We start from the raw sequence: 276903 nt of genomic DNA, 5'->3' as shown, positions 1-276903 counted from the left end.
ATCAGTGCTTGGATTGTGGGAAAGGCTTCACCCAGTCATCCAGCCTGGTTAAGCACCAGCGCATCCACACAGGGGAGAAGCCACATCAGTGCTCGGAGTGTGGGAAGAGCTTCACTCAGTCCTCCCACCTGTCCCGGCACAAGCTTGTCCACATAGAGAAGAAACCATGTCAGTGCTCAGAGTGTGGGAAGTGCTTCCCCCACTCTTCTACTGTGGCCCAGCACCAGTGCATCCACATCCAGGATCATCCATAATTGTGCCAGCAAAGTAGGGAGGGCTTTGGGATGTCTGCCCGCTCAGCACCTGCCAGTGTCTGTAGCCAGGCAAGCAGCCTCATGCTGGTGGACTGCAGCAAGAGTTCCCCCATGATTCCCCTCTGCTAGGGCCCTGCAGAGCCCAAAGGGCACAAATTCTCTCTCTGAAGACTTGATGAGGGGAAGGAGTTAAAAGGAAATATCTCGGCTAGATGCCAGCCCAGATGCCAGGGAAACCTGTGAGGAGATGATCTTTGCATCTGTCTTGGAGCCTGTGCCATCCCCATCTTTCTCTAAAAGCAGCCAGTGCTTCCAGGGTCAGGTGAAGTGCCTTCACGATAGGATGCCTTCCTGTAGACAACTGAGTCCAAGTGCCACCCGGGTCCAAATGCCACCCAGGAACAGGGACTGTTCGACTGCCTCCCAGCTTAGTCCTCCTGCTCCCAGGGTTGTGGTGTGTGAGGCTCTTGCATTGCAAGAAGGAAGCCGTTTATGGCTGGGGAAGCATTTCCTGCCTTCCACCTTGACCTTCCCTTTCCTCCCAAGCACATCACTCTGCTCCCAGGCCTGCACATGCCCTTTGGAGTCTGCAGGAAGCTGCTACTGTCACCCCGTGAGCCCAGTTTGGCAGTTTTGCTTCTCAGCCCCTTGTCACAACTCTGCAGCACCATTTGCCAGCTGCCCCCGCCCTCCTTCCTTTCTCTATAACAGAGTCCTTTCTAATCAAGCCCCACAAGTAACAGATTCATAGTTATTAGGGGCTGGAAGGGACCTTACTGATTTTTTTGGGTCCAGCCCCCCTGTGCTTGGGCAGGAAAGACTGCTGGGGTCAGATGACCCCAGCAAGATGGGCATCAAGACACTTTTCGAAGATCACCTTTAGGGAGAGCCTGTTTCAAACCCCAAAGAAGTTTTTTTCTATGTCCAGTCTGAAGTAATCTTCAATCAGCTTGTGCCCATTATTTCTAGTCCTCCCCTGGGGGGCCTTGGTGAAGAGATGCTCCCCCAGGCCCTGATGGACTCCCGTGATATATTTATAGGCTGCCACCAAGTCCCCTCTGAGTCGTCTTTTCTCCAGGCTGAACAGTCCCAAGTCTTTCAGCCTCTCTCACATGACCTGGTCTCTAGGCCTCTAATCCTGCACGTGGCCCTCCTTCGGACTCTCAAGCTTCTCCACATCCTTCCTGAAGTGCAGCGCCTGTAACTGGATGCAGTCCTCCAGCTGCGGTCTCACCAAGGCCAAGTAGAGCGGGAGGATGACATCTTTAGACTTGCTCGAGATGCCTCAGCAGATGCATGGGAGTGTTTGATTAGCTCTGCCAGCTACAGCATCACATTGGTGTCTCGTGTTCATGTTGTCTGTCATGACACCCAAGTCCCGCTCAGTTGTGGTGCTGGCAAGCGTAGCACTGCCATGCCTGTAAGTGTGTTGTGGATTATTTCTCCCCAGATGGAGCTGTAAAGAAAACCTTTTTCTCTTGGTGGCCTCCCTTCTTGGAGTCTGCCCAGCCCCACCTCTGGTTTCCAACTCTGGCTGCTGGATCCACCTGGTCTCCTAGGTGATGCCAGTGGGAGCGGGGGACTCGGTCTTCCTTTGTTCCAGCTTCCTGCCCAGATATTTGGGAGGCACTGGTCTCTCCGCCGGGGTGGGGGCATTGCTGATGTTGCTCCAGCTAACTAGCCTGCATCAGCCGTGCTCTGAGGATCCTGGTTTTTGGTTGGAGCTTAGTGATGAGGTCAGAAAAGTGATAAAAAGAGGTTGCTCTCTCTTGGGAGAGACAGACATTTTTTGGGGATGCTGAAACAAGCAGGACTCCAGACCTCCATCAGTCTGTGGATGGACATGTGAGTAACTTACCTGAAATTTCGCCAGTAATTTAGGATTAAGCGAAGTAGACATGTATCAAACGGGCCAACGAGCCCATTCTGTTTTGCTCAAGGTGTTGTTTTTCTAATACTCTTCTATCCTGTACTCCTTCCCCAGTCTCCCTCGCTCAGATTCATGAAAGCTATCTGTTCTAGCACACCTAGCTGCGAATGCTTGAGAGGAGGGACAGGCCTTTACACTCCTAGCACAGCTCGGTGGATTATTACCTGAAACCATTCTGGGTGGCTCCAGGCTATACCAGCTATACTACCAGTGGGAAAAGCACCCCCAAGGTCTGCAGGGTCTATCTACCCCAGGCGCCACAGAGTCCTAACGGAGGCCAGAGCTCACATGATGGCAGTGATTACCCCAGGCTTACAGCTATGGGGTCGGTTGGATGTAAGCACCCCAGGGGAGACACCTGAAGCATGGTTTTGGTTAGGCACGTGAGGTGGGTGGCTCAGTGTAGTAGCACCCCCTACTATCCCACCACAAGAGTACTTTGCATTTCTCTGTATTAAACAACAGCAGGTTGAGGTCTGCCCACTTCACAAGCCTGTCCAGGTTGACCTGTAGTTCCAATCTGTCCTGGGCCATGACCACACTCCCCATAGGTTGGTGTCGTCAGCGAACTTTGCCAGTTTGCTTTTAATACCCAACTTCAAATCATTGGTGAGCATGTTGAAAAGCACTGGTCCGAGTACTGAGCCCTGAGGGACACCACCGGTCACCTTCCAAAGTCCTTTTTGAAATCCAAGCATATGGCATCGACCTCATTTCCTGTATGCAGTGGAGAGTTACCTGATCATAGAAGGAAATGAGGTTGGTCTGGCACAACCTGCCTGTGACAAAGCCATGTTGGCTGCCATTCAGAATACTACTTTCTGTTAGCCTGTTAGTGATGGGCTCTTTGATAATTTTCTCCAGGATTTTACTGGGGATTGAGGTCAACCTGATTTGCCTGCAATTTCCTGGGTCCTCCTTTCTTCCTTTCTTAAAAATAGGCACCACGCTGGCCTTCTACCAGTCTTCTGGGACCTCTCCCAAGCACCATGAGTCTTCAAATAACTTAGCCATAGATCATGCAATGACATCGGCCAGTTCTTTTAGCACTCTTGGGTGTAGTTCATCTGGTCCTGCTTACTTGTAGGTATTTAGCCTTTGTAGGTGCTTCTGCACAAGATGTATGCCAAGTAGGGGAGGGTGATCACCCCCACCATGATCATCCTGTATCCTGTCAAGCAGGCTAACACCTTGGACTTGTGGCATACTGACATGAAGTATTCATTCAGGAGTTTGGTTTTGTCCTGAGTGTCGGTTATCAGCCGTCCCATTTCATTTATCAGGGGCCCTGTGCTTCCCTTGAGGGGTTTTTTTGCTGTTTGTTTGTTTTTTTCACTTCCTACATATCTAAAGAAGGACTTCTTGTTGTCCTTGATTCTGGTTGCCAATTTGTATTCAGTTTGTGATTTTGCTGTCCTGATCTGCTCCCTACAGATGTGGGCTGTTGCTGAATATTCCTCTTTGGTAGTTATTGCAGACTTACATCCTTTGTAGGCTTCTCATTTTAATTTCAGGACGTCCGTGACTTCCCTGTTGAGCTCTTCTGCTGCCTTTCTTACAACTTCCATTGAGCTTTTAGGATTACTTCCTTGAGGAAGAGCCACTCTTCTTGTACTCCCTTCCTCCTCAGACCATTGTCCCGCAGGGCCTCGCCAACCAGTCTCCTGAGCTTGTGAAAATCAGCTTTTCCAAAATCAAGGATTTCTACCCTACTGGTCGATTTCCTTGACTTATGGTACATGGAGAAAGTGATTATCTCATGGTCACTGTTGTCCAGTTTCCCCTTGATCCTCAGGTTACTCAGTAGATCATCTCATTTGGCCAGAACCAAGTCTAGGACTGCCTTGCCCCTCGTCAACCTGTACACTTCCTGAGTTAGATAGAAAGCGTGAGAAAGCTTTATAAGCAATCGGATCTGGCTGAGTGTTCATTTCACAGGATGTCTGGGTAGTTGAAGTTACACATGATGACCATGCTCTGAGAGCATGCAACCTCTGCCAGTTCTCTAGAGAATTCATGGTTGAGATGTTCCTCTTGGTTCAGAGGTCTGTAATAAATTCCTATGGTCCTACCCCTTCCCTGTGTTCTCCCCATATCTTGACCCAAAGGGTCTCAAGTCATCCTCCTTTGTTTCCAAACTTCACTTCTAGGGAGGTGCAATGTTCCTTCATGTAGAGAACAACTCCTCCACCCTTCTTCCCAACATCATCCTTCCTGTACAGGGTGTATCCCCCTTTGCCTGTGGTCCAGTCATAGGTGGAGTCCCACCAGGTCTTTGTAGTCCCTATGAGGTCATATTGATTGTTGGTTAGCAGGAGGGCTAGTTCCTCCTGCTTGTTTCCCATGCTTCTGGTGTTAGTGTACAAGCAAACAAAGCCTGCCAGTGGAGGCCCAAGGCTTCCTGATGAGCTGTGGGATAGTCTGTGCATTGGCCAGTGTCAGAGACTGTTTCCTATTGTACCCTGAGACGTTGGTTTTGAGGTTGCCATTTCTCATGCTTGTGCTAGTAGCTGCTGGTCTGTCCCCCAGTGATCCCAGTTTAAAGCCCTATCCAGGAGGTCTGCCATTGTGCCGAAGGAGAAGCAGCTTTTCTTGGCTAGGAGGTGGATGCCATCTCTTCCCAACAAGCCGCAGTCCCTGAGGTGCATGCTATGGTTGAAGTAACTGAAGCCCTCGCACTAACACCATCGCCGGAGTCTTCTCTTTACTTCTCTGCATCTATCCCTCCTGTATCTGTGGGCCACCACGGGGAGGACCGAGGAGAAAACTACCTGGGCCCCCGACCCCTTCAGCCAAGCCCCCAGAGCCCTGTGCTGTCTCATGACCCAGGATTGTTCCTGGCTGTGTCATTCGTGCCCATGTGGATGAGCAGCATGGGGAAGTGGTTGGAGGGCCAAAGAAGTTTTGGCATCTTTTCAGCCACATCCCGGATGCGAGCCCCTGGGAGGCAGCAGACCTCACAGGTTAGGGGATAGAGACCTCATTAGGGAGTGTACTGTATATAGACGGGACTGCATAATAACTCAAAAATAAAGCCTCACTCTTTTATATTTTGTGTGTGTGTAGGGAGGTCTGTGTGGGGGGTATAGGGTATGTTGTGGGGGTGTATATGTGGAGGGGTTGGGGGTTAGGGTGTGTGTGTGTAAGGTATGTAGAGTATGGGGGAGTGTGGGGACCTCCACACACTCCCCACATGGTGTGTAGCTCCAGCTGCCTGGAGCAGCAGATGGTGGGTGGGGAGCCCAGGGAGCTTGTGCCCCACGCAGGCACTGGCACCTGGAGGGCTACGGCTCTGGTCACCTCTGCAGCCAGGGGTCAAGAAGTGCACCTTGCCCGGCTGCCTCTATCACAGGGGCTCCACGCTGTGCACCACTGACCCGCACAGATGGAGGTAGGAGAGGCAGCTGCGTCCAGCGTGGGAGCTGCAGGCACGTGGACCGCTATAGCGGCGGCAGCATTCTGCGGTCCCAGCATTGCAGCTGGAAACCACACGCAATGGCATGGAGGGGGCCAGCCCGGCCAGGCACCTCGGCAGAGCGCAGCTCCCAGCTGCAGTGCCAGGACTGCAGAACGCAGCAGGAGCCAGCCCGGCCCCTGTGGTTCCCAATTGGCTCCTGCTGCCACCAGCCCTGAGACCCGGTGTCCCACGCTTTGGCTCACTGCCACTGTCTCCCACCCCCACCCCCCCTGCCACTGCTGCCTTTCCCTGCCACTTCCCTTTCTTCCCTGCCCACCACCACCGCTCAAATCCCCTCCCCCCCCCGCCCGCCACTCCACCGCCTGCCTGCCTTCCTCTTCGGCAGCACGTGGATCCCAGCTGAAGGTCAGGGATCAAGTGGCACAACAGGACCCAGCTGAGAAACCTGTGCCAGGCTGGCTTCTGCTGCACCAGCGACCCTCCCTTGCCCTCCACCCCTTCTTATCTGATGCAACACTCTCCTGGGAGGGATCCAGGAGAGCCTGCTCCTAACCAGACACTCAGACCCCACAGTCGAGCACTGTATTCAAATTGGACTAAGTGAAATGTCCTGGTACTGCAGGAAGACAGAAGAGGATGGCTGGAAAGAAATGGCAGACCTCATCTGGTGGAGAGGGGTCTGGCATAGACTTTTTCTGGAGTAGACCCTCTGAGGAGGGCAGTGGGTGGGGATATGGGTCTGAGGGTCCACAGTTGCGCAGTGCTGTAACCAGTTGGATATGAGGGTCCGCAGTTGTGCACTGTGTAACCAGTTTTTTAGTGTGCTTTGATCTGCCAAATGAATCACAAGGGCTACTTGAAAGTGTTGGAGATATGCATGTGTCTATCTATCTATCTATCTTTGCAAAAAAAAGAAAAATCACAAGATATATGTTAAGATTTCAAAGAGGAAATGAGTGTCAAGAAACATGCTCACCTGTGTCAGACTTTCTTAACTCTTTGCGTCAACCATGGTAAACACGTTTAAAAAAAAAATTGATTGTCAGTAAAAACCTTGCAATAAAAAAAATTTGGGGGTTGGCAACCCTGCTTGACAGCAACAATGGTTTTACACTCTGCTGTCCCCTCCAACGAGGGGTCCCCTACTTATCCCCACACCCGGATGTTCTGGACTTCACCCTGTACCATATTGTCCACCTCAGCCCAGCCCCCACCCTACCCCAATGTCTGTGCCCCACTGCCCGGGCACAGACACCTCAAAGCAGCTTACCTGCAACCCAACCATACTACAAGCATCCTGGGACACTGCAGCAGGAGCACTAGACTGAGAGAGCATTCCCTGCAGGGTGCTGTGCTCCCACTCAGACACCAGGTACCACTTCAGTTCTCTGTCGGTGGGAGCTCTAGTCAAGCTGCAGCTGTTTATTGTTTTTACTGAGAGCTACAGTGTTTTTCCTGACTTTACTGACTGTCATTCTTAGCCCTATTTTTTAATGGCAGTCAGTATACTTTGTGACAATTTGCAACCCTGAGCAGGACTCAGCACAGCCTTACCCTACACCTGAACAGCACTATATGCAGATAAAGGCCCAGGGCAATAGGAAGGTGAGAGAGGATTAGAGCTCTCCAAGGATAGATTCCAGCATCTGGACAATGAGCTGAAGGTGAGGGGGAGTGAGGGTGGGTGAGAATGTGGATACAACTTTATTGAACAGGGGATGTAGCTCAGTGGTAGAGCGCATGCTTCGCATGTATGAGGTCCTGGGTTCAGTCCCCAGCATCTCCATCTTTTCCTGTTCCTCCAAACCAGGGGCAGGCAAAATACAGCCTGGGAGCTGGATCTGGCCTGCAGAGTGGTTTTGTTCCACCCATGGTGAGTCCCTTGCACCTGCCTGGCCAGGGCGCATCCTGCCAGCCCTGGGCAAGCCGTGAGTTTGGGCGAGGCTCTGCAGCTGGACTTCCTTCCTAGGCAGCCTGGGTGGCAGTGGCTCCTGGCTGCTGCTGCCACTGGCACAAGCCCCGTGGTACTGGTAGGGAAACACCAGCTCCAGACTTGCCCTTCCAGGGTGAGCAGCAGCAGCAACAGCCCTGGGCAGAAGCTGTTGCTTAGGGTGAGGGGAAAGCAGCCCTCGCTGCTGCTGGGCAATACTCACTGCAGCCGCCCGGAGCCCGCACCATCCCAGCCTGCCCTGCAGCTGCTTTGCACTGTCACCTCTGCTGTGCTGGGCAACCCAGAGGCAGTGGTGACAGAGATGTGGGGCTCTGGGTGGCTGCAGTGAGAACTGCCCAGCAGCGATGAGTGGGAGGAACTGCTTTCCCCCCATGTGGAGCAACAGTTTCTGCTTGGAGCTGCCACTGCTGAGCCCAAACGGGCAAGTCTGGAGCAGTGTGCTGGGTCGAGGCTGAGCGTAAGGGTCCCTGCTGGAACTGCGGGGCTGGGGACAGTGGCAGCACCAGCCGGAAGGAGCTGCTGCTGCCCAGGCTGCCTAGAAATCCAGTCCCAACGCGGAGCCACTTCAGCCCCACTGCATACCCAGGGGGCGGCAGGATGTGTCAGAGTGGGCGTGGGGCGTGTCTGTGGCTGTACGCTGCTGGCAGTGGCGATGGCAGGGAGGTGCTGCAGAGCACGTGGGGTCAGGCTGTTGCCCAGCAGGGACGGGTGCTGACCGGTTCAAGGGGGCACAACATGCACAGAGCTACCATGCACACCCCACCACACCTACAAACCATCTCCCACAAGCCCCACTACTGCGCCCACCCTCCCCCAAAGACAATTACACACCCCATAAACACTGCAGCCGCCAACACTCACCCACAAACCCCACACTCACACCCACACACCTTTGGGGGAAACCCCACTCACTGCTATATGCACATACCCCACCACACGCACGCACCCATACACACACCGCCAGCCACCCTACCCTTTCACACACCCCACAAACCCCATTCACACCCACATACCCACCCACTCACTAAGCCCAGTGCTGTGAGCTTCCCCCTGATTTGAAGACTGAAAGAAATGTCTGGCTGCTGGGCAAAGCGACTTTGGATGCTTGCAAAGAAAGCCAACATTGCAGGGAGCCAGTGGGACACCCCACATCTGTGAGGGAGAAAGATTGTCTAGTGCTGACAGAAGTTTGTGGTGGGGGGGACTTGGTTTCAAAGAGATACTTGGCAAAAGGTTGGTGGTACCCTGGGTTGGCACCCCCAAAAGTCCCACCCATGCCCCAGTGGTGTGTGCTTGCCCCAACAGTGCCCTGAACCGACGAGCTGTCAGCAAAGAGTGGCCTTCAGAGGTAGGGGCCAGGGAGGCTGGGGCTAGGAAGCAAAGCTGGGGGGCTTCAGGGGGCACCTCGGTTATCCGCTCCTGTGAAAGGGGAGCAGGCAGGGGCAAAGCGTCTAAGGGCTTCATAGGATGCCTCAGTTTTCCCTACTTGTAAAATGGATGCAGCAGCCTTTGTGCTTCAGGGGGCACCTCAGTTTCCCCACCTGTGATAGGGGTACAGACAGGGGCAAAGGGTCTAAGGACTTCATGGGAAGCTTCAGTTTTTCTCACTTGTGAAATGGTCACAGGTGGGGACAATGGGGTTATGGGCTTCAGGCGATATCTTGGTTTTTCCTACCTGTGAAATGGATGCAAGCAGGGACAAAGGTTATGTGGGCTACATGGGGCTCCTTGTTTTCCCCACATGTGAAGTGCGTGCCGACAGGGGCAAAGGGGTTTGTGGGGTACCTCAGTTTTCCCCAGTTGTGAAATGCACACAGGCAGGGGCAAAGGTTGCATGGGCTTTCAGGAGCACCTCAGTTTCCCCACTCATTAAAGGGGTGCAGGGAGGAACAAAGTGTCTAAGGGCTTCATGCGGCACTTCGGTTTTCCCCACTTGTCAAATGGATGCAGGCAGGGGCAATGGGTTTATGGGTTTCATGGAGTGCCTTGGTTTCCCCACCTGTGAAAGGGGCACAGGCAGGGGCAAAGGGACTATGGGCTTCATGGGGCACCTCGGTTTCCCCGACATGTGAAATGGGTGCAGCCATGGACAAGGGGTCTCAGGACAAGGGACATCTGGCTTTGGGAAAGAGCAGGGTGGGGTCAGCACTGGGGTAGGCTGGATGGCCTGGGACCACCCAAAACCCTGCGTGCTGCGATGCTGTGGTGCATACCCCACATCTGGTGTAGGCTAGAGAGCCTCGACCTTCCCAGGCTGGCTGTGTAAGCAGGTGGCTTGGGACCCACTGGAGTCTGGGCCCTGCGGGCGAGTAGCTTCTTGACTGCTCGCCTGTTCCCCAGGGGCAGAGACACGCTACACCCTCAAGCCCCAGCATTGCCCCGTCTCCCGTGCCTCTTACCTACCGCCGAATGGCCTGAGACGTCTCTGGAGCCCGGCACTGTCACATCGGGGAGCTCTCCCATCAGTAGCTCCTGCCAGTTTCTCAGAGGTGCCAGACGCTGGGCCCCAAAAATCAGTCTGTTTCTGCCCCCGGATGGGTGACCTGCAGCCATCTCTGGGCTGGAGGAAATTTAATCTTGGGAAAATCGAGTGGACGCCCATCCCGATGGGATCTTCACGATGTGGTGGGAGAAACCTCCCTAAGGTTTGTTGTTTAGCTGTAATTTGATTGACAGACAACACGGGTAAAGAAAGACAGCTGTTTATTTGTTTGAGCAAAGACCATAATGCAAGCAAAAGGCAAAATGGCCCCCCCTCAAGGGTGAGGCGATCTTTTATACTTATTACAACAAGGCAAGACTACATGGTTAACAAAAAGCAATACTTGGGCGGTGCTTTACAAATCTTTGTAACAGCATATTTTTATTAAGCTGAACTAGCACTTTTTAAAAGCTAAAAGTTAAGTAACAGCAACATTATAATATGTTAGCAAACCCTTACACAGTAGTAGGTACTTCTCAAGGACTCAACCAGTGTACCCAGAACAATGGTTTCCCTGTCTTATCTTACTTCTAGCTGTAGCTGATTTTTCAGCACACAGACACAGATCCACTTTTTAACTCAGAAAATGCTTAATACAGTTAAAATGATTACTTGACACAAGCAAAGGCTTAGCTATCATTTTGCCTTGTGGTCAGCTACATTGCTAGGCCACAGGTCATGCCTTTTGTTCAGCTGTAAAGCTAATACTTCTTAATAATCCAAATGATTGTAAACCTAACAGTATGCTATCAGAAAACTATTTTATTTCAGGGTAATAACAAACCTGCACACTAGAATTCCTCCCTTTGTTCCAATTTTCCAGAGGAAATTTTGGAACACACTTTTAGGTATTCAACTTCTTGTGGGGTTAGGTTTTGATGATTGATGCTGGATATTTGTACAAACTGACCATATATTTTTATTTGCCTTTGTATAAACTGTTGTCTTATTGAGCATAAACACTGGAAACAACATAACAGGCAGACTATAGTTATAAATGTTTTAATTATACTTAGCATAAAAGGTCTAAGCCATCCTGTAAGGGAAGAGAACCAGTTAGTAAGCCAGCTAAGAGATGCATCTTTGGGGATTTTAGCTACATCTTCGGCTTTCTGGATATGGACAGCTGCATCACTGAGGTGGGTTTGTACTATTGTAAAAGAACTGTTAACCCAAACGCAACATTTTGGTCCGATAACCGCACAAGCTCCCCCTTGAGCAGCAAGGAGAAAATCAAGGGCTATACCGTTTTGAATTATTATTTGTCGGAGTTCTTCTTGGGTGTTAGCCAAGGCAGCAACGGCCTTCGAGAGGTCTTTGTGACCTTTATTGAATTTATGAGCCATGATTTTTATCACAGCTTGCAGGCATAGTGTAAATCTTCCAAGACAAGCAGTGCCTACTCCTGGGAGTATACCTGCTAAAGAACACCCGACTAATACTCCTTTGGTAAGCGGAGTTTTTTGATATTTGTCTACTATATCACAGCTTTCTTGCAAATCCCTCTTGTTTTGCCACCTGCCCCGTGGAAGGTGTGTGGCGAAGGATGTAGAGGGTTTTAGCATTGTCGGATAGCAAATATCTTTTCCTTTGGCAGGGATTTTATGGTAGGTGTGGGAGCCACAGACCCAGTATTGTCCTTTTAAAGCAGCGAGGTTTGAATACTTAGGAGTGTTGCACAAACGGCTAGTTTCGTGCCCCTGGAGGCTTGTCCAATCCACCCCAGGAGAGAGTCACACACAGGCTAGGTCCAATTTCAGATTTATTTGTTTGCAAACAGACCGACCCAGGAGTTGTGCCACTCAGATCAAGGGTCGACCACAAACTGGGTCTGAAACGTCTTTTTATAGCCAAGGTAAACAATAGATTTCAACGTATCGTGCAATTATTGGCAGACTTAGCATTACGTCTTGCATCGTATGTCTAGCAGTTACATGTTCTATGATGGTTTACATACATGTCTCATTTACATCTTAAATCCCCTCCCAGGGGCAGTTCTTAAGCCCCTCGCGGTCATCCTTCGGTCAGGGTCTGGTCTCTCCACCTCAGCATCTTCCCTGACCCTCTTCTCTTATCTCTCGTAAGGAGTTATTTATTGCATCTGTTCCTGGCTCTGTCTGTAGAAGTCTTTGTGCATACTCGTAAATCTATCATTAGCATATATGCCTTAGCAAAAGCAATTATGAAAATATGCAGAAGCAATTATAAAAGCAGGAAAATATAGATTATGCTATATTTTTACCACAGAGGTATTCGGCCCCCGTTTCCTAATCCTAGCACCCCGCGTTCACCCTTTGATTTAAAGGAAGGATTTGCAGTTCCATTGAAGAAGCATTGTCCCCGGGAGGTATCAGTGTACAAACAATACCACAAGGTATTATTTAAAGAGGAGATGGGGGGTGCAGATAGGATTAGTGCCCTTGGTTAAATTTTTGCTGCTGTAGAAATCATTGTAAGAGCTGCAATAGGTAGGAGTTGTTGTGTTATTATTACGCCAGTCTCCTCCACTTGAACTAGTAAAATAGTGGTGACATATGCTTGTGCCTAAATTAATGCAGTCTGATACTGAGCAGTTTACATAGACACACCAATCTCCAACAACAGGCTTTACTAAAAGGAACTCCTGCTGACTTTGGTTCCAAGCTTGGTTATTAGAGGGGTTTAAAAGTGACTCGATGGGGCCCAAGGGGATGGGAGTCATGGGAATGCCTCCTTGGGTGTGGAGAGGAAAATGACTGCACACCCAGCAATCACTTTGCTTTTCTGCTTTAGCGGCTCTCTCAACGTATTGGAGGTATATATTGTTATCAGAGATATGGGCAACAGCATGTTTAAGAGTAGTTTTAGCCTGAGGAGACTCTGCAAATTGTCTGAAAACTGGGTGGCTGGGCTTTACACAATATTTTGTTTTATAAGTAAATATCTGAACTTCTGCTGAACTACAGCAATGTGAGGGAGGATGCCAACGGGCAATGTTGACCTTCCCATCTATATCAGAGAGTTCGATTTGAATCGCTTATCCAGACAGGAAAACCTCGGGCACCAGGATTAGCACATCTGCAGCAACTGGCAGCTATAGCCGACCCCTGTGAGAGACTTATTTTTCCAGCAAAGAGAAAGATTAGAAATAACATAGTTATAAAAACCATATTATAACAAAAATCAGCACAAACAGTATGCACAACCCTGCATCCCCAATAACTGATCTTCTGGGACATGTTACAGTTTTAAAGTGCTCGGTTTCAGCTGATCCAAAAGTGTCTAGAGGATGCAGTACTTGGAGTTCGGTGCTCTCTGGGCTGGGCAGGACCCCAAAAGGGTGACAGTTTATTAGTGGACCTTGGTTAGTTTGAGTTTTATATTATCTAACGGGCTGCAGGTCCAGGAGGTGTTTGGTTTTATTTTTTCATCTGCTTCTGGCTCACCCTTGTCGTGGTCAGGTGGGCGTGCGGTGCTCCCGCAAAATCCGCAGTCGTCTTCTTCTGGCTTCCCCTTTTCCAGGTCAGGGAAGCTTGCGTTGGAGCCGATCCTGAGCTCTGGTGAAACTTCTGTCTTCTTTGTACGAGTAGAATGAATCCAGTTGTCCTTTTCTGCTACTTTTACGGCGGTGTGGGAGGTGAGGAGGACTTGATACGGTCCTTGCTACTTAGGTTTAAGGGGAGACCTTTTTCAAGTTTTTACATACACCCAGTCTCCAGGCTGGATGCGATGTGCTGGGACATCGGCAGGGAGGGGTTGGCTTAAAGCAGCATACCTATGGAGAGATTTTAACTGAGACTGTAGAGAGAAAATATAAGAGGTGAGTCCTTCATCACCTAAAAGAGAAGAAGTGTGAGCCGGTAGTAAGGGGAAGTGTTGGGGGACAGGGTGTCCAAACAGCAGCTCGTAAGGGCTGAGCTTTAGTTTTCTCCTGGGGGTGGTTCTGATGGACATAAGGGCCAGTGGGAGAATCTTAGTCTATTTTAACCCGTTCTCAGCACATAGCTTTCCAATTTTTTGTTTCAGGGTCTGATTCATTCTCTCTACTTGTCCTGAGCTTTCTGGGTGCCAAGGGGTATGGAATTTCCATTCTATTCCTAGGCAGCTGGCCAGTGTTTTGTTTATGTCAGCAGTAAAATGTGATCCTTGATTGCTTTCAATGATACGTGGAGGACCAAACCTGGGTATAATTTTATTAAGGAGTATGTTTACTACTTGTTGTGCTGTAGCTCTTCTGGTGGGGAAAGCTTCTACCCACCCCATGAGTTGGTCAACAATTATTAGGAGGCTTTTGTACCCATTGTCTTTAGGCATATCAGCAAAATCTATTTGTAGTTTTTGAAAGGGATTATGAGCCCAGGGGCGGGCTCCAGGGGGTCCTGATTTTTTTTTTTTTATATTAAACTTTTTGCATATACTGCAGTGTTCTAAAAGACTTTTTGCTTTCTGGTAGACTCCGGGTGCGTAGAACAGCCTGTTAGTGATAGTGGCAAGTTTTTTATCACCTAAATGCTCACTTTGATGGAGTTGTTGCAGATAGGGTCTAAGGGCTGTTTTAGGTAGCACTATCCTTTCATCTGGCAATCGCCACATTCCATCTTTTTCACAGGTGGCTCCTGCCGCTTTCCATCTCTGTTGTTCTAAAGGTGGTGCAGACTCGTACATTTTTGGCTCTAGCAATATTCCCAAATATGCCTTTGACTGAGGAATTTGAGCTTGGAAGGCTAGGGCGAATAGTGGCTGTAAGGCTGCTGTTTGAGCTGCAGCATCGGCCAGGGCATTGTTTTCCCTTTGCTCTCCCTTTTTGGTATGGGCTGGGCAATGCATTACAGCTATGGCTTTTGCCAACATTATAGCTTGTAGGAGATCATTGACTTGTTTAGCATTTGATATTTTAGTTCCAGAGGCCCTCTGTTTAAAATCCCCTCTGTTTTTATAATTGTTCAGTGGCATGACAGATTTTAAAGGCGTATTTAGAATCAGTCCAAATATTTACAGAGTGGCCCGATGCTAATTGACAAGCTCGTGTAAGGGCAGTAAGTTCAGCCGCCTGCGAGCTCAACTGCCCAGGCAGTGGTTCAGCTTCAAGTACTTCAAATGGAGTTACTACTGCATAACCCGTTTTTCTAACTCCATTGACTAATTTTGAAGAGCCATCTATAAAAAAAATCAAGTTAGGGTTGTTTAAGGGTAAATTATTAAGATCTATCCTGGGTTTGTCTAAAAATATTGTAACTTGAAGGCAATCGTGGGAGTCTGTTTTTTTTGTTGCTGGGTAGAGGTAATAGAGTAGCCGGATTTAGGGTATTGTATTTTTCTATGACCAGGTTTGTAGCCATTAAAAGTGTGGTTTTATATTTGTTTATTCTCTGATGAGAAAAATGTTGAGTATTTTTCTGGAGGAGGAGGAGGGCTACTGTGTGTGGAGCCTTTAGGATGAGGGGGTATCCGAGGACTAATTCCTGGGCTTTCTCGACTATTGTTGCAGCTGCTGCCACTGCGCGAAGGCAGCCTACTCCCCCCTTTGCCACTGGATCTAATTGTGCAGAGAAGTAAGCTACCGGGCGTTGGGTGGTGCCTAAGGGTTGAGTAAGTACCCCAGAGCGTATTCCTAGTTGCTCATGGACAAAGAGTGTGAAAGGTTTTTGATAATCTGGTAGCCCTAGGGCAGGGGCAGAAGTTAAAGAAGATTTTATATTATTGAAACTGTGGGCGGCTTCATGATCCCAAAAGACTGGCTCTTCTGTCTCTTTTGTGGTAAGCTGTACAAGTGGTTTTGTTAACTCTCCAAAGGCTGGGATCCAGGAGCGACAGAACCCCACCATTCCCAGCAGACCCCGAACTTGACGCTTTGTTATAGGCTTGGGAATATTTAGGATAGCTTGGATTTTGTTATCACTCAGGTGTCTTTGGCCAGGCTCCAAAATGTGGCCCAAGTATTTAACAGTGGATTTATAAAACTGAAGCTTGCTTGGTGACACCTTGTGGCCTTTGGCGGCTAGTGCAGTGAGTAAAACGATGGTGTCTTGAATACATGCTTCTGATGAGGCAGAGCATAAGAGTAAATCATCCACGTATATTAGGAGGGATGAGGAGTTAGGAAAAGTAACATTTTGCAAATCTTTGTGAAGAATTTGAGAAAAAATGCTGGGAGATTCTACATATCCTTGGGGTAACCTTGTCCAGGTCAGTTGAGAAGAACCCCAGGCGAAGGCAAAAAGATATTGGGATTCAGGGTGGATGGGGATGCTGAAGAAAGCAGAACAGAGGTCTACTACGGTATAAAAAGCAGTTCAGGGGGTATTGCAGTTAAAATAGTATTGGGGTTAGGAACGACCGGGTGTCGAGGAATGACATACTTATTAATTTGTCTGAGATCTTGAACCAGACGATATATGGGTTTTCCGTCTGGACCAGGCTTGGGTTTCTTTACTGGAAGTACAGGTGTGTTACATGGGGACTGACGGAATTAAAATTCCTTGTTTAGAAAAATCTTCCATTAAAGGCTTGAGTCCCTCAATAGCTTCTGCTTTTAAAGGATACTGGGGTACTTTAGGTGGCTCGAGATTGGTGGGAATTAGAATTTTGACAGGATCTGCAGATTTTAGGAGTCCCACCGAGCTGGAGGTGAGGCCCCAAAGCTCTGGGGGTACCCTTTCTTTTAGAACAAGGGGAAGAGACTGCAAGCTCGAGTTTTCCGTAACTGCAAGCACTGTAGCTATCGTTGGGACCAGGGAGGACGGAAATGTTAGAATAATTCTGTCAGGTGAGCACTGTATGGTGGCTTGTAGTTTGCAAAGAAGATCCCATCTAAGAAGGTTTACAGGGCCAGTTGCTAGAAGAAAAGAGTGTTCTGCTGAGAGGGGGCCAATTTTTACGTTCGTGGGTTGAGAAAATGAGCAACGGAAGGGTTTTCCCTCAATTCCCATAACTGTGACTTGTTTTCCACTTGGTGAAAGATGTCCTTTGGAAATACTGGAAAAAGTTGCCCCTGTGTCTAGCAGGCACTCGTAGACGTGTTCTCCTATTTTTAAGGGTATTAAGGGATCTTGAGCACTGCAGTTTAGGGTGACTTCTTTAGGTTGGACAGAGGATAGTTGCAGAAAGTGGCATGTAGAATCTCCCTCATCGCGTCAGTCGTTAAATTGGTTTTGAGCAAGATCTGGGGTAACAGCAGTGAACTGAGGGTTCTTGAATTTTTGATTTTTAGGGTTATCACTTGGGGATCTTTTTGGTCTTAACTTGCACTCTCTTTTCCAGTGTCCTTCCTGTTTACAGTAATGACACACGTTGGGCCCATACGGTTGGTGGGTACAGCGCCGTGGCCTAGGCACAAAGGGCCTCGGGCCACGGGGCAGATTGGTTCTATAGGGATTTGGGGGCTGTATTACTGCTGCCAACATGCGAATGTTGGCCTGATCTTTCTTTTGGTTTTTTTTCGTCTTTTTTTTTTTCCCTTCCATTAAAAGTTTTAGTAGCAATGCCTAAGATTTCTGCCATGGATTTACCCTCAACACCCTCAGTGTTATGTTGGAGCTTCTTTCTAATATCTTTGCTAGCCTGACTTATGAACACAAGTCTTAACACAGGCAAAGTGGCAGGTGTCTTGGGGTCCATGTTTTCATACTGACGTATAGCTTTACAGAGTCTTTCAAAGTAGTCTGAAGGGTGTTCTTTGGGACCCTGAACAGTAGCTGTCACTTTGGACCAGTTTGTAGTTTTATCTCCTGCTTTCTTTAATCCATTTAAAATGCTGTCTTTCAGCATTCGTATTGAATTTTGCCCCCTTTCCTGATTGTAATTCCAATTCGGATTTTGCCTGGGCACGCCATTAGGCATGGGGTGGTTTTCATGGGGCTGATCGGCTAAAAATTGGTCAGCATGGCGTAGTACTTGAGTCTTCTCGTCCGTAGTTAAGAGGCTTTCGAGAAGCTGCATGACATCTGACCAGGAGGGGTTATGAGTCATGAAAATGGTTTTGAAGCGCCTTAGAACTACTTCGGGATCATCTCTGAGCCTGGGGGTGTTTTCTTGCCAGTTTAAGAGGTCTGTGGTGGAGAACGGAGCGTGTGTCCAGTGACTGATAACTTCTCCACCCGCGCCAGGCACAGGGTATTCTCTTAGAGGTAACTGAAGTGCAGGCTTAGACAATTTTTGACGAGTGCGATTTGAAATCGGAGTGGAACTGGAATCTGGAGAGGGATCTCTGGATCTCTGGATCCCTCTCCAGATCCGGGACTCGGGGATTCTGAGACAGACAATCGAGGTGATGCCTCCCAAGGACTTCCCAGTCCCTCGGCCGGCCCGGGGGCAATGTTTTGGGGTTTAAACATTGGGGGTGGTATCAACGGTAGGTTAGGGGGCCTAGGCATGGGTCTGTAATCATCTTCTGAATATGAAGGTGGTGCAGCAGGTTTTGGATATAGAAGGGGAGTTAACAGATTTGGGAAAGATGCAGGGGTCTGGGAAGCTAAAGGTTTTGATTGCTTGCTAGCAACGTTGTCTCATAAATACCAATAATTCATTTGGCCTGGGCGGAGGTCCTCCAAGATCTTTCGTAAGGCAGCCAGGCGATTTAGGTCAAATGATCCATTTTCTGGCCATTGTCTTCCCAAATCTAACTGGGACGTATAAGACGTCCAATTAGTTAAACAGAGTTCTGCCATACGAGACTTGGACAGTTCTGCCCATCCCTCCAAATGTTTCCAATTTCTAATCATAAAATCAAGGGGTGAATCGGGAATAGCTTTTCCTTTCCCTAGGCCAGAACCCATGATTATATCCAAGCACAAGCAGTCTTATTTCCCTAAGTCCTACCTGCCTAGAAGCTGTTTCGTCCACGTACAACAACCGGTGTTCTCGGACCCCACTGGCTTTCTCCGTGAGGAGGGGCGTCTTGAGTCCGAGACCCTAGTCACTGGCCGTTATAACAGCATTTCTACCTTATATCTGTGTCTTTTGCCTTTCGGCCAGGCTGCTGGCTCTAACAGCGTTTAAATCAGCAGACAGATACCCTCAAAGACTGCTTCCAGAGACCTCTAGCGGTAAAACCAGAAACCAGATAGAAACCAAAAACATACCTGACCTGAGGTATTCGCCGGTACCGTTCCTTTACCCGACTTGAGGATCCCGCCTTATTGGTCCTGAGGGGACCGTCCACCTCCCGAGACTGACCCAAATAGGTGAACTCACCTGGTGCGCGCTGGGGTGTCGGGGCATGGAGGTCTCCAAAGGCGCCAAGCTAGACGGGTCCCATCTGGGGTGCCAAATTGTGGTGGGAGAAACCTCCCTAAGGTTCGTTGTCTAGCTGTAATCTGATTGACAGACAACGCGGGTAAAGAAAGACAGCTGTTTATTTGCTTGAGCAAAGACCATAAAGCCAGCAAAAGGCAAAATGGCCCCCCCTCAAGGGTGAGGCGATCTTTTATACTTATTACAAAAAGGCAAGGCTACATGGTTAACAAAAAAAGCAATACTTGGGCGGTGCTTTCAAATCTTTGTAACAGCATATTTCTATTAAGCTGAACTAGCACTTTTTAAAAGCTGAAAGTTAAGTAAGAGTGACATTATAATATGTTAGCAAAACCTTATACAGTAGTAGATACTTCTCAAGGACGCAACCAGTGTACCCAGAACAATGGCTTCCCTGTCTTATCTTACTTCTTGCTGTAGCTGATTTTTCAGCACACAGACACAGATCCACTTTTTAACTCAGAAAATGCTTAATACACTTAAAATGATTACATGACACAAGGAAAGGCTTAGGTATCATTTTGCCTTGTGGTCAGCTGCATTGCTAGGCCACAGGTCATGCCTTGTGTTCAGCTGTAAAGCTAATACTTCTTAATAATCCAAATTATTGTTAACCTAACAGTACGCTATCAGAAAACTATTCTATTTCAGGGTAATAACAAATGTGCGAGCCCGCGCCCTGATCCCTGCCCTGGCTGCGCGTCGGGCGCGGAGCAGTGCCAGCCTCCCCCGGGCAGGGGCATGCGTGCAGCCCGCACATGGGGGCACCGCCACCCTGTGTCACTTGCCCGCAGTGGGGCACCCCTGCCCGACCCCCTGCCCTGCTCCCAGCTGTGAAGTGTTGCCTGGGGCTGGCAGTACCTGCCCCCCCCCGCCTTATGGTTCAGGACCGACTCATGGATTTGGACTTCATATGGCTCTTTTGGATTGGAGCACGAAACATTTCTTTAAAAAAATCAACCCCCCTTCTCCCCCCAAGCATGGAAGGCTATATCCGCCTGGGCTCAAGGAGGACTTGGGCAGGAAGATCCTCCTATGTCATGAATAGACAGGAAACCCCCTGGGTCTGTGACCACCCTAGAGGTTGCTCTTATCATCTGTTGGGTGCATTGTGAGGTTTTCACATTGGTGTTCCCTGCCTCAGTTTCCCTTTCTTGTGCCCTCTGCTGTCACCATGGGAAAGAATGGGTTAAGGCTGATGTGACTTACCCGGGGAAGAAAAGGGAGGGGTAACTCAGCTCCTGGGGAAGGGGCCACCAAGATTACAGTGGGCTGGTTTGCATATGAAGACACAGCAGAGCAGCACTGAGGAGGAGCCCCAGCACCTGGAGAGCCCTGTCCTCTCCGGCACACCCAGGAGGGACTGTTGGAAAAGACACTCCCAGGGACACCAGGGGGAAAGCAGAAGGCAGAAGCAGAGGAGACCTCTACCTGCTCTTGTGTTGGGCAGGATCCTCCTGCTTTGCTGCATAGGACTCCTGGTGCCCAGAGTTCATCTGCAAGAGAGTTAAAGTCCCTCTCTGGGAGCTGAGCAAAAAGAGACCCTGGGCAGTGGGAATGCAGAGAGCCAGGAGGATGGGACTGGGAGGGCTGGGTCAGAGCCCCAAGGGCCAAGGCTCCCCGATGCCTGGGCTGGCTTCAAGGGAAGCTCAAACAGAGCATGTTAAGGTTTGGGATCCAAATAGAAAGCCCATCTGGGTAGGTCAGCACAGCCAGGTCTGGGAAGCACACAGGGTGTGCGCGGTGGGACTCCAGAGGGTTGGTGCAGCCCAGCCAGCGCCAGGGCAGCCTCAGGAGCAGGCTGTTTGCTGAGAGTTTGCTGCTTGACTGCTGGAGGAAAAGCCTGTGTGAGAGCAACCCACACTTGAAGTACGTCCCAGTCCCAATCTCTTGCCATCAGGGTCTGACTGGAAAAAGATGCATCCCCAGAACGGATGTTTTCTGGATGATCCCCCTCCGGTCTGCAGGACTCACAGAAGCCAAAGGCAGAAGTCAGGCCAGGGGATAGACAGGGAGCTGTGGTTGGGGCATTTCTGGATCCATCCTGGTCCCCGCATCCTGTGCAGGGCAAGAGGAGAAGCAAGAATGACCCTAAGGCTGCTCTGAGTAGGGGACTGTCGAGGCATCAGGGCTGGGCAGACCTCGGGGCTGGGGCAGGGTCTCAGTCCCTGCCTCCCATCACACGGTGCAATCTGTGCTTTCTCCTTTCCCACAGGTGGCCCCGGAGCCTGGATGCTGTCGGGAGGCACCGTAAGTGAGTGCAGGGAGAGCAAGAGCCCAGGCCCCCGGCTGGAGTGAGGCCTTTCCTGGGGAGATGGTGGATGCTGTGCTGGAGCCCGTGGCAGCCATTGGCCTTCCCTGCGCAGCCTGAAGTGAAGCTGAAGGAGCAGGACCCAGGAGATCTCCAGGCAGGAGCTGAGGGGGAGAGCAAATCCCTTTTGTGGTCCAGACTGGGACCAGGGTGAGGAGGGTTTCCCCAAGGTGGTCAGCACCTTGGCCAATAAAGCAGGAGGAGCCGGTCCAACGCCAGGAGATCCAGGGACAGGAGGTGATGCAGGCCATGTGGCCCCCGCCTGAGACCAAGATTCCCTTAGAGACCCCACAGCTGGGGTACGACCTCCCCACCCCAGAGACCTGGCACCAGCGTTTCCGGGGCTTCTGCTACATGGAAACCATGGGGCCGCAGGAGGTTTGCAGCCGCCTGTGGGAGTTCGCCCTGCGCTGGCTGGAGCCCCAGCGCTGCAGCAAGGAGCAGATGCTGGAGCTGGTGGTGCTGGAGCAGTTCCTGGCCATCCTGCCCCGGGAGATGCAGAGCTGGCAGTGGGGGCATGGTGTGGAGACCTGCGCCCAGGCCGTGACCCTGGCCGAGGGGTTTAAGCTGGGGCAGGAGGAGGAGGAGAAGCTGCAGGTGAGTGTTTGACCCTGATCATGGATGCTGCAGTCCCCATCCCCATGTGCTTGGGGGATGTTCCTTCCCAGCCCCGTCTCTCCCATATCCCGGCTTCCCAGTGATATATTTATCTCATCTCCAGGGCATAGTGAGTGTAAAAGCCGAGGAGGTGTCCTCAGACAATATGCATCCCGCTGCAGCATCACAGGAACCTGGTGATTCCTGGCCAGTGCAGCCAAAGGCCGAATGTGTGGACAGGCCTTTGGAGGACTCAGGAGAGAGGGAAACACCGGGGCCCCTGGACAAGCCACTTCAGGTCTCCAAAGAGGATCCTCAGCCTCACCAGGACTCAGGTGAGGTACCAGATGCAAGGCCTGGGTGTGGATTTGGGTGTCTGTCCTGTGTGCAGAGGGACAGGTTTGAATGTGTTTTTGGAAGTTCAGCACCCAGAACTGGACACGGTACTCCAGCTGAGGTGTCCCCAGCACCAATTAGAGAGGAAGTATCACTTCCTTAGCCCTGCTTGCGATGCATCAGCTAATGCACCCCAGTTTGCTATTAGCTCTTTTGACTACAGTATTGCACTGGTGGTTCATGTTCATCCTGTGACCAACCACATCCATGATTCCCGGGAACTTTGTTTTAAACTCTGCAGTAGTTGCCAGCCTGGGCACTAATCTGGAGTTTCTCTTCCCCATGCAGGAGGTGCCTGGCTGCTGAGCAGAGGTGAGGAGAAACCTCCTGTGGAAGAGCCTGCAGACCTGGAGCCAGCGCAGACTTCCCCAGGGAGTTTGGGCGAGATGGACTCCCTGAGACCTGAGAAGGAGCCACGGCATAAGAGTCAGGGAAAGCCCCGAAAGCAGAAGGAGAATGTAACGGTGAACAAGGTACCATCTGCAGTTGGGTGTGCCAGTAGAGAAGGGGCAGAGCATAGTAAGAGCCTTGGGTGCAGGGAAGAAGTTGTGGTGCTGAGAGACCTAAAGAGCCGCTGGAAAGGTGCACTGCATCCCAGCCCAGGAAGTGGGGAGAGCTTCATCTGGAAGCAGGCGCTCACTACCAAGAACAGAGGCAGAGCCTATCCCAGCCCCAAGGTCAGAAAAGCTTTTAACTTCCCATCACTTCTGGCTCTTCATAGATAAGCACAGGGAGATAAGCCCCATGTATGCACTAAGTGTAGGAAGAGCATTAGCTGCCTCTCTGCCCTGGTTGCTCACCTCCACATCTAGTCTGGGGAGTTCCCCCACTGCTTCACCAAATGGGGAAGAGCTTTTTGTGGCCCTCAGGCCTGGTCAAGCACCTACATGTGCAGAGGGGGAAGCATCAGTACTGCTGTGCCATGTGTGATAAGACCTTCACCTGTTTCTTCTCCTTGTCTCAGCAACGTCGTATCCACCCAGGGAGGAAGACACACCGCTGCAAGAAGTGCAGGAAGACCTTCAGCTGCGTGCAAGACCTGTCCCAGCACCAGTGTGTGCAGAGTGGGGAGCAGCCATACCTTTGCACCAGGTGTGGGAAGAGCTTCAAGCAGCCCTCCATGCTGGCCAGGCACTTGTTCATGCACACACGGGAGAAGCCACATCAATGCTCAGAGTGTGGGAAGAGCTTCACCCTGTCCTCCAGCCTGACCACACACCAGCTCATACACACAGGGGAGAAGCCACATCAGTGCTCAGAGTGTGGAAAGAGGTTCACCCAGTTCTTCAGCCGGGCCCGGCACCCGTTTATACACGCAAGGAAGGAGCCACATCAGTGATCAGAGGGTGAGAAGAGCTTTATGAAACTGTCCCACCCAGCTCATCCACACAGAAAAGAGGCCACATCTATGCTCCGGATGTGTGAGGAGATGATCTTTGCATCAGCCTCGGAGCCTGTGCCATCCGCATCCTTCTCTAAAAGCCAGTGCCTTCACAATAGGTGCCCTCCCCAAGACAACTGGCTCCAAGTGAAACCCAGGGACTCTCCTTGGCCAACCCCAGTTTTGCCCTCCCTCCTGGTCCCAGGATTCTGGTATGTGAGGCTCTTGATTTGCAGGAAGGAGGGCATTTATTGCCGGGGAATCATTCCCTGACCTCACCTTTCCTCCCCATCACATCACCCCTCTCCCAAGTCTGCACATGCCCTTCGGGGTCTGCAAGAAGCTGCTGCTGGCAGCCCATGAGCCCAGTTTGGCAAGTTTTGCTTCTCAGCCCCTCATCACAACCACCAGGTGCCAGCTTTCCCGGCCCTCCTTCCCTGCATCCCATTCTCCATAACAGATTCCTTGCTAATAAAGCCTCATAACTTAACATGATATCCCTGTGGTTGGTCTCTATGTCATCTCCAGAGCTGTGAAGTGGTTGAAGTCTGCATCCCAGAACACTTTCCAGGGCCGAACTTTGATTTCCCAGCCTGTTCCCTTTCCAGAGGATTTACCTCAATCCAGGGGTTGTTCCTAACCCTCAGGAGCAGGATCTAGTCACACCCATGCCCTGCTGTGCAGCAAGGACCCTGCCCTTTTGAATTAACCTCTGGCCAGGGGGAAGTAGAGTGTTTTCTGGGCTAACGGCAATAGGAGGTGTAAAGGAGGTGCAGCCTGGGACAGGTCCTGCCTCTTCTGTGGGTGGGGAAGGATGAAGCCATCCTCTGGGTGAAATGCAGCATGTTGTAATCTCCCACTGGGAAAACTGAGGCTTCCCCACTAGTGCCAAAGCCTTTTGGCTCCATGAGTGCCTGTAGGGGCTACTCCAAGTGGTTAATAATAACCCACCCTGGAGCACACTCATTCGTCTGATCCCCTCCAAGTGTATAAATCTGCCCTCGTTACCTTTATTACAGCTTTTACGTGACTTGAATGAGCCTCAGGATTGTGGCAGGAGGGCTGGCTTGCCTGCTTGGAGGTGGCCACGGAAAGAAGGGCGGGAATGGGACTTTGTTCGACACATTTTGAATGTTCACGTTACTTGTCCAATGTCGAAGCGATGGTGAAGGTCAGGGATAATGTGTGTAGGTGAGGGAGTGTGGCTTGGTAGTATATGGGTGTACATCTTATTAGACTGAAAAGCACCAGCCCCTGACAGGTGCCCCACCCCTTGCCCCACCCCCTGACTCCTATATTGCCTGCCAAATTGGGTCCCAAAATCCCGCCCCTGATCCCTGACCTTTGCTACCAGAAACCTCCCCCCTTCCTCCAGAAATACTCCATTTGGGGTGTTCCTGGCCCTGGAACAGGACGTCCCACCCCATCATATGCCCCTATGACATCAGAAGACCTGCCCTGGTCAGCATGTTTGCAGCCATCTTGGCCACCAACCAGAAGTCCTGCCCCATCACATGCCCTTATGACGTCAGAAGGCCCAACCCTTGGTCGTCATGTTGATGGACATCTTGGCCACACGTTATGTCCCAGAACACCCTGTTCCCATCACATTGTCTGTGACCTCATAATGCCTAACACTGGGTCGTCATGTGATGGCCATGTTGGCTGCCACGTTGTCCCAGGACACCCTGTTCCCACCACTTGCCCCGTGACATGAGAAGGGCTGTTCCTTGTCTGGGAAACGCTGTCCCCCAAGCAGCATGGCCCACCCCAGGACCCCGGGGTGTCCCACTGGCTCCCTGCAATGTTAGCTTTCTTTGCAAGCATCCAAAGTTGCTTTGCCCAGCAGCCAGCCATTTCTTTCAGTCTTCAAATCAGGGGGAAGCTCACAGCACTGGGACACTTGGTGGACTTTGCGGGATGCCCACCCAGGGGAGCACCAAGGTCCCAGCAGGAGAAAAGACTTTCATTTCCCCATCCCCCTGTCCCCCCACCCAACAGCTTTTCAGCCCCAGCCCCAGCCAGAAGCACTTGTCCGCACTTCTTCTCCAGTCTCTGCACTTCGAATTGGCCCTTTGTAAACCCACAAACCGGTGGTCCACCCATGTCACCCTCCCCACCCATGTCACCCTGCCCTGCCCTGCCATGCCCACACCTCTTGCAATCCTCTCTTGCAATGCACCATCCCACCAGCACCGAGGGGAGTCTGCAGCACACACTACTGTACTGTGCAATACCAACGCTTTTATTTACGCAGTTGTAACAACAAACAAACAACAGCAACAGTCATTAACATAATCAAGCCCAGAACAATGGTTCCTCATCCAATCACTCGAGATCCTCGTTTTCACTTCTGTCAAAACTTCTGTCCTCTGGGCTCAGGTTGCCTAAAGGACTGAGAACGTCGCCTCCTGGTCTTGATCGAGGTGCTGATCTTCCGAGTGGGAGCATTCACTTTCTTCGAGGCCGGAGATGATATCTTTGCTCTTCAACTGATGAATCCGGCTGGGCTGAGGTGTTGGGTTCAGGGGAGAGGTTACTAGCACTTGCACCTTGATGCTCCTCACTTGCCTGAGTGAGGTCCTGAGGGTCTTTGTCCTTGGCCTCATGGAAAGGTCCCAACCTGGGCTGGAATTCAGCTGCTTCGGGGTCCAATGGAGGTGATACATTCTTGCAGTGCGAGGCGTGAATCCACGTTTGGTGACCTTGGCAACGAACAGCAGAATTAGTGGTCAGAAGTACCTGGAAAGGTCCCTTCCATCTGGGCTGAAGTGCGTTTTTCCGTTGATAGACCTTTACGTAGACCCAATCTCCTGCTTTGAGGTTGTGACAGGGAACATCCGGTGGTTGAGGTAAGGCTTCTTGGACCTGGGCTGCAGCCTGATGTTGAACTGGTTGTTGCTGATGTGGGAGTCTCAGGAGAGCAGGGTTCGAACAAAGGTCAAGGATATCCTCTGCTGGCTCCAGTGGTGGGGGCGCCTCGGGCAATGATGGATACATCGGAGCAGTGGCCGGCGTGTAATTTGGGGGAGCAGCCAATTTCTCCCGAACAGCTTTTAACTGCTGTTTTAATTGTTCTTGAGAGTCTTTTAAACTTCTAGTTTGAGATTCTGTCCACCTTTTGGACATCTCATCATACCAATAAAAGTACGTGTCCCACTGGTATTGTGGTGTTTTGGATCCACGGGACTCTAAAGCCCCTCTTAAGTGCACTATTTTATCCTGATCAAATGTTCCTTCCTGTGGAAAATGCTGCACGGGATCATCCCTAGTATACCAGTTCCACTTATCCAGGTACTTGCGAGCCTCGGGAGAATAGTGTGTGTACATGAAGTACGCTGGAGTCCCCTTCGGGGGGACGGGAACTTGTTTAGACTGACCTGTTCCCATTTTCAGTCACACAGGGAGACGTAGGAGAGGCTTATTTAGGATGTCTGGGCCGCTCAGTGCCTTGCCCAGTGGGCAGTCTTTCACTGCCCAGACAAAAGGCTTCTGACCCGACACCGGCTCATAAAATGGAAATGGGGAGGGAAACACAAGAGGGATCCTTTCACTCCTGCTCTCGGCAGAAGCTACTGAGACAAGGGGTTTGGAAAAGACAAAAGCACTCAGACGCCCTGTCCACTGGGTCACGAGGTTCCAGCTGGGCCCCTTGCTTTCGACGCTACCTTTGTAGGCAGAATCGGGGCGGCTAGAGCCAGCCTTAGTCCCAGACCTGGTCAGTGGCTCATTTTTCTAAATACACACACGCGCATTCATTCAGTCAGCCAGACCTCCTCCCCCACACCGCCTGAGTTAATTAACTACAAGCCCGATGTGCTGTTGGATGAAGGTGCTTCAAACAGATTCTCCCTGAATAAAACATACGTTACCAGGCACAAAATGGGATCCTTTACCAGACAGAAAATTTTAGTCGGCAGGAAGGTTTAGACTGACCTGTTTTAACAAGGTTCAGATTCAGTTACCACGGCCAAGTTGGGAGCCCACAGGCAGTCTTCCTCCGAAACCCCAATAGAGATTTTGAATTAGGTCTTTTACCTCTCAAGTTTGGCGCCTTAGGGTTGGGGGGGGGGGGCAGTCTGCAGTCCTCCTTCCTCAGCCTGTGTTCTCGATCTGAGTCACGGCACCAGGAATTGTCGTGGAAACACACACAGCATACTTTTGGGTCAGGTCAGCAGAAGCTTTTATCCAAAAGAAACTACAGCTGTAGGGGGGACTCCAAAGTGACATAGACTTCCCAAGCACTTGGAAGGGCTTCCCCCACAAGAGCAAAATCAGGAGGCTTATATACTTTTTAACAGTTGCTTACAATTCACGTGATCATATAGTGAAATTAGCATGAAAAGCGGCTATAATATGACTTCATTATTTCTTTGCTGTAATCAGGATGGGAACTAATGGGGGAGGCGAGGTTAGTTCACAAACCTCCTTCTTGCACCTGGAAATCAGAGTTGTACATACTTTTTGCTATCTTCAAGGCCGCGGTGAGCGAAGAAGTTGCAGAGGAGTTACAAAGAACAAACACTTTCTCTTATCTGTTCTACTATAAAGAGCCAGCAATTCTCCACAAGCGGTTATGTCATCTTATAACTAAAATAATCAAAGTTTAAGGCATATTTTTTTTTTGATTCCACACTTTTCACCGTACATAATTGCATAATTGAGATTTCCACAACTCTCTAATATTAAATACCTACCTAATCAATCACTGTCTTACATGATAGTACAGGCAGTCCTTGCACTTACGACACAATTGGTTCCTGAAAACCGTGTCTTAAGTCAAAACGCTGAAACTCGGAACTGATTTTTCCATAGGAAAAAATGTTATAAATGGGGGATTGGTTCCTGAACCAAGGCCCCAAACCCTATTTTCACCAAAAATAACCCAGAATTTTGTACTCAGTCAATTATAGATGAGTAATATCATTACATTAATGTATTTATATTGTAAATAGCAATCATATTGATTTGGAAGGACTTCTTTGAGGTGACTTTGCTGGACTTGTTGAAGGGTTGTTGGCTGGAGTCTTCTCAGGAGTCTTGGCTGCAGGTTTGTCTGGAGGCTTGTCTGCTTTCTTAAAGAAAGTGTTCAAGGAAGTTTGGACAGATGTTCTCCAGGGAGATGGGCGACGCAGTGAACTTGTTGGCGTGGCTGGTGTCGGATCAAAGGTTGTAAAGTCAAAAGTGCTGTCAGAAAGTTAAGACGGTGTCAATTTTGTAAGTGCCAAATGTTGTAACTTGAAATGTTGTAAGTTGAGGACTGCTTGTATTGTGCTTCGGTCCGCGTGACAGCATCACACTTGGACAGGTGAGGAATAGCTGGGATGGGAAATCTTGTGTAAGTAGGTGCATCACAAACGGGTCTAGGGAGGTGATACTTCCCCTCTGTGCAGCACTGGTCAGGCCACAGCTGGAGGACTGCATCCAGTTTTGGGCTCCACACTTCAGGAGGGATGTGGATGGCCTGGAGAGGGTCCAGAGGAGGGCCACTTGTCTGGTTAAAGGCCTACAGAAAAAACCCTATGAGGACTGCGTGGGAGACCTGAACCTCCTCAGTCTCTGCAAGAGAAAGCTGAGAGATGATCTTGTGGCTGCCTAGAAACTCATTGGGGGGCGGGGACAGGCAGCAAGAAGTAAGGGATCCAGTGTTTACCTGGGCGCCTGTTGGGGTAACTAGAAATAATGGCCACAAACTGGCAGAGAGCAAATTCAGATTGGACATCAGGAAAAAATTCTTTACAGTGAGGGTTGCCAAAACATGAAATAAGGGAGGTGGTGCTGTCCCCTTCCTTGGAGGTGTTACAAGGAGATTGGACAGACATCTGGCTGGGGTCGTCTGACCCGAGCACTCATTCCTGCCCAGGGCAGGGAGTCAGACTCGATGGTCGAATAGGTCCCTTCCAACCATAACATCTGTGAAACGATGACGTTCAGACGTTAGCCCATTTCCAAATCTCAACTCAAAATGAGTGGGTTTTAAGACTTGAGAAGGACCCCACAACTGGGCAATGCACCAATGTCCAGCACTGCCTCTCGGTATTGGTCCCGAAACAGTGGCCGGCAATCGGAGGATCTGAACCGGTGCAGTGCTAGCAAAGAGGGGACAGGGGAAGTGTGGCACGGTTCTCCCCTCCCAGCCAAGAGCCAGAGAAACTGTCCAGTACACCCTGGGCTAGGGAAAGTGCCCTGGGTGGGCACAGCTCTGAACATTACCTGGTGTCCTGCGCTCCCTATACCAGTGCCCTCTGCCTCAGTGCCATGCCCCTGCGATGGGCATTCGCTAGGAGTATTGTAGCACCCACATATGGTGTGTGCCTCTCCCAGCCCACTTCAGAGGACTTCTTGACACAGCTAAGACTTGGGGAAAGCTCTGGCCCCTGTTGGACTGGGCCCAGTTTTACCTTCACACTTGTTATTTCACCCCTTTAAAGCCAGACAAACAAGGCGCATCTACACGCGTAATAAATGTGAAGCAATAAACTACGGAGCAAGTTGCTCTGGAGTTTATTGCTCCCAGGTGCACTGCTTGACTGTGCATGTGGGACCACTGCATGTTGAGCCAGGTTGGAGCAGCCCTAGCTGCCAGAGGCCCCCAAGCATCAGCCTGCGAGCCTGGGGATGCTCCGCCTGGCTCAGCACGCTGCACAGGGGCTGACTGGGGCACGAGGGTGATTCATCGTGAAATAAGCCAACAGCAGCCCCCACACTGAAGCACTTTCTTTCCCCGACCAGCCGTGGTAGTTTCTATACATGCACTGTCGCAGAGTAAAAACCTCTGCAGCAGGATACTACTAATATTTACAAGTACTACTCCGCTCCACAGTCAGTCAACTTACTCCAGCCTAATAGGGGTGTATGTGTAGATGGGAGACCTTTACTGCACAACTAACTAGTCAACTCCACAGTAAATGTCTCACGAAGATGCACCAGTAGAGAAGAACGCATCAGTGCAGGCAGAAAGCTGAAAGAGGCCCCAGCTGACGTCCTGCCCTTTGGGCAGGGGGCTGGACTCGATGATCTTCCGAGGTCCCTTCCAGCCCTAATGTCTATGAATCTATGAATCTATGAAACAGGGAATGTGATGAGCTGGGTCTCCTCCAGGTGCAGCAGTAGGGGGCTAGGCAGGGTCTTGTTGGGAGGCAGTCTGGTGATTTGGACAGGAGCAGTGGGCTGTCTATCTCCCTCGGTAATTGGAGTTGCCTGGCCATGGTGGCCAGGCTCAGCCCAAAGCCAGGTGCACTGAGAAAGGTCCTTGCATCTCAGTGGCTGCCTAAGGAAGGGAACGCTGCATGGTTCAGGGAACTGGTGACTGGAGCAGGGATGGAGCAGGGGCAGCTGCCTGGAAGCAGCGAAGCTTGGGACAGAGAGAGAGAGGAGACCTGGGACTGACTGGGGAGAGGGGACAAGACTTGTGGGAGTGCTGTGGGGAGATGGTGCCAAAGTCTGCAGGTAGGTACCGGACTGCCACAGACTGTGGGGTTCAAATGTTTCATGTTTCCCACAGCTGGTTGTGTCAGAGGGATACAGAGTTTGGAGCAGAGATGGGCAATTATTTTGGCTGGAGGGCCGCTGAATGAGGTTTGGTGAGCTGTTGAGAGCCGCCAGGGTGGCCCCACTCCTTGACAAACACCCTGCCCCCTGGTCACCATCTTGGGACCAGAAGTCCTGCCCCCAAACCCCTGACCTTTGCCCTGGGAAGTCCCTCCCGTTGCCCCCAGTACTCCTTTTGGGAAGGGGGTTTACCATCTTGGAATGGGGGAGGGAAATTATATACAAATCTCAAACAGCCACAATAACATATTTTAATTTTATTTTTTTTTAAGTCCTTATTTTTGTGCTGTGTATATAGACGGGTGATTGCATAATAGCCCCAAATCAAGTCTTTTGCATACTGGGGGTGTGGGGTGGGGGGAGTATGGGAATGTGTGGGTAGGTGAGTGTGGGGGTGGGTATGGGGTTTATAGGGGTTGTGGATGTGTGGATATGGGGTGTGGGGGTATGTGTGGATGTGGGTGGGTGGGTGGTCTTGGGCGGTTGTGGATGTGGGTGGGTATGTGGGTGGGTATGGGGTTTGTGGGGTGTGTGGAAGGGGAGGGTGGCTGGCGGTGTGTGTATGGGTGCGTGCGTGTGGTGGGGTATGTGCATATAGCAGTGAGTGGGGTTTCCCCCAGAGGTGTGTGGGTGTGAGTGTGGGGTTTGTGGGTGAGTGTGGGTGGCTGCAGTGTTTATGGGGTGTGTAATTGTCTTTGGGGGAGGGTGGGCACAGTAGTGGGGCTTGTGGGGGAAGGTTTGTAGGTGTGGTGGGGTGTGCATGGTAGCTCTGAGCATGCAAGAGCTCTAATCCTCTCTCACCTTCCTATTGCCCTGGGCCTTTATCTGCATTTAGTGCTGTTCAGGTGCAGGGTAAGGCTGTGCTGAGTCCTGCTCAGGGTTGCAAACTGTCACAAAGTATACTGACTGCCATTAAAAAATAGGGCTAAGAATGACAGTCAGTAAAGTCAGGAAAAACACTGTAGCTCTCAGTAAAAACAATAAACAGCTGCAGCTTGACTAGAGCTCCCACCGACAGAGAACTGAAGTGGTACCTGGTGTCTGAGTGGGAGCACAGCACCCTGCAGGGAATGCTCTCTCAGCCAAGTGTTCCTGCTACAGTGTCCCAGGCTGCTTGTAGTATGGTTGGGTTGCAGGTAAGCTGCTTTGGGGTGTCTGTGCCCGGGCAGTGGGGCACAGACATTGGGGTAGGGTGGGGGCTGGGCTGAGGTGGACAATATGGTACAGGGTGAAGTCCAGAACATCCGGGTGTGGGGATAAGTAGGGGACCCCTCGTTGGAGGGGATAGCAGAGTGTAAAACCATTGTTGCTGTCAAGCAGGGTTGGCAACCCAACAATTTTTTTTATTGTAAGGTTTTTACTGACAATCAAACTGGTTTTTTTTTAAACATGTTTACCATGGTTGATGCAAAGAATTAAGAAAGTCTGACACAGGTGAGCATGTTTCTTCACACTTCTTTCCTCTTTGAAATCTTGACATATATCTTGTGATTTTTCTTTTTTTTTGGAAAGATGGATAGATAGATGGATAGATACACACATGCATATCTCCAACACTTTCAAGTAGCCCTTGTGATTCATTTGGCAGATCAAAGCACACTAAAAAACTGGTTACACAGTGCACAACTGCGGACCCTCATACCCAACTGGTTACAGCACTGCGCAACTGTGGACCCTCAGACCCATATCTCCACCCACTGCCCTCCTCAGATGGTCTACTCCAGAAAAAGTCTATGCCAGACCCCTCTCCATCAGATGAGGTCTGCCATTTCTTTCCAGCCATCCTCTTCTGTCTTCCTGCAGTACCAGTACATTTCACTTAGTCCAATTTGAACACAGTGCTCGACTGTGGGGTCTGAGTGTCTGGTTAGGAGCAGGCTCTCCTGGATCCCTCCCTGGAGGGTGTTGCATGAGATAAGAAGGGGTGGAGGGCAAGGGAGGGTCGCTGGTGCAGCAGAAGCCAGCCTGGCACAGGTTTCTCAGCTGGCTCCTGTTGTGCCATTTGATCCCTGACCTTCAGCTGGGATCCACGTGCTGCCGAAGAGAAAGGAAGGCAGGTGGTGGAGTGGCGGGCGGGCAGGGCGGGGGATTTGAGCGGTGGTGGTGAGCAGGGAAGAAAGGGAAGTGGCGGGGGAAAGGCAGCAGTGGCAGGTGGGGTGGGACACACTGGCAGTGAGCCAAAGCGTGGGACCCTGGGTCTCAGGGCCGGTGGCAGCAGGAGCCAATTGGGAACCACAGGGGCCGGGCTGGCTCCTGCTGCGTTCTGCAGTCCTGGCATAGCAGCTGGGAGCTGCGCTCTGCTGCGGTTCCTGGCCGGGCTGGCCACCTCCATGCCACTGCGTGTGGTTTCCAGCTGCAATGCTGGGACCGCAGAATGCTGCCGCCGCTATAGCGGTCCACGTGCCTGCAGCTCCCACGCTGGACGCAGCTGCCTCTCCTACCTCCATCTGTGCGGGTCAGTGGTGCACAGCGTGGAGCCCCTGTGATAGAGGCAGCCGGGCAAGGTGCACTTCTTGACCCCCAGCTGCAGAGGTGACCAGAGCCGTTGCCCTCCAGGTGCCAGTGCCTGCGTGGGGTACAAGCTCCCTGGGCTCCCCACCCACCACCTGCTGCTCCAGGCAGCGGGAGCTACACACCATGTGGGGAGTGTGTGGAGATCCCCACACCCTGCCCCCACTTTCCCCTCACACTCTACATACCTTACACACATACGCCCTGACTCCCAACCCCTCCACATATACACCCCCACAACATACCCTATATCCCACACAGCCACACCCCCTCACAAACCTCCCCACACACACACACACACACACACACACTATAAAGGAGTGAGGCTTTATTTTTGAGTTATTATGCAGTCCCGTCTATATACAGTACACTCCCTAATGAGGTCTCTACCCCCTAACCTGTGAGGTCTGCTGCCTCCCAGGGGCTCGCATCTGGGGTGTGGCTGAAAGGATCCCAAAACGTGTTTGGCCCTCCAACCACTACCCCACGCTCCTCAAACACGTGGGCACGAATGACACAGCCAGGAACAATCCTGGGTCATGAGACAGCACAGGGCTCTGGGGGCTTGGCTGAAGGGGTCGGGGGCACAGGTAGTTTTCTCCTCGGTCCTCCCAGTGGTGGGCCACAGATACAGGAGGGATAGATGCAGAGAAGTAAAGAGAAGACTCCGGCGATGGTGTTAGGGCGAGGGCTTCGGTTACTTCAACCATGGCATGCACCTCAGGGACTGCGGCTTGTTGGGAAGAGATGGCATCCACCTCGTGCCGAAGGAGAAGCAGCTTTTCTTGGCTAGAATGGCAGACCTCCTGGATAGGGCTTTAAACTGGGATCACTGGGGGACAGACCAGCAGCTACTAGCACAAGCATGAGAAATGGCAACCTCAAAACCAACGTCTCAGGGTACTATAGGAAACAGTCTCTGACACTGGCCAATGCACAGATTATCCCACAGCTCATCAGGAAGCCTCGGGCCTCCACTGGCAGGCTTCGTTGCCTGTACATTAACACCACAAGCATGGGAAACAAGCAGGAGGAACTAGCCCTCCTGCTAACCAACAATCAATATGACCTCATAGGGACTACAAAGACCTGGTGGGACTCCACCTATGACTGGACCACACGCAAAGGGGGATACACCCTGTACAGGAAGGATGATGTTGGGAAGAAGGGTGGAGGAGTTGTTCTCTACATGAAGGAACATTGCACCTCCCTAGAAGTGAAGTTTGGAAACAAAGGAGGATGACTTGAGACCCTTTGGGTCAAGATATGGGGAGAACACAGGGAAGGGGTAGGACCATAGGAATTTATTACAGACCTCCGAACCAAGAGGAACATCTCGACCACCAATTCTCTAGAGAACTGGCAGAGGCCGCATGCTCTCAGAGCACGGTCATCATGTGTAACTTCAACTACCCAGATATCCCGTGAAATTAACACTCAGCCAGATCCGATTGCTTATAAAGCTTTCTCACGCTTTCTATCTAACTCAGGAAGTGTACAGGTTGACGAGGGGCAAGGCAGTCCTAGACTTGGTTCTGGCCAAATGAGATGATCTACTGAGTAACCTGAGGATCAAGGGGAAACTGGACGACAGTGACCATGAGATAATCACTTTCTCCATGTACCATAAGTCAAGAAAATCGACCAGTAGGGTAGAAATCCTTGATTTTAGAAAAGCTGATTTTCACAAGCTCAGGAGACTAGTTGGCGAGGCCCTGCGGGACAATGGTCTGAGGAGGAAGGGAGTACAAGAAGAGTGGCTCTTCCTCAAGGAAGTAATCCTAAAAGCTCAATGGAAGTTGTAAGAAAGGCAGCAGAAGAGCTCAACAGGGAAGTCACGGATGTCCTGAAATTAAAATGAGAAGCCTACAAAGGATGTAAAGTCTGCAATAACTACCAAAGAGGAGTATTCAGCAACAGCAGATCAGGACAACAAAATCACAAACTGAATACAAATTGGCAACCAGAATCAAGGACAACAAGAAGTCCTTCTTTAGATATGTAGGAAGTGAAAACAACAAACAAACAGCAAAAAAACCCCAAGGGAAGCACAGGGCCCCTGATAAATGAAATGGGACGGCTGATAACCGACACTCAGGACAAAACCAAACTCCTGAATGAATACTTCATGTCGGTATGCCACAAGTCCAAGGTGTTAGCCTGCTTGACAGGATACAGGACAATCATGGATGGGGGTGATCACCCTCCCTTAGTTGGCATAGATCTTGTGCAGAAGCACCCACAAAGGCTAAATACCTACAAGTAGGACCACATGAACTACACCCAAGAGTGCTAAAAGAACTGGCCGATGTCATTGCATGACCTATGGCTAAGTTATTTGAAGACTCATGGTGCTTGGGAGAGGTCCCAGAAGACTGGAAGAAGGCCAGCGTGGTGCCTATTTTTAAGAAAGGAAGAAAGGAGGACCCAGGAAATTGCAGGCAAATCAGGTTGACCTCAATCCCCAGTAAAATCCTGGAGAAAATTATCAAAGAGCCCATCACTAACAGGCTAACAGAAAGTAGTATTCTGAATGGCAGCCAACATGGCTTTGTCACAGGCAGGTTGTGTCAGACCAACCTCATTTCCTTCTATGATCAGGTAACTCTCCACTGCATACAGGAAATGAGGTTGATGCCATATGCTTGGATTTCAAAAAGGCCTTTGGAAGGTGACCGGTGGTGTCCCTCAGGGCTCAGTACTCGGACCAGTGCTTTTCAACATGCTCACCAATGATTTGAAGGCGGGTATTAAAAGCAAACTGGCAAAGTTCGCTGATGACACCAACCTATGGGGGAGTGTGGTCATGGCCCAGGACAGATTGGAACTACAGGTCAACCTGGACAGGCTTGTGAAGTGGGCAGACCTCAACCTGCTGTTGTTTAATACAGAGAAATGCAAAGTACTCTTGTGGTGGGATAGTAGGGGGTGCTACTACACTGAGCCACCCACCTCACGTGCCTAACCAAAACCATGCTTCAGGTGTCTCCCCTGGGGTGCTAACATCCAACCAACCCCATAGCTGCAAGCCTGGGGTAATCACTGCCATCCCCTGGGCTCTGGGCTCCGTTAGGACTCTGTGCCGCCTGGGGTAGACAGACCCTGCAGACCTTGGGGGTGCTTTTCCCACTGGTAGTATAGCTGGTATAGCCCGGAGCCACCCAGAATGGTTTCAGGTAATAATCCACTGAGCTGTGCTAGGAGTGTAAAGGCCTGTCCCTCCTCTCAAGCATTCGCAGCTAGGTGTGCTAGAACAGATAGCTTTCATGAATCTGAGCGAGGGAGACTGGGGAAGGAGTACAGGATAGAAGAGTATTAGAAAAACAACACCTTGAGCAAAACAGAATGGGCTCGTTGGCCCGTTTGATACATGTCTACTTCGCTTAATCCTAAATTACTGGCGAAATTTCAGGTAAGTTACTCACATGTCCATCCACAGACTGATGGAGGTCTGGAGTCCTTCTGCTTGTTTCAGCATCCCCAAAAATGTCAGCCTCTCCCAAGAGAGAGCGACCTCTTTTTATCACTTTTCTGACCTCATCACTAAGCTCCAACCAAAATCCAGGATCCTCAGAGCACGGCTGATGCAGGCTAGTTAGCTGGAGCAACATCAGCAATGCCCCCACCCCGGCGGAGACACCAGTGCCTCCCAAGTATCTGGGCAGGAAGCTGGAACAAAGGAAGACTGAGTCCCCAGCTCCCACTGGCAACACCTAGGAGATCAGGTGGATCCAGCAGCCAGAGTTGGAAACCAGAGGTGGGGCTGGGCAGACTCCAGGAAGGGAGGCCACCAAGAGAAAAAGGATTTCTTTACAGCTCCATCTGGGGAGAAATAATCCACAACACACTTACAGGCATGGCAGTGCTACGCTTGCCAGCACCACAACTGAACGGGACTTGGGTGTCATGACAGACAACATGAACATGAGACACCAATGTGATGCTGTAGCTGGCAGAGCTAATCAAACACTCCCATGCATCTGCTGAGGCATCTCGAGCAAGTCTAAAGACGTCATCCTCCTGCTCTACTTGGCCTTAGTGAGACCGCAGCTGGAGGACTGGATCTAGTGCTCTTTCCTGCCCAAGCACAGGGGAGCTGGACCCAAAAATCTGTCAGGTCCCTTCCAGCCCCTAATAACTATGAATCTGTTACTTGTGGAGCTTGATTAGAAAGGACTCTGTTATAGAGAAAGGAAGGAGGGCGGGGGCAGCTGGCAAATGATGCTGCAGTTGTGACAAGGGGCTGAGAAGCAAAACTGCCAAACTGGGCTCACGGGGTGACAGTAGCAGCTTCCTGCAGACTCCAAAGGGCACGTGCAGGCCTGGGAGCAGAGTGATGTGCTTGGGAGGAAAGGGAAGGTCAAGGTGGAAGGCAGGAAGTGCTTCCCCAGCCATATACGGCTTCCTTCTTGCAATGCAAGAGCCTCACACGCCACAACCCTGGGAGCAGGAGGACTAAGCTGGGAGGCAGACGAACAGTCCCTGTCCCTGGGTGGCATTTGTACCCGGGTGGCATTTGGACCCAGTTGTCTACAGGAAGGCATCCTATCGTGAAGGCACTTCACCTGACCCTGGAAGCACTGGCTGCTTTTAGAGAAAGATGGGGATGGCACAGGCTCCAAGGCAGATGCAAAGATCATCTCCTCACAGGTTTCCCCGGCATCTGGGCTGGCATCTAGCTGAGATGTTTCCTCTTAACCCCTTCCCCTCATCAAGTCTTCAGAGACAGAATTTGTGCCCTTTGGGCTCTGCAGGGCCCTACCAGAGGGGAATCATGGGGGAACTCTTGCTGCAGTCCACTAGAATGAGGCTACTTGCCTGGCTACAGACAGTGGTAGGTGCTGAGTGGGTAGACATCCCAAAGCCCTCCCTGCTTTGCTGGCACAATTATGGATGATCCTGGATGTGGATGCATTGGTGCTGGGCCACAGTAGAAGAGTGGGGGAAGCACTTCCCACACTGACCACTGATATGGTTTCTTCTCTATGTGGACAAGCTTGTGCCGGGCCAGGTGGGAGGAGCTTCACTCACTCCTCCCACGCTCTGAGCACTGATGTGGCTTCTCCCCTGTGTGGATGCGCTGGTGCTTAACCAAGCTGGATGACTGGGTGAAGCCTTTCCCACAATCCAAGCACTGATGTGGTTTTTTCCCTGTGTGGATGAGCTGGTGCCGGGCTAGGTCAGAAGATCGGTTGAAGCGCTTTCCGCAATCCGAGCACTGATGTGGCTTGTCTCCCATGTGGATGAGCTGGTGCCAGGCCAGGTGCAAAGATCGACTAAAGCTCTTGTCACACTCTGAGCACTAATGTGCCTTCTCCTTCGTGTGAATGAGCCGGTGTTTGGCCAGGTGGCAGGACTGGCTGAAGCTCTTCCCACACTCAGAGCAATGATGTGGCTTCTCCCCCATGTGGATGACCCGGTGCCGAGCCAGCCTGGAGGAGGACGTGAAGCTCTTCCCAAACTCCAAACAGTGATGTGCCTTCTTCCCTGTGTGGATAAGCTGGTGCTGGGCCACTTGGGAGGACTCGCTGAAGCTCTTCCCGCACTCTGAGCACTGATATGGCTTCTCCCCTGTGTGGATACACTGGTGCTTAGCCAGGCCAGAGGACTGAGTGTAGCTCTTCCCACACTGTGAGCATTTATGTGGTTTCTCCCCTGTGTGGATACGCTGGTGCTGAGCCAGGCCAGAGGAGTGAGCGTAGCTCTTCCCACACTCTGAGCATTTATGTGGTTTCTCCCCTGTGTGGATACGCTGGTGCTGGACCAGGTGGGAGAATCGAGTGAATCTCTTCCCACACTCCGAGCAGCAATGTGGTTTTTCCCCCGTGTGGATGAGCCGATGTCTGGTCAGGTAGGAGAAATAAATGAAGCTCTTCCCACAGTCTGAGCACTGATGTGCTTTCTCCCCTGTGTGAATAAGCTGGTGCTGGGCCAGGCTGGAGAACTGGGTGAAGCTCTTCCCACACTCTGAGCACTGATGTGGCTTTTCCCCCGTGTGGCTGAGCTGGTGCTGGGTCAGGTGGGAGGACAGGCTGAAGCCCTTCCCACACTCCGAGCACTGATGTGGCTTTTCCCCCGTGTGGCTGAGCTGGTGCCGGGCCAGGTGGGAGGACCGGCTGAAACTCTTCCCACACTTTGAGCACTGATATGGCTTCTCCCCTGTGTGGATGCGCCGGTGCCGGGCCAGGTGGGAGCGCTGAGTGAAGCTCTTCCCACACTCCAAGCACCGAACTGGCTTCTCCCCTGTGTGGATACGCTGGTGCTGAGCCAGGCCAAAGGACCTAGTGAAGCTCTTCCCACACTCTGAGCATTTATGTGGTTTCTCCCCTGTGTGGATACGCTGGTGCTGAGCCAGGCCAAAGGAACTAGCGTAGCTCTTCCCACACTCTGAGCATGTATGTGGCTTCTCCCCTGTGTGGATGTGCTGGTGCTGGGACAGGCGGCAGGACCAGCTGAAGCTCTTCCCACACTCTGAGCACTGATATGGCTTCTCCCCTGTGTGGATGCGCCAGTGCCGGGCCAGTTTGGAGAATTGGGTGAAGCTCTTCCCACACTCTGAGCAATGATACATCTCCCCTGTGTGGATACGCTGGTGTTGAGCCAAGCCAGAGGAGTGAGTGAAGCTCTTCCCACACTCCGAGCACTGATGTGGTTTCTCCCTTGTGTGCGTGCACCAGTGCCTGGACAGGCTGGACAGCTGCCTGAATCTCTTCCCACACTTGGTGCAGCAGTGCTGCACACACTGGTGCTGGGACAGGTCTTGCCAGCAAATGAAGTTCTTCCAGCACGCAGTGCAGCGGTGTGTCTTCTTGCCCAGGTGGATGTGCTGGGGCAAAGACAGGGAGAAAAAATGGGTGACGGCTGTGGCGGCATAGTAGGGCGTGCTACTACTCAGAGCCACCCTCCTCATTATGCCAACCCAAAAACCTAGCTTCAGCAGTCTCACATGGGATGCCTATAGCTGGATGTCCTGCTTCCTGGGGAACAACCGCAAGCCTGGAGTAACGTTGCCACCATCCCAGCACTGGTCTCTGATGGGGTCTGTGCAGCACAAGGCACACAGACCCTGCAAGCCTTGGGGTGCTTTGCCCACTGATAATATTTCTGGGTGTCTTTCAGCCTGAAGCATCCCAGGATAACCTCACGTAGGACTGACAGTGAGCAGCCTGGGTAGAGAGGCAGGTGAAGCTCTTTCCACACTTGGTGCATGCAGGGGGTTTTTCCCTGGTTTCTTATCTTGTGAAGAGCCAAGAATGATGAACAGTTAAAGGTTTTCCTGACCTTGGGGCAGGGGTAGGCTCTGCCCCTCTGCTTGGCAGGAAGCTCCTGCTTTCCTCTGAGCCACTTCCCAATGCCTTGGCTGGGATGCAGTGCATCTTTCCAGCAGGTCTTTAGGTCTTTCAGCTCCACAAAGTGTTCCCTGCACCCAGGGCTCTTTCTAGGCTCTGCCCCTTCTCCACTCTCATGCTCAACTGCAGATGGTACCTGGTTCACTGCCACATTCTCCTGCTGGTTTTGTGGCCTCCCCTGACTCGTGTGCCACTGCTCCTTTTCAGGTCTCCAGGAGCCAACCTCACCCAAACTCCCTAGGGAAGTCCATGCTGGCTCCAGGTCTGCAGGCCCTTCCACAGGAGGCTGCTCCTCAGCTCTGCTCAGCAGCCAGGCACCTCCTGCATGGGGAAGTAAAACTCCAGATTAGTCCCTGCCCTGCTGGCAAAGGGCAAACACTGCTATGTCTTCTGCTGGGATGGACCTCAGAGCAGGTCTGGACCTAGCGCTTGGGTTCCCTCAAGAAAACAAGGTCTTCCTGCCAAAACCCCAAGTGCTGGGGGCGAGGGAGGGGCAGGTCCCTGTGCCCAGCTAATGTTCCCTACTCGGTGGAGTTCAGAGCTGGACTCTCAGGGTTTCTGGCCCAGCTCTCAGGCCTCTTACCTCAGACCCTGCTAGCAGAAGTACGTACAGGACATGTGCGTCAGGACAGTGCCTGAATAGCGCCTTGCTCTAACAGCCTGAGGAGGAGGGGAGGACTTACAGCTGTTGCTCTCTTCTGAAAGGAGCAGGGCTATACTTCCTGCCTGCTTCCAGAGCAACGTCTGGTGCAGGGAATGAGCCCATGGACCTTTCCTCCACTGACAGGTCTCAGGTGGCCTCCATGTCACAGGAGTCTGCACCGGGTCTAAGGCAGAGACATGAACCCAAACCTAGACTCAGTGCTGAGTTTTGGGCTTCATGACACTCAGGGCTCCAGAGATTAAACTGAAAGGTGGCAATTTTGGTGCAAACCATGGGGGATTCACTTCCACCCACAACTTGAAAGCTTCTGAATCTCACCTGTGCCATGGAGCCATTTCATGCAGCCTGAGACCATGATGAAACACTTCCTGGGTCCTAGGTCAACCTGACCAGGGGAAGCCAGGGAAAGCATCAGCTTCTTTCTTGCCCCACACTAATGGCTACACAGAGCCTCTGCATACCATGCTGGTTTCCATGTGGGACTACAAATCCCATCATGCTCTGGGAGATCCTGTTACACAGGTATGGCTACCTGGATCTGAGGAATCAACTCTTACGTTGTTAGTGAAAATGGAAACTTAACATCGTAGCAGCCCAGGGAAACCAAATCTGAGTCGAAAAAATCAAGACAGCAAACCTGACTGTCCCCTAAAATCTGTCATTAGAGGGAGAAGAAAGTAACAGTTACTTGTCTCCACATTGCTGAATTTCAGGAAGTGGGAATAACACCTGCCTGGACACATTACACCATAATATACTGTGTTGGAGGTCAGCACCCTGGAATGGTAGCACAGGGCAGGTCTGCACTTTCCAGGATCCCCTGGGGCTCTGGGCATGGAGCATTACTGAGAGGGGAGTAGGGAGGAGGGCCACAACTCACCTGCTAGCAGGTCGTCAGATCTTGAGATTTCCCCACAGTCCTCATCATCACAGACCCAGAGCTCCACTTGTCCTTGCTGGATGCTGCAGATTAAGTCAGGTGCAGGACCTCGATATCCTGTTTGGGGCAGTGGTTAAAGAGGGTTTGTGACTGGATACTGCATGCAGAATAACCAGCTGGGATTTGGGGAATCGATCTGATGAACATAACGTTTCTATTAGGGCCTTGATGGACATGGGAAAATGGGCATTTAAGGTGAAAGACAAGCCACTACAGGGAGAAGCCTTCAACAGATGATGTTGCTTGTCACCCAGGGGGTGGAGGGATTGTCATAGGAAACAAAGCACCAATCACTCCTGGTTTAGAAAGGAAATTAAAACTGACAGGGTCACCAGGGACAGGCAAATGGATGTCGTGATCCGTGATGTACTAGGGAGCAGAAAGGTAAAGCTTTTACACTTTCAAGGTACCAAAAAGAAGAGACATTGAACACACTTATGTATGGATAGATGAGCGAATTGCCCGTCAACAATGATGGGGGTGGGGACGGAGCGCTTCCACCCACCAGCCCGCACTGCCGCCACCTCCCAGGAGCAGGGCCCCCGCTCCATCCCCTCTGTCCATAACGCTCTTGGAGCATTCTGACTGGTTGTTTCAGAGTGCTCCAAGACCCTCACGGACAGACGGACGGACAGACGGACTAAGCCCTTTATTATATTAGATTTAAAAAACGCTATCAGTTTATTTCCAGCAAAAGGAGTGAAAGTGAGGTCAGTGAAGGTTTAAAATGAGACTGGAGCCAGTGAAAGCATACAGGACAAGTGGCTGACAATGCGACTTCTTTGGGAAGAGGGACCAATTCAGAAAAGGACGCATCAGAAAAGCTAACTGACCTAGTAAAAGGTAAGTACCTCAACCCTGCGCACAACCCAGAACAAGCCCCTGTATTAGAGATACTCTGGAAATGAAAATGGTTTTTACTAGGTCTTGCACATAGCCCAGTTTTTTTAATCACAATGATGGGCATCTGGTCTGCAGAGGGTTTTCAGCATGAGTACAAGAAAACTTTTGAGAATGGCAGAGAGGGCTGGAGAGCACAGGTCTTAACAGAAACACAGCAAAGCCAGAGAGTCTGGTCTATGGAGATGAACATGTTAGGAAGGGATGTGGACAGACGATTCCAGTGACCCCCCGGTAGAAATACTTCAGTTACATCACACGTACATACGTCACTAGAGGAAGAATTGAGGAAATGCACCAGCCACTGCTGTAGCAACAGGGGCCAATAAGACTTTCTGTTAACTTCTGCTGGGTCATAACGAGAGCAGAAAGGGGATTTAGATCTCACAGAACTGAGCATGCTAGGATTGTTAAATGTGCTTGGAGAGGACATGATAGGCCAGGCAGGGAGGAAATCAGAATAATTCTCCAAGAAACAGCAACTGGAGAGGATATGCACACACTGAAACGGCAAAGGGAAATCACGCTGGCAAGAAACTGCTGCATATGGAAGAACCAGGAGTTATAAGAATGGGGCAGACGCAAGTGAAGGTGGCTGGATCAAATGAAGGTGGATATATCAGGTTGAAATGTGAAACCAGCCTGATCACTGACAGAGCAGTGGGGACGAAGTGGATAGAAAGGTTCATGAGGATGAGACTGTTGAAACACAGGGAGACAATTACAAAACTCCAGAGCTCACATATCTCCAAGGAGAAACAAGAACCAGAGCTTTACCCAGGGAAACGAGGGTGTTGAAATTCTTCAGCATCTGGTCCTGGTAAAGCACCTTGTCGTCATCTTCCAGCAGCTCCCACTCCCTCCGCGTGAAATACACGGCCACGTCCTCAAACACCTCCCGGACCTGCAGTCACAAGCATTACACCATCAGTGTCTCCCGTCCCACCTGCCTCCAGCCCCCACAGCCCTCTCTGCAATCACTCTGTGCTACAACTAATTGCAATCTTAGCCATGACAGGTACGGGTACACCATTCCCCAGTCTTCAGCTGAAACGTGATGTGGATGTCGCTGTGGACACACGAGTTCACGTGTTGGCTTCAGCCCAGCTCATCACGTTCTGTTTGCTTGGGCGTGCGGACAGGGGATCGCGGCTCTGCCCCGGCTCCCTGCAGGGGTGACAGCCTGGCCTGCAGCAAGGGCAGAGCTCAATCCCCTGCCTGTGCGCCGCTGCCTGGAGCACGCAGGCTACAGATCAAGACCCTGCCTTGGCTCCAGAGCAAGCTGCCCTGCTCTGCCCTGATGCCTGCCAGTACAACTGGGGCTTGTCTCCATGGCAACCCCACCCTTGAACTCTCACAGCACAGCTGGGGCCGGGGTCGCCATGGAGACCAGCCCCAGCCATGTGGGCAGGGGCTGCTGGGAAATGGAGTCCAGCTGCCGACTGGATCGGCTACTGTACCCACTCCTGCGCCAATGCCAGCTTTGTGCATTTGCAACCTCCACTACCGCAGGCTTGTCTCTCTTCAGGTCTTCTCCACTCCTCACATTCCTTACAGCACCCCTGGCTCCTCCTGGGCTCTGCCCCAGCTGTGCTCCCACCCACGACTGAACCAGGTGCCCTGCTCACCTCCCAGCTCTCCTCCTGCTTTGGAGGCCTGCCCTGCCCCCTCTGCACTTGGCCCGGCTCAGGTGTCAGGGAACTCCTCTCCTCTAGTCTCCCTGGGGAAGTCCTCTGCAGCTCCAGGTTTCCAGGCCCCGCCTCAGGAGGCTGCTGCTCTGCTCTGCTCAGGGTGCAAGCACCTGCGGGTGGGAAGAGAGTGCACAGGTTAGCCCTGGTGCTGCTGGCACCGGGAAAGCCCTGCTCGTCTCCTGGACTGGCCTGGGACTAAGGAAAATGTAGACTTCAGAGTGTGGAAGAAGGGGGAGAACAAAGACAAAATCCCATAGGTCTTCCTAACAGACCTCCATGGGATGACACTGGAGATGAGCCCCAACAGCTCTGTCCTAGCGTGGGGTGGTGAACACAGCACGTCAGAGCCTGCTGGGAAATTGCTCCCTGGGAAAGAAGCTCGAGGGATGCCTGAGGTTTTATCAGCGTGCACGTTTAAGGAGGGGGAGGGGAAATGCAAGGCCAGTTTTCTAGAGGGCACGTGAAATGTTTCCTGGAGAACAAGAACCGCTGATGTGTTGGAGCGCTGACCCCATCAAAATGTTGCAGCAGAGAGATTTCTCCACGGAGGGACACTGCCTCCGGCTGCGGGAAAGGGTCGAGCCAGCGCTCCTTCCCTGCTCCTGGGGAAGGGCCTCGTCTGGGGCACCAGCCTGAGCAGCTGTTGTCTGCTGACACCTCCCCGGTCTCCTCGGGTCCAGGGGACTCTGCAGCAGGACAGAGCCCTGGGTTAGCTGCACCGGGACCAGCCGGGGGCCACTGGGGAGTCTCATTTCCCCGACACCTGCACCGGCCCCGTATTGGGCTCAGAGGGCTCGCGGGGAGAGGAGAACGGGGCCAGTGAACACTGAGTGTAGGATCATGAATGACATCCCTCATTGTCACCATGGCAGCATGACAAGGCCCAAGCAAGATACAGCCTCTCTGTGCTGGGAGCTGCACACGAGAAAGATGGGTGCCCCCAGCCTGGGAGCTGCACACGCAGGGATCAGCTCTGTCCCAGCCCAGCCACCTGGGTATGAACCTTGCAGCCTGGTCATGGGCGGGGCAGACACGCAAGCATCTCCCCCATGTGCAGGACAGACACTCGGGCACCCAGACCCACGTGCAGGCCTCTGTCGTGCACCTCACCTGGCTCCCGGGGGGGCGGGGCATCCTCTCTGGGGACGTCAGGTGGGTTGTCCCGAGGCCCCAAGGTTTCCACGTCTCCCGACTCTTCCAGAGGCCTGTCTGCATGACAGGCGCGTGGCTGCTCCGGCCAGGACTCACCAGGCTCCTGCGGTGCCCCTGTGGGCTGCATCGTGTCTGACGACACGTCCTCGACCTTCACACTCGGCGTGACCTGGGGACGGGATAAATATGTCACCAGGGAGCTGGGATCTGGGAGGGACGGGGCTGGGAGGGAACATTTGCGGAGCACATGACCGCTGTCTGGCAATAACAGGCGTTTCCGAGTGCAAGAACTCGGGTTTTGAACAAGGGCCTCTGGTCCGGGACATCTTCTGAACAGACAGACTAGCTTGTTTCAGGGAAAAGTGTCTTTGCTCACCACAGCAGGCGGCCAGGAACTGCTCCAGCACCACCAGCGCCAGGTCTGCTCCTTGCCGCGGCTCCAGCCAGCCCCGGCACAGCTCCCGCGGCCGGCCGCACACCTCCCGCGGGCCCCCCTCCCCCGCCCCCGCCCCGCCCACTCCGCGTCCCGCCCCGCCCCGCCCCGCCCCGCCCGCGGCACACACACACCCGCCGCGGGGGCTGCTGGGAGCGGAGCGCAGACCCCCCCCCCCCGTTAACCCTTTGCTGCCTGGGCCCCACCCCGAGCCGCGCTCGCCGGCCCGCCCCCCCTCCGGTGCCCCGCGACCCCGCTGTGCCGCCCGGGCCGGGGTGGCGGCCGGGGCAGGAGCGGGGCCCGGGCACCTCCTTCTCTCGTGCCCCAGGACCGGGCCCCCCGCGCCCTGCCCCGTGCGGGGGGCGGCACCCGAGCGCCCCGGCCCGAGCTGGGGGACGGGGTGCGGGTCGGGGCGAGGGGGCCGCGGTGCTGCTGGCCCTGGGGGTGTCGGGTCCGGCCCTGGGGGTGTCGGGTCCGGCCCTGGGGGTGTCGGGTCCGGCCCTGGGGGTGTCGGGCTCCCCAGTGTCGGCCCCGGCGGGGCTCAGGTCAGGGGGTGTCGGGTCCGTGATGCTGCCCGCTCCGGTTGGGTCTCGGGGTCCCCCCACGTGCAGTTCTGGGGGTCTCGGGGTCCCCCAAGCTGCCACCTGTCTTTGGGTTTCGGGGTCCCTCGGCTCCTGGCTCTGGGGAGGGCCCCCCAAGGCCCTGCACCCCCTACTTCCCCTCGGCCTCCTTCTCCCGGGCTCTTCTTCCGCTCAGCTCTGCGTCAACCTCCAGCCCAAGGACCTGGACCCCCTCGCAGGGGACCGAGCCCCCCGGGGACTCCAGGCCCCCGAGCTCGCCCGTGGCCAGGCAGGTGCTTTTGCTCACATTGAGCTTGGCCCCTGCTGCCGCTTCGTAGACCTGTGTGTGCCACAGGGATCTTCCTCCTGAACACTTATTCTGGCACAGGACGTTCAAGTCATCCATGTAGGCCGGGACCCTGGTCTCTTCCTTGCCTCCTCCAGGGATCTGGACGCCGCGCAAGAGGAACCAGTCCAACGCCAGGAGATCCGGGGGCAGGAGGTGATGCAGGCCATGCAGCTCCCGCCTCAGACCGAGTTTCCCACAAAGACCCCACAGCTGGCATCGGGGCACGACCTCCCCACCCCAGAGACCCAGCTGGCATCAAGGCTTCAGGGGCCTTTGCAGCCTGGAAGCTGAGGGGCTGCGGGAGGTTTTCAGCCTCCTGCAAGAGCTCGGCCAGCGCTGGCTGGAGCCGCAGCGCCGCAGCAGGGAGCAGATGCTGGAGCTGGTGGTGCTGGAGCAGTTCCTGGCCCTCCTGCCCCGGGAGATGCGGAGCTGGGAGTCAGGGCACGGTGTGGAGACCTGCACCGAGGCCGTGGCCCTGGCTGAGGAGGAAGATTGAAAAACCCCAGGTGAGAGCGTTCCCACCTCCATGACCTCGGGCAGCGTTCCCTCCCCGCCCCCTCGCTCCCAGATCCTGATGCCGCGGTGACACACTTATCTTATTCCTAGATCACAATGTGTGTGCATGTCAAGGAGGGGCACTTCCGCCGGCAGTTCCGGTTTTGGGGTTGGTGCTTCCAGGGGTGCACAGCCAATCTTGGGGGGTGGAAGTGCACCCCCTATATGTTGCCAGGGGGCACAGAACAGGGAGAAGGGGGAATCAACCCCCTATTCGTGACAAGCAGGACAATTCAAGGCAAAGCAAACCTAAAGCTTCTTATGCTGTCAGGGTGCCCAAGACATCTAAGGCACTAGGCTCAGATAAGGTCTTTCCCCTTGTTTAGGGAGTTCTGGTGTCTGTCTGGAAGCGTGGGTCCAGATCCATCCCCTGGCACTTGCTTTTGGCTGGCCACTCACACTTCTGCATGCCAGCCTCCTCCAGCAAGCTTAGCAACACCAGCAGCTTGGCTGCTCGTGCTCTGGTGGCTTGCCCCTTGAGAGCTGTGGCCACACTTCCTCCGGTGCAGCACTGGAAGTGGGTTGGGGCGTCCAGGGCACCCTCCTCTCCCGCTGCAAGCCTCCCCACACTTGTGCTGAAGGTCTCGGTGGTGGGGAGTGCTGCCAGGACAAATGCCGGAGCCCCGGGCAGTTCCACCACCAGCAAAACCATCCCAGAGTCCAAGGTGCAGAAGCACTTGGAGCGAGAGGGCAAGAAAGTGGGGGAGACAGAACGCAGACGCCCAACTTCGGGGCTCTCTCTCGCAAGACAGCAGCAACTACCTGCCGGAGGTGGCAAGGGAAGCTGAGCCTGGCTGCAAGTGCGGGGGCTCGGCGCCTTACTGCTCTATGGGAGACCTGGGGAATGTGGGTTCGGGCCTGCACCCAGGATGCTGCCAAAAGACTTTGGAAGTATCTGAAGCCCCCGGTGAGGAGTGGAAGAGGTTTGCCGGGTGTAGGGCCACTTATGAGTCTGGACTGACTCATGGATTTGGACTTGATTTGGCTGGGAACAGGAAACAATTCTTTAAAAAGAAGCTTGAGCCACTTGGTCAGGAGAGGGCAGGAGCAATCCCCACCCAGGCAGGCTCTCCAGCACCTGACAATGGGCCATTTGATGAATGGGCCATTTGCTGGGTGTGGAGACTCCGTGCTCCCCATAGGAAGTATGGAGGAAAATAAAAAGGGGAAGTAAAATATTGCTCAAGTACAGTTAGCAGATAAAGGAAGTGATAAGATTGCTTAAAATATAATTCATGAAAAAGCTGATGCTTTTGCTAATTTTGCAATTTTCAACTGTTAGTTGCAAGACTGTGTGGAAAGTACCTAAATCTTTGGGTGGAACCGATATCGTGATTGGTTATGTAAAGATGATCTCATGCAACTGAAATGTATAAGAACTTATACATTACGTACAAGGATAGCCAGTATTTATTTGCATTTACTTATCAGGGATTCCAATATACTTGAACAAGACCGCCTCAGGGATGTACAGAATCCCCAACCCTGTTTTCCCAAATCCTAAAAAAGGATTTGGACCCTATCACGTTCAAAGGGGGGTCCACTCTTGTTCAGTATGTTGATGATCTACTGCTAGCCTCGCCCTCTTTTGAGGCCTGTAAGCAAGATACTTTGACACTCCTCACAGCATTAGCTCAATAAGGCCACAAGGCCTCAAAATCTAAATTACAGCTCTGTAAACCTAAGGTACATTACCTGGGGCACGATGTCTCGGCAGGAGAACGACACCTTTCCCCTAGTAGAGTTGAAGCTATCCTCAACATTCCCAAACCAATAACAAAAAAACATGAGGGGATTCTTAGGTGCAACAAGTTATTGTAGACAGTGGATTCTGGGGTATGCTGCTCTTACCAAACCTTGCAAGCATTCACTCATAATACTACCCCGGAACCCCTCCAACAGGCCGGACTCCAAAGGCCGAACAGGCATTTACAGCCCTAAAGCAAGCCCTCACCCTTGCTCCCGCTCTCGAACTTCCTAATTATAAGAAACCTTTTACCTTGTTTTGTCATGAACGGGAAGGAATTGCTTTAGGAGTACTCACTCAGCTACATGGCGGGAAACATCGCCCAACTGCATATTACAGCTCTGCCTTCGATCCAGTAGCTGCGGGACTCCTTCCGTGCCTCCGTTCAGTTGCAGCTGCTGCCTTGTTGGTTAAAAAGACAAAATCTCTAGTCTTGGGACACTCTTTAACCGTCGCAGTTCCACACGCTGTAATGGCCCTTCTCCTCAAAGGCAAGACCCAGCACATTTCTAATTCTCGTCTTACTGAATATGAAAAAATTCTACTGTCAGCTACAAATGTAACCTTAAATCCTTGCTCAGTTCTGAATCCTGCATCACTTCTGCCTATTGCCTCTGATGGTGAGCCTCATGATTGTCTGTCTGTCACAACTCAATTGTTAACCCCTCGAACTGACCTCAAGAATATTCCTATCCCAAACTCTGACCTTGTTTTGTTTGTTGATGGTTCCTGTCTTAGAAATAATGTAGGCGAATTAGTTACAGGTTATGCAGTATGCACTCAGTATGCTGTTTTAGGGACGTATTCTTTACCCCAAGCTCGTTCTGCTCAAGTTGCTGAACTCATCGCTTTGACACGTGCTTGTATTCTTGCAAAAAATCAAACCGCAACCATTTATACTGACTCTAAATATGCTTTTGGTGTTGTTTATGATTTTGGACAAATTTAGAAACAAAGAGGGTTCCTTACTTCATCAGGGACCCAAATCAGTCATAGTTGTTATGTAAAGGCACTCTTAAAAACTGTTCAACTGCCCTCTGCTATTGCTATTGTTAAATACAAAGCTTGCGAAAAACCCTTTAATGGTGTCACACGAGGAAATGATCTGGCAGACGGTTCTGCCAGAAACGTGGCCCTTTCTGGCCCACAGGCTCCTAACTCTGTTTTTGTTTGTTTTTCAGCAGACCAGTCTCCATTGGCTAGCCTTTCAAGTCTAGCCCTTCTTCAAAATCAGGCCCCAAAAAAGAAATAAATAACTGGCTGCGTGCAAGATGTTCACTGCACCCCGACTCTGTCTGGCGCTCCCCGGACGGCCGCCTAGTGGCGCCTAAAGAGCTTTTGCCACATCTTGCCCGTTTGACCCACTCTGTGGCCCATATGAGCAAGGGGGGAATAATTGCTACAGTAAAGAAAAATTGGTTTGCCCCAAATTTTCCTTCCATGGCACAACAGTACTGTAGCTCCTGTCCCATCTGTCTAGCTCACAACATTGGGCAACGGGTGAAAACGACACCCGCAGCCCATCCCCCTCCATGGGGACCGTTTGTAAATCTGCAAATTGATTTTGTACAGCTACCTAAGTGCTGTTCTTATGAGTATATTCTTGTTATTATTGATATGTTCTCTGGATGGGTAGAAGCCTACCCATGCATACGTGCTGATCCTATCACTGTAGCAAAAAAAATTGCTAAAAGAATTCATCCCTAGATTTGGGTTGCCCCTCACACTAGATAGTGACCGCGGCACCCATTTCGCAGAACAAATAATAAAAAACATTTGTCAAGCACTCAATATACAGCAACACCTACACTGCAGTTATCATCCACAATCAAGTGGTGCTGTAGAACGCAAAAACTCTGATTTAAAGGTACACATTTCAAAAATTTGTGCCGAAATGTAGGCTCCGGGTCCATTCTGGGTCCAGTGACCAAATCCCTTCCTGCCCCGTGCCTCTCTCTGGACCATTTGTGCAGGATGTGCTGGCTCCAGTGGGGGCCGCCAGGCACCTCGTCTACCCTTGCTTCTCGGGCTAGCACCCCTTCACTTTGCCTGCCATACTGTGTTCTTATTCGATCCCTGGAAAGAAAGCCTGCCTCAGGGATCCCTGACCCCGCGCTGCTGTTCAGGTATCAGCGCTTGGCATTTTATTACAGGGCTCCAAGTGCCCCTTTCACCACTCCCGTCCCTTCCAGACATTATCATTCAATATGCCCTGCTCCTGGGCCTGAGCCCACTCTGGACACACCTCGGCTCTGCTCCTGGGCCTGTTGAAACCACCAGTGCCCCCGTCTCAGCCCTACCACAGCTCTGAGGCTGCCTCGTGACCGCTGGGAGTGCAGAGGAGCTCCGTCCACGTCAGCATCCAGGGGAGACTCCCTGCCTCAGCTCTGCCCAGCCCCAAGGGGTGTGCGGGGAGATACGGGGGCCATGGGGCGCAGCAGGAGCTATGGGACCATCAACACCCACGGGTGCATGTAGTCTTTGTGAAGAGACCAGCTGAGGGCCTCATGGAGATGGGGCTCCCCGCTCTGGTTGGTGCCTCTGAGGCAGGGCTCATCTCTGGGGCTAGGAGAAAGCTCCATGGCTCTGGGGCTGCACCCAAACCTTAGCCCCGGACTAAATTCACCATCCGCACCTGCGAGATCCTGTGCCAGGTTCGGGACAATGCCAGCCCAAATAGTCTTCAACTGCAACTCACACCCTTGTTGCCCAGGAACGCTTGCCCTATAGGCAACCCTGCAACACAACCCAGTCCACACTCACCATCATCCACCCACCCAGGACCTCAAGTATTAACTCGGTCCCGAGTCTTTCCCAGCCCCTGAGACGGAGCCTCGGGCTCACTGCTGCTCCGCCCGGACCGTCCTCCTGCTTCACCGGGGTCTGCAGCCCCATTCCCAGCTCGCAGCTCAGCGTTTCTGGCTTCCAGGTCTCAGGACCTTGCCCCTGTTCTCCCCCGTCTCTCTCCATTGCTCGGGTCCCTCTCTCAGGTCTCCCTCTGGGGAGCCTCATTGCTCCCAATTGCATCCAACCCTTCCTCTCCTTCTGGCTCCTTCCCCGCAGGGCCCAACTCTGCTCCCTGGCTTCTTCCCCCAGGCAGGCTCTCCCTCGGATCCATTTGGGAAGTCTCCCTCTGGCTTCCCCTCCCTGGGAGCCATTTGGCTTCCTGCAACCACTGCTCATCTCCCGCAGCTGGCTCCGTGCTCCTGAGCAGCCTGTGATCAGGGCTCCTGGTGGCCGCCAGGCTGGAGCCTCTGCAACTTGGACAGCGCTCCCTGGCCCCTTGAATGACAGACCGCTCCACGTTTTGAACACCCCCAGGTGCAGATCCATCAATTCAGTTCCTCGGGCTCTTGTGTGTCTGCTCCAGGATGGCTGTGCCCTGGGCTGCCCCCAGATCCGTATCAATTCAGGCACTATGCAGACCTCCATGGGGCCAGGGAAGAAGAAGGTGGGATTGTCCCACAGCCCATCCCCAGGCACCGATTCTGCTGCAGGAGGGAGAAGTGTGCGCTGGAGCCCTGCTGAGCCTGGATCTGCCTGCAGACAGATGACACCATGAATGCCGCGTGCCCTGGAGGCTGGGGGGGAAGGTTAGTCCCTGGCGGCGGTGGCGCTGTCAGGGTGGGAGCATGGTGGCAGTAAGCAGGGAGCTCTCACAGGCGGCTGCAGCGCTGTCGGTGTCAAGGATGTGGGGGATGGCGAGTGCCAACCAGTGACCACCCACAGATGCTGCCAGTGGCGATCGTGGACTGCTCGCAGGTGGGGGGTGGCGAGCAGTGACCAACTGCAGGCACCACCAGCAGTGTTGGCAGCACCTTTTCATAGGAGGTGCACCGCCACGCTCAGGGGGCACATGTGCACCCACGTGCACCCCCTACGTGTCGCCAGTGGATGACACTGCTCAGTTCTGATGCTAACTGGTCCATTTGGTGGGGCTGCCCAATCCCTGGGGCTGGGACAGTGTCCTGGGTTTTAGTACACAGCCACTGGCACGGCTGTTCGAGCACTCGTGGCACTTGGGGCAGGTCCCGGGGGACAAGAAAAGGGCCAATGTGGTCCCTATTTTCAAGAAGGGAAGGAAGGAGGATCCGAATAATTATAGGCCAGTCAGACTCACCTCCATCCTTGGAAAAGTCTTTGAAAAGATTGTTGCACAAACGGCTAGTTTCGTGCCCCTGGAGGCTTGCCCAATCCACCCCAGGAGAGAGTCACACACACAGGCTAGGTTCAATTTCAGATTTATTGTTTGCAAACAGTTCGACCCGGGAGCTGAGTGCTCAAATCAGAGTCGACCACAAATTGTGTTTGCAACTTCTTTTTACAGCCAAGGTAAACAATAGATTTCAACGTATCGTGCAATTATTGGCAGACTTAGCATTACGTCTTGCATCGTATGTCTAGCAGTTACATGTTCTATGACGATTTACATACATGTTTCATTTACATCTTAAATCCCCTCCCAGGGGCAGTTCTTAAGTTCCTTTGGTCATCCTTCGGTCAGGGTAAAATTTCTTTGCATCAATATTTTTCCCTGTCCCTCTTCGCTTATCTCTTGTAAGGAGTTATTTATTGCATCCGTTCCTGGCTCCGTCTGCAGAATTTTAGTTTTACCCGTAAATCAATTGTTAGTCTACTTGTCTTAGTGATAAGTGTGGAAGCGAGAGTAAAAACATGCGGAGTGCATAAGCAATTAGAAAAGCAGGGTGTATAGATTATGCTGTATTTTTACCACAAGATGATGAAGGATCATATTTGTGGGAGTCCAGCGGGAAAAATAATGCAGCAGGGAAACCAGCATGGATTTGTAGCAGGTAGATGATGCCTGAGCAATCTGGTTTTGTTTTATGACAGGGTCACAAAACACTTAGACGCAGGAGTAGACTTGGATGTCATTTTCTTGGACTTTAGCAAGGCCTTCGATACGGTATCTCATCCCATTGTCATAATAAATTAAGAGGCTGTGACATAAACGTTTACGTGGTCCAGTGGGTGGCAAATTGGCTTGGGGTCACACTCAGAGAGTGGTGGTAGATGGGTCGATATCGACCTGGAAGGATGTGGGTAGTGGTAGGATTATTTTTATCGTGGTAGTTTTGCGACCTGTATTCTCACACAGGCAAAACCACCATTGTCCCTGGTCTGCCGCAGTTTGTCCACCAGGTGCCCCTTGGGTTCATTCAGAAATCCTTGCAATTTCTGTTGCAATGTGGCCACTGCACACCAGATGGAAAGGATCAAAATTGTTGTGTTCATAAATCAGGTTAATTAAAAATGCTTTTTGTTGGACTGAAACCTTTTCCAGTGAGTACATTTCCTGTTAGCACACAACACTGGGGCACTGGAGGGACTTCGGCGGGGGCCCACCCAGGGGACCACCAAGGTCCCTGCAGGAGACAAGACACTCTGCTCTTTGCTGGCAGCTCACCACTTCAGGGCAGGGCACTGTTGGGGCAAGCACGCATCACTGGGACACTGGTGTGGGGGCCCCCTGTCATTTAGGCTTGTGTCATTGTGGGGGAAAACTTCGTCCCTGGGTTTGTTGGGTGGAGGCTCAAACGAACAGGCCAATTTTAACTTTAAGACTTAGTTTATTAAAGAAAGCATTCCTGGTCAGCGTCCTACACAAATTCAGAGTTTTGCCATGAGGTCTGACTCTGAACATAGGCAGTGAGGGGGTAATATAGAAAATGTGACATCATAAGCATAGCAACAGTATAAACCGATCAACATAAGCCATAATGCAGACAAGTTTGCACATGTCTTCAACTTGTTACTGGTGAAAAAAACTAGTTTCAACCAGTCTGTAACAGCAAGGTCATGACCGGGCTACATGACTCGCTCACAAACAAAATGGTGGACTGGAACCATTTTGTTTTTCCCCTTCATTTCCCCCCTTTGATCCTTCCGAAGGAGGATCACTCTATTTCTATTTGGCACAGGTCTGTCCATAGTGTAGTGCGCAGCTTTGTTATTACCCTAAAATAAAATAGTTTTCTGATAGCGTACTGTTAGGTTTACAATAATTTGGATTATTAAGAAGTATTAGCTTTACAGCTGAATACAAGGCATGACCTGTGGCCTAGCAATGCAGCTGACCACAAGGCAAAATGATAGCTAAGCCTTTCCTTGTGTCATGTAATCATTTTAACTGTATTAAGCATTTTCTGAGTTAAAAAGTGGATCTGTGTCTGTGTGCTGAAAAATCAGCTACAGCAAGAAGTAAGATAAGACAGGGAAGCCATTGTTCTGGGTGCACTGGTTGTGTCCTTGAGAAGTATCTACTACTGTGCAAGGTTTGGTAACATATTATAATGTTACTGTTACTTAACCTTTAGCTTTTAAAAAAGTGCTAGTTCAGCTTAATAATAATATGCTGTTAGAAAGATTTGTAAAGCACCGCCCAAATATTGCTTTTGTTAACCCTGTAAGTCTTGCCTTATTGTAATAAGTATAAAAGATCGCCTCACCCTTTATGGGGGCCATTTTGCTTTTGCTGGCTTTATGGTCTTTGCTCGAACAGATAAACAGCTGTCTTTCTTTACCCGCATTGTCTGTCAGTCAGATTACAGCTAGACAACGAACCTTAGGGAGGTTTCTCCCACCACAATTTGGCACCCCAGATGGGACCCGTCTAGCTTGGCGCCTTTGGAGACCTCCATCCCCCGACACCCCAGTGTGCACCAGGTGAGTTCACCTATTGGGTTAGTCTCGGGAGGTGGACGGTCCCCTCAGGACCAATAAGGCGGGATCCTCAAGTCGGGTAAAGGAACGGTACCAGCGAGTACCTCAGGTCAGGTATGTTTTTGGTTTCTATCTGGTTTCTGGTTTCTGGTTTTACCTCTAGAGGTCTCTGGAAGCAGTCTTTGAGGGTATCTGTCTGCTGATTTAAACGCTGTTAGAGCCAGCAGCCTGGCCGAAAGGCGAAAGACACGGATATAAGGTAGAAATGCTGTTATAACAGCCAATGACTAGGGTCTCGGACTCAAGACGCCCCTCCTCACGGAGAAACCCAGTGGGGTCCGAGAACACCGGTTGTTGTAAGTGGACGAAACAGCTTCTAGGCAGGTAGGACTTAGGGAAATAAGACTGCTTGTGTTTGGATATAATCGTGGGTTCTGGCCTAGGGAAAGGGAAAGCTATTCCCGATTCACCCCTTGATTTTATGATTAGAAATTGGAAACATTTGGAGGGACGGGCAGAACTGTCCAAGTCTCGTATGGCAGAACTCTGTTTAACTAATTGGACGTCTTATACGTCCCAGTTAGATTTGGGAAGACAATGGCCAGAAAATGGACCGTTTGACCTAAATCACCTGGCTGCCTTACGAAAGATCTTGGAGGACCTCCGCCCTGGCCAAATGAGTTATTGGTATTTATGGGACAACATTGCTAGCAAACAATCAAAACCTTTAGCTACCCTGACCCCTGCATCTTTCCCGAATTTTTTAGCTCCCCTTCAATGTCCAAAACCTGCCGCACCACCGTCATATTCAGAAGATGATTACAGACCCATGCCCAGGCCCCCTAACCTACCGTTGATACCACCTCCAATGTTTGAACCCCAAAACATTGCCCCCGGGCCGGCCGAGGGACTGGGAAGTCTTCGGGAGGCATCACCTCGATTGTCTCTCTTGGAATCCCCGAGTCCCGGATCTGGAGAGGGATCCAGAGATCCAGAGATCCCTCTCCAGATTCCAGTTCCACTCCGATTTCAAATCGCACTCGTCAAAAATTGTCTAAGCCTGCACTTCAGTTACCTCTAAGAGAATACCCTGTGCCTGGCGAGGGTAAAAAAGTTATCAGTCACTGGACACACGCTCCGTTCTCCACCACCGACCTCTTAAACTGGCAAGAAAACACCCCCAGGCTCAGAGATGATCCCGAAGTAATTCTAAGGCGCTTCAAAACCATTTTCATGACTCATAACCCCTCCTGGTCAGATGTCATGCAGCTTCTCGAAAGCCTCTTAACTACGGATGAGAAGACTCAAGTACTACGCCATGCTGACCAATTTCTAGCCGATCAGCCCCATGAAAACCACCCCATGCCTAATGACGTGCCTAGGCAAAATCCAAATTGGAATTACAATCAGGAAAGGGGAAAAAAATCAATACGAATGCTGAAAGACAGCATTGTAGAAGGATTAAAGAAAGCAGGAGATAAAACTACAAACTGGTCCAAAGTGACAGCTACTGTTCAAGGTCCCGAAGAACACCCTTCAGACTACTTTGAAAGACTCTATAAAGCTATACGTCAGTATGAAAACATGGACCCCGAGACACCTGCCACTTTGCCTGTGTTAAGACTTGTGTTCATAAGTCAGGCTAGCAAAGATATTAGAAAGAAGCTCCAACATAACACTGAGGGTGTTAAGGATAAATCCATGGCAGAAATCTTAGCCATTGCTACTAAAACTTTTTATGGAAGGGAAAAAAAAAAGAAGAAAAAAAAACAAAAGGAAGACCAGTCCAACATTCGCATGTTGGCAGCGGTAATACAGCCCCCAAATCCCTATAGAACCAATCTGCCCCGTGGCCCGAGGCCCTTTGTGCCTAGGCCACGGCGCTGTACCCACCAACCGTATGGGCCCAATGTGTGTCATTACTGTAAACAGGAAGGACACTGGAAAAGAGAGTGCAAGTTAAGACCAAAAAGATCCCCAAGTGATAACCCTGAAAATCAAAAATTCAAGAACCGTCAGTTCATAGATTTCATAGACATTAGGGCTGGAAGGGACCTCGGAAGATCATCGAGTCCAGCCCCCCACCCAAAGGGCAGGAAGTCAGCTGGGGTCATAGGATCCCAGCAAGATAAGCATCCAGTTTCATCTTGAAGGTGTTCAATGAAGGCGCTTGAACCACCTCCGGTGGCAGGCTGTTCCAGACCTTGGGGGCTCGGACAGTAAAGAAATTCTTCCTTATGTCCAGCCTGAAACGATCTTGTAGTAGTTTGTGACCATTCGACCTCGTCATCCCTTGGGGCGCTCTGGTGAACAAACGTTCCCCCAGATACTGGTGGTCACCCCTGATAAACTTGTAGGTGGCCATCAGATCACCCCTGAGCCTGCGCTTTTCCAGGCTAAAGAGCTCCAGGGCTCTCAGCCTGTCATCGTAGGGTCTGCTTCCCTGACCTCTGATCATGCGCGTGGCTCTTCTCTGGACTCTCTCAAGCTTCTCCACATCCTTTTTGAATTGTGGAGCCCAAAACTGGACGCAGTACTCCAGCTGCGGCCTCACTAAGGCCCAGTACAGGGGGAGAATGATGTCCCGGGATTTGCTTGAGAAGCATCTATGGATGCAAGCCAGCGTTTTGGTCGCTTTACTAGCCGCAGCATCGCATTGCAGGCTCATGTTGATCTTGTGGTCAATGATGACCCCCAAGTCTCTTTCTTCCTTAGCGCTAGCCAACATAGCACTGCCGAGCCTATAAGGATGCTGCGGGTTTTTTTTCCCAAGGTGGAGAACCTTGCATTTATCAGCGTTGAACACCATCAGATTCTCGTCCGCCCACTTGCTGAGCCTGTCCAGGTCAGCCTGGATCATCCACCTGTCTTCTGGTGTGGATGCTTTGCCCCAAAGTTTGGTGTCATCTGCGAACTTGGCCAGTCCACTTCTGACTCCCGTGTCCACATCATTAATGAAGATGTTGAACAGTATGGGTCCAAGGACAGAGCCTTGGGGGACCCCACTGGTCACAGGACACCACGATGAGTGACTTCCATCAATTACTACCCTCTGGGTCCGACCCTGGAGCCAATTTTCCAGCCAGTGGATCGTGGAGGACCCAAGGCGACAATTGGCCAGTTTCTCCAAGAGATGATCATGGGACACCAGATCGAAGGCTTTTTTGAAGTCAAGATGTATGACATCAATCTCATCTCCCTTATCCAGGTGATAGGTCACCTGGTCGTAGAAGGAAATGAGATTGGTCAAGCAAGACCTACCCGCAACAAACCCGTGCTGGCTATCCCTTAAGATGTTGGCGTCGGCCAGTCCATTAAGGATGGCCTCCTTAATAAACTTTTCTAAGATCTTCCCCGGGATAGAAGTCAGGCTGATGGGCCTATAGTTAGCCAGATCCACTTTCCACCCTGGTCACCAATATCAGCTTGCAGGGACGCGTAGCTTTCCTTAACATAGAGAGCTACACCCCCGCCCCTTTTCTCTACACGATCCCTCCTGTACAGGGTATAGCCGTCTATCCCCGTGGTCCAGTCATGGGTGGAGTCCCACCAGGTCTCCGTTATCCCTATGACATCGTAATTGTTTGCACTGAGCAGGAGGATGAGCTCCTCCTGCTTATTCCCCAAGCTCCTGGCATTAGTGTACAGGCAGGCAAGTGCCCCCTGGGGGGCTCCTTCCTTGCCCACAGATTTTACCAGGGCTGGGGCTGGGGTGGGCTCCCTGAAGCGCCGTGATCCGCTGGCTTCAAGGATTGCTCAGCGGGCCACCAGTGGCGGTAGTCCTCCCGTCCCCCAGCGGGCTTAGTTTAAAGCCCGGTGGAGCAGGTCAGCCATTCTGGCTGAGAAGAGCCTCCTCCCTAGGGGAGAGAGGTGGAGACCATCTCTTCCCAGCAGCTCGCTGCCTCTCTCGCCAAAGAGCAGGCTGTGGTCATGAAAGCCAAAGCCTTCCTGACGACACCAGCGCCGCAGTCTTTGGTTGACCACATGGATCCTCCTGTCCCTTCTCAGCCCATAGCCTGAGACTGGGAGGATCGACGAGAACACCACCTGTGCCCCCAGACCCTTAAGCCCCGCTCCCAGATCCCTGTAGCGCCTCATGACCTGGCTGGGAGTGCTCCGAGCCGTGTCATTGGTGCCCACATGAATAAGGAGCATGGGATAGTGGTCTGTGGGTTTGAGGAGCTTGGGGATCCTCTCCGCAATGTCCCGGATGCGGGCCCCTAGGAAGCAGCAGACTTGCCGGGCTAAGGGGTCGGGGCGGCAGATTGGCCCCTACGTCCCCCTCAGGAGGGAGTCTCCCACAACAAACACCTTACGTTCTGTCTTGGGGAGAGCAGGGGCGGGAGCTGCAGTTAGGCCCATGTTGCCTGTGGGAGCCGGCAACTCAGCAGGCTCTGCTGGGGCGGCAAGAGGTGCGTCCCTGTTGCTCAGCTGTGGTGGGGGAGGGGCCTTGGTGCGGCGGGCCTTAGGGCCCTTGACCACCGTGGTCCATGCCCCTGGCTGGACACAGCAGGAGGTCCCAGAGTCCTCCTTTGGCGTGGAAGGAGACTGTGATCTACCCTCTGCCTCCCGGGGGAGAAGGGCCTGACAGTAGGAGTCTATCTCCTGCTCGCAGTCCCTGATGGCACGCAGTCTCTGGACTGTGGCCTGGAGCTCCTCCAGCTGGTGCACCAGAGACCCCCAAAATGGAGCAGACCCCGCAAGGGGAGGCCACCATGCTCCCAGGCCCCAGAGCCTGGAAAAGGGACAGGCAGCCCCCGCAGCCGAGAGCCAGGGGCTCCGTCCGCGTGGAGCCCGGGACCAGGGGCTCCGTCTGGGTGGCCGTGTCTGAGGTGCCGGAGGGGGGGCCGCGGAGCCCGAGGGGACCCTCGGGGTGCGGCGCGTGCCCATCCGTGTCATGCCTCTGGTAGGCTGGCTACGGCTGGGACTGTCTACCCTGGGGGGTGCGCAGGCAGGGTCCGGCGCCCTCCCGCACGAACTCTGTGCTAACTCACGCGCCGGCAGAGAAGCGCGCCTGTTTGTGCAGCCTGTTTGCGCAGCTCCGGTCGCGCGGCTCCCTGGGGGGCTGGGCCAAGTAGGGGCCTGGACGGGGCTTGACCCGGCCCGGCTCGGCTCCACTCAGCCGCCGCCTCCCACACACACACTAAGGGGTTAGGCCCCTCTCTCCACGGGCCCCGCTTACCCCGGCTGTGCTGGGGGTCAGCGGGGGCTCCACGGCTGCTGGAGGGTCTCTGGGGGCCTTTGGGGAAGTGGGGGCCCAGCGAGCTTTCACCCGCGCGTCTCTCGCCGCTCCCGTGTCTAACCGGGCTTTTTCCCGGTCGGCGGGCCCTTTTAAACTGTGCGCATGTGCAGTGGGCCTGCCGTTGAGGGAGCTGCTCTTAGGGCAATAAGGGAGCCCTGCCCGGGATTTGGGGGACCCTGCCTTACTGGAGGGGGGGCTGGTGAGTACCCCCCCTCCTCTCTCTCTCTCCCTGGGGGGCTGGGCCAAGTAGGGGCTTGGGCGGGGCTTGACAGTTCACTGCTGTTACCCCAGATCTTGCTCAAAACCAATTTAACGACTGACGCGATGAGGGAGATTCTACATGCCACTTTTTACAACTATTCTCTGTCCAACCTAAAGAAGTCACCCTAAACTGCAGTGCTCAAGATCCCCTAATACCCTTAAAGATAGGAGGACACGTCTACGAGTGCCTGCTAGACACAGGGGCAACTTTTTCCAGTATTTCCAAAGGACATCTTTCACCAAGTGGAAAACAAGTCACAGTTATGGGAATTGAGGGAAAACCCTTCCGTTGCTCATTTTCTCAACCCACGAACGTAAAAATTGGCCCCCTCTCAGCAGAACACTCTTTTCTTCTAGCAACTGGCCCTGTTAACCTTCTTGGACGGGATCTTCTTTGCAAACTACAAGCCACCATACAGTGCTCACCTGACAGAATTATTCTAATGTTTCCGTCCTCCCTGGTCCCAACGATAGCCACAGTGCTTGCAGTTACGGAAAACTCGAGCTTGCAGTCTCTTCCCCTTGTTCTAAAAGAAAGGGTACCCCCAGAGCTTTGGGGCCTCACCTCCAGCTCGGTGGGACTCCTAAAATCTGCAGATCCTGTCAAAATTCTAATTCCCACCAATCTCGAGCCACCTAAAGTACCCCAGTATCCTTTAAAAGCAGAAGCTATTGAGGGACTCAAGCCTTTAATGGAAGATTTTTCTAAACAAGGAATTTTAATTCCGTCAGTCCCCATGTAACACACCTGTACTTCCAGTAAAGAAACCCAAGCCTGGTCCAGACGGAAAACCCATATATCGTCTGGTTCAAGATCTCAAACAAATTAATAAGTATGTCATTCCTCGACACCCGGTCGTTCCTAACCCCAATACTATTTTAACTGCAATACCCCCTGACACTGCTTTTTATACCGTAGTAGACCTCTGTTCTGCTTTCTTCAGCATCCCCATCCACCCTGAATCCCAATATCTTTTTGCCTTCGCCTGGGGTTCTTCTCAACTGACCTGGACAAGGTTACCCCAAGGATATGTAGAATCTCCCAGCATTTTTTCTCAAATTCTTCACAAAGATTTGCAAAATGTTACTTTTCCTAACTCCTCATCCCTCCTAATATACGTGGATGATTTACTCTTATGCTCTGCCTCATCAAAAGCATGTATTCAGGACACCATCGTTTTACTCACTGCACTAGCCGCCAAAGGCCACAAGGTGTCACCAAGCAAGCTTCAGTTTTGTAAATCCACTGTTAAATACTTGGGCCACATTTTGGAGCCTGGCCAAAGACGCCTGAGTGATGACAGAATCCAAGCTATCCTAAATATTCCCAAGCCTATAACAAAGCGTCAAGTTCGGGGTCTGCTGGGAATGGTGGGGCTCTGTCACTCCTGGATCCCAGCCTTCAGAGAGTTAACCAAACCACTTGTACAGCTCACCACAAAAGAGGCAGAAGAGCCAGTCTTTTGGGATCATGAAGCCGCTCACAGTTTCAATAATATAAAATCTGCTTTAACTTCTGCCCCTGCCCTAGGGCTACCAGATTATCAAAAACCTTTCACGCTCTTTGTCCATGAGCGACTAGGAGTAGCCTCTGGGGTACTTACTCAACCCTTAGGCACCACCCAACGCCCGGTAGCTTACTTCTCTGCACAATTAGATCCAGTGGCAAAGAGGGGAGTAGGCTGCCTTCGCGCAGTGGCAGCAGCTGCAACAATAGTCGAGAAAGCCCAGGAATTTGTCCTAGGATACCCCCTTATCCTAAAGGCTCCACATGCAGTAGCCCTCCTCCTCCTCCAGAAAAATACTCAACATTTTTCTCATCAGAGAATGAACAAGTATAAAACCACACTTTTAATGGCTACAAACCTGGTCATAGAGAGATGCAATACCCTGAATCCGGCTACTCTATTACCTCTACCCAGCGACGGGGAACCAGACTCCCACGATTGCCTTCAAGTTGCAGCATTTTCAGACAAACCCAGGGCAGATCTTAGTGACTTACACTTAGACAACCCTGACTTGATTTTTTTTATAGATGGCTCTTCAAAATTAGTCAATGGAGTTAAAAAAAACGGGTTATGCAGTAGTAACTCCATTTAAAGTACTTGAAGCTGAACCACTGCCTGGGCAGTTGAGCTCGAAGGCGGCTGAACTTACTGCCCTTACACGAGCTTGTCAATTAGCATCGGGCCACTCTGTAAATATTTGGACTGATTCTAAATACGCCTTTAAAATCTGTCATGCCACTGAACAATTATAAAAACAGAGGGGATTTTAAACAGAGGGCCTCTGGAACTAAAATATCAAATGCTAAACAAGTCAATGATCTCCTACAAGCTATAATGTTGGCAAAAGCCATAGCTGTAATGCATTGCCCAGCCCATACCAAAAAGGGAGAGCAAAGGGAAAACAATGCCCTGGCCGATGCTGCAGCTCAAACAGCAGCCCTACAGCCACTATTCGCCCTAGCCTTCCAAGCTCAAATTCCTCAGTCAAAGGCATATTTGGGAATATTGCTAGAGCCAAAAATGTACGAGTCTGCACCACCTTTAAAACAACAGAGATGGAAAGCGGCAGGAGCCACCTGTGAAAAAGATGGAATATGGCGATTGCCAGATGAAAGGATAGTGCTACCTAAAACAGCCCTTAGACCCTATCTGCAACAACTCCATCAAAGTGAGCATTTAGGTGATAAAAAACTTGCCACTATCACTAACAGGCTGTTCTACGCACCCGGAGTCTACCAGAAAGCAAAAAGTCTTTTAGAACACTGCAGTATATGCAAAAAGTTTAATATAAAAAAAAAAAAATCAGGACCCCCTGGAGCCCGCCCCTGGGCTCATAATCCCTTTCAAAAACTACAAATAGATTTTGCTGATATGCCTAAAGACAATGGGTACAAAAGCCTCCTAATAATTGTTGACCAACTCATGGGGTGGGTAGAAGCTTTCCCCACCAGAAGAGCTACAGCACAACAAGTAGTAAACATACTCCTTAATAAAATTATACCCAGGTTTGGTCCTCCACGTATCATTGAAAGCAATCAAGGATCACATTTTACTGCTGACATAAACAAAACACTGGCCAGCTGCCTAGGAATAGAATGGAAATTCCATACCCCTTGGCACCCAGAAAGCTCAGGACAAGTAGAGAGAATGAATCAGACCCTGAAACAAAAAATTGGAAAGCTATGTGCTGAGAACGGGTTAAAATAGACTAAGATTCTCCCACTGGCCCTTATGTCCATCAGAACCACCCCCAGGAGAAAACTAAAGCTCAGCCCTTACGAGCTGCTGTTTGGACACCCTGTCCCCCAACACTTCCCCTTACTACCGGCTCACACTTCTTCTCTTTTAGGTGATGAAGGACTCACCTCTTATATTTTCTCTCTACAGTCTCAGTTAAAATCTCTCCATAGGTATGCTGCTTTAAGCCAACCCCTCCCTGCCGATGTCCCAGCACATCGCATCCAGCCTGGAGACTGGGTGTATGTAAAAACTTGAAAAAGGTCTCCCCTTAAACCTAAGTAGCAAGGACCGTATCAAGTCCTCCTCACCTCCCACACCGCCGTAAAAGTAGCAGAAAAGGACAACTGGATTCATTCTACTCGTACAAAGAAGACAGAAGTTTCACCAGAGCTCAGGATCGGCTCCAACGCAAGCTTCCCTGACCTGGAAAAGGGGAAGCCAGAAGAAGACGACTGCGGATTTTGCGGGAGCACCGCACGCCCACCTGACCACGACAAGGGTGAGCCAGAAGCAGATGAAAAAATAAAACCAAACACCTCCTGGACCTGCAGCCCGTTAGATAATATAAAACTCAAACTAACCAAGGTCCACTAATAAACTGTCACCCTTTTGGGGTCCTGCCCAGCCCAGAGAGCACCGAACTCCAAGTACTGCATCATCTAGACACTTTTGGATCAGCTGAAACCGAGCACTTTAAAACTGTAACATGTCCCAGAAGATCAGTTATTGGGGATGCAGGGTTGTGCATACTGTTTGTGCTGATTTTTGTTATAATATGGTTTTTATAACTATGTTATTTCTAATCTTTCTCTTTGCTGGAAAAATAAGTCTCTCACAGGGGTCAGCTATAGCTGCCAGTTGCTGCAGATGTGCTAATCCTGGTGCCCGAGGTTTTCCTGTCTGGATAAGCGATTCAAATCGAACTCTCTGATATAGATGGGAAGGTCAACATTGCCCGTTGGCATCCTCCCTCACATTGCTGTAGTTCAGCAGAAGTTCAGATATTTACTTATAAAACAAAATATTGTGTAAAGCCCAGCCACCCAGTTTTCAGACAATTTGCAGAGTCTCCTCAGGCTAAAACTACTCTTAAACATGCTGTTGCCCATATCTCTGATAACAATATATACCTCCAATACGTTGAGAGAGCCGCTAAAGCAGAAAAGCAAAGTGATTGATCTGGGTGTGCAGTCATTTTCCTCTCCACACCCAAGGAGGCATTCCCATGACTCCCATCCCCTTGGGCCCCATCGAGTCACTTTTAAACCCCTCTAATAACCAAGCTTGGAACCAAAGTCAGCAGGAGTTCCTTTTAGTAAAGCCTGTTGTTGGAGATTTGTGTGTCTATGTAAACTGCTCAGTATCAGACTGCATTAATTTAGGCACAAGCATATGTCACCACTATTTTACTAGTTCAAGTGGAAGAGACTGGCGTAATAATAACACAACAACTCCTACCTATTGCAGCTCTTACAATGATTTCTACAGCAGCAAAAATTTAACCAAGGGCACTAATCCTATCTGCACCCCCATCTCCTCTTTAAATAATACCTTGTGGTATTGTTTGTACACTGATACCTCCCGGGGACAATGCTTCTTCAATGGAACTGCAAATCCTTCCTTTAAATCAAAGGGTGAACGCGGGGTGCGAGGATTAGGAAACGGGGGCCGAATACCTCTGTGGTAAAAATATAGCATAATCTATATTTTCCTGCTTTTATAATTGCTTCTGCATATTTTCATAATTGCTTTTGCTAAGGCATATATGCTAATGATAGATTTACGAGTATGCACAAAGACTTCTACAGACAGAGCCAGGAACAGATGCAATAAATAACTCCTTACGAGAGATAAGAGAAGAGGGGCAGGGAAGATGCTGAGGTGGAGAGACCAGACCCTGACCGAAGGATGACCGCGAGGGGCTTAAGAACTGCCCCTGGGAGGGGATTTAAGATGTAAATGAGACATGTATGTAAACCATCATAGAACATGTAACTGCTAGACATACGATGCAAGACGTAATGCTAAGTCTGCCAATAATTGCACGATACGTTGAAATCTATTGTTTACCTTGGCTATAAAAAGACGTTTCAGACCCAGTTTGTGGTCGACCCTTGATCTGAGTGGCACAACTCCTGGGTCGGTCTGTTTGCAAACAAATAAATCTGAAATTGGACCTAGCCTGTGTGTGACTCTCTCCTGGGGTGGATTGGACAAGCCTCCAGGGGCACGAAACTAGCCGTTTGTGCAACACTCCTAAGTATTCAAACCTCGCTGCTTTAAAAGGACAATACTGGGTCTGTGGCTCCCACACCTACCATAAAATCCCTGCCAAAGGAAAAGATATTTGCTATCCGACAATGCTAAAACCCTCTACATCCTTCGCCACACACCTTCCACGGGGCAGGTGGCAAAACAAGAGGGATTTGCAAGAAAGCTGTGATATAGTAGACAAATATCAAAAAACTCCGCTTACCAAAGGAGTATTAGTCGGGTGTTCTTTAGCAGGTATACTCCCAGGAGTAGGCACTGCTTGTCTTGGAAGATTTACACTACGCCTGCAAGCTGTGATAAAAATCATGGCTCATAAATTCAATAAAGGTCACAAAGACCTCTCGAAGGCCGTTGCTGCCTTGGCTAACACCCAAGAAGAACTCCGACAAATAATAATTCAAAACGGTATAGCCCTTGATTTTCTCCTTGCTGCTCAAGGGGGAGCTTGTGCGGTTATCGGACCAAAATGTTGCGTTTGGGTTAACAGTTCTTTTACAATAGTACAAACCCACCTCAGTGATGCAGCTGTCCATATCCAGAAAGCCGAAGATGTAGCTAAAATCCCCAAAGATGCATCTCTTAGCTGGCTTACTAACTGGTTCTCTTCCCTTACAGGATGGCTTAGACCTTTTATGCTAAGTATAATTAAAACATTTATAACTATAGTCTGCCTGTTATGTTGTTTCCAGTGTTTATGCTCTCTAAGACAACAGTTTATACAAAGGCAAATAAAAATATATGGTCAGTTTGTACAAATATCCAGCATCAATCATCAAAACCTAACCCCACAAGAAGTTGAATACCTAAAAGTGTGTTCCAAAATTTCCTCTGGAAAATTGGAACAAAGGGAGGAATTCTAGTGTGCAGGTTTGTTATTACCCTGAAATAAAATAGTTTTCTGATAGCATACTGTTAGGTTTACAATAATTTGGATTATTAAGAAGTATTAGCTTTACAGCTGAACAAAAGGCATGACCTGTGGCCTAGCAATGCAGCTGACCACAAGGCAAAATGATAGCTAAGCCTTTGCTTGTGTCAAGTAATCATTCTAACTGTATTAAGCATTTTCTGAGTTAAAAAGTGGATCTGTGTCTGTGTGCTGAAAAATCAGCTACAGCAAGAAGTAAGATAAGACAGGGAAACCATTGTTCTGGGTGCACTGGTTGCGTCCTTGAGAAGTACCTACTACTGTGTAAGGGTTTGCTAACATATTATAATGTTGCTGTTACTTAACTTTTAGCTTTTAAAAAGTGCTAGTTCAGCTTAATAAAAATATGCTGTTACAAAGATTTGTAAAGCACCGCCCAAGTATTGCTTTTTTTGTTAACCATATAGTCTTGCCTTGTTGTAAGAAGTATAAAAGATCGCCTCACCCTTGAGGGGGGGCCATTTTGCCTTTTGCTTGCATTATGGTCTTTGCTCAAACAAATAAACAGCTGTCTTTCTTTACCCGTGTTGTCTGTCAATCAAATTACAGCTAAACAACAAACCTTAGGGAGGTTTCTCCCACCACATCGTGAAGATCCCATCGGGATGGGCGTCCACTCGATTTTCCCAAAATAAAATTTCCTCCAGCCCAGAGATGGCTGCAGGTCACCCATCCGGGGGGCAGAAACAGACTCATTTTTGGGGCCCAGTGTCTGGCACCTCTGAGACACTGGCAGGAGCTACTGATGGGAGAGCTCCCCGATGTGACAGTGCCGGGCTCCAGAGACGTCTCAGGCCATTCGGCGGTAGGTAAGAGGCACGGGAGACGGGGCGATGCTGGGGCTTGAGGGTGTAGCGTGTCTCTGCCCCTGGGGAACAGGCGAGCAGTCAAGAAGCTACTCGCCCGCAGGGCCCAGACTCCAGTGGGTCCCAAGCCACCTGCTTACACAGCCAGCCTGGGAAGGTCGAGGCTCTCTAGCCTACACCAGATGTGGGGTATGCACCACAGCATCGCAGCACGCAGGGTTACGGGTGCTCCCGGGCCATCCAGCCTACCCCAGTGCTGACCCCACCCTGCTCTTTCCCAAAGCCAGATGCCCCTTGCCCTGAGACCCTTTGTCCATGGCTGCACCCATTTCACATGTCGGGGAAACCGAGGTACCCCATGAACCCCATAAACCCATTGCCCCTGCCTGCGCCCCTTTCACAGGTGGGGAAACCAAGGCACTCCATGAAACCCATAAACCCATTGCCCCTGCCTGCATCCATTTGACAAGTGGGGAAAACCGAAGTGCCGCATGATGCCCTTAGACACTTTGTCCCTGCCTCACCCCTTTCATGGGTGGGGAAACTGAGGTGCTCCCGAAAGCCCATGCAACCTTTGCCCCTGCCTGTGTGCATTTCACAACTGGGGAAAACTGAGGTACCCCACAAACCCCTTTACCCCTGCCTGCACCCACTTCACATGTGGGGAAAACAAGGAGCCCCATGTAGCCCACATAACCTTTGCCCCTGCTTGCATCCATTTCACAGGTAGGAAAAACCAAGATATCGCCTGAAGCCCATAACCCCATTGTCCCCACCTGTGACCATTTCACAAGTGAGAAAAACTGAAGCTTCCCATGAAGCCCTTAGACCCTTTGCCCCTGCCTGTGCCCCTTTCACAGGTGCGGATAACCGAGGTGCCCCCTGAAGCCCCTCAGCTTTGCTTCCTAGCCCCAGCCTCCCTGGCCCCTACCTCTGAAGGCCACTCTTTGCTGACAGCTCGTCGGTTCAGGGCACTGTTGGGGCAAGCACACACCACTGGGGCATGCGTGGGACTTTTGGGGGTGCCAACCCAGGGTACCACCAACCTTTTGCCAAGTATCTCTTTGAAACCAAGTCCCCCCCACCACAAACTTCTGTCAGCACTAGACAATCTTTCTCCCTCACAGATGTGGGGTGTCCCACTGGCTCCCTGCAATGTTGGCTTTCTTTGCAAGCATCCAAAGTCGCTTTGCCCAGCAGCTAGCCGTTTCTTTCAGTCTGCAAATCAGGGGGAAGCTCACAGCACTGGGCTTAGTGAGTGGGTGGGTATGTGGGTGTGAATGGGGTTTGTGGGGTGTGTGAAAGGGTAGGGTGGCTGGCGGTGTGTGTATGGGTGCATGCGTGTGGTGGGGTATGTGCATATAGCAGTGAGTGGGGTTTCCCCCAAAGGTGTGTGGGTGTGAGTGTGGGGTTTGTGGGTGAGTGTTGGTGGCTGCAGTGTTTATGGGGTGTATAATTGTCTTTGGGGGAGGGTGGGCGCAGTAGTGGGGCTTGTGGGAGATGGTTTGTAGGTGTGGTGGGGTGTGCATGGTAGCTCTGTGCATGTGCCCCCTTGAACCGGTCAGCACCCGTCCCCGCTGGGCAACAGCCTGACCCCACGTGCTCTGCAGCACCTCCCTGCCATCGCCACTGCCAGCAGCGTACAGCCACAGACACGCCCCACGCCCACTCTGACACATCCTGCCGCCCCCTGGGTATGCAGTGGGGCTGAAGTGGCTCCGCGTTGGGACTGGATTTCTAGGCAGCCTGGGCAGCAGCAGCTCCTTCCGGCTGGTGCTGCCACTGTCCCCAGCCCCGCAGTTCCAGCAGGGAGCCTTACGCTCAGCCTCGACCCAGCACACTGCTCCAGACTTGCCCGTTTGGGCTCAGCAGTGGCAGCTCCAAGCAGAAACTGTTGCTCCACATGGGGGGAAAGCAGTTCCTCCCACTCATCGCTGCTGGGCAGTTCTCACTGCAGCCACCCAGAGCCCCACATCTCTGTCACCACTGCCTCTGGGTTGCCCAGCACAGCAGCGGTGACAGTGCAAAGCAGCTGCAGGGCAGGCTGGGATGGTGCGGGCTCCGGGCGGCTGCAGTGAGTATTGCCCAGCAGCAGCGAGGGCTGCTTTCCCCTCACCCTAAGCAACAGCTTCTGCCCAGTGCTGTTGCTGCTGCTGCTCACCCTGGAAGGGCAAGTCTGGAGCTGCTGTTTCCCTACCAGTACCACGGGGCTTGTGCCAGTGGCAGCAGCAGCCAGGAGCCACTGCCACCCAGGCTGCCTAGGAAGGCAGTCCAGCTGCAGAGCCTCGCCCAAACTCACGGCTTGCCCAGGGCTGGCAGGATGCGCCCTGGCCAGGCAGGTGCAAGGGACTCACCATGGGTGGAACAAAGCCACTCTGCAGGCCAGATCCAGCTCCCAGGCTGTATTTTGCCTGCCCCTGGTTTGGAGGAACAGGAAAAGATGGAGATGCTGGGGACTGAACCCAGGACCTCATACATGCGAAGCATGCGCTCTACCACTGAGCTACATCCCCTGTTCAATAAGGTTGTATCCACATTCTCACCCACCCTCACTCCCCCTCACCTTCAGCTCATTGTCCAGATGCTGGAATCTATCCTTGGAGAGCTCTAATCCTCTCTCACCTTCCTATTGCCCTGGGCCTTTATCTGCATTTAGTGCTGTTCAGGTGTAGGGTAAGGCTGTGCTGAGTCCTGCTCAGGGTTGCAAACTGTCACAAAGTATACTGACTGCCATTAAAAAATAGGGCTAAGAATGACGGTCAGTAAAGTCAGGAAAAACACTGTAGCTCTCAGTAAAAACAATAAACAGCTGCAGCTTGACTAGAGCTCCCACGGACAGAGAACTGAAGTGGTACCTGGTGTCTGAGTGGGAGCACAGCACCCTGCAGGGAATGCTCTCTCAGTCTAGTGCTCCTGCTGGAGTGTCCCAGGATGCTTGTAGTATGGTTGGGTTGCAGGTAAGCTGCTTTGAGGTGTCTGTGCCCGGGCAGTGGGGCACAGACATTGGGGTAGGGTGGGGGCTGGGCTGAGGTGGACAATATGGTACAGGGTGAAGTCCAGAACATCCGGGTGTGGGGATAAGTAGGGGACCCCTCGTTGGAGGGGACAGCAGAGTGTAAAACCATTGTTGCTGTCAAGCAGGGTTGCCAACCCCAAAATTTTTTTTATTGCAAGGTTTTTACTGACAATCAATTTTTTTTTTAAACGTGTTTACCATGGTTGATGCAAAGAGTTAAGAAAGTCTGACACAGGTGAGCATGTTTCTTGACACTCATTTCCTCTTTGAAATCTTAGCATATATCTTGTGATTTTTCTTTTTTTTGCAAAGATAGATAGATAGATACACACATGCATATCTCCAACACTTTCAAGTAGCCCTTGTGATTTATTTGGCAGATCAAAGCACACTAAAAAACTGGTTACACAGTGCACAACTGCGGACCCTCATATCCAACTGGTTACAGCACTGCGCAACTGTGGACCCTCAGACCCATATCCCCACCCACTGCCCTCCTCAGAGGGTCTACGCCAGAAAAAGTCTATGCCAGACCCCTCTCCACCAGATGAGGTCTGCCATTTCTTTCCAGCCATCCTCTTCTGTCTTCCTGCAGTACCAGTACATTTTACTTAGTCCAATTTGAACACAGTGCTCGACTGTGGGGTCTGAGTGTCTGGTTAGGAGCAGGCTCTCCTGGGTCCCTCCCCTGAGCGTTGCATCAGATAAGAAGGGGTGGAGGGCAAGGGAGGGTCGCTGGTGCAGCAGAAGCCAGCCTGGCACAGGTTTCTCAGCTGGGTCCTGTTGTGCCATTCGATCCCTGCCCTTCAGCCGGGATCCACGTGCTGCCGAAGAGGAAGGCAGGCAGGCGGTGGAGTGGCGGGCGGGGGGGGGAAGGGATTTGAGCGGTGGTGGTGGGCAGGGAAGAAAGGGAAGTGGCAGGGAAAGGCAGCAGTGGCAGGGGGGGCGGGGGTGGGAGACAGTGGCAGGGAGCCAAAGCGTGGGACACCGGGTCTCAGGGCTGGTGGCAGCAGGAGCCAATTGGGAACCACAGGGGCCGGGCTGGCTCCTGCTGCGTTCTGCAGTCCTGGCACTGCAGCCGGGAGCTGCGCTCTGCCGAGGTGCCTGGCCGGGCTGGCCCCCTCCATGCCATTGCGTGTGGTTTCCAGCTGCAATGCTGGGACCGCAGAATGCTGCCCCCGCTATAGCGGTCCACGTGCCTGCAGCTCCCACGCTGGACGCAGCTGCCTCTCCTACCTCCATCTGTGCGGGTCAGTGGTGCACAGCGTGGAGCCCCTGTGATAGAGGCAGCCGGGCAAGATGCACTTCTTGACCCCTGGCTGCAGAGGTGACCAGAGCCGTAGCCCTCCAGGTGCAGGTGCCTGCGTGGGGCACAAGCTCCCTGGGCTCCCCACCAACCACCTGCTGCTCCAGGCAGCGGGAGCTACACACCATGTGGGGAGTGTGTGGAGATCCCCACACTCCCCCACACTCTACATACCTTACACACACACACACACACACCCTGACTCCCAACCCCTCCACATATACACCCCCACAACATACCCTATACCCCCCACACAGACCTCCCTACACACACACACACACACACACACACACACACACAAAATATAAAAGAGTGAGGCTTTATTTTTGAGTTATTATGCAGTCCCGTCTATATACAGTACACTCCCTAATGAGGTCTCTATCCCCTAACCTGTGAGGTCTGCTGCCTCCCAGGGGCTCGCATCCAGGATGTGGCTGAAAGGATGCCAAAACTTCTTTGGCCCTCCAACCACTTCCCCATGCTGCTCATCCACATGGGCACGAATGACACAGCCAGGAACAATCCTGGGTCATGAGACAGCACAGGGCTCTGGGGGCTTGGCTGAAGGGGTCGGGGGCACAGGTAGTTTTCTCCTCGGTCCTCCCAGTGGTGGGCCACAGATACAGGAGGGATAGATGCAGAGAAGTAAAGAGAAGACTCTGGCGATGGTGTTAGGGCGAGGGCTTCGGTTACTTCAACCATGGCATGCACCTCAGGGACTGCGGCTTGTTGGGAAGAGATGGCATCCACCTCGTGCCGAAGGAGAAGCAGCTTTTCTTGGCTAGAATGGCCAAGGCAGTCCTAGACTTGGTTCTGGCCAAATGAGATGATCTACTGAGTAACCTGAGGATCAAGGGGAAACTGGACGACAGTAACCATGAGATAATCACTTTCTCCATGTACCATAATTCAAGGAAATCGACCAGTAGGGTAGAAATCCTTGATTTTAGAAAAGCTGATTTTCACAAGCTCAGGAGACTGGATGGCGAGGCCCTGCGGGACCATGGTCTGATGAGGAAGGGAGTACAAGAAGAGTGGCTCTTCCTCAAGGAAGTAATCCTAAAAGCTCAATGGAAGTTGTAAGAAAGGCAGCAGAAGAGCTCAAGAGGGAAGTCACGGATGTCCTGAAGTTAAAATGAGAAGCCTGCAAAGGATGTAAGTCTGCAAAAACTACCAAAGAGGAATATTCAGCAACAGCCCACATCTGTAGGGAGCAGATCAGGACAGCAAAATCACAAACTGAATACAAATTGGCAACCAGAATCAAGGACAAGAAGTCCTTCTTTAGATATGTAGGAAGTGAAAAAAACAAACAAACAGCAAAAAAACCCCCAAGGGAAGCACAGGGCCCCTGATAAATGAAATGGGACGGCTGATAACCGACACTCAGGACAAAACCAAACTCCTGAATGAATACTTCATGTCGGTATGCCACAAGTCCAAGGTGTTAGCCTGCTTGACAGGATACAGGATGATCATGGTGGGGGTGATCACCCTCCCCTACTTGCCATACATCTTGTGCAGAAGCACCTACAAAGGCTAAATACCTACAAGTAAGCAGGACCAGATGAACTACACCCAGGAGTGCTAAAAGAACTGGCCGATGTCATTGCATGATCTATGGCTAAGTTATTTGAAGACTCATGGTGCTTGGGAGAGGTCCCAGAAGACTGGAAGAAGGCCAGCATGGTGCCTATTTTTAAGAAAGGAAGAAAGGAGGACCCAGGAAATTGCAGGCAAATCAGGTTGACCTCAATCCCCAGTAAAATCCTGGAGAAAATTATCAAAGAGCCCATCACTAACAGGCTAACAGAAAGTAGTATTCTGAATGGCAGCCAACATGGCTTTGTCACAGGCAGGTTGCGTCAGACCAACCTCATTTCCTTCTATGATCAGGTAACTCTCCACTGCATATAGGAAATGAGGTTGATGCCATATGCTTGGATTTCAAAAAGGCCTTTGGAAGGTGACCGGTGGTGTCCCTCAGGGCTCAGTACTCGGACCAGTGCTTTTCAACATGCTCACCAATGATTTGAAGTTGGGTATTAAAAGCAAACTGGCAAAGTTCGCTGATGACACCAATCTATGGGGGAGTGTGGTCATGGCCCAGGACAGATTGGAACTACAGGTCAACCTGGACAGGCTTGTGAAGTGGGCAGACCTCAACCTGCTGTTGTTTAATACAGAGAAATGCAAAGTACTCTTGTGGTGGGATAGTAGGGGGTGCTACTACACTGAGCCACCCACCTCACGTGCCTAACCAAAACCATGCTTCAGGTGTCTCCCCTGGGGTGCTTACATCCAACCAACCCCATAGCTGCAAGCCTGGGGTAATCACTGCCATCCCCTGGGCTCTGGGCTCTGTTAGGACTCTGTGGCACCTGGGGTAGACAGACCCTACAGACCTTGGGGGTGCTTTTCCCCCTGGTAGTATAGCTGGTATAGCCTGGAGCCACCCAGAATGGTTTCAGGAAAACAGAATGGGCTTGTTGGCCCGTTCAATACATGTCTAGTTCGCTTAATCCTAAATTACTGGCTAAATTTCAGGTAAGTTACTCACATGTCCATCCACAGACTGATGGAGGTCTGGAGTCCTTCTGCTTGTTTCAGCATCCCCAAAAAATGTCTGCCTCTCCCAAGAGAGAGCGACCTCTTTTTATCACTTTTCTGACCTCATCACTAAGCTCCAACCAAAAACCAGGATCCTCAGAGCACGGCTGATGCAGGCTAGTTAGCTGGAGCAACATCAGCAATGCCCCCACCCCGGCGGAGAGACCAGTGCCTCCCAAGTATCTGGGCAGGAAGCTGGAACAAAGGAAGACCGAGTCCCCCGCTCCCACTGGCATCACCTAGGAGATCAGGTGGATCCAGCAGCCAGAGTTGGAAACCAGAGGTGGGGCTGGGCAGACTCCAAGAAGGGAGGCCACCAAGAGAAAAAGGATTTCTTTACAGCTCCATCTGGGGAGAAATAATCCACAACACACTTACAGGCATGGCAGTGCTACGCTTGCCAGCACCACAACTGAACGGGACTTGGGTGTCATGACAGACAACATGAACACGAGACACCAATGTGATGCTGTAGCTGGCAGAGCTAATCAAACACTCCCATGCATCTGCTGAGGCATCTCGAGCAAGTCTAAAGACGTCATCCTCCTGCTCTGCTTGGCCTTGGTGAGACAGCAGCTGGAGGACTGCATCCAGTTACAGGCGCTGCACTTCAGGAAGGATGTGGAGAAGCTTGAGAGAGTCCGAAGGAGGGCCACGTGCAGGATTAGAGGCCTAGAGACCAGGTCACGTGAGAGAGGCTGAAAGACTTGGGACTGTTCAGCCTGGAGAAAAGACGACTCAGAGGGGACTTGGTGGCAGCCTATAAATATATCACGGGAGTCCATCAGGGCCTGGGGGAGCATCTCTTCACCAAGGCCCCCCAGGGGAGGACTAGAACTAATGGGCACAAGCTGATTGAAGATTACTTCAGACTGGACATAGAAAAAAACTTCTTTGGGGTTTGAAACAGGCTCTCCCTAAAGGTGATCTTCGAAAAGTGTCTTGATGCCCATCTTGCTGGGGTCATCTGACCCCAACAGTCTTTCCTGCCCAAGCACAGGGGGGCTGGACCCAAAAAAATCAGTAAGGTCCCTTCCAGCCCCTAATAACTATGAATATGTTACTTGTGGGGCTTGATTAGAAAGGACTCTGTTATAGAGAAAGGAAGGAGGGCGGGGGCAGCTGGCAAATGGTGCTGCAGAGTTGTGACAAGGGGCTGAGAAGCAAAACTGGCAAACTGGGCTCACGGGGTGACAGTAGCAGCTTCCTGCAGACTCCAAAGGGCACGTGCAGGCCTGGGAGCAGAGTGATGTGCTTGGGAGGAAAGGGAAGGTCAAGGTGGAAGGCAGGAAATGCTTCCCCAGCCATAAACGGCTTCCTTCTTGCAATGCAAGAGCCTCACACACCACAACCCTGGGAGCAGGAGGACAAAGCTGGGAGGCAGTCGAATAGTCCCTGTCCCTGGGTGGCATTTGGACCTGGGTGGCATTTGGACCCAATTGTGTACAGGAAGCCATCCTATCGTGAAGGCACTTCACCTGACCCCGGAAGCACTGGCTGCTTTTAGAGAAAGATGGGGATGGCACAGGCTCCAAGGCAGATGCAAAGATCATCTCCTCACAGGTTTCCCCGGCATCTGGGCTGGCATCTAGCCGAGATGTTTCCTTTTAACTCCTTCCCCTCATCAAGTCTTCAGAGACAGAATTTGTGCCTTTTGGGCTCTGCAGGGCCCTAGCAGAGGGGAATCATGGGGGAACCCTTGCTGCAGTCCACCAGCATGAGGCTGCTTGCCTGGCTACAGACACTGGCAGGTGCTGAGCGGGCAGACATCCCAAAGCCCTCCCTACTTTGCTGGCACAATTATGGATGATCCTGGATGTGGATGCACTGGTGCTGGGCCACAGTAGAAGAGTGGGGGAAGCACTTCCCACACTCTGACCACTGATATGGTTTCTTCTCTATGTGGACAAGCTTGTGCCGGGCCAGGTGGGAGGACTGAGTGAAGCTCCTCCCACGCTCTGAGCACTGATGTGGCCTCTCCCCTGTGTGGATGCGCTGGAGCTTAACCAGGCTGGATGACTGGGTGAAGCCTTTCCCACACTCCAAGCACTGATGTGGTTTTTTCCCCTGTGTGGATGAGCTGGTGCCGGGCTAGGTCGCAAAATAGGTTGAAGCGCTTTCCGCAATCCGAGCACTGATGTGGCTTGTCTCCCATGTGGATGAACTGGTGCCGGGCCAGGTGCAAAGATCGACTAAAGCTCTTGTCACACTCTGAGCACTAATGTGCCTTCTCCTTCATGTGAATGAGCCGGTGTTTGGCCAGGTTGCAGGACTGGCTGAAGCTCTTCCCACACTCGGAGCAATGATGTGGCTTCTCCCCCGTGTGGATGACCCGGTGCCGAGCCAGCCTGGAGGAGGATGTGAAGCTCTTCCCACACTCCAAACAGTGATGTGCCTTCTTCCCTGTGTGGATAAGCTGGTGCTGGGCCACTTGGGAGGACTCGCTGAAGCTCTTCCCGCACTCTGAGCACTGATATGGCTTCTCCCCTGTGTGGATACACTGGTGCTTAGCCAGGCCAGAGGACTGAGTGTAGCTCTTCCCACACTGTGAGCATTTATGTGGTTTCTCCCCTGTGTGGATACGCTGGTGCTGAGCCAGGCCAGAGGAGTGAGCATAGCTCTTCCCACACTCTGAGCATTTATGTGGTTTCTCCCCTGTGTGGATACGCTGGTGCTGGACCAGGTGGGAGAATCGGGTGAATCTTTTCCCACACTCCGAGCAGCAATGTGGTTTTTCCCCCGTGTGGATGAGCCGGTGCCTGGTCAGGTAGGAGAAATAAATGAAGCTCTTCCCACAGTCTGAGCACTGATGTGCTTTCTCCCCTGTGTGAATAAGCTGGTGCTGGGCCAGGCTGGAGATCTGGGTGAAGCTCTTCCCACACTCTGAGCACTGATGTGGCTTTTCCCCCGTGTGGATGAGCTGGTGCTGGGTCAGGTGGGAGGACAGGCTGAAGCCCTTCCCACACTCCGAGCACTGATGTGGCTTTTCCCCCGTGTGGCTGAGCTGGTGCCGGGCCAGGTGGGAGGACCGGCTGAAGCTCTTCCCACACTCTGAGCACTGATATGGCTTCTCCCCTGTGTGGATGCGCCAGTGCCGGGCCAGGTTGGAGTACTGAGTGAAGCTCTTCCCACACTCCAAGCACCGAATTGGCTTTTCCCCTGTGTGGGTACGCTGGTGCTGGGCCAGGTGGGAGAATTGGGTGAAGCTCTTCCCACACTCTGTGCATTGATGTGGCTTCTCCCCTGTGTGGATATGCTGGTGCTGAGCCAGGCCAAAGGACGTAGCGTAGCTCTTCCCACACTCTGAGCATTTATGTGGCTTCTCCCCTGTGTGGATATGCTGGTGCTGAGCCAGGCCAAAGGACCCAGCATAGCTCTTCCCACACTCTGAGCATTTATGTGGTTTCTCCCCTGTATGGATACGCTGGTGCCGGGCCAGGTGGGAGGATTGGGTGAAGATCTTCCCACACTCTGAGCACTGATGTGGCTTTTCCCCCGTGTGGATGAGCTGATGCTTGGTCAGGCTGGAGGATTGGATGAAGCTCTTCCCACACTGTGAGCAATGATGCGTCTTCTCCCCTGTGTGGAAACGCTGGTGTTGAGCCAAGCCAGAGGAGTGAGTGAAGCTCTTCCCACACTCCAAGCACTGATGTGGTTTCTCCCTTGTGTGCATGCACCAGTGCCTGGCCAGGCTGGACAGCTGCCTGAATCTCTTCCCACACTTGGTGCAGCAGTGCTGCACACACTGGTGCTGGGACAGGTCTTGCCAGCAAATGAAGTTCTTACAGCATGCAGTGCAGCGGTGTGTCTTCGTGCCCAGGTGGATGTGCTGGGGCAAACACAGGGAGAAAAAATGGGTGACGGCTGTGGCGGCACAGTAGGGCGTGCTACTACTCAGAGCCACACTCCTCATTGTGCCAACCCAAAAACCGAGCTTCAGCAGTCTCACATGGGATGCCTACAGCTGGATGTCCTGCTTCCTGGGGAACACCCGCAAGCCTGGGGTAACGTTGCCACCATCCCAGCACTGGTCTCTGATGGGGTCTGTGCAGCACAAGGCACACAGACCCTGCAAGCCTTGGGGGTGCTTTGCCCACTGGTAATATTTCTGGGTGTCTTCCAGCCCGAAGCATCCCAGGATAACCTCACGTAGGACTGACAGTGAGCACCCAGAGTAGAGGGGTAGGTGAAGCTCTTTCCACACTTGGTGCATGCAGGGGGTTTTTCCCTGGTTTCTTATCTTGTGAAGAGCCAAGAATGATGAACAGTTAAAGGTTTTCCTGACCTTGGGGCAGGGGTAGGCTCTGCCCCTCTGCTTGGCAGGGAGCTCCTGCTTTCCTCTGAGCCACTTCCCAATGCCTTGGCTGGGATGCAGTGCATCTTTCCAGCAGGTCTTTAGGTCTTTCAGCTCCACAAAGTGTTCCCTGCACCCAGGGCTCTTTCTAGGCTCTGCCCCTTCTCCACTCTCATGCTCAACTGCAGATGGTACCTGGTTCACTGCCACATTCTCCTGCTGGTTTTGTGGCCTCCCCTGACTCGTGTGCCACTGCTCCTTTTCAGGTCTCCAGGAGCCAACCTCACCCAAACTCCCTAGGGAAGTCCATGCTGGCTCCAGGTCTGCAGGCCCTTCCACAGGAGGCTGCTCCTCAGCTCTGCTCAGCAGCCAGGCACCTCCTGCACGGGGAAGTAAAACTCCAGATTAGACAGTGCCCTGCTGGCAAAGGGCAAACACTGCTATGTCTTCTGCTGGGATGGACCTCAGAGCAGGCCTGGACCTAGCGCTTGGGTTCCCTCAAGAAAACAAGGTCTTCCTGCCAAAACCCCAAGTGCTGGGGGCAAGGGAGGGGCAGGTCCCTGTGCCCAGCTAATGTTCCCTACTCGGTGGAGTTCAGAGCTGGACTCTCAGGGTTTCTGGCCCAGCTCTCAGGGCTCTTACGTCAGACCCTGCTAGCAGAAGTACGTACAGGACATGTGCGTCAGGACAGTGCCTGAATAGCGCCTTGCTCTAACAGCCTGAGGAGGAGGGGAGGACTTACAGCTGTTGCTCTCTTCTGAAAGGAGCAGGGCTATACTTCCTGCCTGCTTCCAGAGCAAGGTCTGGTGCAGGGAATGAGCCCATGGACCTTTCTTCCACTGACAGGTCTCAGGTGGCCTCCATGTCACAGGAGTCTGCACCGGGTCTAAGGCCTTGACATGAACCCAAACCTGGACTCAGTGCTGAGTTTTGGGCTTCATGACACTCAGGGCTCCAGAGATTAAACTGAAAGGTGGCAATTTTGGTGCAAACCATGGGGGATTCACTTCCACCCACAACTTGAAAGCTTCTGAATCTCACCCGTGCCATGGAGCCATTTCATGCAGCCTGAGACCATGATGAAACACTTCCTGGGTACTAGGTCAAGCTGACCAGGGGAAGCCAGGGAAAGCATCAGCTTCTTTCTTGCCCCACACTAATGGCTATACAGAGCCTCTGCATACCATGCTGGTTTCCATGTGGGACTACAAATACCATCATGCTCTGGGAGATCCTGTTACACAGGTATGGCTACCTGGATCTGAGGAATCAACTCTTACGTTGTTAGTAAAAATAGAAACTTAACATTGTAGCAGCCCAGGGAAACCAAATCTGAGACGAAAAAATCAAGACAGCAAACCTGACTGTCCCCTAAAATCTGTCATTACAGGGAGAAGAAAGTAACAGTTACTTGTCTCCACATTGCTGAATTTCAGGAAGTGGGAATAACACTTGCCTGGACACATTACACCATAATATACTGTGTTTGAGGTCAGCACCCTGGAATGGTAGCACAGGGCAGGTCTGCACTTTCCAGGATCCCCTGGGGCTCTGGGCATGGAGCATTACTGAGAGGGGAGTAGGGAGGAGGGCCACAACTCACCTGCTAGCAGATCGTCAGATCTTGAGATTTCCCCACAGTCCTCATCATCGCAGACCCAGAGCTCCACTTGTCCTTGCTGGATGCTGCAGATTAAGTCAGGTGCAGGACCTCGATATCCTGTTTGGGGCAGTAGTTAAAGAGGGTTTGTGACTGGATACTGCATGCAGAATAACCAGCTGGGATTTGGGGAATCGATCTGATGAACATAACGTTTCTATTAGGGCCTTGATGGACATGGGAAAATGGGCATTTAAGGTGAAAGACAAGGCACTACAGGCAGAAGCCTTCAACAGATGATGTTGCTTGTCACCCAGGTGGTGGAGGGATTGTCATAGGAAACAAAGCACCAATCACTCCTGGTTTAGAAAGGGCATTAAAACTGACAGGGTCACCAGGGACAGGCAAACGGATGTCGTGATCCGTGATGTACTAGGGAGCAGAAAGAAATGTTTCCTGGAGAACAAGAACCGCTGATGTGTTGGAGCGCTGACCCCATCAAAATGTTGCAGCAGATAAAGCTTTTACACTTTCAAGGTACCAAAAAGAAGAGACATTGAACACACTTATGTATGGATAGATGAGCGAATTGGCCGTCAACAATGATGGGGGTGGGGACGGAGCGCTTCCACCCACCAGCCCGCACTGCCGCCACCTCCCAGGAGCAGGGCCCCCGCTCCATCCCCTCTGTCCATAACGCTGTTGGAGCATTCTGACTGGTTGTTTCAGAGTGCTCCAAGACCCTCACGGACAGACGGACGGACAGACGGTCTAAGCCCTTTATTATATTAGATTTAAAAAATGCTATCAGTGTCATTCCAGCAAAAGGTGTGAAAATGAGCTTAGTGAAGGTTTAAAATGAGACTGGAGCCAGTGCAAGCATACAGGACAAGTGGCTGACAATGCGACTTCTTTGGGAAGAGGGACCCATTCAGAAAAGGACGCATCAGAAAAGCTAACTGACCTAGTAAAAGGTAAGTACCTCAACCCTGCGCACAACCCAGAACAAGCCCCTGTATTAGAGATACTCTGGAAATGAAAATGGTTTTTACTAGGTCTTGCAGATAGCCCAGTTTTTTTAATCACAATGATGGGCATCTGGTCTGCAGAGGGTTTTCAGCGTGAGTACAAGAAAACTTTTGAGAATGGCAGAGAGGGCTGGAGAGCACAGGTCTTAACAGAAACACAGCAAAGCCAGACAGTCTGGTCTATGGAGATGAAGATGTTAGGAAGGGATGTGGACAGACGATTCCAGTGACCCCCCAGAAGAAATACTTCAGTTACATCATGCGTACATATGTCACTAGAGGAAGAATTGAGGAAATGCACCAGCCACTGCTGTAGCAACAGGGGCCAATAAGACTTTCTGTTAACTTCTGCTGGGTCATAACGAGAGCAGAAAGGGGATTTAGATCTCACAGAACTGAGCATGCTAGGATTGTTAAATGTGCTTGGAGAGGACACGCTAGGCCAGGCAGGGAGGAAATCAGAATAATTCTCCAAGAAACAGCAACTGGAGAGGATATGCACACACTGAAACGGCAAAGGGAAATCACGCTGGCAAGAAACTGCTGCATATGGAAGAACCAGGAGTTATAAGAATGGGGCAGACGCAAGTGAAGGCGGCTGGATCAAATGAAGGTGGATATATCAGGTTGAAATGTGAAACCAGCCTGATCACTGACAGAGCAGTGGGGACGAAGTGGATAGAAACCTCCAGCCAAAGGTTCATGAGGATGAGACTGCTGAAACACAGGGAGACAATTACAAAACTCCAGAGCTCACATAGCTCCAAGGAGAAACAAGAACCAGAGCTTTACCCAGGGAAACGAGGGTGTTGAAATTCTTCAGCATCTGGTCCTGGTAAAGCACCTTGTCGTCATCTTCCAGCAGCTCCCACTCCCTCCGCGTGAAATACACGGCCACGTCCTCAAACACCTCCCGGACCTGCAGTCACAAGCATTACACCATCAGTGTCTCCCGTCCCACCTGCCTCCAGCCCCCACAACCCTCTCTGCAATCACTCTGTGCTACAACTAATTGCAATCTTAGCCATGACAGGTACGGGTACACCATTCCCCAGTCTTCAGCTGAAACGTGATGTGGATGCCGCTGTGGACACACGAGTTCACGTGTTGGCTTCAGCCCAGCTCATCACGTTCTGTTTGCTTGGGCGTGCGGACAGGGGATCGCGGCTCTGCCCCGGCTCCTTGCAGGGGTGACAGCCTGGCCTGCAGCAAGGGCAGAGCTCAATCCCCTGCCTGTGCGCCGCTGCCTGGAGCACGCAGGCTACAGATCAAGACCCTGCCTTGGCTCCAGAGCAAGCTGCCCTGCTCTGCCCTGATGCCTGCCAGTACAACTGGGGCTTGTCTCCATGGCAACCCCAACCTTCCAGCCCCAGCCATGTGGGCAGGGGCTGCTGGGAAATGGAGTCCAGCTGCTGACTGGATCGGCTACTGTACCCACTCCTGCACCAATGCCAGCTTTGTGCATTTGCAACCTCCACTACCGCAGGCTTGTCTCTCTTCAGGTCTTCTCCACTGCTCACATTCCTTACAGCACCCCTGGCTCCTCCTGGGCTCTGCCCCAGCTGTGCTCCCACCCACGACTGAACCAGGTGCCCTGCTCACCTCCCAGCTCTCCTCCTGCTTTGGAGGCCTGCCCTGCCCCCTCTGCACTTGGCCCGGCTCAGGTGTCAGGGAGCTCCTCTCCTCTAGCCTCCCTGGCGAAGTCCTCTGCAGCTCCAGGTTTCCAGGACCCTCCTCAGGAGGCTGCTGCTCTGCTCTGCTCAGGGTGCAAGCACCTGCGGGTGGGAAGAGAGAGCACAGGTTAGCCCTGGTGCTGCTGGCACCGGGAAAGCCCTGCTCGTCTCCTGGACTGGCCTGGGACTAAGGAAAATGTAGACTTCAGAGTGTGGAAGAAGGGGGAGAAAAAAGACACAAAATCCCATAGGTCTTTCTAACAGACCTCCATGGGATGACACTGGAGATGAGCCCCAACAGCTCTGTCCCAGCGTGGGGTGGTGAACACACCACGTCAGAGCCTGCTGGGAAATTGCTCCCTGGGAAAGAAGCTCGAGGGATGCCTGAGGTTTTATCAGCGTGCACGTTTAAGGAGGGGGAGGGGAAATGCAAGGCCAGTTTTCTAGAGGGCACGTGAAATGTTTCCTGGAGAACAAGAACCGCTGATGTGTTGGAGCGCTGACCCCATCAAAATGTTGCAGCAGAGAGATTTCTCCACGGAGGGACGCTGCCTCCGGCTGCGGGAAAGGGTCGAGCCAGCGCTCCTTCCCTGCTCCTGGGGAAGGGCCTCGTCTGGGGCACCAGCTTGAGCAGCTGTTGTCTGCTGACACGTCCCCGGTCTCCTCGGGTCCAGGGGACTCTGCAGCAGGACAGAGCCCTGGGTTAGCTGCACCGGGACCAGCCGGGGGCCACTGGGGAGTCTCATTTCCCCGACACCTGCACCGGCCCCGTATTGGGCTCAGAGGGCTCGCGGGGACAGGAGAACGGACCAGTGAACACTGACTGTAGGAACATGAATGACATCCCTCATTGTCACCATGGCAGCATAACAAGGCCCAGGCAAGATACAGCCTCTGTGTGCTGGGAGCTGCACATGAGAAAGATGGGTGCCCCCAGCCTGGGAGCTGCCCACACAGGGATCAGCTCTGTCCCTGCCCAGCCACCTGGGTATGAACCTTGCAGCCGGGTCACGGGCGGGGCAGACACGCAAGCATCTCCCCCATGTGCAGGACAGACACTCGGGCACCAGACCCACGTGCAGGCCTCCGTCCTGGACCTCACCTGGCTCCCGGGGGGGCGGGGCATCCTCTCTGGGGACGTCAGGTGGGTTGTCCCGAGGCCCCAAGGTTTCCACGTCTCCCGACTCTTCCAGAGGCCTGTCTGCATGACAGGCGCGTGGCTGCTCCGGCCAGGACTCACCAGGCTCCTGCGGTGCCCCTGTGGGCTGCATCGTGTCTGACGACACGTCCTCGACCTTCACACTCTGCGTGACCTGGGGACGGGATAAATACATCACCGGGGAGCTGGGATCTGGGAGAGATGGGGCTGGGAGGGAACATTTGCGGAGCACATGACCGCTGTCTGGCAATAACAGGCGTTTCCGAGCGCACGACCTCGGGTTTTGAACAAGGGCCTCTGGTCCGGGACATCTTCTGAACAGACAGACTAGCTTGTTTCAGGGAAAAGTGTCTTTGCTCACCACAGCAGGCGGCCAGGAACTGCTCCAGCACCACCAGCGCCAGGTCTGCTCCTTGCCGCGGCTCCAGCCAGCCCCGGCACAGCTCCCGCCGCCTCCACCTCCTCCGGCCTGGGGGCTGCTGGGAGCGGAGCGCAGCCCCGCCCCCTGTTAACCCTTTGCTGGCAGAGAACCCGTTCGCGCCCGCCTCCCTCCCTCGGGGCCCCGCGACCCCGCTGTGCCGCCCGGGCCGGGGGTGGCGGCCGGGCAGGAGCGGGGCCCGGGCGCCTCCTTCTCTCGTGCCCCCCGGCCTGGAGACCCGTGCGGGGGACGGCACCCTAGCGCCCCGGGCGGCCCGGCCCGAGCGGGGGGACGGGGCTGCGGGTCGGGGGAGGGGGCCGCCGTGCTGCTGGTTCTGGGGGTCTCGGGTCCCCTGCGCCCGGCTCTGCCGGGACCTCGGGATCTCCGATGCGGCCAGCTCTGCTCTGCGGGGCTCGGGGTCCCTACAGCCGGGTCCGAGGGGTCTTCGGGCCCCCTGCGCTCAGGTCAGGGGGTGTCGGGTCCGGCCCTGGGGGTGTCGGGTCCGGCCCTGGGGGTGTCGGGCTCCCCAGTGTCGGCCCCGGCGGGGCTCAGGTCAGGGGGTGTCGGGTCCGTGATGCTGCCCGCTCCGGTTGGGTCTCGGGGTCCCCCCACGTGCAGTTCTGGGGGTCTCGGGGTCCCCCAAGCTGCCACCTGTCTTTGGGTTTCGGGGTCCCTCGGCTCCTGGCTCTGGGGAGGGCCCCCCAAGGCCCTGCACCCCCTACTTCCCCTCGGCCTCCTTCTCCCGGGCTCTTCTTCCGCTCAGCTCTGCGTCAACCTCCAGCCCAAGGACCTTGACCCCCTCGCAGGGGACCGAGCCCCCCGGGGACTCCAGGCCCCCGAGCTCGCCCGTGGCCAGGCAGGTGCTTTTGCTCACATTGAGCTTGGCCCCTGCTGCCGCTTCGTAGACCTGTGTGTGCCACAGGGATCTTCCTCCTGAACACTTATTCTGGCACAGGACGTTCAAGTCATCCATGTAGGCCGGGACCCTGGTCTCTTCCTTGCCTCCTCCAGGGATCTGGACGCCACGCAAGAGGAACCAGTCCAACGCCAGGAGATCCGGGGGCAGGAGGTGATGCAGGCCATGCAGCTCCCGCCTGAGACCCAGTTTCCCACAAAGACCCCACAGCTGGCATCGGGGCACGACCTCCCCACCCCAGAGACCCAGCTGGCATCAAGGCTTCAGGGGCCTTTGCTGCCTGGAAGCCGAGGGGCCGCGGGAGGTTTTCAGCCTCCTGCAAGAGCTCGGCCAGCGCTGGCTGGAGCCGCAGCGCCGCAGCAAGGAGCAGATGCTGGAGCTGGTGGTGCTGGAGCAGTTCCTGGCCATCCTGCCCCGGGAGATGCGGAGCTGGGAGTCAGGGCACGGTGTGGAGACCTACACCGAGGCCGTGGCCCTGGCCGAGGAGGAAGATTGAAAAACCCCAGGTGAGAGTGTTCCCACCTCCATGACCTCGGGCAGCGTTCCCTCCCCGCCCCCTCGCTCCCAGATCCTGATGCCACGGTGACACACTTATCTTATTCCTAGATCACAATGTGTGTGCATGTCAAGGAGGGGCACTTCCGCCGGCAGTTCCGGTTTTGGGGTTGGTGCTTCCAGGGGTGCACAGCCAATCTTGGGGGGTGGAAGTGCACCCCCTATATGTTGCCAGTGGGCACAGAACAGGGAGAAGGGGGAATCAACCCCCTATTCGTGACAAGCAGGACAATTCAAGGCAAAGCAAACCTAAAGCTTCTTATGCTGTCAGGGTGCCCAAGACATCTAAGGCACTAGGCTCAGATAAGGTCTTTCCCCTTGTTTAGGGAGTTCTGGTGTCTGTCTGGAAGCGTGGGTCCAGATCCATCCCCTGGCACTTGCTTTTGGCTGGCCACTCACACTTCTGCATGCCAGCCTCCTCCAGCAAGCTTAGCAACACCAGCAGCTTGGCTGCTCGTGCTCTGGTGGCTTGCCCCTTGAGAGCTGTGGCCACACTTCCCTCGGTGCAGCACTGGAAGTGGGTTGGGGCGTCCAGGGCACCCTCCTCTCCCACTGGAAGCCTCCCCACACTTGTGCTGAAGGTCTCGGTGACGGGGAGTGGTGCCAGGACAAATGCCGGAGCCCCGGGCAGTTCCACCACCAGCAAAACCATGCCGGAGTCCAAGGTGCAGAAGTTCAAGTGGAGGAGACTGGTGTAATAATAACACAACAACTACCTATTACAGCTCTTACAATGATTTGTACAGCAACAAAAATTTAACCAAGGGCACTAATCCTATCTGCACCCCCATCTTCTCTTTAAATACTACCTTGTGGTATTGTTTAAGCTCACGCAGGTTTCTAACCTGTGTACAGGACCTCCACCTGACACAGGAGGTGCATGGTCCCACTAGGGGGAATGCCATACTGGATCTGGTATCGGCAACAGTGGATGACATGATAGGGGTCCTCCAGTTCGGTAGCCATTTGGGAGACAGTGATCACCTAATAATAGAACTCAATATAAGACGTCAAGTGGGTAAGGTAACTAGTAGGGTGAAAGTGCTAGACTTTAGGAAAGCTGATCTCATTGCACTCAGGCGATTAGTCAAGGACGCACTGCAGAGTAGGAGTTTTGAAGAGATGGGAGCCCAAGAAGGGTGGCTGTGCCTTAAGGAAACAATCCTTCGGGCACAAAGCAAGACGATCCCCGAGCGAGGCAAAAGAGGGAAAGGGGCCAGGAGGCTTCCATGGCTGACCAGAGAAATCCAGGGCAGCCTAAGGGCCAAAAGGGGAGCACATAAAAAATGGAAACACGGTGAGATCACTAAAGATGAATATACCTCCTCTGCTTGTGCTTGTAGGGAGACAACTAGTAGTAAAAATACTCCTTAATGAAATTATACCCAGGTTTGGATATGGATATGCAAGCATGTGCTTGTGCTTGTAGGGAGGCAGTTAGGCGGGCCAAAGCTACCATGGAGCTGAGGATGGCAACCCAAGTAAAAGACAACAAGAAATTGTTTTTTAGATACATTGGGAGTAAGAGGAAGGCCCAGGGAGGAATAGGACCCCTGCTAAATGGGCAGAAACAATTGGAGACAGACAGGGGGGACAAGGCTGAACTCCTCAACGAGTTCTTTGCCTCAGTGTTCCTAAGCGAGGGGCACAACAAGTCTCTCACTGGGGCTGTAGAGAGGCAGCAGCAAGGCGCCAGACTTCCATGCGTAGACCCTGAGATGGTGCAGAGGCACTTGGAAGAACTGGATGCCTTTAAGTCGGCAGGCCCGGATGGGCTCCATCCGAGGGTGCTGAAGGCACTGGCCGACATCATTGCAGAGCCACTGGCGGGAATATTCGAACGCTCGTGGTGCACGGGCCAAGTCCCGGAGGACTGGAAAAGGGCTAACGTGGTCCCCATTTTCAAAAAGGGGAGGAAGGAGGACCCGGGCAACTACAGGTCAATCAGTCTTACCTCCATCCTTGGCAAAGTCTTTGAAAAAATTATCAAGGCTCACATTTGTGAGAGCCCGGCAGGGCAAATTATGCTGAGGGGAAACCAGCACGGGTTTGTGGTGGGCAGATCGTGCCTGACCAATCTAGTCTCTTTCTATGACCAGGTTACGAAACGCCTGGAAAAAGGAGGAGGAGTGGATGTCGTATACTTAGACATCAGGAAGGCCTTCGATACGGTGTCCCACCCCATACTGGTGAACAAGTTAAGAGGCTGTGACTTAGATGACTACACAGTCCGGTGGGTGGCGAATTGGCTGGAGGGTCGCACCCAGAGAGTCGTGGTAGATGGGTCGGTTTCGACCTGGAAGGGTGTGGGCAGTGGGGTCCCGCAGGGCTCGGTCGTAGTGGACTCCAAGATGAACATGAGCCGGCAGTGTGACGAAGCCATCAAAAAAGCCGATGGCACTTTATCGTGCATCAGCAGATGTATGATGAATAGGTCCAAGGAGGTGATACTTCCCCTCTATCGGGCGCTGGTCAGACCGCAGTTGGAGTACTGCGTGCAATTCTGGGCGCCGCACTTCAAGAAGGATGTGGATAACCTGGAGAGGGTCCAGAGAAGGGCAACTCTTATGGTCAAGGGCCTGAAGACCAAGCCCTACGAGGAGAGACTAGAGAAACTGGACCTTTTCAGCCTCCGCAAGAGAAGGTTGAGAGGCGACCTTGTGGCTGCCTTTAAGCTCATCACGGGGGCACAGAAGGGAATTGGTGAGTATTTATTCACCAAGGCGCCCCCGGGGGTTACAAGAAACAATGGCCACAAGCTAGCAGAGAGCAGATTTAGATTGGACATTAGGAAGAACTTCACAGTTCGAGTGGCCAAGGTCTGGAACGGGCTCCCAAGGGAGCTGGTGCTCTCCCCTCCCCTGGGGGTCTTCAAGAGGAGGTTAGATGAGTATCTAGCTGGGGTCATCTAGACCCAGCACTCTTTCCTGCTTATGCAGGGGGTCGGACTCGATGATCTATTGAGGTCCCTTCCGACCCTAACATCTATGAATCTATGAATCTATGTTTGTACACTGATACCTCCCGGGGACAGTGCTTCTTCAATGGAACTGCAAATCCTTCCTTTAAATCAAAGGGTGAGCACGGGGTGCTAGGATTAGGAAACGGGGGCCAAATACCTCCTAAGTATTCAAACCTCGCTGCTTTAAAAGGACAATACTGGGTCTGTGGCTCCCACACCTACCATAAAATCCCTGCCAAAGGAAAAGGTATCTGCTATCTGGCAATGCTAAAAATCTCTACGTCCTTCGCCACGCACCTTCCACGGGGCAGGTGGCAAAACAAGAGAGATTTCCAAGAAAGCCGTGATATAGTAGACAAATATCAAAAAACTCCGCTTACCAAAGGAGTATTAGTCGGCTGTTCTTTAGCAGGTATACTCCCAGGAGTAGGCACTGCTTGTCTTGGAAGATTTACACTACGCCTGCAAGCTGTGATAGAAATCATGGCTCATAAATTCAATAAAGGTCACAAAGACCTCTCGAAGGCCGTTGCTGCCTTGGCTAACACCCAAGAAGAACTCTGACAAATGATAATTCAAAACCATATAGCCCTTGATTTTCTCCTTGCTGCTCAAGGGGGAGCTTGTGCGGTTATCGGACCAGAATGTTGCGTTTGGGTTAACATCTCTTTTACAATAGTACAAACCCACCTCAGTGATGCAATGTCCATATCCAAAAAGCCAAAGATATAGTTAAAATCCCCAAAGATGCATCTCTTAGCTGGCTTACTAACTGGTTCTCTTCTGTTACAGGATGGCTTAGACCTTTTATGCTAAGTATAATTAAAGCAGTTATAACTATAGTCTGCCTGTTATGTTGTTTCCAGTGTTTATGCTCTCTAAGACAACAGTTTATACAAAGGCAAATAAAAATATATGGTCACTTTGTATAAATATCCAGCATCAATCATCAAAACCTAACCCCACAAGAAGTTGAATACCTAAAAGTGTGTTCCAAAATTTCCTCTGGAAAATTGGAACAAAGGGAGGAATTCTAGTGCGCAGGTTTGTTATTACCCTGAAATAAAATAGTTTTCTGGTAGCATACTGTTAGGTTTACAATCATTTGGATTATTAAGAAGTATTAGCTTTACAGCTGAACAAAAGGCATGACCTGTGGCCTAGCAATGCAGCTGACCACAAGGCAAAATGATAGCTAAGCCTTTGCTTGTGTCAAGTAATCATTTTAACTGTATTAAGCATTTTCTGAGTTAAAAAGCGGATCTGTGTCTGTGTGCTGAAAAATCAGCTACAGCTAGAAGTAAGATAAGACAGGGAAGCCATTGTTCTGGGTGCACTGGTTGCGTCCTTTAAAGTATCTACTACTGTGTAAGGAGGGGTTTAGGTTGTAGCCATGTTGGTCTAAGGATATAGGCAGACAAGGTTCCTTGGGTGAATTTGATATCTTTTATTAGACCAACCCAAATGGTTGGAGAATAGTTATTAAGCAAGCTTTCGGGTTCAAAAACCCTTCGTCAGGCTAAGGACGCTGCAGCAGTTGCTGCGTGCTCTTCCTGGATGGAATGAAAAGTAAACAAGCCCTATTATTGTGTAAGGTTTTGCTAACATATTATAATGTTACTGTTACTTAACTTTTAGATTTTAAAAAGTGCTAGTTCAGCTTAAAAAAAATATGCTGTTACAAAGATTTATAAAGCACCGCCCAAGTATTGCTTTTTTTGTTAACCATATAGTCTTGCCTTATTGTAATAAGTATAAAAGATCACCTCACCCTTGAGGGGGGGCCATTTTGCCTTTTGCTTGCATTATGGTCTTTGCTCAAACAAATAAACAGCTGTCTTTCTTTACCCGCGTTGTCTGTCAATCAAATTACAGCTAAACAACAAACCTTAGGGAGGTTTCTCCCACCACATCATGAAGATCCCATCGGGATGGGCGTCCACTCGATTTTTCCCAAGATAAAATTTCCTCCAGCCCAGAGATGGCTGCAGGTCACCCATCCGGGGGGCAGAAACAGACTGATTTTTGGGGCCCAGCGTCTGGCACCTCTGAGAAACTGGCAGGAGCTACTGATGGGAGAGCTCCCCGATGTGACAGTGCCGGGCTCCAGAGACGTCTCAGGCCATTCGGCGGTAGGTAAGAGGCACCGGAGACGGGGCGATGCTGGGGCTCGAGGGTGTAGCGTGTCTCTGCCCCTGGGGAACAGGCGAGCAGTCAAGAAGCTACTCGCCTGCAGGGCCCAGACTCCAGTGGGTCCCAAGCTACCTGCTTACACAGCCAGCCTGGGAAGGTCGAGGCTCTCTAGCCTACACCAGATATGAGGTATGCACCACAGCGTCACAGCACGCAGGGTTACGGGTGCTCCCGGGCCATCCGGCCTACCCCAGTGCTGACCCCACCCTGCTCTTTCCCAAAGCCAGATGCCCCTTGCCCTGAGACCCCTTGTCCATGGCTGCACCCATTTCACATGTCGGGGAAACCGAGGTGCCCCATGAAGCCCATAGACCCTTTGCCCCTGCCTGTGCCCCTTTCACAGGTGGGGAAACCAAGGCACTCCATGAAACCCATAAACCCATTGCCCCTGCCTGCATCCATTTGACAAGTGGGGAAAAGCGAAGTGCCGCATGAAGCCCTTAGACACTTTGTTCCTCCCTGCACCCCTTTAATGGGTGGGGAAACTGAGGTGCTCCTGAAAGCCCATGCAACCTTTGCCTCTGCCTGTGTGCATTTCACAACTGGGGAAAACTGAGGTACCCCACAAACCCCTTTACCCCTGCCTGCACCCACTTCACATGTGGGGAAAACAAGGAGCCCCATGTAGCCCACATAACCTTTGCCCCTGCTTGCATCCATTTCACAGGTAGGAAAAACCAAGATATCGCCTGAAGCCCATAACCCCATTGTCCCCACCTGTGACCATTTCACAAGTGAGAAAAACTGAAGCTTCCCATGAAGTCCTTAGACCCTTTGCCCCTGCCTGTACCCCTATCACAGGTGGGGAAACTGAGGTGCCCCCTGAAGCCCAAAGGCTGCTGCATCCATTTTACAAGTAGGGAAAACTGAGGCATCCTATAAAGTCCTTAGACCCTTTGCTCCAGCCTGCGCCCCTTTCACAGGAGCGGAAAACCGAGGTGCTCCCTGAAGCCCCTTCAAGCCCCCCAGCTTTGCTTCCTAGCCCCAGCCTCCCTGGCCCCTACCTCTGAAGGCCACTCTTTGCTGACAGCTCATCGGTTCAGGGCACTGTTGGGGCAAGCACACACCACTGGGGCATGGGTGGGACTTTCGGGGGTGCCCACCCAGGGTACCACCAACCTTTTGCCAAGTATCTCTTTGAAACCAAGTCCCCCCCACCACAAACTTCTGTCAGCACTAGATAATCTTTCTCCCTCACCGATGTGGGGTGTCCCACTGGCTCCCTGCAATGTTAGCTTTCTTTGCAAGCATCCAAAGTCGCTTTGCCCAGCAGCCAGCCATTTCTTTCAGTCTTCAAAACAGGGGGGAGCTCACAGCACTGGGACACTTGGTGGACTTTGCGGGATGCCCACCCAGGGGAGCACCAAGGTCCCAGCAGGAGAAAAGACTTTCATTTCCCCGTCCCCCCCACCCAACAGCTTCTCAGCCCCAGCCCCAGCCAGAAGCACTTGTCCGCACTTCTTGTCCAGTCTCTGCACTTCGAATTGGCCCTTTGTAAACCCACAAACCGGTGGTCCACCCATGTCACCCTCCCCACCCATGTCACCCTGCCCTGCCCTGCCATGCCCACACCTCTTGCAATCCTCTCTTGCAATGCACCATCCCACCAGCACCGAAGGGTGTCTGCAGCACACACTACTGTACTGTGCAATACCAACGCTTTTATTTATGCAGTTGTAACAACAAACAAACAACAACAACAGTCATTAACATAATCAAGCCCAGAACAATGGTCCCTCATCCAATCACTCGAGATCCTCGTTTTCACTTCTGTCAAAACTTCTGTCCTCTGGGCTCAGGTTGCCTAAAGGACTGAGAACGTCGCCTCCTGGTTTTGATCGAGGTGCTGATCTTCCGAGTGGGAGCATTCACTTTCTTCGAGGCCGGAGATGATATCTTTGTTCTTCAACTGATGAATCCGGCTGGGCTGAGGTGTTGGGTTCAGGGGAGAGGTTACTATCACTTGCTCCCTGATGCTCCTCACTTGCCTGAGTGAAGTCCTGAGGGTCTTTGTGCTTGGCCTCAGGGAAAGGTCCCAACCTGGGTTGGACTTGAGCTGTTTTGGGGTCCAATGGAGGTGATACCTTCTTGCAGTGCGAGGCGTGAGTCTACGTTTGGTGACCTTGGCAATGAACAGGAGAATTAGTGGTCAGAAGTACCTGGAAAGGTCCCTTCCATCTGGGCTGAAGCGCGTTTTTCCATTGATAGACCTTTACGTAGACCCAATCTCCTGCTTTGAGGTTGTGAGAGGGAACATCCGGTGGTTGAGGTAAGGCTTCTTGGACCTGGGCTGCAGCCTGATGTTGAACCGGTTGTTGCTGATGTGGGAGTCCCAGGAGAGCAGGGTTCGAACAAAGGTCAAGGATATCCTCTGCTGGCTCCGGTGGTGGGGGCGCCCCGGGCAATGATGGATACATCGGAGCGGTGGCCGGCGTGTAATTTGGGGGAGCAGCCAATTTCTCCCGAACAGCTTTTAACTGCTGTTTTAATTTTTCTTGAGAGTCTTTTAGACTTCTAGTTTGAGATTCTGTCCACCTTTTGGACATCTCATCATACCAATAAAAGTACGTGTCCCACTGGTATTGTGGTGTTTTGGATCCACGGGACTCTAAAGCCCCTCTGAAGTGCACTATTTTATCCTGATCAAATGTTCCTTCCTGTGGAAAATGCTGCACGGGATCATCCCTAGTATCCCAGTTCCACTTATCCAGGTACTTGCGAGCCTTGGGAGAATAGTGTGTGTACATGAAGTACGCCGGAGTCCCCTTAGGGGGGACGGGAACTTGTTTAGACTGACTTGTTCCCATTTTCAGTCACACAGGGAGACGTAGGAGAGACTTATTTAGGATGTCCGGGCCGCTCAGTGCCTTGCCCCGCGGGCAGTTTTTCACCGGCCAGACAAAAGGCTTCTGACCCGACACCGGCTCATAAAATGGAAATGGGGAGGGAAACACAAGAGGGATCCTTTCATTCCTGCTCTCGGCAGAAGCTACTGGGACAAGGGGTTTGGAAAAGACAAAAGCACTCAGACGCCCTGTCCACTGGGTCACGAGGTTCCAGCTGGGCCCCTTGCTTTCGACGCTACTTTTGTAGGCAGAATCGGGGCGGCTAGACCCAGCCGTAGTCCCAGACCTGGTCAGTGGCTCATTTTTCTAAATACTCACACACACATTCATTTAAGAGCCAGATAGAAAAAGACCAAAGCACTGGGAAGCCCTGTCCACTGGGTCACGAGGTTCCAGTTGGGCCCCCTTGCTTTCCAAACTGCCCTGTCAGGCAGAATTGGGGCAGCTGAACCCAACCGTAGTCTCAGACCTGGTCAGTGGCTCATATTTCTAAATACACACACACGCATTCATTCAGTCAGCCAGACCTCCTCCCCCACACCGCCTGAGTTAATTAACTACAAGCCCGATGTGCTGTTGGATGAAGGTGCTTCAAACAGTTTCTCCCTGAATAAAACGTACGTTACCAGACACAAAATGGGATCCTTTACCAGACAGAAAAGTTTAGCCGGCAGCAAGGTTCAGACTGACCTGGGTCTTGTCATTACCCCTGGTGACACGTCGGCATGACGATCTTGTCTTTTCTTCTCTCTTAGGTGTCTGGTGAGACTTGAGACCCCAAGCATTCTGCTTCTGCCTTTTATGTTCAACTTCACAGTTCAACAGGTAATGGAAGTTAAATGGCTCATCCTGGCCAGCCAAGTAAGGCAACGATGCTGCAGAAGCAAGATGGGTGTGAACTGCTTCCCTGGGCATGCTGGCCTTGGAGAAAGCCACCAGATCCCTCCTGGCTGGGAGGAGAGCATCGAACAAGTTGGCAGTGTCCCAGTAGAAGCTCCCGGGGGCGCCTCCATCTGCAAGCTCACTTTTCACCCGTTGCAGCCAAGCCCTTGGCCAATGGGCGAGGCTCCACTGTTCACCGTGACACTGGATGCTTGAATGTCGCCGGGCCACCTGAGTGGCAGTGCCGAGGTGAGTCGGGCGGGGGCCTGTGACAAGGTTACATGAGAGTGAGGGGGCAATCTCAACATAAGGACTACCAAGCCCCTCTGTCGGAGTGCGTGGGCCCAAGGCAAGGACACAAGAGAAGATGCTGCAGAAAACTACAAGGAGTGAGAAGCCACTTACATGCTCAGACAGGCAGAGGCAGCAAGGCTGTCATCCCGTGGACCCATCCCGGCAGATCGGGCAGGGAAGGACGAAGGGAGGGGACGACAAGGGTGGACAGGGAGGGGAGGAGTGCAGGGCTTCACCTCCTCAGGGTGAAGTAGCACGGGAGCAGCCAGACGAGCTGGAAGCTGCGGGAGAAGGGCAGAGTCAGGGCATGCTCAGTGTGGGGTCCCTCCGCTCACCCCCGGGAACAACCACGGGGTAAAGGAGCGTCTCCCCAGCAGGGAGCAGGACGTGGCTCTCACACATGGCTCAGTGGGGCTTTCTGTCCCAGCGGGCCTGGCCTGAGCCAGAAGCTCGGATTCCCGGGATGAACTCCTGGCAACAGGGTCCTCAGGCCTAGAGGTGGGCAATGAGGGGCCAACCCAGGAGATAGCTGGTCCATGCAGGGCACTAGGGCCCTGGCAGAGAGGTGGCACGGGTCATGCTGGAGGCGGGGGGCACCCGATCATCATGTGGGCTGGTGGAGGGGCAGCCCCTCAGGCCTGGGTCTGGTTGGGGTGCAGGGGGGAAACTCACCTTGCTCCCCCCGACCTTCTCCTCCTCCCCCCTGCCACAGTGTCAGCCCTGCAGGTGGGAGGCAGAGACACTGGTCACCTCCCATTCACCCCAAGCCCCCAGGCTCCGGCCACTGCCTCCACCCCATGCCCAGGCCTCCCCTCTCTCCATCACTGCCTTTGTACGAGGGACCGGCCCTGGGTGTCCTGCCAGACCCACCTCCCTTCCTCCCGCTGTGCTGCCTCCGCCTAGCTCTGGTTCCTGGCTGCCGTCTGGACATACACAACAGGGACGGCTCCCAGCACAGAGAGCCCAGGCCTGCAGCGCCCCGTCCCAGCGCTGCCTCACCTAGACACTCAGGGCGCTGGAGGGACTTGCGGGCAAGGCACTTACTGAAGACACACTAGTCATACCCCTTCACTCACCTCTTCCCTTCCTGGGCTCCTGGCCCCCGCCCCGTCCTTCTCCCAACCTGCGAGACCCTTCCCAGGACCAGGAACGGGCTCCTGGCTCCAGCCCTCCTTCAGCTCCCCTCACTGATCCCACGCTCACAACCTAACGCTAGCAAAAGCATCATGTTTGCCGGCTGTAGCACCACTTATGGCTCTGGACTGACTCATGGAGCTGGCTGATTTGGCTTGGAGCATGAAACATTTCCTTAGAAAAAACCCCCCAAAACTAGGAACATCATCATACCTTTCTCACTGTCTTGTCGTCTTTGGACCCTGCAAGGCTTTGGTCCACAGGGGCAGGGGGTCACAGCCCACGTCTACCAGACAGAGGGCCCTAGTGTGTGTGGAGGCTTCCTGATTTTGGGGGCCCTCTGCCTGGGTGCTGGCTTCCACAGTGGGGGAAACACTGGTCTGCGTCCGGGCCTCAACCCCGTGGGAGGGGCGTTTCCGCCTGATTGCACAAGAAGCAACTGGTCAGAGATGGATCATGGACTGAATTCAAGTCCAGCAGGCCATTTGATGAAGGACTCCCTGACCTGCAAACACCCCTGCTCCCAGCCCGCCAGCCTGCCCTGCAGCGGGAACGCTGCACGTGACACCCCCAGCACCCCCACACACTAGCAGTATAAAAAGCATCAAACCTCTCCCTGTGCCCCAATCCTTTTGGACAGCGGCGAGCCTCTGTTTGTGTGCTGGCATCGGCCAGGCAGAGGGCCCTGGTCTGGGGACCGGCGTGCTCATGACGGGGGCCCTCTGCCTGGGTGCTGGCCTCCACGGTAACGGGTGGGCACTCCTCCGTGACCCCCTCCACAGGAGGATGTTTCAAATGAAAAAACAGTGGCAGCGAGGACAAAATGCAAACCCCTGGCTCAGTGCTGGCAACCTGGAGGAGGGGGGAGGGGACAGGCAGCCACGAAGCAGGGGAGGTCCGTGCAGCACAGACCCAGACCTGTCACCCCACCAGTCCCACAGTGTGACACCCACAAGGCTCACGTAGTGCCCAGCACTGCACACACATGCCCTCCACCCATAGAGCCGGGGCAGCACCCAGCCCCTCGAGTGCAGGGCCTGGCACAGTGGGGCACAGCCTTGCCCTGGGCACACACAGGCGCACACACACTCCCTGTCTCCCTGGGCAGGGGCATGCAGAGCAACTCACCTCTGTGGGGCTGTCCTCCAGAGCCTGGCCCTGCTCCCTCTGTGCCTGGAGGGCCAGCACCAGGGCGCGAGTCTCCTGTTGCAGCTCCTCCACTTGAGTCTGCACCACAATCACCCCAGCCCATCAGACCATGCCCACGGCTGCACCGAGCATAGCGGGCACCCAACAACAGCACCTCCCGAGGCACCCGTCAGCCCCACCTGTCCCCACACGCAAGGTGCCAGGACTCTGTTTCCCGCTTTCATGTCCTCTGGGATATACCCACCTGGCCAAGCTCGGCCTCAGCCTGCTCCCTCCCCTACCCCACACTGCTGCTGGCCTTGCCCCACCCCCCAACTCACCAGGAGCTGCTCTTCCCTTTGCCGAGCACTGTGGGGACAAAGCACATTTATGGCCTCAGGGAGACTGACGGCGCCATCCCACAAAACAGCCCTTCCCCTAGGAGATACTCGTGCAGAAGCAGGGACAGGCCCTGGGCTTCAGCCCCGAGCCCTGTGCCGCACCCCAGGAACAGCCCGGTGCCCCCCAGCCCCACACCTACCGGGACAGGAGGACTGCTGCATCCTGCTCCTGTTGAGCCAGGCGGGCCCTGAGTGCCTTCAGCTCCAGCTGCAGGAAACGGGACCGTGTGGGTTAGAGAGGCCTCACGCCACTGCCCGTCTGTCTGTGCACGGAGCCACCTCTTGCCCCATCTGTCCCTCTGGCCCTGCCTTTGCCCTCCATCCCGCAGCCCAGCCCCAGGCTTGTGCCTCTGGTCCACACCTCCATGCAGCCATCACCCAGCGCACTTGGTCTCCTCACAGCCCCCAGCCCCGCTGGGACCCATTCACCTGCTGCTGGCGGTACCGGCCGTGGGGTTTGTCCTCCTGGAGAAAGAAAGAGCGTCTGGGGCGATGGGCTCCCTTGGGCAGCAAGGTCCCATCTCCCCGTGATGCAGGGTTGGCAGCCCCCCGAGCCCTGGGGCCGGGCAGGGCTCCCAGAGCTGGGCCCGGGGATCCCAGGGGTTGGTTGTTACCCCCTGTCCCAGGTGAGTCCCCACCTCCCAGCTCCAGGTCCCCCCAGACACTCGGATTTGGGAAGGACTGTCCCTGCGATTGGGGGATGAGTCCACGAGCCTACCTTAGTCTTGGAGGGCCCCTGGAGTTGGTGGGAGACAGAGACTGTCCCCCAGGGTCCCATGTGCTGCATGGGGCTGGGAGGGGCACGGGGCACCTGGGGAGAGACCCCCACCCTCAGAGCTGCCCGTCCCACTCCCTGGGCAGGGGAAAGACTCATGGCAGCGGGGAGGTGTGGACACGTCTGGCCCCTCACCTCGCTTGCCACCCGCACGGCTCCCGGCCCTGCGGGGAGACAAGGGGCCGCCCGTCAGCTGGGCCCACGCTGCTGCAGCGTGCAGGGCGACCAGCCCCTCCGGGGCACAATGCGTGGGGGCACCTGCCAGGAGTCCTGCGTGCCACATGGGCAGGGCCTTCCTCCACAGGGGTCGGGTGGGAGTCCGTCCGGGGAGCAGGAACTTGTCCCCTCCCCATGCAACCACGCAAGTCCCTCCACCGCTCACGCCAGTCCCAAACTCACAGGGTGCAGGGTCCCTCCTCTCCTGCACTTGTCCAACGGAGGGGACAGATGGGGACCTCTTAATGGGGGGCAGTTTTCTTTTGGCCTACCCGTCTGTGCCCAGGCTGGCATCTGGTGCTGAGAGGACATGAGGGCTGAGCGTCAGGCTGGGTGGCACTGAGCACCACTTTTAGGATGGGGATCCCAGAGCCCGTATGAGCGCCACCTTGCAAGGGAGCAGAGGGCAGCAGGGCCATTGCCAGGAGGAAGGCTCCCAGGGCTGGGGCATGGGCAGAGGCTGCAGGGCCAGGACCTGGCCCAGCGTGAGGAGCCCATGGGGACCAGTCCTGTTCCCCTTCCCCAGGGAACTTGCTGGTGAAGAGCAGGGGGTGACAGCTGGGGGGGAGGGGGTGGCACAGGGCGGGGCCTGTCCAGATTGCACCTTGGACAGCGTGGGCTTAGCCTGCTAGCCAAACCCTGCCGGGAGGGGAAGCCACACAGCCCTGTGGACTCTCGTGCTGCCCAGCCCTTCTTGCTCCCATGGCGGGGCACGTGCCCAGATCTCACCCAGGTTGCTGGAGCGCAGGCGCGCAGGGGGCAGCTTCTCCCGCCGCAGCATCTGCAAAGAAGCACAGCCCTGAGCTGAAGGAGGGAAAGAGGAGCCGGACTGCCGAGAGCAGGGACGAGGCACTGGGCCGAGTGCTGGGCCCTTGCCCAACCTCAGCCCCCGCTCACAGCTTGTCACATCTCCCAAAAGTCCCCGGGACGGACCCGTGCCGTGTCCCCAGGGCCTCTAACTAACGAACTAATGAAATAACTAACTAACTATTGAACTGTCTAACGAACTAACAAACAACCTATCAACTACCAAACTACCTACCTAACGAACTAAGAAACTAACTAGCTAACAAACTAACAATCTAACTGGCTAACGAACTGAGAAACTACCTCAAGAACTAACAAACTACCCAACAAACTGCTAAAGTAAGGAACTAACTAACCAACAGAGATAAGGCACGAGGACGAGGAAGGGCAAGTGGCGCGGGCGAAGGGCGGGAGAGCACTGGGAGGAGCCGGTACCTGAGAGTGAGGCTGGCCATTGTGATGTCACTGGGCACAACAGCTCTTTTGCCATGGCAACCAGGGGTCTCCGTCCCACCCCGGCAAGGTGCTGAGTGCGGGGGCTGTGGGTGCCATTGGCCTGGCCTGGCCTGGGGGTGCTCCCGCCCCAGATGACCTGAGCCCCTGAAGTCTTTGGGCGCACTGTCTGTCCTTGTCCGTGTGGCCCAAGCAGTGACCGCCCTGGCTGGAGGGTCACAGCAGTGACCGCCCTGGTGCAGGGGGTCCCGGTTAAACAGGAGCCCCCTCTGATCACTGCCCGGTGGGGTGGGGCTGGGAACACAGAGCCCAGCTCGGCCTCAGCCCCGTCTGCAAATCCAGGGTTACAATGGCCTCCGAACCCTCCACCCCTGCTTCTGTCGGACAGAAATAGCTCCCATTCCTCTTGCCCCTGCTCAGATACAGCTCAGCTCCCCAGCACAGTGCGGTCACTAGGAGTGGACTTTCCTGATGGTCCTCTTGCCCCCCACTCACCCCCGCCACCAGCAAGGGGACGGGGCGAACTCGTGCAGCTCAGGGGGACACTCCCTGGGCTCTGTTACTCCACATGGGGAAGGGGGAGCAGGGCCGGGCATGCTTATAGTTGTGGCACAGCCAAATTGCCAACAGGACACTTGTGGGCTCCTCACATGAGCCCCAGTGCCAGGGATGGGCCCAACGATAGTGCTTGCTCTATGGCTTGGGTCCCAGGGATGAGGCACTCACTCAGACCTCCATGCCTTTGGGGTCTGTCCACGAGTCACCATTCGGCTGAGACCCAGGGGGTGGCAAACAGCTTGATCTTTATTAGGAACAGGATTCAGCAACTCACAAGCTCACAGCTTGCAGGGAGAACTACACCTACCCACCAGCACAAACCGCACCTGCAGGGCATCACGGGGAGAGACTGGGTCATCCCACTGCTGGCCCCTTCAAGGGACCTCCCATATACCACATCCCCGTCCTTTACTCGGGCAGCTCCCTCTTAGCTACTTGGATGTTCATCAGGCGCTACTTTAACTGGTGTGGAAGAAATCAAACTTCGCGTTGTGGTTGTATTAGACTTGGCAGAGCCATCTAGGTTTATTTAAAACTATACCAGTGATCACAGGGAGAGTTCTCAAAGGAACTCTGACCTCTACAAATTTACAAGCGTATTTATACTTTAGACAGCGAGAAAAGATGCAGGGTTCAGACAAAGCAACCTGGGCAGAAACAGAAAGATGTTGATCATTGGTTTGTCACACGTAAGCAGTGTGGAATCAGAAAAAATAAATGCCTTAAACTTTGATTATTTTAGTTATAAGATGACATAACCGCTTTGTGTAGAATTGCTGGCTCTGTACAGTAGAACAGATAAGGGCAAGTGTTTGTTCTTTGTAACTCTTCTGCAAATGCTTCACTCACCGCGGCCTTGAAGGTAGAAAAAAAAAGTATGTACAAAGTAGATTTCCAGGTGCAAGAAGGAGGTTTGTGAACTAACCCCACCTCCCCCATAATTCCCATCCTGATAACAGCAAAAAAAAATGAAGTAATATTATAGCCGCTTTTCATGCTAATTTCACTATATGATCACGTGAGTTGTAAGCGACTGTTAAAAAGTATATAAGCCTCCTGATTTTGCTCTTGGGGGGGGACCCCTTCCAAGTGCTTGGGAAATCCATGTCACTTTGGAGTCCCCCCTACAGCTGTAGTTTCTTTTGAATAAAAGCTTCTGCTGACCTGACCCAAAAGTACTCTGTGTGTGTTTCCACGACAGCAGTTAACTTATTAAGAAAAAAACACTATGTTTTGGGAACGGTTATCAGCTTCTGGTTCGGCGGAAAGGAGGAGGTTAACATCTGCACACAGACAAAGCAAGGCATGAAGGTTTCTCCTTATCTCAGAACATTTTAAAACACATAGCATCAGCATCAGCACCGTTTTCTTCTCTTTCTCTCTCTTCGTAACAAGTAAGAGGCCTGCTTAAACTTATTTCCACTTTCCCCCCTTTTGGGCCTTTTTGGCCCAACGTATTAGATATTTATAGCCATGAGCCTTTTAAATTCTAATTTTTCTTTCTTTTTACCTTTTCACTATTTTAACATACATATCACAAAAGTCGTCCAATTAAGGGAGAAAACAATCATGGGCACCCCTGTCATTGTACTAGGAGGCAAGTGGGGACATACCCAACATTTAGAAACATTTCAATCCTTTGCATATTGATAAGACAGTTGAAGAAAAGCATTTTGGTGAGCATGCCAGTGTGGGAGTGATCTTTTTGACCCGTTTTGAAGTCCAGTCTGATTTACAAAGTCTCTTCTAGTTGCTGAGTCTTTAAGTTCATATAAGAGGATCCAAAAGGAAAGACTGAGAAGTACCCAAGTCACAACTAACCAACCCCACCTCGGGAACCAGGAACTAGGCAGAGGCCTTTTTCCTTTCCCGAAGGGCATAGTGGTGTCATTGGGGTACATTTTCTTCATTCTGTAGTGGTACGTCCCCTTCGCTCTGTAGTGGCAAATCCTCTTCGCCAGTCGGCACTTGGCTCACTACTGGTCTAGATCTCTCCTGTTGGCAGGCGCTAGGCTCACTACCGGGCTGTGGAGGCTGATTACAAGGTTGATATGGAGGAGACTCTAAGTCTAGCAGGGCTGATGTTTTCTTAGTGTGTGAAGCATGGATCCACGGTTGGCGTCCTTGACACTTGATTGCAGCGTTGGCTGTCAGGAGTCCCTGGAATGGGCCTTTCCAGCGGGGTTCCACCGATGACTTCCGCTGATGGACTTTTACATGGACCCAGTCAGCAGGCAGGATGGACTGGCATGGCTCATCTGGTTCCTTGGGGAGAGTTGCTTGTACCTGTGAATGAAAAGCCTTAACACACTTCATTAGTGCCGCACAGTAGTCTAGAATAATATCATCAAGTAGATGTATATTGCAAAAGTGGGAGGCAACAGGTGGTGAGGCAGGGAGCCTCATGGGTCTTCCCATCAGGATTTCATGTGGGCTAAGTTCAGTGTTTCGATTGACAGTAGATCTCATACTCATAAGGGCTATGGGAAGTGCATCTGGCCATTTCAAGTGAGTCTCAGCACAAATTTTGGCCAGTTTATTTTTTTAAATGCCATTTTGGCGTTCCACTTGGCCCGAGGCCTGTGGATGGTACGGGCAATGAAAGTTCTGCTGGAGTTGCAGGACTTTGCAGACTTCTTTCATTATCTGCCTGTCATATTGAATGAAATAGTTTGAATGTTTGCGATAGTTGCCCATTAGCCAGTTTCAGGAAGAAGACAAGATTTATCTCCTTATCTAGGTCATTGTTTTGGTCTACATGCAGAAGCTCCTGACTTTGCTCAAAGTCTTAACTGTTGAATTTTATCTTTAAGAGGCTTTTAACAAAGAGAACCTAACAATGACCCTTAAGCAAATATCCCGAGTTCCGAGAGATCAAACCCTAGAGCCTTTTGACAAGATTGGTAAGAAAAGGTCACTTGCAGTGGTATGGAAGTTCCCCAAAGTAATTAAAATGATCAACAAAAGAAACTGATTCCCAAGCAAAACAATCTGTAAAGTAAGATCTGAGCCCAAATTTGGGAGTTATGACAGGTTTGGGTAGGAGTGGCCCAGGATGGCAGCTCACTCAATAAAAACTTTAACTTACTCTCCCAAATTGGAGGTGACTATACTTGCAGAACAACGAAGGAAGAATCGCAAGTGTAGACCGGGTCAGACTGATCACCTGAACCACCCTCTCCGTGAACACGAATCTCTTAGTTCACGCTGAAGCTGCAGAGCGCCCGAAAGGGACTGAAAGAAGGGGACTTAGTCCTATCAGTATTGAGGCCAGCCCATTGAACCGTATTGCTGAGGTGAGCCCATTGAACCGTACTACTGAGGCCAACCCATTAAATTGTACTACTGAGGAATGAAAGCATATTTAGGTGTTTGGCTTCTCGGAATTCTAGGATTGTAAGTATATTATGAAAATAATAGTATTGATTCAAATGTAATTTTTAGTTGTAATTGTAGTTGCTTTTGTAATACTAATTCTTATAACATTGTTTGGGAAGGAAGTGTATTTGGAGGATTATTTCTTAAAGCTAAGCAGTGTTATATGTGTAGCAAAGAATTTTAAAATAAAATTGTGTTGTATGAATTAAGTGTGTAATCATTGTGAAATCGTGCAATCAGCTAACTACTCCCCCAGCCAGTGCATCAAAACGAATCAGTAAATTGTGAGGGATTTTCTCTATTCCATAACCCACTAGAGACATATAGAGGCGTAGTAGAAATATCATGACCCAAATAGTGGACACGAGGGAGACAAAGTTGTAGCTTTTCTTTAGATGCCTTATGGCCTTTTAAGGCAAGAAGGTGAGAAGAGTTAAAGACTCAGCTTTAGGGGTTTAGGTTGTAGCCGCGTTGGTCTAAGGATATAGGCAGACAAGGTTCCTTGGGTGAATTTGATATCTTTTATTAGACCAACCCAAATGGTTGGAGAATAGTTATTAAGCAAGCTTTCGGGTTCAAAACCCCTTCGTCAGGCTAAGGAGGTTTCAGCAGTTGGTGCGTGCTCTTCCTGGATGGGATGAAAAGTGAAGAAGCCAGGGGCTGGGCTGGGCTAGGGAGTCGGTTGTCAGGTAGATTATAATGTATCAAAAATCCAATGTCTATCCAATGTCCTGATCTCTAGTATCCAGCAGGTTGATGAAATGGAGCTCATAGGCTCGTCTCTGGGAAGTGTTGTGTAAATTCCCCTTGAGGATCAGGACTGAGAGCTCTCTCAGTGTGCAAGGATTGCACTTTTTGGTTGGATGCGTGCACTGCCGAATGCAACCAATGTAACATGAGCTGGAGTCTTCCGCACTTTCCCTTGCAAAGGCTTTGCTACATCTGCTGGGATAACGTTTGCTTCTGCTCCAGGATCTCACTTCAAAGCAACTGGCAAGCCAGCCATCATGACTGTGCTATACCAGGCATTCTGGCTATGAAAGGTCTGTGAAAGCCGCCTCGCAGCCACTGGGACCATATATAGGGTACTGGCTCCTTTTGCAGATTTTGGACCCTCTGCCTTTGATTTGCACATTTTTGCAAAGTGGTTCACTCCCGAGCATTTGTAACAAGTTTCTCCAAAAGCTGGGCAGCACCGAGACTTGTGTGTGCTTCCACACCTTCTGCAGGCTCTGCCTTTGTAGCTTCATTGCTCAGCTGTGGAGCAAGCTTCGCTGATGGCTTGCTTTGCTTTTGCAAAGTGCTCTGGCAGCTTGGCTTTTCTCCCCTGGATGCACACTTGCTTCTGCAGACATAACTCGGGCCTGAGCACTTGTGAGAGCCTTTGCTCTGCAGATATCCACAGGCTGTGCTAGGGTGAGGGAGAGATTTTCCTGAAGCCTTTCTTTCAGGTTGCAGGCAGTTATGCTGAAGACAATTTTGTCCTGCAGCACAACATCCTCAGCAAGTGCAAATTCACAATGCTGTGCTCTGCTTCTGAGCTCCCTTACAAAATCAGCTATGCCTGCAGCTTCACATTGTAGCTAAGCTGCCAGAACTGCTACCTTTCAAAGACAGGGTTTTTCCTGGGTTTGCAGTACTTTTTGAATTCTGCAAGCACCTCATAGATTCATAGATTCATAGATGTTAGGGTCGGAAGGGACCTCAATAGATCATTGAGTCCGACCCCCTGCATAGGCAGGAAAGAGTGCTGGGTCTAGATGACCCCAGCTAGATACTCGTCTAACCTCCTCTTGAAGACCCCCAGGGGAGGGGAGAGCACCACCTCCCTTGGGAGCCCGTTCCAGACCTTGGCCACTCGAACTGTGAAGAAGTTCTTCCTAATGTTCAATTTAAATCTGCTCTCTGCTAGCTTGTGGCCATTATTTCTTGTAACCCCCGGGGGCGCCTTGGTGAATAAAACCTCACCAATTCCCTTCTGTGCCCCCGTGATGAACTTATAGGCGGCCACAAGGTCGCCTCTCAACCTTCTCTTGCGGAGGCTAAAAAAGTCCAGTTTCTCTAGTCTCTCCTCGTCGGGCTTGGTCTGCAGGCCCTTAACCATACGAGTGGCCCTTCTCTGGACCCTCTCCAGGGTATCCACATCCCTCTTGAAGTGCGGCGCCCAGAATTGCACGCAGTACTCCAACTGCGGTCTGACCAGCGCCTGATAGAGGGGAAGTATCACCTCCTTGGATCTATTCGTCATGCATCTGCTGATGCACGATAAAGTGCCATTGGCTTTTCTGACGGCTTCGTCACACTGCCGACTCATGTTCATCTTGGAGTCCACTAGGACTCCAAGATCCCTTTCCTCTTCCGTGCCACCCAGCAGGTCATTCCCTAGGCTGTAGGTGTGCTGGACATTTTTCCTCCATAGGTGCAGCACTTTGCATTTCTCCTTGTTGAACTGCATCCTGTTGTTTTCTGCCTCAAATGAAACCCTCAGGAAGGGTTTTGACACCCCTTGCATGTTGGCGTCAACTTCTAGGGCTTTATCCCCAGTGCAGTGAAGCATGACTGCAATTTTATAATCCTCTGCCTCTTCCGCAGCCTTTGTGACTGCAAGGTGTAATCGAAGCCTCTGTTCCCATCTCCTCCAATCTCCCCAAGATTTCCAGTGAAGGAGGATGCTGGTGGAAGTTTGAAATGCTCCATTTTTTTCTTTGAATGAACGCTGCAACCCCCTTAATCAGGATGCCCGTGACTCGACCGAGAGACGGGTCACTTGTGACACCGTACAGTGTTTGCTGTATGCCACCGGATCCCAGGGACGGGGGACTCGCTCAGACCTCCGCGGCTTTGGGGCCCCATCCTCCAGTCACCATTCAGCAGAGACCGGTGGAGTGGTAGACAGCTTTCTCTTGATTAGGAACAGGATTCATCAACTCATATGCTCACATCGTGGAAGGAGAACTACAACTCCCCACCACCACAAACCACACCTGCAGGGCATCACGGGGAAAGACTGGGTGGTCCATCTATTGGCCCCTTGAAGGTACATATCATATACCACAAACCATGCTCGCATCCAAAGGGGTGTGATGGTGAAGCCTAAAGAGCTTGCCCAGGCTTCCCCAGCAGAGACGGGGAGGCCTGGCCAGGGACAGAGGAGTGCACATGCCCTCTCATCTGTCCCAGCCTCCCCTGGCACACTACCTCTATGCAAATCCCAGTTTGATCCTGCTCAAGGACCTGCCCGGGGGTGCTGGGGACCACGGCCCCAGGAGCTGAGCTTCCATGCTGGGCTCTGGGCTCCCTGCCTGCAGCACCATGACCGCCCTGGTCAGGGCCCTGCTCGTCCTGGCCCTGCTCCCCCACGAGTGCTTGGGGCAGGGCTGGGGCGGGCAGCAAGGGTAGAGTCAGGGCCCTGGTGCCCAGTGCCAGGTGCCCCAGAGCCAGGTTGGGGCAGGTGAGGGGGGCTCCTGGAGGCTGTGGGGAGAGACCCGCATCCCATGGACATCCCCCTGCTCCCCACAAGCAGTCCAACCCCAGCCCTGACCCTCCAGCCTCCGCTCAGGCCACACCAGCCCTCTGGGCCACCTCTAGCCCCAGCTCCTTCTCCCACGGCCCAGCCCCTGCAGCTTCCCTGCCACCAGCACCCTCTGCCACTGAGGCTCTTTCCTGGGCCTGTCTCCAGGAGCGGGAGGTGCTGGACTGTGAGGGGACCTTGTGAAGGTCAAGTGAGGCAAATTCAGAGCCACAAACACCTGATATCTGCTGGCATCTTCTGGCCCCGCCAAGGCTGGGGCTGGCAGGGGTGTCCAGGGTTTTGGGCCCCCACCAGCCCTGCGGACCAGCACTGTGCAGTCCTGGGGGAAGCTGCTCTTGCTTCTCACCACCCTGCCAGGTAAGTCCACGTCTCAATGCCCTGAAATATCCCAAAGTGTTGAGATCCCAGAGACCTCGGCACAGGGTGAGACTGAGCAGGGGATCCTCAGGGTCCCTCAACATCTTCCCATGTGCCCAGGCAAGGACTGGCACGATGCTTATTCTTACCCTTTCTTTGTTATCGAAACCTGATCTCGGATCTGGAGGGGGAGTTCAGATGCCCGGCATCGGGTTAGGGTTTGAGGCCGGGGGTGGAGATGGTCTCTGCACCTCTCTGCAAAGCCTCTGGATTCACCTTTTGCAGCAACTCCAGAAACCAGCTCCATCAGGTGCCTGGGGAGCGGCTGGACATGAGTAGCGTGAGAGCGGTGGACAGAGGGTCTTCCCAGCTGCCATCAGGAGGTCATCACAACTCAACACTTGCCCTGCTCCCCAGATGGGGGTAATTTTGGGAGTGCCAGGCACGTCCACATGAGACGTTTACTGCGCACTTGCCTAATGAACCGCACAGCCTGTCCATGCGTCTTTGAAAGAGCACCAAACTAATCACCTCTGCAGCAGGGTAGGACTTGTAAATACACAGCTGCAGAGTTTTTTTGTGCACAGCAGGACACAAATAGACCCGTCCAGCTGGCTGTGGCACGAGGGTGCTTCTGTGCTGGGGCTGTCTGCCAGCGAGCCCCGCGCCGAAGCAGCCTCATGCCCCAGCCAACCCCTCTGAGCACATTGAGCCCAGTCGACCCCCTGGCTCCCCTGCCACCTAGCGCTGCTGTGACTTGGCTCAGTGTGCTGTGATCTGGGTGCACTTGCAGACGCCCACCCAGGAGCTTTGCCCCCTAAAGGCCCGGGTAGACGCTCCCACTGAATCTCCTATGCTGTAGACAAGACCTCCTGTCCCGGGTCTAGGGGAGTCCTTGGAAGCAGCACATTCATTTACTAAAGCCTTGATATTGCTCTGCCTTACACCAAGGCTAGGGAAAGGACCTGTATGGCTCCATGATACAGGGAACACAGTAAGAGAGGAAATGAGACTCGGGCTGCCTGCCTTCTCCAGGACAAATCCATTGTAATATTTTAAGGTTGGTGGCCTGTAGAGATTTGGACAGTTATCAAGCACCTTGGCTCCCTGGCCCCAGGCCTAATTTAGGATGGAGATGTGGTCCATGTCTTTACAGAGCAGAAAGATCCCAACAAAAATGGCAAGAAGCCTTTTGCATGAGACGAGCCATTGCAGCGCTGGCTAGCTGTGGCAACAAGCCATGAAAGGGAACCCGCTTTAGCACTCTTTGAGGCACATTTTGTTTCTTAAGGACATTTTTCACGTTCCAAGCCAAATCAGCCCAATGAAGTCCAAATCAGTGAGTCAGTTCAGACCCATAAGTGGCCCTACAACCAGCAGGCCCAAGCACAGAGACTCGGGGTTCAGATGCCCCCAAGTTTCCCCTGTCCTCAGCCATATGGCTGCAGAAGCAAGCGAGGGAGGAGCCTCCCATGTCCATAAAGTGGGATTATGCTGCAACACCTCGGCGGGTACTAAACCACCCCAGAAGAACAGTTATCCCCAGGGACGCTTAAGGAAAACTGCCTGCATGGACCCAGATCCATGGTGTTTCCCCTGCCAGGAGCAGCCTCTCTGCAGCCTGCTGGAGCACCCCGTGTGCTCCCCCTTCCCGGGATCTCTGCCGGTATCACGCCGGGGAGCTGCACCTCAGAGGGCAAAGCTCCCACACGGACAGTACCTGCGTAGAAAGAGGAATGGATCTGCCATCTGAAACCTGAGCCTGTTCCAGCCTCAGGAAGGGCTCAGCTTCCTCTGGCAAGTAGAGGGGAAAAACCCTCGGGGAAAATGGAAACCAATGACTAGGTAAACGGGCAGAAGGAAGTGCTAAACCAAACCCAAGCAGGTTCTTTGCAGTGAAGGCCTCAGGTGAGTCCACAGCAAATTTCAGAAGAATTTGCAGCACTAATAAATTCTCCTGTCTTTTTATTACATGGTACACACCTACTCAATGGTGGCTTTAACTAACACACACATAGCGGGAGATGCATTCTTCCCCTACGTGTGCAAAACTGTCCATGTGGCAGGGGCCGCGGAGTGACTGATCTGTACTGAAGGTCAGGAAAGTGGGTGTAGTGCACAGGTTTGTTATTACCCTGAAATAGAATAGTTTTCTGATAGCATACTGTTAGGTTTACAATAATTTGGATTATTAAGAAGTATTAGCTTTACAGCTGAACACAAGGCATGACCTGTGGCCTAGCAATGCAGCTGACCACAAGGCAAAATGATAGCTAAGCCTTTGCTTGTGTCAAGTAATCATTTTAACTGTATTAAGCATTTTCTGAGTTAAAAAGTGGATCTGTGTCTGTGTGCTGAAAAATCAGCTACAGCAAGAAGTAAGATAAGACAGGGAAGCCATTGTTCTGGGTACACTGGTTGCGTCCTTGAAAAGTATCTACTACTGTATAAGGTTTTGCTAACATATTATAATGTTACTGTTACTTAACTTTCAGCTTTTAAAAAGTGCTAGTTCAGCTTAATAGAAATATGCTGTTACAAAGATTTGTAAAGCACCGCCCAAGTATGGCTTTTTTGTTAACCATGTAGTCTTGCCTTGTTATAATAAGTATAAAAGATCGCCTCACCCTTGAGGGGGGGCCATTTTGCGTTTTCCTGGCTTTATGGTCTTTGCTCGAGCAAATAAACAGCTGTCTTTCTTTACCCGCGTTGTCTGTCGATCAGATTACAGCTAGACAACGAACCTTAGGGAGGTTTCTCCCACCACAATTTGGCACCCCAGATGGGACCCGTCTAGCTTGGTGCCTTTGGAGACCTCCATCCCCCGACACCCCAGCGCGCACCAGGTGAGTTCACCTATTGGGTCAGTCTCGGGAGGTGGACGGTCCCCTCAGGACCAATAAGGCGGGATCCTCAAGTCGGGTAAAGGAACGGTACCGGTGAGTACCTCAGGTCAGGTATGTTTTTGGTTTCTATCTGGTTTCTGGTTTTACGGCTAGAGGTCTCTGGAAGCAGTCTTTGAGGGTATCTGTCTGCTGATTTAAACGCTGTTAGAGCCAGCAGCCTGGCCGAAAGGTGAAAGACACGGATATAAGGTAGAAATGCTGTTATAACGGCCAGTGACTAGGGTCTCGGACTCAAGACGCCCCTCCTCACGGAGAAAGCCAGTGGGGTCCGAGAACACCGGTTGTTGTACGTGGACGAAACAGCTTCAAGGCAGGTAGGACTTAGGGAAATAAGACTGCTTGTGCTTGGATATAATCATGGGTTCTGGCCTAGGGAAAGCTATTCCCGATTCACCCCTTGATTTTATGATTAGAAATTGGAAACATTTGGAGGGACGGGCAGAACTGTCCAAGTCTCGTATGGCAGAACTCTGTTTAATTAATTAGACGTCTCATACGTCTCAGTTAGATTTGGGAAGACAATGGCCAGAAAATGGATCATTTGACCCAAATTGCCTGGCTGCCTTACGAAAGATCTTGGAGGACCTCTGCCTCGACCTAATGAATTATTGATATTTATGAGACAATGTTGCTAGTAAGCCTTTAGTCACCCCGACCCCTGTACTTTTCTCGAATTTGTTAACTCCCCTTCAATGCCCAAAACCTTCATATTCAGATGATGATTATAAACTCATGCCCAGACCCCCTATCCCACCTGATCCGTTCATTCCCGTGCTGGCAGGGAACTTGGGAAATCGTGGGGAGGCATCACCCTGACTGCCTCCCGGCGACCACCCAAGTCCTGAGTCTGTAGATGGATCAAGGCATCCCTCTCCAGACTCAACTTCCCCGAACACTGATCCGACTCCCATAGCTAATCGTACCCGACAACGAGTACCTGCCCCTAGCCTTCTGGCTTCCCTAAGAGAATACCCTGTGCCTGGCGAGGGTGGAGAAGTTATCAGTCACTGAACACACGCTCCATTCTCCACCACCGACCTCTTAAACTGGCAAGAAAACACCCCCAGGCTCAGAGATGATCCCGAAGTAGTTCTAAGGCGCTTCAAAACCATTTTCATGACTCATAACCCCTCCTGGTCAGATGTCATGCAGCTTCTCGAAAGCCTCTTAACCTCAGATGAGAACACCCTTCAGACTACTTTAAAAGACTCTGTAAAGCTATACGCCAGTATGGAAACATGGACCCCGAGACACCTGCCACTTTGCCTGTGTTAAGACTTGTGTTTATAAGTCAGGCTAGCGAAGATATTAGAAAGAAGCTCCAACATAACACTGAGGATGTTGAGGGTAAATCCATGGCAGAAATCTTAGCCATTGCTACTAAAACTTTTAATGGAAGGGAAGAAAAAAAGAAGAAAGAAAAACAAAAGGAAGATCAGTCCAACATTCGCATGTTGGCAGCGGTAATACAGCCCCCAAATCCCTATAAAACCAATCTGCCCGTGGCCCAAGGCCCTTTGTGCCTAGGCCACCGGGCCGTACCAACCAACCGTATGGGCCCAACGTGTGTCATTACTGTAAACAGCAAGGACACTGGAAAAGAGAGTGCAAGTTAAGACCAAAAAGATCCCCAAGAGATAACCCTGAAAATCAAAAATTCAAGAACCCTCAGTTCGCTACTGTTACCCCAGATCTTGCTCAAAACCAATGTGACGACTGACGTGATGAGGGAGATTCTACATGCCACTTTCTGCAACTATCCTCTGTCCAACCTAAAGAAGTCACCCTAAACTGCAGTGCTTAAAGATAGGAGAACACGTCTACGAGTGCCTGCTAGACACAGGGGCAACTTTTTCCAGTATTTCCAAAGGACATCTTTCACCAAGTGGAAAACAAGTCACAGTTATGGGAATTGAGGGAAAACCCTTCCATTGCTCATTTTCTCAACCCACAAACGTTAAAATTGGCCCCCTCTCAGCAGAACACTCTTTTCTTCTAGCAGGTTTCTCCCACCACATGGGCACTTCTATTTGGAGCTGACGTCACTGTGTGCTCTGTCCATTTGGAAGGCAAGCATTTCCCAATCATTCTCACTGAACCAGTCCTGAAGTTTTCTTGTGAGGAGCCTTGACATTTTTGGCACGCCTCACGGTTGCAGAACCAGAGAATTGTTCAAATCGGAGTGGGCCGCGACGGGAGCGCTTCTGCTGCGCCCATGCTGGCCTCTATCGGGCACTGGTCAGACCGCAGTTGGAGTACTGCGTGCAATTCTGGGTGCCGCACTTCAAGAGGGATGCGGATAACCTGGAGAGGGTCCAGAGAAGGGCCACTCGTATGGTTAAGGGCTTGCAGACCAAGCCCTACGAGGAGAGACTAGAAAACCTGGACCTTTTCAACCTCCGCAAGAGAAGGTTGAGAGGCGACCTTGTGGCTGCCTATAAGTTCATCACGGGGGCACAGAAGGGAATTGGTGAGGTTTTATTCACCAAGGCGCCCCCGGGAGTTACAAGAAATAATGGCCACAAACTAGCAGAGAGCAGATTTAAATTGGACATTAGGAAGAACTTCACAGTTCGAGTGGCCAGGGTCTGGAACGGGCTCCCAAGGGGGGTGGTGCTCTCCCCTACCCTGGGGGTCTTCAAGAGGAGGTTAGATAAGCATCTAGCTGGGGTCATCTAGACCCAGCACTCTTTCCTGCCTATGCAGGGGGTCGGACTCGATGATCTATTGAGGTCCCTTCCAACCTTAACATCTATGAATCTCTGAATCTCTGAATTTACAAAGCAGCTAGTTGTCCACCCTGTTCAATGTAGTCTAGCTCTGCCTTAGTTAAGGAGACCCAGGAGCTTTATATGTGGGGCCCGTGATAACAAATGTATTAATGTGGTCAATTGTCTTGCATTGCCGGGTCCATTTGCCTTGATATCAAAGCTTTCGTGTTTCAACTCCTTTCCCATGCTTTTCAGTTCTTTTCCCACACTCTGAAATGGCCTTCTTGGACATAAGCCTTGGCCTGGGGGGGGGTCATCAAGTTCCTCAAACATTGGTAGTGAATTGAAGATAGGCAGTATTCTGTAGACTCTTTCTTTAGCCCTTCGATGTCAAGGCTGAGGAGGAGGGGTATGAGATAGAAGAGACAGCCAAGGAACATGAGTGTGTCTGCAAGTACCTGTCATCATTCTCAGCGCTTCGTTCAGTTGCTTTGTGATGATTAGATCACATTGTGCATGCTTGTTCAGGAAAAGAAATCCATGCAGCTCTGCGCACAAGTGCTGTCCTTCAATCCAGTTGGGCGCTGTTTGTGCTGTGCGCTAGGGTGCCAACCTCAGTTCTGGATTCGGACGGATCCCAGGCAGGTGACAGGACACGGGCTCTTTAATGTGCCTTTCCTAGTGCCCTCCACACACAGGAGAGGACAGTTCATCTGAAATAGGCGTGCTCGGGCATAATTGCAGCTGCCTAATCACACTCCTGTCTCAGTTCCAAGTACAACATAACCATCGAACGGTCATTGTCTCGGTATGCAAAGGTCCGTGATGAGAGGCAGGACAGTGACTAGGGGCTTCGGCTAATTGCTAGAGTCTGCCTCCATCACCACTCACCCATCACTGTGGGACTTGCTATTGAAGCAAGAGGCTTGTGCACGTCTTCTCTTAACGTGGGGATGAAATGGCACAACAGCAACCAGACAGTACTTCTCAGGAGGGAAACCTGAATCCCATGCCAAGGAAAACCGAGAGCACTGAGGATATCTTCTGCTGACGCCTACATCTGCCTCTGCCACCATCGTGAAATAGTCTCGCTTCATCGGCATGCTCCACCATCAGTCACCTTTATCTTTATTTTTGGATCACTCTTAGCCTGGCAAGCTCGCTCTCCACTTTGCGAACACGGGCGACCCTGACAGAAGTACAGAACTGCAGACAGCATCGCTCTTGATGTCAACAATAGCAGACAAGCCTCTCTCCATCACATCACAGTTGCGATCTTTGTGAGGATGCCTTGGCAGGACAGACCTCTGCCTATAATCAAGAAAAAGAAAGCAGAACAAAAAGCCCGCATGAGTGAAATCCCCTGCGATTTCCACACCAGGACAATGAAGCCCTTTCTGCAAGGCACTGCGGTGGGCTCATTCTGTGCAGCTTTCTTCATGTAGCCATTGTTAGTAGCCAGCGTATTGCAGACTACATGTACACAGACACTTTGCCCATCACTCTAAGCTTTGGGAAAGGCTCTTGTGGGGTTGGTGCTTGCAGGAGGAGAGGCCAGAACTGGAGCAGGATGCTCAGCAAAAGAGAAAAAGTGAAAAACACAAGCTCCTCTCCCACGCCAGCCACAGCCTTCCCACTGTAAGCATTGGTCACAGCTTAAACAGTGCCCCAGTGTCCCTCCCCAGCCCACTTCAGGGATGAATGCATGCCCGTGTGCAGGGTGGCACTGGCACTGGCAGGGCTAACTGCCCTGCCCAAAGTCTGGGGCCTTGTGTTGCAGCACCCCACTAAGACTGGGACTTCCTCACACTCCCCATGCAGCAAAGTGCATATTAGGAGAGAGCAAAACTGACAAAGGATCAGCCTAGACCCACTGTGCTCCTACAAGTCCTTATTTTTGTGCTGTGTATATAGACAGGTGATTGCATAATAGCCCCAAATCAAGTCTTTTGCATATTGGGGGTGTGGGGTGGGGGGAGTATGGGAATGTGTGGGTAGGTGAGTGTGGGGGTGGGTATGGGGTTTATAGGGGTTGTGGATGTGTGGATATGGGGTGTGGGGGTATGCGTGGATGTGGGTGGATGGGCTTGGGGGGGTTGTGGATGTGGGTGGGTATGGGGTTTGTGGGGTGTGTGGAAGGGGAGGGTGGCTGGCGGTGTGTGTATGGGTGCGTGCGTGTGGTGGGGTATGTGCATATAGCAGTGAGTGGGGTTTCCCCCAGAGGTGTGTGGGTGTGAGTGTGGGGTTTGTGGGTGAGTGTGGGTGGCTGCAGTGTGTATGGGGTGTGTAATTGTCTTTGGGGGAGGGTGGGCACAGTAGTGGGGCTTGTGGGGGATGGTTTGTAGGTGTGGTGGGGTGTGCATGGTAGCTCTGTGCATGCAAGAGCTCTAATCCTCTCTCACCTTCCTATTGCCCTGGGCTTTTATCTGCAGTTAGTGCTGTTCAGGTGCAGGGTAAGGCTGTGCTGAGTCCTGCTCAGCGTTGCAAACTGTCACAAAGTATACTGACTGCCATTAAAAAATAGGGCTAAGAATGACAGTCAGTAAAGTCAGGAAAAACACTGTAGCTCTCAGTAAAAACAATAAACAGCTGCAGCTTGACTAGAGCTCCCACCGACAGAGAACTGAAATGGTACCTGGTGTCTGAGTGGGAGCACAGCACCCTGCAGGGAATGCTCTCTCAGCCAAGTGTTCCTGCTGCAGTGTCCCAGGATGCTTGTAGTATGGTTGGGTTGCAGGTAAGCTGCTTTGGGGTGTCTGTGCCCGGGCAGTGGGGCACAGACATTGGGGTAGGGTGGGGGCTGGGCTGAGGTGGACAGTATGGTACAGAGTGAAGTTCAGAACATCCGGGTGTGGGGATAAGTAGGACACCCTTCATTGGAGGGGACAGCAGTGTGTAAAACCATTGTTGCTGTCAAGCAGGGTTGGCAACCCAACAATTTTTTTAATTGTAAGGTTTTTACTGACAATCAAACTTTTTTTTTTTTAAACATGTTTATCATGGTTGATGCAAAGAATTAAGAAAGTCTGACACAGGTGAGCATGTTTCTTCACACTTCTTTCCTCTTTGAAATCTTGACATATATCTTGTGATTTTTCTTTTTTTTGCAAAGATAGATAGAGAGATACACACATGCATATCTCCAACACTTTCAAGTAGCCCTTGTGATTCACTTGGCAAATCAAAGCACACTAAAAAACTGGTTACACAGTGCACAACTGCGGACCCTCATACCCAACTGGTTACAGCACTGCACAACTGTGGACCCTCAGACCCATATCCCCACCCACTGCCCTCCTCAGAGGGTCTACTCCAGAAAAAGTCTATGCCAGACCCCTCTCCATCAGATGAGGTCTGCCATTTCTTTCCAGCCATCCTCTTCTGTCTTCCTACAGTACCAGTACATTTCACTTAGTCCAATTTGCTCGACTGTGGGGTCTGAGTGTCTGGTTAGGAGCAGGCTCTCCTGGATCCCTCCCTGGAGCGTGTTGCATCAGAAAAGAAGGGGTGGAGGGCAAGGGAGGGTCGCTGGTGCAGCAGAAGCCAGCCTAGCACAGGTTTCTCAGCTGGGTCCTGTTGTGCCATTCGATCCCTGCCCTTCAGCCGGGATCCACGTGCTGCCGAAGAGGAAGGAAGGCAGGCGGTGGAGTGGTGGGCAGGTGGGGTGAGGGAGTTGAGCGGTGGTGGTGAGCAGGGAAGGAAGGGAAGTGGCAGGGAAAGGCAGCAGTGGCAGGCGGGGTGGGGGTGGGAGACAGTGGCAGTGAGCCAAAGCGTGGGACGCCGGGTCTCAGGGCCGGTAGCAGCAGGAGCCAATTGGGAACCACAGGGGCCGGGCTGGCTCCTGCTGCGTTCTGCAGTCCTGGCATTGCAGCTGGGAGCTGCACTCTGCCGAGGTGCCTGGCCGGGCTGGCCCCCTCCATGCCATTGCGTGTGGTTTCCAGCTGCAATGCTGGGACCGCAGAATGCTGCCCCCGCTATAGCGGTCCACGTGCCTGCAGCTCCCACGCTGGACGCAGCTGCCTCTCCTACCTCCATCTGTGTGGGTCAGTGGACCCCACCAGGAGTAGATGGAGCCCTGCCCCTTGCTCCCTTCTAGAGTCTAGTGCGGGGCTTCCCTGCTGCGAGTGCAGGAGCTGCAGGTGCACAGCGTGGAGCCCCTGTGATAGAGGCAGCAGGGCAAGGTGCACTTCTTGACCCCTGGCTGCAGAGGTGACCAGAGCCGTGGCCCTCCAGGTGCCAGTGCCTGCGTGGGGCACAAGCTCCCTGAGCTCCCCACCCACCGCCTGCTGCTCCAGGCAGCGGGAGCTACACACCATGTGGGGAGTGTGTGGAGGTCCTCACACCCCACTCCCACTTTCCCTCACACTCTACATACCTTACACACACACACAACCCCTGACCCCCAACCCCTCCACATATACACCCCCACAACATACCCTATGCCCCCCACACAGCCACACCCCCTCACAAACCTCCCTACACACACACACACACACGCACAATATAAAGGAGTGAGGCTTTATTTTTGAGTTATTATGCAGTCCCGTCTATATACAGTACGCTCCCTAATGAGGTCTCTACCCCCTAACCTGTGAGGTGTGCTGCCTCCCAGGGGCTCGCATCCAGGATGTGGCTGAAAGGATCCCAGAACTTGCTTGGCCCTCCGACCACTACCCCATGCTTCTCATCCACATGGGCACAAATGACACAGCCAGGAACAATCCTGGGTCATGAGACAGCACAGGGCTCTGGGGGCTTGGCTGAAGGGGTCGGGGGCACAGGTAGTTTTCTCCTCGGTCCTCCCAGTGGTGGGCCACAGATACAGGAGGGATAGATGCAGAGAAGTAAAGAGAAGACTCCGGCGATGGTGTTAGTGCGAGGGCTTCTACTACTTCAACCATGGCATGCACCTCAGGGACTGCGGCTTGTTGGGAAGAGATGGCATCCACCTCGTGCCGAAGGAGAAGCAGCTTTTCTTGGCTAGAATGGCAGACCTCCTGGATAGGGCTTTAAACTGAGATCACTGGGGGACAGACCAGCAGCTACTAGCACAAGCATGAGAAATGGCAACCTCAAAACCAACGTCTCAGGGTACAATAGGAAACAGTCTCTGACACTGGCAAATGCACAGATTATCCCACAGCTCATCTGGAAGCCTCGGGCCTCCACTGGCAGGCTTCGTTACCTGTACACTAACACCAGAAGCATGGGAAACAAGCAGGAGGAACTAGCCCTCCTGCTAACCAACAATCAATATGACCTCATAGGGACTACAAAGACCTGGTGGGACTCCACCTATGACTGGACCACAGGCAAAGGGGGATACACCCTGTACAGGAAGGATGATGTTGGGAAGAAGGGTGGAGGAGTTGTTCTCTACATGAAGGAACATTGCACCTCCCTAGAAGTGAAGTTTGGAAACAAAGGAGGATGACTTGAGACCCTTTGGTCAAGATATGGGGAGAACACAGGGAAGGGGTAGGACCATAGGAATTTATTACAGACCTCCGAACCAAGAGGAACATCTCGACCACCAATTCTGCAGAGAACTGGCAGAGGCCGCATGCTCTCAGCACACGGTCATCATGTGTAACTTCAACTACCCAGACATCCCGTGAAATGAACACTCAGCCAGATCCGATTGCTTATAAAGCTCTCTCACACTTTCTATCTAACTCAGGAAGTCTAGAGGTTGACGAGGGGCAAGGCAGTCCTAGACTTGGTTCTGGCCAAATGAGATGATCTACTGAGTAACCTGAGGATCAAGGGGAAACTGGGCGACAGTGACCATGAGATAATCACTTTCTCCATGTACCATAAGTCAAGGAAATCGACCAGTAGGGTAGAAATCCTTGATTTTAGAAAAGCTGATTTTCACAAGCTCAGGAGACTGGTTGGCGAGGCCCTGCGGGACCATGGTCTGATCAGGAAGGGAGTACAAGAAGAGTGGCTCTTCCTTAAGGAAGTAATCCTAAAAGCTCAATGGAAGTTGTAAGAAAGGCAGCAGAAGAGCTCAACACGGAAGTCACGGACGTCCTGAAATTAAAATGAGAAGCCTACAAAGGATGTAAGTCTGCAATAAATACCAAAGAGGAGTATTCAGCAACAGCCCACATCTGTAGGGAGCAGATCAGGACAGCAAAATCACAAACTGAATACAAATTGGCAACCAGAATCAAGGACAACAAGAAGTCCTTCTTTAGATATGTAGGAAGTGAAAAAAACAAACAAACAGCAAAAAAAACCCCCAAGGGAAGCACAGGGCCCCTGATAAATGAAATGGGACGGCTGATAACCGACACTTAGGACAAAACCAAACTCCTGAATGAATACTTCATGTCAGTATGCCACAAGTCCAAGGTGTTAGCCTGCTTGACAGGATACAGGATGATCATGGTGGGGGTGATCACCCTCCCCTACTTGGCATACATCTTGTGCAGAAGCACCTACAAAGGCTAAATACCTACAAGTAAGTAGGAACAGATGAACTACACCCAAGAGTGCTAAAAGAACTGGCAGATGTCATTGCATGACCTATGGCTAAGTTATCTGAAGACTCATGGTGCTTGGGAGAGGTCCCAGGAGACTGGAAGAAGGCGAGCATGGTGCCTATTTTTAAGAAAGGAAGAAAGGAGGACCCAGGAAATTGCAGGCAAATCAGGTTGACCTCAATCCCCAGTAAAATCCTGGAGAAAATTATCAAAGAGCCCATCACTAACAGGCTAACAGAAAGTAGTATTCTGAATGGCAGCCAACATGGCTTTGTCACAGGCAGGTTGTGCCAGACCAACCTCATTTTCTTCTATGATCAGGTAACTCTCCACTGCATACAGGAAATGAGGTCGATGCCATATGCTTGGATTTCAAAAAGGACTTTGGAAGGTGACCAGTGGTGTCCCTCAGGGCTCAGTACTCGGACCAGTGCTTTTCAACATGCTCACCAATGATTTCAAGTTGGGTATTAAAAGCAAACTGGCAAAGTTCGCTGATGACACCAAGCTATGGGGGAGTGTGGTCATGGCCCAGGACAGATTGGAACTACAGGTCAACCTGGACAGGCTTGTGAAGTGGGCAGACCTCAACCTGCTGTTGTTTAATACAGAGAAATGCAAAGTACTCTTGTGGTGGGATAGTAGGGGGTGCTACTACACTGAGCCACCCACCTCACGTGCCTAACCAAAACCATGCTTCAGGTGTCTCCCCTGGGGTGCTTACATCCAACCAACCCCATAGCTGCAAGCCTGGGGTAATCACTGCCATCCCCTGGGCTCTGGGCTCCGTTAGGACTCTGTGCCGCCTGGGGTAGACAGACCCTGCAGACCTTGGGGGTGCTTTTCCCCCTGGTAGTATAGCTGGTATAGCCTGGAGCCATCCAGAATGGTTTCAGGTAATAATCCACCGAGCTGTGCTAGGAGTGTAAAGGCCTGTCCCTCCTCTCAAGCATTCGCAGCTAGGTGTGCTAGAACAGATAGCTTTCATGAATCTGAGCGAGGGAGAATGGGGAAGGAGTACAGGATAGAAGAGTATTAGAAAAACAACACCTTGAGCAAAACAGAATGGGCTCGTTGGCCCGTTTGATACATGTCTACTTCGCTTAATCCTAAATTACTGGCGAAATTTCAGGTAAGTTACTCACATGTCCATCCACAGACTGATGGAGGTCTGGAGTCCTTCTGCTTGTTTCAGCATCCCCAAAAAATGTCTGTCTCTCCCAAGAGAGAGCGACCTCTTTTTATCACTTTTCTGACCTCATCACTAACCTCCAACCAAAAACCAGGATCCTCAGAGCACGGCTGATGCAGGCTAGTTAGCTGGAGCAACATCAGCAATGCCCCCACCCCGGCGGAGACACCAGTGCCTCCCGAGTATCTGGGCAGGAAGCTGGAACAAAGGAAGACCGAGTCCCCCGCTCCCACTGGCATAACCTAGGAGATCAGGTGGATCCAGCAGCCAGAGTTGGAAACCAGAGGTGGGGCTGGGCAGACTCCAAGAAGGGAGGCCACCAAAAGAAAAAGGATTTCTTTACAGCTCCATCTGGGGAGAAATAATCCACAACACACTTACAGGCATGGCAGTGCTACACTTGCCAGCACCACAACTGAACGGGACTTGGGTGTCATGACAGACAACATGAACATGAGACAGCAATGTGATGCTGTAGCTGGCAGAGCTAATCAAACACTCCCATGCATCTGCTGAGGCATCTCGAGCAAGTCTAAAGACGTCATCCTCCTGCTCTACTTGGCCTTGGTGAGACCGCAGCTGGAGGACTGCATCCAGTTATAGGCGCTGCACTTCAGGAAGGATGTGGAGAAGCTTGAGAGAGTCCGAAGGAGGGCCACGTGCAGGATTAGAGGCCTAGAGACCAGGTCATGTGAGAGAGGCTGAAAGACTTGGGACTGTTCAGCCTGGAGAAAAGACGACTCAGAGGGGACTTGGTGGCAGCCTATAAATATATCACGGGAGTCCATCAGGGCCTGGGGGAGCATCTCTTCACCAAGGCCCCCCAGGCGAGGACTAGAAATAATGGGCACAAGCTGATTGAAGATTACTTCAGACTGGACATAGAAAAAAACTTCTTTGGGGTTTGAAACAGGCTCTCCCTAAAGGTGATCTTCGAAAAGTGTCTTGATGCCCATCTTGCTGGGGTCATTTGACCCCAGCGGTCTTTCCTTCCCAAGCACAGGGGGGCTGGACCCAAAAATCTGTAAGGTCCCTTCCAGCCCCTAACAACTATGAATCTGTTACTTGTGGGGCTTGATTAGAAAGGACTCTGTTATAGAGAAAGGAAGGAGGGCGGGGGCAGCTGGCAAATGGTGCTGCAGTTGTGACAAGGGGCTGAGAAGCAAAACTGCCAAACTGGGCTCACGGGGTGACAGTAGCAGCTTCCTGCAGACTCCAAAGGGCACGTGCAGGCCTGGGAGCAGAGTGATGTGGTTGGGAGGAAAGGGAAGGTCAAGGTGGAAGGCAGGAAATGCTTCCCCAGCCATAAACGGCTTCCTTCTTGCAACGCAAGAGCCTCACACACCACAACCCTGGGAGCAGGAGGACTAAGCTGGGAGGCAGTAGAAGAGTCCCTGTCCCTGGGTGGCATTTGGACCCGGGTGGCACTTGGACCCAGTTGTCTACAGGAAGGCATCCTATCGTGAAGGCACTTCACCTGACCCTGGGAGCACTGGCTGCTTTTAGAGAAAGATGGGGATGGCACAGGCTCCAAGGCAGATGCAAAGATCATCTCCTCACAGGTTTCCCCGGCATCTGGGCTGGCATCTAGCTGAGATGTTTCCTCTTAACCCCTTCCCCTCATCAAGTCTTCAGAGAGAGAATTTGTGCCCTTTGGGCTCTGCAGGGCCCTAGCAGAGGGGAATCATGGGGGAACTCTTGCTGCAGTCCACCAGCATGAGGCTGCTTGCCTGGCTACAGACACTGGTAGGTCCTGAGCGGGTAGACATCCCAAAGCCCTCCCTACTTTGCTGGCACAATTATGGATGATCCTGGATGTGGATGCACTGGTGCTGGGCCACAGTAGAAGAGTGGGGGAAGCACTTCCCACACTCTGAGCACTGACATGGTTTCTTCTCTATGCGGACAAGCTTGTGCCGGGCCAGGTGGGAGGACTGAGTGAAGCTCCTCCCACAGTCCGAGCACTGATGTGGCTTCTCCCGTGTGGATGCGCTGGTGCTTAACCAGGCTGGATGACTGGGTGAAGCCCTTCCCACAATCCAAGCACTGATGTGGTTTTTTCCCTGTGTGGATGAGCTGGTGCCGGGCTAGGTCAGAAGATCGGTTGAAGCGCTTTCCGCAACCCGAGCACCGATGTGGCTTGTCTCCCATGTGGATGAGCTGGTGCCGGGCCAGGTGCAAAGATCGACTAAAGCTCTTGTCACACTCTGAGCACTAATGTGCCTTCTCCTTCGTGTGAATGAGCCGGTGTTTGGCCAGGTTGCAGGACTGGCTGAAGCTCTTCCCACACTCGGAGCAACGATGTGGCTTCTCCCCCGTGTGGATGAGCCGGTGCCGAGCCAGGATGGAGGAGGACGTGAAGCTCTTCCCGCACTCTGAGCACTTATGTGGTTTTTCCCCTGTGTGGATGAGCCGGTGTATGGTCAGGTAGGAGAAATAAACGAAGCTCTTCCCACACTCTGAGCACTGATGTGGCTTTTCCCCCGTGTGGCTGAGCTGGTGCTGGGTCAGGTGGGAGGATCGGGTGAAGCCCTTCCCACACTCCGAGCACTGATGTGGCTTTTCCCCCGTGTGGCTGAGCTGGTGCTGGGTCAGGTGGGAGGATCGGGTGAAGCCCTTCCCACACTCCGAGCACTGATGTGGCTTTTCCCCCGTGTGGCTGAGCTGGTGTCGGGCCAGGTGGGTGGACCGGCTGAAGCTCTTCCCACACTCCGAGCACTGATATGGCTTCTCCCCTGTGTGGATGCGCCAGTGCCGGGCCAGGTGGGAGTACTGAGTGAAGCTCTTCCCGCACTCCAAGCACTTAATTGGCTTCTCCCCTGTGTGGATACGCTGGTGCTGAGCCAGGCCAAAGGAGCGAGTGAAGCTCTTCCCACACTCTGAGCACTTATGTGGCTTCTCCCCTGTGTGGATATGCTGGTGCTGAGCCAGGCCAAAGGACGTAGCGTAGCTCTTCCCACACTCTGAGCATTTATGTGGCTTCTCCCCTGTGTGGATAAGCTGGTGCTGGGCCAGGTGGGAGAACTGGGTGAAGCTCTTCCCACACTCTGAGCACTGATATGGCTTCTCCCCTGTGTGGATACGCTGGTGCTGGGCCAGGTTGGAGAATTGGGTGAAGCTCTTCCCACACTCTGAGCACTGATGTGGCTTTTCCCCCGTGTGGATGAGCTGATGCTTGGTCAGGCTGGAGGACTGAGTGAAACTCTTCCCACACTCTGAGCAATGAGACATCTTCTCCCCTGTGTGGATACGTTGGTGTTGAGCCAAGCCAGAGGAGTGAGCGAAGCTCTTCCCACACTCTGAGCACTGATGTGGTTTCTCCCTTGTGTGCGTGCACCAGTGCCTGGCCAGGCTGGACAGCTGCCTGAATCTCTTCCCACACTTGGTGCAGCAGTGCTGCACACACTGGTGCTGGGACAGGTCTTGCCAGCAAATGAAGTTCTTACAGCATGCAGTGCAGTGGTGTGTCTTCTTGCCCAGGTGGATGTGCTGGGGCAAAGACAGGGAGAAAAAATGGGTGACGGCTGTGGCGACACAGTAGGGCGTGCTACTACTCAGAGCCACCCTCCTCATTGTGCCAACCCAAAAACCTAGCTTCAGCAGTCTCACATGGGATGCCTACAGCTGGATGTCCTGCTTCCTGGGGAACACCCGCAAGCCTGGGGTAACGTTGCCACCATCCCAGCACTGGTCTCTGATGGGGTCTGTGCAGACCAAGGCACACAGACCCTGCAAGCCTTGGGGGTGCTCTGCCCACTGGTAATATTTCTGGGTGTCTTTCAGCCCGAAGCATCCCAGGATAACCTCACGTAGGACTGAAAGTGAGCAGCCTGGGTAGAGAGGCAGGTGAAGCTCTTTCCACACTTGGTGCATGCAGGGGGGTTTTCCCTGGTTTCTTATCTTGTGAAGAGCCAAGAATGATGAACAGTTAAAGGTTTTCCTGACCTTGGGGCAGGGGTAGGCTCTGCCCCTCTGCTTGGCAGGGAGCTCCTGCTTTCCTCTGAGCCACTTCCCAATGCCTTGGCTGGGATGCAGTGCATCTTTCCAGCAGGTCTTTAGGTCTTTCAGCTCCACAAAGTGTTCCCTGCACCCAGGGCTCGTTCTAGGCTCTGCCCCTTCTCCACTCTCATGCTCAACTGCAGATGGTACCTGGTTCACTGCCACATTCTCCTGCTGGTTTTGTGGCCTCCCCTGACTCGTGTGCCACTGCTCCTTTTCAGGTCTCCAGGAGCCAACCTCACCCAAACTCCCTAGGGAAGTCCATGCTGGCTCCAGGTCTGCAGGCCCTTCCACGGGAGGCTGCTCCTCAGCTCTGCTCAGCAGCCAGGCACCTCCTGCACGGGGAAGTAAAACTCCAGATTAGTCCCTGCTCTGCTGGCAAAGGGCAAACACTGCTATGTCTTCTGCTGGGATGGACCTCAGAGCAGGCCTGGACCTAGCGCTTGGGTTCCCTCAAGAAAACAAGGTCTTCCTGCCAAAACCCCAAGTGCTGGGGGCAAGGGAGGGGCAGGTCCCTGTGCCCAGCTAATGTTCCCTACTTAGTGGAGTTCAGAGCTGGACTCTCAGGGTTTCTGGCCCAGCTCTCAGGCCTCTTACCTCAGTCCCTGCTAGCAGAAGTACGTACAGGACATGTGCGTCAGGACAGTGCCCGAATAGCGCCTTGCTCTAACAGCCTGAGGAGGAGGGGAGGACTTACAGCTGTTGCTCTCTTCTGAAAGGAGCAGGGCTATACTTCCTGCCTGCTTCCAGAGCAAGGTCTGGTGCAGGGAATGAGCCCATGGACCTTTCTTCCACTGACAGGTCTCAGGTGGCCTCCATGTCACAGGAGTCTGCACCGGGTCTAAGGCAGAGACATGAACCCAAACCTAGACTCAGTGCTGAGTTTTGGGCTTCATGACACTCAGGGCTCCAGAGATTAAACTGAAAGGTGGCAATTTTGGTGCAAACCATGGGGGATTCACTTCCACCCACAACTTGAAAGCTTCTGAATCTCACCCGTGCCATGGAGCCATTTCATGCAGCCTGAGACCATGATGAAACACTTCCTGGGTACTAGGTCAAGCTGACCAGGGGAAGCCAGGGAAAGCATCAGCTTCTTTCTTGCCCTACACTAATGGCTATACAGAGCCTCTGCATACCATGCTGGTTTCCATGTGGGACTACAAATCCCATCATGCTCTGGGAGATCCTGTTACACAGGTATGGCTACCTGGATCTAGGGAATCAACTCTTACGTTGTTGAGTGAAAATGGAAACTTAACATCGTAGCAGCCCAGGGAAACCAGATCTGAGTCGAAAAAATCAAGACAGCAAACCTGACTGTCCCCTAAAATCTGTCATTAGAGGGAGAAGAAAGTAACAGTTACTTGTCTCCACATTGCTGAATTTCAGGAAGTGGGAATAACACCTGCCTGGACACATTACACCATAATATACTGTGTTTGAGGTCAGCACCCTGGAATGGTAGCACAGGGCAGGTCTGCACTTTCCAGGATCCCCTGGGGCTCTGGGCAAGGAGCATTACTGAGAGGGGAGTAGGGAGGAGGGCCACAACTCACCTGCTAGCAGGTCGTCAGATCTTGAGATTTCCCCACAGTCCTCATCATCACAGACCCAGAGCTCCACTTGTCCTTGCTGGATGCTGCAGATTAAGTCAGGTGCAGGACCTCGATATCCTGTTTGGGGCAGTGGTTAAAGAGGGTTTGTGACTGGATACTGCATGCAGAATAACCAGCTGGGATTTGGGGAATCGATCTGATGAACATAACGTTTCTATTAGGGCCTTGATGGACATGGGAAAATGGGCATTTAAGGTGAAAGACAAGGCACTACAGGGAGAAGCCTTCAACAGATGATGTTGCTTGTCACCCAGGTGGTGGAGGGTTTGTCATAGGAAACAAAGCACCAATCACTCCTGGTTTAGAAAGGAAATTAAAACTGACAGGGTCACCAGGGACAGGCAAATGGATGTCGTGATCCGTGATGTACTAGGGAGCAGAAAGATAAAGCTTTTACACTTTCAAGGTACCAAAAAGAAGAGACATTGAACACACTTATGTATGGATAGACGAGCGAATTGGCCGTCAAGAATGATGGGGGTGGGGACGGAGCGCTTCCACCCACCAGCCCGCACTGCCGCCACCTCCCAGGAGCAGGGCCCCCGCTCCATCCCCTCTGTCCATAACGCTCTTGGAGCATTCTGACTGGTTGTTTCAGAGTGCTCCAAGACCCTCACAGACAGACGGACGGACAGACGGACTAAGCCCTTTATTATATCAGATTTAAAAAATGCTATCATTGTAATTCCAGCAAAAGGAGTGAAAATGAGCTGAGTGAAGGTTTAAAATGAGACTGGAGCCAGTGCAAGCATACAGGACAAGTGGCTGACAATGCGACTTCTTTGGGAAGAGGGACCCATTCAGAAAAGGACGCATCAGAAAAGCTAACTGACCTAGTAAAAGGTAAGTACCTCAACCCTGTGCACAACCCAGAACAAGCCCCTGTATTAGAGATACTCTGGAAATGAAAATGGTTTTTACTAGGTCTTGCAGATAGGCCAGTTTTTTTAATCACAATGATGGGCATCTGGTCTGCAGAGGGTTTTCAGCATGAGTACAAGAAAACTTTTGAGAATGGCAGAGAGGGCTGGAGAGCACAGGTGTTAACAGAAACACAGCAAAGCCAGACAGTCTGGTCTATGGAGATGAACATGTTAGGAAGGGATGTGGACAGACGATTCCAGTGACCCCCCGGTAGAAATACTTCAGTTACATCACACGTACGTATGTCACTAGAGGAAGAATTGAGGAAATGCACCAGCCACTGCTGTAGCAACAGAGGCCAATAAGACTTTCTGTTAACTTCTGCTGGGTCATAACGAGAGCAGAAAGGGGATTCAGATCTCACAGAACTGAGCATGCTAGGATTGTTAAATGTGCTTGGAGAGGACAGGCTAGGCCAGGCAGGGAGGAAATCAGAATTATTCTCCAAGAAACAGCAACTGGAGAGGATATGCACACACTGAAATGGCAAAGGGAAATCATGCTGGCAAGAAACTGCTGCATATGGAAGAACCAGGAGTTATAAGAATGGGGAAGACGCAATTGAAGGCGGCTGGATCAAATGAAGGTGGATATATCAGGTTGAAATGTGAAACCAGCCTGATCACTGACAGAGCAGTGGGGACGAAGTGGATAGAAAACTCCAGCCAAAGGTTCATGAAGATGAGACTGTTGAAACACAGGGAGACAATTACAAAACTCCAGAGCTCACATAGCTCCAAGGAGAAACAAGAACCAGCGCTTTACCCAGGGAAACGAGGGTGTTGAAATTCTTCAGCATCTGGTCCTGGTAAAGCACCTTGTCGTCATCTTCCAGCAGCTCCCACTCCCTCCGCGTGAAATACACGGCCACGTCCTCAAACACCTCCCGGACCTGCAGTCACAAGCATTACACCATCAGTGTCTCCCGTCCCACCTGCCTCCAGCCCCCACAGCCCTCTCTGCAATCACTCTGTGCTACAACTAATTGCAATCTTAGCCATGACAGGTACGGGTACACCATTCCCCAGTCTTCAGCTGAAACGTGATGTGGATGCCGCTGTGGACACACAAGTTCACGTGTTGGCTTCAGCCCAGCTCATCACGTTCTGTTTGCTTGGGCGTGCGGACAGGGGACCGCGGATCTGCCCCGGCTCCTTGCAGGGGTGACAGCCTGGCCTGCAGCAAGGGCAGAGCTCAATCCCCTGCCTGTGCGCCGCTGCCTGGAGCACGCAGGCTACAGATCAAGACCCTGCCTTGGCTCCAGAGCAAGCTGCCCTGCTCTGCCCTGATGCCTGCCAGTACAACTGGGGCTTGTCTCCATGGCAACCCCACCCTTGAACTCTCACAGCACAGCTGGGGCCGGGGTCGCCATGGAGACCAGCCCCAGCCATGTGGGCAGGGGCTGCTGGGAAATGGAGTCCAGCTGCCGACTGGATCGGCTACTGTACCCACTCCTGCGCCAATGCCAGCTTTGTGCATTTGCAACCTCCACTACCGCAGGCTTGTCTCTCTTCAGGTCTTCTCCACTCCTCACATTCCTTACAGCACCCCTGGCTCCTCCTGGGCTCTGCCCCAGCTGTGCTCCCACCCACGACTGAACCAGGTGCCCTGCTCACCTCCCAGCTCTCCTCCTGCTTTGGAGGCCTGCCCTGCCCCCTCTGCACTTGGCCCGGCTCAGGTGTCAGGGACCTCCTCTCCTCCAGTCTCCCTGGGGAAGTCCTCTGCAGCTCCAGGTTTCCAGGCCCCTCCTCAGGAGGCTGCTGCTCTGCTCTGCTCAGGGTGCAAGCACCTGCGGGTGGGAAGAGAGTGCACAGGTTAGCCCTGGTGCTGCTGGCAACGGGAAAGCCGTGCTCGTCTCCTGGACTGGCCTGGGACTAAGGAAAATGTAGACTTCAGAGTGTGGAAGAAGGGGGAGAACAAAGACAAAATCCCATAGGTCTTCCTAACAGACCTCCATGGGATGACACTGGAGATGAGCCCCAACAGCTCTGTCCCAGCGTGGGGTGGTGAACACACCACGTAAATTGCTCCCTGGGAAAGAAGCTCGAGGGATGCCTGAGGTTTTATCAGCGTGCACGTTTAAGGAGGGGGAGGGGGAATGCAAGGCCAGTTTTCTAGAGGGCACGTGAAATGTTTCCTGGAGAACAAGAACCGCTGATGTGTTGGAGCGCTGACCCCATCAAAATGTTGCAGCAGAGAGATTTCTCCACGGAGGGACGCTGCCTCCGGCTGCGGGAAAGGGTCGAGCCAGCGCTCCTTCCCTGCTCCTGGGGAAGGGCCTCGTCTGGGGCACCAGCCTGAGCAGCTGTTGTCTGCTGACACCTCCCCGGTCTCCTCGGGTCCAGGGGACTCTGCAGCAGGACAGAGCCCTGGGTTAGCTGCACTGGGGCCAGTCGGGGGCCACTGGGGAGTCTCATTTCCCCAACACCTGCACCAGCCCTGTATTGGGCTCAGAGGGCTCGCGGGGACAGGAGAACGGACCAGTGAACACTGAGTGTAGGAACATGAATGACATCCCTCATTGTCACCATGGCAGCATGACAAGGCCCAAGCAAGATACAGCCTCTCTGTGCTGGGAGCTGCACACGAGAAAGATGGGTGCCCCCAGCCTGGGAGCTGCCCACACAGGGATCAGCTCTGTCCCAGCCCAGCCACCTCGGTATGAACCTTGCAGCCTGGTCATGGGCGGGGCAGACACGCAAGCATCTCCCCCATGTGCAGGACAGACCCTCGGGCACCCAGACCCACGTGCAGGCCTCCGTCCTGGACCTCACCTGGCTCCCGGGGGGGCAGGGCATCCTCTCTGGGGACGTCAGGTGGGTTGTCCCGAGGCCCCAAGGTTTCCACGTCTCCCGACTCTTCCAGAGGCCTGTCTGCATGACAGGCGCGTGGCTGCTCCGGCCAGGACTCACCAGGCTCCTGCGGTGCCCCTGTGGGCTGCATCGTGTCTGACGACACGTCCTCGACCTTCACACTCTGCGTGACCTGGGGACGGGATAAATACATCACCGGGGAGCTGGGATCTGGGAGGGAACATCCCCCAAACACACGGAGACGGGCACAGCAGCATCAGGGCGAAACGTTTTCACAGGGAGCGTCTCTTCCTGCTGCCCCAGGTGAAACCCTCGGCCCCGGTCATGCCGCAGCCTCACTCCCAGCTCCGCATCTCCCGTGGCAGTGTCGTGGGAGAAAACTCCCCGGAGTCCACTGTCTAGCTGCGTAGGACCCAGGCAACACGGATAAAGGCTTTTACTGCAGTGTATTTGCTCGAGCAAGTGACCATAGCCCATTCGGAATTACAATGCTGCCTTAGCTTGTTGCTGGGGATTGTGTTATTTCCGGCTGTCTAGTCACGTTTCCCAAAACTCTGTAGTTGCAGTTTTGGTCTAGCAGATTTTAAAACTTTTTGCGGAAGCTAAGCAGCCGTTAAAGCGTTGGGGAGCAAAACAACAGAGTTACAGACATTTGCGGAGCACATGACCGCTGTCTGGCAATAACAGGCATTTACCGAGGGCACGACCTCGGGTTTTGAACAAGGGCCTCTGGTCCGGGACATCTTCTGAACAGACAGACTAGCTTGTTTCAGGGAAAAGGGTCTTTGCTCACCACAGCAGGCGGCCAGGAACTGCTCCAGCACCACCAGCGCCAGGTCTGCTCCTTGCCGCGGCTCCAGCCAGCCCCGGCACAGCTCCCGCGGACGGCCGCACACCTGCCCCGCCCCCGCCCACTCCACGCCCCGCCCACTCCGCCTCCTCCGGCCTGGGGGCTGCTGGGAGCGGAGCGCAGCCCCGCCCCCCGTTAACCCTTTGCTGGCAGAGACCCCGTCCGCGCCCGCGTCCCTCCCCCGGGGCCCCGCGACCCCGCTGTGCCGCCCGGGCCGGGGGTGGCGGCCGGGCAGGAGCGGGGCCCGGGCGCCTCCTTCTCTCGTGCCCCCCGGCCTGGAGACCCCCAGGACCAGGACCAGGACCGGGCCCGTGCGGGGGGACGGGGCTGCGGGTCGGGGGAGGGGGCCGCCGTGCTGCTGGGTGGAAGTACACAGGCAGTTTTTATTGTGCAAGCGGATAGTTCACGTAACAAGCACACAGGTTACTTACCTTTGGGTACCTTTTATACATATATTCGCAAGTGTACCGCTCAGTGATTGGTTACAAACCACTGACATAAGACGTTCCCTACTGAGCATGTCTCTATACCTATGTTTTAGCCGTGTGTCTCATTTACATACATGTGTGTTTCATTAACATACTTTGCTCTGCCCAGGAGTGTCATTTTTAGCATTATAATGAGACCTTTTTCTGAACTTCTTGCTATCTTGCAGGTGTCAGGGAGACATTATCCTGCTGGTGTCAGGGAGGCGTTCCAGGACTCCCCCGCATCCCACGCTGTGCTCTCAAATCTTAATCTCCCCCAGTACAATCTTATCTTGTAGAACCTCGCATCGGGGTCCCTACAGCCGGGGCCGAGGGGTCTTCGGGCCCCCTGCGCTCAGGTCAGGGGGTCTTGGGTCCTTGATGCTGCCCGCTCCGGTTGGGTCTCGGGGTCCCCCCACGTGCAGTTCTGGGGGTCTCAGGGTCCCCCAAGCTGCCACCTGTTTTGGGGTTTCGGGGTCCCTTGGCTCCTGGCTCTGGGGAGGGCCCCCCAAGGCCCTGCACCCCCCCTCCCCCCCAGACCTGTCAGCATCTGGGATCCTGGAGGACCGCCCCCCCCCCCCTCCGGCCAGCAGAGCCGGCAGAAGCACACGCGTGGGTCTCCGGGCTCTGCGGGCAAGACACTTTGGAGGAGACCCGTGCGGTGCCCAGAAGCACTGGTAGCAACACCTCCACGAGCACCACGCGCCCCCGCCCCATGGAGAGGTGGTGCATGTGCCACAGGTTCAACCTCTGCTTCCCCTCGGCCTCCTTCTCCCGGGCTCTTCTTCCGCTCAGCTCTGCGTCAACCTCCAGCCCAAGGACCTTGACCCCCTCGCAGGGGACCGAGCCCCCCGGGGACTCCAGGCCCCCGAGCTCGCCCGTGGCCAGGCAGGTGCTTTTGCTCACATTGAGCTTGGCCCCTGCTGCCGCTTCGTAGACGTGTGTGTGCCACAGGGATCTTCCTACTGAACACTTATTCTGGCACAGGACGTTCAAGTCATCCATGTAGGCCGGGACCCTGGTCTCTTCCTTGCCTCCTCCAGGGATCTGGACGCCGCGCAAGAGGAACCAGTCCAACGCCAGGAGATCCGGGGGCAGGAGGTGATGCAGGCCATGCAGCTCCCGCCTGAGACCGAGTTTCCCACAAAGACCCCACAGCTGGCATCGGGGCACGACCTCCCCACCCCAGAGACCCAGCTGGCATCAAGGCTTCAGGGGCCTTTGCTGCCTGGAAGCCGAGGGGCCGCGGGAGGTTTTCAGCCTCCTGCAAGAGCTCGGCCAGCGCTGGCTGGAGCCGCAGCGCCGCAGCAAGGAGCAGATGCTGGAGCTGGTGGTGCTGGAGCAGTTCCTGGCCATCCTGCCCCGGGAGATGCGGAGCTGGGAGTCAGGGCACGGTGTGGAGACCTGCACCGAGGCCGTGGCCCTGGCTGAGGAGGAAGATTGAAAAACCCCAGGTGAGAGTGTTCCCACCTCCATGACCTCGGGCAGCGTTCCCTCCCCGCCCCCTCGCTCCCAGATCCTGATGCCGCGGTGACACACTTATCTTATTCCTAGATCACAATGTGTGTGCATGTCAAGGAGGGGCACTTCCGCCGGCAGTTCCGGTTTTGGGGTTGGTGCTTCCAGGGGTGCACAGCCAATCTTGGGGGGTGGAAGTGCACCCCCTATATGTTGCCAGTGGGCACAGAACAGGGAGAAGGGGGAATCAACCCCCTATTCGTGACAAGCAGGACAATTCAAGGCAAAGCAAACCTAAAGCTTCTTATGCTGTCAGGGTGCCCAAGACATCTAAGGCACTAGGCTCAGATAAGGTCTTTCCCCTTGTTTAGGGAGTTCTGGTGTCTGTCTGGAAGCGTGGGTCCAAATCCATCCCCTGGCACTTGCTTTTGGCTGGCCACTCACACTTCTGCATGCCAGCCTCCTCCAGCAAGCTTAGCAACACCAGCAGCTTGGCTGCTCGTGCTCTGGTGGCTTGCCCCTTGAGAGCTGTGGCCACACTTCCCTCGGTGCAGCACTGGAAGTGGGTTGGGGCTTCCAGGGCACCCTCCTCTCCCACTGGAAGCCTCCCCACACTTGTGCTGAAGGTCTCGGTGGCGGGGAGTGCTGCCAGGACAAATGCCGGAGCCCCAGGCAGTTCCACCACCAGCAAAACCATCCCAGAGTCCAAGGTGCAGAAGCACTTGGAGCGAGAGGGCAAGAAAGTGGGGGAGACAGAACGCAGACACCCAACTTCGGGGCTCTCTCTCGCAAGACAGCAGCAACTACCTGCCGGAGGTGGCAAGGAAAGCTGAGCCCGGCTGCAAGTGCGGGGGCTCGGCGCCTTGCTGCTCCATGGGAGACCTGGGGAATGTGGGTTCGGGCCTGCACCCAGGATGCTGCCAAAAGACTTTGGAAGTATCTGAAGCCCCCGGTGAGGAGTGGAAGAGGTTTACCGGGTGTAGGGCCACTTATGAGTCTGGACTGACTCATGGATTTGGACTTGATTTGGCTGGGAACAGGAAACATTTCTTCAGAAAGAAATCAAAGAAGCTTGAGCCACTTGATCAGGAGAGGGCAGTTGCAATCCCCACCCAGGCAGGCTCTCCAGCACCTGACAATGGGCCATTTGATGAATGGGCCATTTGCGGGTGTGGAGACTCCCTGCTCCCCATAGGGAGGCATGAGGCAGAGTGAGTCTGGGTGTGGGCTATTGGCAGGACAGGCCAGCAAAGCTTCACAGCCCCCTCGGAGCCCACAAGAAGGATAAAACCCTTCCCTGTGCAATGGTAGATTGTGTGGCTGGGATTTGACTCTCCAAACCCCTTTTCCCCTTGTGTTCATCTGGGGGTTTTCTAAGGAGCCCATCGCACACCTGCCTACCCTATGCCACCGGCAGGGATCCAGGTTTTCCGTTTCCTACGGAAAAACGGAGAAAACCACCCATTTTAGCAGGGAAATCCGCGGGGTCTCCGCTCCTGCGAAGCGCTCTTGCCGGCGGGCGCCGACTGCACACAGGGCCGAGACCCCAGCCCTGCCCGGGGGGGAGGGGGGAGGCGGGGCCTGAGCCTCCGAGGCGGCCACGGCCGGGCTGGGGCTGCGGCTCCCACTCGCCCTTCGCCCGCGGAGCGTGGAGGTGAGCGGGGCTTGGGGCAGGGCTGGGGCTGGGGCTGCGGGAGCGGGGGTGCCGCCGCCGCCGGGCGGCACATCGCAGCTGGGAGCAGGGCACGGGCTTTGCGGGCAAGGGACACGGGGCGGGGTGGCGGTGCCCCCATGTGCGGGCCACACGCATGCCGCCTGCCCGGGGGGCTGGCATGCGGCCCGAGAGCGGAGCGGTGCCAGCCTCCCCCGGGCAGGGGCATGCGTGCGGCCCGCACATGGGGGCACCACCACCCCGTGTCACTTGCCCGCAGAGGGGCACCCCTGCCCGAGCCCCTGGCCCTGCTCCCAGCTGCGATGTGCCACCTGGGGCTGGCATCACTGCCCTCCCCCCCCCCCCCCCTTATGGTTCTGGACCGACTCATGGATTTGGACTTCATTGGGCTCTTTTGGATTGGAGCACAAAACATTTCTTTAAAAAATCACCCCCCACCAAGCATGGAAGGCTATATCCGCCTGGACTAAAGGAGGGCTTTAGTAGACATGAATAGACAGGAAACCCCCTGGGCCTGTCCCACACTAGAGGTTGCTCTTATCATCTGTTGGGTGCATTGTGGGGTTTTCACGTTGGTGTTCCCTGCCTCAGTTTCCCTTTCTTGTGCCCTCTGCTGTCACCATGGGAAAGAATGGGTTAAGGCTGATGTGACTTACCCGGGGAAGGAAAGGGAGGGGTAACTCAGCTCCTGGGGAAGGGGCCACCAAGATTACAGTGGGCTGGTTTGCATATGAAGACACAGCAGAGCAGCACTGAGGAGGAGCCCCAGCACCTGGAGAGCCCTGCCCTCTCCGGCACACCCAGGAGGGACTGTTGGAAAAGACACTCCCAGGGACACCAGGGGGAAAGCAGAAGGCAGAAGCAGAGGAGACCTCTACCTGCTCTTGTGTTGGGCAGGATCCTCCTGCTTTGCTGCATAGGACTCCCGGTGCCCAGACTTCATCTGCAAGAGAGGTAAAGTCCCTTTCTGGGAGAGAAGTGAAAGAGAGACCCTGGGCAGTGGGAATGCAGAGAGCCAGGAGGATGGGACTGGGAGGGCTGGGTCAGAGCCCAAAGGGCCAAGGCTCCCCGATGCCTGGGCTGGCTTCAAGGGAAGCTCAAACAGAGCATGTTAAGGTTTGGGATCCAAATAGAAAGCCCATCTGGGTAGGTCAGCACAGCCAGGCCTGGGAAGCACACAGGGTGTGCGCGGTGGGACTCCAGAGGGTTGGTGCAGCCCAGCCAGCGCCAGGGCAGCCTCAGGAGCAGGCTGTTTGCTGAGAGTTTGCTGCCTGACTGCTGGAGGAAAAGCCTGTGTGAGAGCAACCCACACTTGAAGTACGTCCCAGTCCCAATCTCTTGCTGTCAGGGTCTGACTGGAAAAAGATGCATCCCCAGAACGGATGTTTTCTGGATGATCCCCCTCCGGTCTGCAGGACTGACAGAAGCCAAAGGCAGAAGTCAGGCCAGGGGATAGACAGGGAGCTGTGGTTGGGGCATTTCTGGATCCATCCTGGTCCCCGCATCCTGTGCAGGGCAAGAGGAGAAGCAAGAACAACCCTAAGGCTGCTCTGAGTAGGGGACTGTCGAGGCATCAGGGCTGGGCAGACCTCGGGGCTGGGGCAGGGTCTCAGTCCCTGCCTCCCATCACACGGTGCAGTCTGTGCTTTCTGCTTTCCCACAGGCGGCCCTGGAGCCTGGATGCTGTCGGGAGGCACCGTGAGTGAGTGCAGGGAGAGCAAGAGCCCAGGCCCCCGGCTGGAGTGAGGCCTTTCCTGGGGAGACGGTGGATGCTGTGCTGGAGCCCGTGGCAGCCGTGGGCCTTCCCTGCGCAGCCTGAAGTGAAGCTGAAGGAGCAGGACCCAGGAGATCTCCAGGCAGGAGCTGAGGGGGAGAGCAAATCCCTTTTGTGGTCCAGACTGGGACCAGGGTGAGGAGGGTTTCCCCAAGGAGGTCGGCCCCACGGCCAATAAAGCTGCAGTTGCAGGAGGAGCCGGTCCAACACCAGGAGATCCAGGGGCAGGAGGTGATGCAGGCCATGCGGCCCCCGCCTGAGACCAAGATTCCCTTAGAGACCCCACAGCTGGGGTACGACCTCCCCACCCCAGAGACCTGGCGCCAGCGTTTCCGGGGCTTCTGCTACATGGAAACCATGGGGCCGCAGGAGGTGTGCAGCCGCCTGTGGGAGTTTGCCCTGCGCTGGCTGGAGCCCCAGCGCCGCAGCAAGGAGCAGATGCTGGAGCTGGTGGTGCTGGAGCAGTTCCTGGCCATCCTGCCCCGGGAGATGCAGAGCTGGCAGTGGGGGCATGGTGTGGAAACCTGCGCTGAGGCCGTGACCCTGGCCGAGGGGTTTAAGCTGGGGCAGGAGGAGGAGGAGAAGCTGCAGGTGAGTGTTTCACCCTGATCATGGATGCTGCAGTCCCCATCCCCATGTGCTTGGGGGATGTTCCTTCCCAGCCCCGTCTCTCCCATATCCCGGCTTCCCAGTGATATAGTTGTCTCGTCTCCAGGTCATAGTGAGTGTAAAAGCCGAGGAGGTGTCCTCAGACAATATGCATCCCGCTGCGGCATCACAGGAACCTGGTGATTCCTGGCCAGTGCAGCCAAAGGCCGAATGTGTGGACAGGCCTTTGGAGGACTCAGGAGAGAGGGAAACACCGGGGCCCCTGGACAAGCCACTTCAGGTCTCCAAAGAGGATCCTCAGTCTCACCAGGACTCAGGTGAGGTACCAGATGCAAGGCCTGGGTGTGGATTTGGGTGTCTGTCCTGTGTGCAGAGGGAGAGGTTTGAATGTCTTTTTGGAAGTTCAGCACCCAGAACTGGACACGGTACTCCAGCTGAGGTGTCCCCAGCACCAATTAGAGAGGAAGTATCACTTCCTTAGCCCTGCTTGCGATGCATCAGCTAATGCACCCCAGTTTGCTATTAGCTCTGTTGACTACAGTATCGCACTGGTGGTTCATGTTCATCCTGTGACCAACCACATCCATGATTCCCGGGAACTTTGTTTTAAACTCTGCAGTAGTTGCCAGCCTGGGCACTGATCTGGAGTTTCTCTTCCCCATGCAGGAGGTGCCTGGCTGCTGAGCAGAGGTGAGGAGAAACCTCCTGTGGAAGAGCCTGCAGACCTGGAGCCAGCGCAGACTTCCCCAGGGAGTTTGGGCGAGATGGACTCCCTGAGACCTGAGAAGGAGCCACGGCATAAGAGTCAGGGAAAGCCCCGAAAGCAGAAGGAGAATGTAGTGGTGAACAAGGTACCATCTGCAGTTGGGTGTGCCAGTGGAGAAGGGGCAGAGCCTAGAAAGAGCCTTGGGTGCAGGGAAGAAGTTGTGGTGCTGAGAGACCTAAAGAGCCGCTGGAAAGGTGCACTGCATCCCAGCCCAGGAAGTGGGGAGAGCTTCATCTGGAAGCAGGCGCTCACTACCAAGAACAGAGGCAGAGCCTATCCCAGCCCCAAGGTCAGAAAAGCTTTTAACTTCCCATCACTTCTGGCTCTTCATAGATAAGCACAGGGAGATAAGCCCCATGTATGCACTAAGTGTAGGAAGAGCATTAGCTGCCTCTCTGCCCTGGTTGCTCACTTCCACATCTAGTCTGGGGAGTTCCCCCACTGCTTCACCAAATGGGGAAGAGCTTTTTGTGGCCCTCAGGCCTGGTCAAGCACCTACATGTGCAGAGGGGGAAGCATCAGTACTGCTGTGCCATGTGTGATAAGACCTTCACCTGTTTCTTCTCCTTGTCTCAGCAACGTCGTATCCACCCAGGGAGGAAGACACACCGCTGCAAGAAGTGCAGGAAGAACTTCAGCTGCATGCAAGACCTGTCCCAGCACCAGTGTGTGCAGAGTGGGGAGCAGCCATACCTTTGCACCAGGTGTGGGAAGAGCTTCAAGCAGCCCTCCATGCTGGCCAGGCACTTGTTCATGCACACACGGGAGAAGCCACATCAATGCTCAGAGTGTGGGAAGCGCTTCAACCTGTCCTCCATCCTGGCCAAACACCAGCTTATCCACAAGAGGGAGAAGCCACATCGGTGCTCAGAGTGCGGGGACACTTTCACTCACCCCTCCAGCCTGACTCAGCACAAGCGTATTCACACAGGGGAGAAGCCACATCGGTGCCTGGAGTGTGGGAAGAGCTTCGCCCGTTCCTCTAGCTTAGCCCGGCACGGGCTCACCCACACAGGGGAGAAGCCACATCAGTGCTTGGAGTGTGGGAAGAGCTTCACCCTGTCCTTCAGCCTGACCACACACCAGCTCATACACACAGGGGAGAAGCCACATCAGTGCTCAGAGTGTGGAAAGAGGTTCACCCAGTTCTTCAGCCTGGCCCGGCACCAGTTTATACACGCAAGGAAGGAGCCACATCAGTGATCAGAGGGTGAGAAGAGCTTTATGAAATTCTCCCACTCAGCTCATCCACACAGAAGAGAGGCCACATCTATGCTCCGGATGTGTGAGGAGATGATCTTTGCATCAGCCTCGGAGCCTGTGCCATCCGCATCCTTCTCTAAAAGCCAGTGCCTTCACAATAGGTGCCCTCCCCAAGACAACTGGCTCCAAGTGAAACCCAGGGACTCTCCTTGGCCAACCCCAGTTTTGCCCTCCCTCCTGGTCCCAGGATTCTGGTATGTGAGGCTCTTGATTTGCAGGAAGGAGGGCATTTATTGCTGGGGAATCATTCCCTGACCTCACCTTTCCTCCCCATCACATCACCCCTCTCCCAAGTCTGCACATGCCCTTCGGGGTCTGCAAGAAGCTGCTGCTGCCAGCCCATGAGCCCAGTTTGGCAAGTTTTGCTTCTCAGCCCCTCATCATAACCACCAGGTGCCAGCTTTCCCGGCCCTCCTTCTCTGCATCCCATTCTCCATAACAGATTCCTTGCTAATAAAGCCTCATAACTTAACATGATATCCCTGTGGTTGGTCTCTATGTCCTCTCCAGAGCTGTGAAATGGTTGAAGTCTGCGTCCCAGAACACTTTCCAGGACCGATCTCTGTGATTTCCCAGCCTGTTCCCTTTCCAGAGGATTTACCTCAATCCAGGGGTTGTTCCTAACCCTCAGGAGCAGGATCTAGTCACACCCATGCCCTGCTGTGCAGCAAGGACCCTGCCCTTTTGAATTAACCTCTGGCCAGGGGGAAGTAGAGTGTTTTCTGGGCTATTGGCAATAGGAGGTGTAAAGGAGGTGCAGCCTGGGACATGTCCTGCCTCTTCTGTGGGTGGGGAAGGATGAAGCCATCCTCTGGGTGAAATGCAGCATGGTGTAATCTCCCACTGGGAAAACTGAGGCTTCCTCACTAGTGCCAAAGCCTTTTGGCTCCATGAGTGCCTGTAGGGGCTACTCCAAGTGGTTAATAATAACCCAGCCTGGAGCACACACATTCGTCTGATCCCCTCCAAGTGTATAAATCTGCCCCCGTTACCTTCATTACAGCTTTTACGTGACTTGAATGAGCCTCAGGATTGTGGCAGGAGGGCTGGCTTGCCTGCTTGGAGGTGGCCACGGAAAGAAGGGCAGGAATGGGACTTTGTTCGACACATTTTGAATGTTCACGTTACTTGTCCAATGTTGAAGCGATGGTGAAGGTCAGGGATAATGTGTGTAGGTGAGGGAGTGTGGCTTGGTAGTATATGGGTGTACATCTTATCAGACTGAAAAGCCCCAGCCCCTGACAGGTGCCCCGCCCCTTGCCTCACCCCCTGACTCCTATATTGCCTGCCATATTGGGACCCAAAATCCCGCCTCTGACCTTTGCCATCAGAAACCTCCCCCCTTCCTCCAGAAATACTCCATTTGGGGTGTTCCTGGCCCTGGAACAGGACGTCCCACCCCATCATATGCCCCTATGACATCAGAAGACCTGCCCTGGTCAGCATGTTGTCAGGAGGTGATGTGACTCCACCAGATTGTAATTAGTTACATTAAGTGACATGACTACCAGTGAGTGGTATTCGGTGATGCAGTGGCGGAGGAATGAGACCTTAACCTGCACTATCGTGCGGACAGTGCGTGATCGCTAGTAGCCTAACCAATCAGAAGTTGCCCCTAGAGCGTGACTGGCCGGACCAGCATGCTGCGTCCTCCATAATGTTCCATCGAGGGGGGACCCTGATTGGCTAGGAAGTCTATAAAGGGGACTGCGCGCCTCAGCGTAGGGTCCCCAGACGCTCCCGAACTCAGGAAGACAGCCTGATCACCTGTCTTGTCTGGACAGACCTCTAGGCCTCTAGCTAAGATTTCTAGCATAGGCTACCACAGCTTAGAGCTAGACCACGCGCTATCCGGAACGCCCTGTGTGTTGCCCAACTAGGCATCATACTTGTACTGATAGTATTTTCGGCTGCAGTCGACCTTCACGATTACACCTTGCTTGTTACTCGCCGCTGTCCATCAGTTGTTCGTTTGTTTCTACCTGTACCACGTCGTCTGTGTCTACCTGCCACTATAAATAGTATTCAACTCGTTAATCATCTTGTTGGTTTGTAAGTAAATTTATGAATTTTCTTCACCTGTTAGTTGTCGCACTTTTTTCTTCTCTCACACTTGGCATCCCCGAGCGTGTCTGGGTTGGGCTCACTACTCAGTGCCCCACTCAACACGCAACTGAGGCCATTTTCCAAACACCAGCCTTGAATTATGGCCCACATATGTTTGCAGCCATCTTGGCCACCAACCAGAAGTGCTGCCCATCACATGCCCTTATGACATCAGAAGGCCCAACCCCTGGTTGTCATGTTGATGGACATCTTGGTCACAGGTTATGTCCCAGGACACCCTGTTCCCATCACATTGTCTGTGACCTCATAATGCCTAACACTGGGTCGTCATGTGATGGCCATGTTGGCTGCCACGTTGTCCCAGATCACCCTGTTCCCACCACTTGCCCCGTGACATGAGAAGGGCTGCTCCTTGTCTGGGAAACGCTGTCCCCCAAGCAGCACGGCCCACCCCGGGGCCCCAGACGTTCAGCCCCCCTAGATGCCCAGATACCGGGGTGGGGTGCAGTTCTTCAGACCCAAACCTCTCTCCTCCATCCTGCTGGTTCAGACCAAGCTTTGTCCCTGGGAAAACTTCCTGTCCAGGCCGGTCTGGGTTCCCGCTCCCTTGGTGCAGACCTTGCTGCTGCAGCAGAGGAAGCGCTGGCGGGTCAGACTGTTCTCGTTCAGCGCAGCATCATGTCGGTCTCAGCCCTGCAGTCGAGACAGGCCTGTGGGGGTCAGTTGTTCGGGACTCACCCTTAGCCACCATCAGCGATGGAACAGACCCTGGAGGCAAACGTAGGCCTTGGTTTTGAGCGGATGAGGGAAGAGTACCAGCCGTCTCCTGGAGCCAGAAGATGAGCAGCAGCAGGAACAGGAGGGAGCAGCCTGCGCGCGGCTCTGCTCTGTGCGACCCCGGCATCTCCCGCTTCCTTTCTTGCCTGGGAGCCGGGAGGAATTAGTTTCACCATATTTCTCAGCTATAATTCTCACTGAAATTACCAGCATCCCCATTTTTTATATTTTTTTGAGGAAATGTGCCTGTGGTATGTGTTGCAGTTAGAAACAGAATTTTTAACCGAGTGTTCTGGGAATTAACACAACACCTGGTCGGTGGATAGCAGAAAGGCTTGTTTTAATCACTACTAACAAGCTACAACACTAAGGTACAGTACAAGACTCTTTCCCAATATAAAACAAGCTATTAGCCCTTAGTGTTATCTTTGCAGCACGGAGATCTTTACCCGATGCAGGCAGGAGGCCGTTCTTGTACAGCCTCAAAGCCTGGGTCCTTCACGTGGAGGCTGGGTGGCAGGATGGCTTCTGGTCTGGACTGCGCACGCCTTGCTGACAAACCTGCTGAGTTTCTATACTGGGGTTTTTTAAGCATATTTTCTTGGTGGGTTGAAGATCAGGGTTTGGACAAAGGTGACAGGGTGGAGGTCATTGTCCTTTGGTTGTGTTGTAAATGTTAGCCTTTTGCATCCATCTCTGGCTGCTGTAAGGAAAACCGACATGCACAAAAACCCCTCAATGCTCTGAAGGCTTCTCATTTGCTTAATTATAGTGTGGCTTGATTGCTGGAGCCCGACACCCTAAACCAGGGTATACTCCTTGATTAACTGCAGTAGAGCTCGATTACTTGAAATGAGCACCTTAGCCCGTGAATTGTAAGGCACTGTATAGGCTGCTGTGATAACAGGGCAGAACTCAAAATATTTTCTAGCTGGCACAGACACCTCGATTGGCGAGGGATCTGATAACAAGGGAGAGGCAATCACTTGGAAAAGGGAGCTTACTCATAATCAATTTAGAGTAGTTGGGCTCAGGGTGTACTTGATACCAAAGCCAAAGATGAGATTAACTGTATTGTTATGTTTCAGGTGGCCCCAGTCATCAGTTTACCTTCTTGGGCAAAAGGGCACTGATATTATAATTTAGTCATTTGAATTTTGCACGGAGGTGCAGACAAGCTCTGTGTCCAGCAGTGTGAGAGAAAAGCCAGTGTCTAATTCTCTTTTAATCACACAGTTCCGAATCAGGTTTCTCGTTGTAGACATCCCTCTCCCCCTAGTCCCTACGTTTTCAAGTTTCAATTTTAAGAGAAAAGACAAGTGTGGCATGTCAACAAGGGAAGTGCCCATTTGACAGCCAGGGCTCCTCCAAAATGTGCATAGCCCGGCTCTGGTCTTGGGGTGTTCCTGACACTCGATTCTGCTGATGCTTCCCTGCCTGTTTTGGGTTCGAATAAAAACACCCGAAAATACCTTCCTAGCTGATACCATGGCTTGCACAAGTGTACCAGGCTAGAATTGATCACACATGAACATCCTCTGTAAAAAGAGACCAACGCACACAGTAGTGAACCTGTTTCAAGGGAATATCGGTGCATGCACACGGTGACCCACTACGTTCAGCCCTGTTTGGGTGAGACCGGGATGTGGGCTTTCAATGTGGGATGTGGGGTCCCTGATGGGGTCTGCTCCATGCCTCCGGGCGAGGGCAGGAGCTCTGATCTCTCAGGAAGGGGCTGCCCCTGCCCCTACCCCTGCCCCTGCCCCTGCAGGATGGGGGAGAGAGGTTTGGGTCTGAAGAACTGCACCCACCCCAGTATCTGCCCAGATTCGCACCACGGGTCTCTACCCAGTCCTGCCGGGATTCACACGTGCTCCCTGCAGGAACTCGGTGAGCCTTCCCCATGAGGCGCAGCCCACAGCCCAGGAGATGTCTTGGCCCTGCTGATGGCAGCCCCGAGCAGACAGAGGCAGTCCCTGCAGCCCTGCCCTGAGCGCTCTGAGCTGGCTTTTGAGGACATCAGCCCCTGAGTGCAGGAGCTGTGTGCGTGTTGAACGTGCAGGCGATAATCTGCGGTTGTTGCAGAGCTGCTCATGGCAATCCAGGCCGCGTGTCCCTGGGTGTTCACAACGTTGTCTGCACTGGCCAGGCTGGCAGATCTTTCCCAGACTTGTGGCCTGGAGTCCTTTATTTCTGCGTGCCCTTGGACAGTCTTCCAGAGCCTGTGCCTTATTGGGGGTGCGCGGTAAGCGTGAGAGCAGAGCACTTGGGGCATCCCGGCAGCCTCTTCTGCAGGGGAGGGCAGCTACAGCACAAGCACCGTGAAAGGTGGGACTCCCATCGTCAGCAAAAAAATCCTCTGCTACGAGCTGACGAGGCCTGAGCGATTCTGGTGAAACAGAGGCATTTGGGAATAAAAAGAGGCAGTTGTGACATAACCCAGCTCGTTCTTGGTGGGCAGATGAGAGACAGCTGAGAGGGGTTTGGGGAGAGGGACTCCTCTGAGGGTACGAGGGCTCCCCAGAAAGTGCCACAGAAAGGAGGCAAATACAGGAGCGTGGGGCATCTCTGAGGAGACAGCAGGGGCAGTGCCAAGGCTGCTACGAGCCAGGGGAGCCCTTGGACTAGGATGCCAACTATAGCCCAAGGGCTGAGCTGGGAGTTGTGACCCCGGAGGGCACATCCCTTTGGGCCAGGCAACGAGTCCCGGCCTGCTGCCCTCTCTGGGGTAAGGTTTCAGCAGCACTTGCTGAGCTTGTTCTGTTTCCATCGATGCCCTTTACATCACTGGACCGTGTGCTACGTCCTGTCCTGCAGGGGCAAGCTGCCCAGCCCCTGGCACCCCCTGAGGCTGCATGTCAGTGCCCCTCGCTGTGCTAACATGAGGGGCAGGGAATGGGACACTCTTTTCTTTAATTAGATTATATTTCTATATATATACAGAGAGAGTTATATGTATACATCCTCTACCATAAGCTTTCCATCGCACATCTTAAAACTGCATTAAAAAACCTGAGCTTCCTGTTACAATAAACTCACCCCATCCCCTGCGCCCCCCCACCTCCAATGGCAATGGGACGCTCGTCCTTTCCTGTCTTGTAGGCTCCGGGTCCATTCTGGGTCCAGTGACCAAATCCCTTCCTGCCCCGTGCCTCTCTCTGGACCATTTGTGCAGGATGTGCTGGCTCCAGTGGGGGCCGCCGGGCACCTCGTCTACCCTTGCTTCTCGGGCTAGCACCCCTTCACTTTGCCTGCCATACTGTGTTCTTATTCGATCCCTGGAAAGAAAGGCTGCCTCAGGGATCCCTGACCCCGCGCTGCTGTTCAGGTATCAGCGCTTGGCATTTTATTACAGGGCTCCAACTGCCTCTTTCACCACTCCCGTCCCTTCCAGACATTATCATTCAATATGCCCTGCTCCTGGGCCTGAGCCCGCTCTGGACACACCTCAGCTCTGCTCCTGGGCCTGTTGAAACCACCAGTGCCCCCGTCTCAGCCCTACCACAGCTCTGAGGCTGCCTCGTGACCGCTGGGAGTGCAGAGGAGCTCCGTCCACGTCAGCATCTCCCGCAGCTGGCTCCGTGCTCCTGAGCAGCCTGTGGTCAGGGCTCCTGGTGGCCGCCAGGCTGGAGCCTCTGCAACCTGGACAGCGCTCCCCGGCCCTTTGAATGACAGACTGCTCCATGTTTTGAACACCCCCAGGTGCAGATCCATCAATTCAGTTCCTTGGGCTCTTGTGTGTCTGCTCCGGGATGGCTGTGCCCTGGGCTGCCCCCAGATCCGTATCAATTCAGGCACTATGCAGACCTCCATGGGGCCAGGGAAGAAGAAGGTGGGATTGTCCCACAGCCCATCCCCAGGCACTGACTCTGCTGCAGGAGGGAGAAGTGTGCGCTGGAGCCCTGCTGAGCCTGGATCTGCCTGCAGACAGATGACACCATGAATGCCGCATGCCCTGGAGGCTGGGGGGGCATGGTGAGCCCCTGGCGGCGGTGGCGCTGTCAGGGTGGGAGCATGGTGGCAGTAAGCGGGGAGCTCTCACAGGCGGCTGCAGCGCTGTCGGTGTCAAGGATGTGGGGGATGGCGAGTGCCAACCAGTGACCACCCGCAGATGCTGCCAGTGGCGATCGTGGACTGCTCGCAGGTTGAGGGGTGGCGAGCAGTGACCGTCTGCAGGCACCACCGGCAGTGTCGGCAGCACCTTTTCATAGGAGGTGCACCGCCACGCTCAGGGGGTACATGTGCACCCACGTGCACCCCCTACATGTCGCCAGTGGATGACACTGCTCAGTTCTGATGCTAACTGGTCCATTTGGTGGGGCTGCCCAATCTCTGGGGCTGGGACAGTGTCCTGGGTTTTAGTATAGAACCACTGGCACGGCTGTTCGAGCACTCGTGGCACTTGGGGCAGGTCCCGGGAGACTGGAAAAGGGCCAATGTGGTCCCTATTTTCAAGAAAGGAAGGAAGGAGGATCCGATTATAGGCCAGTCAGCCTCACCTCCATCCTTGGAAAAGTCTTTGAAAAGATGATGAAGGATCATATTTGTGGGAGTCCAGCAGGAAAAATAATGCAGCAGGGAAACCAGCATGGATTTGTAGCAGGTAGATGATGCCTGAGCAATCTGGTTTTGTTTTATGACAGGGTCACAAAACACTTAGACGCAGGAGTAGACTTGGATGTCATTTTCTTGGACTTTAGCAAGGCCTTCGATACTGTATCTCATCCCATTCTCATAATAAATTAAGAGGCTGTGACATAAATGTTTACGGGGTCCAGTGGGTGGCAATTGCCTTGGGGGTCACACTCAGAGAGTGGTGGTAGATGGGTCGATATCGACCTGGAAGCGTGTGGGTAGTGGTGTCCCGCAGGGCTCAGTCCCTGGACCTGTATTCTTCAATATCTTCATCAGTGACTTGGATGTGGGGGTGGCGTGTACTCTGTCCAAGTCTGCAGACAATACTAAATTGTGGGGTGAAGTACACACTCTGGAGGGTCGGGAACGATTGCAGGCAGACCTGGACATGTTAGAAAAGTGGGCGGTACACAATAGGATGCTGTACAGCAAGGACTGGTGCAGAGTGCTGCATCTAGGGTGCAAAAATATCCCGCACATCTACTGGCTGGGAGTGACCCTACCTCTCAGCAGCACGGAAGTGGAAAGGGATCTTGGAGTCATAGTGGACTCCAAGATGAACATGAGTCGTCAGTGTGACAAAATCACCAGCAAAGCTAACTGCACTTTATCATGAATCAGGAGATGGATGACAACTAGATCCAAGGAGGTGATACTTCCCCTCCATGCAGCATTGCTCAGACCACAGTTGGAGTACTGCGTCCAGGGGGTCGGGGGGCCAGACTCAATGATCTGTTGAGGTCCCTTCCCACCCTAGCATCTATGGATCTATAAATGTTTTATTTTTTGCGTGGCCAAATGCTCCGGCGGGATTATTTTTATCGCTGTAGTTTTGCAACCTGTATTCTCACACAGGCAAAACCGCCATTGTCCCTGGTCTGCCGCAGTTTGTCCACCAGGTGCCCCTTGGGTTCATTCGGAAATCCTTGCAATTTCTGTTGCAATGTGGCCACTGCACACCAGATGGAAAGGATCAAAATTGTTGTGTTCATAAATCAGGTTAATTAAAAATGCTTTTTGTTGGACTGAAACCTTTTCCAGTGAGTACATTTCCTGTTAGCACACAACACTGGGGCACTGGAGGGACTTCGGCAGGGGCTCACCCAGGGGACCACCAAGGTCCCTGAAGGAGACAAGACACTCTGCTCGTTGCCAGCAGCTCACCACTTCAGGGCAGGGCACTGTTGGGGCAAGCACGCATCACTGGGACACTGGTGTGGGGGCCCCCTGTCATTTAGGGTTGTGTCATGAAGATCCCATTGGGATGGGCGTCCACTCAATTTTCCCAAGATAAAATTTCCTCTAGCCCAGAGATGGCTGCAGGTCACCCATCCGGGGGGCAGAAACAGACTCTGATTTTGGGGCCCAGCGTCTGGCACCTCTGACAAACTGGCAGGAGCTACTGATGGGAGAGCTCCCCGATGTGACAGTGCCGGGCTCCAGAGACGTCTCAGGCCATTCGGCGGTAGGTAAGAGGCACGGGAGACGGGGAGATGCTGGGGCTCGAGGGTGTAGCGTGTCTCTGCCCCTGGGGAACAGGCGAGCAGTCAAGAAGCTACTCGCCCGCAGGGCCCAGACTCCAGTGGGTCCCAAGCCACCTGCTTACACAGCCAGCCTGGGAAGGTCGAGGCTCTTTAGCCTACACCAGATGTGGGGTATGCACCACAGCGTCGCAGCACGCAGGGTTACGGGTGGTCCCAGGCCATCCGGCCTACCCCAGTGCTGACCCCACCTTGCTCTTTCCCAAAGCCAGGTGCCCCTTGCCCTGAGACCCTTTGTCCATGGCTGCACCCATTTCACATGTCGGGGAAACCGAGGTGCCCCATGAAGCCCATAGACCCTTTGACCCTGCCTGTGCCCCTTTCACAGGTGGGGAAACCAAGGCACTCCATGAAACCCATAAACCCATTGCCCCTGCCTGCATCCATTTAACAAGTGGGGAAAAGCGATGTGCCGCATGAAGCCCTTAGACACTTTGTCCCTGCCTGCACCCCTTTCATGGGTGGGGAAACTGAGGTGCTCCCAAAAGCCCATGCAACCTTTGCCCCTGCCTGTGTGCATTTCACAACTGGGGAAAACTGAGGTACCCCACAAACCCCTTTGCCCCTGCCGGCACCCACTTCACATGTGGGGAAAACAAGGAGCCCCATGTAGCCCACATAACCTTTGCCCCTGCTTGCATCCATTTCACAGGTAGGAAAAACCAAGATATCGCCTGAAGCCCATAACCCCATTGTCCCCACCTGTGACCATTTCACAAGTGAGAAAAACTGAAGCTTCCCATGAAGTCCTTAGACCCTTTGCCTCTGCCTGTACCCCTATCACAGGTGGGGAAACTGAGGTGCCCCCTGAAGCACAAAGGCTGCTGCATCCATTTTACAAGTAGGGAAAACTGAGGCATCCTATGAAGCCCTTAGACCCTTTGCCCTTGCCTGTGCCCCTTTCACAGGTGCGGAAAACCGAGGTGCTCCCTGAAGCCCCTTCAAGCCCCCCAGCTTTGCTTCCTAGCCCCAGCCTCCCTGGCCCCTACCTCTGAAGGCCACTCTTTGCTGACAGCTCATCGGTTCAGGACACTGTTGGGGCAAGCACACACCACTGGGGCATGGGTGGGACTTTTGGGGGTGCCCACCCAGAGCACCACCAACCTTTTGCCAAGTATCTCTTTGAAACCAAGTTCCCCCCCACCACAAACTTCTGTCAGCACTAGACAATCTTTCTCCCTCACAGATGTGGGGTGTCCCACTGGCTCCCTGCAATGTTAGCTTTTTTTCAAGCATCCAAAGTCGCTTTGCTCAGCAGCCAGACATTTCTTTCAGTCTTCAAATCAGGGGGAAGCTCACAGCACTGGGACACTTGGTGGACTTTGCGGGATGCCCACCCAGGGGAGCACCAAGGTCCCAGCAGGAGAAAAGACTTTCATTTCCCCGTCCCCCCCCGTCTGCCCCACCCAACAGCTTCTCAGCCCCAGCCCCAGCCAGAAGCACTTGTCCGCACTTCTTGTCCGGTCTCTGCACTTCGAATTGGCCCTTCGTAAACCCACAAACCGGTGGTCCACCCATGTCACCCTCCCCACCCATGTCATCCTGCCCTGCCCTGCCATGCCCACACCTCTTGCAATTCTCTCTTGCAATGCACCATCCCACCAGCACCGAAGGGTGTCTGCAGCACACACTAGTGTACTGTGCAATACCAACGCTTTTATTTACGCAGTTGTAACAACAAACAAACAACAACAACAGCCATTAACATAATCAAGCCCAGAACAATGGTCCCTCATCCAATCACTTGAGATCCTCGTTTTCACTTCTGTCAAAAATACAAACTGGAAATCATTACGACGCCTCCTAAGTACTACTGTGCCGCTGCTTTCTGTGAAAGAAAGGATGAATGAAAGAAATTTTTCTTTTTTCTGTCGTGGAAACACACGCAGAGAACTTTTGGGTCAGGTCAGCAAAAGCTTTTATTCAAAAGAAACTACAGCTGTAGGGGGGACTCCAAAGTGACATGGATTTCCCAAGCACTTGGAAGGGGTCCCCCCCCCAAGAGCAAAATCAGGAGGCTTATATACTTTTTAACAGTCACTTACAACTCACGTCATCATATAGTGAAACTAACATGAAAAGCGGCTATAATATGACTTCATTATTTCTTTGCTGTAATCAGGATGGGAACTTATGGGGGAGGCAAAGTTAGTTCACAAACCTCCTTCTTGCACCTGGAAATCAGAGTTGTACATACTTTTTGCTATCTTCAAGGCCGCGGTGAGGGAAGCAGTTGCAGAGGAGTTACAAAGAACAAACACTTTCTCTCATCTGTTCTACTGTACAGAGCCAGCAATTCTCCACAAAGCGGTTATGTCATCTTATAACTAAAATAATCAAAGTTTAAGGCATATATTTTTTCTGATTCCACAGCCCCCCCCTTTGAGACTATTTAGTCTCACTTTAGCCTTAAACTTCCATTCTCATGAGCCCCTCTATTTCATCATGCAGCCTTTCATGTTTTCTTTCCATCTGCTCACACTTTTGTAACACCGTTATTCTAGACTCTGCCTAAGGAAGGGAACGCTGCATGGTTCAAGGAACTGGTGACTGGAGCAGGGATGGAGCAGGGACAGCTGCCTGGAAGCAGCGAAGCTTGGGACAGAGAGAGAGAGGAGACCTGGGACTGACTGGGGAGAGGGGACGAGACTTGTGGGAGCGCTGTGGGGAGATGGTGCCAAAGTCTGCAGGTAGGTACCGGACTGCCACAGACTGTGGGGTTCAAATGTTTCATGTTTCCCACAGCTGGTTGTGTCAGAGGGATACAGAGTTTGGAACAGAGATGGGCAATTATTTTGGCTGGAGGGCCGCTGAATGAGGTTTGGTGAGCTGTTGAGAGCCACCAGGGTGGCCCCACTCCTTGACAAACACCCTGTCCCCTGGTCACCATCTTGGGACCAGAAGTCCTGCCCCCTAACCCCTGACCTTTGCCCTGGGAAGTCCCTCCCGTTGCCCCCAGTACTCCTTTTGGGAAGGGGGTTTACCATCTTGGAATGGGGGAGGGAAATTATATACAAATCTCAAACAGCCACAATAACATATTTTAATTTTACTTTTTTTTTAAGTCCTTATTTTTGTGCTGTGTATATAGACAGGTGATTGCATAATAGCCCCAAATCAAGTCTTTTGCATACTGGGGGTGTGGGGTGGGGGGAGAATGGGAATGTGTGGGTAGGTGAGTGTGGGGGTGGGTATGGGGTTTATAGGGGTTGTGGATGTGTGAATATGGAGTGTGGAGGTATGTGTGGATGTGGGTGGATGGGCTTGGGGGGGTTGTGGATGTGGGTGGGTATGGGGTTTGTGGGGTGTGTGGAAGGGGAGGGTGGCTGGCAGTGTGTGTATGGGTGCGTGCGTGTGGTGGGGTATGTGCATATAGCAGTGAGTGGGGTTTCCCCCAGAGGTGTGTGGGTGTGAGTGTGGGGTTTGTGGGTGAGTGTGGGTGGCTGCAGTGTGTATGGGGTGTGTAATTGTCTTTGGGGGAGGGTGGGCACAGTAGTGGGGCTTCTGGGGGATGGTTTGTAGGTGTGGTGGGGTGTGCATGGTAGCTCTGTGCATGCAAGAGCTCTAATCCTCTCTCACCTTCCTATTGCCCTGGGCTTTTATCTGCAGTTAGTGCTGTTCAGGTGCAGGGTAAGGCTGTGCTGAGTCCTGCTCAGCGTTGCAAACTGTCACAAAGTATACTGACTGCCATTAAAAAATAGGGCTAAGAATGACAGTCAGTAAAGTCAGGAAAAACACTTTAGCTCTCAGTAAAAACAATAAACAGCTGCAGCTTGACTAGAGCTCCCACCGACAGAGAACTGAAGTGGTACCTGGTGTCTGAGTGGGAGCACAGCACCCTGCAGGGAATGCTCTCTCAGCCAAGTGTTCCTGCTGTAGTGTCCCAGGATGCTTGTAGTATGGTTGGGTTGCAGGTAAGCTGCTTTGGGGTGTCTGTGCCCGGGCAGTGGGGCACAGACATTGGGGGAGGGTGGGGGCTGGGCTGAGGTGGACAGTATGGTACAGGGTGAAGTCCAGAACATCAGGGTGTAGGGATAAGTAGGGGACCCCTCGTTGGAGGGGACAGCAGTGTGTAAAACCATTGTTGCTGTCAAGCAGGGTTGCCAACCCAACAATTTTTTTAATTGTAAGGTTTTTACTGACAATCAAACTTTTTTTTTTTAAACATGTTTATCATGGTTGATGCAAAGAATTAAGAAAGTCTGACACAGGTGAGCATGTTTCTTGACACTTCTTTCCTCTTTGAAATCTTAACATATATCTTGTGATTTTTCTTTTTTTTCCAAAGATAGATAGAGATACACACATGCATATCTCCAACACTTTCAAGTAGCCCTTGTGATTCATTTGGCAGATCAAAGCACACTAAAAAACTGGTTACACAGTGCACAACTGCGGACCCTCATACCCAACTGGTTACAGCACTGCGCAACTGTGGACCCTCAGACCCATATCCCCACCCACTGCCCTCCTCAGAGGGTCTACTCCAGAAAAAGTCTATGCCAGACCCCTCTCCATCAGATGAGGTCTGCCATTTCTTTCCAGCCATCCTCTTCTGTCTTCCTGCAGTACCAGGACATTTCACTTAGTCCAATTTGAACACAGTGCTCGACTGTGGGGTCTGAGTGTCTGGTTAGGAGCAGGCTCTCCTGGATCCCTCCCTGGAGAGTGTTGCATCAGATAAGAAGGGGGGTTGGGCAAGGGAGGGTCGCTGGTGCAGCAGAAGCCAGCCTGGCACAGGTTTCTCAGCTGGGTCCTGTTGTGCCATTCGATCCCTGCCCTTCAGCCGGGATCCACGTGCTGCTGAAGAGGAAGGAAGGCAGGCGGTGGAGTGGCGGGCGGGCAGGGCGGGGGATTTGAGCGGTGGTGGTGGGCAGGGAAGAAAGGGAAGTGGCAGGGAAAGGCAGCAGTGGCAGGCGGGGTGGGGGTGGGAGACAGTGGCAGAGAGCCAAAGCATGGGACGCCGGGTCTCAGGGCCGGTGGCAGCAGGAGCCAATTGGGAACCACAGGGGCCGGGCTGGCTCCTGCTGCGTTCTGCAGTCCTGGCATTGCAGCTGGGAGCTGCGCTCTGACAAGGTGCCTGGCCAGGCTGGCCCCCTCCATGCCATTGCGTGTGGTTTCCAGCTGCAATGCTGGGACCGCAGAATGCTGCCCCCGCTATAGCGGTCCATGTGCCTGCAGCTCCCACGCTGGACGCAGCTGCCTCTCCTACCTCCATCTGTGCGGGTCAGTGGACCCCACCAGGAGTAGATGGAGCCCTGCCCCTTGCTCCCTTCTAGAGTCTAGTGTGGGGCTTCCCTGCTGCGAGTGCAGGAGCTGCAGGTGCACAGCGTGGAGCCCCTGTGATAGAGGCAGCCGGGCAAGGTGCACTTCTTGACCCCTGGCTGCAGAGGTGACCAGAGCCGTAGCCCTCCAGGTGCCAGTGCCTGTGTGGGGCACAAGGTCCCTGGGCTCCCCACCCACCACCTGCTGCTCCAGGCAGCGGGAGCTACACACCATGTGGGGAGTGTGTGGAGGTCCCCACACCCCGCCCTCACTTTCCCTCATACTCTACATACCTTACACACACACACCCTGACCCCCAACCCCTCCACATATACACCCCCACAACATACCCTATGCCCCCCACACAGCCACACCCTCTCACAAACCTCCCTACACACACACACACACACACAATATAAAAGAGTGAGGCTTTATTTTTGAGTTATTATGCAGTCCTGTCTATATACAGTACGCTCCCTAATGAGGTCTCTACGCCCTAACCTGTGAGGTCTGCTGCCTCCCAGGGGCTCGCATCCGGGATGTGGCTGAAAGGATCCCAGAACTTGCTTGGCCCTTCGACCACTACCCCATGCTCCTCATCCACGTGGGCACGAATGACACAGCCAGGAACAACCCTGGGTCATGAGACAGCACAGGGCTCTGGGGGCTTGGCTGAAGGGGTCAGGGGCACAGGTAGTTTTCTCCTCGGTCCTCCCAGTGGTGGGCCACAGATACAGGAGGGATAGATGCAGAGACGTAAAGAGAAGACTCTGGCGATGGTGTTAGTGCGAGGGCTTCGGCTACTTCAACCATGGCATGCACCTCAGGGACTGCGGCCTGTTGGGAAGAGATGGCATCCACCTCGTGCCGAAGGAGAAGCAGCTTTTCTTGGCTAGAATGGCAGACCTCCTGGATAGGGCTTTAAACTGAGATCACTGGGGGACAGACCAGCAGCTACTAGCACAAGCATGAGAAATGGCAACCTCAAAACCAACGTCTCAGGGTACAATAGGAAACAGTCTCTGACACTGGCCAATGCACAGATTATCCCACAGCTCATCAGGAAGCCTCGGGCCTCCACTGGCAGGCTTCGTTGCCTGTACACTAACACCAGAAGCATGGGAAACAAGCAGGAGGAACTAGCCCTCCTGCTAACCAACAATCAATATGACCTCATAGGGACTACAAAGACCTGGTGGGACTCCACCTATGACTGGACCACAGGCAAAGGGGGATACACCCTGTACAGGAAGGATGATGTTGGGAAGAAGGGTGGAGGAGTTGTTCTCTACATGAAGGAACATTGCACCTCCCTAGAAGTGAAGTTTGGAAACAAAGGAGGATGACTTGAGACCCTTTGGGTCAAGATATGGGGAGAACACAGGGAAGGAGTAGGACCATAGGAATTTATTACAGACCTCCGAACCAAGAGGAACATCTCAACGACGAATTCTCTAGAGAACTGGTAGAGGTTGCATGCTCTCAGAGCACAGTCATCATGTGTAACTTCAACTACCCAGACATCCTGTGAAATGAACACTCAGCCAGATCCGATTGCTTACAAAGCTTTCTCACGCTTTCTATCTAACTCAGGAAGTGTACAGGTTGACGAGGGGCAAGGCAGTCCTAGACTTGGTTCTGGCCAAATGAGATGATCTACTGAGTAACCTGAGGATAAAGGGGAAACTGGATGACAGTGACCATGAGATAATCACTTTCTCCATGTGCCATAAGTCAAGGAAATCGACCAGTAGGGTAGAAATCCTTGATTTTAGAAAAGCTGATTTTCACAAGCTCAGGAGACTGGTTGGCGAGGCCCTGCGGGACTATGGTCTGATGAGGAAGGGAGTACAAGAAGAGTGGCTCTTCCTCAAGGAATTAATCCTAAAAGCTCGATGGAAGTTGTAAGAAAGGCAGCAGAAGAGCTCAACAGGGAAGTCACGGACGTCCTGAAATTAAAATGAGAAGCCTACAGAGGATGTAAGTCTGCAATAACTACCAAAGAAGAGTATTCAGCAACAGCCCACATCTGTAGGGAGCAGATCAGGACAGCAAAATCACAAACTGAATACAAATTGGCAACCAGAATCAAGGACAACAAGAAGTCCTTCTTTAGATATGTAGGAAGTGAAAAAAACAAACAAACAGCAAAAAAAACCCCAAGGGAAGCACAGGGCCCCTGATAAATGAAATGGGACGGCTGATAACTGACACTCAGGACAAAACCAAACTCCTGAATGAATACTTCATGTCGGTATGCCACAAGTCCAAGGTGTTAGCCTGCTTGACAGGATACAGGATGATCATGGTGGGGGTGATCACCCTCCCCTACTTGGCATACATCTTGTGCAGAAGCACCTACAAAGGCTAAATACCTACAAGTAGGACCAGATGAACTACACCCAAGAGTGCTAAAAGAACTGGCAGATGTCATTGCATGACCTATGGCTAAGTTATTTGAAGACTCATGGTGCTTGGGAGAGGTCCCAGGAGACTGGAAGAAGGCCAGCGTGGTGCCTATTTTTAAGAAAGGAAGAAAGGAGGACCCAGGAAATTGCAAGCAAATCAGGTTGACCTCAATCCCCAGTAAAATCCTGGAGAAAATTATCAAAGAGCCCATCACTAACAGGCTAACAGAAAGTAGTATTCCGAATGGCAGCCAACATGGCTTTGTCACAGGCAGGTTGTGCCAGACCAACCTCATTTCCTTCTATGATCAGGTAACTCTCCACTGCATACAGGAAATGAGGTCGATGCCATATGCTTGGATTTCAAAAAGGCCTTTGGAAGGTGACCGGTGGTGTCCCTCAGGGCTCAGTACTCGGACCAGTGCTTTTCAACATGCTCACCAATGATTTGAAGTTGGGTATTAAAAGCAAAATGGCAAAGTTCGCTGATGACACCAACCTATGGGGGTGTGTGGTCATGGCCCAGGACAGATTGGAACTACAGGTCAACCTGGACAGGCTTGTGAAGTGGGCAGACCTCAACCTGCTGTTGTTTAATACAGAGAAATGCAAAGTACTCTTGTGGTGGGATAGTAGGGGGTGCTACTACACTGAGCCACCCACCTCACGTGCCTAACCAAAACCATGCTTCAGGTGTCTCCCCTGGGGTGCTTACATCCAACCAACCCCATAGCTGTAAGCCTGGGGTAATCACTGCCATCACGTGAGCTCTGGCCTCCGTGAGGACTCTGTGGCGCCTGGGGTAGACTGACCCTGCAGACCTTGGGGGTGCTTTTCCCCCTGGTAGTATAGCTGGTATAGCCCGGAGCCACCCAGAATGGTTTCAGGTAATAATCCACCGAGCTGTGCTAGGAGTGTAAAGGCCTGTCCCTCCTCTCAAGCATTCGCAGCTAGGTGTGCTAGAACAGATAGCTTTCATGAATCTGAGCGAGGGAGAATGGGGAAGGAGTATTAGATAGAAGAGTATTAGAAAAACAACACCTTGAGGAAAACAGAATGGGCTTGTTGGCCCGTTCAATACATGTCTAGTTCGCTTAATCCTAAATTACTGGCTAAATTTCAGGTAAGTTACTCACATGTCCATCCACAGACTGATGGAGGTCTGGAGTCCTTCTGCTTGTTTCAGCATCCCCAAAAAATGTCTGCCTCTCCCAAGAGACAGCGACCTCTTTTTATCACTTTTCTGACCTCATCACTAAGCTCCAACCAAAAACCAGGATCCTCAGAGCACGGCTGATGCAGGCTAGTTAGCTGGAGCAACATCAGCAATGCCCCCACCCCGGAGAGACCAGTGCCTCCCAAGTATCTGGGCAGGAAGCTGGAACAAAGGAAGACCGAGTCCCCCGCTCCCACTGGCATCACCTAGGAGACCAGGTGGATCCAGCAGCCAGAGTTGGAAACCAGAGGTGGGGCTGGGCAGACTCCAAGAAGGGAGGCCACCAAGAGAAAAAGGATTTCTTTACAGCTCCATCTGGGGAGAAATAATCCACAACACACTTACAGGCATGGCAGTGCTACACTTGCCAGCACCACAACTGAACGGGACTTGGGTGTCATGACAGACAACATGAACATGAGACACCAATGTGATGCTGTAGCTGGCAGAGCTAATCAAACACTCCCATGCATCTGCTGAGGCATCTCGAGCAAGTCTGAAGACGTCATCCTCCTGCTCTACTTGGCCTAGGTGAGACTGCAGCTGGAGGACTGCATCCAGTTACAGGCGCTGCACTTGAGGAAGGATGTGGAGAAGCTTGAGAGAGTCCGAAGGAGGGCCACGTGCAGGATTAGAGGCCTAGAGACCAGGTCACGTGAGAGAGGCTGAAAGACTTGGGACTGTTCAGCCTGGAGAAAAGACGACTCAGAGGGGACTTGGTGGCACCGGGCACAAACTCACACTGTCCTTTGGAGACAACAACAGTAGAAGAGTGGGGGAAGCACTTCCCACACTCTGAGCACTGATATGGTTTCTTCTCTATGTGGACAAGCTTGTGCCGGACCAGGTGGGAAGACTGAGTGAAGCTCCTCCCACGCTCTGAGCACTGATGTGGCTTCTCCCCTGTGTGGATGCGCTGGTGCTTAACCAGGCTGGATGACTGGGTGAAGCCTTTCCCACAATCCAAGCACTGATGTGGTTTTTTCCCTGTGTGGATGAGCTGGTGCCGGGTTAGGTCGGAAAATCAGTTGAAGCGCTATCCGCAATCCGAGCACTGATGTGGCTTGTCTCCCACGTGGATGAGGTGGTGCCGGGCCAGGTGCAAAGATCGACTAAAGCTCTTCCCACACTCTGAGCACTAATGTGCCTTCTCCTTCGTGTGAATGAGCAGGTGTTTGGCCAGGTTGCAGGACTGGCTGAAGCTCTTCCCACACTCGAAGCTACTATGTGGCTTCTCCCCCGTGTGGATGAGCCGGTGCCGAGCCAGGATGGAGGAGGACGTGAAGCTCTTCTCACACTCCAAACAGTGATGTGCCTTCTCCCCTGTGTGGATAAGCTGGTGCTGGGCCAGTTGGGAGGACTGGCTGAAGCTCTTCCCGCACTCTGAGCACTGATATGGCTTCTCCCCTGTGTGGATACGCTGGTGCTGCACCAGGTGGGAGAATCGGGTGAATCTCTTCCCACACTCCAAGCACCAATGTGGTTTTTCCCCCGTGTGGATGAGCCGGTGTCTGGTCAGGTAGGAGAAATAAATGAAGCTCTTCCGACAGTCTGAGCACTGATGTGCTTTCTCCAATGTGTGAATAAGCTGGTGCTGGGCCAGGCTGGAGAACTGGGTGAAGCTCTTCCCACACTCTGAGCACTGATGTGGCTTTTCCCCCGTGTGGATGAGCTGATGCTTGGTCAGGCTGGAGGATTGGATGAAGCTCTTCCCACACTCTGAGCAATGATGCGTCTTCTCCCCTGTGTGGATATGTTGGTGTTGAGCCAAGCCAGAGGAGTGAGCAAAGCTCTTCCCACACTCTGAGCACTGATGTGGTTTCTCCCTTGTGTGTGTGCACCAGTGCCTGGACAGGCTGGACAGCTGCCTGAATCTCTTCCCACACTTGGTGCAGCAGTGCTGCACACACTGGTGCTGGGACAGGTCTTGCCAGCAAATGAAGTTCTTCCAGCACGCAGTGCAGCGGTGCGTCTTCTTGCCCAGGTGGATGTGCTGGTGCAAAAACAGGGAGAAAAAATGGGTGACGGCTGTGGCGACACAGTAGGGCGTGCTACTACTCAGAGCCACCCTCCTCATTGTGCCAACCCAAAAACCTAGCTTCAGCAGTCTCACATGGGATGCCTACAGCTGGATGTCCTGCTTCCTGGGGAACACCCGCAAGCCTGGGGTAACGTTGCCACCATCCCAGCACTGGTCTCTGATGGGGTCTGTGCAGACCAAGGCGCACAGACCCTGCAAGCCTTGGGAGTGCTTTGCCCACTGGTAATTTTTCTGGGTGTCTTTCAGCCCGAAGCATCCCAGGATAACCTCACGTAGGACTGACAGTGAGCAGCCTGAGTAGAGAGGCAGGTGAAGCTCTTTCCACACTTGGTGCATGCAGGGGGTTTTTCCCTGGTTTCTTATCTTGTGAAGAGCCAAGAATGATGAACAGTTAAAGGTTTTCCTGACCTTGGGGCAGGGGTAGGCTCTGCCCCTCTGCTTGGCAGGGAGCTCCTGCTTTCCTCTGAGCCACTTCCCAATGCCTTGGCTGGGATGCAGTGCATCTTTCCAGCAGGTCTTTAGGTCTTTCAGCTCCACAAAGTGTTCTCTGCGCCCAGGGCTCTTTCTAGGCTCTGCCCCTTCTCCACTCTCATGCTCCAGTGCAGATGGTACCTGGTTCACTGCCACATTCTCCTGCTGGTTTTGTGGCCTCCCCTGACTCGTGTGCCACTGCTCCTTTTCAGGTCTCCAGGAGCCAACCTCACCCAAACTCCCTAGGGAAGTCCATGCTGGCTCCAGGTCTGCAGGCCCTTCCACAGGAGGCTGCTCCTCAGCTCTGCTCAGCAGCCAGGCACCTCCTGCACGGGGAAGTAAAACTCCAGATTAGTCCCTGCCCTGCTGGCAAAGGGCAAATACTGCTATGTCTTCTGCTGGGATGGACCTCAGAGCAGGCCTGGACCTAGCGCTTGGGTTCCCTCAAGAAAACAAGGTCTTGCTGCCAAAACCCCAAGTGCTGGGGGCGAGGGAGGGGCAGGTCCCTGTGCCCAGCTAATGTTCCCTACTCGGTGGAGTTCAGAGCTGGACTCTCAGGGTTTCTGGCCCAGCTCTCAGGCCTCTTACCTCAGACCCTGCTAGCAGAAGTACGTACAGGACATGTGCGTCAGGACAGTGCCTGAATAGCGCCTTGCTCTAACAGCCTGAGGAGGAGGGGAGGACTTACAGCTGTTGCTCTCTTCTGAAAGGAGCAGGGCTATACTTCCTGCCTGCTTCCAGAGCCAGGTCTGGTGCAGGGAATGAGCCCATGGACCTCTCCTCCACTGACGGGTCTCAGGTGGCCTCCATGTCACAGGAGTCTGCACCGGGTCTAAGGCAGAGACATGAACCCAAACCTGGATGCAGTGCTGAGTTTTGGGCTTCATGACACTCAGGGCTCCAGAGATTAAACTGAAAGGTGGCAATTTTAGTGCAAACCATGGGGGATTCACTTCCACTCACAACTTGAAAGCTTCTGAATCTCACCTGTGCCATGGAGCCATTTCATGCAGCCTGAGACCATGATGAAACACTTCCTGGGTACTAGGTCAACCTGACCAGGGGAAGCCAGGGAAAGCATCAACTTCTTTCTTGCCCCGCACTAATGGCTACACAGAGGCTCTGCATACCATGCTGGTTTCCATGTGGGACTACAAATCCCATCATGGTCTGGGAGATCCTGTTACAGAGGTATGGCTACCTGGATCTGGGGAATCAACTCTTACATTGCTGAGTGAAAATGGAAACTTAACATCGTAGCAGCCCAGGGAAACCAAATCTGAGTCGAAAAAATCAAGACAGCAAACCTGACTGTCCCCTAAAATCTGTCATTAGAGGGAGAAGAAAGTAACAGTTACTTGTCTCCACATTGCTGAATTTCAGGAAGTGGGAATAACACCTGCCTGGACACATTACACCATAATATACTGTGTTTGAGGTCAGCACCCTGGAATGGTAGCACAGGGCAGGTCTGCACTTTCCAGGATCCCCTGGGGCTCTGGGCAAGGAGCATTACTGAGAGGGGAGTAGGGAGGAGGGCCACAACTCACCTGCTAGCAGGTCGTCTGACCTTGAGATTTCCCCACAGTCCTCATCATCGCAGACCCAGAGCTCCACTTGTCCTTGCTGGATGCTGCAGATTAAGTCAGGTGCAAGACCTCGATATCCTGTTTGGGGCAGTGGTTAAAGAGGGTTTGTGACTGGATACTGGATGCAGAATAACCAGCTGGGATTTGGGGAATCGATCTGATGAACATAACGTTTCTATTAGGGCCTTGATGGACATGGGAAAATGGGCATTTAAGGTGAAAGACAAGGCACTACAGGCAGAAGCCTTCAACAGATGATGTTGCTTGTCACCCAGGTGGTGGAGGGATTGTCATAGGAAACAAAGCACCAATCACTCCTGGTTTAGAAAGGGCATTAAAACTGACAGGGTCACCAGGGACAGGCAAGTGGATTTCGTGATCTGTGATGTACTAGGGAGCAGAAAGATAAAGCTTTTACACTTTCAAGGTACCAAAAAGAAGAGACATTGAACACACTTATGTATGGACACACGAGCGAATTGGCCGTCAACAATGATGGGGGTGGGGACGGAGCGCTTCCACCCACCAGCCCGCACTGCCGCCACCTCCCAGGAGCAGGGCCCCCGCTCCATCCCCTCTGTCCATAACGCTCTTGGAGCATTCTGACTGGTTGTTTCAGAGTGCTCCAAGACCCTCACGGACAGACGGACGGACAGACGGACTAAGCCCTTTATTATATTAGATTTAAAAAATGCTACCAGTGTAATTCCAACAAAAGGAGTGAAAATGAGCTGAGTGAAGGTTTAAAATGAGACTGGAGCCAGTGAAAGCATACAGGACAAGTGGCTGACAATGCGACTTCTTTGGGAAGAGGGACCAATTCAGAAAAGGACGCATCAGAAAAGCTAACTGACCTAGTAAAAGGTAAGTACCTCAACCCTGCGCACAACCCAGAACAAGCCCCTGTATTAGAGATACTCTGGAAATGAAAATGGTTTTTACTAGGTCTTGCAGATAGCCCACTTTTTTTAATCACAATGATGGGCATCTGATCTGCAGAGGGTTTTCAGCATGAGTACAAGAAAACTTTTGAGAATGGCAGAGAGGGCTTGAGAGCACAAGTCTTAACAGAAACACAGCAAAGCCAGAGAGATGAAGATGTTAGGAAGGGATGTGGACAGACGATTCCAGTGACCCCCCGGTAGAAATACTTCAGTTACATCACACGTACGTATGTCACTAGAGGAAGAATTGAGGAAATGCACCAGCCACTGCTGTAGCAACAGGGGCCAATAAGACTTTCTGTTAACTTCTGCTGGGTCATAGCGAGAGCAGAAAGGGGATTTAGATCTCACAGAACTGAGCATGCTAGGATTGTTAAATGTGCTTGGAGAGGACATGCTAGGCCAGGCAGGGAGGAAATCAGAATAATTCTCCAAGAAACAGCAACTGGAGAGGATATGCACACACTGAAACGGCAAAGGGAAATCACGCTGGCAAGAAACTGCTGCATATGGAAGAACCAGGAGTTATAAGAATGGGGAAGACGCAAGTCAAGGCGGCTGGATCAAATGAAGGTGGATATATCAGGCTGAAATGTGAAACCAGCCTGATCACTGACAGAGCAGTGGGGACGAAGTGGATAGAAACCTCCAGCCAAAGGTTCATGAGGATGAGACTGTTGAAACACAGGGAGACAATTACAAAACTCCAGAGCTCACATAGCTCCAAGGAGAAACAAGAACCAGAGCTTTACCCAGGGAAATGAGGGTGTTGAAATTCTTCAGCATCTGGTCCTGGTAAAGTACCTTGTCGTCATCATCCAGCAGCTCCCACTCCCTCCGCGTGAAATACACGGCCACGTCCTCAAACACCTCCCGGACCTGCAGTCACAAGCATTACACCATCAGTGTCTCCCGTCCCACCTGCCTCCAGCCCCCACAGCCCTCTCTGCAATCACTCTGTGCTACAACTAATTGCAATCTTAGCCATGACAGGTACGGGTACACCATTCCCCAGTCTTCAGCTGAAACGTGATGTGGATGCCGCTGTGGACACACGAGTTCACGTGTTGGCTTCAGCCCAGCTCATCACGTTCTGTTTGCTTGGGCGTGCGGACAGGGGATCGCGGCTCTGCCCCGGCTCCTTGCAGGGGTGACAGCCTGGCCTGCAGCAAGGGCAGAGCTCAATCCCCTGCCTGTGCGCCGCTGCCTGGAGCACGCAGGCTACAGATCAAGACCCTGCCTTGGCTCCAGAGCAAGCTGCCCTGCTCTGCCCTGATGCCTGCCAGTACAACTGGGGCTTGTCTCCATGGCAACCCCACCCTTGAACTCTCACAGCACAGCTGGGGCCGGGGTCGCCATGGAGACCAGCCCCAGCCATGTGGGCAGGGGCTGCTGGGAAATGGAGTCCAGCTGCCGACTGGATCGGCTACTGTACCCACTCCTGCGCCAATGCCAGCTTTGTGCATTTGCAACCTCCACTACCACAGGCTTGTCTCTCTTCAGGTCTTCTCCACTCCTCACATTCCTTACAGCACCCCTGGCTCCTCCTGGGCTCTGCCCCAGCTGTGCTCCCACCCACGACTGAACCAGGTGCCCTGCTCACCTCCCAGCTCTCCTCCTGCTTTGGAGGCCTGCCCTGCCCCCTCTGCACTTGGCCCGGCTCAGGTGTCAGGGACCTCCTCTCCTCCGGTCTCCCTGGGGAAGTCCTCTGCAGCTCCAGGTTTCCAGGCCCCGCCTCAGGAGGCTGCTGCTCTGCTCTGCTCAGGGTGCCAGCACCTGCGGGTGGGAAGAGAGTGCACAGGTTAGCCCTGGTGCTGCTGGCACCGGGAAAGCCCTGCTCATCTCCTGGACTGGTCCGGGACTAAGGAAAATGTAGACTTCAGAGTGTGGAAGAAGGGGGAGAACAAAGACACAAAATCCCAGGTCTTCCTAAGAGACCTCCATGGGATGACACTGGAGATGAGCCCCAACAGCTCTGTCCCAGCGTGGGGTGGTGAACACACCACGTCAGAGCCTGCTGGGAAATTGCTCCCTGGGAAAGAAGCTCGAGGGATGCCTGAGGTTTTATCAGCGTGCACGTTTAAGGAGGGGGAGGGGAAATGCAAGGCCAATTTTCTAGAGGGCATGTGAAATGTTTCCTGGAGAACAAGAACCGCTGATGTGTTGGAGCGCTGACCCCATCAAAAAGTTGCAGCAGAGAGATTTCTCCACGGAGGGACGCTGCCTCCGGCTGCGGGAAAGGGTCGAGCCAGCGCTCCTTCCCTGCTCCTGGGGAAGGGCCTCGTCTGGGGCACCAGCCTGAGCAGCTGTTGTCTGCTGACACCTCCCCGGTCTCCTCGGGTCCAGGGGACTCTGCAGCAGGACAGAGCCCTGGGTTAGCTGCACTGGGACCAGCCGGGGGCCACTGGGGAGTCTCATTTCCCCAACACCTGCACAAGCATCTCCCGCATGTGCAGGACAGACACTTGGGAACCCAGACCCACGTGCAGGCCTCTGTCCTGGACCTCCCCTGACTCCCGGTGGGGCAGGGGATCCTCTCTGGGGACGTCAGGTGGGTTGTCCCGAGGCCCCAAGACTTCCACATCTCCCGACTCTTCCAGAGGCCTGTCTGCATGACAGGCGCGTGGCTGCTCCGGCCAGGACTCACCAGGCTCCTGCGGTGCCCCTGTGGGCTGCATCGTGTCCGACGACACGTCCTCGACCTTCACACTTGGTGTGACCTGGGGACGGGATAAATACGTCACCGGGGAGCTGGGATCTGGGAGGGACGGGGCTGGGAGGGTTTTCACAGGGAGCGTGTCTTCCTGCTGCCCCAGGTGAAACCCCTCAGCCCCGGTCATGCCGCAGCCTCACTCCCAGCTCCGCATCTCCCGTGGCAGTGTCGTGGGAGAAAACTCCCCGGAGTCCACTGTCTAGCTGCATAGGAACCAGGCAACACGGATAAAGGCTTTTACTGCAGTGTATTTGCTTGAGTAAATGCCCATAGCCAACAAAGAGGCAAAAAATGGCCCCGAACAAAGACTACAGGACCTTCTTATACTTTTTCAGAAGATAAGGCAGCAGTGATACAGAGCACTGCCCTACGAGGGGGAAAAGGTGGGGAAAACTTGACAGGCGTGTGCTTTTACTTAGTCTGGTCCTTTTCCATAAGCAACAGAATTACAATGCTGCCTTAAGAAAATCCCAGCCCCAGCCCTGCCCCAAGCCCCGCTCACCTCCACGCTCCGCGGGCGAAGGGCGAGTGGGAGCCGGAGCCCCAGCCCGGCCGTGGCCGCCTCGGAGGCTCAGGCCCCCTCTCCCCCCTCCCCCCCGGGCAGGGCTGGGGTCTCGGCCCTGTGTGCAGTCGGCGTCCGCCGGCAAGAGCGCTTCGCAAGAGCGGAGACCCCGCGGATGTCCCTGCGAAAAAGGGAAATCCGCGTTTTCTCCCAGAAAACAGGGAATCCGTGGTTTTCTCCGATTTTTGTAGGAAAGGGAAAACCTGGATCCCTGCCAGTGTCATAGGGTAGGCAGGTGTGCGATGGGCTTAGAAAACCCCCAGATGAACACAAGGGGAAAAGGGATTTGGAGAGTCAAATCCCAGCCACACAATCTATCATTCCACAGGGAAGGTTTTTATCCTTCTTGTGGGCTCCGAGGGGCCTGTGAAGCTTTGCTGGCCTGTCCTGCCAATAGCCCACACCCAGACTCACTCTGCCTCATGCCTTCCTATGGGGAGCAGGGAGTCTCCACACCCGCAAATGGCCCATTGTCAGGTGCTGGAGAGCCTGCCTGGGTGGGGACCAGAGCCAGGGGTGGGGATTGCTCCTGCCCTCTCCTGACCAAGCGGCTCAAGCTTCTTTGATTTCTTTCTCAAGAAATGTTTCCTGTTCCCAGCCAAATTGAGTCCAAATCCATGAGTCAGTCCAGACTCATAAGTGGCCCTACACCCAGCAAACCTCTTCCACTCCTCACCGGGGGCTTCAGATACTTCCAAAGTCTTTTGGCAGCGTCCTGGGTGCAGGCCCGAACTCACATTCCCCAGGTCTCCCATGGAGCAGCAAGGTGCCGAGCCCCCGCACTTGCAGCCGGGCTCAGCTTCCTTTACCATCTCCAGCAAGTAGTTGCTGCTGTCTTGCGAGAGAGAGCCCCGAAGCTGGGCGTCTGCGTTCTGTCTCCCCCACTTCCTTGCCCTCTCGCTCCGAGTGCTTCTGCACCTTGGACTCCGGCATGGTTTTGCTGGTGGTGGAACTGCCCGGGGCTCCGGCATTTGTCCTGGCACCACTCCCCGTCACCGAGACCTTCAGCACAAGTGTGGGGAGGCTTGCAGCGGGAGAGGAGGGTGCCCTGGACACCCCGACCCACTTCCAGTGCTGCACCGGAGGAAATGTGGCCACAGCTCTCAAGGGGCAAGCCACCAGAGCACGAGCAGCCAAGCTGCTGGTGTTGCTAAGCTTGCTGGAGGAGGCTGGCATGCAGAAGTGTGAGTGGCCAGCCAAAAGCAAGTGCCAGGGGATGGATTTGGACCCACGCTTCCAGACAGACACCAGAACTCCCTAAACAAGGGGAAAGACCTTATCTGAGCCTAGTGCCTTAGATGTCTTGGGCACCCTGACAGCATAAGAAGCTTTAGGTTTGCTTTGCCTTGAATTGTCCTGCTTGTCATGAATAGGGGGTTGATTCCCCCTTCTCCCTGTTCTGTGCCCACTGGCAACATATAGGGGGTGCACTTGAACCCCCCAAGATTGGCTGTGCACCCCTGGAAGCACCAACCCCAAAACCGGAACTGCCGGCGGAAGTGCCCCTCCTTGACATGCACACACATTGTGATCTAGGAATAAGATAAGTGTGTCACCGCGGCATCAGGATCTGGGAGCGAGGGGGCGGGGAGGGAACGCTGCCCGAGGTCATGGAGGTGGGAACACTCTCACCTGGGGTTTTACAATCTTCCTCCTCAGCCAGGGCCTCGGCCTCGGTGCAGGTCTTCACACCGTGCCCTGACTCCCAGCTCCGCATCTCCCGGGGCAGGAGGGCCAGGAACTGCTCCAGCACCACCAGCTCCAGCATCTGCTCCTTGCTGCGGCGCTGCGGCTCCAGCCAGCGCTGGCCGAGCTCTTGCAGGAGGCTGAAAACCTCCCGCGGCCCCTCAGCTTCCAGGTAGCAAAGGCCCCTGAAGCCTTGATGCCAGCTGGGTCTCTGGGGTGGGGAGGTCGTGCCCCGATGCCAGCTGTGGGGTCTTTGTGGGAAACTCGGTCTGAGGCGGGAGCTGCATGGCCTGCATCACCTCCTGCCCCCGGATCTCCTGGCGTTGGACTGGTTCCTCTTGCGCGGCGTCCAGATCCCTGGAGGAGGCAAGGAAGAGACCAGGGTCCCGGCCTACATGGATGACTTGAACGTCCTGTGCCAGAATAAGTGTTCAGGAGGAAGATCCCTGTGGCACACACAGGTCTACGAAGCGGCAGCAGGGGCCAAGCTCAATGTGAGCAAAAGCACCTGCCTGGCCACGGGCGAGCTCGGGGGCCTGGAGTCCCCGGGGGGCTCGGTCCCCTGCGAGGGGGTCAAGGTCCTTGGGCTGGAGGTTGACGCAGAGCTGAGCGGAAGAAGAGCCCGGGAGAAGGAGGCCGAGGGGAAGTAGGGGGTGCAGGGCCTTGGGGGGCCCTCCCCAGAGCCAGGAGCCGAGGGACCCCGAAACCCAAAGACAAGTGGCAGCTTGGGGGACCCCGAGACCCCCAGAACTGCACGTGGGGGGACCCCGAGACCCAACCGGAGCGGGCAGCATCACGGACCCGACACCCCCTGACCTGAGCCCCGCCGGGGCCGACACTGGGGAGCCCGACACCCCCAGGGCCGGACCCGACACCCCCAGGGCCGGACCCGACACCCCCAGGGCCAGCAGCACCGCGGCCCCCTCGCCCCGACCCGCACCCCGTCCCCCAGCTCGGGCCGGGGCGCTCGGGTGCCGCCCCCCGCACGGGGCAGGGCGCGGGGGGCCCGGTCCTGGGGGTCTCCAGGCCGGGGGGCACGAGAGAAGGAGGTGCCCGGGCCCCGCTCCTGCCCCGGCCGCCACCCCCGGCCCGGGCGGCACAGCGGGGTCGCGGGGCACCGGGGGAGGGAGCCGGGCGCGGACGGGGTCTCGGCCAGCAAAGGGTTAACAGGGGGCGGGTTTGCGCTCCGCTCCCAGCAGCCCCCGCGGCGGGGCCGGGCCTGCGCAGGCCGGAGGAGGCGGCGGTCGGCGGGTGCGTGCCGCGGGTGGGGCGGGCGCGGCGTGGAGTCGGCGGGACGAGGCGGCTGCGGGGGGCCCGAGGTGGCGGCGCTGGAGCCTGGGGCAGCCGCCTGCCTTCCGAGGGGCCCCGGGGCGGGAGGTGCATGGGGCCGCGCCGCCTGAGCCCCAGGACCCCTCGGAGACCCCCCCGCCGGCACCGGGGCACGACCTCCCCGCCCCGCACGCCTGGCGCCAGCGCTTCCGGGGCCTCCGCTACCGGGAAGGCGCGGGGCCGCGGGAGGTGTGCGGCCGGCTGCGGGAGCTGGCCCAGCGCTGGCTGGAGCCCCAGCGCCGCAGCAAGGAGCAGATGCTGGAGCTGGTGGTGCTGGAGCAGTTCCTGGCCATCCTGCCCCGGGAGACGCGGAGCTGGGAGTGGGGGCGCGGTGCGGCGTGACGGGGCCGAGGGGTTTTGCATGGGGCAGGAGGAGAAGGAGACACTTCATGTGAAAGCTTTTCACCCTGATCACAGATGCTGCTGTTCCCCTCTCTGTGTGTTTGGGGGATGTTCCCTCCCAGATCCCAGCTCCCCGGTGATGTGAAGGTTGAGGACACAATGCAGCCCACTGGGGCACTGCAGGAGCCTGGTGAGTCTTGGCTGGAGCAGCCACACTCCAGGACGGAGGCCTGCACGTGGGTCTGGGTGCCCGAGGGTCTGTCCTGCACATGGGGGAGATGCTTGCGTGTCTGCCCCGCCCGTGACCAGGCTGCAAGGTTCATACCCAGGTGGCTGGGCTGGGACAGAGCTGATCCCTGTGTGGGCAGCTCCCAGGCTGGGGGCACCCATCTTTCTCGTGTGCAGCTCCCAGCACAGAGAGGCTGTATCTTGCTTGGGCCTTGTCATGCTGCCATGGTGACAATGAGGGATGTCATTCATGTTCCTACAGTCAGTGTTTACTGGCCCCATTCTCCTGTCCCCGCGAGCCCTCTGAGCCCAATACGGGGCCGGTGCAGGTGTCGGGGAAATGAGACTCCCCAGTGGCCCCCGGCTGGTCCCGGTGCAGCTAACCCAGGGCTCTGTCCTGCTGCAGAGTCCCCTGGACCCGAGGAGACCGGGGAGGTGTCAGCAGACAACAGCTGCTCAGGCTGGTGCCCCAGACGAGGCCCTTCCCCAGGAGCAGGGAAGGAGCGCTGGCTCGACCCTTTCCCGCAGCCGGAGGCAGCGTCCCTCCGTGGAGAAATCTCTCTGCTGCAACATTTTGATGGGGTCAGCGCTCCAACACATCAGCGGTTCTTGTTCTCCAGGAAACATTTCACGTGCCCTCTAGAAAACTGGCTTTGCATTTCCCCTCCCCCTCCTTAAACGTGCACGCTGATAAACCCTCAGGCATCCCTCGAGCTTCTTTCCCAGGGAGCAATTTCCCAGCAGGCTCTGACGTGGTGTGTTCACCACCCCACGCTGGGACAGAGCTGTTGGGGCTCATCTCCAGTGTCATCCCATGGAGGTCTGTTAGGAAGACCTATGGGATGTTGTGTCTTTCTTCTCCCCCTTCTTCCACACTCTGAAGTCTACATTTTCCTTAGTCCCAGGCCAGTCCAGGAGACGAGCAGGGCTTTCCCGGTGCCAGCAGCACCAGGGCTAACCTGTGCACTCTCTTCCCACCCGCAGGTGCTGGCACCCTGAGCAGAGCAGAGCAGCAGCCTCCCGAGGAGGGGCCTGGAAACCTGGAGCTGCAGAGGACTTCCCCAGGGAGACTGGAGGAGAGGAGCTCCCTGACACCTGAGCCGGGCCAAGTGCAGAGGGGGCAGGGCAGGCCTCCAAAGCAGGAGGAGAGCTGGGAGGTGAGCAGGGCACCTGGTTCAGTCGTGGGTGGGAGCACAGCTGGGGCAGAGCCCAGGACGAGCCAGGGGTGCTGTAAGGAATGTGAGGAGTGGAGAAGACCTGAAGAGAGACAAGCCTGCGGTAGTGGAGGTTGCAAATGCACAAAGCTGGCATTGGCGCAGGAGTGGGTACAGTAGCCGATCCAGTCGGCAGCTGGACTCCATTTCCCAGCAGCCCCTGCCCACATGGCTGGGGCTGGTCTCCATGGCGACCCCGGCCCCAGCTGTGCTGTGAGAGTTCAAGGGTGGGGTTGCCATGGAGACAAGCCCCAGTTGTACTGGCAGGCATCAGGGCAGAGCAGGGCAGCTTGCTCTGGAGCCAAGGCAGGGTCTTGATCTGTAGCCTGCGTGCTCCAGGCAGCGGCGCACAGGCAGGGGATTGAGCTCTGCCCTTGCTGCAGGCCAGGCTGTCACCCCTGCAAGGAGCCGGGGCAGAGCCGCGATCCCCTGTCTGCACGCCCAATCAAACAGAACGTGATGAGCTGGGCTGAAGCCAACACGTGAACTTGTGTGTCCACAGCGGCATCCACATCACGTTTCAGCTGAAGACTGGGGAATGGTGTACCCGTACCTGTCATGGCTAAGATTGCAATTAGTTGTAGCACAGAGTGATTGCAGAGAGGGCTGTGGGGGCTGGAGGCAGGTGGGACGGGAGACACTGATGGTGTAATGCTTGTGACTGCAGGTCCGGGAGGTGTTTGAGGACGTGGCCGTGTATTTCACGCGGAGGGAGTGGGAGCTGCTGGAAGATGACGACAAGGTGCTCTACCAGGACCAGATGCTGAAGAATTTCAACACCCTCGTTTCCCTGGGTAAAGCTCTGGTTCTTGTTTCTCCTTGGAGCTATGTGAGCTCTGGAGTTTTGTAATTGTCTCCCTGTGTTTCAACAGTCTTATCCTCATGAACCTTTGGCTGGAGGTTTCTATCCACTTCGTCCCCACTGCTCTGTCAGTGATCAGGCTGGTTTCACATTTCAGCCTGATATATCCACCTTCATTTGATCCAGCCGCCTTGACTTGCGTCTTCCCCATTCTTATAACTCCTGGTTCTTCCATATGCAGCAGTTTCTTGCCAGCGTGATTTCCCTTTGCCGTTTCAGTGTGTGCATATCCTCTCCAGTTGCTGTTTCTTGGAGAATTATTCTGATTTCCTCCCTGCCTGGCCTAGCCTGTCCTCTCCAAGCACATTTAACAATCCTAGCATGCTCAGTTCTGTGAGATCTAAATCCCCTTTCTGCTCTCGTTATGACCCAGCAGAAGTTAACAGAAAGTCTTATTGGCCCCTGTTGCTACAGCAGTGGCTGGTGCATTTCCTCAATTCTTCCTCTAGTGACATATGTACGTGTGATGTAACTGAAGTATTTCTACCGGGGGGTCACTGGAATCGTCTGTCCACATCCCTTCCTAACATCTTCATCTCCATAGACCAGACTGTCTGGCTTTGCTGTGTTTCTGTTAAGACCTGTGCTCTCCAGCCCTCTCTGCCATTCTCAAAAGTTTTCTTGTACTCATGCTGAAAACCCTCTGCAGATCAGATGCCCATCATTGTGATTAAAAAAACTGGGCTATCTGCAAGACCTAGTAAAAATCATTTTCATTTCCAGAGTATCTCTAATACAGGGGCTTGTTCTGGGTTGTGCGCAGGGTTGAGGTACTTACCTTTTACTAGGTCAGTTAGCTTTTCTGATGCGTCCTTTTCTGAATGGGTCCCTCTTCCCAAAGAAGTCGCATTGTCAGCCACTTGTCCTGTATGCTTTCACTGGCTCCAGTCTCATTTTAAACCTTCACTCAGCTCATTTTCACTCCTTTTGCTGGAATTACAATGATAGCATTTTTTAAATCTAATATAATAAAGGGCTTAGTCCGTCTGTCCGTCCGTCTGTCCGTGAGGGTCTTGGAGCACTCTGAAACAACCAGTCAGAATGCTCCAAGAGCGTTATGGACAGAGGGGATGGAGCGGGGGCCCTGCTCCTGGGAGGTGGCGGCAGTGCGGGCTGGTGGGTGGAAGCGCTCCGTCCCCACCCCCATCATTGTTGACGGCCAATTCGCTCGTCTATCCATACATAAGTGTGTTCAATGTCTCTTCTTTTTGGTACCTTGAAAGTGTAAAAGCTTTATCTTTCTGCTCCCTAGTACATCACGGATCACGAAATCCACTTGCCTGTCCCTGGTGACCCTGTCAGTTTTAATGCCCTTTCTAAACCAGGAGTGATTGGTGCTTTGTTTCCTATGACAATCCCTCCACCACCTGGGTGACAAGCAACGTCATCTGTTGAAGGCTTCTGCCTGTAGTGCCTTGTCTTTCACCTTAAATGCCCATTTTCCCATGTCCATCAAGGCCCTAATAGAAACGTTATGTTCATCAGATGGATTCCCCAAATCCCAGCTGGTTATTCTGCATGCAGTATCCAGTCACAAACCCTCTTTAACCACTGCCCCAAACAGGATATCGAGGTCCTGCACCTGACTTAATCTGCAGCATCCAGCAAGGACAAGTGGAGCTCTGGGTCTGTGATGATGAGGACTGTGGGGAAGTCTCAAGATCAGACGACCTGCTAGCAGGTGAGTTGTGGCCCTCCTCCCTACTCCCCTCTCAGTAATGCTCCATGCCCAGAGCCCCAGGGGATCCTGGAAAGTGCAGACCTGCCCTGTGCTACCATTCCAGGGTGCTGACCTCAAACACAGTATATTATGGTGTAATGTGTCCAGGCAGGTGTTATTCCCACTTCCTGAAATTCAGCAATGTGGAGACAAGTAACTGTTACTTTCTTCTCCCTGTAATGACAGATTTTAGGGGACAGTCAGGTTTGCTGGCTTGATTATTTCGACTCAGATTTGGTTTCCCTGGGCTGCTACGATGTTAAGTTTCCATTTTCACTCAACAACGTAAGAGTTGATTCCCCAGATCCAGGTAGTCATACCTCTGTAACAGGATCTCCCACGGCATGATGGGATTTGTAGTCCCACATGGAAACCAGCATGGTATGCAGAGGCTCTGTGTAGCCATTAGTGTGGGGCAAGAAAGAAGCTGATGCTTTCCCTGGCTTCCCCTGGTCAGGTTGACCTAGTACCCAGGAAGTGTTTCATCATGGTCTCAGGCTGCATGAAATGGCTCCATGACACGGGTGAGATTCAGAAGCTTTCAAGTTGTGGGTGGAAGTGAATCCCCCATGGTTTGCACCAAAATTGCCACCTTTCAGTTTAATCTCTGGAGCCCTGAGTGTCATGAAGCCCAAAACTCAGCACTGCGTCCAGGTTTGGGTTCATGTCTCTGCCTTAGACCCGGTGCAGACTCCTGTGACATGGAGGCCACCTGAGACCCGTCAGTGGAGGAGAGGTCCATGGGCTCATTCCCTGCACCAGACCTTGCTCTGGAAGCAGGCAGGAAGTATAGCCCTGCTCCTTTCAGAAGAGAGCAACAGCTTTAAGTCCTCCCCTCCTCCTCAGGCTGTTAGAGCAAGGAGCTATTCAGGCACTGTCCTGACGCACATGTCCTGTACGTACTTCTGCTAGCAGGGTCTGAGGTAAGAGGCCTGAGAGCTGGGCCAGAAACCCTGAGAGTCCAGCTCTGAACTCCACCGAGTAGGGAACATTAGCTGGGCACAGGGACCTGCCCCTCCCTTGCCCCCAGCACTTGGGGTTTTGGCAGGAAGACCTTGTTTTCTTGAGGGAACCCAAGCGCTAGGTCCAGGCCTGCTCTGAGGTCCATCCCAGCAGAAGATATAGCAGTGTTTGCCCTTTGCCAGCAGGGCAGGGACTAATCTGGAGTTTTACTTCCCCATGCAGGAGGTGCCTGGCTGCTGAGCAGAGCTGAGGAGCAGCCTCCTGTGGAAGGGCCTGCAAACCTGGAGCCAGCATGGACTTCCCTAGGGAGTTTGGGTGAGGTTGGCTCCTGGAGACCTGAAAAGGAGCAGTGGCACACGAGTCAGGGGAGGCCACAAAACCAGCAGGAGAATGTGGCAGTGAACCAGGTACCATCTGCAGTTGAGCATGAGAGTGGAGAAGGGGCAGAGCCTAGAAAGAGCCCTGGGTGCAGGGAACACTTTGTGGAGCTGAAAGACCTAAAGACCTGCTGGAAAGATGCACTGCATCCCAGCCAAGGCATTGGGAAGTGGCTCAGAGGAAAGCAGGATCTCCCTGCCAAGCAGAGGGGCAGAGCCTACCCCTGCCCCAAGGTCAGGAAAACCTTTAACTGTTCATCATTCTTGGCTCTTCACAAGATAAGAAACCAGGGAAAAACCCCCTGCATGCACCAAGTGTGGAAAGAGCTTCACCTGCCCCTCTACCCTGGCTGCTCACTGTCAGTCCTACGTGTGGTTATCCTGGGATGCTTCAGGCTGAAAGACACCCAGAAAAATTACCAGTGGGCAAAGCACCCCCAAGGCTTGCAGGGTCTGTTTGCCTTGAGCTGCACAGACCCCATCAGAGACCAGTGCTGGGATGGTGGCAACGTTACCCCAGGCTTGCGGGTGTTCCCCAGGAAGCAGGACATCCAGCTGTAGGCATCCCATGTGAGACTGCTGAAGCTAGGTTTTTGGGTTGGCACAATGAGGAGGGTGGCTCTGAGTAGTAGTGTGCCCTACTATGCCGCCACAGCCGTCACCCATTTTTTCTCCCTGTCTTTGCACCAGCACATCCACCTGGGCAAGAAGACACACCGCTGCACTGCGTGCTGGAAGAACTTCATTTGCTGGCAAGACCTGTCCCAGCACCAGTGTGTGCAGCACTGCTGCACCAAGTGTGGGAAGAGATTCAGGCAGCTGTCCAGCCTGTCCAGGCACTGGTGCACGCACACAAGGGAGAAACCACATCAGTGCTCGGAGTGTGGGAAGAGCTTCGCTCACTCCTCTGGCTTGGCTCAACACCAACGTATCCACACAGGGGAGAAGATATATCATTGCTCAGAGTGTGGGAAGAGCTTCACTCACTCCTCCAGTCTGACCAAGCATCAGCTCATCCACACGGGGGAAAAGCCACATCAGTGCTCAGAGTGTGGGAAAAGCTTCACCCAATCCTCCCACCTGACCAACCACCAGCTCATCCACACGGGGGAAAAGCCACATCAGTGCTCAGAGTGTGGGAAGAGCTTCACCCAGTTCTCCAACCTGGCCCAGCACCAGCTTATCCACACAGGGGAGAAACCACATCAGTGCTTGGAGTGTGGGAAGAGCTTCATCTATTTCTCCTACCTGACCAAACACCAGCTCATCCACACGGGGGAAAAACCACATTGGTGCTCGGAGTGTGGGAAAAGCTTCACCCGATTCACCTACCTTGTCCAGCACCAGCGTATCCACACAGGGGAGAAACCACATAAATGCTCAGAGTGTGGGAAGAGCTTCACTCACTCCTCTGGCCTGGCTCAGCACCAGCGTATCCACACAGGGGAGAAGCCACATAAGTGCTCACAATGTGGGAAGAGCTTCACTCGTTCCTCCATCCTTGCTCAGCACCAGCGTACCCACACAGGGGAGAAGCCACATCAGTGCTCACAATGTGGGAAGAGCTTCACTCGTTCCTCTGGCCTGGCTCAACACCTGCTTATCCACACAGGGGAGAAGCCACATCAGTGCTTGCAGTGTGGGAAGAGCTTCATCCTGTCATCTAACCTGACTAAACACCGACTCATTCACATGCTGGAGAAGCCATATCAGTGCTCGGAGTGTGGGAAGAGCTTCGCCCGATCCTTCGACCTGTCCCGGCACCAGCTCATCCACACAGAGAAGAAACCACATCAGTGCTTAGTGTGTGGGAAGTGCTTCCTCCACTCTTCCAAACTGGCCCAGCACCAGTGCATCCCTATCCGGGAGTGTCCATAATTCTGCCAGCAATACAGGAAGGGCTTTGGGATGTATACCTGCTCAGCACCCACCAGTGTCTACATACAGGGAAGCAGTCTCACGCTGGTGCAGTGCAGCCACAGTTCACCCTTCATTCAGCCTTTCTAGAGCACTGAAAAACCCAAAGGACATAGAAGCTGGCCTCCCAGGTTTGATGCGGGTGAGGGCTTAAAAGAAAACACCTCAGGCATTACATCCATGTCCTGCTGTGCAGCCAAGGACCCTGCCATTTTGAATGAGCCTTTGGCATGGGGAAGTGGAGTCTCTTTTCTGGGTTAAATGTGATAGTAGGGGTAAAGGAGGTGCAGCCTGTGACCGGTCCTGCCTCTTCTGTGGAAGGGTGGGGAAAAAAATGAAGGCATCCATCGTGTGGGTGAAATGCAGCACATTGTAATTTCCCTTTGGGAATACTGAGGCTTCCCTGCTGGTGCCAAAGCCATTTGGCTCCATGAGTGTCCTGTAGGAGCTACTCCAAGAGGTTAATAACTCATCTGACAGAAGAGCCCTTGGGGGTGACAATGGACTATAAGCTGAATATAAGCCAGCAGTGTGCCCTTGTTGCTAAGAAGGCTAACAGCATCCTGGGCTGCACTGGTAGGTGTGTTGCCAGTGGCTCAAGGGAAGTGATTCTTCCTTTCTGTTCAGCACTGGGGAGGCCACATCTGCAGTACTGTGTTCACTTTTGGGCCCTCCACTACAGAAAGCATGTGGACAAAGTGGAGAGAGTCCAGCAAATGGCAACAAAACTGGTGAGGGGGCTGGGGTGCATGACTTATGAGGAGAGGCTGAGGTAACTGGACTTATTTAGTATAGAGAAGAGAAGTCTGAGGGGGGATTTAGTAGCAGCCTTCAACTACCTGAAGCAGGGTACAAAAAAGGAGGGTGCTAGACTGTTCTCAGTGGAGGCAGATGATGGAACAAGGAGCAGCCGTCTGAAGTTGCGGGAAGGCAAGTTTAGGTTAGATATTTGGAATAAATTTCTCTCTCGGAGGGTAGTAAAACCCTGGAACAGATTCCCCAGAGACACGGTGGAATCTCCATCCTTGGAGGTTTTCAAGACTCAGCAAGACCAAGCTTTGGTTGGGATGATCTAGTGGGGGGTGGGTCTGGTCCTGCTTTGAGCAGGGGGTTGGACTAGATCAGGGGTGTCCAACCTTTTTGAATGTGGGGCCGGATCATGATTTTTTTTATCACCCAGTGGGCCAGCGTGCCATATACAAAGACCTCACAAGAAGCAGTATCATATCACCACCCCCCCAAAACAAAAGTACAGTGTTTACTTTTGTTTCCCATCACAGCACCTTGGGCCTCAGAAAACAGTTTGGAGGGCCGTATGTTGGACAAGCCTGGACTAAATGATTTCCTGAGGTCCCTTCCAAACCTAATTTTCTATGATCCTGGAGCACACTCATTCATCTCGTTAATTATCCTTTTTGCAGACCCCCCCCCCCCACGTGTATAAATCTGCCTCCTCCCTTTCCCTATATTATAGTATTTTAAGAAAATAAACTTGTGACTTCTGAATGAGCTTCAGATTTTTGGCTGGAGGGCTGGTTTGTCTTTTTCGAAGCGGGGAGAGAAAGAAGGGAGGGCATGGATATTTGTTTGACACATTTTGAATATGCCTGTTTCTTGTTGAACTTCTAAGGGGTGGTGGAATTTGGGGGCAATGTGTGTAGGTGAGGAGGTGAGGGAGTGTGTGTCAAAGGAATTGAAATCCAAACCACCCCTTTCCAAGAGGAGAGCACAGGTGCAGGTTGGTTAAGGTCCCCTGATGTCTCTTCAGAAGACCTGACTTCTAAGCCTGCTTCTCAAATGCAGTTCCCACTGTATTTTTATGACATAGCCTTGTGGAGAAGAGAGTGGTGTGTTACAGAAGTAGATGCATAAGCTTTTGTTTCCAGGGCCCTGAGCAGGGTTGAATAGGAGCACAGGGAGGCACCAAAGCCTGCTAAGGCTCCCACTATCCAAAATGGGTCAGGCGCCTTGTGGGGATGTAGCCAGCCTCATTTGCTGCAAAGAGAAAGGCCAGATGTCTGGATCTTCCCCACATTAGCTACAGCAAGTGAATAGGAACGTGGGAGAGTCCAACTGAGACCCAGCTGATGAGGTCAGGCCTCCGCTTACACCCATGGCCACCTCAGTGTTATGCTCTAGTTCCTGTATGATAGGGGCATTCCCACCAGGAGGGATAAAGCCAGTAGATCTTCCCTTTTGATTTCTCTCTCTTTGGTTCAGATTCCAGAGACCCAAAGGGCTGCTGAGCAAGGTGAAGTTAGCGGTGGTGATTTAGAGGCCACCTGCACTTCCCACATGTGGCAGCCTGTGCCAGGTTTACTGCTGTCTATTGCTAGACTGCTCCCCACCCTGCTAAGTAAAAACCTCCAGTTCTGCTGGTCTATGGCAGCCCAGTGAGCCTTTGCATATCTGAAATTGGCCTTCACCCCTGCCCCTTTGCTTGCTCGTCCAGGCTCCACCTTGTACTTTTTGGTAGAAATAGATACATCCCGCACTGTGATAGGTGTGGTACTTGTGGGCCAGTAGAGGGCGCTCCTGCACTAAGCTGCCCGCCTCACTGCACCCGGCCAAAAACCAAGCCTCAAGTGCCTCCCCTGGGACACCTACGTCAGGCCGACCCCCTTCCTGGACCACGCCTGCGAGCCTGGGGTACCGCTGCCACCACCCGGCCTCAGGTCTTTGTCTGTGCCCGTGCCACCCAGAATGCACGGACCCTGTAGACCTTGGGATTTGGGGATGCTTTTATTAGCCGAAAGCATTCACCATGAGCCTCCCATGCGGGAGGAGAGTAAAATAGCTGAGCCCACCTTAGTCCCTTCTCTCTTTAGCCCACCCAGCGAGGCGTGGTAAAACATAGATTTATTGATCAAAGAGGGATGGGAACAGGAAGGAATACCAGTAGCAAAATATAGAGAGAAAACCAGGTTGAGCAAATCTGAGCGGCTTGTTTGCCTTTCGCCACATGACTAGATTACAGTCAACGAAATTCCTAGTTAGGTTTCTGGTAAGTCACTCACTTCTGGATCCTGAGTATGAGAGAGGGCTGCAGAAGTCCATGCTGCTCAGTGTGCGTATTTAAAATGTCCGCCTCTCCCCTTATTCCTCAAGGGGCCCTCTTAAACAGCCCTACGGACCTCACCAGCCGGGACAAGTCAGGACAGGTGGCATTTGATGCCGGACAATCAATTTGAAAAACATGGTCTCTCGAGTTCCTCCTGCTTGTTTCCCATGTTTCCCGTGTTAGTGTACGGGCAATTAAGCCTGCCATTGGAGGCCCTAGGCTTCCTGGTGAGCTGCGGGATAACGTGTGCATTGGCTGGTGTCAGAGAATGGTTGCTGTTGAACCCTGGGGTGGTGGTCTTAAGGTTGCCATTTCTTGGCCTTGTACTAGTACTTGATGGCCCATCTCCCGGCAATCTCAGTTTAAAGCCCTATGCAGGAGGTCTGCCATTCTAGCCGAGAAGAGCTTTCCCCACTTTGGCGTGAGGTGGATGCTGTCTCTTCCTGACAGGCCACAGTCCTTGAGATGTGCGCCATGGTCGAAGAAGCTGAAGCCCTCCTGGTAGCACCATCGCCAGAGTCTTCTGTTTACTTCTTTACATCTATCCCTTCTGTACCCATGACCTGCAACCGGGAGGACGAAGGAGAAAACTACTTGTACCCCCGATCCCTTAAGCCTAGGCCCCAGAGCCCTGTACTCTCTTGTGACCCAGCTAGGATTGCTCCTGGCTGTGTCATTCACGTCCACCTGGATGAGGAGATGGGGTAGTAGTCGGAGGGCTGGACAATTGAGTGGGTTTTCTATGATCTGGATGGTGACAGATTTACTAAGATGGTGCACTGCGTCTCGTGTGTACGTGTGCCCTAGGGTCACCACTTTTTAAATGTAAAGATAGGACACCTGCTCACCTCTCCCACTGCACACCCCCAGATTTGTACTCATGCATGTACCCCCAGATCTGTGCGTGGGGTGGGGGCGGATGCAGGCTGCCCGCTGTGGGCTCAGGGTTCCCCTTTCCCTGGAAGCCCCAGGCCAGCCGTGTGCCCCCTGCCCGCCTGGCAGCGGCGGGGGACACAGCCCCACCCTCCCCCCCACGGCTGCTGGGCAGGCAGGGGGCACGTTGCCATGGTGGCATGGAGCTCCCCGGGGGGCTGCAGGGCGGGGAGCCCTGGGTCTGCAGCAGGCAGCCTGCATCCACCCCCGCCCCACACACACATCTGGGGGGACACATGTGAGCTCCACATATAAGCACAACTCGACATGTCGCCCAGATGAACACTCCTGTCAGGAGATGGGGCGGGGGAAGATGGTGGTGCAAGGGGAAGAATAGTCCAGTACCAGGTTGGAGCACAACCCCCAGATTAAGATGCGGAACAAGCCCATAGTGCAGGATGGCTCACAGTTTTCCAGATACCTGTGCAATGTAATATGCACTTTGTTTGGATCGCTGTAGAAAAGGGGAATTGGAAAGCATGGGACCGTAGCATGGCCCTCGGGGCGGGGAGCCTACATGGTGTTGTACTGATAGCTTGTCATGGACATTCATGCAATAACGTCTTGTCTGTCGGAGCACAGCTGTGTTTGTGCCATAGCTTGTAGACAGTAAACCTTCCCAAACCTTTGCCAGTTCTTTAAGATGAGACTGGTGTTGGGATCTCCTGGCTGTGCCTTTTTGACAAAACCGCGGTCATGTGGAGACTTCAACACTGGGAACTTAAGAATAACACTCCAGGAGGACAGCAACACCTCTACCAGGCACTGGAGCACTGCCTCTGGGGTTAGCTCATCTTCCAGCAGGTCCACAGCACTCACAGAGTTGAGTCAGAGAGTCATAAAGAAGTAGGGCTGGAGGCGACCCCCAGAGGTCCCCTAGTCCAACCCCCTGCCTGAGGCAGGATCATCCCTCTCCAAACCATCCCATCCAACCATAATCTCAACTGTACGTAAGACTACCCTCAACCAGATACAGCATAGACCTGACGCCCCTACCTGCCACAGGTAAAGTGGCAAAAACACAGCAAGCAACGTCTTCATTCTCTAAAATGTTGCCAGTATATAATGAAGAGCTCCAGGGCTAATGGCCATGCCCCTCCCTCTCCCCCACGCCCTGCTCCACGGAAAGACAAAAACCCCACAGGCCGTACCAATCTAAGCACGGGGTAAAACTCTTTCCTGACCTCAAATATGGTGAGCAGTCTGGCCCTGAGCAGAGAGGCAAGACCCTCCAGCCAGGAACCTCCAGCTTTGGTCCTAACGGGAGAATTGGCTCCCAGTAGAAGTACTCAGCCTTACCTGTCGTGAAGACCCAATGCCCCTGGGGAGGCGTAGAGCCCCCACTGACACATACAGCAGATAAAAAAGGCAGGGTGTGGGGACGGGCAGCCTCCGACAGAGCCCAGAAGCCCAGGAAATATGCATGGTAGAAAATAGGCATCATTATACCTAGACAATCCCCAACCAATGGTTATCCAAACTCTTCCTGAACACCTCCAGTGATGGAGAGTCCACAACTTCCCAAGGCATCTAGTCCATTGCCTCACTATTTCCACAATGAAGAAGATTTTCCAGATATCCAATCTAAATTTACTTTGCAGCAACTTCAAGCCAGTGGTCTGCATCCTCCTCTCTGCAGCAAGAGAGAAAGGATGTTTTCCCCCTTCTTTATGGCAGCCCTCCAAGTGTTTGAAGACTGCTGCCATGTCCTCTTTTAAGCGCCTTTTCCGCAAACTGAATGTGCCCAGCCCCTTCAGCCTCTGCTGTTTGACTTGCCTTCCAGGCCTGGATCATCTTTGCTGCCTGCCTCTGGGCCCTCTCCTCCACATCCTTTTTAAAATGTGAAGCCAAGAACTGCACAGTGTCCAGATGGGGCCAAGCCAGCGCTGAGTAGAAAGGCACTGTCACCTCCCATGTCTTGCACCTAATGCTTCTACTGATGCAGCCCAAAACAGCATTGACCTTTTGTCCAGCTGCATCACCCTGCAGACTCACACTGAGTCTGCGATCTACTGAGACTCCCAAGTCATTCCCCATACAGCTGCCATCCAGCCAGGGCCCACCCACTCGTTATTTGTGTAGCGCTTTGCATTTGTCCACCTTCAACTTCATCCTCTCCTAGGAACATGCGCTGCTGTGCTGCCCGGGTGGCAACTTGGATGGGCACATATGGATATGCATGTGTGCACGTGTGCAGGTCTTCATAAGCTGAATGCATGTCTGGACCTAAACAATGCCTCTGTGCAGTTCTTCTGCTGTGGGTGTTGTGGTGGCAAGGTTGGGAGAGGCCTGAACACCCAGGTTTTCCGTGCTTCTGAGACAGGAGGGCTGAACAGCAGGACGTCTGGGTTTTCTGCTTGTCCGTGTTCAGTGCTGTGCAACTGGAGTAAATCCTGGCTGCTCGCAGTAGAAGGGCTAGAGGAGGTGCTGTATTTGTTGGTGGCAGGAACAGGGGATCAGTATACGGGGGTAGATCAGCTCTGGAAATGGGGTTCAGCTGGAGATGCAGCCAGCTCTGGGGTGGAGCCACTGGAAGATGGCCACATATAACACAGCTCTGGGATGGGACCACAGGGGAACAGTCCACACTGCAGTCTTGAGGTCCTACCACGAATGAAAGGGACCTGGGGGTAACAATAGACCACAGTATGAATATGAGCTGGTAGTGCAATGCTGTAGCCAGTAGGGCAAATAATACTCTGGCATGCATCAATCGATGCACCTCCAGCAAAACCAGGGAGGTGATTCTTCTGCTCTACTCAGCACTGGTGAGACCACAGCTGGAGTGCTGCATCCAGGTTTGGGCACCGCACTTCAACAAGGATGAGGACAAGTTTGACACAGTTCAAAGAAGAGCCACCCGTATGATCGGAGTCTTAAAAAGCAAGTCATAGAAGGAAAGGCTGAGGGATCTGGGACTCTTCAGCCTGAGGAAAAGGAGGCTGAGAGGGGACCTAGTAGCAGGTTACTGCTACACAAGGGGAGTACGTCAAGGGCTCGGTGAGCAACTGTTCACCAGGGCACCCGAGGGGAAAACCAGGAGTAATGGCCACAAACTCCTGGAAGATCGATTCAGGCTCAGCATTATGAAACACTTCTTCACAGTCAGGGTGTCTAGACTGGAATAAGCTCCCTTCAGAGGTGGTGCAATCATCTACCCTGCAAATCTTCAAGAGGAGGCTGGATGGTCACCTTGGTGAGGTCACCTGACCCCCAGCTATCATTCCTGCTTGGTGCAGGGGGCTGCACCCAATGATCTTTGAGGTCCCTTCTGGCCTTCCAATCTACGAAAACCAGGAGGTATGTGAAGAAATGGAAGCTGACTGGGCTCCGTGGAGAAACCTCAGGAGCAGCAACCGCACGGTCTGGGCCCACAAGACTAGCTTGGACTGGTTGGGAGTGAATCGTGCTGACCACTTGGAACAATCAGCAGTGGCTGGAGATGTTTCAAATGACCAGGGAGATGTTTGATTATATTGTCTCGATGCTGGCACCACAAATTTAGAGGCAGGACACTAACATGCAACAGGCCATTGTGCTGGACAAGAGAGTGGTCATGGCTATCATGAAACTGGCCACCCCTTCCAGCCACCGCTCCATGGCGAACCAGTTTGGCATGGGTCCCTGCATGGCCGGGGTGGCGATTCGCGAGGTATGCCAGCTGCTGCAGGACATCGCTGCAAACCACTTTATTTGCCCCGGGAATCGTCAGGGAGTCATAGATGGCTTCAATGTCATGGGGGTCCCTAACTGTGTGGGGGCTTTAGACAGCACTCGCATCCCAGTGCAGTCCCCTTCGGGGAGGGGGAGGTCTTTCACAAACAGAAAAAGATTTGCCTCCATGATCCTGGAAGCCGTGGTGGACTACCACGGCTGCTTCACAAACATTTTTACCAGGTGGGCTGGCAGTGCGCAGGACGCAAGTGTGCTCAGAAACTCCCTGCTCCCTGGCCTCATGGAGAAAGGACAGTACGCGCCCGGAGTCCGTGAGACAGAGACCTGTGGTGTTTGTTGCCATTCCCCTGCTTACAACAGCGGACGCTGCCTACCCCCAAAAGCCCTGGCTCATGGACCTTATGGAGGGCATGTTATGGACCCGCAGAAGCTGCTTTTCAACACACATCTGAGCAGCTGCAGGATGGCTGTTGAATGTGCCTTTGGCCGATGGAAAGGACGATGGAGGGCATTTATCTGGAGTCAGAAAATACTGTGGCATTTGCAGTGGCAGCCTGCACGCTGCACAAGGACTGTGGGACCTGCGGAGGTTTTCAGCGAGTCGTGGGCTGAAGAAGCGCAGCAGGCAGCGGCCAGACAGAAACGTGGCTGAGCACCTATCCACAAGGAGAAGCGTGTGGGGCGGCCCTTGCGCGGGGCTGTCCGGCGGCACATATTATGGATGTGAACGCTGACAACAACTAGCAGTGGTTGCTCTTTTGATTACAATAAATCCTTTCACTATTTACTACAGAAACGTGCGTGTGTCTGCAGGGGTGTGCAGGGGAAAGTAGCGGACGGGGGGTGGAGGATAAGCAGGACATGGGGGGAGGTGGGCTGGGGTAGGGCCTTTTGCTTTGAGGCTGGCATGGGACTGGGGCGGGGGCGGGGGCGGCTCATTACACACCAGCGCCTAGCCAGCCTCAATCACGTCTTGTGGAAGGGCTAATTATGCCTCTCATTGTCGGGGGGTGTATGAGCAGCCTGCAGGAGTCCAGCTTAGGGCTGGGCCCGGTGGCGGGGCGTATGCCAGCCCAAGCCCGCACCCACCGTCTCAACAACACCTCCTGGCAGCCGCGAATCGATGGTTTTGGTGCCGCAGCGCCCCTGCTCGCGCCTCCTCCCGAGGCCCAGCGTGATGATGGGCGCGGGGCAGGCACAAGGCTTCCCGCGCGCCTGGCCTGGCTCCGCCCAGCCGGGACACGCAGCCAGGCCCCTCCCCGAGCCGGGGTGCAGCGGGGGGGGGGGGGCTGCGAGCCCCGGTCAGTCTCGCGCGGCTCCGCGCCCGCCTGCGGCCACGAGCGGGTTAACGCGGGCAGGGCGGGAGGGGGAGCACCGCCGACGTCACGCCGAGTCACAAAGCTGGGGGGCGGAGCTTGCTGCCTCCTTCCCGCTGGCCCCGGAGCGGCCGCGCGAGTGTGGGGGTGCCGAGCCCGGGCCCAGAGCCCGGCGGGACGGGCCGGCCGGGACGAGGCCGCCGGGAGCCCCGGGGCCCCTCGGAGACCCCCAGCGACACCGGGGCGACTTCCCCGCCCCGCATCCGTGGGGGCGCGAGGGGAGGGCAGTGTCCCGGGACAGCGCTGATGTGGCCGGCCGGCAGCGCGCCGTGCCGTGCCGTGCCGTGCCCCTGGGGACGCTCCCCGGCCGGCGCGCCCGGGCCCGGCTCCCCGTGACCGCGTGTCTGGTCCCCAGGTGGCGGTGAGCGCGGCGTCCGGGACGTGTCCCCACACGACATGCGGCCCCGGGGCGCGCTGCGCCAGCCTGCCCGCTCCTGCCCGCAGCAGCCAGAGGCCCGCGGGGCGGCCAGGCCGGCGGAGGAGCGGGCACGGAGGGGAAGGGCAGGGCCGGGGGGCGAGCCCCGCCGTGTGCCCGGAGAGCAGCCCCCGCCCCCCCGGGAGCCAGGTGAGGTCCAGGACGGAGGCCTCCTCGGGGGTCTGGTGCCCGCGTGTGTGCTGCGCACGGGGCGGAGGCGGCGTGTCTGCCTGCGCTGCTGACAGGGCTGCGCTGTTTGTAACCGTGTGGCCGGGCTGGGCCAGACCTGATCTCTGTGCAGGCAGGTCCCAGGCTGGGGCCCTTGCAAGACGGACTGGGCATTTCTCCTCCCAGCCCCTAATATGTGGATGTGACATGGCACCAACGTCCCTCCAGCTCCTGTCCCAGGGAGCCATGTCCCTGCAGGCTCTGACGTGGCGCTGTGGTCACCGCCCCACGCTGGGACAGAGTTATTGGGTCTCATCTTCATCCTCGTGCCCATAGACGTCTGTTAGCAAGAGCTGTGGGACTTTGAATCTTTCTTCTCCCCGCTCTCCACGCAGGGAAGCCCCTGTCTACCTTAGTCCCAGGCCAATGCAGGAGAATAGCAGGGCTTTCCCCATGCCAGCAGCGCCAGGGCTAACCTGTGCCTTCTCTTCCCCTCCCGCAGGTGCTGGGACCCTGCGCAGGTCTGAGCCGAAGCCTCCCGGACAAGAACCTGCAATCCTGGAGCTGCACGGGAGTTCCCCAGGGAGACTGGAGGAGAGGGGCTCCCTGACATGTGAGCTGGGCCAAACGCAGAAAGGGCAGGGCAGGCCTCCGGAGCAAGAGGTGAGCAGGGCACCACGATCATTTGGGTGGGAGAACAGCTGGGGCAGAGCCCAGGAGGAGCCAGGGACAGCATAATGACTGGAGAGCAGCAAGCCCTGAAGAGCATCAAGCCTGTGGTGATGGAGGCTGCAAACACACCAAGCTGCATTAGCAGGAGCTCCCTCCCCAGTGCAGGGAGCCAGGGGTGCTGGCATGGGAAGGCCTGGTCAGGGCACATGGAGCTGCGGCTCCCTGACACTAAAAGTGGTGCCCAGGCTGCCCCCAGGGGCCGAGCAAGCACAACGTGCTGAGCTGGGCTAAAGCCGACACCTGAACTCCTGTGTCCACAGCTGCATCCATGCCACGGGTCAGCTGACTAATGGGGAATTTTGCATCCCTGCCTGTCAGGGCTAAGCCTGCCACTAGTTACAGTACAGAGTGATCCCAGACAGGGCTGTGGGGGCTGGAAGCAGCTGGAAGAGGAGACACTGATGGTGTAACGCTTGTGCCTGCAGCTCCAGGAGGTGTTTGAGGACGTGGCCGTGTATTTCACACAGAAGGAGTGGGAGCTGCTGGACAATGACGACAAGATGCTTTACCAGGACCAGATGCTGAAGAATTTCCAAGCCCTCGTTTCCCTGGGTAAAGCTCTGGTTCTTGCTTCTCTCTGGAGTACTTGACAGAAGCCTTACCGAGAGTGCAGGAAGGTTAACAAGCATGGCAGAAGACCAGCTTGGCTTAGCAGGGGGTGTCCGGCAGGGCAGCAGCTCTGCATAAGAGGGCCTGGGGGTTGCAGTGGACAATCAGCTGAAAATGAGCCAGCAGTGTGCCCTTGCTGCCAAGAAATCTAACGGCGTCCTGGGCTGCATGGGTGCGTGTGTTGTCAGCAGGTCAAGGAAAGTGATTCCTCCCCTCTATTCAGCACTGGTGAGGCCACATGGAGTCCTGTGTTCAGTTTTGGGCCTTTGGGTATGGACAAACAGGGGAGAGTCGAGTGATAGACAACAAAAATGGCAAGGGGCCGGGGGACATGACCTGTGAGGAAAGACTGAGGGAACGGGACTTATTTAGTCTAGAGAAGAGACTCTTTGGCAACCATTGATCTTTCCAGATCGTGGTGTATGCATGGGAGGTCACCCAGGCCCTCGATGCATGTGCCCAGGCAGGAGTTGTTTGGAGGAGCGGAGGCTGCCCAGACCTCCACCCCCTTTAGGCCACTGAGAAGTTTCATGCCTCCCTGGCTGTATTTGTATAAGTGTCTGGAAGTTGAACCCAGGTCTTTTTGTGTGGCCGACAAGGATGAACCACGGGGGCCTCCAGAAGAGGACACGGAGAGGGGACTTGATAGTAGCCTTCAACTACCTGAAGGGAGGGTCGAAAGGGAATGGAGCCAGACTGTTCTCAGTGGTGGCGGATGACAGGACAAGGAGCAGCCATCTCAGGTTGCATCCAGGGAAGTTTAGGTTTGATGTTAGAAGAAGGTTCTCACTAGGAGGGTAGGAAAACACTGGAACGGGTTACCCAGAGAGGTGGTGGAAGCTCCAGCCTTGGAGGGTTTCAGGACCCGGCTAAAAGCTTTGGCTGGGATGATCTAGTTGGGGCTGGTCCTGCTTTGAGCAGGGGTTTGGACTAGATGTGACCTCCTGAGGTCCCTTCCAACCCTGACTTCCTGTATTTCTATGTGACCTCTGGAGTTTCATAGTCGGCTTCCTGTGTTTCACACTCTTACCCTCGAGCACTTTTGGCTGGTGGTTTAAATGTTTCTCCCCACTGCTTTGTCAGTGATCAGACCCGTCTCACATTTCACACTGATAGATCCTCCTTCATTTCATCAATCTGCCTTCACTTTTGTCTTCCCCAGTCTTGTAACTCCTGGTGCTTCCATATGCAGCAGTTTCTTGACAACATGGTTCATAGATGCTAGGGTCGGAAAGGACCTCACCAGATCATCGAGTCCAACCCCCGGCCATGGGTAGGAAAGAGTGCTGGGCTGAGATGACCCCAACCAGATGCCAATCCAGCCTTCTCTTGAAGACCCCGAAGGCAGGGGAGCGCACCACCTCCCTTGGAAGCCCATTCCAGATTCTGGCCACCCCGACTGATCTCCTTTCCTTTCTCAGCAAGTTCATATCATGTCCAGTTCATTGTACTTGAATACACTAAGAGCTTTTCTTTGGGAAAAAATTATTCTGATTTCTTCCCTCTTTTGCCTAGCTTCTGCTCTCCAAACACATTTAGCAATCCCAGCATGCTCAGTTCTGGGATATCTAAATCCCCTTTTCTCTTCCTTTGGTTATGACCCAGCAGAAGTTGATGGAAGTCTTATCGGCCACTCGTGCTACAGCACATGGATGATGCGTTTCCTCAACTCTTCCTGTAGTGACATGCACACTTGATGTAACCCAGGTACTCCTAGCAAGGGGTCATTGGAAGTTTCTGTCCCCATTCCTTCTGTAACAGGGACTCAGGCAGGAGCCCTGTTACTTAGGCTAGCTCCAGGAGGAGTGACTTCTGAATGCACCCTGCCAGGTGGAGAGGATTTCACATCTGGGAGAAGACTGGAAGGATTAGCCCTCGAAAATCGGAGATAAAACCATCAGCGGGACTTTTACTGATTGCCTTCAGGCACAAGAAGATGAACACGGGGTAACTGAGACCCTACAGAGATAAGAGAGGTAAAGAAATCTTACCTGTGACTTAGAAGGTTGTTGGGAGTGCTGGACTTCCTGGGGACACAACAGGTCAGACCCAGACGGACATTGTTACTAAGGATCGTGCTGCTTTGAGTGCGGAGAGACACTGAGGTGGCGGGAAACAGTTCGGCTGGGAGCCAAGTCAGAGATGGCATCTCTGGGACAATACACGGGGAAATAGGGTCACAGATAAGTCCCTGACCCTGCTGGGACAACGATTATTTAGCAAATAGTAAGAACTGTGTAGGAGCAGCAGGGAGCCGCTCCCAACAGGAGGCACGGGCGGGGAATGAAAGACATGGAGACCACGTTCTGCTAATAAGGCAATTAGCAGTGAAGATTAGGTTAAAAATAATGTATATTTAAAAGTTTCAGCTTGGGGTTTTTCTCTCCTTCAAACCTAATTGCTCTCACCAATGAAGTAATTGGCAAGGTTATTGCCTTTTTATGTATTACTTTGAAAATAAACCTACAATCTGAGCGTGTAACATCTGGGTGATATTTATTGATCACTAACATTAACAGTTCACTGATCTCCTTCCTTTTCTTATTAAATCCAAGTCGTGGCAGGCGAGTACAGAAAGGAGACAAAGCTATTACCCAACACACTCACACCTTCCTATCTTCACCTGCATACACCAGAGACTCTGACTTTGCTGTATTTACGTTAAGACCTGTGCTCTCAGGCTTCCTCTGCCACTCTCAAAAGATTTCCTCTCCTCTTCCTAAAATCCCTCTGCAGATCAGACACCTATCACTATAATAAGACTAAGTGGGCCTAGGTACAGGTACTAGTGAAAAGCAGTTTTCATTTCCAGAAAATCTCTAATACAGGCTCTTGTTCTGGCTTGTGAGCAGGGTTGAGGTACATATTAATTTTTACTGGGTCAGTTTGCTTTTCTGATGCTTTCCCTCCATTGCCTCCCAAACTATTTTCTTAGGGAAATGCTCAAATGCCTTACCTAGTTCAACAAAGTGGATGTAGACCATTTCTAAATTATGCCCTTTCACATGCTGTGAGATGTCTCCTTCTGCCTTCTTTTGTCCGTCTCCATGAGCCACAGGAATTGTATTGAACCCCACAGTATTTGCCAACCCCATGCCCCTCCTGGGATGATCCTCTGATTGGATGGCATGACTGCTTCAACTGTAAATACAGTTATTATAATAAAATCATCCTTTCCTGTGCCCTGGTGATGGTGAATTACCTCCTTTCCCAGAAAAAAAAAATCTTGCTTTCAGCCACCTGTTACTGATGCTTTTCATTGCCACAGGCCTGCTCTTTAAATCTTCACTAAAAATAGGCTCATGACCACTCCTTTGCTGGGAATTACACCGATAAAACAAATGTTATCCATCCACAAGTGTGTCCAATATGTCTTCTTTTTTGTACCTTGCAAACAGGAAAAGCTTTATCTTTCTGCTCCGTCCTACGTCACGGATCAGTGCATCTTTATGCCGATCCCTGATGACTGTCAGTTTAATGCCCTGTCTGTACCAGAGAGTGGCTGGGGCTTGGTTCCCTATGCCCATCCCTGCACCACCTGGGTGACAAGGATCATGGTCTCTTGAAGGCTTCTCTCCCTAGTGCCTTCTCTTTCATTCTAAATGCCTATCCTTTCTTGTCCATCAAGGCCCTAATAGAAACCTTGAGTTCCTTGGATCTGTTCCCCAAATCCCACTTGGTTATTCTGCATCTAGTACCCAGTCACTAACCCTGTTTAATCACTGTCCTAAACAGGATATCAAGGTCCTACACCTGACTTGATTTGCAGCATCCAGCAAGGACAAGTGGAGCTCTGGATCTCTGATGATGAGGGCGGTGGGGAAATCTCAAGGTCCGAAGACCCGCTGTCAGGTGAGTTGTGGCTGTCCCGTCCATCCAACTCTGCTCTAAGTAATGCTCCTGCCAAGCATGCCGGGGGGACCTGGAAACTGTAGAGCTGCTCTGTGCTGCTATGCAGGGTGCTGACATCGAATACAGTATGTTATGCTGTAGCGTGTCTAGACACGTGTTGTTCCCAGTTGGTGAAATTCAAGGATGTGGAGACAAGCAATTGTTCCCTTCTCCCTCTAATGACAGATGTCAGGGGGTCAGGTGTGCTGTCTTGATTTATTGGCCCAGATCTGGTTTCCCTGGGATACCGTGTTCTTCTACTTCCATCTTCACTCAGCAATATAAGAGTTCATTCCCCAGCCCAAGGTAGCCATACCTCTGTAACAGGCTGTCCCAGGGCATGATGGGATTTGTAGTCCCTCATGGCAATCAGTGTGGTATGCAGAGATTCCGTGCAGCTGTTACTGTGGGGCAAAAAAGCTGATGCTTTCCATGGTTTCCCCTGGTCAGGTTGACCTGGAACCCAGGAAGTGTTTCATCATGGTCTCAGGCTGCATTAAAGGGCTTCATGGCACAGGTGGGATTCAGAGGCTTTCACGTTGTGGGTGGAAATGATTCCCCCATGGTTTGCACCAGAATTACCCCTTCCCATTTCCTCTCTGGAGCCTTGAGTGTTATGACGCTGAGACTCAGCACAGAGTCCAGGTTTGGGTTCATGCCAAGGCCTTAAAGCCAGTGCAGACTCCCATGACATGGAGTCTACCTGGGACCTGTCAGCAAAGGGAAGCTCCACGGACTCATTCCCTGTACCAGACCTGGCCCTGGAAGCAGGCAGGAAGCACAGCCCTGCTCCTTTCAGAAGAGAACGCTGCAGCTCAAAGTCCTCCCATCCTACTCAGCCCATTAGAGCATGAAACCATTCAGGTACTGTCTTACTGCACATGTCCCACATATGCTTCTCCTAGAGGGCCTGAGGTGGTGGGTGCTGCCAGCGGGGCCAGAAACTATTGAGAATCCTACTCTGAACTCCACCGAGTAGGGAACCTTAGCCCAATCCAGGGACCTGCCCCTCCCTCACCCCAGCACTTGGGGTTTTGGCAAAAAGACCTTGTTTTCTTGAGGGAACGCAAGTGCCAAGGTCCAGGCCTGCTCTGAGGTCCATCCCAGCAGTAGGAATAACAGTGTTTGCCCTTTGCGAACAGGGTGGGCACTAATCTGGTGTTTCTCTTCCCTATACAGAAGGTGCTTGGCAGCTGTGCAGAGCTAAGGAGCAGCCTCCTGCAGGAGGGCCAGCAGACCTGGAGCTAGGACAGACTTCCCTAGGGAGTTTGGGCAAGATGGACTCCCTGAGACCTGAGAAGAAGCAGTGGCACAAGAGTCAGGGGAGGCCCCGAAAGCAGAAGGAGAATGGAGCGATGAACCAGGTACCAGCTCCAGTTGAGTATAAGAGTGGAGAAGGAACAGAGCCCTGGGTGCAGGGAACAGTTTGTGGAGCTGAGAGACCTAAAGAGCCGCTGGAAAGATGCACTGCATCCCAGCCAAGGCATTGGGAGGGACGTCAAAGGGAAGCAGGAGCTAACTGCCAAGTACAGGAGCAGAACCCACTCCTGGCCCAAGGTCAGAAAAAAATTTTAACTGCCTGTCCCTCCTGGCTCTGCACAAGATAAGCTATACTGGAGGGAAGCCCCACGTATGCACCAAATGTGGGAAGAGCTCCTGCCTTTCCACCCTGGCTGTTCACTCTCAATCCCTTTCTGGAGAGCTCCCCTGCTGCTTCACCGAATGGGGAAAAAGCTTTGTGCACCCCACAGACCTGGTTAACTATGTACATGGGCAGAGGGGGAAGCGTGAGCACTGCTGTGTCAAGTGTGGCAAGGTCTTCACCCATTTCTTCTCCCTGTCTCAGCACCACTGCATCCACCTGGGGAGGAAGACACACCGCTGCACTGAGTGCAAGAAGAACTTCATCAGCTGGCAAGACCTGTCCCAGCACCAGTGTGTGCAGACCAGGGAGCAGCCACACTGCTGCACCAAGCGTGTGAAGAGGTTCAGGCATTCCTCCAGCTTTGTCAGGCACTGGTGCATGTATGCAAGGGAGAAGCCACATCAGTTCTTGAAGTGTGGGAAAAACTTCACCCAGTCCTCCAACCTGGCCAAACACCGACTCATTCACGTGGCAGAAAAGCCACATCAGTGCTCAGTGTGTGGGAAGAGCTTCACTTACTCCTCCAGGTTGGCTCAGCACCAGCGTATCCACACAGGGGAGAAGCCACATCAGTGCTTGGTGTGTGGGAAGAGCTTCACCTGCTCCTCCACCCTGGCCCAGCACCAGCGTATCCATACAGGGGAAAAGCCTCATCAGTGCTCAGAGTGCGGGAAGAGCTTCACTTGCTCCTCCAGGCTGGCTCAGCACAAGCATATCCACACAGGGGAGAAGCCACATCAGTGCTCAGAGTGTGGGAAGAGCTTCACTTACTTCTCCAGGCTGGCTCAACACCAGCGTATCCACACAGGGGAGAAGCCACATCAGTGTGTGGAGTGTGGGAAGAGCTTCACCTGCTCCTCCACCTTGGTCCAGCACCAGCTTATCCATACAGGAGAGAAGCCACATCGATGCTCGGAGTGTGGGAAGAGCTTCACCTGGTCCTCCAGCCTGGCCCGGCACCAACTCATTCACACAGGGGAGAAGCCACATCAGTGCTTGAAGTGTGGGAAGAGCTTCACCCACTCCTCCAGGCTGGCTCAGCACCAATGTATCCACACAGGGGAGAAGCCACATAGATGCTTGGAGTGTGGGAAGAGCTTCAACCAATCCTCCAACCTGGCCAAACATCGACTCATCCACATGGCAGAAAAGCCACATCAGTGCTTGGAGTGTGGGAAGAGCTTCACTCACTCCTGCAGGCTGGCTCAGCACCAGCGCATCCACACAGGGGAGAAGCCATATCAGTGCTCAGAGTGTGGGAAGAGCTTTACTCAGTTTTCCACGCTGGCTCAGCACCAGCGTATCCACACAGGGGAGAAACCATATCGGTGCTTGGAGTGTGGGAAGAGCTTCACTCACTCCGGCAGCCTGTTTCAGCACCAGCGTATCCACACAGGAGAGAAACCACATCGTTGCTTGGAGTGTGGGAAGAGCTTTACCTGCTTCTCCAGCTTGGCCCAGCACCAGCTCATCCACACAGGGGAGAAGCCACATCAGTGCTTGGAGTGTGGGAAGAGCTTCACTTACTCCTCCAGGCTGGCTCAGCACCAGCGTATCCATACCAGGGAGAAGCTATATCAATGCTTGGAGTGTGGGAAGAGCTTCATTCACTCCTCCAGCCTGGCTCAGCACCAGCGTATTCACACAGGGGAGAAGCTACATCGATGCTCAGAGTGTGGAAAGAGCTTCACCTGCTTCTCCAGCTTGGCCCAACACCAGCTCATCCACACAGGGGAGAAGCCACATCAGTGCTCAGAGTGTGGGAAGAGCTTCACTCATTCCTCCAGCCTTGCTCAGCACCAGCGCATCCACACAGGGGAAAAGCCACATCTGTGCTCGGAGTGTGGAAAGAGCTTTACTCATTCCTCCCACCTGGCTCGGCACCAGCGTATCCACACAGGGGAGAAGCCACATAAGTGCTCAGAGTGTGGGAAGAGCTTTGCTCATTCCTCCAGCCTGGCTCATCATCAGCGTATCCGCACAGGGGAGAAGCCACTTCAGTGCTTGGAGTGTGGGAAGAGCTTCACCTGCTCCTTCTCCCTGGCCCAACACCAACTCATCCACACAGGGGAGAAGCCATATCAGTGTTCAGAGTGTGGGAAGAGCTTCACTCATTCCTCCAATCTGGCCCAGCACCAGCGTATCCACACAGGGGAGAAGCCATATCAGTGCTTGGAGTGTGGGAAGAGCTTCACTCACTTCTCCAGCCTGGCTCGGCACCAGCGTATCCACACAGGGGAGAAGCCACATCAGTGTTCAGAGTGTGGGAGGAGCTTCACCCAATCCTCCCACCTAGCTCGGCACCAGCTCATCCACAGAGAGAAGAAACCACATCAGTGCTCAGAGTGTGGGAAGTGCTTCCTTCACTCCTCCGAATTGGCCTTTCACCAGTGCATCCCTATCCATGAGCATCCATAGTTTTGCGAGCAATACAAGAAGGATTTGGAGATGTATACCTGCTTAGCACCCACCAGTGTCTGCATACAGGGAAGCAGTGTGATGCTGGTGCAATGCAGCAACAGCTCACCCTTTGTTCAGCATTTCTAGGTCACTGCAAATCCCAAAGGACACAGGCTGACGTCTAAGGTTTGCTGAGGCAGAGGGGTGAAAAGGAAACTCCTGATGCAGGGGTCAGCCCAGATGCTGGGGGAACCTGTGAGGAGATGATTACATCAGCCTTGGAGCCTGTGCCATCCCCATCATTCTCTAAAAGCAGCCAGTGCTCCCAGGGGGAGAAGAATTACCTTCACAATAGGATGCCTTCTGCAAGTGGCTCCTAATGACATCCAGGGGCTCTCTTTGGCCGAATCCAATTTTTGTCCTCCCTGTTAGTCCCAGGGTTTGGTATGTTAGGCTTTTGCGTTGCAGGAAGGAGGACACTGATGTCTGGGGAAGCATTCCTTACTTCTAAGCAACCCTGACCTTGCCTTTCCTTCCCAGCACGTCACCCCTCTCCCAGGCCTGCATATTCCCATCAGAGTTTGCAAGAAGCTGCTTCTCCCACCCTGTGAGCCCAGTTTGGCGGAGTTTGCTTAGCCTCTTGTCAGAGCTTTGCGCCACCAGGTGCCAGCTGCTTCCTCCTCTCCTTCATAGACTTGTAGAAAATTAGGGGTGTAAGGGACCTCCAGAATTCATCTAGTCCAACTGCCTGCTCCAAGCGGGACCATCCCCAACTAGATTATCCCAGCCAAGGATGGAGATTGCACAACCTCTCTGGGTAACCTCTTCCAGTGTTTTAATACCCTCGTAGTGAGAGAAATTCTTCCTAACATTTAAGCTAAACTTCCCTTCCTGCAAATTGAGACCATTGCTCCTTGTTCTGTCATCTACCCTCACTGAGAACAGTCTGGCTCCATCCTCTTTTGAACCCCCCTTCAGGTAGTTGAAGGCTGCTATTAAGTCCCCTCTCAGTCTCCTTTTCTCCAGACTAAATAAGCCCAGTTCCTTCAGGCTGTCCTCGCAATTCATGTGCCCCAGTGCCCTCACCCTTTTGGTTGCCTGCCTCTGGACTCTCTTCAATTTGCCCACATCCTTTGTGCAGTGGGGGGCCCAAAACTGAACACAGTACTCCAGATGTGGCCTCACCAGTGCTGAATAGAGGAGAATAAATGATCTACTGGCAACACACCCACCAGTGCAGCCCAGGATGCTGTTAACCTTCTTGACAACAAGGGCACACTGCTGGTTCATATTCAGTTTCTTGTCCCCTGTCACTCCCCAGGTCCTTTTCTGTAGAGCTGCTGACCAGTCAGTCACCCTAGCCTGCACCGGTGCATGGGATTGTTTTGTTCTAAGTGCAGGACTCTGCCCTTGTCCTTGTTGAACCTCATGAGATTTCTTTCAGCCCAGTCCTCCAATTTGTTGAGGTCATGCTGAATCCTCGCCCTATCTTCCAGCATTTCTGCTACTCCCCCAGCTTGGTGACAGATTCCTTGTTACTCAAGCCCCACAGCTTAACATAATATCCTTGTGGTTGGTCTCTCTGTCCTCTCCAGAGCTGTGAATTGGGAACAGACCAGGGAAGCTCTCTCTGTTACTTCCAGCTCCTTCCCTTTCCAGAGGATTCACCTCAATTCCAGGGTTGTTGCTCACCTTCAGGAGCAGGAGCTGGTCACCCTTGAGGCATTACCCCATGTCCTGCTATGCAACAAGGACCCTGCCCTTTGAATGAACCTCTGGCTAGGAGGAAATAGAGTCTCTTTTCTGGGTTAAATGACGTACTAGGGGTAAAGGAGGTGCAGCCTGTGACAGGTCCTGCCTCTTCTGTGGAAGGGTGGGGAAAGAATATGGGTGAAATGCAGCACATTGTAATCTATGAGTATGCATGTCAAGGAGATATCCTCAGACAAGGTGCAGCCCATGGGTGCATTGCTGGAGCCTTAGTAATTTCTGGCCAGAGCAGCCAAAGGTCTGTTGTGCAGACAGGCCTCTAGAGGAGGCAGGACACGGAAACCCCAGGGCCTTGGGAGAAGCCATCTCGTGTCCCCAGAGAGGAGCCCCTGCCCCACCAGGAGTCAGGTGAGGTACAGGATGGAGGCTTGGGTGTGGGTCTGGGTGTCTGAGTGCCTATCCTGCATGCAGGGGGAGAGGCTCAAATATCTTCCCTTGCCTGGGACAGGGCTGCAATCTTTGTAACCTTGTGGCCAGGCTGGGACCGAGCTCTGATCTCTGTGGGTGGGCAGCTCCCAGACTGAGGCCCCTCATCTGTCTCACTGTGTGTTTGCAGCACCCAGTAGGAAGAGGCTATATCTTGACCCTTGCCATGCTGTCACAATAAGAATCAATGACCTAATTCATGTTCCAACAGTCAGTGTTCACTGGTTCCTTTCTGATGCCTCCGTGAGCCCTCTGTGCCCAGTAAGGGGCTGGTGCAGGTGACGAGGAAATGAGACTCCCCAGCAACATCTGCCTGGTTCAGGTACAGTTACCCCAGGGCTCTGTGCTGCAGATTCCCCCCAAACAGAGGAGACCTGGGAGTGGTTAGCAGACAATACCACCTCAGGCTGGTGCCCCAAACAAATACCTTCTCCAGGAGCAGGTAAGGAGTACTGGCTCTACCCTTTCTAGCATCAGGAGGCACCATCTCTCAGTGTAGAAATGTCTCTGTCAGAACGCTTTGAGTCAGTGCTCCAACAGATCAATGGTTCTTGTTCTCCCAGTGCCCCTAGAAGTCCCTGGAGAAGACTGACCTTGCACTTTCCCTCCCCCTTCTCTTCACATGTAGATGCACACAGTACCAACATCCCTCGCACTTCTTTCCCAGGGAGTGGTGTCTCTGCAGTCTCTTATGTGGTGTGATCACTACCCGACACTGGGACAGAGTTATTGGTCCTCATCTCTTATCTTTGTGCCTATGGAGGTTTATTAGGAAGACTTGTGGGATTTTGAGTCTACCTTCTCTCCCCTCTTCCAGTGACCAACAGACTCCCTATGCTTGAAGAAGGGAGATTGTGCCTGAAAGCTTGCTAAGAACTCTTTTTCCAACTACTCAGTTGGTTTAATAAAAGATATCACGTCTACTCAAAGAACCTTGCCTCCCCTCTTCCATGCACTGAAACCTCTGTTTGCCCAGGCCAGTCCAGGAGATAAGCAGGGCTTTCCCCGTGCCAGCAGCATCAGGGCTACCCTATGCACTCTCTTCCCCACCCGTAGGTGCTGGGAGCGTGCGTAGAGCTGAGCAGCAGCCTGCTGAGGAAGGTCCTGTAAATGTGGAGCTGCAGAGGACTTACCCAGAGAGACCGGAGGAGAGGAGCTTCTTGATACCTGAGCCAGACCAAGTGCAGAAGGGGCAGAGCAGGCCTCCAAAGCAGTGGGAGAGCCTGGAGGTGAGCAGGGCACCATGTCTAGCTGGGGGTGGGAAGGCAATACAGTTGGGGCAGAGTGCAGAAGGAGCCAGGGGTGCTGTAAAGAATTGGGAGCGGAGAGACCTGAAGAGCAACAAGCTTGTAGTGATGGAGGCTGCCAACACACCAAGCTGCATTAACAGGAGCTCCCTCCCAAGCGCAGGTAGCTAGGGGTCTTAAAGGCTGGACTTTTAATTAAGTAAATGAGGGCATCACTCTCAGAACCCAGCCCAGGGAAAGGAGTTTTGCAGTGGCGGGTGATTCTAAGCAGGGTGTTTGCCTGCAGCCCAGCACTACCACACCGCAAAAACAAATGAGCAGACTAATTATACTGGAAACCACAGGAGTGTATCAATAATAACAGGCAACAATAATACTTACAGCTGTATAGAAGGTCCATACTCCTACTGTTACACACATTACATTTACATTATAGCCAAGGCACTCAACCAGAGGCAGCTTTGCCGTGGTGGGCCGTTTTCTTGTTCCACTTCAATTTTCAGATCACGTAAAAATGGGAAAGCAGAATATGATGCTAACATGGCACAGGGGCCATTGGAACCTAGCTCCATTTTGGAGCCATGTGACATCCTCGTATCGCCTTGCCCATGTCTGTGCCACCACCTGGGAGAAAGTCCCTCCTGAAGAGTAGGCTGCCTTCATCTAACCACTGCCTCAAATCCAGGATGGGGTTCTCTTTACTCAGGGTAAGATTTACATCCCCCCCAGGTTCAGCCAGACCCGTGGTACTAGGTTTATGCTATTACTGCCTGTTAGCAGGCCACCCTGGAGAAAACCTATTGACTAATCACCTGATACTTTGGTGGCTACACCTGGGAAGGACCATACAAGTGTTCATCTGCTCTTTGTACATTTGTGCAAAGTACATTTGAACACTTTGCATATTTGTACTAACATGATGAAGCCCACTCAGAACTCACTTTCTAGCCCCTTTCCTCTCCCTCTTGGCCCATGTCCACTATTCTGAAGGACTTTATTATGGATCTTCCCCAATTGAGTGGGTTCGCTACCATCTGAATGGTGACAGGTTGACTAAGACGGTGCACTGTGTGGCAGAGCACCTTTTGGTGTCTGTCACTTTTAGGGCTTAGATCAAGCAGCAGAGCAGCCTGCAGGTGGCTGCTGTCCTCAGTCAGGTGTCACATGGCTAACAGAAGGCTGCCTGATTGGGAAGAGGGCTCAGCTGTTAGCAATAAGAGCAGGCCTGGTCAGGGGAGCCAGCAGTTGCTACAAGCAGCATTGCCTGGTTGGGGCTGCTGCTTACAGAACACCTTGGAGGTACAAGGCAGGAATTATGGGGATGGCAGAAGGTTGCTGGTGCTGGGGCATGACCTAAAACTAACCCTGCTAGGGATGGATAGTGTGGTGGGGCTGCCTGTGGCAGGGTGGTCCCCAGGAAATGCCACACCAGTTGCCTCCCTAGTGAAAGGCAAGTATGGGGTGCCTTATAGCCCCAGCCCCCACCACCATCTGGTGGATAACCCCAGAATAGGGACAGGCCTGAGTCCAGGCATTATCATCAGCCCTGGGACCCGAGGGGCATAAGGCACTGAGGCCCCAGTGCGCGGGTGGAGGAGTGGCCCCAGCGAGGGGGCATAGCATGGATAGTGGTGGCTGTGCACAGTAGGGTCACAGGGATGGCTTGAAGGACTGCACACGTGCATGCAAAGTAGGGTTCAAGTAGGTGGGCCTGAAGGGCTGCACAAGGGTGTGCAGGGTAGGGTTGCAGGTGTGGCCTGAAGGACTGTGCACAGGCCAGCCCCAAGAGTGAGAGGATGAGCAGAAGCCCTAGTGAGACAGCATGGGTTTAGGTGCCAGTGAAGGGGCATAATGGCCAAGGTAAGTCTATGGACTCCTGAGGCCAAATTTGGGGCAGAGGCCGAGGAGTATGGCTCAGCAAGAGAGCTGGAGAAAGTTTGATTATTTTGAGTTAAATCTGCAAGGCATGGGACATAGTATAGGGAAGGTCAGAGCCGTGTATAATGCCCCAGGAATTGGGGTACTTAATGGGCAGCCTCCCATAGTTTTATATCAGTTTTAAAATGACAAGACGTGGCAGGAGAGACAGGGCCGACTGCCTTAGACAGGTGGGCAGGCTGGCGTTGTGGCCAGCCTCATGATGACCCCCTGCACTGCATCCCATGTGTAAGTCTTCCCTCGGCCAAGGACAATGCCTAACTGTGGTTGGACAGGATAGTTCACATCCACAGGCTTGGAAGCAGCATAGCCTTCAACTCTAGATCCGAGTTTGTCTCCTGGTTTGGGCACAAGGTCGTGTAATTGTTGTGGTTTGGGGCTTAGCTTTAAACAGCACATCACCCAAAGATGAACAGACAAATAAGAAGAACCAGCCAGGCCTTCTTGGAACATTGATCAATATATATACTACTCACAAAAGCATTGGCTGAAGTAGGTCTGTTCAGCGAAATTGTCCAATGCATGAGTTCCTTATAAAAGCAGAGCTTGACATGTCGGCCAGATGAACACCCCTGCCTGGAGAGGAAAGGGGGAGATGGCTGTACAAAGTGGAGAATAGTCCAGTCTCAGGTTGGCACAGAACACCCAGATCAAGATGTGAAACAAGCCCATAGCAAAAGATGGCTCAAGATATTCAAGATATTTGTGGAATGTAATAAGGAATTTGTCCGGATCACTGTATAAAAGGATAATTAGAAAGCATGAGATCTATGTATCAGCCTAGGGTGCCTACATGATGTTGTGCTGATAGCTTGTCGAAGGCATACATGCAATAATATTATGTCTGTCAAATCACAGCTGTTTGGGCCATAGCTATTAGACAATAAACTTGCCCAAACCTTTGCCAGTTCTTTAAGACAAGATTGGTGTTGGGATCTCCTGGTTATGACTTTTTGACAAAACCACAGCTGCAGAGAATTCAGCACTGAAAACATATCGATAACACTCAGTGAAGATGGCAACGCCAACACCAAGTACTAGAGCAGTACTTCTGGTGCTACATCATTTTCCAGTGAGGCAACTGCCTCCCAATATTAGTGCTGTAGTGAGTCATAGAATCATAGGGCATGTCTACATGTGCATTAATGCATTTTTCCTAATGTGCATTAAATTTAGTACCTCCAATATGAGGTAATAAATGCACATTAGGCTGCACTAAAGTATCGTAGTGCAAGCGCATGCTTTTTAGGTGACAATGTGAAGTAGCCTATTCTACCATGCATTAGCAAATGAGCATGATTTTTTATGTGCTGCTTTAATGTGCAGTAGAATAAGCCAGTGCACATTAAAGCGCACGTGTATACACAACCCTAGAGAAGTAAGGCTGGAAGGGACCTCCAGAGGCCATCTAGTCCACCCTGCTTCCCTGAGGCAGGATCAGCCCTATCCAAACCACCCCAGACAACCATAATTTCAACTACATAAAACTACCTGTAATCCTGATACACCATAGACCTGACATCCTAACCTGCCACAGGTAAAGCAGGGGAAACACAGCAGCCGATGTCCTTTCATGAAACGTTGCGAGTATATATTGAAGAGGTCCAAGGAAGATGGCCACCCCTACCCCTGCCTCCATAGGAAGACAAAACCCCACAGTCCATACTGATTTGACCATGGGGTAAAATTCTTTCCTCACCCCAAATATGGCAATTGGTCTGATCCTGAGCAGAGGAGCAAGACCCACTAGCCAGGAACCTCCAGCTTTGCTCCTACTGTGGAGAGTTCAGGCTCTTGATGCTTGACAGGACCGAAATGGTCCCTTAGGCCTACCCGGCTTGGAATAAGTGGGCTAGGGTGCATTCACGGTGTTAGCATCCACCGCAGCTACGTTACTGTGGAACCTGCTTTCTACAGAGAAAAGGGTCTGATGTAGCTTGTTTTTCTGCAAGAGTCGGATGATAAAGGGTTGTTACGGATAAGAGGGTTTGTTATACTGCATTCCACCCGTATGGGCGACTGGTGCCTCCTAGCTCTGGGGGGGGCACCAGTGGCCAATTGCTGATGGGGCGGGGGGGGGGGTGTCCCCCAGCAGCCGATCGCCACCCTGGAAGTGCCTGTGGCAAACCGGACGTGCCACCAGCGCTGCCCAATCTGCAGCTGGTGAGGGCCAATTGGGGGGGGGGGCATGTGCCCCCCTGTGCCCTCCCTACGTGTCGCCTATGCGCACAACCTGAGGTCTGCAGGTCCCAGGGGGCGGATGCCGTGGCAGGTGGCAGCAGGTCACAGCCAGGAGGCAGTCCCCACTGCCAGACTGCTGCAGTGGGTAGAGGGTGCAGGGCACGCTGGGCTAGGGCTGCTGCAGCAGCTCAGCTGGCACAAGGGGCTGGTGTCCCCGGATACAGGGCTGAAGATCCGGGAGGAGCTGGGCAGGGTCAGTTTGCTCCACGTGGCACAATTTGCCCCAGACCAAAGTGCATGTTTGGCACAAATCTGGCATAAATTTTCGGCGCTGTTATTTGAGCTGCTGGACGCACGCATTCGCGATGCGTAGCGGCGCCCGCGCACCCCGGAGACTGGCGGTGCCCCTGCCGACTGCTGCGCTGTTGCAGGCGTCTCAGGGCAGGCTGGCTGTGGACGGGAGAGCAACACTCAGACATCCCCTAGGGCAAGGGCAAGGGGCGGCGGAGGGAACGCTTCCATGTGCGGGTGGGAGTATTTCTGGCCCTTCAAGCGGGCAGCAACCCGCTAGGCCACTTTTCTGCTTTTTCCTCAACATCTTGGCTAGCGCCGTCCCTTGTCGCTGCGTTCCCCCGCTTCGTGGTGCCAGGCGCCGTCTCCCCCGTCAGCGCCGGGACAGGACGCGCTTCCCGGGGCCCACCGCCGAGCCGCCCACGCCGCGCCAGCGGCTCCTAACCGGGCTGGCCCGCGGGCCCCGCCCCTTGGCGTGTCACTCCGCGCCCGCGAGCCAATGGGAGCGCGGCGGCCCGGCAGGCCCCGCCCCCATGGAACGCGCGCCCGGGCAGGCCCCGCCCCGCCCGGCGGTGACGTGGTGCGGCGCGCGGAGGCGCGATGGAGCGGGGAGCGGACGAGGCGCTGCGGCGCTGGGCCGAGCGCGACATGGGGCTGCCCGCCGGCCGCCTCCCGCCCGCCGCCGCACTGCGCAGGTGCGGGGCCGGGGCCGGGGCCGGGACCGGGACCGGGACCGGGACCGGGACCCCCGCCCTTGGAACGCCCGCGTGCGGGCGCGGGGCCGGGGCTGACAGTGTCCCCTTCCCCCCAGGCTGTGCTCGGGGCAGGGCGCTGAGATCTGGGCCTACGTCACGCAGCACGTCCGTCCCCGCCGGTGAGTCCCCCCCCCCCGCGGGGAGGCAGCCCGGGGGCCGCTCCGCCCCCCCCCCCGGGATGGCCCCCAGGTCAGGAGGGACCCAGCACCCGGGCTCCCGGCCCCTGCCGCGCGCCGAGCAGGGAGGGGACCAGGAGGGCGGGATCCTGCAGCTCCGCCCCGCCCCCAGCTCTCCTCCCACCAGCAGGGAGGGGACCTGAGTGGGCTGTCAGTGACCCCCAGACCCCCCCCTCCACTGCAGCTGGGGAGGTGTCTGAGCCCCTGGTGCCCCCCGCTCTGACCCCCACATGCACCTCCCCCCCAGGCAGGGCAGGAGCCCAGGTGTCTGGGCTCCCAGTCCCACTCCTGTCTTTGCCTCCCAAGTATTGAGCTGTCTAGGCTCCTGCAGCCCCCTGCTCTGCCCCAGATCCTTCTCCACCCCCAGTGGGGAAGGACCCAGGTGTCTGGGCCCCACGTACCCCCCACTGTGACCCCTGGATCCACCCCCAACTGGGGTGGGAACCCAGGGGTCCAGGCTCCCAGCATCCGCCCAATACCTGGGGGAGCATCTGGGTTCCTGCAGCCCCCACTCCGACCCCCAGATCTGTCTCCACCTCCCAGTAGGGAAGGACCGAGACATTTGGGCCCTCCCTCCCCTCTGACCCTCAGATTTCCACCCGCACAATGGGGGGAGTACCCAGGGTCCTATGCTCCTGCCCCCCCCCCCCCGGCGCGCAAGGAGGGACCCAGGTGTCCGGGCTTTGAGCCGTTCTTTCTCTTTCTTCAGGACCGTGAAGAAGATCAAAGGGAATTTGCTGTGGTATCCTGCCTTCTGGCCCCCTCCCCCCTCCCTGCCTTGCCCCTTCCCATACGTTGCCCCAGGTCCATCCCCTGGCCTGGGCCCATCTGTCCCAGGCTCTGTCTCCTGGGCCTGACTGCCCCCCTCCCCCCCTTGGGTTTGTCTGTCTGTTCAGCTCCTTAACACAGGACGTGGCCAGGTACCAGCACCTGGAGGAAGCCAAGGTGAGTGCTGGGGGGACATGGGGGCATCAGGCTGCTGGGTCCTTCCTGAAGCCCCTGGGGAGGGGTTGGCCTGGTCCCTCCCACCATTAACCAACCCCTCCCTCCCTCAGGGCCAGCATGGGGTGCCAACCAGGCAGGGGGAGCAGCGCCAGCGCCTGACCCAGGACATTGCCCGCCTCCGGGCCGAGCAGCAGCAGCTGGATCTGCAGGTGGAGAGCGCCCAGCGCCAGCTCCAGGCAGAAGGTGAGGGGGCCCGGGGGCCCCGGCGCCTGGGTTCTGCCCCGCTCTGGGAGGGCAGCAGAGGCCGGGGTTTAGCGTCTGGGAGTCCGGGGGCCTGGGTGCTGGGTTCTGTCTAGCTCTGAGAAGAGACCTGAGGCTGGCGGGGTGGGGGGAGTCTGGACGCCTGGGCTCCCTTGCTGCGCTTGGGAGGGCGGGGTGGGTGTGCTGACACTGCTCCCTCCTCGCAGAGGAGGCCCTGGCGATAGTGCAGGAGCAGGTGTGGGACGCGCGGCGCCGGGCACTGCTGCTCCAGGCCTACATGGCGCGGGTGGCCCGGCAGCGCCAGCACCTGCAGGATGGGGCCGCCCAGCTCGGCGCCTGGCTCACACGGCTGCAGGACATTGGCAGGTTGGGCAGCCTCGATCCCTCACCTTGGCCGGCGGGGAGGGACAGGGGGGCAGTACACTGTATCCCAGAATCCTTTGCTCCCCAGGAAGTTGTAGGCACGAGGCCTGCTTCTCTTGGGAGCAGTTTCCCAGCATCTTTTGCTCCTCAAATCTATACCTTTCTAGGTACCCCCTAGGAGCCCAGTTCCCAGACTGCTTTGCTTCCTAGGGGGTTGTGGACCAATAGCCTGCTTGTTCTGGATATAGTTTCCCAGCATCCTTTGCTCCTCATGGGTGCAGGCCTGAGGGTGGTTTCCCAGAATCCTGTGTGGCTCCGCCCTGCAGCCAGGCGCTGGACTCTGCTCTGGTGTGGGATCCCTGGGGGGCCCTGGTCCCTGAGTGGATGGGTTGGGGTGTGGGGGAAGGGCAGGGGTCTGTGTCTGCCCTGCCCCCTCCTCACAGCCTGTTCGGCCCTGCAGGAAGGCGCAGGAGGAGCTGGTGCTGCCCGGACCCCGCTTGGACCCCGCGATCCCCATTCCGGAGCCTGAACCGCTGGTGGGTTGTGGGGATCCTGGTGGGGGGGCGCAGTCTGGTCCCCTGGACTGCACTGGCTGAGGGGTGGTTCCCATGGGCAGAGTCCTCCTGGACTGGGACTTAGTTGTGTCACTTTGGGATTCCCAGAGAAGGTCCGGTGGTGGGATCTGGTGATTGTGGGGGTGTTGGGCTCTGGGTGCTGTGTGGGGGATCCCATGCAAAGGCATGTGGGATCTGGTATTTGGGGAGCATGGGACTCAGTGGCCGTAGAGCAGTCAGCAGTGGGATCTGGAGATCCTTGGAGAGGATTGGGGGAGATGGGTGGGCAGGGAATTTGGTGGTTGGAGCAGGGCCAAGGCAGGGGGCATGGGGTCCGGCAGCAGCCAAGGACCTGCCTGCTGGGAGGCAATGTAATGGAGGTACATTGCCGGGATCTGCTGGTGGTCACATCCCAGCAGGGGAGGAACCTAGTGGTCCCCTGGGGAATCTGGTGGGCTGAGGGAGAAGAGCCAGGGCAGAAATACCCTCCTCCCACCTGGGAGGTGTGAGGGATCCTGGGGCTTTGCTGACCTCCTCCCCATTCGTGTCTCTGCAGCGGGCTGTGCGGGCAGCCTGTCAGCTCCGGGCTGACTTCATGAAGACCCTCCTGGAGCATGGCACAGCAGGGATCCTCCAGTAAGCCCCCAACTGTCCCATCCCTTGCCCCCTGCTCTGCCTCCCCTGTGACCCTTCTTTCTCTTTCTCTGCAGTAGCGGGATGAACACAGAGCTGCTGGATGCCTCCTACCAGCACTGGCTGAGCACAGTGGAGGTACTGGGACCATGGGGCTTGCGGCAGGGGACCCCCTAGCCTCACATCTGGGGGGTGCAGATGGGAACAGCCCCTTGTGGAGGCCTGCCCAAGCCCCCCTGCAACCCCCACCCCATCTGTCTGCCCCCTAGGACGCGGTGAGCTCCCACCCCCCTGGCCACCTGCTGTCAGCGCTGCAGCACCTGGCGCTGGAGGACACGCGGCAGCTGCAGGAATTGACCCACCATGTTGATGTTCCCGGTGACATCCAGGCCCTCAAGTGGGTGTGTGGGGGTGGGGGGGAACCAGGGAGGCCCTTGGGGTCATGGGGCGGGCCACAGGCACGGCCCTGCTCCTGGGGTCTGCACGGTCCTAGTGGTCAGCCCGTGCTGCAGATAGGTTGGGTGTGGGCCAGGGCTGGGGCCTGTCTCCCCTGATGGAGGTGGCTGCGTTGCAGGGGCATTGCTACAGCCCCTGGTGGAAGCAGGCAGCGCTGCCACCTGGTTCCCTCCCAGCTGTGCAGGCCCCTGCAGGGGTTGGGGGAAGGGGAACGGATTGTGCCCTATCTGTGCCCCCTGGCCTTGCAGCTTCAGCCCACTCTTCCCTGCAGGTTCCAGCTCCACGGGGCTCATTTGGAAGATCTCTCTGCATCTGCTGGGGCCCTGCCCTCTGTCCGGGGCTTGCTCCAGGTAAGCCAGGGGGTGGGGGGTGAGCAGCTGAGGGTAGGTGCAGTGCGGAGTGGGGGGTATGTAGGTGGTGCAGGGCTGTATGATAGGGCTGGGGTGCCCAAATGGGGGGGAGGGCAATATGGATTTGTGGGGATCTCATGGATGTGGGGTGCAAGGGCATGCACCAAGTGGCTGAGGAACAGCAGGGGCAGGGCTGGGAAATGCTGGAGGGGGCCGTGTTGGGACTGGGGGTGGATCTGTGGGTGCTGGTGCAGGGCACCGGTGTCCTTGGATTAGGAGATGTAGCTGGTGGGACTGTCTGTGGGGCGTGGTCCCTGGCGCTATGTCCTCCAAAGCCTGGGGGTTGGTCAGGGGGCCAGACCTGTTTGTGGGATGATTATAATGTAGGGAGACTATAGTATGCTTTGCTCCCCAGGAAGGCTGGGGCCAGTGCGAGGTGCTGTGGGCCCAGCAGCTGTCCCTGCGCGCACAGTGCCGGCGCCTGAAGGAGGAGTTGGCAGTCCGGCTCGCAGAGGCCCATCGACTGCTGGCTGATGGCTCGGAGCGTGCCATTCTTGCCAGGTACCTGCCCTCTTGTGTCCTGCCTTTCCTCCCTGCCTTGCTGGTGCCCCTCACTCCCAACTTGCAGCCCCATGCCCTGTTACTGCCCCTTATACCCCGGGTGTCTTTGTGTTGCCTAGGGCAAGCCCCAGCTGCTGGGTAAGAGCACCCCCTGGTAGAGGGAGGCCTCTATTGCCTGTCAGGCACTTCCCCAGCCCTGGAGCACCTGCTTCTCTTCCCCCATGTATTGTTCTCCTGCCCCCCACCCCCTAGGGCAGCACTGGAGCTGGAGCTGCGGGTGGTGCGCCTGGCTGGGCAGCGGGATGGGCTGCTGCGGAGCTGCCATGCACTGGAACAGGAGGCAGGTGCCCGCCGGGCGGAGCTGCAGGCCCTGCAGGGCAAGCGGCAGCAGATCCTGGACTTCCGCCTTCTGGTGGTGAGTTGGGGGCAGGGGCAGAGGGCTGCGAGTTGGGAGTGAGGGGCACTGACAGGATGGAGAGGGGGTAGGGGGGTGCAGGTTAGGAGTGAAGCAAAGCGGCAGGAGGGCTGGAGACAGACTTGGGGCTGTGGGCTGGGAGTGAGGGTCGCCAGCAGGGTGGAGAGGCTGTAGGGGGCTGCAGGCTGAGCCTGATCCTGTTTCTTCAGGATGAGAAGCAGCAGAATATCCAGGCACTGATCAAGGGCACCTCATTCATCAAGTCCCAGCTCCGTAAGCACCAGGCTGAGGTGAGAGATCAGAGACCCCCCAAGACAGAGTGGGAGGGAGGGGGCTGTGGGTTGGGTGCGAGGAGCCACGATAACCCTGTCTCCCTCCAGGTGCGGGCCTGGTCCCAGGGACGCCTGGCAGGGGCTGAGGAGGCCCTGGCCCTGGAGTGCCAGCACCTGCAGGGGGGTGTTGAGCGAGAGCTCGGCCAGTTTGGGGCCATTGTTCTGCCTGTCCTTCTGTGCCGCCACTTGGGGTGAGTACCGGATACCTGGGGTCTCTGGGGCAGGGCTAGGGGGCTGGGAGCCTGGATGATTGGCACATCCCTGCTCTGGCTCACAGGTGGGTGAGGGGCAGGGCCTCAAGTCAGAGGTACAACCCCGATCCCTCCTTCCCAGGTCAGCACCAGCCTCATGCCATCAGCTGTCCCTCCACTGGCTGGTGGGGGCAGGGGTTGGGGTGCCCCGCCCCTTCCTGGGCATGTGCCAGAGCTTGGGCTTCCCCCTCTACAAGGTGAGTATCTCTTCCCCACTCCCTCGGCTCATCCAAGCAGGGGTTGAAATCCCCAGCAGGCTAGACTCTACCACCCGCACTTGGAGGCAGAGCCAGTGCCTTTGCACCCATCTCCCCGCAGGCCCCCGAGCAGCTCCTGGCGCATGCGGTGGAGCTGAGGCAGGATGTGTGGCACCTCCGGGTCCAGCTGGGTGCCAAGGCACGGGCACTGGCTGGGCTTCAGGCCTCGCATGGGGATGAGGACGTGCAAGGTGAGCACGCACAAGAAAAAGGAGGAATGGAGCCATGGCAGGAGGGGCTGGAGTATCCCCGTGCTGCGATCTTACGCCACCATGGGCCCAGCACTCGTGAGGTCACAGGAGCCCTTGCCACAAGAGTGCAGTGCCCCAGGTCTCAGCATGGTGGGACTCATCCTGCACTTGTGCCCCCAGCCCTGGTGCGAGCTGTGCGAGAGCATGACCAGGAGCAGGAGAATGCCCTAGCTCCGCAGGTACGCCGTGTCGTGGAGCAGTGCCAGCGCTGCCTCGAGCACTGGCCCCAGCTGCAGGCTGCCGTGGATGCGTGGTGAGGAGACCTTGCATGCTGGGCAGGGGTGGGGCGGGACATCTGGGGGTGGGGCTGCTCTGAGGGGATGGGGCCAAGGAAGCTGGCCCTGCGCACCCTCTGCAGAGTGGCCGTGCCCCTGGGATGGCAGGGGTGGGTCTGCATGATTTCTAAGGCCCCTGCTACCAGTGCAAATTATAGCTGGATGGAAAGCAGCTTTGACCAGTCTGAATTCATGGTGCGATTCACCAGTGAACTGGATTATATGTGTCACGTGTAGCAGGGGCCTGAAGTGGGGGGACATGGTAGAGCCTTGGGGCCGTGTCTGCCAAGGACTGGGCGCTGGATTTTGTCCGTCCGTGTCCCGTCGTTCCCCCCCCGGTCTGGGTGGGGGCAGGGGTACGAGGTGTCAAATTGGGGAGGGCAGAGGGGGCAGGGCTCGTGCTGGGAGTGGGGCAGGAGCCCACTGACCCCTCCATTTCCGCCCTCGCCCCCCAGGTGGGAGCAGCCGGGGCAGTTTGTGCTGCCGGAGTGCCGACGCCTGGGACTCACCCTGCCCCAGTGGCTGGAGCGCTGGACCCTGGCTGCCTCTGCTCTCCAGCGCCACCACCAGCAGTGTGCCTGGGACTGAGGTCCTGCCCCAGGACAGAGCTGTGCTGGCCGCACTTCAGAGAAGCTGCCTGGGGACCCGACAAGAGGGCCAGCTACTAGCACCAGTGCCCGCACCTATGGGGGTGTGGCCATGCCCACCTGGGCAGGGCTACATGATCCCACCCGTGAGGGGGTAGCCAAGTAGCGGCCGCACCCCCAGAGGCAGGGCTCTGCCAGTCACAGCCAAGGCGTGTGGCCGGCGGGAAACCATGCTCCTGCGTGTCGAAGGTGGGATGTTTGTGGGGACGGAGATGTGGGGGTGTTCCGTACTAATTACTTCTCAATAAACATTTGCATTATACCCACAGCAGCGATGGCCACTAAGGGATGCTGGGCAGGCCAGTCAGGGCTCTACCCACCTGGGGGTGTATGTAGCCTTAGGGCCCTTCAGCCCTTTTCCCCTCATGCAGCTTCTGCAGGGTGTGGGGTTTTTCGGCAGGGGGTCCCTGTGGCAGTTGTGTGGCTTTGTGGGCCTGTCTCTGTTGATGCACGTGTGTGTCCCGCGTGGTGCCACGTTGCCCCGCAGGGGATGGGTTCCTCTTCCGTCGCATACACGGACCCCAAGCGTCAGGTTCAGGTGTGCGGTGCCTCTCTCCCTGATCTGCCCTAAGGACTGTGTTTAACCTGAGTCCTGGATAGCTGTGGATTTAAGATGCCCAGAGGTGTTCAGTGGGCCGTCATTTTTCCTGTGCAACATCTGGTTTGTGGGAGGCAACCTCCGTTCATGTGTGTCTCCCTGCACTGGGTCGGTGAAAGCCTGTGCTGCATGCCCCTGCGCCTCCACCCTTACCTTGTGCTGTAGCTCTGCTTCTTGGGGCTGGCAGCAGCAGCGTGGCCCCAGCCCAGGAGACAGGGCAGCAGCTCCCAGCTGGGCTGGAGGAACCAGAGCCAGAGGGGGAAGGGAGGCAGGGGGTGATGGGAACAGGCACAGGGGCAAAGGCTGGAGGGTAGGTTTTCCCCTCAGGGGTTTTCCCCTTCCCCTGCTAAATAAGCCATTGCATCCAGGTGATGGCTCAGCTCCAGCTACAGCCCTAAGCTTGGGGCCAAAGCTGGATTTGAGCCTTCATCTACTGTGGGCCAGAGCCCAAAGTGCTCCAAGCCCCCGCTCCTGCAGGAGCCAAGGGGAAGGCTTGAGGTGGGGGCGAATGCTCTTTGTCAGGGGAAAGAGGCTGGAGGGGTGTCCCAGAGTGCCTGGGATGCTTGGGTTATCCTCTGCCCCTTCTTTGGGAGGGAGGCTGGATGCCAAAGCCTTACCCTTTGCTACTGGATTGTCGTCTCTTCCTATGCCTCAGTGGACTCCATCTCCCATGATGCACTGTTGCAGTGTCCCTCAGCATCATGGGAAATGCAGTCCCAGGGCTGGGGGTGGAACTACAGTGCCTAGGTAGGTGTGGGAGATGGGGTGAGATGCATACTGTCTTAGGCCCCTGTGCTGGCATTCGGGGTGCCTGGTGCAAAGGGGAGGTGCCCCTTGTGTTTTGGGGCTCCCTGGATCCACCTGGCCTTGGCAACCCCCAGTGGGCAGGGGCTGCCATGGAGCATGTGCAGTCATGGGGGGGAGCAGGGGTCAGATTCCCTGCCCGAAGGGGGTGAACAGGTGGGTCTCAGCATCTGTCCCCCTGTGCCAAGGGCAGGGTAGGTCCTACTCTGCCCAGCCCAGCCCTGCAGCCTCTGATGCCGTGGCCCTGGGAGCTCCCGTATCCCTTGTGCTCGTGTCAGGAGCCTTTCCCCCACCCCAGAGTCTGCCTCAGTGGTAACAGGACAAGCAGCCCCAGCTCTCCCTGCCCCACTCCCATGCACCCTAGGGGGCTGAGTGTCCCCAGGCCAGGGCTGCATGGCTCCCACCTCCAAGGGCTGATTTGTAACCTGGGCAAGTGAAGCACATCAAGATAAACAGCGCAGTGAAGAGAGAGAGAGAGAGACTGGCACAAGACAGGGCCATGCAAATGTAAATGCTAGGCCTGGGAGACCCATCCCTTGCAGAGGCCTACTGGGGTGGGAACGGGTATGGTGTCTTGGCCATCAAGGACAAGCAGCACTGAGCTGGCTTGACCACCATCAGATCTGATGGTGGCTGCTCAGTGCCAATGTACCTTTCTGAGCTGTGGCCATGCATGGGTCCTAGTTGCATTGTTTGCATTTGGGATCTGGATGGCAGGTGCAGGGTGCGCAGATGCCCTTGGCCTGTGCATCCAACGCAACAGCACCCTGAGACCACTCAAGGCAACTTCCCGCACACCGTGGAACAACGGGGTCCTGCCAAATTGCAAGAGCTAGAACCCTACAAGCTACAGATGCTTGTACCACCCACTCTGATGTCCTGAGCAGAAGGGCATGACTCGGGCCCAAGGCATGCGACGTGCCTGGGAGATGGGAAGGCAACACTACTGCCGCCCTTGAGAACTCAGGCAGTGCCTGAGCCCTGGGCATTTAGCCCTGTCCAAGGCAGTCCAGGCCAGGGCAGATGATTTTGCTGCCATGAGACCTGAATCTCCTTGATCGGGTCCGTCCAAAGCAGTAGAAGCTGAGGGCGCTTTCTGATCCGTGCACAGGCAGAAAGAGGGTCCGGGTACCCCTCCTAGCTCTCCTGGGGCAGAGGTAAACCTGCCCAGCTGAGGGACATGGGGTTTGAGCCACCTCTGGTACTGTCAATCACTGTGTTGCTCTCGGTGGCCCAGCATCTGGCATGACCTGATGGAGAACAGCTGCAAGTAGGGCCTTGAGGGGGGAAAAGGGAAGTGCTAGTCTGTCCGGCCAGTCTCTTTTATACCGATCCATTAACCCACTCACCCATGCACTTATCCATCCAACCCCACAACTACCCACCACTCTGCATCACTCCAAATGACAGGCTGTTTTTGACCTGCATGCCCTTGAACTCTGATGCAGGGGACTGTCCACCCTACGCCTGAGCCTGCTTCTTCCCCAAATGCTGTTAGATGTGGGGGAAAGTTCCTGCCCTCTACCCAGCCCTCAGCCTGCCAGGCCTCTCAATGAAGCCTGGAGCCTCCTAGGTGGGACAGGTATTATGTCCCAAACCCTCTGGCCTGCCAGCCCAGGCCTCCAGGCTTCCCTGTCTCTGGCTCCATGTGTGCACACACCGGAGACCCTGCACAGATGTGGAAAGAGAGAAAAATGGAGTCACTGCTGGAAGGGAAAAGCCCCCACCCCCAAGCCAGCTTGGGCTCTTGGATCAGGCCCAGGCCCCTATGGGGGATGGGGCAGGGGGATGGTCTAGAACATCCATCTGCCCCAGCAGCCAGTGCACTCTGCTGGCGGTGGCAGCAGCCGCGTGGCAAGTGGCAATTGCCCACAGAAGCCAGGGGTGGCCAATCTCAGGGGGGGCACGAGCCCCCCTGTGTCCCCGCCACCAGTCGCCTATGCCCCTTTCCCAGAAAACTCCCCTCACTCCCGCCCTGCTGGTGCCCTGCACTCCTGACCCACAGCCCCCTGTGCGTAAACCTCCTCTCAGAGGTGCGCCACAACTCCACTGCTGCAGTGCAGGTGAAGTTAGCTGTTCTCATGGACCTGCCTCCTGTCCCACCAGTCCCTCCTGGTCCCCTTGGCTTTATTCCACTGCACCTGACCTTGCCTCATGAGATGAGAAGGAACCCAGGAGTCCTCACTCCCAGTTCTCCCCTGAACATCCCTATTCCCGGCTCAGGCCCAGTGAAAACCACAGGGGTTCTGGCTCCCAGCTCCAACCCTTAACACTGGGCAAGTAGAGCCCTTAGTTTGGGAAGGGTCTGGGAGACTCAGGAGTAGAGGTACACAGGGGAAGGCTGAGAGTTACAGGGCACCCCCTATAGAGGGGTAGGTGGCTGACACCCCATGGACTGGGTGTAACGGGAGATGCCTGGAGCCCCCGTTAGCTGGTCTCATACCTAACACAGCGACACTCTGGTTTTCCCCAACTGCCCATTGAGCTGCAGCCGCTTCTGGGCTGTGGTGCATCGGGAGCAGGGGATACAGGGACCTCTGGCCCTGTACCAATGTTGTGGGGCACCCCAGCAGTGCCGGAAGAAGACTGAGGTGTAGAGGGGTCTTGACAGGGCCGATGGGCCATAGAAGAACGAGCCTGTCTGGTCCTCCATCCCTATCCATCGGACCCTACTTCCAGCCACCCACAGACACACCAAACCCATCTGTCCATCCATCCATCCACCCATCATCCCAACCAACCACCCACAGATACATTTCATATCCATCCATCCACTCAGCTTCCCACCCACCCACCCATCCCTAATTCCTACCTGTGAGCACGGAGGGGAAGGTGGGTATCGTTACCTGCCTCTGGGACTTTAGAAATTCCCCAGAGGCTGCAGCACTGAGGTGGGGCCCTAGCAGCTGGTGAGGGAGGAGGCTGGGAGCAGGGCTGACATGCAGCCCACAGAGGGTCCCACGGTAGAGGGAAGCAATGGCAGATGTGAGATCTCAAGACGGGCATCCTCCCTGTCCTGTGCCTGTCCCTGGGGCTGGCCCTGAGCCATAGGCCAGGCGCAGGGCTGGCACTGAGCTCCAGGGGCCAGTGGAACGGGCCCAGAGGAGAGGAGAGGGCTACAAGTAAGGGGGGAGCAGCTGCATGAGCCCTTCTTGGGGCTGGGGCTTCGCTACCTGGGGCTGGGGCTGGGTAAGGCTGGGGCAGCCAGGACCACGGGAGGTGTCTCAGCCACGTCTGTTCTCAGCTGGTTGTTCCCTGAGGAAGTTTCCCTAAGGACTGTGGGTGTGTGTGCATCATGGAGGCCTGGGTTGTGTGTGTGCACCTATGTGTTTGGGTGAGCGTGGGTGTTTCCTGAACACGTGTGTCTGTGTGTGTGTGTGTGTGTGTGTGGTCCCCATGCCCCGGGCCCATGTCCTTCCCCGCAACCGCGGCTCTGGCTCCAGGGCAAGGGGTGGCAGCCGGGCCGGGCCGGGGCCCGGCGGTGCTGGGCTGCACAGGCGGGTCGCGGGAGAGCGAGAGGGGAGCGGGGCCGGGCTGGGGCGGGGGCCGGGGCGGGAGCGAGGGCACGGGCAGGGCTGGGCCGGGCCAGGGAAAGCGAAAGGGAAAGGGAAAGCGGGCGGCGGGCCCATGGCGTCGGGGCAGGAGCAGGCGGCGGCCGAGCGGCCCCAGGGACTGGCCCCGCTGGGGGCTGCGGGTGAGACCCGCCGAGCGCGGCCGGGCTCGCACGGCAGGGCTACGGGGCGGCAGTGCGGGCACGGCGGGGGGGGGGGCTGCGGTGCGGCATTGCAGGCACGGCGGGGACGCGGGTTTGCAGGCAGTGCGGGGCACGGCGGGGGGATGCGGGGCAGCAGTGCGGGTACGGCGGGGTGGGGGGGCAGGCAGTGCAGGGCACGGCTGGGAGGGTGGAGCAGGCAGTGGGGGGCAGCAGTGCGGGCACGGCGGGGTGGGGGGCAGGCAGTGCGGGCACGGCGCGGTGGGGCGGGGCAGGGACTGCTGATCCCGGGTGCGGGGCCCCGCGGGCTGGAGGCCAGGGAGTGCCGGGCGCCGGGAAGCGAAAGGGAAGCGGGGCGGGGCGGGGAATCCCGGCCGGGGCCGCGGAGCCGGCGGCGCTGGAGCAGGGCACGGGCCGGGCCGGGCCGGGCCGGGCGGTGGCAGGTGAGGCCGGGCCGGGCCGGGACTCAGCGCCTCGTCCCTGGCAGGGGCCGGCGCGGGCGGACGCGCGTCCTGCGGGCACTGGGTGAGCGCGGCCGAGCTGCAGCCGTGGGTGCGGGCGCTGCTGCAGCAGGTAGAGCCCGGGCGGGGCAGGCCGTGGGGTGCGGGCTGGGCGCTGGGGAGGGCCTGGGGTGGGGAGAGGCGGCGGTGGGTGGGCAGCCCCGGGTGGCAGGGCTGGAGCTGTGGGCAGCAGAGCGGGGCTGAGCCTGTCCGAGCCGGACCCCTGCGCGCACACAGCCCCCTGCTCCCCCGGTGCCTCTTTCAGGGCATCACGTCCTGGCGCTGCCCGCGCTGCCCGGATGCCAGGTGGCTCTGGCAGGAGCTCCGTGACCTTGGGCTCTTCTCTGGCCGGGATCAGGCCTGGCTGGAGGCCACAATCCTGGCGCAGGAAGGGGCCAGGAGCAGCTACCGCCAGGTGAGTCCCGGCTGGGCGGGTCCACAGGGCAGTGGGCGGGGGACGCGGGGGCGGGGCAAGGGGTGGAGCTGAGCTGTGTGGGGAGGAGCTTCCTTACCTCAGGGAGCAGGGGCTGAAGCTGAGCTCTGCTGGGAGGAACCTACCTGCTTTGGGGACTCCGAGCGATTTGGGGGGAGCTTACCTGCCCCAGGCTCCCGAGCACTGACACCTGCCCCTTGCTCCCCAGTGCCCGCGCTGCCAGCTCCTGGTGCAGCGCCCGGCGCCCGGGCCCCTGCGCACTGCCTGCCCCCCCTGCTCCAGGAAGGCCAAGCAGCTGCGCTGCTTCTGCTGGGGCTGCCACCAGGTCTGGGAGGAGCCGTCAGCCCTGGGCGACACCAGCCATGGCTCCCTGTGTGCCCTGCTGACCGTGCTGCATGATGCTCCTGAAATCCGGGCCCCCGAGTCGTGCGTCAATGGCTGCCCCTCACTGCGAGCCTGTCCCGAGTGCCGGACCTTGGTGACGCACAATGGGCGGCGTTTCCCTACGGTGCGGTGCCCTCAATGCCAGGCCTGGTTCTGCTACCGCTGCCTGGATGTGGCTGAGCACTGGCATGTCTGTATGGTTGCAGCCCGGCAGCAGGACTTCAGCAGGCGTGCTGCGGCTCCCCCTCCCAGTGTCCGTCGTGTGCTCCCGGCTCGTAGGATTCGGCGCAGGCTCCATGTCCCTGGGTAGCAGGCCCCTGTGCCCAACTCCTCCTGTGCCCTGCAGTAGCCCCTGGGCCACAGAGCAGGGCCCAGAACTGCTCCTCCCATGCTGCACCTCCGCCTGCCCCCACTGGAAATCCTGTGAGGCTCAGACCCCAGCAGGAGCTCTGCCCGCAACTGCCTGCACCTTGATCCGCAAGGCCCCGTGAGTTGGGAGCGGATGCCTTGATAGCTGTGGCTGGGCACTCCAGCCCCCTCACTCCTACTGAGGTGCTGGGACTGGGGAAAAACCTAGAAGCACTGCTAATAATCTAGGCAGCTGCAGCGGTGCGATTGCATTTGAGACGGAAGCAAAAACAAGTACATCTTTCTTGGAAAGTGCGTTCTTGTGCTGGATGTTGAGCTTGTATCAAAGCAGTAATAAATGAGGCAAGAATGAAGCCAGCAGTGCTGTTCCATCAGTCCTGTCATCAGGGGGAGTACGTGCACAGTGACTTTTCAGGTTTGGAAAAGGAAATGCCTCCTCCTTGAGCATCCGGGCACGGCAGCCAACGTTCATTCAACATTAGTGCCAAGCCTGAGTTCATGTTTCTAGCTAATGCGGCACACAGAGTTAAGGTTTCCGAGTTAAGGTTTGTAGCTAACGTTGAAGGTGGTCTGCAGGGCCGCGGAACAGGAGCTACATAGATTCAGAGATGTTAGGGTCGGAAGGGACCTCAATAGATCATCGAGTCCGACCCCCTGCATAGGCAGGAAAGAGTGCTGGGTCTAGATGACCCCAGCTAGATGGTTATCTAACCTCCTCTTGAAGACCCCCAGGGTAGGGGAGAGCACCACCTCCCTTGGGAGCCCATTGCAGACCTTGGCCACTCGAACTGTGAAGAAGTTCTTCCTAATGTCCAGTCTAAATCTGCTCCCTGCTAGCTTGTGGCCATTATTTCTTGTAACTCCCGGGGGTGCCTTGGTGAATAAAACCTCACCAATTCCCTTCTGTGACCCCGTGATGAACTTATAGGCAGCCACAAGGTTGCCTCTCAACCTTCTCTTGCGGAGGCTGAAGAGGTCCAGGTGCCCCAGTCTCTCCTCATAGGGCTTGGCCTGCAAGACCTTAACCATATGAGTGGCCCTTCTCTGGACCCTCTCCAGGTTATCCACATCCCTCTTGAAGTGTGGTGCTCAAAATTGCATGCGGTACTCCAACTGCGGTCTGACCAGCGCCCGATAGAGGGGAAGTATCACCTTGGTTCTGTTCATCATGCATCTGCTGATGCACGATAAAGTGCCATTAGCTTTTCTGATGGCTTCGTCACACTGCCGACTTGTGTTCATCTTGGAGTCCACTAGGATCTTGGAGTCCACTAGGACTCCAAGATCCCTTTCCGCTTCCGTGCCACCCAGCAGGTCATTCCCTAGGCTGTAGGTGTGCTGGACATTTTTCCTCCCTAGGTGCAGCACTTTGCATTTCTCCTTGTTGAACTGCATTCTGTTGTTTTCTGCCCACTTGTCCAACCTGTCCAGGTCTGCTTGCAGCTGTTCCCTGCCCTCCGGCGTGTCCACTTCTCCCCATAGCTTTGTGTCATCCGCAAACTTGGACAGAGTACACTTCACTCCCTCGTCCAAGTCGCTGATGAAGACATTGAAGAGTATCATTCCAAGGACCGAGCCCTGCGGGACCCCACTGCCCACACCCTTCCAGGTCGAAACCAACCCATCCACTACGACTCTCTGGCTGCAACCCTCCAGCCAATCCGCCACCCACCGGACTGTGCAGTCATCCAAGTCACAGCCTCTTAACTTGTTCACCAGTATGGGGTGGGATACCGTATCAAAGACCTTCCTGAAGCCTAAGTATACGACATCCACCGCTACTCCTGTGTCCAGGCGTTTTGTAACCTGGTCATAAAAAGAGACTGGATTGGTCAGGCACGATCTGGCTGCCACGAACCCGTGCTGGTTTCCCCTCAGCATAATTTGTCCTGCTGGGCTCTCGCAAATGTGAACCTTGATAATTTTTTCAAAGACTTTGCCAAGGATGGAGGTGAGACTGACTGGCCTATAGTTGCCCGAGTCCTCCTTCCTCCCCTTCTTGAAAATGAGGACCACATTGGCCCTTTTCCAGTCCTCCGGGACCTGGCCCGTGCGCCATGAGCGTTCAGTATTCCCGCCAGTGGCTGTGCAATGATGTCGGCCAGTGCCTTCAGCACCCTCGGGTGGAGCTCATCCTGGCCTGCCGACTTAAAGGCATCCAGTTCTTCCAAATGACTCTGCACCATCTCAGGGTCTACGCATGGTAGTCTGACGCCTTGCTGCTGCCTCTCTACAACCCCAGTGAGAGACTTGTCGTGCCCCTCGCTTAGGAACACCGAGGCAAAGAACTCGTTGAGGAGTTCAGCCTTGCCCCCCCTGTCCGTCACCAATTGCTTCTGCCCATTTAGCAGGGGGTCCTATTCCTCCCTGGGCCTTCCTTTTACTCCCTATATATCTAAAAAACAATTTTTTGTTATCCTTTACATGACCAAAAGCAGCCAGCAGTTAGCCCCACACTCCCCTCTGGAGTAGTGGAGGAGGGGACCAGCAAGGGGTGACCTGCCTGATGTCTAGGCACAGTCCTTCCTCACAGGGAGACCTCAGCACTGAGCGTGTGAGATGGGCTGGGAACATCCTATCCTGTCTAGGCTGGCTCCTGATCTGCTCACTCTCTTCTGCAGGAGCTCTGGCAATCGTAGTCCACTTTTCCCTGTACCCTGACTGTACCCTGGCTAGCCCCATGGGTTGGAAAGTGACATGAGATCTGTCCTCTCCAAAAGGCCCAGCTTTGATGCAGTCCCAGGCAGGGGCAATGGCTTGGGTAGGGGCAGGAAATGGGGTCAGTGACCTTTCCCCTCTAGGGTGTGTGGCTCCAATCCAGTCCCTGGGTGGGGGCTTGTGCCACGAACTCAAAAGCACTGGAGGGTAAAACCTGTCTCCCAAGGTCCTCCTCAGCTGCCTATTGGCACCAGAGTGAACCAAGGACAACCTGGGACCCATGGACAAGGGCTTTATGTGGCCACAGCTCTTAATTGAAGCCCCTCCAGTTGGGGAACCCAATTCTCTGGGCTCTGTAGGAGGCCTTGAGCTGGCTGGAGCAGCATGGGAGGGAGCGGCAGCTCCATGACACCAGCCTGTGCATCCTCTGGACATTCTCCCTTCTCCATCACAGCCTCCAGCAGGTGCAGTGATGTCAGCCAGTGCTGCCTCCTTGGCACCCCTCCTACATTGCAGCCTGGCCTTTCTTGTTGAAGACCAGGACCCAGTCATCCAGTCACAACCCAACTCAACGCAACCTAAGCCAACCCAAAAACGTCATGAGTTCTCAGAGAGCAGTGGTGTATTGCCACTGTCACTGTCTTCTGTTCCACTTGTGTCTTCCTATTCTTCGCTGCCTTCACTCCCTCTTAACTTGGAGGGTTTGTATGACCCTGTGCCACATGTCTCTGTGCCAGGTGATGTTTGCCATGTCTTCTCCATCCTCTGCTTCTGATTTCTAGTAGTAGGTCTGGAGTTTGCTCAGCATCATTTTCACACAGCCCACTACCTCTATGTCCGCTTATGTGCACAGCACGAGATTCCTGGCCTTCCACAGGCCGCTCCTGATGCAGGACGCAAACTGGTCAAAACGGGGTGACGGGCCTCCTTGACATTTGGTGAGCTGCCTGTACAGCGGTGCTTCGCTGGTTAGCTGGCTGATGCTGGTCACCACTTTGTAGAACTGCTGCACCCTTTCCCATACCTCCTTGGTGCAGGTGCATAGCCAGAGGAGATGATGAAATGTCTCGGGGGCTCTGCGGGAGTTGAGCCACGGGCAGCTGAGTCCCCCCAACTGCCCCTCTGTATGTCTCCGGGCCCTCACTGGTAGAGCGCGGTGGGCTCTGAGCCAGTTCACATTCTTGTGATCTTTGCGCAGCTCCTTGGTGGATACGCTCCCACACGGCAGCAGATACAGCTGCAGGAAGTCCAGCTAGTGACCCCTGCCCCAATATAGGAGCAGCCAGCACCAGGGGTGGCTGCTGGAAGCACCACCTATGCATTTAGCACGAGGTGAGCCCTGGGTCTGCAGCCCAGCCCTCAGTTCTGCTGAGACAAGCCTCCTGCACTTGGCGTCTCCTGCCTCCTGACCTTAGTTTTTGGTTTATTTCTGAACTTCAGCTTTGGATTTCCAGGGCACCATCAGAAGTGCTTTCAAGCCGCCTAGGAAGGTAATTTTTTGTCTGATGAATCTGAATAAGACATGAACATTTAATTATGATGATTGTGGGATGGATAAATTGATGCCTTTTTGATGGCAGTGGCTATTTTTGACTAGTTTCTTGTGTTTTGCCAACTTAATATATGATCTAGCAAATTAGTGAACATTTCAATAAAGTGTTGTTGTTATTCTTGCTTGGATCTTCCGTGGAATAATATAGCCCTGGGCCCCGGGCAGATTAGGAAAGATTGTAGTTTGAAGCTTGTCTAGATTGTAGACACTGAAGGCACGACGACGAGGGTCCCCTAGGACACAGGGGCTAAATCACCACAGAGAGGGCTTCATGCCTAGTACAGCTTGGACTGGCACCATTAGCAGCCATGGCGGGGACTACATCACATGCATAAGAAGGACAGACAATTGGGCAAAGCATCCCAATTCTGCCCCATGAGTTCATCATCTTCTTCTGTCCAAGTCCAAATGGCCACCCTGAGGCTGGGATCAATCACAGCGCCAAGAGCTGGCATCATGTGTGTGGTAGGACGTGTGGTCACTCTCCAGGGATAGAGCCTTGTTCTGGCTACTTCATGGCATGGTGTTTACTGAGAAGGTGGCAAGGGCCTTGCAGGGACCCTCTGCCTAGTATCACCAACCTGCCTAAGCATGATAAGGACCACTTCCCAGGGGCCCTGGTTCCACCCTCTTTCAGGCACCTCCTGGACACAGAGTTCGGCTTAAGAGGCACTTACTCTGCTGCAAGGGAAATGTGATCATGGAAGGATTCGGAGTCTCAGTCTTCTGATTCCAAGTCAGGCACCTCATCCATTTGGCCACGTGGTCCCGAAAGGAAAGCAGCCACCAGTCCCCTTCTCCATTATGTCAGATTCGATGCACCTTTGTGCTCCCTTCCATGGTGGCAGACAGTCTCTCAGCAAAGAGCATGGATATTCCCTGAGCAAAGGCTGAATCCTTAGCAGGAGCTGGGATCTTTTATGGTTAAACCAATCAGCCCATTGAGCCACCCTCCTCAGGTGAAGCCCCCAGTGCAGTGTCAGGACCAGGATGTCAGCTGCTGTCCCAGTGTCAGCTGCTGTCCTAGGCTGACTCAGATGTTGAGGGAGACCTGGGTCACTCCTGCTCTCCTCTATCTGGGGGTTATACTGTTACCAGATTTGCCCATTACTTTGGGGTGCGCTTATTTATTAGGGATATATTTCTTGGGTCTTGGCAATTCTGTCAACGTGCTGCTTGTATTACTTGGGTTTGTATATGGAGCTGTATCTCTCCCTTGTGCAAGTCCTCACCCCCAATGGAGCTGTCTTGCAGGACTCAGTTTCAATGGGGCTGGGTTCTTCCAATCACCACATCAGTCACACACACAAACACACACAGATTAACGTGACACGCCTGACCTGGCCGGGCTGATCAGCATGGACAGGCTGACACCCTCATATGCCAAGAATCAGTTCATCAGAGCAACAATACACTGCGGTCAGACACAAGCACACAGGTGAACAGAATCCCTCTAAATCCGGCTGGGTGTCCAGCTGACACCCTCATGGGCCAGCATTCAGTTCATGAGGGCACGTCTGAGTCAAACTGGGTCAATCAGCCTGTACAAGCTGATCCCCTTATGTGTTTCAAACTAGTGAGCAATCAATCCTCCTAGGTACAGAAACTCATGGACATGAACAGAAATATATCTTAGGAAGCTTTTGGGTTGAGAAACCCTTTGTCAGGCTGAGGAAGCACCTGCAGTTGGTGTGTCTCCTGGTCCTGGAGGGAAGGAATAGTAAAGAAGCCAGGGGCTGTCCTGGCATGCAATGCAGGCAAGAAAGCCAGTCAGCAAAAATGGAAATGGGAGGCACCAGGAGGTGAGGAACAGGCTGGGGTGGTGGGGGTAGGAAGGGGGATGTAGCAGCACAGGCAGAAGTGCAGAGGCACCTGGGGTGTCAGATGTCCGGCCGGTCGCAGTGTGCCACAACTCCACTGTGTATATGGAGTCCACGAGTGTCTGTAGCTAGGAGGCTGAAGAAGTGAAGTTCATAGGCTTGGCTCTGAAAAGTGGCCCCCGCATCCCAGCCTGTCCCTCACCCCTGACACCTCCATTTCCACTTTCACTGACTGACTTTCTTGCCTGCATTGCAGTGGACATTGAGGGCTATAGGTTGTATAGATGAGATGGAGTAGGGAGAAAAGGTGGGGGTGTAGCGCTCTATGTTTCATTGATTTTATAGATTTCATAGACATTAGGGCTGGAAGGGACCTCGGAAGATCATCGAGTCCAGCCCCAGGGGCAGGAAGTCAGCAGGGATCATAGGATCCCAGCAAGATAAACTTTCAGTTGTCTCTTGAAGGTGTTCAATGTAGGAGCTTGAACCAGCTTCGGCAGCAGGCTATTTCAGACCTTGGGGGCTCGGACAGTAAAGAAGTTCTTCCTTATGTCCAGCCTGAAACGGTCACGGAGGAGTTTGTGACCGTTCAACCTTGTCATCCCTTGGGGTGCTCTGGTGAAGAGATGTTCCCCCAGATCCTGGTGAGCACCCCTGATAAACTTATAGGTGGTCACCAGATTACCCCCATTCTTGCACTTTTCCAGGCTGAAGAGCCCCATAGCTCTCAGTCTCTCATCATAAGGTCTGTTTTTCTGACCCTTGATCATGTGTGTGGCTTTCCTCTGCACTCTCTCAAACTTCTCCACTTCCTTTTTGAATTGTGGAGCCCAAAACTGGATGCAGTACTCCAGCTGCGGCCTCACCAAGGCTGAGTACAATGGGAGAATGACGTCCTGGGATTTACTTGAGAAGCATCTATGGATGCATGCCAGTATTTTGCACGCTTTACTAGCTGCAGCATCACATTGAAGGCTCATGTTCAACTTGTGGCCAATCATGACCCCCAACTCCCTTTCACCCGTAGTGCTAGCCAGCATAGCACTGCCGAGCCCTATAAGCATGCTGTAGGTTTTTCTTCCCAAGGTGGAGAACCTTGCAGTTTTTGGTGTTAAATATCATCAGATTCTCGTCTGCCCATTTGCTGAGCCTGTCCAGGACAGCCTGGATCACCCTCCTGCCCTCAGTTGTGGATGTTTTACCTCAGAGTTTGGCGTCATCGGCGAACTTGGCCTGTCTGCTTCTGATACCTATGTCCATATCATTAATGAAGATGTTGAATAGTATAGGCCCAAGAACAGCACCTTAAGGGACCCCACTGGTCGGAGTGCACCATGACGATTGACTTCCATCAACCACCACCCTCTGGGTCCTACCACCGTTAAAGAGCAGCACACGTCCTCGATGATCAGGATGGGTTCAGAAGAGGGGCAACCTGAGGCGCTCTGGGTTAGCATACAAGGGGGTTGTGGGAAAAGGGACTTGATAGTGGGCGTCTACTACAGACCGCCTCAGCAGGGGGACGAGCTGGACCGGGAATTCTCAGGTCAGCTCACAGAGGCTGTAAGGACAAGGGATGTGGTTGTCAGGGCTGACCTAAACTACCCAGCCATCTGCTGGGAGGAGCAGTCAGCCAGGTCTGAACGCTCACGTCGGTTTTTAGCCTGCATACAGGACCTCCACCTAACCCAGGAGGTGCACAATCCCACTAGAGGAAATGCCTTGCTGGACTTGGTCCTTGCCACAGGCAATGACCTGGGGAGGGATCTGTGGGTGCTTGGCTACCTTGACTACCTGGAATTTACTATCCGGCGCAGGGTGGTGAAAGCAAGCAGGAAGGCAAAAGTCCTTGACTTCTGGAGGGAGGACTTCAATGAGCTAAGGAGATTAGTAAGAGAGACATTGGGGACTCATAGTCTCAATGAGATGGGAGTCCAGGACGGGTGGTGGTTCTTTAAGGAGACGATTTTCCGAGCTCAGAGGGAGTCAGTCCCAATGTGAACCAAAGCGGGCAAGAGTGTTAAAAAGTCCCCTTGGTTGGCAATTCTGGGTGCCACACTTCAAGAGGGATGCGGATAACCTGGAGAGGGTCCAGAGAAGGGCCACTCGTATGGTTAAGGGCCTGCAGACCAAGCCCTATGAGGAGAGACTAGGGAACCTGGACCTTTTCAGCCTCTGCAAGAGAAGGTTGAGAGGTGACCTTGTGGCTGCCTATAAGTTCATCACGGGGTCACAGAAGGGAATTGGTGAGTACTTATTCACCAAGGCGCCCCCGGGGGTTACAAGAAACAATGGCCACAAGCTAGCAGAGAGCAGATTTAGATTGGACATTAGGAAGAACTTCTTCACAGTTCGAGTGGCCAGGGTCTGGAACGGGCTCCCAAGGGAGGTGGTGCTCTCCCTTACCCTGGGGGTCTTCAAGAGGAGGTTAGATAAGCATCTGGCTGGGGTCATCTAGACCCAGCACTCTTTCCTGCTTATGCAGGGGGTTGGACTCGATGATCTATTGAGGTCCCTTCCGACCCTAACATCTATGAATCTATGAATCATAGTCTCAATGAGATGGGAGTCCAGGACGGGTGGTTGTTCCTTAAGGAGACGATTTTCTGAGCTCAGAGGGAGTCAGTCCCAACGTGAACCAAAGCAGGCAAGAGTGTTAAAAAGTCCCCTTGGCTCAGTAGAGGCATCCAGGAGGACTCAAGGGCAAAAAAGGTAGCATACAGTCAGTGGAAACAAGGGGCTATCACCCAGGAGGACTACACCTCCGTTGCTCGTGATTGCAGGGAGGCGGTTAGGAAGGCCAAGGCAGCGATGGAGCTAGGGCTGGCAACCAGAATTAAGGATAACAAAAAGTCCTTTTTCAAATGCATCGGGAATAAGAAGAAGGCACCAGGTAATGTGGGGCCCCTACAGGACAGGCTTGGCAATCTGGTGATTGCAGCAAAGGAAAAAGCTGATCTCTTCAATGAGTTCTTTGCCTCCATATTTCTGAGCAGGGACAGGTACAACTCCCCCACTAGGATTATGGACAGGCTCAGGGGATGCAACACCATGCTTAGGGTCAGGGACGATCTGGTTAGGGAACTTTTGGAGGGGCTGGACGTGTTTAAATCAGCAGGTCCAGATGCTCTTCATCCAAAGGTATTGAGGGAATTGGCAGAGGTCATAGCAGAGCCCCTGGCACGGCTGTATGAGCGCTCGTGGGGCTCTGGCCAGGTCCCAGAGGACTGGAAAAGGGCCAGTGTGGTCCCCATTTACAAGAAGGGGAGAAAGGGGGACCCGGGTAGCTATGGGCCAGTTAGGCTCACCTCAGTCCTTGGGAAGAGCTTGGAGAAAATTATCAAGGAGCACATCTGTGGGGGCCCAGCATGGGAGGTAATGCTCAGGGACGACCAACACGGGGTCATTGCGGGCTGATCCTTCCTGACTGACCTTGTTTCCTTTTACAACCAGGTCACAAAGTCCTTGGATGCGGGCGCTGAGGTGGATGTCATCTACCTGGACTTCAAGAAGGCCTTTGACACTGTTTCTCACTGCATTTTCATAGAAAAACTAGGTTCCTGCGGCATTGATGCCTACACAGTCAGATGGGTGGCAAATTGGCTTGATGGTCGCACCCAGAGAGTGGTGGTGGACGGGTCATTTTCGACCTGGAGGGATGTGGAGTTCCCCAGGGCTCGGTCCTTGGGCCTGTGCTATTCAACATCTTTATCAGCGACTTGGAGGTGTGCGTGGAAAGCACACTGCCCAAGTTCGCTGAAGACACAAAGATGTGGGGCGAGGCGGGCACGCTGGAGGGGAGGGACAGAATCCAGCGAGATATAGACAGGTTACAGAGGTGGGCAGGTGAGAATAGGATGGAAATCAACACGGACAAGTGCAAGGCGCTGCATCTAGGGAGATGGATCCAGCAATACACGTATGGGCTGGGAAACACCCTTCTTGTCAACACAGTGGTGGAAAGGGAACTTGGAGTCGCTGTTGACTCCAGGATGGACATGAGCCGCCAATGCGAGGAAGCAGTCAGAACGGTTATAATCGCACCTTGTCATGCAGCAGAATATCCAGCCGCTGATCAAGGGCACTTCATTCATCAGGTCCCGGCTCTGCAAGCACCAGGCTGAGGTGACAGATCAGAGGCCCCAGGACTAAGAGTGGGAGGGAGGGGGGTGTGGGTCAGGTGTGAGGGCCCACCTGCCTCCCCCCAGGTGCGGGCCTGGTCCCAGGGACTCCTGGCAGGGGCTGAGGGGGCCCTGATCCTGGAGTGCCAGCACCTGCAGGGGGGCCTCAAGTGGGAGCTTGGCCACTTGGGGGCTGTTGCCTTGCCCATCCTCCTGTGCCGCCGCTTGGGGTGAGTGCCGGATGCCTAGGTTCTCCGGAGTGGGGGTGGGGGGCTGGGGGCCTGGATGCCTGGTGTCTCTGGGGCAGGTGGAGAGGGCTGGGAACCTGGACACTTGGCACAGCCCTGCTCTGGCTCAGAGGTGGGTGGGTGAGGGGCGGGGCGGCTCTACACCAGCAGGCTAGGCTCTACCCCCCGCACTTGGAGGCAGAGCCAGTGCCTTTGCACCCATCTCCCCGCAGGCCCCCGAGCAGCTCCTGGCGCACACGGTGGAGCTGAGGCAGGATGTGTGGCACCTCTGGGTTCAGCTGGGTGCCAAGGCACAGGCGCTGGCTGGGCTGCAGGCCTCGCATGGGGATGAGGACGTGCAAGGTGAGCGTGCACAAGGGGAAGGAGGAACAGAGCCATGGCAGGAGGGGCTGGAGTATCCCCGTGCTGCGGTCTCGCGCAACCCTGGGGCCAGCACTCGTGAGGTCACAGGAGCCCTTGCCACAAGAGTGCAGTGCCCCAGGTCTCAGCACGGTGGGACTCATCCTGCACTTGTGCCCCCAGCCCTGGTGCAAGCAGTGCAAGAGCACGACCAGGAGCAGGAGAATGCCCTGGCTCCGCAGGTACGCCGTGTCGCAGAGCAGTGCCAGCGCCGCCTCGAGCACTGGCCCCAGCTGCAGGCTGCCGTGGATGCGTGGTGAGGAGACCTTGCATGCTGGGCAGGGGTGGGGCAGGACATCTGGGTGTAGGGCTGCTCTGTGGGGATGGGGGCAAGGAAGCTGGCCCTGCGCACCCCCTGCAGAGTGGCCGTGCCCCTGGGATGGCAGGGGTGGGTCTGCATGATTCCTAAGGCCCCTGCTACCAGTGCAAATTATAGCTGGATGGAAAGCAGCTTTGACCAGTCTGAATTCATGGTGCGATTCACCAGTGAACTGGGTTATATGAGTCACGTGTAGCAGGGGCCTGAAGTGGGGGGACATGGTAGAGCCTTGGGGCCGTGTCTGCCAAGGACTGGGCGCTGGATCTTGTCCCCCTCCCCGTCTGGGTGGGGGCGGGGGTACGAGGTGTCGAATTGGGGAGGGCAGAGGGGGCAGGGCTCGTGCTGGGAGTGGGGCAGGAGCCCACTGACCCCTCCATTTCCGCCCTCGCCCCCCAGGTGGGAGCAGCCGGGGCAGTTTGTGCTGCCGGAGTGCCGACGCCTGGGCCTCACCCTGCCCCAGTGGCTGGAGCGCTGGACCCTGGCTGCCTCTGCTCTCCAGCGCCACCACCAGCAGTGTGCCTGGGACTGAGGTCCTGCCCCAGGACAGAGCTGTGCTGGCCGCACTTCAGAGAAGCTGCCTGGGGACCCGACAAGAGGGCCAGCTACTAGCACCAGTGCCCACACCTATGGGGGTGTGGCCATGCCCACCTGGGCAGGGCTACGTGATCCCACCCGTGAGGGGGTAGCCAAGTAGCGGCCGCACCCCCAGAGGCAGGGCTCTGCCAGTCACAGCCAAGGCGTGTGGCCGGCGGGAAACCATGCTCCTGGGTGTCGAAGGTGGGACGTTTGTGGGGACGGAGATGTGGGGGTGTTCTGTGCTAATTACTTCTCAATAAACATTTGCATTATGCCCACAGCAGCGATGGCCACTAAGGGATGCTGGGCAGGCCGGTCAGGGCTCTACCCACCTGGGGGTGTAGCCTTAGGGCCCTTCAGCTATATTCCCCTCCTGCAGCTCCTGCAAGGTGTGGGGTTGTGCGGCAGGGGGTCCCTGTGGCAGTTGTGTGGCTTTGTGGGCCTGTCTCTGTTGATGCACGTGTGTGTCCCGCGTGGTGCCACGTTGCCCTGCAGGGGATGGGTTCCTCTTCCGTCGCGTACACGGACCCCAAGCGTCAGGTTCAGGTGTGCGGTGCCTCTCTCCCTGATCTGCCCTAAGGACTGTGTTTAACCTGAGTCCTGGATAGCTGTGGATTTAAGATGCCCAGAGGTGTTCAGTGGGCCGTCATTTTTCCTGTGCAACATCTGGTTTGTGGGAGGCAACCTCCGTTCATGTGTGTCTCCCTGCACTGGGTCGGTGAAAGCCTGTGCTGCATGCCCCTGCGCCTCCACCCTTACCTTGCGCTGTAGCTCTGCTTCTTGGGGCTGGCAGCAGCAGCGTGGCCCCAGCCAAGGAGACAGGGCAGCAGCTCCCAGCTGGGCTGGAGGAACCAGAGCCAGAGGGGGAAGGGAGGCAGGGGGTGATGGGAACAGGCACAGGGGCAAAGGCTGGAGGGTAGGTTTTCCCCTCAGGGGTTTTCCCCTTCCCCTGCTAAATAAGCCATTGCATCCAGGTGATGGCTCAGCTCCAGCTATAGCCCTAAGCTCAGGGCCAAAGCTGGATCTGAGCCCTCACTTACTGTGGGCCAGTGCCCAAAGTGCTCCAAGCCCCCGCTCCTGCAGGAGCCAAGGGGAAGGCTTGAGGTGGGGGCGAATGCTCTTTGCCAGAGGAAGGAGGCTGGAGGGGTGTCCCAGAGTGCCTGGGATGCTTGGGTTATCCTCTGCCTCTGCTGCCCCTTCTTTGGGAGGGAGAGGCTGGATGCCAAAGCCTGGCCCTTCTTTGCTACTGGATTGTCATCTCTTCCTGTGCCTCAGTGGATTCCATCTCCCATGATGCACTGTGTTGCAGTGTCCCTCAGCATCATGGGAAATGCAGTCCCAGGGCTGGGGGTGGAACTACAGTCCCTGGGTCCCTGTGGGGGACTCAGCGGAGTTGAGTGTCCCCAGGCCGGGGCTGCACAGCCCCCACCTCCAAGGGCTGGTTTTTAAGCAAAGCAAGTGAAGCACAACAAGATGAACAGCTCAGTGAAGAGAGAGAGGCTGGCACAAGACAGGGCCATGCAAATGTAAATGCTTGGCCTGGGAGCCCCATCCCTTGCAGAGGCCTATGGGGATGGGAATTGGGTAGTGTCTTGGACATCAAGGACGAGCAGCACTGAGCTGGCCTGACCACCGTCACATCTGATGGTGGCTGCTCAGCACCAATGAACCTTTCTGAGCTGTCACCACACATGGGTCCTATTTGTATTGTTTGCATTTGGGATCTGGATGGCAGGTGCAGGGTGCGCAGATGCCCACAGCCTGCGCATCCAACGCAACAGCACCCTGAGACCACTCAAGGCAACTTCCCGCACACCGTGGAACAACGGGGTCCTGCCAAGATGCAAGAGCTAGGACCCCACAAGCTACAGCTACCAGCTCTGATGTCCTGAGCAGAAGGGCATGACTCGGGCCCTCTAAGCAGAGAGCCAGCCACAGGGTAGCTGCCCGAGGTGTGCGGCGTGCCTGGGAGATGGGAAGGCAATGCTACTGCCGCCCTTGAGAACTCAGTCAGGCAGTGCCTGAGCCCTGGGCATTTCTGAGCCCTGCCCAAGGCAGTCCAGGCTGGGGCAGAGGCTTTGGATGCCTGGAGCCCCCGTTAGCTGGTCTCATACTTGACACAGCGATGCTCTGGTTTTCCCCAACCGCCCATTGAGCTGCAGCCGCTTCTGGTCTGTGGTGCATCGGCAGCAGGAGATACAGGGACCTCTGGCCCTGTACCAATGTTGTTGGGCACCCCAGCAGTGCTGGAAGAAGACTGAGGTGTAGAGGAGTCTTGACAGGGCCGACGGGCCATAGAGGAACTACCATGTCTAGTCCTCCATCCCTATCCATCGGACCCTACTTCTAGCCACCCACAGACACGCTCCATATCCATCCATCCATACATCCATCCATCATCCCAGCCAACCACACACACACACACACACACACACACTCCATATTCATCCATCCACCCACCGTCCCTCCCTCCCACCCACCCACCCACCCATCCATCCCTACTTCCTAACTGTGAGCACGGAGGGGAAGGTGGGTATTCTTACCTGCTTCTGGGACTTTAGAAATTCCCCAGAGGCTGCAGCATTGAGGTGTGTCCCTACCAGCTGGTGTGGGAGGAGGCTGGGAGCAGGGCTGACTTCTCCTGTGTTCCCCTTGGCCAAACTGTGGGTCCACCCCTGGAGCACGTGCTCCTGGCCTGCAACATGGACCTGCACCCTTAGACCTCAGATTCAAGGAGGGTCCTGTCCAAAGCAGTGTTTTCTTCCTTGCCAGCTTGATGCCCTCCACCCCCAAGACTCTCCTCCTCCTCTCCCTCTTCACCCTCCTCTGCAGCATGGGGGTTGCTGCAGTGGGGATGGGGATGCCTTTTAGTGTCCCCACAAGTCTTGGCTATGAACCTCTGCCCCATGCAGCTGTTCCAGCTCTGCCTCTGAGCCCTGAGCAAATGCACTTGTTCTCAGAGCACCGAGCTCCTGGCGCACAGATGACCAGTGCCCCAAGGCAGGTAATTGTCTGGTGCAAGGAGCCACGTGGCCCCCATCCTGGTGCTGCAGCAGGTTTTTTGGGTTAAAAACTTAGATGCAGAGAGGAAGGCGTGTGAAGGGGCATGAGCAGCAGACCTGCCTTACCTGGCTCTGCAGTGGGGACCGTGGCTCTTGCCCCAGGCTGTAGCAAACTCCCAGGAACTTAGGGGTGGGCCCAGGATCCCAGAGTAGGTCTGGGGGCCTGGGCCATGCATGCAGCCCACAGAGGGGCCCATGGCAGAGGGGAGCGATGGCAGATGTGAGATCTCCAGATGAGCATCCTTCCTGTCCGCCTGTCCCTGGGGCTGGCCCTGAGCCGTAGGCCAGGTGCAGGGCTGGCACTGGGCACCAGGGGCCTGTGGCACGGGCCCAGAGGAGAGGTGAGGGCTACAGGCAAGCGGGGAGCAGCTGCATGAGCCCCTCTTGGGGCTGGGGCATCGCTACCTGGGGCTGGGTAAGGCTGGGGCAGCCAGGGCCACGGGAGGTGTCACAGCCACGTCTGTTCTCAGCTGCTTGTTCCCTGAGGAAGTTTTCCTAAGGGCTGTGGGTGTGCGTGCATCGTGGAGGGTGTGTGTGTGTGTGTGTGTGTGTGTGCGCGCGCGCGCGTGCTGGATGCCTCATTTTGGAAGGGGCACCAAGGTTGTGCGTCTGTGTCTTTTTGTGTGCACCTGTGTATGTCTCTGAAGGCTGGGTTGTGTATGTGTCTATGTGTCGTCCCCATGCCCCGGGCCCATGTCCCTCCCCGCAACCGCGGCTCCGGCTCCAGGGCAAGGGGTGGCAGCCGGGCCGGGCCAAGGCCGGGCGGTGCTGGGCTGCGCAGGCGGGTCGCGAGACAGCGAGAGGGGGGCGGGGGCCGGGGCGGGAGCGAGAGCACGGGCAGGGCAGGGCCGGGCCGGGCCAGGGAAAGCGAAAGGAAAGGGAAAGCGGGCGGCGGGCCCATGGCGTCGGGGCAGGAGCAGGCGGCGGCCGAGCGGCCCCAGGGACTGGCTGCGGGTGAGACCCGCCGAGCGCGGCCGGACTCGCAGGCAGGGCAGGGCCGGGCAGGACTGCGGGGCAGCAGTGCGGGCACGGCGGGGTGGGGGGGCAGGCAGTGCAGGGCACGGCTGGGAGGGTGGAGCAGGCAGTGGGGGGCAGCAGTGCGGGCACGGCGGGGTGGGGGGCAGGCAGTGCGGGGCTCCGCGCGGTGGGGCGGGGCAGGGACTGCTGATCCCGGGTGCGGGGCCCCGCGGGCTGGAGGCCAGGGAGTGCCGGGCGCCGGGAAGCGAAAGGGAAGCGGGGCGGGGCGGGGAATCCCGGCCGGGGCCGCGGAGCCGGCGGCGCTGGAGCAGGGCACGGGCCGGGCCGGGCCGGGCCGGGCGGTGGCAGGTGAGGCCGGGCCGGGCCGGGACTCAGCGCCTCGTCCCTGGCAGGGGCCGGCGCGGGCGGACGCGCGTCCTGCGGGCACTGGGTGAGCGCGGCCGAGCTGCAGCCGTGGGTGCGGGCGCTGCTGCAGCAGGTAGAGCCCGGGCGGGGCAGGCCGTGGGGTGCGGGCTGGGCGCTGGGGAGGGCCTGGGGTGGGGAGAGGCGGCGGTGGGTGGGCAGCCCCGGGTGGCAGGGCTGGAGCTGTGGGCAGCAGAGCGGGGCTGAGCCTGTCCGAGCCGGACCCCTGCGCGCACACAGCCCCCTGCTCCCCCGGTGCCTCTTTCAGGGCATCACGTCCTGGCGCTGCCCGCGCTGCCCGGATGCCAGGTGGCTCTGGCAGGAGCTCCGTGACCTTGGGCTCTTCTCTGGCCGGGATCAGGCCTGGCTGGAGGCCACAATCCTGGCGCAGGAAGGGGCCAGGAGCAGCTACCGCCAGGTGAGTCCCGGCTGGGCGGGTCCACAGGGCAGTGGGCGGGGGACGCGGGGGCGGGGCAAGGGGTGGAGCTGAGCTGTGTGGGGAGGAGCTTCCCTACCTCGGGGAGCAGGGGCTGAAGCTGAGCTCTGCTGGGAGGAACCTACCTGCTTTGGGGACTCCGAGCGATTTGGGGGGGAGCTTACCTGCCCCAGGCTCCCGAGCACTGACACCTGCCCCTTGCTCCCCAGTGCCCGCGCTGCCAGCTCCTGGTGCAGCGCCCGGCGCCCGGGCCCCTGCGCACTGCCTGCCCCCCCTGCTCCAGGAAGGCCAAGCAGCTGCGCTGCTTCTGCTGGGGCTGCCACCAGGCCTGGGAGGAGCCGTCAGCCCTGGGCGACACCAGCCATGGCTCCCTGTGTGCCCTGCTGACCGTGCTGCATGATGCTCCTGAAATCCGGGCCCCTGAGTCGTGCGTCAATGGCTGCCCCTCACTGCGAGCCTGTCCCGAGTGCCGGACCTTGGTGACACACAATCAGCGGGGTTGCCCTATGGTGCGGTGCCCTCAATGCCAGGCCTGGTTCTGCTACCGCTGCCTGGATGTGGCTGAGCACTGGCATGTCTGTATGGTTGCAGCCCGGCAGCAGGACTTCAGCAGGCGTGCTGCGGCTCCCCCTCCCAGTGTCCGTCGTGTGCTCCCGGCTCGTAGGATTCGGTGCAGGCTCCATGTCCCTGGGTAGCAGGCCCCAGTGCCCAACTCCTCCTGTGCCCTGCAGTAGCCCCTGGGCCACAGAGCAGGGCCCAGAACTGCTCCTCCCATGCTGCACCTCCGCCTGCCCCCACTGGAAATCCTGTGAGGCTCAGACCCCAGCAGGAGCTCTGCCCGCAACTGCCTGCACCTTGATCCGCAAGGCCCCGTGAGTTGGGAGCGGATGCCTTGATAGCTGTGGCTGGGCACTCCAGCCCCCTCACTCCTACTGAGGTGCTGGGACTGGGGAAAAACCTAGAAGCACTGCTAATAATCTAGGCAGCTGGAGCGGTGCGATTGCATTTGAGACGGAAGCAAAAACAAGTATATCTTTCTTGGAAAGTGTGTTCTTGTGCTGGATGTTGAGCTTGTATCAAAGCAGTAATAAATGAGGCAAGAATGAAGCCAGCAGTGCTGTTCCATCAGTCCTGTCATCAGGGGGAGTACGTGCACAGTGACTTTTCAGGTTTGGAAAAGGAAATGCCTCCTCCTTGAGCATCCGGGCAGGGCAGCCAACGTTCATTCAACATTAGTGTCAAGCCTGAGTTCATGTTTCTAGCTAACGCAGCACACAGAGTTAAGGTTTCCGAGTTAAGGTTTGTAGCTAACATTGAAGGTGGTCTGCAGGGCCGCGGAACAGGAGCTACGTGACCAGAAGCAGCCAGCAGTTAGCCCCACACTCCCCTCTGGAGTAGTGGAGGAGAGGACCAGCAAGGGGTCACCTGCCTGGTGTCTAGGCACAGTCCTTCCTCACAGGGAGACCTCGGCACTGAGCGTGTGAGATGGGCTGGGAACATCCTGTCCTGGCTAGGCTGGCTCCTGATCTGCTCACTCCCCTCTGCAGGAGCTCTGGCAATCGTAGTCCACTGTTCCCTGTACCCTGGCTGGCCCCGTGGGTTGGAAGGTGACATGGGATCTGTCCTCTCCAAAAGGCCCAGCTTTGATGCAGTCCCAGGCAGGGGCAATGGTTTGGGCAGGGGCAGGAAATGGGGTTAGTGACCTTTCCCCTCTAGGGTGTGTGGCTCCAATCCAGTCCCTGGGTGGGGGCTTGTACCACGAACTCAAAAGCACTGGAGGGTAAAACCTGTCTCCCAAGGTCCTCCTCAGCTGCCTATTGGCACCAGAGTGAACCAAGGACAACCTGGGACCCATGGACAAGGGCTTTATGTGGCCACAGCTCTTAATTGAAGCCCCTCCAGTTGGGGAACCCAATTCTCTGGGCTCTGTAGGAGGCCTTGAGCTGGCTGAAGCAGCATGGGAGGGAGCATGACACCAGCCTGTGCATCCTCTGGACGTTCTCCCTTCTCCATCACAGCCTCCAGCAGGTGCAGTGATGTCAGCCAGTGCTGCCTCCTTGGCACCCCTCCTACATTGCAGCCTGGCCTTTCTTGCTGAAGACCAGGACCCAGTCATCCAGTCACAACCCAACTCAACCCAACCTAAGCCAACCCAACAACGTCATGAGTTCTCAGAGAGCAGTGGTGTATTGCCGCTGTCACTGTCTTCTGTTCCACTTGTGTCTTCTTATTCTTCACTGCCTTCACCCCCTCTTAACTTGGGGGGTTTGTATGACCCTGTGCCACATGTCTCTGTGCCAGGTGAGGTTTGCCATGTCTTCTCCATCCTCTGCTTCTGATTTCTAGTAGTAGGTCTGGAGTTTGCTCAGCGTCATTTTCACACGGCCCACTACCTCTATGTCCGCTTATGTGCACAGCACGAGATTCCTGGCCTTCCACAGGCCGCTCCTGATGCAGGACACAAACTCGTCAAAACGGGGTGATGGGCTTCCTTGACGTTTGGCGAGCTGCCTGTACAGCGGTGCTTCGCTGGTTAGCTGGCTGATGCTGGTCACCACTTCGTAGAGCTGCTGCACCCTTTCCCATACCTCCTTGGTGCAGGTGCATAGCCAGAGGAGATGATGAAATGTCTCGGGGGCTCTGCGGGAGTTGAGCCACGGGCAGCTGAGTCCCCCCATCTGCCCCTCTGTATGTCTCTGGGCCCTCACTGGTAGAGCGCGGTGGGCTCTGAGCCAGTTCACATTCTTGTGATCTTTGTGCAGCTCCTTGGTGGATACGCTCCCACACGGCAGCAGATACACCTGCAGGAAGTCCAGCTAGTGACCCCTGCCCCAATATAGGAGCAGCCAGCACCAGGGGTGGCTGCTGGAAGCACCACCTATACATTTAGCACGAGGTGAGCCCTGGGTCTGCAGCCCAGCCCTCAGTTCTGCTGAGACAAGCCTCCTGCACTTGGCGTCTCCTGCCTACCTGGGGTGGGTAAGGCTGGGGCAGCCAGGGCCATGGGAGGTGTCACAGCCACGTCTGTTCTCAGCTGGTTGTTCCCTGAAGAAGTTTCCCTAAGGGCTGTGGGTGTGTGTGCATCATGGAGGCCTGGGTTGTGTATGTGCACGTGTGTTTGGGTGAGCGTGGGTATTTCCTGAACACCTGTGTGTGTGTGTGTGTGTGCTGGATGCCTCCTTCGGGGGGGGGGGGGGGGGCACCAAGAATGTGTGTCTGTGTATTTTTTTGTGTGCACCTGTGTATTTCTCTGAAGGCTGGGGGGTGGGGGTGGGGTGTGTGTGTGGTCCCCATGCTCCGGGCCCATGTCTCTCCCGGCAACCGCGGCTCCGGCTCCAGGGCAAGGGGTGGCAGCGGGGCCGGGCCGGGCCGGGCCGGGGCCGGGCAGGCGGGTCGCGGGAGAGCGAGAGGGGAGCGGGGCCGGGGCGGGAGCGAGGGCACGGGCAGGGCTGGGCCGGGCCAGGGAAAGCGAAAGGGAAAGGGAAAGCGGGCGGCGGGCCCATGGCGTCGGGGCAGGAGCAGGCGGCGGCCGAGCGGCCCCAGGGACTGGCCCCGCTGGGGGCTGCGGGTGAGACCCGCCGAGCGCGGCCGGGCTCGCACGGCAGGGCTACGGGGCGGCAGTGCGGGCACGGCGAGGGGGGGGGGGCAGGCAGTGCGTGGCAGCAGGGCGGGGGGGAGGGGGCAGGGGCTGCGGGGCGGAAGTGCGGGCACGGCGCGGTGGGGGGTGTGCAGGCAGTGTAGGGCAGCAGGGCAGGGCGGGGCCCCGCGGGGTGGGGAGGGGTAGGGGCAGCGGGGCACGTCGGAGTGGGGGGCAGGGAAGCGAAAGGAAAGCGGGTCGGGGCGTAGGGTGGGGCACGGTGGGGGGGGCAGGGGTTGCGGGGCGGCAGTGCGGGGCACGGCGCGTTTGGGGGGGAGGGTTGTGGGGCAGAGTGCGGGGCACGGCGGGGTGGGGGGCAGGGGCTGCGGGGCGGCAGTGCGGGGCCCCCTGAGCCGGGCGCCGGGAAGCGAAAGGGAAGCGGGGCGGGGCGGGGCGGGGCGCGGGGAATCCCGGCCGGGGCCGCGGAGCCGGCGGCGCTGGAGCAGGGGCAGGGCACGGGCCAGGGCCGGGCCGGGACTCAGCGCCTCGTCCCCGGCAGGGGCCGGCGCGGGCGGACGCGCGTCCTGCGGGCACCGGGTGAGCGCGGCCGAGCTGCAGCCGTGGGTGCGGGCGCTGCTGCAGCAGGTAGAGCCCGGGCGGGGCAGGCCGTGGGGTGCGGGCTGGGCGCTGGGGAGGGCCTGGGGTGGGGAGAGGCGGCGGTGGGTGGGCAGCCCCGGGTGGCAGGGCTGGAGCTGTGGGCAGCAGAGCGGGGCTGAGCCTGTCCGAGCCGGACCCCTGCGCGCACACAGCCCCCTGCTCCCCCGGTGCCTCTTTCAGGGCATCACGTCCTGGCGCTGCCCGCGCTGCCCGGATGCCAGGTGGCTCTGGCAGGAGCTCCGTGACCTTGGGCTCTTCTCTGGCCGGGATCAGGCCTGGCTGGAGGCCACAATCCTGGCGCAGGAAGGGGCCAGGAGCAGCTACCGCCAGGTGAGTCCCGGCTGGGCGGGTCCACAGGGCAGTGGGCGGGGGACGCGGGGGCGGGGCAAGGGGTGGAGCTGAGCTGTGTGGGGAGGAGCTTCCCTACCTCGGGGAGCAGGGGCTGAAGCTGAGCTCTGCTGGGAGGAACCTACCTGCTTTGGGGACTCCGAGCGATTTGGGGGGAGCTTACCTGCCCCAGGCTCCCGAGCACTGACACCTGCCCCTTGCTCCCCAGTGCCCGCGCTGCCAGCTCCTGGTGCAGCGCCCGGCGCCCGGGCCCCTGCGCACTGCCTGCCCCCCCTGCTCCAGGAAGGCCAAGCAGCTGCGCTGCTTCTGCTGGGGCTGCCACCAGGTCTGGGAGGAGACGTCAGCCCTGGGCGACACCAGCCATGGCTCCCTGTGTGCCCTGCTGACCGTGCTGCATGATGCTCCTGAAATCCAGGCTCCCGAGTCGTCCGTCCATGGCTGCCCCTCGCTTCGAGCCTGTCCCGAGTGCCGGGCTTTGGTGACGCACAATGGGCTGGGTTGCCCTATGGTGCGGTGCCCTCAATGCCAGGCCTGGTTCTGCTACCGCTGCCTGGATGTGGCTGGGCACTGGCGTGTCTGTATGGTTGCAGCCCGGCAGCAGGACTTCAGCAGGCGTGCTGCGTATCCTCCTCCCAGTGACCAGCCTGTGCTCCCCACTCATTGGATTCAGCCCAGGCTCCATGTCCCCAGGCAGCAGGCCCCTGTGCCCAACTCCTCCTGTGCCCTGCAGTAGCCCCTGGGCCACGGAGCAGGGCCCAGAACTGCTCCTCCCATGCTGCACCTCCGCCTGCCCCCACTGGAAATCCTGTGAGGCTCGGACCCCAGCAGGAGCTCTGCCCACAACTGCCTGCACCTTGATCCGCAAGGCCCCGTGAGTTGGGAGCGGATGCCTTGATAGCTGTGGCTGGGCACTCCAGCCCCCTCACTCCTACTGAGGTGCTGGGACTGGGGGAAAACCTAAGCACTGCTAATAATCTAGGCAGCTGGAGCGGTGCGATTGCATTTGAGATGGAAGCAAAAACAAGCGTACTTTTCAGGTTTGGAAAAGGAAATGCCTCTTCCTTGAGCATCCAGGCAGGGCAGCCAACGTTCATTCAACATTAGTGTCAAGCCTGAGTTCATGTTTCTAGCTAACGCAGCACACAGAGTTAAGGTTTCCGAGTTAAGGTTTGTAGCTAACATTGAAGGTGGTCTGCAGGGCTGCAGAACAGGAGCTACATGACCAGAAGCAGCCAGCAGTTAGCCCCACACTCCCCTCTGGAGTAGTGGAGGAGAGGACCAGCAAGGGGTCACCTGCCTGGTGTCTAGGCACAGTCCTTCCTCACAGGGAGACCTCAGCACTGAGCGTGTGAGATGGGCTGGGAACATCCTGTCCTGGCTAGGTTGGCTCCTGATCTGCTCACTCCCCTCTGCAGGAGCTCTGGCAATCGTAGTCCACATCTTCCCTGTACCCTGGCTGGCCCCATGGGTTGGAAGGTGACATGGGATCTGTCCTCTCCAAAAGGCCCAGCTTTGATGCAGTCCCAAACAGGGGCATTGGCTCAGGCAGGGGCAGGAAATGGGGTCAGTGACCTTTCCCCTCTAGGGTGTGTGGTTCCAATCCAGTCCCTGGGTGTGGGCTTGTGCCACAAACACAAAAGCACTGGAGTGTAAACCTGGTCTCCCAAGGTCCTCCTCAGCTGCCTATTGGCACCAGAGTGAACCAAGGACAACCTGGGACCCATGGACAAGGGCTTTATGTGGCCATAGCTCTTAATTGAAGCCCCTCCAGTTGGGGAACCCAATTCTCTGGGCTCTGTAGGAGGCCTTGAGCTGCTGGAGCAGCATGGGAGGAAGCGGCAGCTCCATGACACCAGCCTGTGCATCCTCTGGACATTCTCCCTTCTCCATTGCAGCCTCCAGCAGGTGCAGTGATGTCAGCCAGTGCTGCCTCCTTGGCACCCCTCCTACATTGCAGCCTGGCCTTTCTTGCTGAAGACCAAGACCCAGTCATCCAGTGACATCCCAACACAACACAACCCAACTCAACCCAACCTAACCCAACCTAACTCAAGCCAACCCAACAACGTCATGAGTTCTCAGAGAGCTAGTGGTGTATTGCCATCTTCTTTTGCTTCGAGCTCTTTCTTCTGTTCCTTCCCCACTTTCATCATCAATCTTTTCTGCTGTGCCAGCTTTGTTCTGACTCCTTTGTCTTTGTCTGACAGGAAAAGGCAGTGGGCAGTTGAGTTTGTCCAACATTGTTCATCTACCTCCTGTTATGTTGCATTCTCTATAATGTTTCCCATGTGGTCTGCTTCATGCAAAACAAGAGACACTCTAGGAGTGCCTATGCCCTTCGTTTCAGCACCTTCAGTAAGGCTTTGGATGTAGACATTTGCTTCCCCTCTACTGCTATCTACCTCAGGGGCAGGCTGGGGGGATCTGTCTGGGTGCCCAGTCCCAACATGCCTCCCTTATCAGTAGGTCCCAGCTTGTAGCTTCCTCTGCCCTGTCATGGAGCTGCTGTCTCTAGGGCCATCTGGGCCAGAGCCTGACCCACACCCCTGCCTCTGTGGAAATTTAAGGGATTCCTAACTGGTCCCACCCTGCTGTAGCTACTGGGCTTGGGAGGAAATGGAGCCATGGCTTGGGAGTGAGGGACAGCAGCACGGGCTGCAGTTTGGGAGTGAGGGGCACTGACAGGGTGGGGTCAGGGACTGGGAGGGGGCTGGACTTTATGGTGGTGTTTGTGGCTGGTTCTGGGTGTCTGTTAACCCTTAACACCCCGCAACATCAGGCAGTATCTTCATAGGCCATAGAAGAAAGAGGCTCTTGCCACCCCAGGGACCATTGCAGAGGGCACGCCAAGTGCTGATATGCAGCCAACTCTACTGAGCTGCAGAAGCCACATATAACACCACTGGCTCCACATGGAGGGCTCACCTGAAACTCAGAGCAGCCAACTCTGGAATGGGGCCGCTGGGAAACAGTCCACCCTGCAGAGTCTTGAGATCCAGCCAGGAGCAGAGGGATAGCCTGGGGCACCTGGCTCTGATGAGCAGGAGCCTGAAGCAGGGTCTGATTGTGGGAGCCAGTATGCCTGGGTTGTGTCCCCCCATCCAGGAGTGGAGTGGGGTTTGGGGGCATTGAGCTGGAAGGGGCTGGGAGCCTTCTTTGTGACTGGCTTCTCTGAGTGATGCCTCCTCAGGCTCTTCTATCGTCCATCAAGCTGCAGCCTCTGCTAGCCAGATGTCAGGGACTCTGAGCAGGCAGATCTGCCTGTGGCAAGTGCTGCAGCAGATACACCTGCAGGAAGTCCAGCTAGTGACTTTTGCCCCAATATAGGAGCAGCCAGCGCCAGGGGTGGCTGCTGGAAGCACCACCTATACATTTAGCACGAGCCGGGCCCTGAGTCTGCAGCCCAGCCCTCAGTTCTGCTGAGACAAGCCTCCTGCACTTGGCGTGTCCTGCCTCCTGACCTTAGTTTTTGGTTTATTTCTGAACTTCAGCTTTGGATTTCCAGGGCACTGTCAGAAGTGCTTTTAAGCTGCCTAGGAAGGTGAGATTTTTGTCTGATGAATCTGAATAAGACATGAACATTTAATTATAATGATTGTGGGATGGATAAATTGATGCCTTTTTGATGGCAGTGGCTATTTTTGCCTAGTTTCTTGTGTTTTTCCAACTCAATATATGATCTAGCAAATTAGTGAACATTTCAATAAAGTGTTGTTGTTATTCTTGCTTGGATCTCCCGTGAAATAATATAGCCCTGGGACCCCGGCAGATTAGGAAAGATTGTAGTTTGAAGCTTGAAGATTGTCTAGATTGTAGACACTGAAGGCAGGACGTGGGCTAAATCACCACAGAGAGGGCTTCATGCCTAGTACAGCTTGGACTGGCACCATTAGCAGCCATGGCGGGGACTACATCACATGCATAAGAAGGACAGACAATTGGGCAAAGCATCCCAATTCTGCTCCATGAGTTCATCATCTTCTTCTGTCCAAGTCCAAATGGCCACCCTGAGGCTGGGATCAATCACAGCGCCAAGAGCTGGCATCATGTGTGTGGTAGGACGTGTGGCCACTCTCCAGGGATAGAGCCTTGTTCTGGCTACTTCATGGCATGGTGTTTACTGAGAAGGTGGCAAGGGCCTTGCGGGGACCCTCTGCCTAGTATCACCAACCTGCCTAAGCATGATAAGGACCACTTCCCAGGGGCCCTGGTTCCACCCTCTTTCAGGCACCTCCTGGACACAGAGTTCGGCTTAAGAGGCACTTACTCTGCTGCAAGGGAAATGTGATCATGGAAGGATTCGGAGTCTCGGTCTTCTGATTCCAAGTCAGGCACCTCATCCATTTGGTCATGTGGTCCCGAAAGGAAAGCAGCCCCCAGTCCCCTTCTCCATTATGTCAGATTCGATGCACCTTTGTGCTCCCTTCCATGGTGGCAGACAGTCTCTCAGCAAAGAGCATGGATATTCCCTGAGCAAAGGCTGAATCCTTAGCAGGAGCTGGGATCTTTTATGGTTAAACCAATCAGCCCATTCAACCACTTTACTCAGGTGAAGCCCCCAGTGCAGTGTCAGGACCAGGATAAAGGACCAACACATTGACGCTGCTGTCCCAGGCTGATTTGAACAGCACCCGAACACCTGAACAGCTCCTCTGGTTGCACTTGAGGTGCCCTACTGCTGAGAAGAGGAGATTCCCAGGGGAACCTTCTGGGGAAGACTCTCGCGGATGGAGAGAGGGCCTTGGATGTGTGCAAGGCAGAGGAACCCTGCGCTAAAGCAGTTGGGGAAGGGGGAGCAATGTCTAGGTCAGGGGCAGGCAATTATTCAGGCAGAGGGCTGCTTACTGAGTTTTGGCAAGCCATTGAGGGCCACATAACAGGCAGCCAGGGGGAGAGAAATAGTAATTTTCTGAATTTTTTCAGGGTTTTGCAGGCCGGATAGAATGGCCTGGCAGGCCGCATCCGGTCCACGGGCTGCATTTTGCCCACCCCTGGTCTAGGTCAATATTTCTGAACTGCAGGGACCTATGAGATCTGGCTGAGGAGGCCTTGCCCCTGTTGTCAGGTGGCATTGCCCTGCAGCGCTCCCTTTCCCATCCTGCTGAATGCGATATGCCAGAGACCCAAGGCATATATGCTTGTCTAGGCAATTAGCTAGGCTGGGCTGCTTGTGATGGTGCCTGACAATGGCCAAGAGGCTAAGGTGTTAGACTTGAAAGCCATTGGTGTCTCCTCCACCATTGGACTCTTGTTCCCAACAGCCATCTTAATTCAAATGCAGTGTAACATGTTGGAGGCCTTGCTGGGACATTGTTCCTAGTTCAGTTCCCTCCTCCCTTCCCTCCAGTGACTGCTTTTGTTTACACATGCAGTTAAACACACGCCATTATTTTACCTAGTGCCTAGCTTATGCTTTACCTGCTTCTCTCCCAAAACTAACGGGGACCTTTTCCTCCCCTCCTCCTTTGGAGAAAGACTCTGCTGCCATGATGTGCTACAGCCATGGTGTAAGACTTGGGCACCTTGGTTTCTGTAGTGTTGTCATTATCATGTTCACCTCATAGATTCATAGACGAGGGTCGGAAGGGACCTTGTAGATCATCAGGCCTGGCCCCCTGCCATGGGCAGGAGAGAAAACCAGGCTCAAATGACCCCAGCCAAGTAGACATTAAGCCTCCTCTTAAAGACCCCCAGGGTAGAAGCCAGCACCACATCCCTTGGAAGTTGGTTCCAGCTCCTAGCCACCCTGACTGTAAAAGTAGTGCCTTCATGTCACGGCGGGGTCCTTCAGGAGGGCTGTGATCTCCTTACGGCCCCCTCACCGTGCCAAGTCGGCCCAAGGGCACCCTCAAATTCTCGCCCGCCACGTCTTTGATGGTTAGATAAAGTTGGGAGGCTGCCTTACGACTCCCTGGGCACGGTAAGCTGGGACCTCTGTCCCCGTGTGTTCCCAGACCCCTTGGGGGTCTCCCGGTATGATGGGTGCTCCCCAGGCACCCTAGCCTTATGGGCTATGCGTGGCTCCTACCAACCCCTAATACCACGCCCCAAGCCTCGCTGATGGGCAGTATATATGTATGAGAGAGAGAGAGACATATCAGCGTCTATCCTGTCTCCCAGGCCTCCTCTACATACCCTCGCCCTCTCTTGGGCTCTCCGAGTCCATTCGGGGCCTCCCTGTAATGTTGCCCCTTTCTGGGGCCTTCTGTATAGTGTCACCCCCTGTCTGGGGCCTTTACACTAGTGGCCCCTCCTGGGGCTCCCCCTGCAATGTCGCCCCAACTCGGGCTTCTAAAATACAGCCCTCGTCTGGGGCTCTCTGCGCCCACTCTGGGGACCTCTCGGCAACGCCCCCTGACTCTCGGGCCCACTGCGCTGCTACCCCCTTCTCCCAGGACTCAGTGCGCCACTACCCCCTCTCGCCGGGGCAACCGCAGCACTCTACCCTGCTCCGGGGTTTGTCGCAGCACTAGCCCTTCTGCAGAGGCTCACCGTGCCCGCACTGGACTTCCGCATAACACTGCCCCCTCTCCGGGGCTTGCTGTGCCTGTCCTGGGCTTCCTAATAACACTGCCCCCTCTCTGGGGCTCGTCGTGCCCGCGCTGGGGCTTCTCAAAGCCGCCCCTCTCCGGGGCTGGGGTCTACGCCCCGCAAGCTGCGCCCTCACTGGCGCTACGCCTTCACTGGGGCCGGGGTTCCCGCGCCACTGGGGTTCCCCCGAGAATACTGCGCCCTCACTGGCGCTGGGGCCCCACCCCCTGTGGGTCCCTATGAGGCCTCCTCCAACCCCTATAGCCTCACCCAAACCACCGGTGTAATATCAGAAGCAAACATAAACTCGAGCCTCCTGGCTATAACTCAACTCAAAGCCGTCTGGCTAAACCAAGGTGCTCAAACCTCTCAGAGCTGCTATCCTTCCCTCAGCTAGAGCGGTTCTTGCAGTGCTCGCACTCCAGCCCCAGGAGCTCCTGCCTCCCTGGCTGCTGGCAGAGAACCGCCAGCCTGGCCTCAGCCCTGGGCTTTATGAGGGCCAGGCCTGCCCCCTTCTGGCCAGCTGACTCACATTAGTTGCCCCGGCAACCCGCAGCTGTGCTTGTTACGTTCTGCCAGGGCTCTCTGTCCCTGGCAGTTTCCACTGTCTAGGAGCAGAGCACCGAGGTGCCCTGCGACACTTCAGATGTCCAGTCTAAACCTACTCTCTAGCAACTTATGGCCGTTATTCCTTGCTACCCTGGGGCGCGCTCGGGGGAACAAGGTCTCTCCCAAACCCTGCTGGTCCCCCCTAGTGAGTTTATAGACGGCCACCAGGTCCCCCCTCAGCCTTCTCTTGTGAAGGCTGAACAGGTTCAGGTCCCGTAGCCTCTCATTGTAGGGTCTGCCCTGCTGTCCCCTGATCATGTGAGTGGCCCTCCTCTGGACCCTCTCCATGCTGTCCACATCCCTCCTGACGTGCAGCGCCCAGAACTGGACGCAGTACTCCAGCTGTGGCCTGACCAGTGTCGCAGAGAGGGGGAGGATCACCTCTTTGGCCCTGCTTGAGATGCATCTATGGATGCACAACAAAGTCCAGTTAGCCCTACTGACCGTGTCCTTGCACTGTCAGCCCATGTTCATCTTGGAGTCAATAATGGCTCCAAGATCTCTTTCTGCCACTGTGCTTTCAAGAAGGGAGTTCCCCAGCCTATAGGTATGCTGCTGGTTCCTATTGCCCAAGTGCAGCACCCTGCACTTGTCAGTATTGAATCCCATCCTATTTTCATTTGCCCACCCCTGTAACCTGTCCAGGTCCCGCTGTAATCTGTCCTTTCTTACTAGCGTGCCCACCTCACCCCAAATCTTGATATCATCAGCAAATTTAAAGAGGTTGCTTTTCACCCCGTCGTCCAAGTCCCTAATAAAGAAATTGAACAGAGCGGGCCCAAAGACCGAGCCCTGGGGGACTCCACTGCCCACTTCCCTCCAGGTCGAATATGACCCGTCCACCACCACCTTCTGAGTACGACCCCTCAGCCAATTTGCAATCCATCTGACTGTGTAGGCACCAATGCTGCAGTCACCTAGCTTTTTAATGAGAATGGGGTGGGAGACAGTGTCAGAGGCCTTCCTGAAGTCCAGAAAGACTACATCCGCCGCGACACCTGCATCCAGGGATTTTGTGACCTGATCGTAAAAGGCAATCAGGTTGGTCTGACAGGACCTGCCCCTAATGAAACCGTGCTGGTTGCCCTTGAGCATCATCCCTGCTGCCAGCCTATCACAGATGTGCTCCTTGATAATCTTCTCAAAGAATTTCCCAAGGACTGAAGTAAGACTGACGGGCCTATAGTTGCCCGGGTCCTCCCTCCTCTCCTTTTTAAAGATGGGGACCATGTTGGCTTTCTTCCAGTCATCTGGCACCTCACCAGAGCACCATGAGTGCTCGTAAAGCTGTGCCAGGGGCCCCGCAATAACCCCTGCCAGCTCCCTCAACACCCTGGGGTGAAGAGCATCTGGACCTGCTGATTTGAACATGTCCAGCCCCTCCAGAAGCACGCTAACCCAGTCCTCCTCAACCTTAGGCCTGGTGGCATTTCTCTCGAGTCCATCTTGAATCTTGGTCGAGGAGTCTTGGTCCCTGCACAAGAAAATGGAGGTGAAGAATTTGTTAAAGAGGTCTGCTTTCTCCTCTGGTGCAACCACCAGATTGCCAAGCATATCCTTCAGGGGCCCCACATTACCTGGGGCCTTCTTCATTCTCTCTATATATTTAAAAAAGGACTTTTTATTATCTTTGATCCTTGACGCTAGCACTAGCTCAGTATCTGTCTTAGCTTTTCTAACAGCCCCCCTACAGACCCGAGCGGTGGAGGCATACTCCTCTTTGGTGATAGCCCTTTCCTTCACATGCAAATGGGTCAAAACTGGGCAAAACAAATGTTATTCCAATCCCTTTCCCTCTCCTCCAAGGTATTTCCAGGCAATACTTTTCTCATCTGACCCAGCCTTTGAGGCATCAGTTCCTTCATCCTTGGGAAAACAGAGCTCCTTAGGTCTCTGCCTGGTCCCTCCCCACCAGCACACCTTGGAAATCTGATGGTGTGGGCAGGCTCTCACAGGATCAGAAAGGAAGCTTATGGAGAAGCACCTGATCTCAGTGATTTGGGCACGCAACCTTCTGAGGTGGAGCCGGATGCACTAACATTGCACTATGGGACCACGGAGAGCTGTTATCTTATTCGCCACTCCTCTCCACCCTTCTCTGAAAGCATGCATTGTGCTTCCTGCCAGAGGGATTTTTGTTCCCTCCTACCTTGCACAAGCCCTTGTTTGTCCTTAAATGGAATTTGAGGATCTAAAGGTTTCTTTTCGATGCCTTTGTTTTCATGCAAAACTAGCCCTATTTAATGGAGTGAATGAGGAACCATTCTTTACTACAATTTTCTAATTATGAGTATTGCTAACAAATGCAGAAACACACACACATGCACATGCACTTGTGTCTTTCATATGTATATACACTTCATGACATGAATGTCATGTTCCCCCAGAGGCAGGGCGGGCAACGGTGAGCTCCCACAGGCAGTAGCAGCACTGTTGGTAGTGGGACTGTGGCGGCAGAAAGCAGGGAGCTCCCGCAGGCAGCTGCAGAGCTGGAGCGGGGCAGGGAGGAGTGGCTAGCACCAACCCGTGGTCGGCAACCACTCACAGATGCTGCCAGCAGCGGTGGTGGCGGCAGCAGCCAGTGGCAATTGCAGACTGCCTGCAGGTACTGCTGGGAATATTGACGGCGCCTTTTCGCAGGGGGTGCACTGCTACACTCAGGGGGTGCACCTGCACCGCATGCACCTGCTATGCATCACCAGTGATCTAAGTAGAGATAAGCAGTCTTACAACTTATAATCTCTATATTTTGAAATCCAAAAATTTTTTACAGGTTGCCAGCCTGTAGGGATGTGTTACTTATATTGGGAGAGAGGCAAGAACTCTTGGGGTGATATCCTATATTGGATCAAATTGATAGCTGAGATAGAGTTTGATAACCTTCTGAATGCAAGACTTTCTTCATCACATCAAGAATATTTTGCATTTAAAGCTTTTCAAACTCTATCCCAACTATGCAGCTGGTCCAATAAGATATATAACCCTAAGAAATTCTTGCCTCCCACATAATTTCTGGACCATCACAGCTACATCACTCTTAAACTATGAAATTTGAAGATTAAATGCAAACCAGCGTTGGATCTTAGATTTGCAGATGGGAACCCCACCAAAAGAAACTAAGGGAACAAATTGCAGGGAACTTATCCCTATTTCATCCCATTCCTTTCATCGTATTTAAACATTACCAGATAGAAACTTTGACAATTCCGGCAAGGAAGTGGGTGTTATCCTGTTGGCTGAGCCACAGTATACTAACCTGGACACTAAATTAAGATTTGATATCCTCAGACTGGCTTGTCTTTTCAAGACGGGTCTTTCAACTGTGATTCAGTTTCCATTCTACTACTTCTCTTTATCTCACTTTTGCTAACATGGCCTAACTTAAAGATGACAGACCTAAAAGCGTATGAGAGCACGGATAATACAGCTAACAGGACTGAAGTTAAAGAGAAAGGTCTATGCCCTCGCACCCTATCCACCAGTCTTTACTTTCCCCTCCTATGCCTTGAATGAAACCAGGCAGAGCCTCTTACCACCCAACACAATGGAGGGGCAAAACCAGCCCAGCAGCCACAGCACTGATCTCTGCCTGCATGCCCATGCCAAGGAGGCGGGTGACCACACGTGCTTGCAGTGCCCCACCGCAGTCTTCCTCTCACATGCTGACAAAAGTCAGAAGCCTGGAGATAGTCCAATCACTCCACCTACTTGCAGAGGCAGAGGTGGTATGGTCAGGCCTACAACACTGTCCATTGCCCCCAAACACCAGAGAGCCCAGCAGGCTTTGGGCATCTTCTACTGCCATGCGCCATTCCTCCGTTTTGGGCTGGGAGAGTGTGGTGCTGCATGGCATGGGGAAGCTGCTCCTACAGAAGGAGCCTGGCTCAGGGGAGCAGCATCAGAGCCCAATGGCCAAGGTGAGGCAAGGGACAATTTGGGAAGGGAACCTCAAAGGTAGGTGGTGCAGGACTAGACAGAGGCAAAAGCAAGAGCATGGTCAAAGAGCAGAGCCCCAGCTATGCTCACCTCACACCAGCTGTGAGAAAGGCTCAGAAAACCAGTTGCTCCAATGACAAAAGGACAAGCCAGTGACCAGAACTTACAACTGCTTTCAAATGTGCTCTCATCATACCATGACAACCCAGCATATTTCTGGCCCCTGACTCTCTTCTCCCCATCTGCATGGACAGAGGGCTTTCTCTCAGCCACTGGCCCAGCATTTCCTGGAAGAACTCGCAACAAATCCATTCCCTCCCCACCTCAAGAAAACCACGCTGGAAAGACTCATCCACTACGGCAGGTACACGGGGCTGAAAGCCACTCAATGGCAATCTTTGCTACCTGGCCAACTCCCTATAGGGAACCTGAATGTCCCGCCCCACCCTTCCAAGACAAATGAAAGCTGCCTGGCACATGCCAGTGCACCAAGTAACCTTCTCATCTCCCTAGTGTTTGACACTTCAGATTTTTCCCCACCACCTTTTTAGCAAAAAGACCTCCTCTTACCTCTGCTTGCTTGTTCACTGCCAGCAGACCATAGAAGCCACCTAGGGTGGACAGGATCTCATGGCATCCTAAAAACAGCCCAAGAAAAAGGACCTGGCTACAGCATGATTCGAATACACAGCCTTCTTATTAGGAGTCATGTGGCCACAGGAACTGCTATAGGGACACAGAATAAGGCTTTTCTTTTCTTTCATTTTCACTCTCCTACCTCTCTGCCTTAATGCTTCTGCTTCCTTCTCAGAGGGATTTTTTTCCCCTCTCACCTCCCATGTATCCTGGTTTGCCCTTCAGTGGAGCGAATGTGGACTCATATTCTCGTAGAATTCTCCAGTTATGACTATTGTAAGCAAATACAGAAATATATACATGATATTCCTGATAGCATGATAGCTGATATCACATGACATCATCTCATGATATCTGATATCACATCATATATTTGTATATAAGATGCAAGGGAGGAATGTCAGGGCCTTGTCACACTTTACTTTTAGCCTATGTTGCATACATATGTCATAATAAGCATTACCATAAATTAAGAACGTTTTCTGAAGTCACTTTGAGCTTCAAGCCTCGTTTGGGTGACATGAAAGGTGGGAACTTGTTCCCCTGGCAAATTGGGAAACGCTGCTCCAGGGCATGTTCAGCTCCTTTGCCCTTTCCCAGATTGCCCAGAGAAAGTGTCTTTTTGTTTTCATTCTCCTGCCTCAAAACCTCCCCCTTGCCTCTATTGCAGTCTCTCCCTGTACCCTACAAAAGAAGACAGGTGATCAGGCAGGACCCAAGCTTTTTCCATAGGTCACTGTAACAGGAGGCCTTCTTGGGGGCCCATCTACCAACGGCTCTAGCCACCTGTTCTGGGCCAACCGTCCACCTTCTCTTCTGTCATGCCCTGTTGTTATCTAATTAATGACCTTAATTAGGCAGGAGGCTGTCCATTTCTTGCCCTGATGCCAGGGGGCACCATCTGTGGCTCCGTTCCTCCCCTACATTGCAGCCCAAGCCCCGCAGATGGCATCCACTAGTTGTTAACATCACTAGCCCCACTCTGGGCCCCAGAATCCTCCAATCAGGACCCCTCTAAGATCCCTCCATTCAGGCGGCCTACTCTGCCTTCATTCGGGTCTGCCTAGCTCCCTGATATCTTCCCCCTTATGGGTGCGGACCCCCTGGGACCTTTGGCTACACTGGCCCTGGCCTCACCTCCAGGCCAGTCAGAACCCCAGGCCCTCAGCTCTGGGCATCCCTTGCAGTGGGTCCCGGGCCCTTTGACCCTTCTGCTCGTGGCCGCAGCGGTGACCAGTCAAAGAATAACAAGTCAGGCATCTCAGTCTATAGCCCTCTCTCTCTCTTGGGTCTGCCTTTCTGACCCTTCTATGGGGTAACCCACCCAGTTGTGGGAGCTAGGGTTATTAAGGTGCAGCGACTCGCCTTTCACCAGGGCAGTAACTGGCCTGGTATTTCCTGGGGGCTCCTTTGCCACTGAGAGCCCCACCAGGCCACCCACTCCCAGAAGAGCGCAATTTTAGGTCATGCCAAGAACCAGGAGCCTCCAAGACATCCCCTGTAGCTCCTGCCCTTACTTCCAGGATGTTCCAAGCAGCTTTGCAGCCAGGCAATGTAACTGCTTGGCTGCCAGCAGTGAACTGCCCTGTTTATATAGGCAGCCATGGATCTAAAATGGCTGCCGCAATTAAGCACCTGCTGGCTGCTTGGGGTCAGCCCTTAAAGTGGAAGGCACAAACAGTGCCCTGCCACAGTCACCGTGTCTCTGTTACATGCTAGGTATCCAGTGGCAGCAAGAAAAGCAAGTGCCAGGGGAATGGCATGCAGGTAAGAGAGAGCATTTGTGGGTGGATTCCATCAGGTGAGGGAAGCAGGGCAGTTAACACTGGGAGAGACCCTGCCATTTGCACCCAGTCTAAGTCATGGGATGAGATGTCTTAATCCCTTTGGAGAGTGGGGAGATTTCTTGACAAGAAAGGACTGTCCCACAACATTAGAGCCCATGGGAAGAGTGCTCACTGCCAGGTCCTCATTTTGGTTTCCTAGTCCAAAAGCTTCTTCCTGGACTTCTCCCAGGTGAATATTTCAAATGGGAGGATGGTAGTTGCACAGAGAAATAGGAACTGCAAGGAACTCCAAGGATGCTGGCTGGTGGCAAATCATAGTGACACTCTGGGAAAGGGATGTACACTTAGGAGGCTGGGTTCTTTCCAATTTGACTTCCCTCAGTTTGGAGAGAAGGGAAGCATCCTAACCTTCCCACCAAGCATTGGGAAGCACTAGAGCATTTGGGAACTTTTCTTCATCCCTTCTTCAGATCCTTCAAAATGTTCCCTGTTATATTCCTAGGCATGGAGAACTGTGCTTGGGGGAAAGAGCCTGCCTTGGCAATGCCAGCATTTTGAGGGTATCTAGCTTATTTTTGGATCCTTTTGGTAGTCCCACCTAGAATATGTGCCCAGTGGCAAGAAGGGAAGTGAAGCAGGGCAGGGGAGCAATGCTGATCCTTAAGTCATACAAGAGTCCTCGTTTGGAAGCACTGTGGCTGGCTTTTGACACATTCCCTTGGACAGAGCATGAGAGACAATGGCTTTAGCCTGGAAGGAATGGATTTGTAGGGCACTGCCTGGAAACCTTGGGCACAATCCTGCTATGGGGCAGGGTATCTTCAGTGCTGGGTCCTAAGGGATAGCATGAGTTGGAGATCCTTCTTCATTGTGCAAGGGTCCCCCCCTTTTGCATCCATCACAGCCAGAAGGTACAGAAAGCCATTTTGACGGAGGGGGCAACAGTGCCCAGAGAATCTCCATGAAGCAGAATGGATGGTTACAGGTCCTCGCACCCCACTCAGGGGACCCTCTGAGAAGGAAGCCCATTCCCTGGAAAGTCTCCTGCTAGAGTACAGGAGTCCTGCAGAGGACTTTTTGTCTTCTTTGTCTGTCTGTTTCTCCAGCTAGAAGAACTGGGCCAGAGGGCTAACTCTCAAATGATGCAGCAGGCACAAGGGGATTTCAAACCCTGTGCATTAGGCTAATTTTCCCCCTTGGATTCTTATCCCCTGTACTGCCTGATCTGTTTAGTCCCCCACATCCCATCACCTAGGCTACCCAGGTCCTCTTCTCTGCCACGAGACCTCCCCTCTCCAAACCCTCTATCTTCTCACCCTTCTCAGCACTCTTTCACTTGCACATACTCCAAACGGGCCCAGACACACACCAGTCCCAGTCTCACTGCTCCCTTCCCAGCAGGAGAGGCTCTGTGTTATGGGATATCCAATAGTGGTGGCACAGTGGCCCAAGGCCCACCCATCTCATGGGAAGGGCACTCGGCCAAATCCAAATGATCACAAAGCTTCCTCAAGCATGTGGACGAGCGCTACGTGACCCAACAAGTCTATGAACCAAGAGGTAAAGGGCTGCTGGACCTGGTACTGGCTAAAGGGAATGATTTAGTTAGCAACCTAAAAATCAAAGGAAAGCTGGGAGACAGTGACCACGACCTGATCACTTTTACTATCCATCACAAAGCTGGCAAGTCAGTCAGCAATGCAGAAGTCCTTGACTTTAGGAAAGCTGACTTTGATAAGCTCAGGAGGCTCATTGTTGAGGCTCTAAGGGACCATGACTTGACAGAGAGGGGAACTCAAGAGGAGGGGTTGCTTCTTAAGGGGGTGATCCTGAAAGCACAAGGGCTGTCCATCCCACCTCGGAGGAAAGGTAACAAAAAGGTACAGCAATCCTCTTGGCTCAGCAGGGAACTCATGGACCTCATACGCCAAAAAAAGAGAGGCTTATAAAGTATGGAAAGTAGGATTCACCGCAAAGGAGGAGTATTCTGCTCTGGTCCATACCTGTAGGGAGTGAAACAGGAAAGCCAAGGCTGTAACCAAACTCTACCTGGCTACATGTATCAAGGACAATAAAAAGTCCTTTTTCAGATATGTGGGGAGTCAGAGGAAAAGCAAGGGAAACGCTGTACCCCTGCTAAACCAGATGGGACAACTGACAACCAACACCCAGGAAAAAGCCAACCTGCTTAATGGGTACTCTGCATTGTTTTTTCATCAACCCAAAGGGATCACCCTGCTTAGCATGATGAAGGATGGCCAGGGTGAGAGTGAATTTATACCCAGCATAGGTGTAGACCTAGTAAAGGAACACCTTGAGAGGCTGGACACTTTCAAGTCAGAGGGTCCTGACAGGTTGCACCCCAGAGTACTTAAGGATCTGGCAGGAGTAAATAGGCCAGCCACTGGCAAAGATATTCAAAAACTCCTGGTGCTCAAGTGAAGTACCTGACGTGGTACCCATCTTCAAGAAAGGGAGGAATGTAGATCCAGGGAAATACAGGCCAATCAGCTTGACCTCAATCCCTGGCAAGATACTGGAAAAAATTAGCAAAGAGACCATTCTTGACAAGCTGGCTGATGGCAACATCCTGAGAGACAGCCAGCATGGGTTTGTTGCAGGTAGGTCTTGCCTGACCAACCTCATTTCCTATTATGACCAGGTGACATATCACCTGGACAAGGGAGAAGAGATTGCAATTGTATATCTGGACTTCAAATAAGCCTTTGATCTGGGGTCTCATGATTTCCTCATGGAAAATTTGGTCAACTGTGGCCTCAGCTACATCACAGTCTGATGGCTGGGGAATTGGCTCTGAGGTCAGACCCAGAGAGTGGTGCTCGACAGAAGTAAATCATCACGGTGCTCCATGACCAGTGGTGCCTGCCAAGGCTCCCTCCTTGGACCTGCTTTTTTTACCATCTTTATTAATGATGTGGATACTGGTGTCCAAAGTGGACTGGCCAAGTTTGCCAATGACACTAAACTTTGGGGTAGAGCGTCCACACCTTTGGATAGGCTGGTGATCCAGGCTCACCTGGAGAGGCTCAAAAAGTGGGCAGATACAAACCTGATGACATTCAATACTGACAAATGCAAGGTACTCCCTGGCCCTGCTCCTGGGAGTGGGCACAGACACAGACCCCCCCCCCACTTCTCAATCTGCCCCCATGAGCCCCTTCCCTTCTCCTCACACACATATACCTGTTGAGATGTTTGTCTGTGCCTGTGTGTGTGTGTCTGCATGTGCCTGCATGTGTGTGTGTCCCTGCGGGGCTGTTGGGGGAGTAAGGGGCACCAGCAGGGCCAGGGGGAGTGTTGGGAGAGGGGCTTTAATTTTAATCTCGGATGTTGGGGTTTTATCAGAGAATTTGCAATTTTTTATCAGAGAATTTGCAATTTTTTTATCAGAGAAAACCAGGATGAGGCTGATGTGCCATTGACAGACACTGCTTCAATTCTGGAAGTCTTTCCATGCAGGATGGGTGTTAGTATACACACCTACATGGTAAACACAGGAGGATCTCAGTAGGCTGTGAGTGCCTGACGCTGAACGGGGAGGCTTATTCCTGGTGCACAGTGGATGTTTCAGGCTGAGTGATGGCTAAGCTGGTGTTGTGTGTTTGTATTCCAGGGAGAGGGACAAGGGCAGGGGTTTGTCAGTGAGGGCAGCAAAATTTCCCTGGTAGGTAAATGTGCTCAGCTGCACAGGAAATGCCTACTAAGAATGCATACCACTTCTTCTTCAGCAAGGGGAAGCGTCCTGGGGGTAAATATCCCAAGCATAATAACACTCAGAAAGAGTTAAAGGTTTTAGCTAGGTCTGGATGAGGTGACTGAGTGGTTAAGTGATGGCCTGTTAATCTGTTGTGCTATGCATGCACAGTTTGGGAATTGGAGCCTATGGCACATTATCACTCTGCATTTCATCAGCTCTCCATAGCGCACCCCAAAATACTGCCAGTGATACAAGAAGGAGGAAGACTTGATATGAGGGAGGGGAAGTGTCCAAATCTGCCTGAATTCACTCCCTGCCCTCCAGTGTGTTTACTGTGCCCCATAGTTCAGTGTCATCTGCGAATTTGAACAAAGTGCTTTCAACACCTTCATCCAAATCACTGATGAAGATATTAAACAGTCCTGGTCCAAGGACAGAGCTTTGGGGGACACAACTGCCCACATCCCTTCACCAACCCATCCACCACCGTTCTCTGGGTGCATCCCACACGCCAGTTTTTCACCCACCTGACTGTGAAAAAATCCACAGCACAGCTGCTCAGTTTGCTCATAAGAATTGATTCTCCCCAAAAGGGAAGTTCTGTTTTTTCGCACCAACCCTATCCACTGCCTTCCTCCCCAGGCTATTTACCTTGGTGTGACAGGGCAAACAACACCAGCTACAGCTCCTGATCTGGACCTTCAGACAGGGGAAGCCTGTGCTGCTGCTACACCCTCATTTTTACCCCTCTCCTGCAGTGCATCAGTGGTTGTCTCTGTAGCGGGCCAGTAGGGGGCGCTCCTGAGTTGAGCCGCCCACCTCCCTGCGCCCACCCACCTTCCAGGCTCCGAGTGCCTCCCTGGGGTGCCTCCCGTCCGGCCGACCCCTTCCCTGGAGCACACCCGCTAGCCTGGGGTTCCCGCTGCCGCCATCCAAGGCTCTGGACTCAATTCTGGCTCTGCGCACCTTGGAAAACACAGGCCTGATTGTCCACTTGTTACTAGACCCAATACAGGCACTCGGGGCACTTCCCCAAGTCAGGAGCTTATTAGGAAGCCTCCCTTAGTCCACAGACCTAAGGGGCCTCCTCGGCATAATTTAGACCCACCCCTCAATAAGTCTCCCACACGGGTCACAAGGAGAACTTTATTGATTACAGCGGGTAGGGCGGAAATAGGGTAAAAGGTAGAGCAGTAACATAGAGATATCAGAGGAATATCAGAGGAATCCCATAGAGCAAACCAGCAAGGCTGAGATAGCCCTTTTGATCTTGCATCTGAGTTACTGTAAGCTAAATATCTAGTCAGATCTCGAGTAGCTCACACACATCATCCAGAGATGGTTGGAGTTTTCCTCTGGAGGCAGGTCACTCTTTGAGCATGCGGTTATAAGGAGAGCCAGTTTCAGGTTCACCTGGATGACCGCATGGCTAATGGCTTCCCTTCTGGCCCAGGCCTTTAAATAACCTCTCTGACCTCAGCAGCCCGGTCCAATTGAAGCTGCCAGTGCTGGCCACTAGCCAACCAATCTAAAAAAGCATCACTGGCTACCTGGGCCGGTGAGCGGGGCTTTTCCCTCCCCCTCCCCAGGTGACCAGAGCATCCGCTTCCCAGGCACCAGGCTTTTGTCATGTCAGCAGGGAGGGAGATCCCTGCCCTGAGGAATTCAACACAAGCCTCTCACGCTGGCAGAGACAGATCTCTGGAGAGGGGCACCCACGGTGGGCTTTCTGCCACAGTCTCAGCCACCAACTCTCACACAAGTGAGAACACTAGGAAGAGAAGTGGTTAAGCAGAATAGGGCCTGCCTATGTCTCTGACAATACTGCGTCTACTTCAATACACAAAAGGATGTTTACAAATTGGAGAGAGTCCAGCAGAAGGTAACAAAAATGGTTTGGGGGCTGGTGCACATGACTTATGAGGAAAGGCTGAAGGAATTGGGTTTATTTAATCTGGAAAGGAGAAGACCAAGAGGAGATTTAATAGCAGTCTTCAACTCCCTGAAGGGCGGTTCCAAAGAGGATGGAGCTGGTCTGTTCTCAGTGGGGGCAGATGACAAAACAAGGAGCAATGGGCTCAACTTGCAACATGGGAGGTTTAAGTTGGATATTAGGAAAAGCTTTCTCACTAGGAGGGTAGTAAAGCCCTGGAACAGGTTACCCAGAGGGGTGGCGGGATCTCCATCCTTGGGGGGTTTTAAGATCTGGCTACACAATGCCCTGGTTGGAATCATTTAGTTGGGGATGGCCCTGCTTTGAGCAGGGAGTTGGACTAGATGTGACCTCCTGAGGTCCATTCCCACCCTAATCCATAGATGCTTCTCAAGCAAATCCCGGGACGTCATTCTCCCCTTGTACTCGGCCTTGGTGAGGCCGCAGCTGGAGTACTGCATCCAGTTTTGGGCCCCACAATTCAAAAAGGATGTGGAGAAGCTTGAGAGGGTGCAGAGAAGAGCCACGCGCATGATCAGAGGTCAGGAAAACAGACTTTACAACGACAGGCTGAGAGCTATGGGGCTTTTCAGCCTGGAAAAGCGCAGGCTCAGGGGTGATCTGATGGCCACCTATAAATTTATAAGGGGTGTCCACCAGGATCTGGGGGAACATTTGTTCACCAGAGCGCCCCAAGGGACAACAAGGGCAAGCAGTTATAAACTCCTGCAAGACCATTTCAGGCTGGACATAAGGAAGAACTTCTTTACTGTCCAAGCCCCCAAGGTCTGGAATAGTCTGCCATTGGAGGTGGTTCAAACACCTACTTTGAACTCCTTCAAGAGAAAATTGGATGTCTATCTTGCAGGAGTCCTATGAACCCAGCTGACTTCCTGCTCCTGGGCAGGGGGCTGGACTCGATGATCTTTCGAGGTCCCTTCCATCCCTAATGTTTATGAATTCTATGAAATCTTTCTCCCATCCCAGGGAGGCAGAGGGGTCCTGGGGAGCCGGAGTCCCCTGTACTTCATCGGCAGATGCCAAACGTCTTCGCCTTGAGTGAAGAATCTTGTAAGTTATCATTACCCCATGCTGGGACGTGTTTAGTTATTCATGGGTCGGTCTGAAGATAAAGGATCACTTCAGGAGTGATTGATGGCTGAACATACCCAACCCTGCTCGGGCACACAAGCATGCAAGTGAACACCCCTCCCCCAAGCAAGTAAATCTGTCATGGGGAAAGGGTATAGGAGGGCAGATCAAGGCTCCATGGTGAGGGATGGAGTGGGGCAGAAGCAAGGGCAGGTGCTGGGGTCAATTTGGCCCTGGGACCAGGTCAGGTCATGGGACACTAGCTGCCCATGCGGCTCATCCTGGGGCGTAGTGGGGCTCTAGCCATTGCGTGCAGATCCAGGGCAGGCACAGGGGGCACGTCCCCCCACCCCTTCTTTGCTGTGTGCAGGGTGGAGGCAGGTGCTGCTGTGGGCTGTGCTCCACACTGTGCTGCTGGTCTCCAGCAGCTGTGCAATTGTACATGCCTCCTGTGCCTTAGCTGTGCCACCTGTCCAGTGGTGGGAGGCAGGTGGTGTCATGCCGCTGCTGGGGAGAAGCCTCCCAGCTGAAGTTTCCTCTTCAACCAGAGTGGTACAGGAGCAGGAGGAGTAGCCAGCACTGGTGGTGCAGGGACTGAGCAGCCCCCAGGTCGTTGCAGCCACACTGGGAGCAGCCCGACTGGAAAGCGGTGTGTGCTGGCTGGGGCCAGCATGATGTGCACAGGGGTGGAAGGTGCCTTGCCCAATGCAGAGTACTGTGGGAGCAGCCATGGACCATATTGCCTGGGCACGTTCTGCTGCACATACCCCTGCCCCTTCTCCCTCCCCTCACCCATGCTGGTTACCAGGGTCTAGCCCTCAGGAAGCTGCCCCCCAGGCACACACTCACATACACCATCACACACAACACACCTCCCACCCCAACTACCCCCATACAGAGCAGGGGCATGCAGGGAGCAGATCACAGCTTTGCCCCAGTCTCTGGCCCTGGCCCCATGCTGTCAGCATGCTGTGACCCCGCCCCAGGATCCCAGCCTTGTCCTCCCATGCCACCTCTGAACACTGCTCTACACATACCTGCAGCCCCATCCCACTTGGGGATATTTGGTGAGTTATTGTGGTCAGAGGCATGCTGATCTGGCCTGTGACAACTCATGGTAACTCCCTATGTGGCCTCTAGGTCCAAAAAATTGCCCACCCCTGCTGTGTAAGCTACCCTTGGCATTGATTTCAAGCACTACACAGAGAAACTGGGTTATGGCTGTATGATCTCAAGAAAGAGTCCCTTTAGGGAAAGCATTAACGGGTAAACTGATGCTCACCAGTAGATTCTGTGCTCAGCTGTCCAGAAATTTAATTTAATGAAAAACACCATATTGCTTTCTTTATCTAACATGATAAAAAGGATGCTGAGTTAAACTTATACATGGGCACACCCAGGCTAACAACTCAGTAAGACTGGCAGGATTAAAATATTCATTTCTGTAAAAGTTCAGTGTTGGCACTGGATTATGACCCAGATGCCTTGTTCTGGGGGGACCAAAAACCCGCAGACCGCCCATGACCTTTCCATTCAATAATAGGCAAATTTATTGATGCAGAGTGATAACAGGAAAGAACAGTACAAGCTATTCTATAGCTACCAATCCTAGGGCTCTCATCAGAGTCAAGATACATCTGGCCAGGATGCAAGCTTCACTTTGAGGTTCTCAGTTGAATGTCAGATGTCAGCAGCCTGGAGGTTAGAGGCCAAGCCCTCCCCCCCTTCCCAGGGGGTGGATTAAATGGGTTGGTGGCATGCCCTCTGTCAATGAAGTCCTCGGGTCTCCATCTCAGGGACCCCTCTGTCCATGTGGCCTTGGGGGCCCCCCTCGGTCCCCCTTTCTTGCTCTAAAGTCTCTGCTTTTGTATTCTTTTCCCCTCCTGATAACTCCTCATCCATATCTATCAATGATTGGTCTTTCTGTGATCTTTATACTGTCCACAGTCTGTCCTGTCAGCAGTGTTCACTTTAAGCTGCATGCATGTGCGGCCGTGCACAACTTCTTAAGCGGAGAGGAGCACATGGCATCAGGGCTGGGGAGTGGAGCAGTTCCCCAGAGCCAGCAGAGTCTCACATGGGGCAGGCAGCAGCTCCTTCCCCAGGTGAGACAAGGCAGGGATGGGGGCTGGAGTGGGCTCTGCCGGCTCTGGGGAACTGCTCCGTGGGCTCCGCTGGGTCTGGGGAACTGCTCTGCTCCCCAGCCCTGACACCATGTTCCTCCTCGCTCCTTGGGGTGATGTGGGGGAGCAGAGCTGTTCCCCGGAGCTGGCAGAGCCTGTGGAGCAGTTCCTCTGTGATGGTAGAGCCCATGCCAGCCCCCAGCCCCAGCTGCAGCCCCCATCTCTGTCCCCACCCCCATCCCAGGCTCTGTCTCCTTCCCCGCCCCATGTGTCCAGCCCATGCCTGGGCCAAAGCATCAATTGTATTGACTGATTGTGTCCAGCCCATGGCTGGGCCACAGCACTCCACTGCACTGCTGTGGGCACAGTTAGCATGGAGAAACGTGGTGGCTGAACCCTGCCCACTCCCACCCAGACACTTACTTTGGGATACTTACCAGTGGACCTCGCCGCGATGAAATGGAGAGGAGGGACTGAAGCGCAACACTCACAGACCGAAGCAGCACGCTCACAGAATGAAGTAGCATGCTCATGGACCACTACTCCTTAGAGGGAACATTGCCTGTCAGCATATTCTTTTGTTTCACAGGCCCATCACATGCATGCATCCTAATATGGGCTTTCCAGTGTCCTAATTTGGTCTGTTCCCCAAGAACTGGAACTCTTAGGCCCCCCACTATTGGGCTTTGTGAGCTGGTGCCACCTTATCTCATGTTATGGAACAGTGTGGTACATGTCCACAATTTTCCAGGCTATGTGTATATCTGTTGGCCTTGTTGCTTGCCTGGGCTAGACACCCTGTCTGCCTTGAAGGCTATGAAACTGTGAGAGAACCAGGCCTTTAGAAATCAATTAACCCTTGCTACTGTTCTGAAGCATTATTCTAATATAGATATATTGTGTGTATTATATATAAACATATACACACACACTTACAAGCCAGTTCCCAAAAACAAACCTCTAAATACCATTTGCTAGTTATCACTCAGGTGCGGAAAGTTACTAGTCGTCTTTTCCACTCTTCATCCTTGTGGAGAGAGAGCCCCCCTCTCTGTCTTGGGATCCCTCATTTAAAATTAAAACAATGCTACGAGGAAATAATAGCTGAGAAATCCTGCCCAAGTCCATCTAAGCAAACATCACCCATTCCCCACCTGCATGCATCCATCTTCCTAAGAACTCCCAAATACCTGCCCTGAAGGAAAAAGCCCAGTGACCGACTAATGGAGGGTATGCATTTAAGACCCAGAGATGAGGTCTCACACCACAGAATAGTACAGATTCCCTGAAATCCAGTAAGTATTTGGCTCTGCTGTTGATTTTACAAGGCAGGTGGTGAATTAGCAGTGATGGCTTTTAAGTCTTCATGATCTAGTAGTTTCAGGGGTTAGCACTGCTAAGCTACACCAGTTTCTGTAGGTAGTAGTACATAAGGAAGTTATATGACTAGCATCCCATCCAGCCACCTTTGAATGTGCAGGACTATTTACCAAGTACACACTGACAGGTGGATTGAATTAGGGGGAGCATTAGCACAAAGGCAGAGTAAGGCTTAATCTTAACTCAGTGGAGCTGTAGCAACACTTTGAGCACTAAGCCATCAAACTCTTTTGAGATGGGAAAGGGCACAATGTAAATGTCTAAGATAAGAAAGTCTAATTGTAATTAAGATGAATTAAATCTACATAAACATTACTTACTTTAGGGGAATTCTCTGAATTGTGCAATACCGTACTTTGGTGAAGACATCTGCCAGCTAAATACATCTATGCAGAAAAAGATAATTAAATGACACTTATTAGAAAAAGATGGACACCTTCTTCCAAGTGAATAATTTACGTCCAATAAATTTCCCAAGGGCAGCTCTGATTTCCTTGTTTCTTATGCTGTAGATGATGGGATTGGCCATTGAAGGCAGTACAGCATACATAACAGTCACCATGAGATCCAGAGCTGATGGGGAGTTGGATGTGGGCTTCGTGTATGCAATTGCAGCAGTGAAAATAAGCAAAGAGACCACAAGCAGGTGAGGAATGCAGGTGGAGAAGGCTTTCTGGCGGTCCTGCTTGGAAGGGATTCTCAGTACCACACTGAAGATCTGAACATATGATACAATGATGAAAAAAAAGCAACTAAGATATAAGCACATACCAAAGACAAGAAGCCAAACTTCACTGAGATATGAGTCAGAGCAGGAGAGCTGGAGCAGCTGGGGAACATCGCAGAAAAACTTGTTAATGATGTTGGAGTGGCAGAAAGGTAACCGAAAAGTGTTACCAGTGTGCAGTGAGGAGTAGAGAATGGCACTGACCCATGCACTGACTGCCATCTGGACACAAGCTCTTCTGTTCATTATGGTCTCGTAGTGCAACGGTTTGCAGATGGCAATGCATCGATCATATGCCATGATGGTGAGGGAGGCAAAGTTGGCTGTAGCAAAAAAGAAAAAGAAGAAAACTTGGGCAACACATCCAGCGTAGGGAATGGACCTGGTGTTCCACAGGGAATTAGCCATGGATTTGGGAACAGTGACAGAGATGGTTCCAAGGTCTAGGATGGACAAATTCATCAGGAAGAAGTACATGGGAGTGTGAAGGTGGTGGTCGAGGGCCACCAGCATGATCACAAGTAGATTTCCTATCAGAGCTGCCAGGTACGCTGCTAGAAAGATGGCAAAAATTAAAGGCTGCAGCTCCTGGCTGTCAGAAAAGTCCAGGAGGAATTCAGTTACAGAGGTTTGGTTGAACATTGCGTTTGCAGTCCATCGGGGGATGCCTGTGGAGGAGAGAACAGGGGGAGCAGTCACAATCAGATAAGCATGGATAAAATCTCGGATTCTCCTGTCAAAAACATCGCACAAACTCACTTTCAAACACACGCAGCATCTGACTGGTGTCAGATTTTGAGTCAAAAATCTTTTGTGATTGAAATGTTGGCTTCTATGTACAAGTGCCAGGTTGTATGTACCAATCCCACACCCAAGGTTTGCCCACAGCCTGACGGCCACCTACTTGCGAACTAACATACGGTGCCTCATACCAGCTGGATAGTCAGCTCGATGTGAAAAGGGCGTGCTACTACTACGTCTCTATTGCTTGTGCTCTGTGTAATCAAGCTCTGTCATAGCCACCTGGACGACAAGCAGAGTTTTAACTACTTCAGTGCTCTGCTCATTTGTTCACCACACTTCGATTAAGTTTGCAACACCATGGCAAAAACACAGAATTTCAATCTCGTTGGCTTTTTTTAGGCCTTTAGCTTCCCATTTTATGTATTAAGACTTGAAGCAACTTACTGCACTGGTGTGGGTTTAGTTTCGTCTTTTCCACAAGCTTTTGTTGCATTTGATCTTCCCGTGCCAGGATTCGTTGCTCATTACACAGCCCTCAATCTATTTAATCTCTCTTTCCTTTGCTGCTGTACTTTCTAGATGACAAAGACACCAATGATTGGATTCAAGCCTATTTCTGTCTACAGATGAACTGGCTGTAGCTGACGTTGAGCTCCCTGGTATGAAAGATCAGAAGCTGCAGTAAGGTGATTTATCAGTGTCAATAGTCTAAGGGATTACGGGACTCATTCCCTAGAGCTCTGCATAGCTCAGAAGCAGAGGCCCAGAGGAAAACAATCCTGAATTAATAGCTTTTCAAGCTAAGGAGACAATCGTGGCTCTCTAGTTTGACCTCGTGTACAGCACAGGACATAAGTTTCATCCAGGATTCCCTGTTTCTAGTTCTATGCAACCTGGGGGACAGAGTGGCAATGGTTTTTCGGCAGCCGCAGATGCAGACAGATGCTCAGTTGAACTTAGAAAGCTATATGAACTGGTTGGATAGTTCTCTTTTCTTAGGGGCTATTTTAAATCCCACTATCTGCTTACCCAAATCTTTAGACATCTCATTGGCCATGTCTACACAAGATGCTACACAAGTAGCATCTCCGAATGGCTTTTAATGCACTGGTTTTTTCTTTATTTTCTTGGTGGAGCATGGTTTCATGAGCTGCCACCAGGTCATGCAGTCCCTGAGCTGTGAGAGGGCCCGGTGCTTCCTTCCACAGTGGTAGTGCCTGCAGGGCCACTCGGGGTGGCTGCTACCTGCCTGGGTGCTGCCCCAGCTTGGAGGCAGCGCCCACAGGATTCAAGGGTGCATGGGGCGCTGGAAGCCTGGGCGTGCTCGGGGACATTCGGGCTTGGCAGGAGGCTTCCAGCACCCCATGCATCATCACCTGGGACCACCCCAGGGAATAGGCTGGCTTCCCCATAAAGGTGGAAGGAGGGCATGTGGGTGTTCTGGCAGCTGGATATAGTGTCGGGGGCCGTGCACGGGGCACTGGAAGCCTGCCAAGCCTGAGCTTCCCCAGGAACGCCCGAGCTTCCAGCGCTCCGTACACTGTCCCCGATGCCTTCTCCAGACAGGCCCCTTGTACACATGACGAATATTGCTGTAATTTGTTGAATAGGAAACTAAAAGACATGGGATGTGTTTCAGTTTTCTATGTGAAAAATCATTTAGATTGAAATACGCTGCTGAAGGTGTACACTGTTACAATTTTAATCATAATATGCCACCAAACGTGTACACTGTTATGCAATTAAATCATTAAAAAGGACAATTACACCACTAAAAGGAGCAATTAACTCACATGTACAAGGGCCGTTCATCACATGTACAAGGGCCTGTATATGTCAGCTCAACAGAATGAACTGCATCACAAAAAAATGGCAGGTCAGCAATGAGGTAGTAAAATGTTAGCAATGTACACTTTACTGTTATGTGTGAACAGTGGTTCCTGTAAACAGCTGGTGCTTCTTTGTCTAGTGATCCAGCTGTGGAACAGGGCAGTTCCCATGGCGTTCTGGAAAAGATGAACATTTCTTCTCCTGACCATTAAGGCTTCATGAAGACAATGCGGGGACATACACTGAAACACTTTGCCCCGCCACTAACCTTCAAATGAACTGACAGCAGTGTAGTGCTCCTCCCAGAGAAGCTCTGACACTAGCATTGGGCCCTTTCCTCTCTCAGGGGAGGTTGCAAACCTCTTGGGAACAGTAAGGTACTAACAGAAATCAGAGGGCATTATGGACCCCCCCAGTTCTAACCACCATCCAAAATGGCTCTGCTTAGGTGAGGACAAGGGCAGAACTGCAGGGTGGGTTCCTTGGGCTCCACAAAGCAGTAGGTCTGAGGAGCAGAAGCCTATTCAGATGCCAAAGAGAGTTCCTCTGTCTCAAAACCATTCACTCAAGCCCTCTGCAGACTCCTCAGACACCACTGCAGGAGGGCCTGTAACACAGGTGTCCCACCCTGTGGGTGCACGTTCCACATACTAAGCTTTTCTGCCAAGAGAGTCTGCTCTAAGTTCAGAACTGCCACGGTTACATAGCCATGCTTGGTGTACACACACTGGATTGAATTCCTTTAAAGGATTGGACACCCGTCCAGCATTAATCTGGATTACACTCAGTGCATCTACACAAGATGCTTACTGTGGAGTAGACTAATTACCACATGGCTTGTCTTTGGGATTGGGATGGGGTGTTTGGGATCATGTACTGATGAAGAGAGACCAGACCAACTGAGCATAGGCAGGTGCAAGTGACAAGGATATTGGGGGGACCATGACCGTGCCCAGGGGAGACTCAGTGAGACTCAGGACTGTCCAGATGAGTGCACACGTGCTTCTTGCCACATCTCAAACCCCTTTGAGGCGGGGAAGAGGCACATGTGGGAATGCTGGAAACTTGCAGAAAATTAGACCCCTGAATATCCAGCACCAGGGCTCCAGTGCCATGAGTAAAGAGTCAGGGGGCCTGGAGGAGGGTGGAGGGGATTAATGAGGGGACCCCCGCTGGCCTCGCCCCCCCACCCTCCCCACCCCTGCTCTGCCCAGCCCCACACTCTGCCTGCCCCCAAGCCCCCCTGATCCCTGTTGTGCTGGGTCCCTTCCTCCCCAGCCCCCCCAGGCCCCCACTCCCTGCCTGCCCCGGCATATGGCAAAGGAAAAAAACAAAGGAAAAAAATCCCCAGCGCTTCCTGGCAGTTGTAGATGCTGTCTGGCTCACTGGGGCCCAGCCCACACACTGTGCAGAGGAGTGACAGCCCCAGAGGACCCAGCCTCGGCCCTCCTGTCCTGTGCTGCCTGGGGGGCTCTGCCAGGAGGCCCCAGAGCCCCCCGCCCAGCCCCTGCTTCTAAGGTAAGTAGAGGCCTTTTCTCCATTTTTTCCATTTTTTTTTTTAAGTGACGGAGCCTGGATTGGGGAGGGCAGCCATTGGGGGATCTGGGGGAGTGGGGGGTTGGGGCTGGGTGGGGGAGCCATTGGGGGGGCTGCAGCAGCTGGCAGGGGATGGGGCCAGATGGAGCACCAATTGGGGGCCTTGGGTTCAGCATGTGGGCCTTGCGGTGGGGGGGGGGGGGTTGTCCCCTGCAGGGACCATTTAGCACTTGTTGGGGGGCTATAGCCCTTGTGTTGGGGCCATAGCCCCTGCTGGGGGGCCATAATCCCTGTGTGCCCATGGCCCTGCAACAGCCAGTACATTAACACTGTAGACAAGGTTCCTTGGGTGAATTTGATATCTTTTATTAGACCAACCCAAATAGTTGGAGAAAAGTTATTAAGCAAGCCTTCGGGTTCAAAACCCCTTCGTCAGGCTAAGGAAGTTTCAGCAGTTGGTGTGCGCTCTTCCTGGGTGGAATGAAAAGACTTTTAATTTGGTTCTCAAGTTCCCTCACTATGGGGATCACCTGGCTGAGGAGGGCATCACCAGCACTGAGGGTCTTGGTGGCCTCGAAGAAGGCCTTGAGAACCACCAAGATCTGGGAGATGGTACCCCACTCAGCTCTTTCATGGGGCTGCTGATCTCAATCTCCCCAAGCAAGGCCATCACATGGATGGCCTTCTGCTTCTCCACCAGCCTTTTGAGCATCAGGTATATGGAGCTCCACCAAGTCTCCACATCCTGTATGATTTTGTGCTGCAGGAAGCTTCAGCTCTGCCTGCTTCTCCCACAGCATCTTGTTTCCCTTGATGCTGTGGTGGAAGTAGCTTGCCACCTTCCTGCATTTTAAAATTAGCTGGCTCATCACTGGCAGGCCTGTCCCCCTCCAAGGTGTCTCTGTCTATGAGGTGGAACTTGTGTGCCACACAGCAGATGCCAACAAAGTTGGCATCATGGACAGCCTTGACCATATTGGCCCCATTGTCGGTGACCATGAACCTGCGGATGAGCTCAGCCTGCCCAACAAGCCACCCCTATACCATGTGGTTCATGGCCACCATGATCTCCCTTGCCATGTGGGACTCATTCAGTACCTCAACTTGGAGAAGATCCCACTGATGGCCTGACTGATTGCATCAGTGCCCCATGAAGGAGAGGTAGGTGTGACCCCCACTCTGGCAGCTCCAGATGTCAGAGGTGAAGTGCAAGGCTACCTGTGGTCTTGCCTTGTGCAGCTCCTCCCTCAATGTACTCCCTGCATGCCTCATATAGGGAGGTTACCACCATCTTACTGAAGGTGGTGCATGCGGGCACTTGGTAGGATGGGGCCATGAGCGCCTTGGGCTTGAGACGGGATCTCTGGCTGCGAAATCTTCAAGGTAAGTGCCAGCCAGTGTCTTGTGAGGTTAATTGCCTTGTTAGTAGTCCGCACATCTGGTGGCTTCTGTTCCACGTCGGCTACTCTCATGGAGGACGTCCCCAGCTGTTTCCCTCAGTACGAGGTAATTATTCATCACCCCGTCTCAGTCACTTCTGGGTCAAAGAGGGGGATAAGGAGTTCCCCCACCCGTGCCTCTGCTTATCACCGCTAATTGCCTCATTAGCGGCAAGCACTCTCTATGATCCTCATTCTTCACAGGTGCACGACCCTGGGAGGAGTCTGTAGCTACTCCCTCTCATGATCAGTTTCTTTGCCCTCAGTTTCCCCAATCCCACTGGGCTTCAGACTTGGGGATACCCCTTTCTTTCACTAAGGGGCATGATCGCTTCTTCTCAAAATTCCCGGTGGATCCACTGCCTGGTGTCTCCACCTTTCCCCACACTCACCGGCAGAGCTGAGTTTACGAGCAGGATAATCTCCATTGCTGCTGCCCTGCCGCATGCCTCAGGGATCTGCCACCCGGCGTCTCCATTTTTCTCTTTTCTCTCACACTTGCTGACATAGCAGGATTCCTGGGAAGGTAATCCCCTCTGCCCCTGATCTGCCACGTACCTCACGGCTTCACTCTTCCTGGAGTCCGTCCAGGTCTCTGGTAAGTCTTCTTTCTCTCCGGAACTTTGTCGCTCCTCACTTCTTCTCGTGACCCAAGGCACTTTCTTCAGAACTTCTCCTTTCTTTTATTCCCAGAGGTGGCCTCCCATTGGCTGACCTTGTGGGGGTAGGGAGTCTTCCCCCAGGTGTCCGGGATTTTCCCAAGTAAAAGGGTTCCTAACAGGGACCCTGTTACAATGTGCTATCAATGTTAATGTGTGACGACTACTGTACTTCTTGTTCTTCTTCTGTGTTATAATGTGTACATAAAATAATATATCTCCTTTTTCTAGGACCCTGAGTTCTGTGTTGTGTGTGTTATAGATTCATAGATTCATAGATGTTAGGGTCGAAAGGGACCTCAATAGATCATCGAGTCCGACCCCCTGCATAGGCAGGAAAGAGTGCTGGGTCTAGATGACCCCAGCTAGATGGTTATATAACCTCCTCTTGAAGACCCCCAGGGGAGGGGAGAGCACCACCTCCCTTGGGGGCCCGTTCCAGACCCTGGCCACTCAAACTGTGAAGAAGTTCTTCCTAATGTCCAATCTAAATCTGCTTTCTGCTAGCTTGTGGCCAATATTTCTTGTAACCCCGGGGGGCGCCTTGGTGAATAAATACTCACCAATTCCCTTCTGTGCCCCCGTGATGAACTTATAGGCAGCCACAAGGTCGCCTCTCAACCTTCTCTTGCGGAGGCTGAAAAGGTCCAGGTTCTCTAGTCTCTCCTCGTAGGGCTTGGTCTGCAGGCCCTTGACCATACGAGTTGCCCTTCTCTGGACCCTCTCCAGGTTATCCACATCCCTCTTGAATTGCGGCACCCAGAATTGCACGCAGTACTCCAACTGCGGTCTGACCAGCACCCGATAGAGGGGAAGTAGCACCTCCTTGGACCTATTCGTCATGCATCTGCTGATGCACAATAAAGTGCCATTGGCTTTTCTGATGGCTTCGTCACACTGCCGGCTCATGTTCATCTTGGAGTCCACTAGGACTCCAAGATCCCTTTCCACCTCTGTGCCACCCAGCAGGTCATTCCCTAGGCTGTAGGTGTGCTGGACATTTTTCCTCCCTAGTTGCAGCACTTTGCATTTCTCCTTGTTGAACAACAGTCAGCAACACGCAAGTCCTTGACTTCAGGAAAGCCGACTTTGACAAGCTCAGGAGGCTTGTCAGTGAGGCCCTAAGGGACTGTGACTACAGGGAGAGGGGAGTTCAAGAAGAGTGGTTGCTCCTCAAGGGAGTGATCCTTAATGCACAAACTAAGTCTATTCCATCTCGGAGGAAAGGCAGCAAGAGGGCACAGCAGCCCCCCTGGCTCTCCAGGGACCTAGCAGACCTCCTGAGGCTTAAAAGAAAGGCCTACAAAGGATGGAGGATGGGAGTCACCTCCAAGGAGGATTATTCTGCACGGGTCCGGTCCTGTAGGGAGCAGACCAGGAAAGCCAAGGCTGCAACTGAACTCCAGCTAGCTTTGAGCATCAAGGACAATAAAAAGTCCTTTTTCAGATATGTGGGGAGCTGGAGGAAAAGCAGGGGCAACGTTGGACCCCTGCTGAACCAGATGGGGCAACTGACAACTGACGCCCTGGAAAAAGCCAACCTATTAAATAGGTACTTTGCGTCGGTCTTTCATCAGCCCCATGGGACGCCCGTGCCCGCTACAGGGCCGGGAAGTCTGGGTGAGGGTGATCCCCTGCCCTCCATTAATGCTGACTTCGTGAAGGAACATCTTGAGAAGCTGGATACCTTCAAGTCAGCCGGCCCTGACAATCTTCACCCCAGGGTACTCAAGGAGCTGGCGAGCATCATAGCCCAGCCTCTAGCGCGGATCTTTGAAAACTCTTGGCGCTCTGGTGTAGTGCCCGAAGACTGGAAGAAGGCCAATGTGGTGCCTATCTTCAAGAAAGGGAGGAAAGTGGATCCGGCTAACTATAGGCCCATCAGCCTGACTTCTATCCCGGGGAAGATCTTAGAAAAGTTTATTAAAGAGGCCATCCTTAACGGACTGGCCGACGCCAACATCTTAAGGGATAGCCAGCACGGGTTTGTTGCGGGTAGGTCTTGCTTGACCAATCTCATTTCCTTCTACAACCAGGTGACCTATCACCTGGACAAGGGAGATGAGATTGATGTCATATATCTTGACTTCAAAAAAGCCTTCGATCTGGTGTCCCATGATCGTCTCTTGGAGAAACTGGCCAATTGTCGCCTTGGGTCCTCCATGATCCACTGGCTGGAAAATTGGCTCCGGGGTCGGACCCAGAGGGTAGTAATTGATGGAAGTCACTCATCGTGGTGTCCGGTGACCAGTGGGGTCCCCCAGGGCTCTGTCCTTGGACCCATACTGTTCAACATCTTCATTAATGATGTGGACACTGGAGTCAGAAGCGGACTGGCCAAGTTCGCAGATGACACCAAACTTTGGGGCAAAGCATCCACACCAGAAGACAGGCGGGTGATCCAGGCTGACCTGGACAGGCTCAGCAAGTGGGCGGATGAGAATCTGATGGTGTTCAACGCCGATAAATGCAAGGTTCTCCACCTTGGGAAGAAAAACCCGCAGCATCCTTATAGGCTCGGCAGTGCTATGTTGGTTAGCACTATGGAAGAAAGAGACTTGGGGGTCATCATTGACCACAAGATGAACATGAGCCTGCAATGTGATGCTGTGGCTAGTAAAGGGACCAAAACGCTGGCTTGCATCCATAGATGCTTCTCAAGCAAATCCCGGGACGTCATTCTCCTCCTGTACTCGGCCTTAGTGAGGCCGCAGTTGGAGTACTGCGTCCAGTTTTGGGCTCCACAATTCAAAAAGGATGTGGAGAAGCTTGAGAGAGTCCAGAGAAGAGCCACGCGCATGATCAGAGGTCAGGGAAGCAGACCCTACGATGACAGGCTGAGAGCCCTGGGGCTCTTTAGCCTGGAAAAGCGTAGGCTCAGGGGTGATCTGATGGCCACCTACAAGTTTATCAGGGGTGACCACCAGTATCTGGGGGAACGTTTGTTCACCAGAGCGCCCCAAGGGATGACAAGGTCAAATGGACACAAACTACTACAAGATCGTTTCAGGCTGGACATAAGGAAGAATTTCTTTACTGTCCGAGCCCCCAAGGTCTGTAACAGCCTGCCACCGGAGGTCGTTCAAGCGCCTTCATTGAACACCTTCAAGATGAAACTGGATGCTTATCTTGCTGGGATCCTATGACCCCAGCTGACGTCCTGCCCTTTGGGCGGGGGGCTGGACTCGATGATCTTCTGAGGTCCCTTCCAGCCCTAACGTCTATGAAATCTATGAAATCTATGAAATTCTGTTGTTTTCTGCCCACTTGTCCAACCTGTCCAGGTCTGCTTGCACCTGTTCCCTGCCCTCCGGCGTGTCCACTTCTCCCCATAGCTTTGTGTCATCTGCAAACTTGGACAGAGTACACTTCACTCCCTCGTCCAAGTCGCTGATGAAGACATTAAAAAGTATCGGTCCAAGGACCGAGCCCTGTGGGACCCCACTGCCCACACCCTTCCAGGTCGAAGCCGACCCATCCACCACGACTCTCTGGGTGCGACCCTCTAGCCAATTCGCCACCCACCAGACTGTGTAGTCATCCAAGTCACAGCCTCTTAACTTGTTCACCAGTATGGGGTGGGATACCGTATCGAAGGCCTTCCTGAAGTCTAAGTATACGACATCCACCCCTACTCCTGTGTCCAGGTGTTTTGTAACCTGGTCATAAAAAGAGACTAGATTGGTCAGGCACGATCTGCCTGCCACGAACCCATGCTGGTTTCCCCTTAGCATAATTTGCCCTGCCGGGCTCTCGCATATGTGAGCCTTTATAATTTTTTCAAAGACTTTGCCAAGGATGGAGGTGAGACTGACTGGCCTATAGTTGCCTGGGTCCTCCTTCCTCCCCTTCTTGAAAATGGGGACCACATTGGCCCTTTTCCAGTCCTCCGGGACTTGGCCCGTGCGCCACGAGCATTCAAATATTCCCGCCAGTGGCTCTGCAATGATGTCGGCCAGTGTTAGTCTCAATCTGAATCGCTATCTGACTTCTGTGATGTCTTTAGTCTGTATGTAAGCTAACTATAATAATATTAATAACTAATAACTATATATAATCAGATTCTGAATCTCTGCTTCTTTTATGAATATCTGACTTCTTCTATGTGTGTGCAAGTGTGTGTGGCATGTGTGCTTCCCTGCACAGTGATGGATCACACTGCCAGGGTAAATACTAAGGTTTCTTTTTTAAAAGTATTGCAAAAAAACCCAACCAAACAAAAAAAAAGAGAACAAATATAAATTGAAATAAATGAATTGGATAAGTATTAAGAAGAGAGATTCTAAACTAAGCTAAGCTAAGCTATATCCTATCCAATCCTTTCTAAGAAGAAAAAGGAGCAGGCAACTGACTCGCTATGAAGCAAGCCAGGCAGTCAATACCTTTCGGACACTGTTGCTCACTCAGAACCAGCACACAAAAGGCACATCAAACCTGAAGACAGAGGCTTTTATGCTGTTTCTATGTCCCACCCCCAAGACACTGTGAGTGGAAGGGCAGTCAGAGATAAGTCACAGTCACTGGCTAGCTAGAGATGTCAGTCCTTCCCCCCTGTTCCCCCTTCCTCTTTTAAGTTTCTGTTTCCCCATAAAGACTGCCTTCCGAATCTCTGAATCACTGAATCTCTTCCAAATCTTTTCTGAATCCATTCAGAGGCTCCGAAGCAATTCGGAAAGTTTTAAGCATCTCGCGATTTGATTCAGATTCAGAGATTTAGCCTCGGGCCAAATCTTCTTTGAATCAGATTGTGAACCAAAGCTTCTCACAGCCCTAATAGTTAGATAACCTTTTGAATGCAAGACTTTCTTCATCACATCAAGAATATTTTGCATTTAAAGCTTTTCTAATTCTATCTCGACTATACAGCTGGTCCAATAAACATATAGCCCTTATAAATGCTTGCCTCCCACATAATTTCTGGACCATCACAGCTACGTCACTCTTAAATTATGAAATTTGAAGACTAAATATGAACTGGCATAGGATCTTAGATTTGCAGATGGGAATCTCACCAAAAGACACTAAGGGAACAAATTGCAGGGAACTGATCCCTATTTCATCCCATTCGTTTCATCCTGTTTAAACATTACCAGATAGAAACTTCGACAATTCCGGCAAGGAAGTGGGTGCTTTTGTGTTATCCTGTTGGTTGAGCCACAATACACTAACCTGAACACTAAATTAAGATTTGATATCCTCAGACTGGCTTGACTTTTCAAGACGGGTCTTTCAACTGTGACTCAGTTTCCATTCTACTACTTCTGTTTATCTCACTTTTGCTAACATAGCCTAACTTAAAGATGACAGAGCTAAAAGCGTATGAGAGTAGGGATAATACAGCTAACAGGACTGAAGTTAAAGA

General features: G+C 54.0%; 12 protein-coding genes, 1 long non-coding RNA gene, 2 other non-coding genes and 1 pseudogene across 26 annotated transcripts in view; 10 read left to right on the top strand and 6 right to left on the bottom strand.

The window, feature by feature from the left end:
* Positions 1-5232, top strand: part of LOC132245824 (zinc finger protein 345-like) — a 12950-nt gene extending 7718 nt beyond the window's left edge. The window contains exon 7 of the mRNA XM_059718911.1: positions 1-5232. This exon is cut by the window's left edge and continues 1775 nt beyond it. The gene's annotated coding sequence lies outside the window, so the exon portion shown is untranslated.
* A 2084-nt stretch (positions 5233-7316) lies between these two features.
* On the top strand, positions 7317-7388 carry TRNAA-CGC (transfer RNA alanine (anticodon CGC)). The gene has a single exon. It is a non-coding gene; the product is annotated as a tRNA-Ala (tRNA).
* Positions 7389-10239: 2851 nt separating this feature from the next.
* Positions 10240-20036, bottom strand: LOC132245847 (uncharacterized). The gene is made up of 2 exons (XR_009457577.1): positions 19095-20036; positions 10240-13789 (listed from the first exon to the last, which is right to left on the bottom strand). It is a non-coding gene; the product is annotated as an uncharacterized LOC132245847 (long non-coding RNA).
* LOC132245841 (zinc finger protein 397-like) lies at positions 10716-24446 on the top strand. The gene is made up of 5 exons (XM_059718962.1): positions 10716-11484; positions 21482-22174; positions 22299-22509; positions 22859-23043; positions 23535-24446. The coding sequence occupies exons 2-5, from the start codon at positions 21818-21820 to the stop codon at positions 23907-23909; spliced, it is 1128 nt and encodes a 375-aa protein (XP_059574945.1). The 5' UTR covers positions 10716-11484; positions 21482-21817; the 3' UTR covers positions 23910-24446.
* A 9880-nt stretch (positions 24447-34326) lies between these two features.
* LOC132245823 (zinc finger protein 708-like) lies at positions 34327-47205 on the bottom strand. The gene is made up of 7 exons (XM_059718910.1): positions 47086-47205; positions 46668-46878; positions 45495-45667; positions 44644-44770; positions 42907-43023; positions 41499-41683; positions 34327-40839 (listed from the first exon to the last, which is right to left on the bottom strand). The coding sequence occupies exons 2-7, from the start codon at positions 46834-46836 to the stop codon at positions 39316-39318; spliced, it is 2295 nt and encodes a 764-aa protein (XP_059574893.1). The 5' UTR covers positions 46837-46878; positions 47086-47205; the 3' UTR covers positions 34327-39315.
* A 25032-nt stretch (positions 47206-72237) lies between these two features.
* Positions 72238-72309, bottom strand: TRNAA-CGC (transfer RNA alanine (anticodon CGC)). The gene has a single exon. It is a non-coding gene; the product is annotated as a tRNA-Ala (tRNA).
* A 611-nt stretch (positions 72310-72920) lies between these two features.
* LOC132245822 (zinc finger protein 345-like) lies at positions 72921-86956 on the bottom strand. Its single transcript, XM_059718894.1, has 7 exons — positions 86844-86956; positions 86426-86636; positions 85253-85425; positions 84443-84569; positions 82626-82742; positions 81218-81402; positions 72921-80557 (listed from the first exon to the last, which is right to left on the bottom strand). The coding sequence occupies exons 2-7, from the start codon at positions 86592-86594 to the stop codon at positions 78947-78949; spliced, it is 2382 nt and encodes a 793-aa protein (XP_059574877.1). The 5' UTR covers positions 86595-86636; positions 86844-86956; the 3' UTR covers positions 72921-78946.
* A 33452-nt stretch (positions 86957-120408) lies between these two features.
* Positions 120409-133846, bottom strand: LOC109283050 (zinc finger protein 883). Its single transcript, XM_059718926.1, has 7 exons — positions 133736-133846; positions 132904-133114; positions 131746-131918; positions 130895-131021; positions 129146-129262; positions 127737-127921; positions 120409-127076 (listed from the first exon to the last, which is right to left on the bottom strand). Exons 2-7 carry the CDS (start codon positions 133070-133072, stop codon positions 125802-125804), a joined length of 2046 nt encoding a protein of 681 aa, XP_059574909.1. The 5' UTR covers positions 133073-133114; positions 133736-133846; the 3' UTR covers positions 120409-125801.
* Positions 133847-133952: 106 nt separating this feature from the next.
* Positions 133953-142278, top strand: LOC132245837 (zinc finger protein 391-like). Of its 3 annotated transcripts, none has more exons than XM_059718951.1 (6): positions 133953-134214; positions 134448-135713; positions 138126-139754; positions 139879-140089; positions 140439-140623; positions 141115-142278. In XM_059718951.1, exons 3-6 carry the CDS (start codon positions 139398-139400, stop codon positions 141739-141741), a joined length of 1380 nt encoding a protein of 459 aa, XP_059574934.1. In that variant the 5' UTR covers positions 133953-134214; positions 134448-135713; positions 138126-139397; the 3' UTR covers positions 141742-142278. The 3 variants fall into 3 exon arrangements, with proteins under 3 accessions (XP_059574934.1, XP_059574932.1, XP_059574933.1); XM_059718949.1 differs by having other exon boundaries at positions 133953-135713; positions 138126-138343; positions 139053-139754; XM_059718950.1 differs by adding an exon at positions 136344-137371 and having other exon boundaries at positions 133953-135713.
* Positions 142279-156502: 14224 nt separating this feature from the next.
* On the bottom strand, positions 156503-170879 carry LOC132245833 (zinc finger protein 883-like; annotated as a pseudogene).
* LOC132245549 (uncharacterized) lies at positions 170112-171387 on the top strand. Its single transcript, XM_059718131.1, has 2 exons — positions 170112-170362; positions 170913-171387. The coding sequence occupies exons 1-2, from the start codon at positions 170112-170114 to the stop codon at positions 171385-171387; spliced, it is 726 nt and encodes a 241-aa protein (XP_059574114.1).
* Positions 171388-171462: 75 nt separating this feature from the next.
* LOC102567883 (zinc finger protein 850-like) lies at positions 171463-203857 on the top strand. Of its 4 annotated transcripts, XM_059718874.1 has the most exons (9): positions 171463-171577; positions 172600-172772; positions 173497-173623; positions 175256-175372; positions 176597-176781; positions 177442-178601; positions 182995-183003; positions 183823-183828; positions 195563-200701. In XM_059718874.1, exons 1-9 carry the CDS (start codon positions 171463-171465, stop codon positions 197589-197591), a joined length of 3921 nt encoding a protein of 1306 aa, XP_059574857.1. In that variant the 3' UTR covers positions 197592-200701. The 4 variants fall into 4 exon arrangements, 2 of the variants coding, with proteins under 2 accessions (XP_059574857.1, XP_059574856.1); XR_009457562.1 differs by lacking the exons at positions 171463-171577; positions 172600-172772; positions 173497-173623; ... (3 more) ...; positions 182995-183003; positions 183823-183828 and adding exons at positions 187750-188278; positions 188799-188959; positions 189454-189580; ... (2 more) ...; positions 200826-200998; positions 201520-203857 and having other exon boundaries at positions 195375-200091; XR_009457561.1 differs by lacking the exons at positions 171463-171577; positions 172600-172772; positions 173497-173623; ... (3 more) ...; positions 182995-183003; positions 183823-183828 and adding exons at positions 187750-188278; positions 188799-188959; positions 189454-189580; ... (1 more) ...; positions 194708-194892; positions 200826-203857 and having other exon boundaries at positions 195375-200091.
* Positions 203858-205988: 2131 nt separating this feature from the next.
* HAUS5 (HAUS augmin like complex subunit 5) lies at positions 205989-213170 on the top strand. Of its 2 annotated transcripts, none has more exons than XM_059718928.1 (19): positions 205989-206121; positions 206238-206300; positions 207067-207099; positions 207278-207302; positions 207413-207545; positions 207770-207929; positions 208387-208462; positions 209037-209116; positions 209191-209251; positions 209383-209510; positions 209841-209919; positions 210335-210480; positions 210733-210895; positions 211105-211185; positions 211276-211418; positions 211561-211675; positions 211797-211926; positions 212107-212239; positions 212717-213170. In XM_059718928.1, exons 1-19 carry the CDS (start codon positions 206027-206029, stop codon positions 212847-212849), a joined length of 1977 nt encoding a protein of 658 aa, XP_059574911.1. In that variant the 5' UTR covers positions 205989-206026; the 3' UTR covers positions 212850-213170. The 2 variants fall into 2 exon arrangements, with proteins under 2 accessions (XP_059574911.1, XP_059574910.1); XM_059718927.1 differs by having other exon boundaries at positions 207254-207302.
* A 4730-nt stretch (positions 213171-217900) lies between these two features.
* On the top strand, positions 217901-231684 carry LOC132245506 (uncharacterized). 3 transcript variants are annotated; one of them, XR_009457237.1, is made up of 6 exons: positions 217901-218004; positions 218510-218595; positions 218788-218937; positions 229192-230449; positions 230630-230762; positions 231222-231684. XR_009457237.1 is itself a non-coding variant. In XM_059718007.1 (4 exons), the coding sequence occupies exons 1-4, from the start codon at positions 217938-217940 to the stop codon at positions 219647-219649; spliced, it is 789 nt and encodes a 262-aa protein (XP_059573990.1). In that variant the 5' UTR covers positions 217901-217937; the 3' UTR covers positions 219650-224046. The 3 variants fall into 3 exon arrangements, 2 of the variants coding, with proteins under 2 accessions (XP_059573990.1, XP_059573991.1); XM_059718007.1 differs by lacking the exons at positions 229192-230449; positions 230630-230762; positions 231222-231684 and adding an exon at positions 219164-224046; XM_059718008.1 differs by lacking the exons at positions 229192-230449; positions 230630-230762; positions 231222-231684 and adding an exon at positions 219164-220061 and having other exon boundaries at positions 218510-218547.
* Positions 231685-235309: 3625 nt separating this feature from the next.
* LOC132245490 (uncharacterized) lies at positions 235310-237386 on the top strand. Of its 2 annotated transcripts, none has more exons than XM_059717795.1 (4): positions 235310-235417; positions 235834-235871; positions 236112-236261; positions 236489-237386. In XM_059717795.1, the coding sequence occupies exons 1-4, from the start codon at positions 235363-235365 to the stop codon at positions 236972-236974; spliced, it is 729 nt and encodes a 242-aa protein (XP_059573778.1). In that variant the 5' UTR covers positions 235310-235362; the 3' UTR covers positions 236975-237386. The 2 variants fall into 2 exon arrangements, with proteins under 2 accessions (XP_059573778.1, XP_059573777.1); XM_059717794.1 differs by having other exon boundaries at positions 235834-235919.
* A 2170-nt stretch (positions 237387-239556) lies between these two features.
* On the top strand, positions 239557-244587 carry LOC132245489 (uncharacterized). Of its 3 annotated transcripts, none has more exons than XM_059717792.1 (4): positions 239557-239847; positions 240694-240843; positions 241070-241482; positions 243641-244587. In XM_059717792.1, exons 1-4 carry the CDS (start codon positions 239572-239574, stop codon positions 243660-243662), a joined length of 861 nt encoding a protein of 286 aa, XP_059573775.1. In that variant the 5' UTR covers positions 239557-239571; the 3' UTR covers positions 243663-244587. The 3 variants fall into 3 exon arrangements, with proteins under 3 accessions (XP_059573775.1, XP_059573774.1, XP_059573776.1); XM_059717793.1 differs by adding an exon at positions 240416-240501 and having other exon boundaries at positions 239747-239847; positions 241070-244587; XM_059717791.1 differs by having other exon boundaries at positions 241070-244587.
* Positions 244588-276903: the final 32316 nt, after the last annotated feature.

This window comes from Alligator mississippiensis, chromosome 15 (assembly GCF_030867095.1).
Source record: "Alligator mississippiensis isolate rAllMis1 chromosome 15, rAllMis1, whole genome shotgun sequence".
NCBI classification, from domain to species: domain Eukaryota; kingdom Metazoa; phylum Chordata; order Crocodylia; family Alligatoridae; genus Alligator; species Alligator mississippiensis.
This window is presented reverse-complemented; position numbering and strand designations above follow the sequence as displayed.

Coding starts and splice junctions, on each gene's coding strand:
- LOC132245549 (XM_059718131.1), top strand. CDS start 170,112: ATGGATGACTTGAACGTCCTGTGCCAGAATAAGTGTTCAGGAGGAAGA. Junction 170,363..170,912: donor GAGAAGGAGGCCGAGGGGAA/GTAGGGGGTGCA, acceptor CTCCGCTCCCAG/CAGCCCCCGCGGCGGGGCCG.
- LOC132245490 (XM_059717794.1), top strand. CDS start 235,363: ATGGCGTCGGGGCAGGAGCAGGCGGCGGCCGAGCGGCCCCAGGGACTG. Junction 235,418..235,833: donor GCCCCAGGGACTGGCTGCGG/GTGAGACCCGCC, acceptor CGTCCCTGGCAG/GGGCCGGCGCGGGCGGACGC. Junction 235,920..236,111: donor TGCGGGCGCTGCTGCAGCAG/GTAGAGCCCGGG, acceptor TGCCTCTTTCAG/GGCATCACGTCCTGGCGCTG.
- HAUS5 (XM_059718927.1), top strand. CDS start 206,027: ATGGAGCGGGGAGCGGACGAGGCGCTGCGGCGCTGGGCCGAGCGCGAC. Junction 209,117..209,190: donor GGCACAGCAGGGATCCTCCA/GTAAGCCCCCAA, acceptor CTTTCTCTGCAG/TAGCGGGATGAACACAGAGC. Junction 209,511..209,840: donor GGTGACATCCAGGCCCTCAA/GTGGGTGTGTGG, acceptor TCTTCCCTGCAG/GTTCCAGCTCCACGGGGCTC.
- LOC109283050 (XM_059718926.1), bottom strand. CDS start 133,072: ATGCAGCCCACAGGGGCACCGCAGGAGCCTGGTGAGTCCTGGCCGGAG. Junction 131,022..131,745: donor AGCAGGAGGAGAGCTGGGAG/GTGAGCAGGGCA, acceptor TTGTGACTGCAG/GTCCGGGAGGTGTTTGAGGA. Junction 129,263..130,894: donor CAACACCCTCGTTTCCCTGG/GTAAAGCGCTGG, acceptor TGCCCCAAACAG/GATATCGAGGTCCTGCACCT.
- LOC102567883 (XM_059718874.1), top strand. CDS start 171,463: ATGCTGCTGTTCCCCTCTCTGTGTGTTTGGGGGATGTTCCCTCCCAGA. Junction 173,624..175,255: donor CAACACCCTCGTTTCCCTGG/GTAAAGCTCTGG, acceptor TGCCCCAAACAG/GATATCGAGGTCCTGCACCT. Junction 175,373..176,596: donor ATCAGACGACCTGCTAGCAG/GTGAGTTGTGGC, acceptor TTCCCCATGCAG/GAGGTGCCTGGCTGCTGAGC.
- LOC132245837 (XM_059718951.1), top strand. CDS start 139,398: ATGCAGGCCATGCGGCCCCCGCCTGAGACCAAGATTCCCTTAGAGACC. Junction 140,090..140,438: donor TCAGTCTCACCAGGACTCAG/GTGAGGTACCAG, acceptor TTCCCCATGCAG/GAGGTGCCTGGCTGCTGAGC. Junction 140,624..141,114: donor AGAATGTAGTGGTGAACAAG/GTACCATCTGCA, acceptor TCCTTGTCTCAG/CAACGTCGTATCCACCCAGG.
- LOC132245506 (XM_059718007.1), top strand. CDS start 217,938: ATGGCGTCGGGGCAGGAGCAGGCGGCGGCCGAGCGGCCCCAGGGACTG. Junction 218,005..218,509: donor GGCCCCGCTGGGGGCTGCGG/GTGAGACCCGCC, acceptor CGTCCCTGGCAG/GGGCCGGCGCGGGCGGACGC. Junction 218,596..218,787: donor TGCGGGCGCTGCTGCAGCAG/GTAGAGCCCGGG, acceptor TGCCTCTTTCAG/GGCATCACGTCCTGGCGCTG.
- LOC132245841 (XM_059718962.1), top strand. CDS start 21,818: ATGCAGGCCATGTGGCCCCCGCCTGAGACCAAGATTCCCTTAGAGACC. Junction 22,510..22,858: donor TCAGCCTCACCAGGACTCAG/GTGAGGTACCAG, acceptor TTCCCCATGCAG/GAGGTGCCTGGCTGCTGAGC. Junction 23,044..23,534: donor AGAATGTAACGGTGAACAAG/GTACCATCTGCA, acceptor TCCTTGTCTCAG/CAACGTCGTATCCACCCAGG.
- LOC132245823 (XM_059718910.1), bottom strand. CDS start 46,836: ATGCAGCCCACAGGGGCACCGCAGGAGCCTGGTGAGTCCTGGCCGGAG. Junction 44,771..45,494: donor AGCAGGAGGAGAGCTGGGAG/GTGAGCAGGGCA, acceptor TTGTGACTGCAG/GTCCGGGAGGTGTTTGAGGA. Junction 43,024..44,643: donor CAACACCCTCGTTTCCCTGG/GTAAAGCTCTGG, acceptor TGCCCCAAACAG/GATATCGAGGTCCTGCACCT.
- LOC132245489 (XM_059717791.1), top strand. CDS start 239,572: ATGCTCCGGGCCCATGTCTCTCCCGGCAACCGCGGCTCCGGCTCCAGG. Junction 239,848..240,693: donor GGCCCCGCTGGGGGCTGCGG/GTGAGACCCGCC, acceptor TGCCTCTTTCAG/GGCATCACGTCCTGGCGCTG. Junction 240,844..241,069: donor CCAGGAGCAGCTACCGCCAG/GTGAGTCCCGGC, acceptor CTTGCTCCCCAG/TGCCCGCGCTGCCAGCTCCT.
- LOC132245822 (XM_059718894.1), bottom strand. CDS start 86,594: ATGCAGCCCACAGGGGCACCGCAGGAGCCTGGTGAGTCCTGGCCGGAG. Junction 82,743..84,442: donor CAACACCCTCGTTTCCCTGG/GTAAAGCTCTGG, acceptor TGCCCCAAACAG/GATATCGAGGTCCTGCACCT. Junction 80,558..81,217: donor AGAATGTGGCAGTGAACCAG/GTACCATCTGCA, acceptor TGTTTGCCCCAG/CACATCCACCTGGGCACGAA.